This window comes from Lepidochelys olivacea (genome assembly GCF_965140295.1).
Source record: "Lepidochelys olivacea isolate rLepOli2 genome assembly, chromosome: 25".
NCBI lineage: Eukaryota > Metazoa > Chordata > Testudines > Cheloniidae > Lepidochelys > Lepidochelys olivacea.
The window spans coordinates 15,473,301-15,675,349 of record NC_140435.1 but is presented as its reverse complement, the minus strand read 5'-3'; the positions used below and the strand labels follow the sequence as shown (position 1 = coordinate 15,675,349).

General features: G+C 45.5%; 7 protein-coding genes across 15 annotated transcripts; 2 read left to right on the top strand and 5 right to left on the bottom strand.

Moving 5' to 3' along the window:
- Positions 1-784: 784 nt before the first annotated feature.
- LOC311513102 (gap junction beta-2 protein-like) lies at positions 785-10,112 on the top strand. 2 transcript variants are annotated; one of them, XR_014709653.1, is made up of 3 exons: positions 785-893; positions 3,716-4,008; positions 5,671-10,112. XR_014709653.1 is itself a non-coding variant. In XM_084614717.1 (3 exons), the coding sequence occupies exons 1-3, from the start codon at positions 880-882 to the stop codon at positions 6,333-6,335; spliced, it is 792 nt and encodes a 263-aa protein (XP_084470843.1). In that variant the 5' UTR covers positions 785-879; the 3' UTR covers positions 6,336-10,112. The 2 variants fall into 2 exon arrangements, 1 of the variants encoding a protein (XP_084470843.1); XM_084614717.1 differs by having other exon boundaries at positions 3,716-3,828.
- Positions 10,113-11,195: 1,083 nt separating this feature from the next.
- On the bottom strand, positions 11,196-16,008 carry RPS15 (ribosomal protein S15). Its single transcript, XM_084614606.1, has 4 exons — positions 15,897-16,008; positions 14,650-14,735; positions 13,397-13,631; positions 11,196-11,365 (listed from the first exon to the last, which is right to left on the bottom strand). The coding sequence occupies exons 1-4, from the start codon at positions 15,897-15,899 to the stop codon at positions 11,252-11,254; spliced, it is 438 nt and encodes a 145-aa protein (XP_084470732.1). The 5' UTR covers positions 15,900-16,008; the 3' UTR covers positions 11,196-11,251.
- Positions 16,009-27,649: 11,641 nt separating this feature from the next.
- DAZAP1 (DAZ associated protein 1) lies at positions 27,650-63,238 on the bottom strand. 5 transcript variants are annotated; one of them, XM_084614538.1, is made up of 13 exons: positions 63,013-63,238; positions 53,777-53,817; positions 53,022-53,188; positions 52,678-52,743; positions 48,719-48,829; positions 45,364-45,412; positions 40,512-40,594; positions 37,006-37,159; positions 35,339-35,368; positions 34,687-34,827; positions 33,508-33,690; positions 31,094-31,183; positions 28,511-28,649 (listed from the first exon to the last, which is right to left on the bottom strand). In XM_084614538.1, the coding sequence occupies exons 1-12, from the start codon at positions 63,042-63,044 to the stop codon at positions 31,104-31,106; spliced, it is 1,137 nt and encodes a 378-aa protein (XP_084470664.1). In that variant the 5' UTR covers positions 63,045-63,238; the 3' UTR covers positions 28,511-28,649; positions 31,094-31,103. The 5 variants fall into 5 exon arrangements, with proteins under 5 accessions (XP_084470662.1, XP_084470663.1, XP_084470665.1 ...); XM_084614536.1 differs by lacking the exon at positions 31,094-31,183 and having other exon boundaries at positions 27,650-28,649; positions 63,013-63,236; XM_084614537.1 differs by lacking the exon at positions 31,094-31,183 and having other exon boundaries at positions 27,650-28,649; positions 48,719-48,826; positions 63,013-63,236.
- A 5,608-nt stretch (positions 63,239-68,846) lies between these two features.
- GAMT (guanidinoacetate N-methyltransferase) lies at positions 68,847-81,392 on the top strand. Its single transcript, XM_084614324.1, has 6 exons — positions 68,847-69,158; positions 71,759-71,904; positions 77,366-77,429; positions 78,482-78,549; positions 79,527-79,637; positions 80,232-81,392. The coding sequence occupies exons 1-6, from the start codon at positions 68,978-68,980 to the stop codon at positions 80,370-80,372; spliced, it is 711 nt and encodes a 236-aa protein (XP_084470450.1). The 5' UTR covers positions 68,847-68,977; the 3' UTR covers positions 80,373-81,392.
- A 1,710-nt stretch (positions 81,393-83,102) lies between these two features.
- On the bottom strand, positions 83,103-89,574 carry NDUFS7 (NADH:ubiquinone oxidoreductase core subunit S7). Of its 2 annotated transcripts, none has more exons than XM_084614325.1 (8): positions 89,462-89,574; positions 88,103-88,139; positions 87,455-87,523; positions 86,318-86,435; positions 85,353-85,532; positions 85,221-85,267; positions 84,230-84,318; positions 83,103-83,320 (listed from the first exon to the last, which is right to left on the bottom strand). In XM_084614325.1, exons 1-8 carry the CDS (start codon positions 89,475-89,477, stop codon positions 83,223-83,225), a joined length of 654 nt encoding a protein of 217 aa, XP_084470451.1. In that variant the 5' UTR covers positions 89,478-89,574; the 3' UTR covers positions 83,103-83,222. The 2 variants fall into 2 exon arrangements, with proteins under 2 accessions (XP_084470451.1, XP_084470452.1); XM_084614326.1 differs by lacking the exon at positions 83,103-83,320 and adding an exon at positions 83,329-83,733.
- A 4,235-nt stretch (positions 89,575-93,809) lies between these two features.
- PWWP3A (PWWP domain containing 3A, DNA repair factor) lies at positions 93,810-125,998 on the bottom strand. Of its 3 annotated transcripts, none has more exons than XM_084614878.1 (16): positions 125,896-125,998; positions 124,650-124,691; positions 123,660-123,769; positions 117,706-117,797; positions 117,050-117,120; positions 114,402-115,448; positions 112,671-112,811; positions 111,945-112,064; positions 110,236-110,306; positions 108,921-109,000; positions 107,522-107,582; positions 104,971-105,046; positions 103,859-103,909; positions 101,326-101,753; positions 99,983-100,071; positions 93,810-96,709 (listed from the first exon to the last, which is right to left on the bottom strand). In XM_084614878.1, exons 3-16 carry the CDS (start codon positions 123,714-123,716, stop codon positions 96,622-96,624), a joined length of 2,472 nt encoding a protein of 823 aa, XP_084471004.1. In that variant the 5' UTR covers positions 123,717-123,769; positions 124,650-124,691; positions 125,896-125,998; the 3' UTR covers positions 93,810-96,621. The 3 variants fall into 3 exon arrangements, with proteins under 3 accessions (XP_084471004.1, XP_084471005.1, XP_084471006.1); XM_084614879.1 differs by lacking the exon at positions 125,896-125,998 and adding an exon at positions 125,214-125,677; XM_084614880.1 differs by lacking the exon at positions 112,671-112,811.
- Positions 125,999-128,428: 2,430 nt separating this feature from the next.
- LOC311513007 (calcium/calmodulin-dependent protein kinase type IV-like) lies at positions 128,429-173,276 on the bottom strand. Its single transcript, XM_084614534.1, has 11 exons — positions 172,122-173,276; positions 155,704-155,782; positions 153,216-153,278; positions 146,162-146,244; positions 145,620-145,692; positions 140,563-140,653; positions 138,774-138,848; positions 136,956-137,031; positions 134,640-134,766; positions 132,526-132,678; positions 128,429-130,994 (listed from the first exon to the last, which is right to left on the bottom strand). The coding sequence occupies exons 1-11, from the start codon at positions 172,217-172,219 to the stop codon at positions 130,713-130,715; spliced, it is 1,200 nt and encodes a 399-aa protein (XP_084470660.1). The 5' UTR covers positions 172,220-173,276; the 3' UTR covers positions 128,429-130,712.
- Between the last annotated feature and the right edge of the window lie 28,773 nt (positions 173,277-202,049).

The window sequence follows — 202,049 nt, the reverse complement described above, 5'->3', positions numbered from 1 at the left end:
TCATTTTACAGATGGGGGAAACTGAGGTGCGGGAAAGGGAAGAGACTTGTCCAAAGTGAGCCAGTGAGTGAGAGGCAGAGCCAAAAAATAGAACACAGGAGTCCTGACCCCAATGCCACTCCCTTCTCATCTCCAGACCGCATGCCCTTCCCAGAGCTGGGAGTACAACCCAGGAGTCCTAGTCCAGCCCTTCCACTACCTCAGCCTATCAGGGTGATTTCCTCCCTTTATACCCTCCTGTTGGGCAGCGAGACTGCTTCCCTTTCGCCCCTTGCCCCAGCCTTTACAAAGCCGGGGCATAAAGGGGAACAGGGGTTTTGTAAGCTGCAAAATCAACACCTGGACCTTGCAAGATCCTACAGGATGTGTGTCAGAAGGGGATATTCCTGATCCTCAGCTACACTTGTGCCCTGGAGCATAGAAATCGTACCTAAGACTTCAGAGCAGTTCTCGGCAAAGACCCCCACCCCTGCCCTAACGGTGGCACAGAACAGGGTCTAAGTTTAAAATCAGGCCACTCTCCCCGTGCTTACACCTCTCGTGTGCCAGCAGTACAGAGGTGAATCGAATGACCTTGCAGCCTCCCTGCCTGTGCAATCACATCCTGCTCCCTTCCCCTCCTGAGGGCTCCCCGTCAGTTCTGTTCTAGCCTCTTGCCCAGTCCTGGCTGCTCCAAACCAGCCCGAGCCATGAACACGCCTGCACCTTGCATGCTACTCCACCCCCCGCTATTTACAGCAAAACAAAGCAGCAGCGGGAGAGGTCCCTGGGCATTTCCTGGTGTCCTCAGTTCCTGGGAGGAGAAGGGTTGAGAACGGTGCCGCAGGAAAGGACCATGCAACTCCAGGAGATTTCACTGAACAAACCCTAACGACCTTGATGCAAACTCCCAGGTAAAGGGGAAGCTGGGTTGGATCCTCCTCCTTAGTTTTCCCACTTCTGCCCTGCCCTGCCCCTGGACAGTAACTAACTGGCCACGTCCCCAACAGGTGTAAACCGGGGTCGCTCCCATTGCCTTCCAAATTAGGCTAATGTACCCCCAGGGAGGATCTGGCCTGTTATTTTGTGAAAGAGGAAGGCAGCACTGCTGTCTCTCACGGCATCTCACACTTTTCTTGAAGCCCCAGCACTTTGGTCCACATGATTAAGTGAAAAAGAGACGACTGAGGGAGGATAGGCTAGAGGTCTATAAAATCTTGACTGGTGAAGACAGTGAATCAGGAAGTGCTATTTACCCCTTCTCATAACACAGGAACCAGGGGTCACCCAATGAAATGAATAGGCAGCAGGTTTAAAACAAACGAAAGGAAGTATTTCTGTCACACAGCGTGCAGTCAACCTTTGGAACTCCTTGCCAGGGGTTGTTGTGAAGGCCAAACTTACACCGGGATTCTAAAAAGAACTAGATACGTTCATGGAGGATAGGCCCATCAATGGCTATTAGCCAGGATGGGCAGGGATGGTGTCCCTAGCCTCTCTTTGCCAGAAGCTGGGAATGAGCGACGGGATGGATCACTGGATGATTCCCTGTTCTGTTCATTCCCTCTGGGGCACCTGGCACCGGCCACTGTCAGAAGACAGGACCCTGGCTAGATGGACCCTTGGTCTGAGCCTGTATGACTGTGTCAGGCCCTTCTGGTTGCAGAGAAGAGCATGAAAATCTGACTTGCGGGGAGGCTAAAGGCTGAGAAACCAGGAGACAGGGAAAAGAGCCCACGTGTTATTTTAAATCTCCTGATTTCTAAACCAGTCTCAGGATTTTGAGGGTCTGGATCATTATTTTTGGTTGGGGTTAGTGAGAGAGGAAGGGATCTGATTAGGGGTCAATCCAACAGTCACCATTTTCTAAAAAGTGAGTCTGGGCACCCCACTCAAGACCCCAGAAAGGGCTTGATTTCCAGAGGGAGAGAGCTAGACGCTTCCTGGAAGGAAAAAAAAATGACACCTCTTTGAAGGTGTCTCATGAGGGCTGGGCCCCCCCAAAACGGAGGCACCCAACTAGCGAGCACTTTGGAAAAGTTCAGCCACAGGCTGCAGGGGGAGGCCAGAAGGGGCTCAGCTGAGAATCCGGCACCGCTCTTGCCTCTCCTCTCTCTTCCCCTTGTGCAGCGAGGCAGGGCTGGCCGTAATCTGCCCCCTTCTCTGCAGCTCGTCTCCATGTCAGGGCATTTTACCCACGATCTGGGAGGTTTCCTCTCTCTGCCCCGCCCCAGCCCCAGCCTCCAAGAGCAGCTCCAGCCAGACCCCAAGGGGCTCAATAGCGTTGAACGGAGGCATGTGCCCTGCCTGGACTCCGCAGCCGCCGGCTCCGGCCACATTAATCTCCTTTGCCTCCGAGCGGCCGGGGCTGAGCGCGCTGGCCACCGACTGCACACGCTTTCTTCAGCCCCTGCTCCTCGCTCCTGGCACCCACTGCCCCCCCCCGCCACCCCTCCCCCGGCTATTCCAGTCCTGGGCTTTCCCGTACACAGCTCTGCCAACGCCCTGAACTGCAGCCCCCCTGCTAGTCCTGCTCTGGGATCCCCACCCTCAGCTCTGCTGCTGCCCCACAGTCCAAACCCACCCCATTGCCCCTCACTCCTCAAGTACAAAGTATTCCATGCCTGGGCCACTCCTGCGCAGAGACTGATGATGACTTTGACTAATTGGCTCCCTAGTTAAAGCCCCTCCTCCCCCTCCCAAGGATCAGCTGTCAGCTTTCCACAGGGGTAGCCTTCTCCCCCCCCCCCCCGTCCACCCATTTCTCTTTGTCTGATTTCAACTGTCTTAATAACTAAGATGACAATTTGAAGTCCCAGCTGAGATCAGGGCCCCATTGTGTCAGGCGCTGCACAGATGGAATGAAACCATTCCTGCCCCAAAGAGCTCCCAGTCTAAATATACAAAGGGGCAGGAGAGGAAACTGGGGCACAGGGAAGGGCAGGGACTTGCCTACAGTCAGCCAGCAGGTCAGTGGCAGGAATAGAACCCAGGTCTCCTAGCTCCCAGGCCACAGGACCAGCAATAGCCATTCTCCCACTAGCCAGGCCTGGTACAATCTCAGCCAATCAAGATGGCCAGCATGAGGCTTACCAGAGCAGCTCAGCGGGTGAGGGCCAGGCCCTGCACTGTGCCAAGTTTAGAGAGTGATGGAGCCGTAGCTCTGAATACAGGGAAAGGCCCCTGGGGCTCTGATCAGGACCACGAGGCATGAAATCCTGACAAACTGATGCAGAGATGCAAGAAGAACAGCAGCTTCCCCTCCCATCACTGACCGGGGGTGGGGGGCAGGTGGAAGCTCCACCAGGGTCCCTGCTTTAATGGGCCAGCAGAAATCATTGTCACGTGACAGCCTCCAACGAGCCTGTTAAAGAACCCACCGGGGAACAGGCAGGTTGGTCTGCAGGAAGGGCCCAGAGACACAGGAGGAGGAGAGCTCTCCTCCAAAGCTGCAAGGGGCAAGGTCACCCCGGTGCCCCCTGAACCATTCCTTGGAACCTCGCCGTAGCAAGGGAGCAAGGAATGGGAAACAGGCCTCCTGGGTGCTGCGTCCTCCTCTGGTAATTAGGACTAGTGGCTCAGAATAGGGGGCTGGAAGTCAGGACTCCTGGGTTCTCTTGCCAGCTCTGGGAGGGGCATTGGGTCTAGGGGCTAGAATAGACGGGGCTGGGATCCAGGACTCCCTATCAATGACAAGCTGGGTAAATGAGTGCCATTTCCCCTCTCTGTGCCTCAGGTTACTCCTCCAGGAGGGAAGAGAAGTTGGAGCCCTGCAGATGCCACGTGAGACAGGCTTTGAGGCAGAAAAGCAAATCACCCAGAGTCTTCCCTCTGTCGGGTCTCAGGGAGGTAGGAACATGCAGCCCCCATCTATCCGCACTAGGGTTTGCGAGTGAGTTTCCAGCACCTCGCCATCGGTGGTATCGACAGATCAAACAACGTAGCACCAGAGACAATACCTGATCTTCATCCACCGCCTGGAAGAGATCATCTAGCCAAAGGCCGGTGCAGCCTCCGTGCCATGGTCAGGTCTGTGCCCACTGCAGCTTCTCTGCCAGGCCCAGGTCTGTCCCAGGACTGACATGGGTCAGGCAGGCAGAGGCTCTGTCTCTCGGCTCCACAGGATCGGTGCTATAGACCCAGCCTTGGCACTGTCTCTAAGAGGAGCCCCTTCAATGCGCCAGACCCCCCTAGGGCGTCTCACTCTGCATCCCGGGGAAGCCAGGCAGCTGGACCTCTGGGCCTGGTTCACACCGTGAGCTCCATTCAGCGAGTCCCCTGAGGGAGACTTTCCTGTCTGCAGGGATTAACACACCTCGCCCAGTGTTTACAGTGACACCCACACGGCGCTGGGAGAGTCCAGTTCCTCCATTAACTGGAACCCTAGGAAGTTCTTTGGGTAGGCTAGAGAACTGAAGGGTAAAGCAGAGCCCATTCTGGTTAGCCCAGAGCCCAGGATGCTGTAGGGAACCCCTTGGTTCAGGCTCTGTCTGTCTTTCTGTCTGACCTCCTTTGAGAGAGCCCTGACTCCTTCCAGCAGCCAACTCTTACCTCCACACCTCACCCTCTCCAGTCCTTTGATCTCGAGCTGGGGGAATTGTTCATCTGCCCTGAGGAGCGACGGGAAGTCCATATCCCTCGGGGTTGTTGGTTGCTAGGTTCCAATGTCCTGGCGACTGGATTCACCACTGTCTTCTCAGATGCTCCATTTATTGGAGACTAAGGCCCAGACAACCAGGCAACACCCATACCTAAGTCTCTTTGCCTGCCCCGAAAGCAAACAGTCCTTTTCCATCCCCACTGGGTAACAATGCAGCACATGGGGAAACTGAGGCACAAACAGGGCTCAAAACCATTACAAAATATTCCCACTTTGGGACACTCTCCCCCTAGGGAAGCAGGCAGACTGCTCCCACCATCCCTGCTCAGAGGCCCAGCCCACATTCTGCCAGCTCCTTCATCCCGGCTAATGCTGAGCAGCTCTGAGCTGCTCCTTCTGAGCCTCAAAGACCTGATCCTTCCAGCCGGAGCAGCTCGTTACCTGGCTGTCTGTGGCAGTGAAGTCCTCTCTGGTAGAATCATAGAATATCAGGGTTGGAAGGGACCTCAGGAGATCACCTAGTTGAACCCCCTGCTCAAAGCAGGACCAATCCCCAATTTTTGCCTGATCCTTAAATAGCCCCCTCAAGGATTGATCTCACAACCCTGGGTTTAGGAGGCCAATGATCAAACCACTGAGCTATCCCTCCCCCAAGGGCATGCACCCAGACAGGGTACGTGTCCTAAATGTACGATCCGAGCCTAGGAGCTGGGCCCCATCATGCTGCATTGACACAGTGAGACTGGCCCTGCCTCACAGAGCTGGCAATCTAAACACACCAGATAGACAAAGGGTGGGACGGGAAACTGAGGCACAGAGTAGGGAAGTGACTTGCCCAAGGTCATCCAGCAGGTCAGTGACAGAGCCAGGTCCCCCAGTGACCACGCCCGCGCCTTAATCACTCGCCTGGCCTTCCTTTCGAACACCCTTTCTATCCATGAGACAGTATTTCTAAGACTCCGACTGGGCTGATCTCTAATGTCATCCAGAGGGTTCTGGCCCATTTCTCCCCTCCCCGTGCTCCCTAAAGGCCACGTACCATGTATATTCCTCTGCACGACCCACCTACATCTCTCCTCCTCCGCCCACAGGCTGCCATGGGGTTGGACACCGTCGCGAGCCCGTGGAGCGGCACCAGCAGGCACACCCCCCCAGCTGCGTGGGGCTGGCTTGGCCGGGGTCTTCACGCTGCAGCTGGGTGCCATGGCGGTTGGAGCCGGGACCCTGTGGCGGGACGAGGTGGGAGACTTGGCCCTGCAACGCCAGCGCAGAGAGCTGCCGCCGCACCTGCTTCGACGCCGCCTTCCCCATCTCGCCCTGCAGCCTGTTTGCCCTGCTGCTGGTGGTGATCTTCAGCCATGCTCTGGCCAGCTCCTGGCACTTCCGCCCACACGGCGAGGCCAAGGGCAGCTGGCTGCAGCCCAAGCCCCGGGGTGAGCAGCAGCGGCTCTGGCTGCTCTTGGGAAGTCTCTTGGCCAAGGCTGTCCTAGAAGGCATCTTCCTGGTGACGTTCCACATACTTTACAGCCACTTCCCAGCGCTAGTGCAATGCCCTCCCTCTGCCTGCCCGCCAGCCGTGACCTGTGCCATTCTGAATGCCAGGGAGAAGGACATCTTTAACCACTTCATGGCCGGCTCCTCCTGGGCTTGTCTCCTGTTCAGCCTGCTGGGGATGCAGCACGCCGCCGTTCAGATCTTCCAGGAGGCTTCTGGAAAAGCTCCACGAAAAAGCACAGCCAGGAAACCATGCGTGTAACTGGCCAGGTGTCACGGTGACTCCTCTGGGTCACCAGCAAGGGTTGAGCCCATGACTTGCAGTGCTAACAAGGAGGAGCCACTATTGCTTGAGCTAAAGGAGTAACTCCTCCAGCTGATAGCACCACTAGGCTATTATCCAGCCGCTAGCAGGGGACAAAGGCACACTCTGTGTGAGGGTGAGTTGCATAATCACCCCAGAGGGAGAATGAGGATGGTGGTGGAGGGGGTGTATATAGGAGTAAGGGTCATGGGTTTTGTCATTGCACCATCGATCTCACACAAGAGTGACAATTTAAGCGACTCCGAAATGATCCCCAACAGAAGATCAGACCCTTACGTAACAAAGGATGGCAGCTCTTTGGGACAAGAACTGTTTCTTTGTGCTGTTTATACAGCACCTAGCACGATGGGGCCTGGCGCCGTATCGAGGGCCCCTGGGTGCTACCATGATACAGCTAATAGGGTGACATTTAGATGGGGGAATTTAAGCCGGATAACTGGAAACATTTGCTAAAGGGCAGAGCTGATTGTGTGAAATAATCTCCCAAAGGGAACTGAGAAAGGGCTCGTGGTTAAAGACATTTAGAGTTGGAGTAGACAAAGCTCTGTTTATCTACTCACATGGCCCACATCAGCAGGCCTCCATTAGCATTTATCCTCACCACCCCTCTACAGCGCATGGAAATATTAGCCTCATCTTAGAGAGTGGAGGTGCAGGGTAAGTGCAATGATTTGACCAAGATCACCCAAGAAGCCTGTAGCAGAGCCAAGAAGGCCCAGGCCCACGCCTTAACCCCAAACCAGCCTTCCTCCCTGGAGAGCCACCCTGCACTGGCAGGAGCTGGATGTGGATGGCTTCTCCGGCTGCTACATTTAAAAGCCAGGTGTGTTCGAAAGTGCGTTGAGAAAAGACAATAGAGAAGAGCCAAATGAACCTAAAAAGCTGCTAGGGAATTTCAAGTTGTGCATCCAAATTCTAGCTGAGAGTCGTGCATCTGATTTAGACTCTTCATCTCAGGAAGGGCTAAAAGCTCTGACCCCAGCAGCCAAACCCATACTGCTGCTTCAGAGGAAGGATTTTGCAATGCAAATCCTCTCTGATCACTGGTCAAAGAGAAAGAGGCAGTAAGCAAATTTCACATGATCTCCAGAAATATTGACCAAATGGGAATAATCTCACAGTGACATCTGCTGGCCAAAAAACATTACCCGGCTGCAAGCCAGCCTGGCCTGCAAATATCCTTCTGGCTCTCAGGCGGGGTAGCCTGGAGGTCATGCGGTTTTACAACAGCCTGGGCAAACATCAGTCTTCCAGACAGTTTCTGGAGCCATGGTAACGGCCACGTATGCTCATGCCTCCCAGAGGCAATGCACCGGCGTGATCTATAGAGCGTAAAACACCTGGCCACACGGTTCTGCTGGATGAAGCAGAAAATAGTGTTAAGAGTAGCGGGCAAACACACCGGGCACAGGGAACTGCTCTTCCCCTTCGGGGATCCCACTGCCCCACGCGCCAGCCACTTTGCTGTGCCATCCCCGGCGTCTCATTATCATGCAGGATGGCGCAGTACAACTTCTTTGGCGCTGATGCTCCTCGTGGGTTAAGAGAGCTGCGTTCTTTACTCAGACCATTGCTGGGGTACCTGGAAAACAAACGGGTGCAAGGGTGCAACGGATGCAAGAGCTACATCTTAGCAGTGAATGCCTGTCCCCGGCCATTCACATGGAGATTAGGTTTGGTGCACAAAGGACATTCCGACACCAGGCAACGCAGTTCTCTCCTTTCCAAAGCCATCCAAGTCCTGGGTTATTATTTAAGCTCCTGGACAGGCAGTCATTCAGGGACAAGGGGAGGGTGCAAAGCCCCTTTTTGAAGCTAGGCTACTCCAAAGAGAACAAAGCCGGTAGAGCATGAAAAGGCTTTTTAGAACCAGCCACAAAGATCCCCTTTTGAACCCCGCTGCTAACTGACCTGACGCCCCCATCGTACGTTCCACCAGATGCTAGCGCCAACAAAGAGCAAGTAAATGCAGGGCAGCCATGATGTATTCACCGCGGGCGCCGGGCCGGGCAACAAGGCTGCAGCAGTTGTTTTGGTGGGGGAGGTAAATCTAGCATTGGTGAAAGGTCCTAGATTGGTAGATCGAGGCCAAGCCGGAAACAGGTACAGCACAGAGAACAGCGATATGAGCTTCCCACTAACACACCTGTCTGTATCTTGTCATATTTAACTGTAGACTCCTTGGGGCATGGGCCAGCTTTTTGTCCTATGTCTGTACCGCACCTGGCACAGTAGGGTCCTGCTCCAGAAGTAAGGCTCCTAGGGGCTACAGTAATACAAATAAATCTCTTGGCCTGGCTGTAGAAAGACCATCTTTTTGAGGGTGTCCAAGTCCCCCGACTTCTCTGCTGAAACTACAAAGATGGTGATATTGTGGACGCATGTCCAATAGGAAATGGAACGAGACCCACCTGTATTTTTCACACGGGCCATCAAACAGCCATCAGAGTAGTTACCATTCTGGTTCTGGTTGACCTGAGCCGAATTTGCTATGTTCATTACCAAGCCCCTGCATGGGGAACCGAATGGACAGCAATTGATGCGAGACCACTGTGTAGCATCTTTCAGCCCCAAATGCTCCAGGCTAGTTTACAAATCAACCTACCACTGGAGTGCAGGGACCTTTGGGGAGAAACATGGCAGCCGTTAAACGTGGCTGGGAAAGTGGCATTACCAGCCTCAGTTATAGGGCTTATAGAACAGTCAGAGCTTCATCCTAGGCACACTAGAGTTAGAGGAGTTATTCTCCCTACCGCCCAGGATTCATCCCAACCGCCTCTAGCTGTAGTGTGCGAGAGGTATCCAAGCCTGACCTCACTTAGCTTGCAAGATTATAAAAGCACAGGCCAAAGGGAGACCTCAGTAGTTGGAAGAAGAAAAGGAGCCAGGTTGCTCCAACCCCTGTGTTTTAAAACATGTTTTCCATGAGGCATAATTAGAGGAAGCTCCCAAAACTCTGCATTTCAGTCTGAGGGAATGGAGGGACACCAGAACTACCCAGTGGCTTGCAGAACAAGGAAAAGGGCTACCGTTTGTTTGGGTCATTGACTGACGTTTCATACACCTGCTGCCACACGCAGAGGGGAATCTGTTGAACCCACTTGGGATTAGACCCTAGAACAAACAGCCATGGCAAACCACGTGGACTTCTGTTTGACCTTAATATTACTAGAGAAGAGAAGGAAAAACTGATGAGACTAGAGCTGTGTCAGAAGGACTGAAGACTGGAGAACCAGGGTCTGAATACACAAGCCCTTTTATAACCATGTTTCTGCCATCGGGAACCTTTAGTAAAATCCTGTTTCCATGGAGTATCAATTACTTTTCAGATTGTGCTACAGAAAGCAATGCAGCTGTAGGGAAGCATGCTTAGGACATGGTATTTTAGACAAGTCCCATTAGGGTTTCATTTGTTCAATGTTGTTTTTCTTTCTGATTTTTACACACACCCAATACTGAAACCACTCTGATTAGTTTCCATACAGGTGTTTGTTTTTAGTGGGAAAGGATTCAGGACCTCTCAAGGGTACAATTACTGAAATCAGCACGGGATTTCCCATGGCAGACCATGTAAGGAAAAGATGCATTCACATTTCTAGTCCATCTTCAGTGTTGTTCTCTAGCATTTACCCAGAGATTATGCCAGATGAGATTTTTCTGCACACTGGGATGCATCATTGGCCTAAAGGGTTTATTGTGATACATTAAATGTTTTTGGGAAGTCATGGAAGCTTGGAAAAAAATTATTTTCATCCTTTTCTGTCAGCCAGATTCTTACATCCTTCAGATGTTCAGGGTAATCACCACATTTGTTTACTCTATCAGCATCTTCATGGAAGTAACAAGAAAGGCCCTAGGACAGAAAGCAGCTGTGCACAGGAGGGGAACATACTTGGGACACCAAACCAAAAAACACTCAATAGCTTTCAAAGAGGCAGCGATACCCTACTAACAATTTTTAGAGGAAGAGGATATTGACATCGAAGAATCCAGAGTGCATTCCTCAGACTAGAACATCTACCAGCCAATAAACCTGATCTCTGCCTCCCTTTTATATTCAATATATACTTAAAAGGTGACCATGCAAGATTCCAGAAGACTGGGTACATAGCCTGCCCCCCATCCCCATCATACCATAAAGAGGTGTGAAAGGATTTTACTCCTGCTTTTTAAGTACCAAGACAGTCAATTCTAGTCTTGCAGGAGAATATGGGTTGTTTATAATGAGCTCTCATCCCTTCATTGATGAGAGGGTCTCGAATCTTATCAGGGACATCGCTACTCCAAATGGTGACTGGAATCAGTAAAAGTTCTAGAACTGTCTGCGTAAGACATCTTCCCCCTACATTTCAACTTTCACATTTAGCAGTTGTGATGTCATTTCACCCATTTTTAAGTCAGTCTCCCCGGGCTCGACCGCATTGGAATTTCTCGTGTTAAAAATAAAAAAGAAGAAACACTGAAAAAATTCTTATCAGACCCGCAAAGAGGCTTATTAGGGCACAAGCCCATTCCCCCTCCCACCCACCACCAGAGATGGCATTCCTTGACCAACAAGCTGTGCAGCTGGGGACAAGACACGTGGAGTATCCCTTCCAGCGCCAGGAAGGGATACTCCACCTGACTTGTCCCCGGTTGCACACCACAAAGCATTTTCAGTGAGCTTATGCAGACACATGGACTCAGATTCTCTACAGAATCCCCAGGCCTACACACAAACTCCTAGTGGCATTTAGCTTCAGCCCAAATGGAAGGGAAATTTTCAAGACCCTACCCAGAGAGGGACCAGAGACAGTGTCGGGCAGGAGCATTTTCTTTATTTACATATAGAAAACATTTTCCCGAAGCATCATTTACTTCAGAGGAATGAACCTAGATGAGTGGGTGGCACCGATACCAGGTCTGCCGTGTTTCACTGGCTTGTAAGTGATGGAAAACTCACCCAGGTAGTGGCCAATCATCTCGGGCTGCAAGAGAAAAGACAGGGTGACTATTCAGAAACACGACTGATCTGATGTGACAAGCAGCTGAGAGCCTAAAACAGGAGAGTACCCTGCAAAGACCTTGAAGAGCATCCGAAGACAAGTTGGATTTCATGGCTCAGAGCTCTAGGATGACTGTTTAGAACTACTCTTTAAAAATGCAATACCTCCACCCACATCTATCAGGTGCTTGGTGCAGGCAGAGATGGACATGCCATTTGTAGCCAATTCAATTAATGTAGCCCTCTTTCTGTGCCCAAATTATCCAGGCGGACTGACTGATCTTTCATTGAACAACAATGTGAACGTTTCAGCCTTCAGACTGCTCCAGAGTTCACTGCTACTATTGTTTTGAGCAAGCACAAGTCACACCTGGCCACTTCCCTGCAACTAGGCACCCAGTGGCACAGTATTGCTCCTTCTCCCTGGCTGAGGGCTCCCAAATCAACAATGCTGTAGAGACAGCTGCACAAATGTTTCTGGTGTGCGCGTGCGCGCGTGAGAGAAAGAGAAACATTCACAAGCCTCTGTGCTCACAGAAACCTACCCGTAGGTGAACGCTGACAGAAATTGAATAAACGGGGGTAAAACACCAGAGGGAATTTTTTTCTTTTAATATTCAGCCAGCCCTAGCCACAGCTGCAAATCCTCCTCTTCCTCACATTCAAAAACGCCTCTCCTTCCCCCTACCCAGACAGCACTCCCACCGCCCTGGCAGACAAGACTATTTCTACACTACAGACGTCTGTTGACACAGCTGTGTCCGTCAGGGGTGTGAAAAGGTGTGATCCCTGACAGACAGCACTAATGCACATGCACTTACACCGGCCATGCTTGTTTTGTTTGGGGTGGGCTAAGCGGTCAATAAAAGTGCAGTTTTGCTGGCAATAGCTGCGTCCCTGCTAGGAACACTTACCAATATAACTACAGTGGTAAGGAACGTCTACTGTAAATGTGGCTTGGGCGTTGCTTAGGCCACTGCAATTAGCTACAGCAATCCACACTGATAGACAGCCAAAGACGGAGATGTTCAAAGGCACAAGTGGCCATTATGAGTTAGTATCCCAGGTGTCTCACTCCCATTTCACATCTAACTGCCACCTGTGCCTTTAAAAAAAAAAATCACCCCCCCAAGTGTACAACTCAAACATTCCCCCAACCAGAGAGCCCAAACAGGTCGATCTACCCTAAGCCTTCCGCAGGTTTGCAGGTTAGATTTCAACCACAAACGAAGCAGGCAAAGAAAACGTTGGTCAGTTGTTTAATCCTTCCTCGTAACCTCAGATCGCACCACACTGCACCTGCTGGCTACTTCATTTCCAGTTAGATTTGCAAGTTGGACTTCTCGATACAGCAAGACACACTGTGGCTCTGTAACTGAGCTCTTGCCCTGCCACCACTAGGCAGGTGAGTGTAGGAGTGAGGGGGTACAGGACTGCCGCAAAGGGTCTGTCTACATTGCAAGAAGCAACATGTTCTTAATCTCCTTAGCTTAGCCAAGTTAAGAGCAAGCTTTTTGTTGCACTGCCGACAGATCCTTCCCCCAGTTACTTCTCTCGTACACCGCAGCACTATGCACAACTGATTCATTCACTGAATTACCAGAAGGGCAAGGAACCTCTTGCAAAGCTTCAGCCTAGGTCTTAACAAGCTAAGAAGAAAAAGCCTTGTATGTAGCACATTCCCCAAAGTCAGACACCACCTTCTCAAAAGAAAATAGAGAATGACAACAAAGTTTGGGTTTTTTTTAAAAAAAACAAAAAGCTCCCACAACAGTCTGTCTTTCACTGGTGTTAAAGCGTCATACACAAAGACTCTCCTCCAAGAGGCAGAACAGGCCAAGGCCCCAACTGGAACAGAAGTTCAAGCAAATTAAAGGGCAAATGGCTTACACTTTCAAAATCAATCCACCGCAGGAAATTTCAGGAGCAGGGACAGGGCCTAAGCAAGCAGGATGCTGGTAAGTTTCTGCTGCTGTCAGGCAGTATTTAAACCTTTCGCTCCTGCATGGCTCACCTTGATTTCCACCTGGTTGAAGGTTTTGCCGTTGTATACGCCAACCATGCTGCCCACCATCTCGGGGAGGATGATCATGTCGCGCAGGTGAGTTTTGACTACCTCTGGCTTCTCCATGGGAGGGGCCTCCTTCTTGGCCTTGCGAAGGCGCTTCAGGAGGGAATGCTGCTTACGCCGCAGGCCGCGGTTCAGACGCCTGCGCTGGCGGGCACTGTACAGCTGCATCAGCTGCTCACTGAAATAACAAAAAGGACCAGATCAGCTAAAGAAGAGTCAGCTCACATGTAATATTTAGATTCAGTGAGGAAAGGAGTGAAACACCGGACCTGGCGCCAGGGACTCCTGGGTTCTATTGCCAGCTGTGGGAGGATAGAATTATCATCTGTTCAGTTTGGAAAGATTCAGGAGCGAGCAAATCTGTAGTCTAGTATGCAGGGCAGCCAAAAGTCCAGAGAAACTGTAGAAAGTTTTCTGAATGGCCAGAGGTCCCTGCTCTGGCAACTTCCCTTCCTGCAAGCTGGGGTCTATGGCTCCTCTCAGCAGCTGCACCCCACCTGGGTCCTAGCGCCCTCAGAGTTAGGGCTTCTCCCCCACACAGTTCTGGGCCCACGGAATGCTGGGGGAGTGGCCCCATCTTGACACCACCCCATCTCCCACATGCTTGGTCCAAATTAAGGATACCAGAAATACGAATGAACATAGCAAATTACTTCTATAAGAACACTCAAGTAAAGTAGCGGACAACAAAATGTTGCTTTTCGATAGTCCTTTGTACTCAAAGATTCCAGGTCACATTACCAATATGAATGCATTTACCCTAATTAAGTCTCCAGGAGAAAGACTGATAGTATCTTTATTTTATAGATGGGGAAACTAAACAGAAGGCATGGTCTTGTTATAAAGGTTTTTGCCTGAGTGGATAGCAAAAAAGCTGTTCTATCCAAATTAAGGAACCACAGCTTAATCCCAATGTATTCTTGGTTCAGAATATGGCCCACTCTCATTGTTAGATGAGACAATAGAAGTCATATAATACACTTGGCCCCAAACTATTTCACAATCCTGTTTACGCCTGGCTACTTCTGCAGCAAAGACAGGGCCTACGGGTCTGTCGCATAGAATTAGATATCTTGATTCCCAGTCCTGGGCTCTCACCACAAGACCTGCCTTCATCTCTTAACATAACCTCATTGCTTGGTCTGGTGGGGGGGAGGGGTGGAGAAGAAGGGTGCCAATAAGCAAGAGTTTCTTACTAGGACATATCGAGGAGCTGATCCAGATCAACACCTCTGTAGGTGAATTTCCTAAAGGTCCGTTTCTTCTTCTGTTCGACTTCCGCCTGGATGGAGAGAACCAGAGGAAAACCAGATTAGGCCTCCAAATTACAAAGACATCTACGCAGGCTGTGACATTCTGCCAGATACCTTGGCTGCCCTGCTCCCCTATGTTTATCAGCCCAGTTATTGCCCACGTTTACGTGTTGGGGGGGGAAGAGGAGCACATGCATGGTAGCTCATTAGTCTTGGTAAAAGTGCTCTGAGGAACCAATATAAATGCTGTATTATTCATACTGATTCACTGGTACAGAAATCGATATTAACGCTCCTTTCACTTTGGAGCACACATTCCATCTCGCAGAGCTATGAAACACCCCCCCACCCCCAAGGTGAAGCATTCACATGGCTTAACTGGCCAAATCCATATTTACAAGAGGTTGGTTACTGGACATATCTGGAACCAGTTTAGCCTGGTTCATAAACCAATCCTGCTCAGCATGCTTCCATAAGCTTCGCAGCCCTGTGCCAGCACTCCACATACAACAGACCCGCACACGCACCTTCAGCACCCTGCCTGGCCCTACAACAATCCACAGCTCCCCGGAGTGGCACACAAGTTCCATCGGCCTCCACCATCAGCACCCCACACAGAACACACCCCCCCACACACACCCACCCTCCCACACCCCTGCACCGACATGCGGCATCCAGACAACCCCCCGGGTGCCCAGTCATGCCCCAGCACACCTTACACATGCTCAGCCCCACATATTGTACACAGACAATCTCACAACACCCCCCCCCTCCCCAAGACACAACTCTCCCTCAACACAAAACCCCCCAGAGTCACCGACACCGCCTACAACGCAACCTCACCCACCTACACCGCACGTACCCGCAGCACCTCCAACAGCCCCCCAAGACACATGCACAACCCCCGCCCCCACTCCTTCCCCGGCTCCCCCTCCCCCCACAACGCACCCGCCCTCCTCTCCAGCCCGCTCCGCTCAGGCCCCATCCCCGGAGAAGCCGGGTGCCTCCCCGTCCCCGCCAGGGCCCGAGCCGGGCTGCAGCCAGAGCCGGGCCCGTTCCCCGCCCATACAGCCCCAGGCGGGCAGGGGGCAGCGCCCTCCGAAGCTATCGGCGCCCGGAGCCCCGGCCGAGCCGGCCCCGAAGCGGATGGAGCCGGATTAAGGGCCCCGGCCCATGGCACCCTCACCCACCATCTTGGCCGCGTCTCTGCGGAAAAGGCTGATCTCGTCCGGGCGGCCCCTGATGTCGCGAGAGCACGGCAAGGGGCAAGCCTCGCCCACTACGGCTTCAGCGCGGCGTTTCCGCCCTCACTGAGATTTAAAGGGGCCGCTGCTAAAAAAGGGAAGTGGGCGGGGAGAGGAGGGAAGCGGCGTTAGAGTCTCAGGGTATGTCTACACTATGGAATAAGGTCGAATTTATAGAAGTCGGTTTTTTAGAAATCGGTTTTATATATTCGAGTGTTTGTGTCCCCACAGACAATGCTCTAAGTGCATTAAGTGCATTAACTCGGCGGAGCACTTCCACAGTACCGAGGCTAGAGTCGACTTCCGGAGCATTGCACTGTGGGTAGCTATCCCACAGTTCCCGCAGTCTCCGCTGCCCATTGGAATTCTGGGTTGAGATCCCAATGCCTGATGGGGCTAAAACATTGTCGCGGGTGGTTCTGGGTACATATCGTCAGGCCCCCATTCCCTCCCTCCCTCTGTGAAAGCAAGGGCAGACAATCATTTTGCGCCTTTTTTCCTGAGTTACCTGTGCAGACGCCATACCACGGCAAGCATGGAGCCCGCTCAGGTAACCGTCACCCTATGTCTCCTGGGTGCTGGCAGACGTGGTATGGCTTTGCTGCACAGTAGCAGCAACCCATTGCCTTCTGGCAGCAGATGGTGCAATACGACTGGTAGTCGTCCTTGTCGTGTCCGAGGTGCTCCTGGCCACGTCGGCTGGGAGCGCCTGGGCAGACATGGGCGCAGGGACTAAATTTGGAGTGACTTGACCAGGTCATTCTCTTTAGTCCTGCAGTCAGTCCTATTGAACCGTCTTATGGTGAGCGGGCAGGCGATACGGACTGCTAGCAGTCGTACTGTACCATCTTCTGCCAGGCAGGCAAGAGATGAGGATGGCTAGCAGTCGTACTGTACCATCTTCTGCCGAGCAGCCATGAGATGTGGATGGCATGCAGTCCTTCTGCACCGTCTGCTGCCAGCCAAAGATGTAAAAGATAGATGGAGTGGGTCAAAACAAGAAATAGACCAGATTTGTTTTGTACTCATTTGCCTCCTCCCCTGTCTAGGGGACTCATTCCTCTAGGTCACACTGCAGTCACTCACAGAGAAGGTGCAGCGAGGTAAATCTAGCCATGTATCAATCAGAGGCCAGGCTAACCTCCTTGTTCCAATAAGAACGATAACTTAGGTGCACCATTTCTTATTGGAACCCTCCGTGAAGTCATGCCTGAAATACTCCTTGATGTACAGACACCCCCTTTGTTGATTTTAGCTCCCTGAAGCCAACCCTGTAAGCCGTGTCGTCAGTCGCCCCTCCCTCCGTCAGAGCAATGGCAGACAATCGTTCCGCGCCTTTTTTCTGTGCAGACGCCATACCAAGGCAAGCATGGAGGCCGCTCAGCTCACTTTGGCAATTAGGAGCACATTAAACACCACACGCATTATCCAGCAGTATATGCAGCACCAGAACCTGGCAAAGCGATACCGGGCAAGGAGGCGATGTCAGCGCGGTCACGTGAGTGATCAGGACATGGACACAGATTTCTCTGAAAGCATGGGCCCTGCCAATGCATGCATCATGGTGCTAATGGGGCAGGTTCATGCTGTGGAACGCCGATTCTGGGCTCGGGAAACAAGCACAGACTGGTGGGACCGCATAGTGTTGCAGGTCTCGGACGATTCCCAGTGGCTGCGAAACTTTCGCATGCGTAAGGGCACTTTCATGGAACTTTGTGACTTGCTTTCCCCTGCCCTGAGGCGCATGAATACCAAGATGAGAGCAGCCCTCACAGTTGAGAAGCGAGTGGCGATAGCCCTGTGGAAGCTTGCAACGCCAGACAGCTACTGGTCAGTTGGGAATCAATTTGGAGTGGGCAAATCTACTGTGGGGGCTGCTGTGATGCAAGTAGCCCACGCAATCAAAGATCTGCTGATATCAAGGGTAGTGACCCTGGGAAATGTGCAGGTCATAGTGGATGGCTTTGCTGCAATGGGATTCCCCAACTGTGGTGGGGCTATAGACGGAACCCATATCCCTATCTTGGCACCGGAGCACCAAGCCACCGAGTACATAAACCGCAAGGGGTACTTTTCAATAGTGCTGCAAGCTCTGGTGGATCACAAGGGACGTTTCACCAACATCAACGTGGGATGGCCGGGAAAGGTGCATGATGCTCGCATCTTCAGGAACTCTGGTCTGTTTCAAAAGCTGCAGGAAGGGACTTTATTCCCAGACCAGAAAATAACTGTTGGGGATGTTGAAATGCCTATATGTATCCTTGGGGACCCAGCCTACCCCTTAATGCCATGGCTCATGAAGCCGTACACAGGCAGCCTGGACAGTAGTCAGGAGCTGTTCAACTACAGGCTGAGCAAGTGCAGAATGGTGGTAGAATGTGCATTTGGACGTTTAAAGGCGCGCTGGCGCAGTTTACTGACTCGCTTAGACCTCAGCGAAACCAATATTCCCACTGTTATTACTGCTTGCTGTGTGCTCCACAATATCTGTGAGAGTAAGGGGAAGACGTTTATGGCGGGGTGGGAGGTTGAGGCAAATCGCCTGGCTGCTGGTTACGCGCAGCCAGACACCAGGGCGGTTAGAAGAGCACAGGAGGGCGCGGTACGCATCAGAGAAGCTTTGAAAACCAGTTTCATGACTGGCCAGGCTACGGTGTGAAAGTTCTGTTTGTTTCTCCTTGATGAAACCCCCCGCCCCTTGGTTCACTCTACTTCCCTGTAAGCTAACCACCCGCCCCTCCTCCCTTCAATCACCGCTTGCAGAGGCAATAAAGTCATTGTTGCTTCACATTCATGCATTCTTTATTCATTCATCACACAAATAGGTGGATGACTACCAAGGTAGCCCAGGAGGGGTGGTGGAGGAGGGAAGGAAAATGCCACACAGCACTTTAAGCACAGCACTTTAAAAGTTTACAACTTTAAAATTTATTGAATGACAGCCTTCTTTTTTTTGGGCAATCCTCTGTGGTGGAGTGGCTGGTTGGCCGGAGGCCCCCCCACCGCGTTCTTGGGCGTCTGGGTGTGGAGGCTATGGAACTTGGGGAGGAGGGCGGTTGGTTACAGAGGGGCAGCAGTGGCAGTCTGTGCTCCAGCTGCCTTTGCTGCAGCTCAACCATACACTGGAGCATACTGGTTTGGTCGTGCAGCAGCCTCAGCATTGAATCCTGCCTCCTCTCATCACGCTGCCGCCACATTTGAGCTTCAGCCCTGTCTTCAGCCCACCACTTACTCTCTTCAGCCCGCCACCTCTCCTCCCGGTCATTTTGTGCTTTCCTGCACTCTGACTTTATTTGCCTCCACGCATTCATCTGTGCTCTGTCAGTGTGGGAGGACAGCATGAGCTCGGAGAACATTTCATCGCAAGTGCGTTTTTTTTTCTTTCTAAGCTTCACTAGCCTCTGGGAAGGAGAAGATCCTGTGATCATTGAAACACATGCAGCTGGTGGAGAAAAAAAAAGGGACAGCGGTATTTAAAAAGACACATTTTATAAAACAGTCGCTACACTCTTTCAGGGTAAAACCTTGCTGTTAACATTACATACATAGCACATGTGCTTTCGTTACAAGGTCGCATTTTGCCTCCTCCCACCGCGTGACTACCCCCTCAACCTTCCCCCCTCCCTGTGGCTAACAGCGGGGAACATTTCTGTTTAGCCACAGGCAAACAGCCCAGCAGGAATGGGCTCCTCTGAGTGTCCCCTGAAGAAAAGCACTCTATTTCAACCAGGTGACCATGAATTATATCTCACTCTCCTGAGGATAACACAGAGAGATAAAGAACGGATGTTGTTTGAATGCCAGCAAACATACACTGCAATGCTTTGTTCTACAATGATTCCCGAGTACGTGTTACTGGCCTGGAGTGGTAAAGTGTCCTACCATGAAGGACGCAATAAGGCTGCCCTCCCCAGAAACCTTTTGCAAAGGCTTTAGGACTACATCTAGGAGAACCGCAAATGCCAGGGCAAAGTAATCCTTTCACATGCTTGCTTTTAAACCATGTATAGTATTTTAAAAGATACACTTACCAGAGGTCCCTTCTCCGCCTGCTGGGTCCAGGAGGCAGCCTTGGGTGGGTTCGGGGGGTACTGGCTCCAGGTCTAGGGTGAGAAACAGTTCCTGGCTGTCGGGAAAACCGGTTTCTCTGCTTGCTTGCTGTGAGCTATCTACAACCTCCTCCTCCTCCTCCTCATCTTCTTCGTCCCCAAAACCTGCTTCCGTATTGCCTCCATCTCCATTGAAGGAGTCAAACAATACGGCTGGGGTAGTGGTGGCTGAACCCCCTAAAATGGCATGCAGCTCCTCATAGAAGCGGCATGTTTGGGGCTCTGACCCAGAGCAGCTGTTCGCCTCTCTGGTTTTCTGGTAGGCTTGCCTCAGCTCCTTCAGTTTCACGCGGCACTGCTTTGGGTCCCTGTTATGGCCTCTGTCCTTCATGCCCTGGGAGATTTTGACAAAGGTTTTGGCATTTCGAAAACTGGAACGGAGTTCTGATAGCACGGATTCCTCTCCCCAAACAGCAATCAGATCCCGTACCTCCTGTTCGGTCCATGCTGGAGCTCTTTTGCGATTCTGGGACTCCATCATGGTCACCTGTGCTGATGAGCTCTGCATGGTCACCTGCAGCTTGCCACGCTGGCCAAACAGGAAATGAGATTCAAAAGTTCGCGGTTCTTTTCCTGTCTACCTGGCCAGTGCATCTGAGTTGAGAGTGCTGTCCAGAGCGGTCATAATGGAGCACTCTGGGATAGCTCCCGGAGGCCAATACCATCGAATTGTGTCCACAGTACCCCAAATTCGAGCCGGCAACGTCGATTTAAGCGCTAATCCACTTGTCAGGGGTGGAGTAAGGAAATCGATTTTAAGAGCCCTTTAAGTCTAAATAAAGGGCTTCATTGGGTGGACGGGTGCAGGTTTACATCGATTTAACGCTGCTAAATTCGACCTAAAGTCCTAGTGTAGACCAGGGCTTACTCATCCCTGCTGGCGCAGCACGTGGGGTGCCAGCAGCTTCATGGCTCACCTGTCTATTTCTAGGGCACCTCCTTACCCCAGGCCAACCCTACGGTCTCACCTGGCTGGCCCCCCCATCTCCTCTGCCCTATCCCCCTTCCCACACTTGGTTAGCAATGCTTGGGGCTGTTTTCTTAGCACCCCTGCCCCACTCCTCCTCCCAGTATTTATTATTATTAATACTAATCATAGAATATCAGGGTTGGAAGGGACCTCAGGAGGTCATCTAGTCCAACCCCCGATCACAACCAGCATTCAGCTACCTGTACCAGGGTATTTCTTGCAGCACACAGCACAGATACGAAAAAATAAGGGACTGTTGGCAACCCTACTTATTCCTCCACCCTACTCCAGGCACCCGCTTACCCCAGTCCCCTCTGGGCACCCACCTAGCCTAGCCCCAAGCTGAGCACAGCCCCCAGTTGGCATAGGCTACTTCCCAAGGTGGCTACCCTGGGCACCTACTCTGGGTAGATGCCCAGGGCCCTGTGGCATGCCCCATCCACATGCAGGTCCTCATCCAGCTCAACCTGCCACAACAGGTAACAACAGGTCTCCCAATCCCCCTAACTGCTTCCTGGTGCTCTGTCCCACCATCATACCTGCCTGGCTTCTGCCCCAGACGTAGATGCCCCACCAGCCACAATTCCATGCTGGGGATGTTTGACCCCTTGACCTCAATCCAAGCAAACACACTTGAGAGGTCTGCCATCTGTCCACTACCTGGAGGTAGGGGCTGTGCGCTGGCTCTTCATGCCCCACCTGCAATCCATCATGCCCGAGGTAGCTGCCACCTGCCAAGTATTCACCCACCTAGGCCAGCCCTAGGCCCCCACAGATCCTGGCCCAAACCTTATGGGGTTTTTGCTGGAAGTGGGTTTCAAAGTAGGCATTTCCCAAGTTTTAGGAGACGCCCCTAGACTGTAGGTCAGTCCTGGCTGTCGCCTTTCACCCACCCCAGAGATGGCTGCAATTCAATGGTGCCTGGGGATCCTGTGGCACAGAAGATACTTTAGATCAGACATGTGCCCATACCAGAAACAAATATTGGAACCACTCCCCATCAACTTGGGAAGGAGATGGGGAAATGTCCAATAACAGGAGACTGAGATCAGGAACCAATGCTTTTTGGGTGTTGTAAAACCTGAATGATAAAGTTAAGTGTGAGAACGAGGGCAAAAGTAGTGTGGAATTAGGTATTGGCTAAGCAGTTTCTACAAACCATTTACCCGGCCCATGCTTTGCATAAGTTCATAAGTTGGGTTAGGAGCTGATCAAAATTTTTCTGTTAAAAAGCATTTTTTAACAGAAAAATGCCTTACTGGCTAAATGGAAATTTTCATGGGAAAGCGTCCATTTCGGTCAAATTACAATTTTTGGAGGAAAAAATAGTTTAAAATGGAAAACTGTTCAGGTTTCAATTTGTTTGTTCAAAGAAAAGCTGAAAAAGTTTGAGAAACATAAAAACTGTTTCCCTCCATTTTCATCAACATTTCTCACAGAAAAAAAATCCCTGTTTGATTCTAGTTGTTTGGCTAGAATATAGATTTGAGTCCTTGTGAGCGTTATTAACCAAATTCATTTTAAGATAAAAAAGAAAAATTACAGAAGGCTATTTGATAGTTTCATTTTGAATGACAGTGGCTCAATAAAACCTGAGTGATCTAACATAGCACAACGGGACCAATTCTCAATTACTCCATTCCTGTACTTGGGGATATGAAGGGAAGAGCAACTGTTTCACCTGCGGTCTCCCCATGTTCTGAGTACCCTGAGGCCCTGCCTGCCCCCTTGGTGTAAGTTAGAGCAGCCTCAGGGCTGCTCTAATTTATGCTCTGCTTTTCATAGCTCCCTCTAGGCCCTGGGAAGCAGCAAATAGTCATAATCACAGTACACACTGGCTATGCTTACAATTTGCTCTCTATGCCAGGGGCTGGGAGCAAGGCTGTCAGGTGATTTTGAGTCCTTATGCTTACACACCAACCATATAGCTGCTTGGACAGGGGTGAGTTTTGGGAGGGTGACAAGGAGTGGATGGAATCCCAGGAAGATGAAGAGGCTGCAGAAATTGGAGCAAAAGCAGGTGATGAGGAGCAGATGGTTGAGGGGAATCCCCACTGAGAAAGGGCAAGAGGCTATTTGGGGGGCAGGCAAAAGAAATCCCCACCAGTGCAGGACTTACCAGAACAAGACATGAGGTCCAGGTGGAGGCAGAGAAGCTGCTGCATAGCTGAGTAGGCTATGAAGCAAAGCAGAAGGCTTAGGCAGGGTGCTAGTCCCAGGTACACAAGTAGCCACCTTTCAGAAGAAGGAGACCACTTGGCCATTTTCAGGTGGGAAGTATGTCTGATTAAATGGCTGGCCCCAGCTGAGACCCCTATGAAGAAGGATGCTCCGCTTCAGAGCTAGGAGCTTTGCTTTTTATCCTCTCCCCTGGGCTGAAGCAGAAATCTCAGGCGTCTGGCTTCTCTCCTTACTCTTCTTTTTTTCTTGTCTCCTAGTCCTTCCTTAGTCCAGATGGAGGGAGAGAGCAGGAAAGATGAGGCAATGCCTCTGTGCTTCCAAGATGAGGTGGCAAAGAAAACCTAAGGGAGGCAGCAAGGCTGAGATTTATATGGGTTTCAGAACTGCTGCCTCCTTGCTTCCCAGCAGTGGCACCATAAAACTGTCTGTCCTTTTTCCACTCATCTAGGGAGCAGAGACACAGATGTACATAAATTTGTCTCACACATGAGGTATGTCTTCAAGTCAGAGTTAACCTGGGTTCTTACTCAGATGTTGCCCCTAAGCCCTCTCCAATCCACACACAACACCCTCTCACCTGAATTTGGTGGTGCTCTGAACCCAGGCTAGCTGGGGACATGGATTAGAACTTGGGTGCTGCTTTCACTCAGATTGGTCCTCACCCACTTTTAGTTTGGATGAGGCCAGATCACTCAAGTACAGATAGTCCTCCAATGCCTTCCCACAATTCCCTCCAGGTGCCCAGAACAGACAAGAGTGTCCCCTGCAATTCACTGGGGAAGAATCACAAAGCATCTCAGTTTACTGCTGCAGCAGCACAGAGAACTATGGGACATGCCCCCAGAAGTCAGATAGGGCTTTCACTAGTCTAGACCCAACTGCCAAACCCCTGAGTTAAGTGCAGTGAAGACATGCCCAAGATCAGATTTCCTAATAGAACTGTTCCTCCAATACCATCGCTGGGTCATTTCTCTCTTGCTCACAGAATTTGGAGAGCCTCCAGCCCGCTATGCTTTGTGAGATGATTCACACAAGTGTTAGGCCAAGGTGCTGCCGACAAATGCTGGCTCAGCTCTTAGCACGGGTTGATTCAGTTTCTGTTGCTGGGCACAGTTGCACTTCAAACAGATTTAATGGTTTATTAAACAAAACCTGTGCAACCATTTAAAACGTTCCCCTGCCATGTTGCAATTCCAAACAGCTGAAGTGCAGGAGAACTGAAAAGCAAACCCGGTCTAGAAATTCAACACATCCAGTCAAGCTTGAACATTCAAGCTGCACGAAATACAAGATGAAAAGCATAAATAAAGAAGAGTTAAGATATTCTCCATTATCCTGCCCCTTGTTGCAGTCAGTTACACCAATGCAACATGAGCGTACAATGCTTTCAAGTCAGACTCCTAGGATTTTACTCTTTGCTTTGGTTTAAATGAGCAAATGTAAAATCCTTCCATTCAGATCGCTGGCCACAATGCAGTTTTTTGCTTTAAGCTTTGCGGTTCCTCTTCTGCCAGTGCCTGCCTTGCTGCTGAGGTGGCATTTGTGACACTAACACAACAGGAGCACAGTGCCACTGCAAAATCTGCTTTCCCTCCCCATTTAACAGTGATTGGACAATTTAAACACAAGCTGTTTAACATCCAGAGACCATGCTTTAGCACTGAGAATCAGTGTAAATGAATCCACTATAGAAACTAATTTACCAGCCCCAAGAACAGCCAGAAATTGCAGAGGAACCTGCTTCACATGGTCACTCCAGTTTTTCCTTTTGCAAAACTGGGGGCTCAACAGAAGGTGCAGAGGGGGCTAAAATCACCATTCTTCTCTGGAGAGGGCAGAAATCGGGGTTAACCTCTCAATGCATTATCTATTCAACTAGGAGAGTCTCTGTTCACTCTGCATCTATCCTACCATTTAAAATCCCAGTTTAACTTTTTTCTGCTTGCCTCACCCATTTAAAAAAAAAGAAAAAAGCTAACTCTACCCCAGAATTATCAACGCTCGACTAAGTGCCAGGCCTGGAGTTAGCAGAAGCTAGTGGACTCTTGATTCAGAGCCTAGGAGTATCAGAGGTGAACAGTTGAGGCTGGAGAACAAGAAGCAGTGGTTGGGTGTAAGAAGCAGAAAGGCTGAGTGTTCAAACAAAGCAAAGACAATCCAGAATTTAGCTTCTTTTTTTTTTCTTTTTTTTCTTTTTTTTTTTTAAAGAGTTATGGTCAAGTTATGGTCAAGTGACATTTAAAGATGGGATCAGAGGGCAGTGCTAGCATCCAAATTAAATACAGACACACACAAGGGCTTAGTTTGAGTTCCTTGAACTGTCTCCTCCCTACGTAAGTGTCACACAGTTTGTTATATTTGTACTGAGATTACAAGCATAACTCTCATACAGCAGGTAGCAGCAGAGATGGGAAATGCTGCGAGTGGAATTTTCCAGCATTAATAGAACTATATTGTGTTCAGAAGCTTGCACCTAATTCATCCAGTCTCTACAATTCTGACCCATAGCCTTCCCCGGATGTACCAGTTGTCTCTGCGGTACAAATGGTGACAACGCTAAAAGCAAGTTGGAACTAGACATGCACAGACAAGGGACCAAGCCCCGGCTTTGCAATCTACACAATCAGCAGACAAAAGATGGAAAGTCGAAGGATATCACATAGCAACAGAGCAGCGCTGGTGCTGGAAGGTTAGTTCTGTGTTTTAACACTAAGATTTACAGGCCAAATAAAGTGTTTACAGGACTTAGCAGAGGCACTGGAAATTCAGGTTGGAGGGAGCTCCTCAGAACAGGAGGCTGCATGGAAGAAAAAGCAAGTTGGGGCTGTTTAGTTACTTGCAAAGAGGTAGGTAGAAGCCAAGTTATGCAGGGGTTTGAAGGTAAGAACAAGGAGCTTAAATTTGACACAGAGGTTCAGGGGAAGCCAATGAATGGGTTTGGAGAGGATCTGGGCATAGTGGGAGTGGCTGATGTAGGAGTAGAACTGTGGTATATTTTGGACGTGTTGATGAAGTGTCACGCAAGCCTACCAGTTCAAACGAGTTTAGTTTGCACTCTGAACCAAATATGAACCCAGCTCTGTGAAGGTGATAACACAGTTCATTAGCTCCCTAAGACCTGCCCCTGAAGCACTTTCTTGAATAAAGCAGCTAGCTCACATAGCAATTTGCAACCAATTGGAGTTTAATCCTCTATCACTGCTCAAACCAGCACAAAGCTGATTCCAGAGGAATTATGCAGTGAAGGATTTTTTCATAGATCAGATCCTTGATATGGGGAGGTAACACTCCCTGGACTTGTATGAGGACACATGGGAAAATATATATATTGCCACTGCTTTTATATATATTTTATATATAACTGAATGCCAAATCTTAGAGGAGTTAGTCCCACCCTCTTCTTTGAGATGGATATATTCTTCTGTTAGACATTTATGTACTTTGACCTCACCTCTTAAATTGAGAGCTTGAATATGTTTACATGCTACATTTAGGGTTTAAGATTACTTTGCAGCCTGATAATCTTGAAACTTAACCCATCTTTAATTCTAGACTAAAGCAGATCACTGATTTAATGTGCTAGTGCTCCGTAATGCATCAATTCCTGCTTATAGTCATGCACATGTAAGAGACAGAAGAGGGTTTTGGAGACTCATAATGGTACATTGAGTCTTTCAACTGTAGATTACCAGTTCAACTCGAGATCAGTCTGGTGTGGACCTAAAGCTTATGACAGGTTTCAGAGTAGCAGCCGTGTTAGTCTGTATTCGCAAAAAGAAAAGGAGGACTTGTGGCACCTTAGAGACTAATCAATTTATTTGAGCATGAGCTTTCGTGAGCTACAGCTCACTTCATCGGATTGTTAAACCCTGGATTTGTGCTGGAAATGGCCCACCTTGATTATCACACACATTGTAAGGAGAGTGATCACTTTAGATAAGCTATTACCAGCAGGAGAGTGGGGTGGAGAGAGAAAACCTTTTGAAGTGATAAACACCCATTTTTTCATGGTCTGTGTGTATAAAACATCCTCACTGCATTTTCCACTTTATGCATCCGATGAAGTGAGCTGTAGCTCACGAAAGCTTATGCTCAAATAAACTGGTTAGTCTCTAAGGTGCCACAAGTACTCCTTTTCTTAAAGCTACTGAGGTTCTTCAGTAGCCTATGAAATTAATTGAATGGTCTCAGTCCAGATCCTACATCAATCCAATCATATCACTTGCATTAAGGGCTAAAAGGGCATGAAGAGCGCATTATGCTTTCACTTCTAGGCAGTACCTAAAGATCCTGGTTGAGGCACAGGGCAAAAAGTGTGGGTAAGGGTGCACTGACGCTCTACCCACAAGGATTTCTTTTCCAGGGCTGTCAATATGGCAACTTTCATGAGAACCCAATTCACATGGAAAAATTTGTAAGAAAAAAAAATGGAGACAGGCTTATGTTTCTAATCCAAATGTACTTCTCTTTATTCAAACCAGGGGTAATCACTGGTTAGTGCAAAATGCACCTAAACCTTTTGCCTGAGGGAAATCTACATCTTAACAAGGCCTCCGTTAACCCCTAATGAAATCCACAGAGGATTTTAAAGAGTTTGAAGCACAGATTTAAATGCTGTACTTCATAAGTGACTCTGTGCATCAACAAGTCTGCACCTGCATTGTTACCAGTTCTATACTGTCAGGTAACAAAAGCAAAATACACTCAGTAGATTTCTTCTTCTAACTCCCAGAGTTTCTGGACCAACTGCCCCACCACTATGTTTGAAGTAAAGGGGTTGAAACTGACCATCACTTCCAACATTGCTAACGGAAACCCTGTTTTAAATTAAAAAATAAGCCAGCATACATAGTAGAAAATTTCTCTTAAAAATTTCACAATCTGTAAATGTATATATTTTTCTTTAAACATAAAAGTTTACAATATACGGTAAAACAAAGGCTCAGGAAAAATAATTTCAAAAAAAGAAACCTGAAGTTTTGAATTAAAGCTGAAGACATTTTTAAAACCCTGTAGTTTGAACCAGTGACATTTTCTTTATTTGTGCTGATGGGTTAGAGAAAGGAATATATTTAAAACCTGCAGTCCAAACACCCACAGCGTTGCCTTCAAAAGCCATCCCCTCTCCCATTCCCCTCCCCCAATGTTGTTAGATTTTTCCTCCATCAAGTATGTGATTGTCACAAGTTCAGAAGTCTGGGATTCCCGGCTTCAGCTGCTACCAGATATCCCACTGTGGACAGGATTCCCTGATTGCCAGCATGTGCTAGCGTCTGTAGGGGTGAAATCCTTGCACATTATGGTTCTGTCCTCGTCCAAAACCACTTCCTCCTGCAGGTGGGCCACTTGATGGTGGCACCGAGGGGCCTCCATAGGAGGGGGGCTGCTGGCTAGGGTCAGAGAAACCTTGTCCAAAACCACTCAAGTCTTGTCCATAACCTGGGAAGAAGAGGAAAAGTCTGCAGTAAGCTTCTATTACAGTCCACAAGCTCAAAGATAGAGGTGCAGCACCAACTGAAAACTGATGCCACACATACCAATGCACAGCCCTATGAACACACAGTGATGTGCTGATCTAACACCAAGATGATAGTTGCTTTTACATTTGACCAAGTTATTTGGATTTACATGTAGAAAATACAGGTAATGACAAAAGGCAGAGAGGAGGGGGACTGAATGCCTAATTGGAGATAGTGCTTTTCACTCTCTATCAAATCTTACCCAGGCTGGTGGTGACCAAAATGTCATGCTACTGCTGTTCAGAGGCTTATGTAAAGTGGGTTGGTAGTATCTATTAGTCCATAATGGATAAGTGTTCATATTAGCAAAACTAGCATTCTGTCAGTTTCAGCAGAGGTAGAGAAAATTAATGGGGAAACATCTGTCTGAAAAGCTGATAGTTACTATAGCTGATGTTTCTAACTGAAAGGAGTTAGTGAAAGATTGTGATTTTCTGTTTATTTTGTGTTCAGCCAATTTTAGTTTCCTGTGTATAGTCAAGTTTTCCTTTGCTGAAAAGAACCCTATAAGATAACCCTAGGAAATTGCTTTAAAAAGGAGTTTTAAATACTAGGCTCTGAATGTATTGTTTTTAAGACGACGGTTGCATCAGAAACTGGAATTTTCTGAAATTGTGAATTAAAAAACCCAAGTTGACAGTGTCCCTTTCAAAGGATGTGGTGACTGGACTCCCATAAACTTCCATCAGATCCACAGGCCAGAATCAGGAAGCTTGTTATTGCTTCTACTGCCCACATTATGTGGTTAAAAAGGGACTTCAGCTAATTGCCATCCAGACCCAACACCCTACCCTGCCGTTAACTCGTTGCACAGAACCAGCTTAAATAAGCAAATGGTGTGGCACGTTTCTTCTCAAAGACAGCTCAAAAGAATAGCAAAAGCCATTTTATCATCAGCTTCCCACATAACTTAAGCAGGCAGACTATATTTCCAATGTAGCAAAAACACAGAAGCAACAGATAAATAGTTATATTGGAATAGCCATCCCTTCTGTGTACCCTTGCTATTTATACTAACACAACCACTGAGTTAGTCTAAACTGTTTCACCAGACTTACTCATTTTAAAACTAAAAGTGAGCTGTCCCTCTGTGAACTTTATGCTCATTTATTCTGTAAATCAGTATCTTTCTGACTGTGTAACAACTAGCTTCCTTTCTCTGCAGAGATCATAAAGGTAACTACGGAATCAGGAGACTTCTACCTCCTACCAAATCTTCCTCCTGCCTTGTCAATGAGATTGTAACCTCCATACTGCAACATAATCTGGAGCAGAGGTCAGAGATTTTGGAGCAACAGGTTTAGAGTAAGCAGGATGACAGAGGAGACAGAGACCACCTTTCAATTTGGAGGAAAAAACTAAATTCCTGGAAGGCAAATGGATGTGTATTAACAGTAACTTACTAAAAGAAGTTAAGAAATCTAACAGAAACTTTCTAGTGATTAAAATACAACTGTCAGTCACTACAATGGCATCAACGTGAAATTCCACTATGCAAGACAGCCCTGTTAAGAATCCTGTAACTACTCAGTGGATCTCTGAGTCAAATTTTTTTCTGCACAGGGTTAAAGCAGGTTTAACTCTGCTAATCCAAAGCAACAGTCTCTTGGCATCTCTTCAGTATTTTAATTTCAAGCTCTGCCTGTCTCACAGGACTTACTACCACTAATGAACCCAACAGTACTACCATGGGCTTCCCCGTTTGAAGATTTCTCAAGCTGCTAATTCAGCCATTTTTGACACAAAGATCAGTAGGCAATCTTAAATGCATTAATTTAATGCCAAGGGTTGGGGTTCGGAGTGAAGATAATCACGTTACTCTCAGCAGCACTGTGGCTTGCAGTGAAAAGTTAAGAAAACTAGAGCTCTGCTGGTTTGTTGGCCACAAAGGAATCCAGCAGTCAAACCAACAGCTGTTGTTTTTTTTGGGCACTGTTCTCTCCTCTAGCGAACTATCCCACCATTGGTCTGCATTGTCACTTCCAAAAGCGACACACAGCTGATTCACTGCTCCCGAGTGACCTGGATTCTAAGTCAGTCGTGTCAACAGTAGCAGGGGATATTGACTCTGTTGCTTAGGGTAACTAAATGCAATTTGCTTACACAAGACAATTTTAAGTCTTGCCAATGCAAGATCTTGGGAAAGCGAACAGCAGAGCAGCCATATTCCAACGACGCATTTTTACTTATGCCAACTAACAGATATTTAAACTAGATTATCCTTGAACTGTAAAAAGCAAACATTTCCAAGCCACCATACTTATCTCACCCACCCTCAAAGAGAAGAGACCCTGCAAGAAATAAAAGTTAATTTCCCAAATGCAGATAAAGTAAGAGCATTGGTTGTAAATAGGCTCCACCTACCTAGGATATATCACTGCTCAGCCTGACCATAAGAGTGTAAACAAAGTATTGGCGCGTAGCCTGAAGGGTCTTGAGAATAGGTACCCAGCCCTAGTAAGAAATGAGGAGACCAGGGTGACTAACCCCAAGACAGCCCTGTACAGAGATATAATTATTTTTTTTTTGGGGGGTGAGGGAGACACACCCTTGTTAGAGTTTAATTTACTAGAGTGTTTACATTTATCTCAGCTGTAAACATAGCAGCATTTATGATGCTGTGAAGCCAGGATTAATCTGTAAATGCCAAAATGATTAAATACTTTGATGCCTCTTTAAAGTCTATAAACTCTATGCATTTAAGTGAAAACATGAAAAACTTGTTAACTGCCTTTTGTATACCAATGCTGCTAGCTGAATTGCAAATGACACATGAAGTTCAAAAGATCTTAAAGAGGTTAAAAAGATCTTAAACATAGCTTTATAAACATGAAGAGGTTATTGACTTGGGTGGTAATACACTAAGTTGAACACTTCTAATGCTGTGTACATATACTGTGAGTGCAGTCTTGCACAGAAGTAGTTTGCTTTCTGGCATGAATTTTGGGGTGAGAGAGATTAATCCCACTAATGCATTTAACAACATTATCTAACCCTCTTCCTCCTTCCAAAAAAACCATTAACCCCTAAGGACTAACCATAACCAGCATTTCAGATACTCGCTGGGGGAAAAATGTCTCCAAGATTTATACAAGATGCAGCTGGTACTACATATTCCTTACACCAGACACCCCAACTATCCCTCACAACATTGTTTTGAAAGTCAGGCAATTAAACTGAGTAGTGAGGTTTTTTAAATGATAATTGGAGGTTACTACATAAAAGTCTTGCAACAGGAACTTTAGAGCAGAATTCCCTGTATGGAAAGTTTATATATAATCAATTACGCCTTTGCTGTTTGGATCCATTTTAATTATTGGTATTAAAAGACTTGGCTACCAAGTCTGAGACAAGATAAATTTGTATGTATCAGTTTTTATTCTAATCAGTAGAAGTTTCCCCTCATATGTAACAAAGGCACGTTTCCAACAAGACAAGAAAATCTTCCACCTGAAGTCAAATTGGGGGAACTTTCGATCCCAGCTACTGTGTCTGTGACATAAGCTTAAGAACATCTCTAACTAAACCCATCATAACTAACACTCTCACCTTATGCATGTCAAGAACAACTGAAAAGCTGATCTCCTATCGGAAGTCTTATACTTCAGATTATTTGGACTATAGAAAATCCTTTCAAAGAGCTTTATGGAGCAGACATTTCGTAATGAACAGCTTCTGCAGGTATTTTATATGGGACTAGTAAGGCATGCATAAACACAGGGGAAAAGTGGTTAAAATGCAGGGACAGAGTGTAAATTCTTGATTCTTGGGCTCACCCTGTGTAGTATGCTGCCTTCAGAAGTTACCAATGGCCAGTGATCAAGAAGGCGGCACACCCACCCAGCTAATTGGGCAATGCTGCTCATGGAAGGCTTGGGTGCAAGGGTCAAATGAAAGAACTCCTTCCTGATCTCTACAAATAGTCATCTTTTCAGCCAGTAGCACAAGACTTTGACTTCCCATATTTTGTCTTACTGTAGCTTACCTATTAAATCATTCTTTATCACCTACTTGCAGCAATGAGTTCCAGAGACTGATAAAGTTTTCCCTAGTAAGTATCCGCTTTTGTTTTAAATTAGCTGCATCAATTTCAACCAGTCTTATGAAACAGGGTCAAAAGGGGCATGCAGGTCAGATTTCGCTATACCCTTTATTGTTTTTTGTCTCAGTCAATTCCCATTACTCTAGAGTAATGAGATACTACTTTTAAGTATCATTATTCTCCATGCTGAGCCCACCCTCTTATGCAAGCCCCATCACTCAACCATTTTCAGTGCCCTTTTCACTGTGCTTTGGTTCAATTCTAGTGCATCTTCCTTGAGGTGAGATTACCAGAATTCCCTTTGGCTGCTACTGTGTTAACCAAGACATTTCAACAGAAAAGGAAGCAAACTACTGAGCACCTTGCAGTGTGAAATTGTTAGTTGAACAAAAAAAGAGTTTAAACTTGAGCATTTGGGGGAATGCAAGTGGTGACTTAGCCTACCACCGCACAGATCTCTAGAGAGCCAGTTATTTAGTGATTCAGGAAATGGGCAATACTTCAGGCTGGGCAGGAAGGAAACAATACTGTGATATCAGAGTACTGCATGTTTTGGGGGGCCCTTGAGAGCCAGTAGCTGGCATTCCCACCATTAGTACAAATGCTGTCAGCATTAATACACTGCTCCTGGAAACTGTGACTTTTCACCAAAACATTATGAATAAAAGGAAAGCAGAACCTTGGGGCTGAGGGGAAAGGTTGCCGCTCTGAGTGTATTTTATATGCAGTTACTTACCAAACTGGCTATAAGGGAATTCTGGCTGAGCAGTTGGGGGTTTGCTCATGTCCTGAGTTGCCTGAGATGGTGGTGGTGGCGGTGGGAAAGCTAGTGGTGTTGCCCCAGGAGTGGCAGGTGGAGGGGGTACTCCAGGAGGGGCAAACTGGTCAGGTGGAGGAGGTGGAGCACCATATCCAAAACCTGATAAATAAGAGGCAGAGCATAAAATCTGTGACATGATACGAGGCCAAAAGCACTTGGACTTTTCACTTGGCTTCAGAGTAATTTAACATTTTGTTGTAAACCCTTTGTAAGGTGTCTACAAAAAAGAGATTACTACTTGTTGCCTGCAGCTGAAGTAAAGGGATTGATTTAACCATCTCTTGACAGTCATCCTATCCACAACTAAAGTCATTTAAGAGATGTGAAATCTTACACCTGTTACACAGACTGCATGTGCTTAACAGCAATTGAACCATCTTACCTAGCAAATAATAGCTGAAGAGGTAGCCACAGGTACCGAAAGGTGTATTGGGGGAGCAGGGAAAGTCATGGTGAGACACCCCTCCAAAAAGCCTTTCATCCATCCAAATAAGGAAGTTGCCAAAAGCCACAGACTGAAAAATCCTGGACAGGCTGCTTCCCCAAAGCATAAGAATCGGAACTAAGAGGTGCATAATGGCTGTTCAAGAAACTTTGGATAATTAAGGGCATCTTTCTGCCAGTTTTAACCCAATTGTGCATAGGAATTTTAAAGGAATGTAAAGGAGTTAGGTGCCCAAATCCCATTTAAATTCAATGAGAGTAGGGTGCCTAATTTCTTAGGCTAGAATTTTCAAGGGAGCCTGTGTCTCTAGTCTTCAACATGTAGTATTACTATGTCGAATACCTCAATTCTAGAAAAGAGGAGGTCAAAAGTAAAAGTCCTCAGTCAAAACCGAAAAACTGAGAGGTTATGGTATTACTGAGTATTACTAATATGATCAAGATGGATGGATTCAAAGAAACAGGATCTGAAAATATACTGATTTCTAGTTACAGTACAGAAATACTTGAGTGGATCCACATGTGGATCAAATGTGAATGACTCCACTGAATTTATAGAAAGGCACGAAATAAAGACAAACAGAAGTGACTAAAACCCGTTCTTGTGTTCAATGGCACATCATTGGTTCGAGACTCACAGAGGACACTTACTAAATGGTGGAGGGGTGCCATAGCCCTGTGGGAACCCTTGTGGAGGTGGGAATCCTCCAGGAGGCGTAGAAACTATATATGAGGTAAAAGGTGGTGGAGGAGGCGGGGCTCCTCTTCCTGGAGGAGGCGGTCCATACCCACCTAGAAAATCCAGTACAGAGTTGTGAGAACAAGCGGTGCCTTCATCTAAATTCAGCACAGCAACTTTTTAATACAAAGTCAAAATTACCCCAAACAGAACAAAGAAGTTGTTACTGTAACTGGGAACCAAACTCTGGGAAACTCTCCCCCCTCCATCTATGGATATGAACATTGGGAAATGCTGAGAGAACCCTGACTGTAAATAACTCTACACTTCTCTTCTTCGTATTTAATTTCTTGATGGCCAGTATCAATTTAATTGCATTATCAGCAAAAGGGTGTATTCCAATTCCCAACACTGAATAGTTAAGAACAGAACAGTTCCCCCACTCCATATTTTTTCCAATACAAACTCAAAAGTTAGTTTCAAAACTGGCCTATAAGCACTGTACTTGAGAAATTTACAGCCACCATCAATTCTCATTGAAATGCAATTTACATCTGCACTACCAGTTGGCCTTTTCTACAGTTTACAATACACTAAACAATGAAACTTTTGTTCCCTACTTACCAATTGCCTGTCCAGCTGGTACCCACATTCCTAAAACAATGAAACAGAATGATAGTTTATCCACTTATATATTGAAACTGTTCTATTAAAAATGGCATACAATGCAATTCTGAAAAAAGCAGTGTTCTACATTGATTAAAGAGCTAATGCAAGAAGTGTCCAGGAGTCTCAAAACTCAAATTACACTCAGTGTTCAAACAGAGCATATTCTAGTGTTAAAAATAATTCCATAACATTGTTTAAAAAGACTAAGGATTACAAAGGTGAAGCTATAGATACAAGGTGTTTCAAATATAATGCTGATAAGAGTTATCATTCAGCTATTTCAAGTGTTTTAGACTCATGGAACCTCATTTTATATTTGCTGCAGTGTGAAGGTAGAAAGTTTAACTTATTTAAGAGTTCTTCATTTAATCCCTCCCACAGACGGATATAATGATACCTTTCCCTGCAAATAACCAAGATGAAAGTGATCTAGTTTCTCAATCTGAGTTTGCAGATTAGCAAAACCATGCAGACTGTCAAAGCCTCAGCTGCAGCTTTCAAGTAAATAAGCACCAGGGGGAAATGGTAAGTCATCCTAAGGGGGCATAATGGACAAGGTGACGCCAGCCCCTATCTCCATGGTAATAATTTCTCATATCTGAGAAAGGCAGGTTATATATTCGTTAGATGTGACTCAATTATAGAATCATAGAATATCAGGGTTGGAAGGGACCTCAGGAGGTCATCTAGTCCAACCCCCTGCTCAAAGCAGGACCAATCCCCAACTAATTCATCCACCAATTATGCCACCTCATTTCTTCATATGGCATGAAAACATTCTTTAGATGAATTCAACACGTTTATTCCATCTCCAAAATCTTGTTTTTTTTTTTTTATGGCATTCAAAACTAAAACAAGCATCTGCTCCTTCCAGCCCTAAAGGGCTCAAGCTAAATCAAGAAAATTATAAGCATTAAGTGCTCCCCTGCATCACCACTAACAATTAACCCCAGAGCTGCTTGTTACTTTTCCAGGCTACACTAAGTAATGAAATACAAAGACACAAGATAGCCTGTTTTTCCTTCATATTTCACGTGTAGTTTCTCTTGAAACTCATTTCAGATTTCATCTTTGAAAATCTGTGTTCCATAAATATTTTGAATCCGGGTCCCATGCCACCCACATTCCCACAGCTGCAGAATCATGGAATTCTCCCTGACTTCTCCCTACTACTAGGTAAAAAGAACATGCTGATTTGGTACTCCTGCTCCCCACACTTAAAAAGAATGGATGAAGCACCAATCACAGTACTGATCCCCACTTAATCAGGCTGGGGGATGTTGAGGAAACAGAACTTGTGCTGGCAAGACCCACTGATTTCTGCAGCATGTAACAAAAATCATTCTGAAAAAAATAAACTAAGGAAAAACCCAAGCAGAATTGGGGAAAACAGATGCACAGTACTTTAGTTCTCTACTGTATTACATCATTGCATAGATGGTTTCACTCCACTTGGAAGTATCTGTATCACTAATGAGATGATGTTACCTTTTGAAAGAATAATGCAAGTTAAATGTGGTCAGTAACAAAACCATGGCTAGTGAAAGACACTGCCAGTTTTAAGGAAGACAGGAATCACACCTTTGACTCTGGGTCTCTGAAACCCCCAAAAGAAAATTTACCTTGAGGGCTGTATCCTTGTTGCCAGGTAGGAGGGGGCTGACCTGCCCAGCCATTGGCAGCACTTGGCATGATCCGGCTTCCCCACTGGCTGGCACCCGGTGGCCCTGGAGTTTGGCTTTTGCTATCACGAGGTTCTGCACGTTTTACCTCCACCTAAACAAACAGATTAGCCATTTAGGAGATGATGTAGGTTAGTTCACCCCCCTTCCCTTCACACACACCCTTAATTACACTTAAGACTACACTTAGCACCTTATGACTTATGTCTAAATACTTAATTATAAAACTAGTTAGGCCAGTAATTAAAAAATGTTTCTCAGGTACAATAGATGCGATAGTAAGACATTACAAGTCCTATATCAACATATATTTAAAGCAAAACATGTCCTACAAACAATTTCTGTTCCATTATATTAAGTAGTCATTTGCTTGCTCATCTTAAAGCAGCAGTACCCTCTTACAATGGCTCTTTGCTAAAAATTTATAGGCACAATCTTTTTAACTTAGTCTTTAGACTATTTTTTAAATGTTCACTGTGACATTTACAAAGAAGAAAACAATTTTAGTAAAGATCTTTCTACAAGCAAAGAGTCCACTCTGAAAAAGGGTACTAATGCTTTAACATTTATGGATGATTGGGGTTCATTTGGAAGTTATAGTTTAAACCCACCCCATCTACCTGCAATTTCAGCTCTGTTCATACCTGAGAAACACACATTCGTTTGTTTGGTTTTTTACTTAGGTTTTATTTAAATGTCTAATGGAAGATAAAGACTTACCTTCCCCAGGCTAACGCTTAAAGAATCTCAAATAACTCAAACAATGTCAGAGGGAATGGATGTGATAAGAGAATCTTACATTACATCTAACAAAAAAGTAAACAAACATGCAAGTAATAAAAATGGACAGTTGAGTCAATAAGAAGCAAATCTTCATACTGTGTTAAGTCAGTGACAAAAACCTTCCTGTTTTTAAAAGTGTTAATAAGCCTCAGTGCTTAACTTATTTCATGTAAAGATAAAATGTCTTAGGGCGCCAGGCATCAAGTGCATCTGACCTACTTCAAATAAGCTCCACATTCAATATAAACCTCTCAACAAAAAAATCCAGTTTCTGATTTAATGAAACACTCAGCACTCATGTATGCTGAATTAAAGTATTTTTTTATTTTACGATTAATTTTAGTGGATGCCAGAGTACAAAGAAAATAAACCTCAATCGCTAATGGGCCTGAGTAGTACGGAAAATAAAAGTATTCTTCCTGCTAGGTCTTAAAACCATTCATGTTAGAGAACAAACAGGAAATTGGCACAGCACAAGGACAAAGGCCTCCCTCCCCTTCTTCTGAAGATGCCTCAAGGACATTATACATGACAGTAACCAAACCTCTGTCAGCTGAAGGCCCTGCTAGAGAGGAACCAAGGGAATTCCTCAAAGAATTCAAATTAATGAGCCTTAACGCATTTTCCTGAAGGGAATTCGGTTACTGCTTACACAAGCAAAATCCTGCTCGTAATTTTAAATTTTTTCTTTCAGTAACATACGGAAGCAGATTCACTTCAGCCTTTTTTGAGAATTAAAAATGTATTTCAAAGTCTTGAAGCGTCTATTAATAATAAATGAAGGGGGTGGACTATCTAATGTTACATTTATCTAAATGGCAGATTTAATTAACCTGTACACTGGCATTTGGATGTGTTAAGACGCCTAAACTAGGGATTGGGACAACCTAATGCAAACAAATTTTAGGATCAAGGTGAGAATTCTAGACCTGCTCAAGGCCAAAGTTATAAACACAAGAGGAAGAACTACCTAGGTTTCTTTCATGCAACCTGGGAAAATACTGCATATATTTGTGCATGTTTTAGATTTACAGGAGGCTCGCCACAGATTTACAGAACCATAAAAAAGTAGCTGTGGCATCCTTTGGTTCTGTTCATAAATGGCATACTGCTTTGCAATCTGTCCTCTAATTTAAGTAGTTCTTCCAAAGTTTAAGGGAATATCAGTGAAAAAGCAATAGATGCACAGAGGATAACATAAGTAAATAAATGTGCCAATCCTGAAAACACACAACTTTACTCATGTAAATAGCTGCATTGATTCAACTACTCACAGTAAGAAAGTTATGTTCGTTCCTCCTTCCAAGATTTGGGTCAAAAGTGTGTTCACGTAGATAATTCATTTGTATTAATTGGTAAACCATTCTTTTTCTCAATGTGACTATAGTTTCAGTGTATCGAAATAGGGTAGTAACGCTTTAAATAGTTAAACTTTAACAGTGACTTTTTAAAGCACTTTGTACAGAGCATTGTAATTTAACAATGCAAATTTTGCACTAACCCACAAGAACACATTACCTGTCAGCTAAGGAAATGCCTGAGAGCTACTAGGCTGTAGAAATCTTAAATTCAACATGGAAAAATGTTTGAGTTAAAGGAATATGACAAAGTCCTTTGGTTTTGATGCAAGTTTCTTTGGGTACTTTTCACTGTAGATTTTCAACGGCCTTCTAACATCTGTGTTTTCAAATTCAGGTTAAGCTGTATAAAGCGGAAATATTTTCAATTTTACCAGAATTTCCCTTTCAGAAGCTGTGGTATTCACAATATAATTAAGATTTAGGAATTTCTCTCAGGAACTACTTATTCATCTACTTCTAGATTTTCCACAGGTGAATCTTAATGTTCACATTTGATTAATACAATCAAAAGGAGTAGAAAGGCGGAATCCCTCACCTATCAAACCTCCTTGTGCTGACAACACAGTATGAAGATGAAACAACCAGAGGTCACTTAACTGCATTGTGGTTAAATACTATATAGAATATGTGGGTTCGTATCAAAGTTTCACAGTAAGTGACCCAATTTTTAAAAAACCAATCCTTCATGATGTTTTATGGTCTTTTTTGCGGGGGTTAAAGTTTAAGAGTATAAAGGCAGATCCCCTCAAAGTGCCTCAAAATTCGAATATTAAATGCACATCTGAAGGAGTGGTATGTTAAACCGAGCCTTAGACAGCTCAGAGATTTCACTGGGATCTCAATTTACAAACATATGAGAATTAAAACTAACTTCTATCCCTGCTGCTGAAAAGGAAAATAGTGAGCAGTCACGTAGCAGTGCATAAACCATGACTATTCATATAGTCAATTTATTCAGATACAAATTCTGCTCAAATGGAGCAGTTTGCTACTTGTATAATGGTCAAAGGCTCATCTGAACTGTTTAAATAACTTGCAAAAATACTCAGGCCTTCAAGGTCTGTTTCCTTCTCATGGGATAGGCAGCAAGTTAAGGAGAGGTTCCCCTCATATCCATTGTCTTATGCAAACTCAAGGGACTTTCCCCATCATCATGGACAAAGCCCTGAATTTGGATTTTCTTTAACTTTTTAGGATCTCCCTGCTTAACCCACAAATTACTGATTCTATTTCACCAGTGAAATTGCCAATTGCCCAAGGCTTGGTTTTGTCTTAAGGTAAAATAAAACTACAACTACACACTTTTTTGCCCATGATGTCGTGAAAATGCATGTTGACAGCCTGGTCCACTGATTGTTCGTCCTCGAAAGTAATAAATCCAAAACCTAGCCAACGACGAAGAGTGAATCAAGGTAGCAGGGTGTTGTGACACAAAACAGGATGATGAACAGTATTAGGGGCGGACCAAGGGTTCAAGCAGGGGCTTCAGATAACCAAGGCTTGTGTTATGAAGTTCTCAAAAATCAGTCCTCTGAGAAAACTGTAGTGTGTACTTTATATATAAATTATCGGGCAATTAATGCCTCAGCTTAGTTTTATACATGCAACATTACAAACTGAAACAATTAAAATCAATGTTTAGTTTCTTATATCTAATCCATCCACTAAAATGGGTGGAGAGATAAACACTATTACAACACCCTAAATGTTACTGTACCACAACTTCTAAAAACAATGTTTGTGGAACTGCAGGTTAAAATAAGGCAGCTTTGCTCTTATCCTTGAACCAAAATATATCCTAGGATTAGGAACCCAGGTAAAACTTACACTTGTCACAGTTACTAATGCTGCAAAGTAACCCCCCCTTCCCCCCTCCCGCCCAAAAAAAAAATTGTGTTTGTGTGTGGGCTATTTACTTTCTTAGAAAACAGTACAAATTCAAAGAAAATTTTTTTGAAATGTAGCTGATAAAGCATGAGAATTTTTACCATTCCATGGATGAATGATAAGCTTCAGAAATTAACAGCCTAGGTCAGAGATTCTCAAACTTCTTATATCTTAACACAGAGAGCACTTAATGGACATTACCCCTTCCAATCATAGCTCTCCTGTGCCAAATATAGCAGTTGCCTACACAGCAAACAGGAAGTATTTAGCTGTTTAAGCTAACCAGTGTTGCCTTTAAAAAAAAACAAAAAAACACTCATGTCTCTTGCTTGTCAGTTCCCCTCTGCCCAATCTGTTTTGTTGCTATCCCTTCCCCTTGCTGCCTGATTCCCTTCTTCTTCAATCTCAGTATATGTTCCCCAGTAGCCTTTTTCCCTGCACATCTCTACCACCGGTTCTCTGGTGTTCCTAAGGGCAACTAATTTCCTCCTCTCATCTATAGCAGCAATCCAACTGGATCCTCCTAGCATCCAGCTGCTTTTACAGGCAGCTAGGTTCCAATGCCCATAGAAGCAGCTGGAAAGGAGAAGGTACCAGCACCATGTGAGCTGAGAACTCTCTGCAGTCACAGTTTGAGAACCACTTCGCTTAGGCTGTAGCTGCTGACACTGCCTAGAGAGTGGAAAAGTAGTGGTTAATTTCACAGAACATTAAGGCTGAGTCATGCCATCAACCACTCACTGCTGGTGGAATAACCAAATCCCAGGAAAGGTAAGAACACATGCAGTATATAACAGTTTTGCCATTCTTTAAATTAGCTAAGGGGTACAGCAGTAAAATTAGAAAGAAAAAAAAACAAAACAAGGTGCAGCATCAAAAGCATATGGAATATGGGTGCATTTCTGCTTTTCTGAAACCCAAGATTTCCCCCTTGGTTTGCATTTTGCTTTGCAGCTAGTGCTGACAGCAGCCATATATTGCTCTAAAGCATTAAACAGAAATACAGTATCTATAACAGTTAGTGTCTCTCTAAGCTTATCCAACTGGGTTGGGTAAGCCCAAAGAGGCCTATTGTAGAGAAGGTTTATATATAAAATACACAAAGATACAGGCCAAAATAGATTCCAGCAGGTCAAATTCTGCTGTCAGCAACAAGAGCAAAAGACATCACTAAAATAAAATTAAAATAAAAGGAAAAAACTTTTAGCATTTCCCACACACAAGAGACTGGCAGTATAAACGAAGTTTTGTTGGTCTATGATGAAAGCAGCCTCAAAACTGAAAGCAGCATTTCATCAATATATTTGTCTGAAGTTAACTGGAATTCTCACCAGCACTGGAGTAGAAAGAGGACACATTCAAGTCTGCATTGAGTATTAGATCACTTTAATATTATAGCTTTCCGTCTCAAAAGATGAGGGAAAAACAGATGATACCCATCCAACTACTGAGATGGTCCGTTAAAGTTTGTTCACAGAAAATTGGGCGAAGTCAGTAGACAGATGCCATGTATCAGGCAAACAGACAATTTTTTAAAGACCCAAACACGATAACATAAAAAGAGTATTTAAGAAATGAGAATGATTACAGATGACAGAACTCCAGAGCAGATGGGAACGGCCACAAAATTTTAAGAGGATGTAGTAAAAAACGATAAATATAGCTATTGGAAGACTTGCTCTAACTTTTTCGAAGGCAAAAGTTTACTGATGGACTAGACAGATTAACACATTGTGTTTAAGATGAGATCTAGGGGGACTCAAGAAAAGAGAACAGTGAAGCTGGATTGCAGCTAGAGCGAAGAAACTGAACACACACAGAAAGAACCTGTGAGCTACTGAAACCTAGTTGGTTTAGTTAATGAAACAGCATGAAAACAAAGATCACAACAAACAAAGCAGATTATTTCTTTTAGGAAGCAACAACAATAATAAATAATAATAATAATGTTGGCTATGCTTTTACTTTACTTGGAATTTAGAAAAGTTCTTGATAAAGCACTGCACAAAAGACCACAACAACATGAGTAGGTATGGGATGTGGAAAGGATAGGATTGTGTGTAAATTGAAGGACTGGGGACTTGAGTATTGAAGAGCCAGGGCCAGAGTCTCAGAGGTCAACACAGCAACCATGATTTATATCACCTGAGGATCTGGCCCCTAGTTTTCTTGTTGTAAGCAGTCTGAGATGGAGGAAGTAGCAGTAGACTGCCATAGGGGACAGTAACAGGGCCAATTTTGATCTTTCTCTCTCAGTGACTTGGTAAAATGACATGCACTAAGGGATTTGTAGAAAGTGAGAAAACTAAAGTCAAAGGAGGAAGGTAAAATTCAGAATAATATGGATAGAAAAGAATTTGGGCAGATAAGTGGGCGTCTGCAATTTAATGCATAGAAATTTAAGATAATAATTCAAAAGAACAAGAAGAGTATAAGCTCAATAGCATTTTACATAACAAAATACCAAGCAAGAGAAAAATATTCTTGGATGTACAAACAGCAGCACTGAATACAAACCATGAGGAAATTTTTCTAACATTTTCTGTGGGATTAAGGAGGCCATGTTTAGAAACTGTGTGCAGCTATGTTATGAAGAGGATACAGAAATGGAGAACACAAAAGCAAGCTTCGACAGTGACAGGACTGAGGGATTTCAGTCATTTTTTAAAATTAGACAAATCAAAGAGAATTGTGGGGTACAACTACTCCCTCAAATGGATGGACTTGTAGGCTTTCATCCCAGATGTCTTAAAGTTCTGCTTTACCCTTTAATATTGTGAGTGGATTGGGAGCCTTCTATCAATTTTTTAGTGCAGCTTTAGCAGTGGAGCCATTAATCCAAACCAGCTGTGATGTTTTAGTCCTTTTTGCTCAGAGGTTGCAAGACTGGGATAAATATTTCAAAGATACAGGTGATGCAATAATTTCTAAAAGACAGTTTTAAAACTCCAGGCAAGTTTTAATCAGGTGTTTATTTTGGTCTCCACTGCCGCCTCTATTTAAAATAAGATGCTCTACAGCATTTACTGAATGGATGAATTTGTTTTCTATTTAAGGAGAACAGATCAGTTGCAAGAGGATTAAGACTATTATCAAGGCAAAAACAAAACAAATATATTGAAACTTCGTTTACACCCCAATAAAGACAAAGCCCGCCCTTCCTCTGACTGTGGAACTGGCCTGTACCTCTGTGATAAATTATCACCTAGAGAGAAGAAATCTAAAGAGATATCGTTAATCACAGTTAAACAATTCACAGAGAGAAAAAGGAAAAAAAAAAAGAAAAAAAAACAAACTTACTTAACATTACTGTACTTTACTATGAAACACTTAAATATGCCACTAAGGATGTATGTCTAAATTAAAAATAAAACTAAGACTTGACTTAGCTTAATAAATATGAAGTGAATATAGTTCTTAATAATGGAGTCAGAGGAGAAATGAAAGTTCAGATGGCAAACTATTCTCTAGCATGTCTCACATGCTACAAGGTGATCAGTGCAACTAAACTTCATGTACTTTTACAATATTGCCTCTGTAATAGTCAACAAATAGATGATTGATGCAATGAAAAGTGGATGACATGAAAATTACTTCATATTTTGACCAAAGGTTACAGACTCGCTCATATAGCCTATTAACTGCTTTCCTTCTTAAGGAACACAAATAATAATTCTAGCATGAATGGGGACATATAGTTCCTGCAAACATATAAACAACTTCTCAAAGGCATGTAATTTATGTAATTTAAGAAAATTGTTTTTCCTTGAATTTCAAGTGAAGACATTTAACCAAAACAAAAAGCACAAATGGATGGATCTGATTCCAATCTCATGTTTAGAGATAATTTGAACCACAAAGAAAAAAACTGAATACAAAGCAACTGTAGACTTTAACATACCTTCATGTTAAAACAGGGGAGGTGGGAAATCTGAGGCAAATTAGTTAATTGAACGTTTTCAATATTATTTTAAAAACCACATGTTCGGTCAGATGTTTAATTCTGTTCATATTCAAGTAAAAAGAACCAGCAAAAAATGAATATGTAACATCTGACTTTAAAAACACAGACACCAAATGAAGCTGTGTATGAAAAGCCTACGTTTGTGATATTTGTCCACTGAAATCTTTTCCTGAGGCAATGTAAAAAAACCAAAAAAAAAACCAAAAAAAAAACCACTACGTTTTTTGATGGTGTGAAATAGTTTGCCATCTGACTACAGGAGAGGATGAAGAAATTTCAAGGACAAAGTAGATCAGCCTTTACCTCGGGGCCTCTGTTTCTCTGCATCATAGATCATTACAACTTCAGTGACCTGGAAGAGAGAAGGGAAATTCTACTAACTATGTTATCAGAGGAGTGATACAAGCAGAGAAGAACAGGCTGGTTTCCAGCACTCATTCCACAAAGCACAATTAAATGTCTGATGTAGCCATCAATATTTGTCTGTCACAGCACATGCAAATAAACTCCAGTAAAGAGCAACACTTCCCAATTATGAAAATTCTAATTGAGTTCATTTGTTCCTAGCAGCTAAAGTATAACCACATTGCTGCTTATTTAGGACTGCAACAAAATTTACCCACCAAAAACATTGATAAAGTGGTGTTACGGTTGCAAAACTGTTTATCCCACTAACCAGACCATAAAAATAAGAAAACAATTAAATCATTCAACACCCCTTTTCAGTACTACTTCACAGTCTCAACTACCTTTCTTCCACAACATGCACATTTCCACCCTCATCCTGAACGAGGCAGCCTTAATTCCAACTACTTTACTGACTAATATAGGATTTGTGTAGCTTTTCTGAATTGTATTGTATGTAGTTCCACACATGCTTATGCCTCTCCGTGGAGCGTGGTGTCCCTGAGATAAGACATTTCTGTGATGTTTAAGCAAAGTTATGCCAGTGGGTAATGCTAATGATTGTTCTACACGTGAATTGTTTAAATATGGAAGTGATTATAATGCTAAATTACAAAACTGGTGTTAAGTCTGAGATGTTATCACATACACATGCAGAGAAGCTGAAAGTTTTTGAGAACTATGATCATTTAAGCTGGAGGAAAACAGGATAAAAGTTCAAAAAATGCTTCCTTGGCAAACACTGGTAAATATTACACAGAAAAGCCAACTGGGCCCTCGAGAGTTATTGTGAAAAATTTGTATTGAGACTAAATTCCATAAAATATTAAAGGTTTCAGAGTAGCAGCCATGTTTTAAGTGCAAGTTTCAATGCAAGCTTATTGGAGCTGAAATGGATGTCTCCATTTTATTTTGAAATACTCTGAAGTACAGAGTCTCCAAAATACTGTAAAACTAGTTCAGAGCACATGCATGTATTAAACAGAGTTCATCTGTACTGCTTTAGGGCTGATTATTTTCAATGTTAATCACCCCCTCCAGGTTTTTCAGAATAAAAATTCACTGCACAATTAATGTGATCTGCAGAGACTAACCCCAGGGGTGACATTTATTTTAATGTCAATTTTAAAGGCAGCTTATTTGGCCATTTTCAAGATAAATATAAAAATAAACCAGAAAGTTTCCAGTTTCATAATCTTGTGGCTATTCCTATATCACTACATCCCTGCCTTAAAAAACTACTTTCAATTTAGCTTAGAACATTTGTATCTCAAGCAGCTGAAATAATCTATTAGTCTGATACCCATTTGTCTTGCTCTCCAACTTCTGTGAAAGATTCCAGTCATGTTTTGGAGATCACCACAAAAGATACACTCACTTGAAGGTATATTATCGAACTCTGCTGACTCAGGTTTGTCATCATTTAGAGCTGGTAGGCCATTTGGCAGCATGACAGCAAGCCATATATTATTTTGACACATCTGTTCTGCTGGTCTGTTCGATACTGCTTTGGCTTGGTTTGAGTCCTCCTTGCCACACTGGTCAGTAATAATCCCCATAGGTCTCTTAGAATCAGAGCCTGCCTTTTTGTGTTGTGTCTTAGCTTCTAGTTTTTCAGGCTGCTATACCTGTAATTCTGTGTGCTCTTGAATGTGTTTTTCTCAGAATGCAGGATCCCAGATTTCTACAGGTACTTAAATGACTATACACACAATTCTTGTCTTAAGAATAAAGAAAAGGAGTACTTGTGGCACCTTAGAGACTAACCAATTTATTTGAGCATAAGCTTTCGTGAGCTACAGCCCGATGAAGTGAGCTGTAGCTCACGAAAGCTTATGCTCAAATAAATTGGTTAGTCTCTAAGGTGCCACAAGTACTCCTTTTCTTTTTGGGAATACAGAGTAACACGGCTGTTACTCTGAAACCTGTCTTAAGAATGCTACCCTGGCTCCCCAAATTCTATTTTAACTATAAAGTGTTCTACTTACTTTTATGGCACTTGCACTCAATGGTTGTGGCCTCCTATATCTGATGGAACTTAACCCTGTATCTCCCAAGCCATCCAGGTCAGAATTGGAAAGCCATAAGTCTGCGAGAAGAGCCTTTAGAAATTATGCTCCACAACTATGGATTCCATTCCCCATTTTTATTTGTAAACTCAGTCTGTCGCAGCTTTTCAAACTAAAGAAACATCTATTAGCCATTGGTGTTGGTAATTTTTTTTTTAAAAAGATTGTTTTAATCAACTTTCATTGAAAAACATCATTATACCACTTAAGAAAGATGGCTACATAGATGCTTTGGACTGCTGATGGAATTTAGAAAGATAGGTGATTTAAAGGTGAAGATGGTGACAAAAGCATTTTGGAGTGACGGCAACCAATCAATAGCCACTGTGAATCTCTTTGCTTTTGACATTATGACCAATACAACTGACATGAACAGTCATATAAAATGTATACTACTCCACAATATTTTAAATTGAACTTAATATACAAACTAATCTTTGAACCTTGTAACAATTTACCTATTCCAGAAAAAATCTGACAATAAAAGTAGAAATAAATGTGAGTTTAATGAAGTCATATCTGGAAATTTTCATTCTATATCAACTTAAAACTGAAGCTGGCAAAATTTCAAGAAAAGCATGAGTAAGAAACTGCATGACTCGTAGTCTGACCCTAGAAATGAGATTCTAAAGACTGAAAGAATTCAGTTACTTTTAAAACAGCATCATGAAACCAAAACAATGTCAAGTGGATCACCAAAAAGTCTTTTACCAATTTGCTTACTTGGTAGAGGACAGAGACCTGTGGTGATGCAAATTCACTGAAGTACCTGCTGTTCCAAAAGCAAATGGAAAGTTTTCATAATAAAACTACAGAACACTAGAACAACAGCTGAAAGGAGGGTGATAAGTCACATTTATACTCAAGTCATAATTAAACTCGAGGGTTCCCCCCCCCCTTTGAAGGGGGGAGAGAAAATAGTAACAGGAATAGCTAAACCAAAGGAGGCAAGGGAAGGTGCATAACAAGTTGTGCACATGAGGGCAAGAGATCTTATGAAAAACGGCAAATGTGCTGCAAAAGTAAACATTTACTGTACTTTATCACAAAACACGTCAATATGTCTCTTTGGCAGTTTGCCTAAATTAACACTAAGATTTGACAGCTTAATGAAATCAGAATGAAGACAGGGGGAAAAACATCTTGTAACCAGCTGATGCTTGCCATGATGATGAATGACTCACCACTCCGAATTTCTTGAAGTATTCCCTGAGCTCAGTCTCGCCACAGTTGTGGGGGATCCCACCAACAAAAATTTTATTTGATTTACTGTTATCACTTCTGGGTCCTTTCTGCTAAATCAAAAGGAATAAAATACTGTTAGTTAGAACTGTGATAAACACTGTAGCATAATCTCCTCCACTGGTACATGAACATGAAGGTGGGTTGCTCTAATCCATTTTGCATTCTAGGACTACAAAAAGTCACAATTCAAATTGAAGTCCAAACTTGCAGGCCACCCATTTTATTTCAAATGGAGCAAAAGCCTGTTCTGGATTCATTAATTTGGTATGCTTAGCTATAACTTGGTGTTCTTTCTTGGTAAGGATGAGAACTGAGGGCAATGTTCTGAAAGCATTTATTTATTAATTTCTTAATTAAGCAGTATTAACCAGCAGGTTGTGAGTTGTGCATCCTCTTAACCTTAAGGGGATTTTTAGACACTATCATTTACATTCTTTCAATCCACAAAAGTTGGGTAATTAAAATATTACTGATGTCATTAGCAGAACTTGAATGTTGATTAGTCAATCACCCAAATAAAGGTGGAGGAACATCTGTAGTAGACCTGGGCTGTACTCTATCTAAACATTCCCGTGGCTATCGAAGAATCAGAGTCACGGATTACTTAAAGCCACTTTTTATTTTTTTTTTTTTTAAGTGAGAGCTACTTACAGCCTGGAAAAGGTTGAGGCCTATCAACAGTTGACTCTATACTCAATTTCAGCAACCATGAATTTACAAGCCAGGTGGACTTGGTTCACAACCACTGGAAGACTAAACATGTTATTCTGGGAAATCAAGATAAGAGTCCAAGTAAAACAGACTTCATTAAAGTAACTTTTTCATGGATTTCTACAATTCTGGGTAATTAGAACAATACTTTTTGGGGGGAAATTGGGTAGCAGAGAATTTACACTGATCAGCCCTAAACTGTAGTCAGATAGTTTCTACTTCAGTATATTTGCTTACAGGATAGACACTCAGGATAAAATTTTCAGAAGTGACTAAGTGACTCAAAACCACAAGTTGTGTTAAAAAGGTGATGACACACTTAGGGCCCACATCTCAATGGAAGTCAAAAGGACGCAGGCTCCTAAGTCATTTAAGTCCTTCTGAAACTTTTACCCAAGTGCACCTATTCCCGCAGCCATTTTAAATATAATATATCCCCATCATATTCCCCAAGTAGATAGATGAAGCTTACACCAAGCAGTTCATGTTCAGGATTTACTGTTCCTCAGAAACAGAGTTCAGATTTGGGGACAATTTATACCTTCAAGTCAGCGGCACTGCTATGGGTACCCGAATGGCCCCACAGTATGCCAACATTTTTATGCCTCACTTAGAACAATGCTTCCTCAGCTCTCGTCCCCTAGCGCCCCTACTCTACTTGCGCTACATTGATGACGCCTTCATCATTTGGACGCATGGGAAGGAGGCCGTTGAGGAATTCCACCAGAATTTCAACAATTTCCACCCCATCATTCACCTCAGCCTGGACCAGTACACACAAGAGATCTACCTTCTGGACACTACAGTGCAAATAAGCAATAATCACAAACACCCCCCCCCAGACCAGAAACCTACTGACCGCTAAACTTACCTACATGCCTCCAGCTTTCATCCAGACCACATCACATGATCCATTGTCTACAGCCAAGCCCTAATATACAACCTCATTTGCTCCAGTCCCTCAGGCAGAGACAAACACCTACAGGATCTCTATCAAGCGTTCTTAAAACTACAATACCCACCTGGGGAAGTGAAGAAACAGACTGTCAGAGCCAGAAGGGTACCCAGAAGTCACCTACTACAGGACAAGCCCAACAAAGAAAGTAACAGAAAGCCACTAACTGTCACCTACGGCCACCAAGTAAAACCTCTCCAGTGCATCATCAAGGATTTACAACCTCCGGAAGGACTATCCCTCCCTCTCACAGAACTTGGGAGACAGGCCAATCCTTGCTTACAGACAGCCCCCGAACCTGAAGCAAATACTCACCAGCAACTACACACCACACATCAAAAACACTAACCCAGGAACCAATCCCTGCAACAAACCCTGTTGCCAACTTTGTCTACATATCTATTCAAGGGACACAGTCATAGGACCTAACCACATTAGCCACACCATCAGGGGCTAATTCACCTGCACATCTACCAATGTGATATGTGCTAGAAATGCCCCTCTGCTATGTACACTGGCCAAACCAGACAGTCTCTACACAAAAGAATAAATTAACACAAACCAAACATCAAGAATTGTAACATTCAAAAACCAGTAGGAGAGCACTTCAATCTCCCTGGACACTCAATAACAGACTTAAAAGTGGCCACTCTTCAACAAAAAAACTTCAAAAACAGACTTCAACGAGAAACTGCAGAACTGGAATTAATTTTCAAACATGACACCATCAAATTAGGCCTGAATAAAGACTGGGAGTGGCTGGGTCACTACAAAAAGTAATTTCCCCTCTGTTGATACTCACACCTTCTTGTCAACTGTTGGGAATGGGTGACATCCACCTTGATTGAATTGGCCATTAGCACTGACTCTCCAACTTGGTAAGGCAACTCCCATCTTTTCATGTGCTGTAATATATATACCTGCCTACTGTATTTTTCACTTCATGCACCTGATAAAAGTGGGTTTTAGCCCACAAAAGCTTATGCCAAAATAAATGTTAGTGTCTAAGGTGCCACAAGGACTCCTTGTTGTCTTTGCTGATACAGACTAACACGGCTACCCCTCTGAAACAGAGCTCAATTTGTAGACCTAACCATAAAGGAAGACTGAAAGGGACATCAGTTGATTAAAAAAGGTCAGTCAAAAACCTTTTGCCTATAACTGCAAAGATTTCATCCTCATTTTGTGCTTTGCATGCTCACTCATAGATTTTAGAAGTTACACTATCCAAACAACAGGTAAAAAAGTAGATGCTAAACAGCTACTTTACCAATTAGATTAAAAAAAACCAACACCACCACCACCACACACAAACAGGAGACAGAACAGTAATAAAATTAAACAAGTAAAATAAATATATTTCAGAAAAAAATGTGTTCACAATATAGCAGAACTTTAAACAGAGCAATAATCCAGTTTTCTTCCCCAAAAAGATGGCGGTGGAGGTTAAGCTATGGTACAATACCTGATGCTACCACAGTATAAGTGACATAAATAAGTTTTTAATTACCGTAATTCATCCCCCTACCTCTCCCGCCTCCCCCCCCAAAAAAACCCAAAATACAAGTGTTGATGAAATTCTTGAACTTTGTTTGACTCTTGTAAATCAGACATAAGAGCTTATTCAGATTTAGCCTGTTTGAAATTTCACAAAAGCATACAATTTAACTTCTACTCTATTTATCCTTGCATAGTCACAGACCACCATTACCCACATTCAATCATACTTGCTTCTTGTCAAAGGTATTTCGTTGATTCCCACACTCTGGCTTGTTGTACATCTAGAAGCAATCAGTAGGTATGTCACAATGTCAGTTAAAATGGCAAGAATCTTTGAACAAAAGACCTAGTAGCATAACCAACAACTCCAACGAGAGCTGCACCCCTAGGAAAAAACCACTTGGCTGTTAGAACTAAAAATTCTGTTGAAGCAGCATGTATCAATGTAAGCTCCTTCACACACCAGAATATAAAATGTAGTCAGCTTTAATTTAATTAAGAAGATATCTGGCCTTAATACCAACTGCTTACTGTGTTTTACACCAATACTTCTGCATTTCTCTCTCAGTTCCAAGCAGGCTAAAGAGCTTTCTAAAATGTATGTAAGATGATCAGGAACTGCGAGAAATACCAACATGATATTCATGATGTGTATGGGGTGAAGAGCACAGGCCGCTAGCCAGAAAGACCTTAGAATATATCTATCAGTATACTTTAAGGATCTCTCCTTACCCATCCCTCCTTTGGCCGTGTTCTTTCTGGTTGCATTCCCCGAGGCGTACATGGCTTTGGATCAATCTGTAACAAGTTCCAAATTGGTCAGTTCTGAGTGTGCAGAATATTTTGCTCTAATAAATGAATTCAAAGCAGCTGTGGATGCCACTCTCTAAACTTAACACTTCTGATAAAAGTTACCCCCAGATTACACATTTCAGAAAGAACTATATTAAACATAGCTTGAATTATTCATATGTCAACCACCACCCAAATTACTTTTACATTCACGGATTTTAAAAAAATATTAAAGACCTAGTCATAGTCTAAATAGTTAAAACCAAAGTGAAAGGTAAACTTACATTTCGACCATCTAATGTATGTGGTCTGCTAGCCAGTACTGTTCCCACACAGTTGGGATCTTTAAATTTGACAAATCCAAACCCTCGAGATTGGTTTGTTGTTTTATCTTTCATTATTACGCAGTCTACAACTTCTCCATACTGGGAAAAGTAGCTACGGAGAGTTTCTGTTAAAAAAAATATGGTATTAAGCAGAACCAGCAATTAAAGAGTATAACTTTTTGTAAAACTGATATGTCTAAATCTTCTAATATGCACTTGCTAAAACCTGGCACCTGATGATTTGTACCATTTAAAGAGGATATACTAGCCATGTATCTGAAAACCAAAGGTGCTCATTGTTTTAATTCCACTCAGGCAGATGGAAGAAAATAGTGCAGTAAATTAGTTTTCAAAACAGAGATCTGCTATTTCTGAGTCAGCACTTTAAGGGATGTCAAAACCAACGTTTCCAAATACCAACCAACATAACCAGGGAATATAAAATTTCTCCATATCCTTGTCCAGGAGATATGAAAGTGACACAATGTAAAGATGAACACCACAATCAGGAGAGAAACTTAAATTTAAAGTTTCTTTACAGGAATTCTATTACCATCATTCATTAAAAAGCAACAAAATTGAAGATTAGTAGTAAAGACTCATTTGAATTTTCCAGAGATTTTACTACTATATTACTTTATAAGAAAGTATGAGGTATAAAGTTTTGTCCTTTGTAATGTTTTGGTATAATGGTTGTAGAATACATAACTTACCTTGTGTTGTACTCCAGTCTAGGCCACCCACAAACAACTTTCTGTAATTCAAACAACATATTGTGGTTAAGTATGAGGTCTGAATCAAACAACATGCATTATTTTAAGTAATAACATACACAACCTGTTTGTGCTTTCATCTAGCTAATGTAGTAAATTAGCATAGTTTGAAGAATTCAAAGCCTGTTACTCACTGAAGATGAATTTCTCCTTTGCTTTTAAGTTTCCACTTTTATTTCAAGATTATCTTCAGCTGTTACATACTATGAGTATAGGAAAAGATTTAAAAACACTGAAGTATTACTTCTTCTGCACCCCACAGGTATAGGATTGCACATTTATACCATGAATATATTTATTCTCATTTGAAATAGCAGATATGAAATGTGCTAGAAAAGCAGAAGGTAAATCAAACATCGATAGCTTCAACATGAAATAAAAGAAAACAGATGTCTAGCACTAAAATATCCAGAAGAAAGACGACATCAAATATCTTTACTTATCTACTCTTTGGGGCCAAGCGGTGTTGTTCATGTTGTGAAAATCTCAGTTCAGACAGTATGATCAAGGATCTATTCACCATTTTATTCCCGAGTTAAGGGTCTGAAGTAGTGCGTAGGGTCTTGCATGGACCCTCTGAGAATAAGCTCAGAGAACATTAGTGTGACTGTTTTAATAAACCCATTAAACACTGAATGTTGAATGAAACATACAAAATTGTTAAGAACGATAAACAACCCAACTAGATAACAGATGATTTTAATAACTGTAGAGTAACCAACGGGATATGTAAACACTGAAAATACTGCAGTCCCTGTATCCCCTTTGTAAGAATAAACGTTATAGCAGATTTCCCAAGTTCTCTAATGTATGTCACTTTACCTTTCCTTCAAGAGATTATCTTTAAAACTACTGGGGTATGAAAATTTACTCCACCTCAATTACTAAAGTTATCTTGTACCAACTTCCAAATGTCAAGCAATAAAATGTGTAAACACAGGGAAATGATATAGCAAATTTCTTGTATGCCATATGGTAAAAGCCCAATGGGAATCATGTTTACCAAAGATACATGCTTCACTTTAAAGCATGTTGAACTAAACACAATAATGAAAAATTCAGCCATCATTAATTCCAATCACCTGGAACTTCTGTATACAGCTTTCCCTTTGACCTAACTATAAACTTAGAGAACATTTGAATTCCCCCTACTCTCAAATCAGTAAGCTGGAATTGGTTCTTTAGGTGAGTTACACCCACTTGTCTTTGGTTTCCCAAAAATCAGAAAGAGAAAGTCAGACCCAAAAATCCATAAAAAGAAATTCTTACATAGCCATCAAAACATTAAAAGTGATTATTTGCTACTTATATGTTGCTACTTCACTTATCTTGGAAGACTAGTCTGATTCATTTTTGGTTACCATCAGATTCTAGTCAATAAGTGAAAGGAAAAGTAACTACAAAGTTCAGGTTAAAAACTGCAGGGGAAAGTTTAGTTTTTAAATGTGTAGTGGCTCAAAAAACAGGGAAACATTTCTAATGTTTGGTCTTTAGGTCTCTGAAAGCTCATTTTCACAATAAGTACATCATTCTAGGGAAAATCTAACCTAACAGCATCCCTGTCAAGTTGTCTGTTAACTGCAGTGAAAACTAAACAGCAGTTAGGCTCCGCTAGTTACAAAGTCCTGACAGTCAGTCTACAAAAAGATACTTCTGTAGCTAATTTCTGAAACACAAAATTAATGATTTGCAGTCTAAGATTGCAGACTGCACCATTTTTGTATGGTAGTCTCTCTGCTTGAAGAAGACACGCAAGATACCAAATAAAAGTGGAAATTTATGCTAATTTGGTTCTATCTGAAAAGAGTCTTCTCCTAACAAGCTCTTATCATAGAATAAAACTATCTTTACATACTGCTACCCATTACCATAGTATCTGAGCACCTTCCACATAAAATTAATAGCAAAGATTTCTGCTTCATGGTAATAGAACAGAATGCCCAAGGCCTTTCCCACAAGGAAAATACATAGTCTAGTAATTCTGTAAACTTTGCTCTGCAGTCAGCACATCATGTTTTGTTTGATCCTACATTAGATATGAGGGTTTTTTTTAAAAAAAAAACATTACTTGAAATTAATGACTCTCAGACTCATTAGTAAATTCTTAAATTATTTTAGTTTCCAGAAATAAGTTTATATTAAATGTGACATTCAAAGAAGACTGGGATGTAGTAAGAAGGCATTTCCTAGGATGCCTTCGGGCACTAGGTAAAGACGACAAGCCCATTTGAACTAACTCTTATGAAAAATAACATTGCTGCTGTTGAAACCGAATGGCAAACATAAAATTGCGTGCTCCCCCCCTTTAAAAACAGAACACAGTCGGTCACTGAACATCTGGAATACCAAAATATGGTATTTAGTTTTAGTAAAATTGTCATAATAGGTAGCTTTGAAAACCAATCAAAATGCATTGCTTAGGTATGCTGGTTGGTCAGAATTTGTGCTTTTGTTACAAAGACAAGAGGTGTGACAGTGACATATGTATTCATACAATGCCTTTCATCTGAGTTTATCAAGGTGTTTAGAAGTTATTATTCAGTTTACCCATTTGAAAAATGTGAAACAGAAGTGACCCAGCCACAGTCATGAAAGTCAGACACAGAATTAGAAAATGAACCTTGGAGTACTGACTTCCAGGTTTGAGACCAACCACCAGACAACTCCTTAATACTGAACTGTGAAACCATACCTACAATGTCACCTTATGATTCAGTTTAAAAGTAACAAGTGAGGACAGTCTCATGCCTGTTGTATATCAAGAAGTTATGGACCAAAACACTGACTATAAAAAATGGTCATTTCTTTAAATAACAAAATCAATTCTTAAACTAAAATGTAGCAGAAATCTGGGTCAAGGGCAAGTTTTTAGAAACAGCATCTAAATCTGTACCCACAAGTTCTCCATGTTACAGCATGCCCCAAAATTTCTATCTGTGCACAGATGCTGGACTACTTGATTTGCAACTGTATGCACATGCATATCAATTTTAGCATTTTAAAAAACCCTACATATACAAAAAGTGCATCCCATAATTAAAAGCTAACTTAAGGCCATCCCAACATTTGGCCCTCTTACTCAAAAGCAGCATCTTAATTAAAGGGCCACCTGTTATATTTTAGTAAGTAACTGAGTTTACACTAATATGACAGGGCTGTCTACTTCATAAGAAAATGTCCTGTTTTTCCTGATCTTTCTCCAGAGAAAAGAGGAAACTGTCTATTGTTTTTGTTTTCCACTTTGCTATAGTGCAGTGTATGGCCAAAGCTCAGCTGAACTCAGAAAAAAGTGTCTCCCCATGAGAGGAGAAAGTTTCATTTGTATTTTTCCCATTCTCAGCCCATAGATTTAAAAAAAAAAAAAGAGCTACTTTACCCTATGAGAAAATGTTGCAACTTCCTCTCACCTGCTTTATGCAGAAGAAACTGGCTCTATTAAACAAATAGAAAAGGAGTACTTGTGGCACCTTAGAGACTAACCAATTTATTAGAGCATAAGCTTTCGTGAGCTACAGCTCACTTCCTCAGATGCAATACAGATTGCGAATACAGACTAACACGGCTGTTACTCTGAAACCCATTAAACAAATAGCTACTCCAGCTACTCCCTAACAATGGCTGCCATAAGGCACCAGTCAGCTCAGCAGGAGCTAATTTACAGAGTTGTGGGTGCAGTAGTAATTAATCAACAGGAATTTTGGATAATTCTGCTGTACAGAAGATTAGTAATAGTAGCATAGACTTCACCTGTTCACTTGAGCTAGGAGCTCCAGGGAGGTATGGCACTTTAGAAAATGGCTGCAATCAAGCCTCAGGAGCTAAAATTTGATTCCAGGAGCTGTAATTTTAATTTTTCTTGAATTGTTTTTTTTTTTAAAACACACTTTACACCAGCTTGCTCCAAGACATCTCAAGCTTACCTCAGCTGCTCAGCAAATGACAGAAAATAAATATACTTTAAGAATTTAGGTTTCCAGAGTCTAAAAATAATGAACATATTGTACAAATTTTAATCTACTTATACGGTATTTTAAAATTTGCCTAGTTGGATCAGGGATTTCACCTCTAAGTCACTGGTTCATAGACAGACCAACTCAGCAATAACATAAGCCTTAACTGCACTAGAAAACTGATTTGCTGCTGAGAACAGTTCAGTCAGTTCACATGAACCAGTCCAGAAAATGACTATCAGCGTACAAAGGACAATTTTCAGCACTCGTACAGAAACACTGACTATGTCCACACTTAAATTGTTTTGGAGGAATGATCATTAGCATATCCTCACTAATGATACTAGTGTATACAGGGCTTCAGTGTTTTAACCGCCATATAACCCAACCCTGCTGAAAGCTGGTCTAAATGATACAAAACCAAAAATGCCTGGGCACACCCATCATTTGTTACCACCAGTGAAGCTGCACCAAGAGTAGTGTGCAACAGTGGGAGATTTCCTGGAAGATACTATTAAACAAGGCTTACATGTCAAGAATGTTTTCCATAATGGTGCTAAAAATGATTTTGTCCTGTCTCTAGCCATTGAAGTGTTTGCAGCATCAGTTCAAAGGAACCCACACATTGTGGACAACAGTTTTGAGTAACATGTCATTTTTTGGTTTTAACAAGTCTACCACCAGATGGTCTATTTGGTTATCTGAGCGAAGAAAATTTCTTTCCATCCAACTGTCCATAGGCAGATACAAAAACAGTTCTGGTAGCAGTCTCACCGAAGTGGCCAAGATGAGAACTGCACTCTTCCTTAGATCTGGTCCCCACAAAAGAGAAAGGTTTCAGAGTAACAGCCGTGTTAGTCTGTATTCGCAAAAAGAAAAGGAGTACTTGTGGCACCTTAGAGACTAACCAATTTATCTGAGCATAAGCTTTCGTGAGCTACAGCTCACTTCATCGGATGCATACAAAAGAGAAAGACACACAATGGCTTTCACTGCTCTTTCCTATGCTGTACCTATTCTGTGAAAAGAAAGTTTGTAATACTGCCTAACAGGAACACAAGAATTTTTTTTTTAAATAAATAAGGTAGTTTTGTGTATAACAAAATATTCACAATTAAATTTCACTATAAATAAAAAAGGCAACTATTTTAGCTTTTGTTTTAAACCTAGGACTCTGGATTAGCAATATGCTCTTCATCAGCCACATACAACTAGTCTATGCCAGGTTATCAAATATAAAAAAAATATACCATCTGTGGGTTTCTGACAGACCATCTAGTTGTTTGACTGCAGGGAGCTCCCCTTCTCGATAATGACCACTGAAACCTTCCAGTTCTGTTATAAATTATTTCAAGCCACCTCACAGACAAATATTCAAACAAAAAAGAAGGGTTGTCTAAGGTCAACTGCAGCAGCTGTATGTAAATAGAGCACTTCTATTTATATGCATACTATAGAATGGCAAAAGCCAAGACAATCTTAGCCTTCGGCTCTGTGATGGATGGATTCTAATATACTGAGCAAAAGTAAACCCTATTTAACCAACCCACCTGCCTAAAACAAGGATATAGGCACAATATAAAAGAAAGCTGACAGAAGCGAAATATTTAAGGACAGTGCAAGAGGATTGCTCATCTTGCAACATTTAGCTTATACCATCATCAACCTGTTCTCATGAGTCTTATTACACAAGCTGAGGCTTGGCCATTTACAGCTTTGCTTGTACGAACACTTAAGGACAGGTAGTCAGTAAACTCTTGCCATCAGTTCAAGTATTGTGCAAGTGTACTTCTCTCTCTCTCTCTCACACACACAAATCAATGTTTTCACAAAGCTATATATAACAATTTACATTATGTAGCTGCTCTGATCAACCCATAGTACAGTTGAAGTTAACTTCTCTCAGACAAAGCTGATGGTTCTGAAGTTTTGCATGCTTCATCTCATCCCAGAGTAGTTTGCATGGGACACTACAAGTGGAGGAGGAATAAATGACATGCAAAGCAGCTCCATCCCACCTCTGGAGTCAATGTGCGAACTCTGTCTATGTGAAACTATGTGAAACTCAACTATGTGAAAGTTTTGAATTAACTATAACAGAAAGACTCTTATTAAACTAAATCTCTAATTAATATCCTAGCTGATAAATACGTCAGCTGTTTTCAGTGTCCTTTCAGTAGACTACAGAGTCCTCCAGGAGTGCACCATTTTCTTTGACTCTCAGTAGTAACGGCAGTGAATAGTATCCACAAAATCTCTATCTGTCCCAGCTAGTGCAAGGGATTACAGCCCTTGTGTGTATAATGTATCATCCAGCTAGGTGATACGCCTTGGAATCTCATGTAGGTTTTCCCTTCAATTACATAGGCGATCATAACCGATATGGTATGAAATAACAGAAGCAGGTTTCACCAGTAATCAAGAGAACACGAGTCTTAGGGGCTCACAGCAGTGTGAGACTATATATACTCAGGTATTAAATATTTTCAACCACAAATCCCAAATTTACAAAACTAAAATTCCATGTGCTGTATGGCACAAATTCCCCTCCCTTCATTACCATCACCCTATTTCTCAATACAGCGGGAAGACAGTGAACTAATCAAAGACTTATTTTATTATATGAGTTTGCCAGGCTTCCATGAATGTCAGAACTGTAATATTTGGCAATAAGCATGAAGTATAGGTAGCTAAAGTAATAAATCTCAAGACACAAGGAGCAGCAAAGTGATCTGAAAATAAAAGCCATGTCAGACAGAATAATCAAAAGGCAGGAAAAGCACACTACTACTCCATTCTCAGACATTATCTCTCAAATTGGAAGTTTTGAGTCCAGCAAACCCGGACATTTTACATACTGTAATACCATAAATATTTCAAACTGTTTCTCCAGAGTGATTATCACATATCAACTTTAGCAGTTACCCTGCTGGAAACATATAATTGATAGGAAAAAGTTTTCATATTTTTGTTCTACTATACAAATTACTTCAACAAGCTTGCAATGTTCTTTTTTTAAGTTAATGCTGACAGTTCAATTATCGCCACATATTTTGTTTCTCAACTTTTAAAAAAATGTCATCAACTTACATTTTTGCATTAGAAGGTAAAACACTCAGACTCAGAATTTGGTAGCCACAGAAGATTTATAACAGCTTCCAAAATAAAAATTGTATTTCTTAAGATTAATTTCTAGTTGACTGCCAAACAGACTTGATACCATAGTAAGTTGTCTAAAACTGTAACATATCCTGTTTTTTTCACCTTTCTCTTCTAAGTATTTTTGAGTGGATGAATAAATTAATGACTATGTTTTTTACGAACTAAAACCGGATCCTTCCGCACCTAAATATAAACGTAGGGAGTGAAATTATGAGCAATTTGCAATCCACAACAAGCTCATTGTCCAGAATGTGAGTTAGCATAATATTCTGTCCAGTATTTATAAGCCGGTTTTAAACATGTTACTCCAGAGCAACGAATTAGTCTCTTCGAGAAATGCAGCTGTTAATGCCCTCCCATGGGAGGGCATTTCGTAAATTAGTTTCAACAGTAATTGGGGCTCAGGACACAAAAATAATACTTCCAGAACAGGAAAATGCCATAAACATAACCCAAGGGACAAACACCATTCACTGAGACAAGTTATTTTCAAGACATTCAGTATTATTAAATCTCTTGTACTTCTGAGATCGTTCAGAATTTAAACACAGAGGGACACAATAGATGAACCATTATATGAGTCTAGTTCTGGACAATGTAGTCTAAGGTTTTAGTTTATGATTTTATGTATATTTTAGTTTTTACAAGGATGAACAGTTTATCATGGTGGAAAAATTCACCGTCAACTGTTGATACATTTCACTACAACAGAACACTTGGCAACCAGTGTTGTGTAAAACTACTCTATAGTTTTCTGTCAATTCTCCCATACACTGTACACTGTCCTGTGATTCTTAATATTGTAAATGTTTGAGCAGTGTATGGAAAATTATATAAAATGCGATTTTAAATCCATGGTTTCAGAGTAACAGCCGTGTTAGTCTGTATTCGCAAAAAGAAAAGGAGTACTTGTGGCACTTTAAGAGACTAACCAATTTATTTGAGCATAAGCTTTCGTGAGCTTATGAAGTGAGTGATCACATCCGATGAAGTGAGCTGTAGCTCACGAAAGCTTATGCTCAAATAAATTGGTTAGTCTCTAAGGTGCCACAAATACTCCTTTTCTTAAATCCACGGGGAGCCAAATATGGCATTATCTATTTAAAATAGCCAAAGTCCACCGAAGACCTTTAAGCAGCCATTCAAGATTCCTAATGTGAAACTGATCTGTGGAAGCCTGTCAGTGGAAGGGAAGTTTAAAAGAGCACAGAGACACAGTACACGGTTCCTGTCTCTAGAAGGGAAGCAGAGGGAAGATAAAAAGACTCTCCGTTTCCGTCTTTGTCCTGCCAGTCTTTCTTGGAGGGGCAGAGATTTCAGCCCCGCAGTCAGATGTATGGTTCACCTTCAGCGGGCCCTTCCCGACACAAGCGGGGGAAAACTATGTGGGCAAAGCCTGATGAGACAGGGACTCCTCCTGCCCTGGGGCAAGACTGTCAGCAGATTTTGCATCTCCCTTCTTCCTCGGCTACCTCACGGTGAGGCCAAGATAGGTGCAGGGCTGCCGCAGTTGCCCTGGTCCCTTGATACCCGCTCCGTGGCCTGCCTGCGCTGACCCCACAGCTGGGACCGGCTGGGCTGCCCAGCACGCGGACACAGGGGTCCCAACGAGGCTGCGGTCCCCCCCCCGCCCCGAGACACGCGCGATGCTCCCCAGCCCGTGGAAATGGGGCTCCGCGGACGGTTCGAGTCAGGGCCCGGAGGAGGGAACAAGGGCTTCCGCTTCAGAGCTCGCAGGGAGCCCCTGTGACCTTGGGCCCCGGCTCGAAGCACCTGCAGCCGCCAGGCGCGGGACCGGCGCCGGCGGGGGGGGGGCGGCACGCGGGGGGGAACCCCCCCCGATGAGATGCGCGAGGACTCGGGATGGCGTCAGCCGCCAGCTCGTGGCCAGGGGCCGCGGGGCGGGGCAGCGCGGGGGGGAGGGGGGAATATCCCAGCTCCCCGGAACTGCCCAGTCTCAGCCCCTTCACTGGGGGGGCTCCCCCCGCCCTGAACCCCTCCAGCGCCCTTTCCCCCCCCCCAACGGCTCGGCGTCCCCGGAGTCCCTCAGCCGCCCCCCCTCACCCGATCTCGTCGGCGCCTCCCACGTTGTTCATGGCGGCGGCTCCAGGCAGCTTCCGGGCCGGGCCCGGCTCCCTCAGGCCCAGGCGGCGGCAGCAGCGGAAGGTCACGGGCTCCGCTTCCCTCCCGAGCTGCGCAACGGCGGCTCCGGCCCCCTCTTCCCCTCAGCGCCGCCCGCCAACCGCCGCTGCGCGTGCACCCTAGCCTCGCTACGGGGTCTCCGGGACCGCGCCCAACGGGCGGGTGAGGGGAAAGGGGTAGCGCGCCTGCGCGGCAGGCGCAGGGCACCACGGGAAACGTAGTCCAGCGCGGGCTGGCTAACACGTGGGGCGGCCCCGCGGATGCGAGCCGGCAGGAGGGAGCGAGAGGGCAGTGCGTGCGAGAAAGAGAGGCCGCATGGGCGCTAAGGAGCGTGTGCGTGACACACCGCGTGGGAGCGAATGCGGCAGATTTAGAGTGTGAAAGGGAATGGGAGGGTGGCAGGGACGTTGTTTGCAAGTGAGGCCTGGGCTATGCTTAAAGATAAAAATAGATCAATCCACATCAATGGAAAAGCCCCTTCACAGCCTAGGCAGCGTCTACACCACAGCGCCATAGCGCCATAGTCAGAGTGTGTGCAAAGCATGGTGTGTACGGGGGACAGTGGTGTCCTTGGGTGTTTACTAAGGTGTGAGCGTGCCTATGGCTTTGCCTAGACTAGGGCCTGGTCTCCACACAGTTTTTGTGCTGGTATCACCATCACGTAGGGATGCGATTTTTAACCAAAATAGTTATACCAGTACAACCCCTAGTGTGAACAGTTACACTGGTATAATGGTGCCTCACACCGATGCAGCTTATCCCCTGTCCTGTAAGGGAAAAGCTATATCTGTGTAAGCGCATTTATGCCAATATAGGTGTAGCCACACTCCCGGGGTTATTCCACTTTACCCCTTCACTGTAGTTAAAGCAGTACAACTTTGTGTGTAGAAAAGCCTTAGGAAACACTCTACTTTTTTAGGCCTGGTCTACACTACAGGGTTAGGTTGATGTAAGCAGCCTTATGTTGACCTAGTTGTGGAAGTGTCTTCAGTTAAATTTGGCTCCCGCCAAGTTAAGTGCCTCTGTACGCTGATTTAGTAATGCCACCTTCCCAAGCGGCATAGAGTCACGGTCAGCGTAGTTAGGTTGACGCAGTGTCAGCCTCCGATGAAGTGAGCTGTAGCCCACGAAAGCTCATGCTCAAATAAATTGGTTAGTCTCTAAGGTGCCACAAGTCCTCCTGTTCTTTTTGGGAATACAGACTAACACGGCTGCTACTGTGTAGATCCTGTGTTGCTTACTGACTGTTACTGGCTTTCAGGAGCTGTCCCACAATGCTCCACACCCACAGTACAATTGATATAAGCGCTCCTGGCGAGGACGCACACCACCGACACAAGGAGCCAAGTATGCACACCCACACACAAGTGATTTAATAACTGCAGTGGCTGTATGCTGACGTAAATTAGGGCGACATAATTTTATAGTGCAGACATCGCCTTAAGCGTCAGAGTTTAGTTAACTCCATTGAACCAATGTGATTGAAAAAAGCACCCTTTTTCCTATGCCTGAATTACCCGTAAAAAGTTTTACCAGCATCAGTGGAATCTATGAACTATGTCAGTGGTATAATATTTTGCCAACATAGTTATGCCAATAAAAGCTCTCCTATAGATACAGTTATACTGGGATAAGCACTTTTATACGGGTATAACTGTATCTACGCTATGGTTTTTTTGCTGCTTTGAGGCTAAGGGCATGGCTACACTGGAAACTTCAAAGCGCTGTCGCGGGAGCACTTCTGCAGCAGCGCTTTGAAGTGTGAGTGTGGTCACACGCGAGCGCTAGGAGAGAGCTCTCCCAGCGCTCCTGGTAATCCACCTCCACAAGGGGATTGACTCTCAGCGCTGGGAGCCTGTTTACACCAGCACTTTAAAGTGCTCTGACTTGCTGCGCTCAGGGGGGTGATTTTTCACCCCCCTGAGCCAGCAAGATAGAGCGCTATAAAATGTAAGTGTAGCCAAGCTTTAAGTCTGCACTTAGCAGCTGCCCCACTGCAACGCTTCAGTATAGACACTCACTACAGTGATGGGAGGGGTTCTCCCGTCACTGTAGTTAAGCCGACCTAACGCTGTCTACACTGGGGACTGGATTGGCTTAATTACTTGATCAGGATGTGGATTTTCCACAGCTCTGAGAGGTGTTGTGATGTCAATGTAAGTTTTCAGTGTAGACCAGCCCTAACTAAGCCAGCATAGTTAAATCAGCAAAACTTTGAAATGTAGGCAAGGCCTTAGGCCTGGTCTACCCTAGGAAATTAGGTTGGTATAACTACATAGCTCGGGGGTATGAAAAATCCACATCCCTGAGCAATGCAGTTAAACCAATCTAACTCCTGGTGTAGACAGTGCTAGGGTGATGGGAGAATTCTTCCATCGACCTATCTACGCCGATGGGAGAACTCCTCCCGTCGCATAGGTCGTGTCTTCACTGAAGCACTACAGCAACGCAGCTGCCATGTTTTAAGTGTAGACAAGCCCATACAAGACCTATGTGTGCAGCATCTATAGGTGCATGGATAGCTTGTGTTTGTGTGTAGCACAAGGGACAAGCATAAGCCAATGATATTGTAACAGGCAGTGAGTGGTTTTATTTCAATGTCAGAAGTAAACCTAGCCCTTGTCAACTAGTATTATTTACTGTTTTATATATATAACACCACTTGTGTATCTTAGGCCCCTAGCAGTCTGAGAGCACTATGATTCTGTAGATTTTTATGAATCAAATGACACCCCCTCTTCCCTTTCGATCACTAATTTGCCCACGGGATTACACATGCTCCCAGACTGTAGAGGGCAGGAAAGGCAATTTAATCCCACACGTTGCACAGTTTGGGAGTGGTGTTTTATTTCTGCAGATTTATTTCGACCCAGGTGTCTGATCATTCTGGCACATGCCTTCGGGAGGAAAGTTCTTCAGGAGGAAAACATCCTCATTTTGGATTAAGTCTAAGGCACTTTTATTTGAAAACCTCACCCTATTGGGAGGAAGGATTTTGCTTATGTGGGTTTCAACGCAACATTTAAAATCTCACACGTGAGGTGGTTTTTTTTTGGAAATCTAACTTTCTCTCCATTGAAATAGTCAAGCAGCATGGATGCCCTGCTCACTCTCCTGATAATAGAGAACCAGGGACATCTAGTGGCTTTAGCTAAATCCCAGAAGGATATTTAAGGGTTTGATTTGCAGAAGTGCTGTGTACCCCAAACTCCAGCTGATTTCAGTGGACGCTGTGGGTACTCAGCACTTATGAAAACTATGCCCCTATGCCCTGCTCCTGCAAAGACTTGTTCATAGAATTCACTTTACTACCAAGTCGATGGGACTACTTACAGTAGTAAAGTTAAGCATATCCGTAAGTGTTTGTGAGATAGTTATTATCTCGGGGGCTTGGGCAAAGAGAATTAAATTTCACAGAAAAAGACTGATGCACTGACACACCCCAGTTTGGGATTGGTGTGGTATTTCTGTAGGCAGATGGCTTGCACAAAACTGACAACCACATAAGTGATGCACATGGCATAAGGTTGGGCTAACAGTGCAATCTGTTTCGAGAGAAGAGAATTGCTTTTATCCCGGTGGGTAGAGTACAGATAATAAGCCCATGTGCTGGGCAGGGATATGCCATCCAACCACGCTGCACTTTTAGGGGTGGCTGATGGAGTGTGGTGGGACAGGAATTCCGTTGATAAATGTCTGTTGTGGCTGAGGACTTCTCCTTGCCTTGGGGAACTGTAAGTATGAGCCTAGCTCTTGAGCCATTGATTTCAGCTGCCTATTGCCCAGCAGTCAGCTCTCACGCACACACCCTTTTCCACACCAGCCAAATCTCCCTCTTTTAGAAGGGGACTCTCATTTAAGATACCTTCAGACTCTTATGCATGAAGGGATTTTGCTGCAGGTTTCAGTGCGGCGTTAATACTCTTGTTCCTTTAGCTTGTCTTGCCCCTTGGCAATGTCCTGTGTTGCAGGTAGTGTAAGCTGGCTCCATGTGTCAGACGGAATGCCTCCAGCTTTCACCCTGACCACACCACACGATCCATCGTCTACAGCCAAGCTCTGCGATACAACTGCATTTGCTCCAACCCCTCAGACAGAGACAAACACCTACAAGATCTCTGTCAAGCTTTCTTACAACTACAATACCCACCTGCGGAAGTGAAGAAACAGATTGATAGAGCCAGAAGAGTTCCCAGAAATCACCTACTACAAGACAGGCCTAACAAAGAAAATAACAGAACGCCACTAGCCGTCACCTTCAGCCCCCAACTAAAACCCCTCCAACGCATTATTAAGGATCTACAACCTATCCTGAAGGATGACCCAACACTCTCACATATTTTGGGAGACAGGCCAGTCCTTGCCTACAGACAGCCCCGCAACCTGAAGCAAATACTCACCAACAACCACATACCACACAACAGAACCACTAACCCAGGAACCTATCCTTGCAACAAAGCCTGTTGCCAACTGTGCCCACATATCTATTCAGGGGACACCATCACAGGGCCTAATCACATCAGCCACACTATCAGAGGCTCGTTCACCTGCACATCCACCAATGTGATATATGCCATCATGTGCCAGCAATGCCCCTCTGCCATGTACATTGGTCAAACTGGACAGTCTCTACGTAAAAGAATAAATGGACACAAATCAGATGTCAAGAATTATAACATTCATAAACCAGTCGGAGAACACTTCAATCTCTCTGGTCACGCAATCACAGACATGAAGGTCGCTATCTTACAACAAAAAAACTTCAAATCCAGACCCAGCGAGAAACTGCTGAATTGGAATTCATTTGCAAATTGGATACTATTAATTTAGGCTTAAATAGAGACTGGGAGTGGCTAAGTCATTATGCAAGGTAGCCTATTTCCCCTTGTTTTTTCCTTACCCCCCCCCCCCCGACGTTCTGGTTAAACTTGAATTTAAACTTGGAGAGTGGTCAGTTTGGATGAGCTATTGCCAGTAGGAGAGTGAGTTTGTGTGTGTGTGTGTTTCGGGGTGTGTGTGTGTGTGAGAAAGCCTGGATTTGTGCTGGAAATGGCCCACCTTGATTACTATGCACATTGTAGGGAGAGTGGTCACTTTGGATGAGTTATTACCAGCAGGAGAGTGAGTTTGTGTGTGTATGGGGGGGGGGGTGAGAAAACCTGGATTTGTGCAGGAAATGGCCCACCTTGATTATCATACACATTGCAAAGAGAGTGGTCACTTTGGATGGGCTATTACCAGCAGGAGAGTGAATTTGTGTGTGTGTGTGGGGGGGGGGGGGGCGAGGGTGAGAAAACCTGGATTTGTGCTGGAAATGGCCCATCTTGATGATCACTTTAGATAAGCTATTACCAGCAGGACAGTGGGGTGGGAGGAGGTATTGTTTCATGGTCTCTGTGTGTATATAAAGTCTGCTGCAGTTTCCACGGTATGCATCCGATGAAGTGAGCTGTAGCTCAGGAAAGCTTATGCTCAACTAAATTGGTTAATCTCTAAGGTGCCACAAGTCCTCCTTTTCTTTTTGCAGAAAGAGTGCGTCCTTCCCTGACCACAGAGGGAGTGGAAGTGCTCTGTTTACACATCTCCTTGCAACCTGCACTCGCTCTGCCCGGTAATCGGTGTCCATGCATTTCTCCAAGGCATCGGCAGATGTCCCTCCTCGTTCACATCTCTGCCCTCCTCCTCTCCCAATTTGTACTGGGCATGCTCAGGACCCAGGGCCCAGAGAAGGGATCCCTTTTATCCAGAAGTAGCCTCTGCTCTTCTTTGCACACTCAGCCTTTTCTGGCTTGCCTATATAAAGCCAGCGAGATCACGAGGGCTCCCTTTCCCTCTCCTCCCCAGCCTGCTGGACTTTCCTCCCCCGGGTGGGAGAACTGGCAACACCATGAACTCCTCCGCAGCTGCTCCTATCTTCCTCCCGGGAGAGAACTGCACGCCCTCATGGAAGGGGGCAGACGCTGGCTTCAATCAGACGGACACCCACTTGGAGATCATGGGCAAACCAGTGATGGAGAGGTGGGAGACCCCTTACATGCATTCTCTGGCGACGGTAGCAGCGTCCAAAGGTAACAGGCGAGTGAGGTCCCAGCTCCTTGCAGGGAGGTGGGGGGCGAGTAGTGGCAGCGGCCAGGCGTCGGGGGGGTCCCGCGGGATGGTATCGGGAAGGGTGCGCTGTCGTTCCCCGCGCTGGGACGCTGCCCTGAGCCGGGCGGCTGCTTCTTGTCAGCCGAGGGAAGCGCCCCGAAGGCTTTGCGCATTTGGGAAGAACAGGGACGAGCAATAGGCGGGGGGGCCAGCGGTGCGCTCAGGCGGGGGGACACGGAGCCGTTTGCAGACACGGCGGGGGCCCTTCGTGCGCTTCGGGGTCTTGCTCCACTTGATTCTCCCTTCGCCCTGCTCACGGCCCCGGGGGCCAGTGTCAAAGGCTCCCCGCTAGTTATCAAGAGGAGCTGGGCTTTGCCCCTACCCTGAAACGAATTGATAATGTAACAAGCATTTCCTCCCCGCACGAAGACTGGCGTTGAATAAGGAGCTGAGCTCCCAGCATAGAGCCGAAAGCCTGGTGTTTTCTAAACCTTCCGGCCAAGTCCTCGCCCGGGCGACTATCTGCTGTGTGGCTAAGATATCAGAGTCACTGTCAGCTTTTTATGAATTGTTTCGCTCCCTGATTGAAAGAGCAATGGAAGCCATGTGTTCTGAGTACGTCAGAACAGTGCTTCAGGTCCCCTAAGGAAACTTTAAACATGGCTTGCCCAGGTGGATCGAGACGGCAGAGTTTTGGACTTTCATTCTACATAGATGCCTTTAAAGTATTTGATTTCTGCACAGCTTTGAGGGTAACATTGCGGGGGAAGGGGGGGATCAGGCCTGTTGAAGCTTTTCAGTCTAAAGTCAAGAGAACTCCGACAGTGCACAAATAATCTCCTGTCCATTGTCCTTGGAGTTCACTCTTCTCTGTCATGCAATCCACATTTGAACTGTAAATGCCAGGCAAATCCATATGCTCCAGAGAAGCTGGGTTAAGAATAGCACCCCTGTAACAGTAGCTGGGTCAAACAGTTGTGCTCTGTGTCATAGAAGACGGGTTTCCAAATAGCTGCAGACTTATCCCTAGGGCAAGAGAGGGGGAGGGGAGGTCTGCAGTTCTGCATTGGAGGAGGGCTAAAGTACCAGAAGGCTCAGGTGATCTCCTTGATCTTTGCACTTTACCTTTCATTTAAAAACAAAGTGTCTGATCCAAAGCCCATTAAAATGAATGGAAAGAAAGACTCACACGGACTTCAGTACCCTAAGGTTCAGGCCCAAAGCTCTTGAAACATGTCACATGGAGATTTTTAGTGGCATGTCTACAAGCAGTGAATTTTTAGGTTTCAGAGTAACAGCCGTGTTAGTCTGTATCTGCAAAAAGAAGAGGAGGACTTGTGGCACCTGAGAGACGAACCAATTTATTTGAGCATAAGCTTTCGTGAGCTACAGCTCACTTCATCGGATGCATAATGTCTTCTGCAGTTTCCACAGTATGTATCCGATGAAGTGAGCTGTAGCTCACGAAAGCTTATGCTCGAATAAATTGGTTCGTCTCTAAGGTGCCACAAGCAGTGAATTGTTACCAGAGAAGCAGCCCAGAGGGATCAGGTAGTTTCCTTTTGTTAGGAAAAGGTCTAACCACATTTCATATAAGTAATGAAGGTATTACAGGTTTTTAAAATTGGTTTGGAGAAAAAAATCCTCAAAGTTTGGAAGGGCAATAACCCCTTTTAGGGCATAAACTCACCTCTTTCTGATGGGGGTCAGGAAAAAACGTTCTCCAAGGGCAGGTTAATTTCTGACCCTTCTTTTGAAGCACCTGGTGATGGCCACTGTCAGAGAGGAGTTTGACCCCTGCTTTTATCCAGTCTGTTTTGCAGTGTTGCTGTAGCCATGTTTGTGCCAGGATATGAGAGAGACAAGGTGGGGGAGGGAATATCTTTTACTGGACCAACTTCTGTTGGTGAAAGACAAGCTTTTGAGCTCCACAGAGCTTTTCTTCAGGTCTGGCAGTCCTCTGTCCCTATGGATTCAAACATTACGTGGAGTCTTGTGCAGCTCCAGCCAATGTAGTGTTATTCCAATGCACTACGGCCAGAATAGTGTAATAATACTTCAGACTTATCCAGGGCTACATTTTCAAAGCATCCTCCCAAACAGTTAGGCTCTGATTCCGAACACGCACTTATACAAGCACATGAGCAGCCCCCTTGACATCAATGGGATTGTCACATGTTTAAGATTAAGCCTGCAGGTAAGTGTTTGCATGATCAGGAGTGATTTTAAGAAATAAGAGTGATTTTCAGTCTCCATGGCCCATCCAATCCTTGGTCACGTTGCTGAGACTGCAGAGAGAGGAGACCCAGCTAGAGCCAGCTGCGTGGGGGCAGACATCAAGACCAAAAAGCCTTCAGACAGCAATGACTGCTGGTCACTAGCAGCCTGGCTTGGACCCGCACCAGTGACCTATAGGTGAAAGGCTCTATATTGCCCCAGCCAGTTCCTCCCACGTTCGTATCTGAGCACAGAAGACTAAGGGACCAGCTGCCTTGTATCCTGCGATCAAGACAGCTGTCATTTAACTCTCGAGCATGCCTACAGAACATTGGTAGCCAGGCTGTGACCTGTCTTTCCCCAGGTGGCCGTGTGCTGGAAGTGGGGTTTGGCATGGCCATCGCGGCCACGAAACTGGAAGAGTTCGACATTGAGGAGCACTGGATCATAGAATGCAATGAGGGCGTCTTCCAGAGGCTGCAGGAGTGGGCCAAGAAACAGCCACACAAGGTACGAGCAGCTCCGCTCGCTGTAGACAAGGATGCATTGCAGACTCTGTGCACCTTTGTAGCTACAGCTGAGCTCAGCAGGGATTATCAACGGGCTACAATATGGCCTGGGATGCGGGGACTTATCCCAATCTCTGGCTGTGTAGCTATGTTCATATACAGCCCTTATCACCAGGCTCCGAGCGCCTTGCAGTTGGTAAAGGATTTTGTCCCCCACTCCCCAAAGCATTACCCTCATCTTACAGCTGGGGAAGCGAGGCACAAGCTAGATTGTGGTTTGCCCAAGGTCACATAGGAAGACTGTCGGAGCCAGGAATTGACTCCAGATCGCAAGTCGCTCCCCAGTGCCCTAACCACTGGGCCAGTCTTCCTGCCCATTTCTTACCCTCTAGATTTCCCTGAGGGTATGTCTACACTACGATATTAGGTCGATATTACAGAAGTCGATTTTTAGAAATAGATTTTATACAGTTGATTGCGTATGTCCACACTAAGCACATTAAGTCAGCAGACTGCATCCTCACTACCATGGCTAGCATTGGCTTATGGAGCGGTGCACCGTGGGTAACTATCCCACAGTTCCCGCAGTCTCTGCCGCCCATTGGAATTCTGGGTTAAGCTCCCAATGCCTGATGGGGCAAAAACATTGTCGCGGGTGGTTTTGGGTACATGTCGTCAGTCGCCCCTCCCTCCGTGAAAGCAACAGCAGACAATGGTTTCGCGCCTTTTTTCCATGCGGACGCCATACTGCTTTCAGCAGAGAGTGCAGTAGGACTGCTAACCGTCGTCATCCACCGCTTCCACTGCAGCTCCGCTCTGCTATTGTCTCAATAGCGAATTTCTCCGTGTTGCCTGTCATGGGCTCCTGGGTACCCGTGTTCTTCCTCGGGAAATGTGTGCGGTACTGTCGTCCTCCACCGCTTCCGCTGCAACTCTGCTCTCCTGAATCCACCTTGCAGGTCCTCTCGTCGTTCTCTATAAATATCTATTCTCATGGCATCCATCGTCAGCCACCGCTTCCGCTGCAACTCTGCTCTCCTGCAGACGCCATGCCATGGCAAGCATGGAGCCCGCTCAGATCACCGTGGCAGTTATGAGCATTCTAAGCACCCCGCGCATTATCCTGCAGTATGTGCAGAACCAGAACCTGCAAAAGCAGCCAAGGAGGCAACGATAGCGCGGTGACAAGAGTGATGAGGACATGGACACAGACTTCTCTCAAAGTACGGGTCCTGTCAATTTGGACATCCTGGTGGCAATGGGGCAGGCTCATGCCGTGGAATGCCAATTCTGGGCCTGGGAAAGAAGCACAGACTGGTGGGACCACATAGTGTTGCAGGTCTGGGATGATTCCCAGTGGCTGCAAAACTTTCGCGTGCGTTAAGGGCACTTTCATGGAACTTTGTGACTTGCTTTCCCCTGCCCTGAAGTGCAAGAATACCAAGAAGAGAGCAACCCTTACAGTTCACAAGCGAGTGGCGATAGCCCTCTGGAAGCTTGCAACGCCAGACAGCTACTGGTCAGTCGGTAATCAATTTGGAGTGGGCAAATCTACTGTAGGGGCTGCTGTGATCCAAGTAGCCAGCACAATCACTGAGCTGCTGCTGTCAAGAGTAGTGACTCTGGGAAATGCGCAGGTCATAGTGGATGGCTTTGCTGCAATGGGATTCCCTAACTGTGGCGCGGTGATAGACGGAATGCATATCCCTATCTTGGGACTGGACCGCTTTGGCAGCCAGTACGTAAACTGCAAGGAGTATTTTTCAATGGTACAGAATGCACTGGTGGATCACAAGGGATGTTTCACAGACATCAACAAGCTTGCATCTTCAGGAACTCTGGTCTGTTTGAACAGCTGCAGGAAGGGATTTACTTCCCAGACCAGAAAATAACTGTTGGGGATATTGAAATGCCTATAGTTATCCTTGGGGATCCAGCCTACCCCTTAATGCCACGGCTCATGAAGCCATATAAAGGCAGCCTGGACAGTAGTCAGGAGCTGTTCGACTATAGGCTGAGCAAGTGCAGAATGGTGGTAGAATGTGCATTTGGATGTTTAAAAGCTTGCTGGCGCAGTTTACTGACTCAGTTAGACCTCAGCGAAACCAATATTCCCATTGGCTGCTTGCTGTGTACTCCACAGTATCTGTGAGAGTAAGGGGGAGACGTTTATGGTGGGGTGGGAGGTTGAGGCAAATCGCCTGGCCACTGATTATGCGCAGCCAGACACCAGGGCATCAGAGAAGCTTTAAAACCCAGTTTCATGACTGGTCAGGCTATGGTGTGACAATTCTGTTTGTTTCTCCTTGATGAAAACCCGCCCCCTTGGTTCACTCTACTTCCCCGTAAGCCAACCGCCCTCCCCCCTTCAATCATCACTTGCAGAGGCAATAAAGTCATTGTTGTTTCAAAATCATGCATTCTTTATTAATTCATCACAGAAACAGGGGGATAACTGCCAAGGTAGCCTGGGAGGGGTGGGGGAGGAGGGAAGCACCAAGTTGGGTGGTGGAGGAGGGAAGGACAAGGCCACACTGCACTTCAAAACTTATTGAATGCCAGCCTTCTGTTGCTTGGGCAGTCCTCTGGGGTGGAGTGGTTGGGTGCCCGGAGGCTCTCCCCCCCACGTTCTTGGGCATCTGGGTGAGGAAGCTATGGAACTTGGGGAGGAGGGCGGGCGGTTACACAGGGGCTGCAGTGGTGGTCTGTGCTCCTGCAGCCTTTCCTGCAGCTCCACCAGATGCTGGAGCATATCAGTTTGATCCCCCAGTAGCCTCAGCATTGCATCCTGCCTCCTCTCACCTTGCTCCCCCCACCGCTCATCTCGCTCGTCCCTCCTGTCCTCGTGTTCACTTTCTGCTTTCCTGGACTCTGACACTGTTTGCCTCCACGCATTCTGCTGAGCTCTTTCATTGTGGGAGGACTGCATGAGCTCAGAGAACATTTCATCGCGAGTGCGTTTTTTTCGCCTTCTTATCTGTGCTAGCCTCTGGGACAGAGATGATGGGGGAGCATTGAAACATTTGCATCTGCGGGAGGAAAAAAAGGGAGAGTAGTATTTAAAAAGACACATTTTAGAGAACAATGGGTAGACTCTTTCATGGTGAACCAAGCTGTTAACATTTCATAGCACATGTGCTTTCGGTACAAGGTCGCATTTTGCCTCTTATATTGAGGGCCTGCTGGTTTGGTGCGAAAGATCACACACGCAGGGCCAGGCAATGGAATTCGGCTTGCAGGCAGCCATGGTAAGCCACAGTCTTTCGGCTTCTTCAGCCTTCATATCACGTGGGAATGGTTTCAAACAGCAGTGCCCTCCTTTCCCATACCAAGCACCCGTTGCGTTGGCCATTTAAAAGGAGGGGCTGCGGTGTGCAGCCCAAACGTGCAGCACAAACCCAACTAAACCTCCCCGCCCATTATCTAGGATGATCACTCTCCTGAGGAGAACAGAGAGATAAAGAACGGATGTTGTTTGAATGCCAGCAAACACCGGGACTATCAGCTGCCATGCTTTGTTATGCAATGATTCCAGACTACGTGCTACTGGCCTGGCATGGTAAAGTGTCCTACTATGGAGGACGGAATAAGGCTGCCCTCCCGAGAAACCTTTTGCAAAGGCTTTGGGAGTACCTCCAGGAGAGCTTCATGGAGATGTCCCTGGAGGATTTCCGCTCCAGTCCCAGACATGTTAACAGACTTTTCCAGTAGCTGTACTGGCCGCAAATGCATCCCAAGTCTTCAGGGCAAATTAATCATTAAACACGCTTGCTTTTAAACCATGTATTACATTTACAAAGGTACACTCACCAGAGGTGCCTTCTCCGGCTTCCTGGTCCGGGAGCCCGCCTTGGGAGGGTATTGGCTCCAGGATGATAAATAGTTCCTGGCTGTTGGGGAGAACGGTTTCTCCGCTTGCCTGCTGTACGCTATCGTCGTCCTCCTCTTCCTCATCCCCAAAATCGTCATCCCTGTTGCATGAGACTCCCCCCTTGCAGGTGTCCACGGACAGGGGTGGGGTAGTGGTAGGGAGTATGCAACTCATCATAGAAGCGGCATGTCTGGGGCTCTGACCTGGAGCGGCTGTTTGCCTCTTTGGTTTTTTGGTAGGCTTGCCTGAGATCCTTAATATTCACATGGCACTGTTGTGGGTCCCTGTTGTAGCCTCTGTCCATCATACCCTTGGAGATTTTGGCAAATATTTTGGCATTTCGTCTTTTGGAACGGAGTTTTGATAGCATGGATTCGTCTCTCCATACAGCGATCAGACCCAGTACCTCCCGTTCGGTCCATGCTGGAGCTCTTTTGTGATTCTGGGACTGTGCTGATCAACTTGCCATGCTGGCCAAACAGGAAATGAAATTCAAAAGTTCCTGGGGCTTTTCCTGTGTACCTGGTTAGTACATCTGAATTGAAAGTGCTGTCCAGAGTGGACACAACGGAGCACTCTGGGATAGCTCCCGGAGGCCAATACCATCGAATTGCGTCTACACTACCCCAAATTTGATTCGGCGATGTCGATTTCAGTGCTAATCCCCTCCTTGGGGAGGAGTGCAGAAATCTATTTTAAGAGTCCTTTAAGTTGACAAACATGGCTTTGTCATGTGGACGGGTGCAGGGTTAAATCAATCTAACGCTGCTAAATTCGACCTAAACTCGTAGTGTAGACCAGGGCTGAGCTGAATGAGGAAATCTTTGGAACCAGAGTTAAAAAAAACAAAACTTTCATAACTTGGAAGCAGAAGAAAAGTTTAGCAACACACAACCACTCCATTAAGCAAAACATTAACTCACTCAGTAAAGCGAAGGCTGGCCCCACACGGTTGCTGTACACTCACTAGTATCAAGTTGTTTATTAATTTGCACCATAAACCCATTTTTTAAATCGGTCACAATGTATTAGCGTCCCCTTGATGGGGTAGAGGATCCTCAGTTAATCTATCACATATGGGCACCGCACCCTGGGTTACATGGATGCCACTCCAGTGAGGACCAGCGAGATGCCAGTGGGGTTGAATTTGACTTGTGGACTCTCCCCTTCCCCCCCCTCTGCCCCCACCACTTTTACTAGGCCAAATCCATCCCTAGTGTAACTTACACTGCAGCAAATGGACTTGAATTACACCAGGGTGGGATTTGGCCCAATATCTGTGTGTTAGAAGTTGCAAATGCTGGTCTTGTGACACACTCTCTCTCTCTCGCCAAATCCTTGGTGCAGATCAGCTTCGCTCCGTTGCGGCTACCGCCCTCCACTGACGTACACCCATTGTGGAGCTGGACTTTTATATTTAATCAGGGCTTGTTAAGAGGAAAACAACTTTAATGCTGCATGTAGTGGACATTGATCCAACTCTTCCTTCCTGCCCCATTCCCTGGGTGTTTCTTATTCTCGCTTTGGTCAATCATTGATCAGAATCTGTGCCTCCATACCATCTGGTGACTTCTCCTTGTCTTGCCTGAAGGTCGTCCCCTTGAAGGGGCTGTGGGAAGACGTGGTGCTGACGCTGCCAGATGGACACTTTGACGGTAAGGGAAGCAGATTGAAATAAAAATCCAAAGAGATCATTGGAATCCCAGGGGTGGGTTGTGGAGAAGGAGGCTGCTGGGCAGTGAGGACCTCCACAACACCCATGGATCAGGGGCCCAGAGAAAGACAAACTACGCCAGAGCCAGCAAGCCTGACTTTACTGGGCAGGATTTAGAGTGGCACGTGGTCTGGCCTGAAATGTTATGAAATCTAGGACAGGTGTGGCCATTAGACAATGGAGGGATTCAAATGGAGCATGAATCAGGGGCGCTAGCTATATACTTGATAGAAGGGTGCTACGTAAACCCAGTCTGAACAGGACCTGAATTTAGTCATGCTAAGAGTAAGAATGTTCACGCACCCATAGGAAAATATACCAGGTGGCCTAATTTTCATGGGTGTTGAGCACCTGAAACTCCCATCCAATTCAATGGGAGCTGACCTTGCTCAGGCTCTATGAAAAAACTCAGGCCCTAAGATTAAGTACCATGCATTGCTGGAGGAGCTGCACATTAGCTACATGGGAGGCTGTGTGACCTAGTGGATAGAGCACCAGAGCCCCATTGGGCTAGGCGGTGTACCCACATACGGTGAGAGACAATCTCTGCCCTACAGGGCTTACAGTCTAAATCAACAAGACAGAAGCCTGGCGGGGAAACTGAGGCACACAAAAGGGAGGTGACTTGCCCAAGGCCAGTGGCACAGCCAAGAATAGAACTGATGCCTCCTGACTCCCAGCTCAGTGCTCTGGCCACTAGGCCCTGCTGCCTCATTAGCTTGCACTGAAGCAGGAGAGATGAAATTCAGCTAGCCAGCTTAGCCCAGCCTCCCAAAGCTTGGCAGAAGGAAAGCACGTTGCTGTCGGTACGATGAAGCTATCGCCAACACTGGTGTTATCAAATGCATGGGACTCAAATGTCATGTGTTAAGGGGGGGAGACACGCCAAGCAGCCAGCTACGAAGAGGAATCTTAGCCCAACTAAACGATCCCAGTCTGTGCTACAGCATATCTTGCAGCTAATGCATTATTTCCCTCGGTTTCCCTGGACAGGCATCCTCTATGATACCTATCCCCTGTCAGCAGAAACCTGGCACACTCACCAGTTCAGCTTTATCAAGGTAACAGACTCTCCTGCAGTTCTCCAACGAGCAGGATTCTTCCCTTGTTATCCGCATATTGCAAGCCCCCTGCTAGCATTTCTGCAGCAGCTCCAGGCATTTGGGGGCCTGCTCAGACAAGATGCTGAGTGCTCTCAGCTCCGGTTGGGTTTCACTGGGGACTGAGGACATATCACCTGACAGGGTCAGGACTTTAATCCCCCAGAGGCCTCTCTGAGCTGGAGAGTTAGATCTGTAGCCCACCTCCAAAGCCACACGGGAGTCGTCATGAGACGGACCTGGCCCCGAGAGACTTGCTAGGATGGGCCTTTGCCGGTTGTTACGTTACAGCCATCAGCTTCTCCATGCTGCTTTGGGGCCCAGCAGTGTTTTAGGAACGTGGGATTTTCGCACGTAGCCCACGTTTGTCTCCTGTGGCACCTTTCCTACCAACGCTACTCAAGAAGTGTTTTGCTGGAGTTACGTGGGAGAGGGACTGACCCTAGCAAGGGGCAATTGAAGCTTTCACAGATTCTCTGAAAGGAAATGGAGAGGGGAGATGTCGGGGGAGGTTGTTCTAGATGGCAGGTGCTACAGTAGGATGGCCAGGTGCCTGGTTTTTGACTGGAAAATCCAGTCCAAAAGGGGGCCTGACAGCGTCCAGTCAGATCTACTGACCAGACACCCAAAGTCCAGTTACTGCAAGCAGGAAGAGACTGTCATCACCCACTCCAGCCCTACCTCCGCAGGCAAGTAGCAAGAGACGGGGGGAGGAGAAGAGTCGAAGGGGGCAGAGCCTCAGGAGAAGAGGCAGGACGGGACGGGGCTTTGGTGGAAGAGGCGGGACAGGGGATGTTCCCGCACTCCTGCTGGAGTGTCCGTTTTTTAAATATTACAAGTTGGCAACCCTATGCTACGGAGGGAAGGCAGAGAGGAGCACGGTGTTTAGGGCAGCCCCTAAATCCCATCAGCCTCCCATTTGTTTCCCTCTTCCACAGGGTCACGCTTTCCGCTTGCTGAAAGCTGGCGGTGTGCTCACCTACTGCAACCTGACATCCTGGGGGGAGCTGCTCAAGACGGAGTACACGGACATTGAGAAGATGTTTGAGGTGAGGAGGGGCAGAGGCTCGGAGAGCCTGATGGCAGATATGACCACAGGCGAGGGGGTGCCAAACCCTGCAGTCGTTTCTCACTCACCCAAGGTGGCTGCTGACAGGAGCATACAGATACCAGAGTCCTACCACCTGCCCAACTGTGGGTGCAAAGCTGCATTAGGCCTCACACCTGCCATTCTGTTTGCGGACACAAACGAGCACATGAGTTTTACCGGCCTGGATTAGATCCACATAAAAACAGGCCAGTCCTCAGCACTTTGGAAACAGGCCCTCCGTTAAATGGCACGGCTAGATAACAGGCAGGTGATAATATGAGCAGGAAGGAACGGTTGACAAGTAGGGCTTGGCGGGACCCAGTTCAAGGATACGCTTCAGAAGCACCATAAAGTACAGTGGGTGTTTTTCCAGGACAGTTCTAAAGCTTCAACCATCTTAGTGGCTGGGGCAGTGTCATTTTAATGTAACCAGACCAGTTAAACAAAGGGTTAGGCGTCTCCTTCCTCGAGGATCACGTTGGGACAGACTGTGTGTTCAGGCAGCGGTGGCTCAGAACCTCACCGGTCTCTGTCTTACGTGTCCCTCCCTTAGGAGACTCAAGTTGCACACCTGATGGAGGCAGGGTTCAAGAAGGAGAACGTAAGCACCAGCGTGATGGACTTGATCCCGCCTGAGGACTGCCGGTACTACTCCTTCCACAAAATGATCACGCCCACCATCATCAAAGAGTGAGCAGCCACCCAGCACCCTCTCCTGTCTCGCTCACTCAGCTGCTACAACAAAGAGAGAGGGAAGAAATCCTGCCAGCAGGAGTGAAAACTAAATCATCAAGGACTGGCTATTTACAATCCAGGGAGGGGAGGGAATATTCATCGCTCTACAGTACTAATGAGGGAAGATTAACATATCGATTGGACTTTCCAGTAAGATTGAGAGGAGGGGAAGATTTGGGAAAGTACAGTTGGAAGTTTATCACAGTTTAGAACTAGCACGTCTGTAGTGGACCCTGCACCACAAAGGGTCCAAGTGACTAGGACTGGGATTCAGGACTCCTGCCTTCTAGTCCCAGCTCTGCCACTGAGCTGCTGGTGTTTATGAGCAAGTCACTGCCCCGTCTGTGCCTCAGTTTCCCCATCCACAATACATTATCCCCTTTCTCCCCCTCAGCCAATGCTTTGAGATCTATGGCTCTAAGACCCTAGGTCAGAGCTAGGTGTTATTTGGTAAACGAAACCTGCCCCAAGGCCTGGCTGTGGAACTGGAGCATTTCTCCTACGTTTTTAAAGAATGTTTTTATTGTGGGGTTTGACCTGCGCTCAGAGCCCTCGCTGTAGGCTCCACAGCTGTTGATTAAAGTGAAAATCAGTAGGGGACTGTAGGTAGGGATTGAATGAGGGATTTTCTAATCGGAGTTTCCAGTGGAACACTGTCTTTTTTTAAAGATCAAGACTTGACTCTCCCCGACCAGCCGAGTAAAGTACCCTCTACCCCACAGAGTTTAATTCTGAAAGCCTGGCATTTGCATTTGTGTAATTAAATGAGATTCAGACAACTCCCAGAGCATATCCTGTGGGAATCTCCACTTATATTTTTGGCCAATGGCCTGTTTTTAATTAAGATTTTGGTAATGAATTCTTATGACCTTCCTGGAAGTTTACCACTACATGACTGACTATCCACCTCTGTACATAGATGTGGTGGACATGCTATTAATACAAACACTAAAGACAGTAAATTGACTTAAAAACTACAGCTCAAGACTTCAGAATAATTTATTTTCATTTTTTATAAGCACACATAACTCTGCAGTGGCTCTGTGCTCGTCATTACAGGTGGCCTGAAGTGCTGGTAGCAAATCACCAATCTGTTTACTCTCCTGTGGTCCTGATGGTGGCAGCCTAAGATCGGCTTAGAAGCTTTCTATTCCTGTCCCATTTTCACAAAAGCCGCTGCTTTTTAATAAGATTGCTGGGCAAGATTCTAGATAAAGCAGGTGCCTAAATATAGACTATAAGCCCCACCCACAAACCAAGTCCCCATTGAGCTAGGGGCTGTCCAAATGCATGGTCCCTGCCCCACAGAGCTTCCAATCTAAGACAAGAGATAACACGTGAACACTGATGGAAATGGGGGAGCAAAGAAAACAATGAGAATGTTGGTCAGCATGACAGGCAGGGATCTCAGAATTGAGTTAAGCAACCAGATAAGAGGCCTGATGTACAGAAGTGCTAAGTATCCAATGGGACCTAGCTATAAAGAGAGGTCAAATACAGTTGTGTTGTATGCATAGACGTCGTGGAACAGGGAGATAAATCCTTCTCTGTACAGCTCTGGTGCTGCAGTACCTGGGACATTGTACTAGGCATCACATTATCAGAAAGATGATGATAAACTGGATGGAGTTGAGAGAAGAGCCGCAAAATCTATCCGGAGGCCAGAGGGACTCATTTAGCAGTAAAGATTATAAAAGGGGCGGGAATTAATGGGTTGGCTGAAGTGACGACTGAAGACAGTTCACAGATACTGTATATGAAAAGTGTAAAGATCAAAGAGAGCAGAGCTTTAGGGTGGCAAAGGGAGGTATAGAAGCTGCAGTAATGGGCTGAAATGAAGACTGTAAATGTTGATTTAGGTCCATATCAGCCTCTGGTGTAGCTGTGTTTTTGCTGACAGCATCAAGCTCAGAATTTTGCAGGTGAGGAAGTGGAGATGAGACATCTGGGAGTTTGGTTTAGAGCAGGCTTGGGACTGATTTACAAAACATCCCATCGATGGCAAAGCTGGGGACACATCTCGGTCCTGATTGCCACAGAGGGGTAAAAAAACCCAAATAAATCTCATCTATGCAAGCTGAATCTAACCCTGTTATCATCAAAGAGGTAGGAGTTGAGAGGTACTTTTCCCCCAGTTTAAAATCAAACCAGGACTCTGTGAAACATTCGAAACACACTTATGTATCTGCCTCAACTCCTCTGGTGTTTGAAATTGGTTTGCCCAGTTTTGTTTGGCCGCTTGCACAGTTAACACTATCTTACGTAAACAACATCACTACACAAGAGGGGCCAGTTTCCTGAACCTGCAATTTCCACTGCAGCCAGGGGGTCAAACTCAGAGTCACAGAAGGGAGGCAGGCTGCAGAACAGATGTTTGGCAACAGCAGCTAACAATGTGAAGAACCTAGTGGGCATGCTCTGTCCCCCGCGTGAACCATTCCACCCAGGAACCAGTGTATTTGGAATCCTATCCGATTTAACCCATATACCCATGGGGGGTAAATGTGTGGGGGGAGGGCACCCAGAACACCTGGAAGGGGGGCACTGGATGAGTTGCAGAGAGTCCCTGAAAAAAAGAGGGATGGGAGGATGGCGCCCAGGGAGCACCTGGGATGTGCAATGACACTGGCTGTGAAGTGTGCCCCCCCCAGTTTAAACGAGTGGGAACGTTTAAGGACAGGAGATCACGTTAAACAGATCACATTTTATTGTGAGGCTTGTGCAGACCACAGCTGCAGTGTGCGTGACAATACCAATACATTTCTCTGTCAGGGAAGGGGGTGAATAGCTAGGTCATAAATAAGGGAGGCTATTTCCTGTACCAGATTTGAATCTTCTTCTCCCGCTTGATTTTCTTCTGCAGCTGCAGGATTCCATAGAGCAGTGCTTCGGCAGTAGGTGGGCAGCCTGAGGGAGAGAGGGAGAGCCTGAGAACTGTATGCTCTTCGGGGCCGCATTTGTCCAGCGCCTAGCACGGGGCGGGAGGGTCCTGCTCCATGACTGAAACTCCAAGGTGCTACCTCAGTACACATAATAGACAACAGCCAACCAGCTGCACTGGGTGGGCTAAAGACACCAGCTGACATACAACAGGGTCACTCAGAGAGAGACTTCATAAATGAATACGTTTTAAGGCCAGAAGGGACCCATTAGACCATCTAGTTTGACCTCCAGCATAGCACAGTTCCAGAGAATTTCACCCAATTACCCCTGGATGGAGCCCAATAACTTGACTAAAACATCTCTTCCAGAAAGGCAGCCGGTCTTGTTCTGAAGATGTCCCGAGGCAGTTTATTCCAGGGGGGTTTTAATCATCCTCACTGTTAAGTTGGAAATAAGGCATAAGTTTTTCTCTTGCATTAAAAAAAGCAGCCGTCACAGACGAGAGGGCTGTATTTTTACACGTTAGAACAGAGATGCACTTGGAAAAGTTTTATGTATGTCAGAACTGCTTTTCCTTGTAAATAACTTGGTATGTTGACACAGAACATTCCTTCCTTGTGGACTCATGAATACCCCTGTGCCATGCCCAGACTGAACTGGATACAATCGCCTGTCTAGAAGTTACAAGGATTTGACTTTCTTCCCAATTCCTTGTTTGAACACAATGTAATGAAAGCCTGAAAATGTAAGTGATGCAGTTTAAAATTTAAACAAAAGGCCCTTCAGTAGCAACAGACTGGACTGGAGTCATAACATATTACAGTCACAGTCCAAACTAAAACACAGCGATAGGTTGCTGCAGCTATGTTCCAGCTTGCTGCGCTTAGAGTAACATGCTGTAATCCCACAGAGACAAGCAGAGTTTCTTTTTACCTGGAACGTAGATGTCCACTGGCACAATGCGGTCGCAGCCCCTCACCACGGAGTAGGAGTAGTGGTAGTAACCACCACCATTAGCGCAGCTACAAAAGACGTAAAGGGTTCAGTGTCCTCTGAAGTGCAACTCGGGAGCACCAGGCAAGAGTTACACAGAAGGCAAGGCAAGACTTTACCCGTGCATCAGAGATGCCGAGAGAACAGAGCCACACGGCAGTTAAAGCAAAAGACTTTAAAGCCATGGGCAATTTTCAGACAGTTCAGTGCTGAGTCAATATTGTGGCCATTCAACATGAACATAAAGGGCCGAGCTCACAAGAGCCTAAGTGACACATGCAGATGAATAATTGTGCACCAGTGCATCTCCCCATGGCTTAGGCTCCTGGTTCTGAGAATCTCTGGATGCCCCGGCTGCTTTCCTGACAGACCAGATTCTGAGCAAGGGACTTAAGAATTTCATTCATTTAAAAGAAATCTATGTTCTAAAACTCTCCGTGTCAGTCACACAACAATAACCCAAACCTGCGGCATGATCTGTGCATACAAATGGGGTTTTAGAAACCAGTCTGGTTAAAATTACTGCTGCTCCTGCTGACGCATGCTGCTCGTTCCGATACACATTCTTAGGGTAGGTCTATACTGCACTCACGGGTGGGACTGCAGCTCATGTAGACACACCCCAGACAGCTTTAATCTAGTTAGCTGGGGTCCTGGAGCAGGGAAGCTGCAGCAGTGCCTGCTTCAGCACAGGCTAGTCCCACAAGTAATTATGCAGGCTCCTGGGCGGGTTTGCGGAGAACACTCTGCAGCCCGTGCAGACATAGCTTCACTGCTCCAGGACCTGAGCTAGTCAGAGTAAAGCACCCTCAGTATGCCTACAGGAAGCGCAATTACACCCCACGACTGCATACCCTGACTTGACACAGGCAGTGGCAACAGATTTCCTTCCAGCAAATTGTAAGATAATAAGGAAGCCTCTGGCATTTACCTTCCCATGGAGACCACGTAGCGTGGTTCAGGCATCTGGTCATAAACCTGGAGGAGAGAGAGATTTCACAGTGAAACTCCTTTTACATTGGAGTTATAAAGCTGCACTTGCCAACGTGGCCAGAATCCATACCTTCCGAAGGGCTGGGGCCATTTTGTTGGTCAGGGTGCCGGCCACAATCATGACGTCCGCCTGCCGGGGGCTGGCCCGGAACACCACCCCGAAGCGATCCATGTCATAGCGAGGAGCCGCCATGTGCATCATCTCCACCGCACAGCATGCCAGGCCAAAGGTCATTGGCCACAGGGAGCTCTGGGATGGAAGAGATCTAAGTTAGGTTAACAGGACTGGGGTCTGCAGCACTGAGACCCGCGTGGGCCGCTCCAAACGTTTCAAGGGACAGGAAGTCTGGGGGTCGGGGGGGATAGCAAAGGTGTTTTACGTTCTGTAGGACGCATGTAGTGCTACAGATGGATGTGGGCTTTGCATGCAAAAGAGAAGACAAGACCTCTGCCCCACGGTGCTTTACACCTGGGCGTATGCACGCAGCCTTTCAGGATGCCCAAGCTATACCTGCAGCACCACTGAAATGCAGCCTGTTCTGGGACAGACGGGCAGATGCCAGTGCATAACAAATTGCACGAGGGCCTAGGAGAATGGAGAAAAGCAATCCTGGCCAGGACAAAGCCTTATTCTCCAGAGCAGAGACACCTCAGTTTAAGGTGTCATCTGAAGAGCCCCACCGGCTGAACTCAGCGTAGCCACCTCAGATACAGATAGAGACAAGAAAGCAACATTTGCTGGAATATTCAAGGTAGGAGGGAAACCACAGAGGAACAAGGTGACTCTCTCAGCACAATATTTAAGTAAGTTTGTAGCACCTTCAGATTAAGACGTTAGTCCTCTGTCTGAAGCAGAAACCCCCAAACCCCCAGCTCTGGCCAAGGAACATGTGCTATTTCATCGCAGGGCACCAGAGGTTTTGAACTTGATTGCTGCCCTTTCAAAGAGACAGGCTCATCTACCTTCCCAAGAGCACTCCAAAGCCTTTGTTACCCATTCTTGTTTACAGGCCATGGGCGCTCCTGGCCACTCACCCTACGAGCCCAGTTGATTAGGTCATCGAGTTTGGTAACAATATACTCTCCCCGGCTGGTAGGGACGTAGGATTTTTTCTGGACGACGGTAGTGCTCTTTTGCTGGACCTGGGATGGGCTGAGAACAAACAGCATGGACGGCTACACCAGCTTACAATCTATCCGCTTATTAACAGAGTCACTGATTAAGGTGTCTCATCTCTGAGGGCATTCGATCCCCTGAAGGGCCTGGAATAAACTCCTCATAGTCAATTCAATACCAGCTGCTGCTGCTGCTAAAGATGGCACAATAGGGCGAGGGTAAACTCAGCGGTCACCTTTGGACCAGCCAGTTTAAAAGCCAGAGGAAATCTCACAGTACCACCCCATTCGGGACAATAAAGCATGTCTGGTCTGGGCTGGAAATGCAGGGGATGGTGCAGTTCAGGACAGAGATGCACTGGCAGGCCTGTGCATGGGATCCAGGATTGGAAGAGCAAGTCACAACGAAGGTGCTCTGGTAAGGAGCCGGGGGTCTGGAATAGCCAGGGATACGGCTGGCCAGCTCAGAGGGAAGGATGGGGAAGGACGCACCTGGCTCACATACCAGTGCTGTTTGTCCCCCACTTTCACAAGCACTGGAACTCGTCCCCAAATTAAAGACCAGGATTCCAGTCGATGAAGAGGAGGAGCACAACACATAGAACATTGTGAATATCACTCATCTGCCTTGTGACGCAGGAGGCTGAAGATGGCGAGGGTTCTGGATCACAGGCTGTATATACTGCATCGCGTTTTGTTTTGGAGAGTTCTAACCATTAAAAATAGCGCACCAGGCTGAGTGAGCTCTATGCTGTTCAAACAAGCAGACTCCACATTGTGGGGAAAAATCCAGATATCGTGGAATCTGCTGCTCAGGCAGGGAACCTTCACTGGGACCTTCATTACACTCGGGCTACCTGGCAGGCTCATCTCTAGGACCCAACGCCTTGCCATTTAATACTGATTGCTAAGAGGAGAGAGAGAAACTGGGCTTCCTTCGGCCATACACCAGAACAGAACTGTAGCAAACAGACATTCCTTTCCTGTATCACTTGCAATCTCCCACCTGAAGAAGTGACACTCAGCTAAAGAACTTAGATGGTCGCGTGGCGTTACCTGTCAGCATGGCCGATCGCTGGCGTCTCATGGAGTGACTGAGCGTGGACAGGTGTCACAGTGCTAGGCCTGTAAAAATGAACACAGCTGAACATCACGGTGCAGCAGCAACATTTTGCCAGTTATGTCGTTCCTTCCACCCTAGGATCTCACAGTACATTACGGACACTATCTAATTAAGCCCCTCAGCCCCGTGAAGCATAATACCCCATTTACAGACAGCTAAACGGACGAATGGAGGAAGTAAGCATTCTGACCAAAGTTTGTGGCAGAGTGAGAACAGAATCGGAGTCCTGACTTCCAGCCCTGCGATCTAACCCCGGGGCAACATTTTCCAGTGACCCTACCATAATCAGACAAGCCAGGCTTGTTTCCCTGAATGTCCATTAAGAACTTGACATTACTGTCTCCATACGAACAACAACAACCCAAGCAGAGAGCTGTGCAGCTGCATTCAGCGCAAATTCACTCTCACTTGAGGAGAAATACGTTAAAGGAATAGGGCTGTAGAGATGGCAGATTGGAAGGATTCATGAGAAAGGCATGAAGAGGGCTGCAAGCAGCAAAATGATTTAATCCGTTTTGCCACCCTCCCCCCACAAGTAAATATCTTCTTTGTGGTTGCTCAACCAACCAGGTGCAACTTACCGCAAAAGAAATATCCCAACCCGGGCCAGGCGAGGAGCTGTGAACAAAAGCCACAGGGCAGTTTACCTTTAACACAGCCAGAATCTCAATGAAAGATGATAATGGTGCTGCACTGCCCTGCCATGTCAGGAGCAGCATTCCGCTAAGTCTGCTATTCCTCCCACAAGGCCCAGAGTGAGAATAATGCGGGGTAGGCAGGGGAGGGAGAGGAGGGATGTCCAAGCCCCAGGTAAGAGATTTAATACTGACCAACCTGCCTCATCATCATCATTCTCAAATGGGTATAATTCTGCAAGGTTTGGAAAGCTAAGCAGATCTTTCAGTCATAAAACTCTAACCCATTCCCCACAAAGTCACATTCACCCACTAAAATATATTAGCCCTGAAACCAAGCAAAGCAATAAATAAGTAAATGCACACACAGACTGGTGCTTTTTTAAATATCAAGAACAATGCACTTCAAGCAAGCGTTACCGTGCCTCTGTCCAAATCACAAGTGTGATTAAAAGAAAGAGTGCCTACAATTCACCGTCTAGGGCAAAAGTAGGTCAGTGACTTAATGACACCCTTTCAACGGTCCCTTGAAATTGTTAACTACTTATGCTAAACAATCTGTCCCCCCTTGGATTTAGCTGTGACACACTCAGTTAGTTTCCCAGACCTGAAGAAGAGCTCTGTGGAGCTCAAAAACTTGTCTCTCTCCCCGCAACAGAAGTTGGTCCCATAAAAGATATTACGCCACCCGCCTTGTCACTATTCCAAACCGTCACACTGACAGCCCAGCACCTAGCACTGCATGGGCGGAAGTCAGCAATCTAGTACCCACCTGGGATCGGGACAGCAGCCTAATATTTGGGGACCCTAGCATTTGCCACTCCCCAAATCCAGTTCAGAGCCTGCTGTAGTGAATTTCTTGGTTTGCTCGGCGCCCCGCGGCCTGTTGACCAACAGCCCCAGGACTTGCCACCCGTGCGAGTGCGTCAGACAAGCCACCCTGCGCCGTCACAACCCCGCTGCAGGGATTTCGGTGCCCGCACTGCTCCCCAAGAGACCCCAGAGGGTCAGGCTGCCAAAATCCACCGGCTGGAGGGAGCGGAGAGTTCCTTTCAAGGCACTTTACAAGAGGATCCTGCCACGGTGTGTCACCCACACACCGAACACGCACAATCCAGACCCCTAAGCTGGGGGGCAAAAGGGGGGGGTCCTTCCTACCAGAGAGGTTGGGCTGAGCCCACTGGAGAGGGTCCCCCCAGACAAAAGGGGAGCGACCCCCCTTTCCACCTTCTTCAGCCCTAGAAGGGGGGGCTCCCCCATCCCCCAGGTAAGGGGGTGTCCCTGCCTCCTGCCCCCCCCACTCACCAGCCAGCGCAGCCATCTTGCCTCCAGCCCTTCAGCCAACCTCTGCCTGGCAGGGGCCGTGCACCCGCCTAAGCCATCCGGCCGGAGCCGGTGCAGCCCCCACACCGCTCCCCGGCAGGCCGGGGAAACGCAGGGAGGCCCTCCAGGTTCCGCCTGCCTGAGGGGTGTGGGTCTGTGTGCGTGAAAGGAGGTAGGTGCGCGTGTTTGTGTGAAAGGAGGGAGGGGTGTGTGTGTGTGAAAGCAGGTAGGGGTGTGGGTGTGGGTGTGAAAGGAGGGAGGGGTGTGTGTGTGTGACAGCAAGTAGGGGTGTGTGTGTGTGTGTGAAAGGAGGGTGTGTGTGAAAGGAGGGAGGGGTGTGTGTGTGTGACAGCAGGTAGGGGTGTGTGTGTGTGTGTGTGAAAGGAGGGTGTGTGTGAAAGGAGATAGGGGTGTGTGTGTGTGTGTGAAAAGAGGGAGGGCTGTGTGTGTGTGTGAAAGGAGGGAGGGGTGTGTGGGTGTGTGTGAAAGGAGGTAGGGGTGTGTGTGAAAGGCTGGCCGTGCAATTATTTGCATGGGGGTGTGTGTGCAAAAGGTGAGGCCAGGATACTTGGTGCGGACTCAGACTCGCAACGTGGGATGGCCAAGGGGGCACAAAATACACGTGCTTGGTACTCACTTGTCCCAGACACTTGCACAGTGTTTGTTTGCAGCGCAGACTGGGCACAGGATTTGTAAGGGGGGTGCAAAGGACACCCCCAGCTGCACTGACGTGTGTGTGTGCAAAGAAACACATTCTCCTTCCTTGCGTCGGGGCAGCTCTTGGCTCGCTGCCTCTTCCCTGCCCCACATAGTGTCCCACACACGCTCCCGTCCCCTGTCCTTCGGGAAGAGGATTTGTTTCCTTTGCACAAGCCCCAGCTCCCCACTCGCAACCTGGGCCGCTCCCTCGCATCCCCCCACACCCAGCCTATCGGGCGGTAAAAAGCAGGTCCGCGTCCCTGGGTGGGCTCGAACCACCAACCTTTCGGTTAACAGCCGAACGCGCTAACCGATTGCGCCACAGAGACCCGGCTGGCGGAACCGTTCCCGCAGCCCCCCACGCGCCGCCTGGCGCTGTGCCGGCCCCAGGGCGGACTTTGTGCAGAACAAGGCGGCGGAAACGATCCCCGGGCGAGCGAGGACGGGAGGGGCTGGAAAAGGGACTGCCTGGCCTGATTCCCTCCCGATTCAGAGCCCCTGTGTTTGCACGGCTACAGCTAATACTCCGCGGGAAAGGAGAAGAAACTTAGTTGTTTTTTACATGTGCAGCGTTGGACGTTCCGATCAGCCGTGCAAAGCAATTCGGGGCTACTTCCAGGGAGGGTGATGCCCTCAGGGGGCCTGGCCACGTGGCCCCTCCTAGTCCTTCCCCTTTGGGGTGAGCCTGTTGGGGCCAGGGCCTCGTGCATCCCCTGGGCTTTAGTTTTGCGGGACGTTTGGACGCCTCCCAGAAGTGTGCGGGGGAGGGGGGGTGTTTTGTGAAGCCAGGCTGAGATTCTCCTGCAAAGGGAGGAGATGGTCTTGCGACATGGTGAAATCCGCGGGGGGCACCTTCCCAGGAAGGGGGCCTTTGTGCTTGCGGGCGGGCACATCCCCAACACGGGCTGACTTTCGAGACAACTCGCATGGGTGCAGCCAGCCCCAGGACGCTGTCTTAGGTGAGAGGGCCCATTGCAGCGGCTCCAGGTCCTCTTCTTGCAGCAGCATGAGTGTCGGCAACCTCCTCTACCAGGGGGCAGGGCCAATGGCCAGAACCCCAAGCTAGATTTAAATCTGATCTGATTTAAAAAAAAAAACAAAAACAACAACCCTCTGAGGGATTTGTGTTCACCCCCTCACAGTCCTGTGCTTTGCTCACCCGAGGAAGCCCGGATGACTGTCTCTCTTGCATCTTGAAAAGGAGTACTTGCGGCACCTCTTGCATCTGAGCAACCAGCATTTGCAAAGGAGTAAGGGCAGAAATATGGCCTACTTTCTGGGGACATATTTCATATAGATAGCCACATTTTAGACCCCCCCTCCACGCACATCCGCTGCAATCTGCCTCTCTTCTCACCCACTTAATGAATCAGTAACAATATCAACCGTGCCGGAGTCATTCTAGAGGGGCAAAGGCGTATCTGCCCTGCATGTTTTCCCTGGACTGGCTTGGCCAGCGTCTTCCTCGGTTATGTACAGCACTGCACACTGATGGCTGTCAAATCAAAGAAGGGAGGAAGTGGACCTCTGCATACCTTGGCAATGGGCTAACCAAAGCACTCGATCAATACATGAACAAACACACTTTAAAGCCCCTTTAATAAAGCCTTAAACATCAATCTTCAATTTCAGGGTAAAGAGGAGAGAAACCAGCCCTCAACCAGCCGAAATAGCTCAGTTGGGAGAGCGTTAGACTGAAGATCTAAAGGTCCCTGGTTCGATCCCGGGTTTCGGCAGATGTTTTCCTTGGTCAGAGGAGGTTAGTTTTAGCAGTTTCCATGTCGCCAGCATCAGCGTTAGGTTCCTGGCTTGTTTCAAAGCCCCGCTGGCTTGCGGGGTATTCGCTTACAGCAAATGCAGCCCCCACTGAGCCATCACGTCACCTGCTAAACCCCAATATGTAAGTGGGAGCTAAGAGCCACTGTTGCAAATCTCCCTTTGAACTCCTACCTCTGCAACTAAGCAACTGGCTCAGGTACAGTCCACAGTGCATTTTATTTTTTTAACTAGAGAACCAGACAGGTGGAAGGATTTTACAAAAAATCTCCATACTCTCAAAACCTGTAACAATTAAGTACCTCCCTTTCCCCAGTCTAAATCCCTTAGACCCCCCTCCCTAGAGGGCAGAAGCCCCTAGTCCCACAATTCTGCCACAGGGCAGAAGCCCAGTCCTGTAGGCAGGAATGGGGGGATACCCTCCAGGTACCACACATTAACTGTAAACAAGCCACACCTGCCATAGACACTTATTTTAGATTAAGAGGGGCATATATTGATTGAGTGGACAGATTCCTGAACAGCATGACCACAGTGGGATTTATACAGGTTTGCATACTTTAGATAAAACAGTGCAATGTCCATTCAGATGAGGTTCTTGCAAGGATCAGCATTTTCTCTGAGAAATGTGTCTGATGGATGTAGCAGTAAGATGCTATTCTTCAAAAGTGATATGCAACAGTACAATATTTGGAGCTGCAGCTGGATAAGCAATAGTGCCTCTTCGTTTATTCTCATGCCCTGCAAAATTCTTCCTTCTATTTACAGAGAGTTAAAATTTCATTACCCAAAAGAACAGCTTAACAACTACAAAACATGGAGTCTACACACACAAAATTTAACAGAACTTTCCTCCCTAGGATTTTGTCCATACACTGTTTAAATATGAAGGAATACACCATAGATGCATATCAATGAACTAGTTTAAGGAAGGGGAAAAGTATTTAGGGTGAGGACTTGTTTACATAGGGATATTTATCAACCTAGCTACCCTGATTATAACTCCCCACCTAGACACAGTTCCAGAATAAGTGTCTCTTTTTCTGGTTTAATTTATGTTGCTTTGGAAGTGACAAGCTAAATCCCAAAGAGGGACTCGTTCAGAAGAGCATTCACATTAGAAGTTACAATTATGCCAGTAAGTGTCTCCATGTAGCTTAGCCCTAAAGTACTGAACAAGATTCCATAAGCAGGGTTTCAAAAACGATTAAACTGTGTTGGGACAAAACCCGCATCTGAGTTATTTGAAGGCCTGTTCTTATTACAGTTCTAAAGGGTAAATTGCCTTCAACATATACACTAAAGTTATCAAAATGTTATTAAAAATAATACTGTCAGGAGATCTCATAAGGTTCAATTTAGACAAACGCATCACAAATACTTTTGGATGCTTACCCAAAACCCTCCATGGGTGAGAAATAAACAAACACAGGCAGATACAAGTTAAACATTTTTAAAAAAATCACTTCACTCACAGAATATTGGAAGTGCTATTTTTAAACTGTACTGTACACCCAGCGGTGAGCTGGAGCCAGTTTGCACCGGTTCACGTGAACCGGTTGTTAAAGGGGTGGGCAAACTGTGGCCCCTGGGCCACATGAGGGACCATCCTTTCCGTCCTGCCTGAGCTGTCAGCCGGGGAAGCTCCCCTGAGAATTTTTACTCACCCAGCGGCACTCTGGGCCTTCGGTGGTGGGTCCTTCACTCGCTCTGGGCCTTTGGTGGCAGGCTCTTCAGTGCCACCGAAGACCCGGAGCGATTGAAGGAACTGGTTCTTCAGCTTCTGGCAGCTCATCATTGTGTACTCCCCTATGAAGAACAAGCTACTGACTGAAATTCTTTTTGGTTACTCTGCTTTATTAAAAATTACAATACAGGTCACGGCTTTCTTATATTCACCCAGATGTTATCTTACAAGATAAACAAAATATTTCAACATACATACTGTATCAAATGTCATTTAATGGTATTTGACATACCCATAGTTGGAAGAAAACAACCAAACAAACTTTCAGACAATACAAAAAACTTCCAGCTGCGTTTTGTAATGGAGAGCAATGGGTTACATCTGCTGTATCTGAAGCAGCTAAATTTAAATGAAGCAGAAATAATAAACCTTGGAGAGTTCATGCCTCGTTAGGTACCAGTTTTAGTTGGTATTTAAGAAACTGAAGTCACACTACCATGAAAAGGTAAATACTGCACATAATGGAAAGTAAATATTATTGCATTAGGCAATATCAATCTGAATGTACTGTTACATTAAATACAATATCTTATCATGGGAATTCACAAAGATGGTCTACAGATTTATCTGTACTTTACAGAAATGGTCTGTGCACTTTCTACAATGAGTGGAAAGTATTTATCATCTCAATTTAGTTTACAGATCCAGTTAAGCCTTTGGATACATATGTGCAGCACCCACTGAAGTCAATGACAGCCAAATGTGGATTTGAGTGCAGAATTTGGCCTCAACATACCCATAAAAATAACAGTTTAAAAAAAAAAAAAGCTATCCAGCCTTTGGTTTCTTGACGATAATGTTTAAATTTTGTTTTTAATATTTTCAAGGCTAAGTTGTGATAGGCACATATTAAAAATGTAAGAAACTTCAACATGATGTACTACTTTAGGACAATCCATTCTTGGTTAACAAAGTGCAATTAGATTAAATATTACTACTAGTTTGTATTTAATAAAAGTCTTATGTTAGGATGCGATTAGAAGAGGAAAGGGGAAAAAATGAACATGGAAAAGAGTGTGATACATAAATAAAGCATCAGAATTTTTGAGCTTCCTTCTCCTCAGACTGTAATTCAAGAACATGAGATATTAGAATTTCAGCTACTGTGGCATTGTTTGGAAGTCCCATAAACATTATGGCAACATTGATGAAAAGTGCATGTGTGGTTATGGTTTATTTCAGGAGGGGAAATGGGTACCACATTGTGATTTAAACCATTCCCTCCCTCCCCCCTTCCCCCTGACTTTAAGAGAGCTACATCTGGTGTGGCCCATTATCTCTGGGAACAGTGGCTGCAGTAGTTTTTTTGTTTGTTTTTTAAATCTCTCTTCTGAACATGAAGCTTGCACATTTTAAAGAGATAGCACCTAGCCTCAGAAATCTCCATCTATAATTAATGTCTGCCAAAGCAGCTTTCAAGATCTTTGCAGAGTTGAAGGTACATTTATATAACTGGCTTATAATTAAAGGTTTTATACCTTGACCAAAAGTGTATATAAATTGCATTATCCCTTTTTCAAAAAGTTTTTGTGAAAAGCAATATGAAAGAACATTTTAGTACAATATCCTTACATCCATTTGTTACATTCATGTTCTTAATACAAGGTCACTAAACCATATAAAGGAGGATGGATTGTCAAGATACAGAACACTTAGTGTCATTCGAAGAACTATTCAGATGAGTACAATATATATACACGCACAATATCAATATGCCATTTTACATTCCATTTTCTCACAAGGAATTAGATTTGAAAAAAAATTAAGCTACAGCATTTAATTCCATATAAATCAAACTACACCTCAGTTCAGACTATATACCACACCCTGATCAGAGATTCACACTACAAATAGAATATAAATAGCTAACCTTTTTGATTGGCTCTTCCCAAATTAAGAAGTATTTTGTCAATGAATCCTGATGTCAGCCAGCTTCACTGTAGGCCAGCCAACAGTAATCTGTTTGCAACACACTAAATGAATTTATGATACCATGATGTGAGCTGCTTCTAATGCTGGCACAGGCCCAGAAGCATGCAGATTTTATTTTTGAATAGGTTAGACATAAAAATACCAAATGTGCCCCTAGAAACTGTGGTTTCATTAACCTACAATATGCTAAACATGACACTCATTGAATTTATTGCTTCATCTTTCTAAATGAGGTGAAGCTGGTCATATTATAAAATAATTCTAGTGTGTTGGAATGCCTTCTCTTACACTAAAGTTCAAAGTTGCCCTCTTAACAGAAAGAGAGCTTTTGTGTCTTGGGTTCCATTCATGGGTGGTATTTTTATTTCCCCATAGGTATATAAATTAAAGTAGAGCAAGGACAATCCACCTCTGATAATTTTAGAACAGGAAACCCAGTATATTTAGCAGTAATGAAGCTACCAAAGAACACTTGGCTATATAAAATCCTGTAACTCTACATTTCTATCATCACAGGTTCCTCTGATGGCAGACCTTTGTTTCCAAGATATTCCGAAAGGCTAATCCACCCAAAATTAAATACAAACTACATGATTAGGTCAAAAGCCTCACAAAGCATTTGCCATTTATCCTCTTAGATTGTTACTAAATGTACATTTCAAGTAAGGTAGGGTGACGTCAAGCAATACGTCCATAAAAATGTATATTGCATCTTTGTAAAATTAATTTTACAGGGAGTTCAGCATTAGATCACTCAGAGGAAAGCAACGAGCAGTTCCATAGAATAAAGAACAAACTTACAATAAGACATAGAAGTACAACTGCATCTGAAAGAACACAGCACTCTGAAGACTCAGCATATTCACTAAAGAATATTTACATGTTGATAAAAAAGTAAAAATATTTAATTTTATACAAAAAAATTGCTTTCTTCTCCATGATATACATTCAGTGCCAGTGCAGACTTTAAAGCTCCCTACTGCTGTTTCTATACGCTGTCTTCAGGGGCTAGGTCAGTCTTCAGCAGCTCCAGTTTCTTTTTTTCTAGAATTTCTTTGTCAAATATTTCTCTTTCCCTGAAAGAAAAATCCAAACATTGCACTGAACTCCTACATTTAAAAAATAAACTTACTTTCTTCTGTAAAACAAAAACAAAAAAACCCCAACACACACTATTGTCAGTAGGAATATTTCCAACATTTAATCATTTCAGCAGTTGGATAATGAAAGAAGTTATAATTGTAAAGCTAAGTGGGCAAAATACATTTTAAAAATGTAAGCATTTTGGAATATGAATCTGTTATTTATTTTTGAACACCCACAATCTTGGGTCTTCATTTTGTCTAGAAGTTTGCATTTTCACCATAACAAAAACATCTAAACTAGTTTTTAAAATCAAAAACTGAATACAGTAGAACCTCAGAGTTACAAACACCGCGGGAATGGAGATTGTTCGTAACTCTGAAACGTTCATAGCTCTGAACAAAATGTTATGGTTGCTCTTTCAAAATGTTTACAAATGAACATTGACTTAATACAGCTTTGAAACTTTACTGTGCAGAAGAACAATGCTGCTTTTAACCACCTTAATTTAAATGAAACAAGCACAGAAACAGTTTCCTTACCTTGTCAATTTTTTTTTTTAATTTTCCCCTTTATTTTTCTAGTAGTTTACATTTAACAGTATCTGCTTTCCACACCCCCTCCCCATCTCTGCTGCTGCCTGATTGCGTACTTCCGGTTCCAAATGAGGTGTGTGGTTGACTGGTCAGCTCATACTTCTGAGGTCCTACTGTACATGCACTAAGAGAAACTAACGGAGTCTCCATTTCCTCTTCATCCTCAAATTATTCCTTTGTATATGTCACAACTGTGCTATATAAACAATGACTAGTATTATGCAAAAAGAAAAGGAGTACTTGTGGCACCTGAGAGACTAACCAATTTATTTGAGCATAAGCTTTCGTGAGCTACAGCTCACTTCATCAGATGCATACTGTGGAAACTGCAGAAGGCATTATATACACAGAGACCATGAAACAATACCTCCTCCCACCCCACGCTCCTGCTGGTAATAGACCATCCAAAGTGACCACTCTCCCTACAATGTGCATGATAATCAAGGTGGGCCATTTCCAGCATAAATCCAAGTTTAACCAGAACGTCGGGGGGGGGGGGGGGGAGTAGGAAAAAACAAGGGGAAATAGGCTACCTTGCATAATGACTTAGCCACTCCCAGTCTCTATTTAAGCCTAAATTAATAGTATCCAATTTGCAAATGAATTCAGCAGTTTCTCACTGGAGTCTGGATTTGAAGTTTTTTTGTTTTAAGATAGCGACCTTCATGTCTGTAATTGCGTGACCAGAGAGATTGAAGTATTCTCCGACTGGTTTATGAATTTTATAATGTTATAATACTCACCAACAACCACATACCACACAACAGAACCACTAACCCAGGAACCTATCCTTGCAACAAAGCCCGTTGCCAACTGTGCCCACATATCTATTCAGGGGACACCATCACAGGGCCTAATAACATCAGCCACACTATCAGAGGCTCGTTCACCTGCACATCCACCAATGTGATATATGCCATCATGTGCCAGCAATGCCCCTCTGCCATGGACATTGGTCAAACTGGACAGTCTCTACGTAAAAGAATAAATGGACACAAATCAGATGTCAAGAATTATAACATTCATAAACCAGTCGGAGAACACTTCAATCTCTCTGGTCACGCAATTACAGGCATGAAGGTCGCTATCTTAAAACAAAAAAACTTCAAATCCAGACTCCAGCGAGAAACTGCTGAATTGGAATTCATTTGCAAATTGGATACTATTAATTTAGGCTTAAATAGAGACTGGGAGTGGCTAAGTCATTATGCAAGGTAGCCTATTTCCCCTTGTTTTTTCCTATCCCGCCCCCAGACGTTCTGGTTAAACTTGGATTTATGCTGGAAATGGCCCACCTTGATTATCATACACATTGTAAGGAGAGTGGTCAGTTTGGGTGAGCTATTACCAGCAGGAGAGTGAGTTTGTGTGTGTATGGGGGTGGGGAGTGAGAAAACCTGGATCTGTGCTGGAAATGGCCCAACTTGATTATCATACACATTGTAAGGAGAGTGATCACTTTAGATAAGCTATTACCAGCAGAAGAGTGGGGTGGGAGGAGGTTTTGTTTCATGGTCTCTGTGTATATAATGCCTTCTGCAGTTTCCACAGTATGCATCCGATGAAGTGAGCTGTAGCTCACGAAAGCTTATGCTCAAATAAATTGGTTAGTCTCTAAGGTGCCACAAGTACTCCTTTTCTTTTTGCGAATACAGACTAACATGGCTGTTACTCTGAAACCTAGTATTATGCAGTAATCTTCTACGCACCAATTTAATTGAGTTTAGTTACTGTTGCTCAATATTTTACAATGGCTTCCATATCAGCCCCAAGGTAACCCTCAGATTAGGATTTTAGTAGTCTGATTTCTTCCTTTGTGTGTGACCCATTACAAGAGTAATATACTTGCCAGCATTTAGACTTCACAGCATGTATGTTTCAAATTCCTATCTTCTTTTAAAAGCTTAGGCCAGATTCTCTCCTGCAACAATATACTTCTCATGTACTGAGTGTAAGCATGCACCATAGAGCCTGTTATGGCTACCTATTACTTAAGCGGTCATAAACTCAACTGAAATTAGAGCAGCCTATGGGCTGCTCTAACTTCAGATAGAGGGATATGGTCCCTAAAGTCCCACATACCAGGAGAGAATTGGCCTGGGGAGACTCCATTCTATCCCCTCTCCATGCCACCCCAAACTCACTTCCTCCCCTGATATGCCCCCTTATGCCAGGAGGAGGCTGGCAAAGGCACACTCCACCAGCATTATGCGAGTTAAGAATTCCCCTCTACCAACAGAATTCACAACTGGGCAGCTGCAGCCACATTACACCCTCTGAGTGCCACTCATGCAGCACAAAGGGGACTGAACTGGAGCAGAGATTCTAGCCTTTTTTTTTTTTTAAAGTAAGATGAAAAGCCAAATGCTAAGTTTTTTAAGGAGTTACAATTTCTGACAAGTTTCCATGTTGGAATAGTCAACTCTTGCTTTAAATATGAATATACAGTAATATCGTTGTAAAAGCTGAGGGACGGCTGGAAAAGCCCACTTTTGTGACGATTTTACTGATTGAGAAAACGAGGTAAAACCTAATGAGTCTTATTTCCTTATGAACTGGAAGTTGGGGCTCTATGCTGATTTTTGTATGCAAAGATGGGTGAGAATCAGGCTAATTTCTGGGCAAAAAGTCTGACAAGTAAAATTCTGGTGATTACAATAACTACCATACCTTTTGCTGACAGATGGTCCCTTTATGTACTTTTCCTCTGCTTTCTTGTAGTCTATATCATCCACAGCAGAAATTGCATAAATGATTGCCTGTAAGCACAGAGTTTATTGATACTAGTGAAAAATTAAAGTTTAAATTATATGCACAATAATCTGAAAACAGCAATTGAAATGGTCTCAGCAGATGAACAAAATTCTGGAAAAAGGTTTTACCTAATTTTGTAAAGTTCGCTCATCGTGCTTTTAGAGAAAAAAAAAGAGTGTGTGTATTTAAAGATATGAAATTCAGGAACAATTTTTCCTGTAACCCACTTGGAAGGATCTTTTTGCAGCCACAAGAGCTGGAAGTTTAAATTTTGTTTTAAAAGAAATTTTAGTTTCTATAGAAGTTGGAAAAGATCCTTACAAGGATTTTTCATTTCTTTTTATAAGCTACATGACAGAAGTATTTAGAGTTTAGGAAAAGTTGTTTGTGTAATTTTCTAAAAATGCACAGATTGGAATAATAAAAGCATTTCAGAAAGGCAAATTATAATTAGCATACTGTGAGAAGCAGCCATCTTCCCTAAAAGTAACATTGTGACACCAGAAATACATGAGCCTAGAGAGATATTGTATAGTGCTCTTATTCTACATTAAGGCAATTTTTGACAAACCATTACTGTTTGATATTTAAACTGGTGCTTACATAAGAATAAGTCAAGCTGGACAACTGTTTATAAATTGAGACAGAGCTGCCGTTATGCTGGTGTGCATACTCACTTTTCAACAAGATAACACCAGCAGGAGGTGCATAATGCTAATTTGGAACTTTATTTTCAAAGAGTATTTAAAAACATATACATGTTTGCTTTCAGATTGCTGTGCTGAACCAAATGGACACTTTTGACTTCCCAAGGCTGAGCCACATACACATGGTTTAACAATAAATACATAAATATAATAAATAATAATAAAGGGTCCAGCTTTTAATCTTAAAAAGAAAAGGAGTACTTGTGGCACCTTAGAGACTAACCAATTTATTTGAGCATAAGCTTTCATGGGCGACAGCTCACTTCATCGGATGCATTCAGTGATGAAAGCTTATGCTCAAATAAATTGGTTAGTTTCTAAGGTGCCACAAGTACTCCTTTTCTTTTTGCGAATACAGACTAACACAGCTGCTACTCTGAAACCTTTTAATCTTAGTTGCCTAAATCCAGAGTTAGGCACTTAATCTGAAGAACCCAAGATTAAAAACTGGGCCCATGAATTTTAACTTGTCTTGCTCAAATGTCACTCAATAACTGGAGAACATTCAGCAAGTCTCTGAACCAAGGTCAAACAGTAAAGATGTTCACTTACTTCAGGCAAAAGGACATCCAAAATAAATTTTATTCTATCACCATTTTTTACATCCAGCTTCCTGGTATCTATTTCATGACAGACTTCTTGCAAATAATTCACCACGAGGTCCAACTGCTCTTCATCCTCAAGGTAGGTCTCACAGGTCATATACTGACTTGAATTCAGAAATTCTCTCAGCCACCTGGACTGCTTTTTGCTTTTCAAAATAGCCAAAAGATGCTCCTCTGCCCCCTTTGTCTTCACTATGAAGTCAACTATCTTTAAATTGGCTTTGTCTCTGGCGGCCCTCATTCTATCAGGAAGAACTTTCTTGGAGGGTTTGATAGGTGTAGTTTCTGACAAAGAGTCTTCAAGGTCTTCCTCTGCTACGATTGGGAAGGTCATTTGTATTTTACCGTGATTAACTTCTTTTCTAACTGGATAGCCTGAAAGAAAGGCCAGCCTTAAAGTAAGTGCATCCAAATACATTGCAGATAAGAAAAATAAAATGTTTTTGATTCAGAAAGAGAAACCTTTACTATGCCAGAAAAGAAACTAAAGAATTGAAATTTGGATAGAAGTGGTTTTGAAATGTATTTGTTCTCAGAACATAGGAGTTCCCATGCTGAAGTGGGCCACTGGTTGCTCTAATGTGGCATCAGGTCTTCATCGGCAGCCAATGTCTGATTGACAAAGAATGAAGGCACCCCATAATGCACACTACTATTTGTGCAATTCTGGATGACAGTGAGATTGGGCCGAGTGAAGTAAAAAAAAAAAAAAAAATCAAACAGGAAAAATTCCTGCCTAGCGCTTATACCCATCAGTTTATTCCTTGAGGAGTGACAACAGAGGTCTTCTCTAACTATGAAGTAGCTTGTGTATTAAATTCATTATCATTTGCTGGTGTATAGTACTGAACACACTCAGTGAGATACAGATAAGGAGTCTTTGCCTCAAAATGCTTTCTGTCCAAAAGACAGACAGCTGATCAGAGGCACTGCAAGAACCCTGAAGGAATTAACTTACATTTTATCTCCATCCTGGTCACTACAGTAGTAGATTTGACCAACTCACCAAATACCTTGTAATACGGCATGTTTAGGACGGAGTCTGTTCAAGTGAGGACAGGATTACCAGGGGATAGAGGTGGAAGAAAAATGCAGCCAGGTTGTTAGCTATATGTAATTTTACAGTCTATTAAAAACAGGCTAAATTATGCCAGTCATTACATCTGGTCTAAAACGAGCCATGCCCAGGAAAATAAGCCAGTGCACAGAAGACGTGGCATTTTGCTGGAAAGCAGCACAGTCGTCAGGACAGCCGCAGCAGCTGAGGAGGAAAGAACGATTGGTGCCATGCCAGCGGCAGAAATGAAGAGTGTCCAGGAAGCGAGAAGAGAACTTATCACCCAGAACTGTAGGCAGGCCTAGGAACAGAAACCTCTCCTAAAAGAGGCCAACAGCCATCTTTGGCATGAGTCAGGCAGCACCTCCACCTTAATCTGTATATCAAATAACACGACGCTTACACCCCTCATTGTTCTTTTCCATATCATGCTATAGTCCGCGTTTGGGACTGTTTGCAGGAAAAGATCAGTTTTGACAAGTTTCAAAAAACAGATTGTTTTGCGGTCAAAACGATTTTTTGTTTTGAAATTTAAGTTAATTTATAGGAAAAATAAAGGTCAAAATCAAAATGTTTTGATTTCCCTTCTGATTTTACCCCCCCACCCCCAATTTTCAGTTTTCCAAAACATTTAAGATTTATATTTTGTCCCAATTCAAGATGGGAAAGTTTTCAAAATCTTAAAAATTCTTAAGGGACAGGAAAACTGTTTCCTGCCCAAATTGACATCGAATGCCTCCCCTCCCCCCAAATGCTTCTCTTGATCCCACTTTCTAACATCCCAACTCAATGCTTTGAAGTCTTGATGCTTTCTCTATATCCTGAATAGTTGGAGTGCTGGGCCCTGCTTAAGCCAGATCCTCACTTCCTTATTTTGGCAGCAGAATGGGACCAACCCTCAGCTCACCCATTTTTTATACCTGTTCTCCCTTCCAGCTCACTGTGAAGACACAAGCACTATCTATAAACACATGGTGCTGGTACCTTGCCAACCATTCACACTGTGTCAAATAAGGAAAAGCTCCCCAGGTCTTAGCAAGTGTCTTGAGGAAAAAAAAACAACAAAAAAAAACAGTAGTATGGATTTCACCCTGCTCCATCTCTTTCTCTGGGGGCTGCACTGATGGGAGGAGATGAAGGCAACTAGGTATTTCTGATCTGACAATATGAAACAACTGTTATTCGTTTGCATGAGCACGGAAAAACATGTGCTATAAAAACTAAGATATTTTCATTGCCAAAATTAAAAGGCAAGTTAACAGCAAAATTTTTAGGCATCCCTGAAGTATGTTGTCAGAAAAACTCAGTTATGGAGTTGGAAATCCTAACTGCAAGCATTTGGTAGACTAATATGTAGGAAGCTATCTACACTGGCTAACATGGACAGGAGGAAAAAACTCAGCCTCACCATGGAAATACTTACTGATGTCATCAGCACAGTATTCCAAGAAGGATCCTGTAAAAGAACGACAACCTGAAAAAAAAAAAACAAAAAAAAACCTTTTATCAACCCAATTAGAATCGCTGAAAACAAAAAAGTTTGAGATTTTCTACGCAAAGACTGCACCTGAAGAAACTTTACAGCTTTTAGGCAAATATCCTAAATTTAAGGTGCTATAATCAAGACACGATTCAACCATTAAAATACCTTAGTGCAACAGGCATGCAGAGTGAAAATTTTAAAACAGAGAAGCCACTTAAAGATGTCCTGCACAGATAAAGTGCCAATATTTATCAGGTGAACATTTCCAAGCTATGAAGGGTATTCAGCACATTATCTAAACACCACATTGCCCATAATTCAGCACCTTTCAACTGAGCATTTCAAAGCCTAAATATTGACCTGTTTGAAGGTGTGGCCCAAGAGTCTAATGCCAGAACCGACAGCCAGGAACACCTGAGTTCCAATCCCAATTTGTAGGGCAACTCTTTCGGCCATGAGCATGTCACTTGCCTCAGCTTCTTCCTCATCCATCAGATGGGAAAACCTACTTTTTAAAGAGGCGTTCTGAAGATCTGTCAGTCTCTAATGGACTGTGTAAATATTGATTATTTTTTCAGCTTCCATAGCATCCAGCCCACAGCAGGTGGCCCCGTGAAGCCCACAATGCACGGTGCTATAAAATAGAGCGACCACAGAACCCCTTGCACAGCTAACTCATAACTGCGGTGCGGGAGCAGAACAGGAATATGTTTTTTGTCTTTGAACATTTTCTCTTGCAGACTTTATATAATATATAAACTAGAAAACCAGGTGTATACGTTTCTTCTGAGGATTCAAAGCACATTGAAAATATTGATTAATGAAGACTCAGCATCCAATGAGGTATAATTATCACATAGATGGGAAAACCGAGGCACAAAAAGGAAGAGTTAACTTCAGCCTGCAATAAATCCCAGGTCTCAAGTCTTCTACTCTACCACAATGTCCTGTAAGTATAAAGGCCTCAGCTACACTGGATCTAAAGAAAGACAATATTGTGATAGATATATACTAGAATGGACATGGTTGACAGCCTTGACCCATTTGCTTACCTACTCTAACTCTGTAGTCAGCAATCAATTCAATGCACCACTCAATTTCCTGGCTGTAGTCCTCTTTGGCCTTGTCCTACAATAAAAAAAGTTAACAGGTTGGATTTAAACTGAATAATTTTCTCTCTCTCGACCAATCAAAAAATAATGCAGGGATGTTTTGTCAGTGTTTTTCTGCAACAGAGTAGTGTGTCCATTTGCCATCATAAAATGAATAAGTCTTGCTTATGAAATTGCTTGTTTCTATTTCCAAGGGGAGAAATGGTTCCCAAGTTTTTGGACTGCATTATAGAGGAATCTGAAGATTTCTTAAGGCTTGCAGAAGTGCAAGCTAACTTTGGCTGAGTTTTGATCTCTGCCATCCTGCAATTAACACAGAAGTAATTAGATTTTTAAATGAGTAGGGTTCCACACATTACTCAGATTTGAACACCTGCCCCATTTAGGGTTAGGGTTACTGTTGGAAGCTGGTGAACATTCAAAACAAGTCATCTTCTGGGAGTCCAGTCACACTGGGAAGTTGGCTGTAGAATGCATTCTGTTTGACAGCCCAGACAGAATGGTTGTAGGAGCCTGAGCACTCTTCCCCCTCACAAAGAGCAAGTTTCAGAGTAACAGCCGTGTTAGTCTGTATTCGCAAAAAGAAAAGGAGTACTTGTGGCACCGTAGAGACTAACCAATTTATTTGAGCATAAGCTTTTGTGAGCTACAGCTCGCTTCATCAGATGCGTACTGTGGAAAAGTATGCATCTGATGAAGTGAGCTGTAGCCCACGAAAGCTTATGCTCAAATAAATTGGTTAGTCTCTAAGGTGCCACAAGTACTCCTTTTCTTTTTACAAAGAGCAAGGTTTACTTTATACACTCCAAACCAGCCAACTACATTAACTGACTGACAGAAAATAGCATCCACATCTCCCTGTTTCGCAGAATGTATACAACACCCACAATTCGGTCCATTGGTTGGTCTCCAGCCTTGTAAACATACATTCCTTCCCCACTTGCTTGTAGCTGCAGGTTTCCCTCTGCCAGAGCTCACAGGTGAACTGGGATATCTATTCTAGGTCAAAGGGCATTTGAAGCTCATCTGACTCAGCATCAGCTGGGAGAGAGCATGGCTTGCAGTTCCAGTGCAGAGGGATTAATTTTGTCTATTACATAGTGTAACAGCCATTTGATCCATATGGCTGTGAGCTTTATCAGTAAATATAATCCAATAATTTTATCCCTTTAAAATGGTTAAAATACATTTCAGAAATCTGTAAGCTTTCAATGTAGACTAAAAAGAGTACATGCTATTATGAACCCATTTCAAGGATATAGAAAACCCTACTGAAATCAATGCACTTTGTATACTAGTACACAATCCACAAATACACACACGCTAGAAGACACTAAGAAAAACATTTATAGTGAATATAATAAAAGAAAAGGGTATGCATCCGATGAAGTGAGCTGTAGCAAAAGCTTATGCTCAAATAAATTGGTTAGTCTCTACGGTGCCACAAGTACTCCTTTTCTTTTTGCGAATACAGACTAAACACGGCTGTTACTCTGAAACCAGTGAATATAATGTAGCTCATCTTACATGTTAGACATTTATGAGAGAACTCAGTCCTCACTGAATAAATACAAAATATTAAGTACTTTTAAAATACTAAAAACCTGAAGACAATCCAAATACAAATTTTTTGAGAAAGTAATTTGGAGAGTCTTTTGGATTATTTGCCTATGGATTCTTTCTGGTCTTGGCAATGCTTTTGGCACTTGTCTTTTTAAGGTTTGATTTGAATTTTGAAAACCTAAAACTAATTTCAATGAAAATGCAAATGCTCAGGAACAGAAACAATGCACTGTGCTGCTGTAACAAGCTGGAACTTCAGGTCTGTCTCACAAGTATGCTCTAGATGGGCAAAAATTTATGTACCTACTAACGGAGCATTTATGACTTACCAAACTACCACCCATTTAGACAGATTCAAGCAGAAACTCCTTTAGGCCTGGTCTATGCTAGGAAACTAACCAGTTGTAAACAATATCTCTAAGCAGTACTGAAGTGAGTTTAACTCCCAGTGTAGAAAGGACAACACTGTTTTCAGCACTGTTACAGAAATTGTTAAGCTTTCTGTAATGCGTGCTGAATGTGGTTTTGTCCTAAGATGACAGTTAAAGGAAGCCAGTTGCTGACCGCTGTTAGCTATGGATTACCTTACAAGTACAGGCACTTAGAGAGCTGTGAGCTTGGAAGCAGTAAGTCAAACAAAAACTAGTTCTAGAGACTGTCCGAGGTATCCACCCTCCAATGCACCCTCCATTTTGAAAGATGTATCATCCCTTGAATACCTACATTCAATTACTTTGTTCAAGATTACATTCCAGCTGGAAAAGGTTATATGAACAATAGATTTGAAAAAAAGGCAAGATATATTTGCATGAAATTGTATTATGGAATAAAGAACCAATTAAGGCCAATAAGTAGGGATTCTGTTTTAAGGTAATGATATCATATACTGAAGAAAAACGTGAAGTCTGCTTCTTATTACTGTACTTACTATTAGCTTCTGCTTTTCTTTACAGTCAAAGTGCTTTAGATTTCTGAGACCTATAGAGAAACTTCATGGGGAAAAAAAAAAAAAAGAGGAACACAGTTAGTGCATACAGACAAGCTTAGATTCTCACCCCACATCCCTCCGAATTCTACATCTTTCTGCAGGTTAGGTTCCATAACTAGTTTAAGAATAGAATTTGTACTAATTTTAATTCTTATGAGCTACCAGTTCATATTCAAGGAACTGTTTGATACTAAACTGGGTAAGGCACAAGACAACAGAACAACGGATTCAGGAGTGACATTGATGAGCTTTGAGGGAAACTATGTCCAGTGGTCTTCGGCTACAGAGATAAAGATGGCCACATGAAGACTGAAGTGCAAGTTTAAAGTTGCTTTGCAGACTTAAGCTAACCCATAAGGACAGTGTTACGAATTACACCTGATAGGACACGCACACAACTGCTGCGAATTAGACCTGGTAGGACACACACAAATGCTACAAATTACACCTGGTAGGTCACACACAGTTGAATCTAGGCTGAGGCACATAAACAAAGTCCACAACTGCAGAGTTCCCAAAAAACATCAAGTTTATTACGCTCGAGCATGGTGCCCCCCTGCTAGCCAGGTGGGGACTCTGAATACAGATTATACATAGGTTATATACCTCTTAGCAAAGCATGTTGCCCTTGTGCATCGGAAACCTTAGCCAATAAACAAACCCTTTTCTTATCTACCACCTATCCCTGCTTGGTGCATTCCTCGTGCTAAACTAGTATGTTAATTACACAGCATGGTCCTAAAGCGATGCATCAGTAACTTTTATTATCAGGATGGGAGGCCTCACATCAAAGGCCAGGAGACAGGGAGTTAGAGAAAGACAAAGAACAGATACCGGGAGTCAAGGCAGGCAAGGCAGGCTGGAGACAAGGAGAAGGATTTTCACAGGAATGCAGTATCAAAGAAACACTCCTCCTGGTGCATGATGTACTTGCTTTTAGACAATGGTGGGCCCCAAACCAAATTGGAGTCACATGTGCTAACTTTTCCTTAACAGGCACCTCCACCTTTACAAAACCGCACATGTTGAGTGTATGTATGATCTGCAACACACTGAACAAAAGTTTGATAAAATGCATGCACATTTTAAGGGGTGGGATGAGGAAGACCTCTCGAGGTTGCTGGCGGTTGTAACAGGATTCCGTGGTGGACATGCCATTAACAGCTAAGAGCTACTTTATGCCAACTCAAAACCAGAACAACTGGCTGCGCTGTGCTGTGCTTCAGTACTAGCAGAAGGAATTCTGTTCGCATTACCTCGGCTACCCTGGTTGTTAAGGCTCTTACCACAATTCTAACAAAAGTTAAGTGAAGTTCGGAAGCTAATCAACAAACTATACCCCTTCGCCGTCTTGCCATTCATGCCCGCTTCTATCAGCCGCACATTTGCTTTTTTATATTTCCGTGTCACTCTTTTTATCTGTTGAAAATATAAAGACAAGTTAACATCCTAGAAACCTGACTGCTTATAAAGCAAATCACATTATTTCCACCTGCATTTTCATATGTTGCTCCACGTACCGTTACAGAAAACAGACATTGAGAGTCAAGTTTAATCTAACAGGCAAACAAATAAAGCGAATAAAATTGGTACACTAAGAACAGCATGCGTGCACATGGCTGTATTAGTGGCTTGATGATGCAATTTATTTTACTTTATTTGAATTTATTCCCTTATTGCTGCACACTGGAAAAAAGCGAAGTAGCATGATCAAAACAAATTTACAGATTAAAGACAAGAATATCTGATAATGTAGAGTTAATTCATCTTTGGATTCTACCTGTGAACACTGTATTATGATGTACATTAATCATTCTTCCCTATCCAGGACAGAGTAATGCGTGTTCACAGCCACAAGAGGGATCACTTTGCTGGCTGTTCTGACAGGTAGCAACATAATACAAAGCAATGAATAAGGAGGAACTCATGAGAGTTTACTACCTAATAGAATGGGTTTCAGTGGAGAATTTATTATGTATTACAAAGCTCTCTGAGTGATTATCACCTTCTACACTGGAATCTGTAGCAAGTGCTCTCTTTAGACACCAGACTTGCAGCTACACACTTCAACAAGCATGTCAGCCTTAACATCTGTGTCTTACTTAAAAGGTGACTGTGATGGGTTCCCAGTGAGGTTTGAAAAGGAAAAATAGTGGTCTTGTGCCCTTTTTTCTACTTTCTAGGGTTTAAAGATCACATCAAGAGATTTCCCAAAAAAAACATTTTTCGCCCCTGCTCGTTTTTTTACATCCAAAATACAGGTTCTCTCTACCCCAAAATATTATAGTGATTAGAGAATGAGGGAAACATCACAAGAATCAAGACAGATGAGCAATTTAGCAAGGCACTGATTTTTAATCAGGGGGATAAAGCTTTGGCGTGTGGGTTGTTTTTCATTAAAAAAATATTTAATTCAAATGCCTAATGAGCACTTTGAATCTATAAGAGACATTTTTTGTCCAAACCCCTGGTTTTTCAGTGGAACTAAGCACTAAGACATTTTAGATACTACCTTTCTCCACACACCCCCAAAAGATATTCTTCCAGCTAAACTAGAGAAGTTACTAGAGAAGATACTCAATACAGCCATACAGGATTTCAGAATCAGACCCTCGGATCCCGTTTTCAAAAAAGTAGTAAGATGCTGTTCTTACCACTGCTGGCCAATATGGATATCTTGGCAATTTGCACCAGACCAACATCCCTGGTTCAATTGAACATGGTTCTACAGCACAAAAATAAAAGTTAACTGGACTACATAATTAGACAAGTGTAATATTTACATAGCATCATTGATGTTCAAACAAGTAAGACGAGGTCCCTGAACTACAACCTCAAGTTACAAAAGGAGTACTTGTGGCACCTTAGAGACTAACCAATTTATTTGAGCACTCACGATAGCTCACGAAAGCTCATGCTCAAATAAATTGGTTAGTCTCTAAGGTGCCACAAGTCCTCCTTTTCTTTTTGCGAATACAGACTAACACGGCTGTTACTCTGAAACCTGTCACTAAGAAACAAGGGTCCCTTTGTGCTAGGCATTGTACACAATACATAAAATGACTGTCCCTGCCCCAGAGATCTTACAATCTCAGTATCTCCTAGGAACACAGGAATTGCAAAACTGGATCAAACTCATGATCCATCTAGTCCAGTGTCCTCTCCAACAGTGGCCAGTGCCAGATGCTTCAGAGGAACATGCAAGCAACCCTGCAGCTGGCAAATATGAAATAATCTGCCCTCCATAACAATCTCAATGCAATCCCAAATAGGTAGAGATTAGTGGCAGGTCTTAAGACATTCTATTAGCATTAACTATAACAATCCTGGATAGTTTTGTTATCCAGATAAGTGCAATCCCTCTTGGGACCCTGGTAAGTTTTTTGGCCTTGACAACATTCTGTGGCAACAAGTTCCACAGAATTATGTGTTCTGTGGGGAAAAAATCCTTTTATTGAAACTGAAATATAATAAATTCATATCCATTAGCTGTTCCCTTGTTCCTGTGTTATGAGACAAGGAGAACAGAAGCTCCTGAGCTAGTCTCTACACTAGTCATTATCCTGTATGTTATCACCATGTCCTTTTGTCATTATCCCTTTTTTAAGGTAAACCAGCCCAATCTTTTCCATCTCTATTTGCACATGAGTTTTTTCCATGGCCTAATCATTCTCATCATCCTTCTTTTAACCCCTAATAAGGATATTGCAGAATTAGTAAGATAGGGTAACAAGTACCACACATAGTATTCAAGAGGAGTGCGCACCACATATTTATATAATGGCATAATAATTTTTTGGAGTGTCCTCCAACATGGATCAGACAGAGAAAAAGATTTGGTGAAGGTGAATGAGGGAGCCAAAGAGACAAGGATAGAAGTTTTTGTGAACTATGCCTAGAGGGAAGCAAGAGTGGTGTGACAGGGTGCGAAGTGGATACTTCTAGTTCCATGTTGGGACTAGATAGCATACACATCCCCTGACATTCACCCACACCTGGAGCGAGAGGGGAGAAAGACAAGTCATCACATCATAGTGGTTCTTTCCAAAGACTACTGTAGTACTGGTAAAAGGAATTGACTGTCAGAGGCCTGAAGGAAACCCATATTTCTGGGAGCAGAGACAGAAGACAACATGACCTGAGGATATTCCTTTAAGAGGAGTTTGCATGCAGCTTCTGGAGCTGTGCATGAACATGCTGCCACACTCAAATGAACAAAATGACATTCACAGTTTCTAACAAGAACAAGTCTAATGAATAAAAACATTTATGTTTGTTACCAAGGTATTAGTAAACAAAGTCTAAATCATATTTAAGTCTTCAATGACTAAGGCTCACAGAAATAGTTACATTCTCTTCTTACCTTGACGTAAAAGAATACTAGGAAGTTCTTCATCTTCTTCTTCCTCATCTACCAAAGTTGTATCGAGAGATATCTCTCCTGGAGAGCTAAACTTCAAAGACAGATCAGAGGATTCCAATCCTGTAAGCAAAGTGAGAAGAACTGTTTTATCATAATTTTTTTCTGGTGGAGCGAGGTATCTTAATTTGAAAAATATCCCAATATTATTTTGAATTACAGAGTTAATTACATCTATTAAGCTATCACAATTTGCCATTGTGCATTCCAACTTAAGCACACTGACAACTCCATTTGATTTTAATGGAGTTACTTCAAACTTACCCTGATGTAAAATCAGAATCTGGCCAGTGAATAAAGAGTTAAGAGCTTAAGAAATTAGGAAGAGGAGGGAAGCAGGACTTCTGTAAATAAGTGTCTGGAAACAGTAAGGATCTTTAAAAAAGAAGGGGGTGGGGAAGAGACTTCTGCTAGGGTAGAATCCTTATGACTTAGAGAAAGGGAGAAAGTCAAAAGGTTGCATGGACTGCCTGAATTGAAGGAAACAATATAATACATTTTAGACAGACAAGCTAGTAGCAGTGTTGAGTACTGGAGAAATAATTATTCAAATATAAAATGATACACACGAATTAGTTCACAGGTATTTAGCCATATTTTACAGGGTGGCTTGCCCTTGGGCTAGGGAGCCTGGGGCCAAACCAACCCTGATTACACAATGAGCCCTACCTGAGGGGAATAAGGCAATTCCATATGAAGGGCAGAAGATGGCTGCAGTCAGGGGGAAGCTCAGAAGACTGCAGAGGAGCTCCTGCAGGGAAGACCCTGAGACCAAGGGAATTGCTCCAGCTAGGAAGAACTGGGAGTAGCCTGCAAAGGCAAAAGGGACTCTGACCGACCAGGGGAGTTTTGTCTATAAACTAGATAAAGGCTGGAGAGACAACTTTTGCATTTAGTTTTGAAACTTTAAGTTAATAAATTAAACCCTACAGAAGGCAGTGGTGACCAGACTGGAAAAACCTTGTGCGGAGTTGTTTGGGGATCCAAGAAGGGAAACTGAGGTGAGGGACTGCATGCTGGGCTGCCCTGAGGCCATAGGGTATGCGATGAAGTGGCTACTCGTCTGCATCATATGATTCCACTAAGCCACACAACAGGATCTACAGAGATTAATCCATAAGTAAGAAGTTCAGTGTTGTCCCACACACTGGAAAAAAAAGAATATATTTGTAGATATGATACTAGCCTGCTTCTTTGCACAGTATGAAAATAAAGAAAGCAGCAAGCTATGGCTTGGTTTTGACTAAGACAGTCTTTGAAAAAATGTAGTGGCAAGGAAGCATCTAAACACTTGTTACTAATTTAATTGACTTCGTAATTTGAAATAGAACAATTGACGCTCTTTAGAACAGTGAATTTGGGAAAAAAAGAAATCAAACAAGATACAAAAGAGCAGTAAGAGAGGCAAGGTGTGAAATTGACTGCTCAAAATACAAATATTGCCAAAGATTATCTGCCTCCTTATAACAATACACTTGTCAATGGATGTAGAAATTGTAGATATTCAAGTAGTAAAACATCAAGCCAAGGTCAAACGATGAAGGAGACTGAAGCCAAGAATTAACACTGGAGAATTACAGGAGGAATCAACAAGGCATTAAAATATAAGCTTGTGCAATTTTCACGTGAACTGTTCAGCGAAGGAACCAGAACCCCTAAAAAGTGCGCTAAGAAACTTATCAGTTATTAGAATGCTGAAGAGCAGGAAAAATCCTACCAATTAATGGAAGGTTTGCAAGTTTCCACTATATTTCTTAGTAACATTGAACTGCAAAATAGGCAGATAATTATCTGACAGTGCACAAAAAGTTAAAACATTTAGTAAAGCGGAAATGATATGTTATGGGTACTGTAAAGATGCTCATTGTCCCCCCACATTAACATCTTGTTAGTAGAGAGAGCCAATGATTATACCACTGTATAATGTTTCTCTAAACAAAAGCTCACTGTTGTAATGATTATTGTATCGGATATTTACATGAATAGGATTTGTAAAAACTTCCTAAATGAAGAGTTTAACAAACAACAAAAATAAAATTTAGTAAATCACATCTAGTACTGGTAAATTATTCTGTATCGTAACTCTCAACCCAAAGCATTGTTGGAATGCAGAAACTGTTGAACTGTCCATCTCACTGAGCAATTCTGAAATTTCCCAAACAGGGAAATATCTTCCTTCTAGCCAATATGACTGAACAGTTTCCACATTTAAATTTCAGGGAAACTTTTTTTTTTTTAAAAAAAGATAAAGTCAGAGGGACTGGCCATGATGGACTTTAGTATAAAATGAGTATTCAGAGAATCCCTTCCCCAAGATATTGCAACTTCCCACAAAAACAGATAAGCAATATTTGAAAATCAAATGACAAAAGTCCTAGTTCCCCCAATGAAATACTCTACCTTCTTCGTCTTCATCAAAATCAGGTAGCTGACAGTTTTTAGCTTTATTCACAGGACTGTGTGAAGTATCCTTATTCTCCTCTTTTTTAAGCTCAGAAAGAGGGCTATCAGAATATTTTTTGTGTTTAGAAGCCCCAAATAAAGGTTCATAGCAACTTATGCATCCCCCTTTTCTGTGCAGAGGTGAAACTGCAGTAGTCCTTTGTTTCCAGCTAGCACACTTTGAATTCACAGGCTTTTTGCTCCCATCTAACATTTTATATTTCCTTGCAGGAGCGTCTCTCTCTTCACTGATGTTACTCTCTAATTCAGGTGAGGTACTCGTAATAGAAAAATCCAGAAATCTCTTTTTGCGCAGACCCCTAACATTTGGCCTTGTTCCAGCAGATATTAACATAGTAGAATTGCAGAAAGCAGATACTGGGGTACTCTCTCTAACAAAAACATGTTCTGAATCATCTGGAAATTTAGTGCTAAGAGATGAGGGTTCGCCTGCATCTCTTGGTCTCTTTCTTCCTTTCTTACTTTTCTCATTCTCTTTTAGCAAAAGTGATGAGCTTTTTCCTGTTTTCGACTTTGGCAACAATTTGGATTTTACTTTTTTCTGTTTAGTTAATGTTTTTACTTTTGATTTAGATGTCTTGCAATGCTGACCTTCTGACCTCCACGTGCTAGAAAAGTCCCCAGATTTAGATACTGAAGATTTTCTTCCATTTCCACACGTTTTAGCTGTCTCCTTGGAACTGAGCCGACATTTTTGTTTGGTTTTTTTTGTATCAGTTTGTGGGCTGGGTGTCTTTTGTTCCCTTTTCTTCTTCAAGGTCTCACCCCCTTCCAATTCTATTTTTGGGGGAGATATTGGACACCTAGTCACAGGAGGAGATAATGAAGTTCTTATTTTCTTTTCTTTCTGGGCTGATCGAGTAGTTCGTCCCTCGACTGAAGGCCTTACTTGTTTTGGAGAGGCACTCAAAATATCTAGAGCGATTTTAAGAGCCTTGCGATACTTCAGTTCTTCCACAGCATGACTAGGTTTATTCCTCTGGTCTGTTGAAAGAGGCATGCAAGAAGTTATGACAACTTTTCCTTTGTGTATTAAAAATACGATGTACTGTTTTTATAGTACCTCTTGCACAGTGCATCACAGAATGCATGGCAAAAAGCACCATTAGTTTTAAAGGAAGACAGTAAGTAAATGCGAACAAAAAGGCTCATTTTCTTGGATTACAAATTTGAAATAGACTTGTACAGGTTAAAAACACATCCTGGCAAAGATTCTCTGTTATGTCTCCGACGGTGCAGCACGGAAAGCCTAGCACAGGGGAAGGAAAAGCAAAATTGAATAAAAGAGCATATAACTAAACTGCTACCAAAATGGTCATCATACCATTTTCCACAAGCAGATTTGAGATGCCAACTAAATGAAGCAAGCTGGAAACCCATAAGGAAAATGATTCACAGGCATTAAGGCCAGTAGAGACCATTACAATCTTCTAGTCTGATCTCCTGCGTAACAAAGGCCAAAGAACCTTGCTCAGTAAACTGTGCATCAGGGCCATAACTTCTGATTAAACTTTATAGCATCTCTTTCCTAAAGATACCCAGTCCTGATTTAAAGACTTCAGATTATGAAGACTCCACAACATCCCTAGGTAAGGTGTTCCAATGGTGAATTACACTCGCTGTTAAAAATGTGCACCTTATTTCGTATCTGAATTTGTCTAGTCTCAGCTTCCAACCACTGGATCCAAATATGCCTTTTCCTGCTATACTAAAGTGCCCTTTCCTGTCAGAAGTCTCTTCCCCATACAGGTATTGGTAGACTGATCAAATCACCTCAAAACTTCTCTTGGATAAATAGACTGAAGCCAGGTCAACACTTGCAAGGATTTGCCGGTATAGTGATACTGGTATACTACAGCAGCAAAGCACTCTTGCGTGGATGCAATTCATACTGGGAAAACTTTTTCCAGTATAAAACTTATACCACCCCTCCTAACAAAATAAGGTATACCAGCAAAAACTGAATCTACAGTAGGGGCTTTTGGCAGCAGAGCAACATCAGTCACACCTCATCAGACCCCTGACCGACATAGCTAAGCTGGCAACAAGTTTTTAGCGTACATCTGGCCTGAACTTCTTCAACTAGGAGACATCTTTTCCCGACATGGAGCCTGGAGACAGAAAAATGAAGCAGCTTTGCCCAAGGCAACATAGCAAATCAGTGGCAGAGCCATAATCAGAACTCAAGACCTGCTGACTCCCATTTGTCCTCATGCCTGTAAGAATAAAGTTTCCATATCTGTGTTGCTTCACACACCATTTCCAAATTACAAATAATTTAAACATGGGAGTTTAGAGATCTATAGGTGACCATCTTACTACTAAATAAGCTTTTCTTAAAAAATAACTGTTACATGGCTTGCACAGAAGTCACTCCTCAGAGTACAGATTGGTATCACATTACAGAGATGGCATATTTGGGGAGCATCAGAGGTGGTAGTTTGTGATGTTTCATGTATCCACATGGAGACTGTTTTTGGAAGCCTCCCAGGGAAATGAATGAGTCAGGTATTTAGATATTCACCCACCCATTTCTTCCTTTTCTACCACCCATGTAAAGCATTAAAAACTTTAAAGTATCCCACCTAATTCAGAGGCAATGACTTTTATGCGCTCCTCCTTCAAAGGCTCCGTGTCCGTACAGTTCACATTAGTCCTGAAAATACAGTAAAATTGTCCTTGAGTCTTAAATTGGTAATGACATGACATTGTTTTAGAAGTCTCATTTTCTTTAGGCAATATGAAATCAATACCTCTTCCTCAGAATTTTGAATAGCAGAAATCAACTGTCATATTGACAGAAAAACATTGCAACTTGCTGGTTAGTGTGGACTGCATGGCCAATAATAAAATCAAGAGGTTGACTGGTAAGGTGGAATATATCAAGTCCACTATCTAAAATATTTCAATGATTACATGATACTATACTGAAGTACAGTAATCAAAAAAGAAATTTTATCTTTTGCCTTCTGAAATACAAGGAGGGTTTGCTATTTTTAATGACCATGAAACAGGTTTCAAATCAAAACCTAGAACAGTTTAAGAATGGCATGTTAGTACAATTCAACAGTCATAAGATTTTATGCATTTAAAAACTGACAAAATTCTGGTTAGCCAACAAGACACTTCAGAAATCAATTAATCTTGTTTTAGAGACAGCTTCAAGAACCAATGATTACAGTATGTTTGCCATACATTTGCATTCTTAAATATAAGATGATTAATGACAAGGGTACTTAACTGTTCTTCCAGACCGAGTATTTCAACTTTGAAAGAGGCTGCTTTTGCTTTAGAAACAATTGGTCTTCTGGAAGTTCTGATTTTGTATAAAACCTAAATGAAGAAGGAAGTATAATTTTTACAGCCATGCACACAATGTTCATAAGAGTAAAGATGGCATACAGCATGCATCCCAAATGAAGGCATGAGGAGAAACTCAGAAAGCTATGCTGTAAGGAAGAGCCTCATCCTAGCTATATCGGATATGGGATATGCAATGGAATCCATCTTTACATTAAGTATTCCCCCTCCTCACACAATTTTTTATAACATTATTTGCATATCAAACTATTAATGGAACAGTACTACCTAGGCACACTGACGTCCCTGAAGCCTTGGAAAGTACCACAATATCAATGTTAGCTTTTAGTCAAAACATGCAACATTGCCTGTAACTGTTTTTTTAAGGTTTCAGAGTAGCAGCCGTGTTAGTCTGTATTCGCAAAAAGAAAAGGAGGACTTGGGGCACCTTAGAGACTAACCAATTTATCTGAGCATAAGCTTTTGTGAGCTAAAGCTCAATTCATCGGATGCATTCAGTGGAAAATACAGTGAGGAGATTTATATACACACAGAACATGAAAAAATGGGTGTTATCATACACACTGTTAGGAGAGTGATCACTTAAGATGAGCTATTACCAGCAGGGGTGGGGGGGAAGAGAACCTTTTGTAGTGATAATCAAGGTGGGCCATTTCCAGCAGTTAACAGGAACGTCCGAGGAGCAGTGGGGGGTGGGGGAGGTGGGAAATAAACATGGGGAAATAGTTTTACTTTGTGTAATGACACATCCACTCCCAGTCTCTATTCAAACCTAAGTTAATTGTATCCAGTTTGCAAATTAATTCCAATTCAGCAGTCTCTTGTTGGAGTCTGTTTTTTAAGTCTTTTTGTTGTAATATTGTGACCTTTAGGTCTGAAATCGAGTGACCAGAGAGATTGAAGTGTTCTCCGACTGGTTTATGAATGTTCAAAAAGAAAAGGAGGACTTGTGGCACCTTAGAGACTAACCAATTTATTTGAGCATGAGCTTTCGTGAGCTACAGCTCACTTCATCGGATGTATACCGTGGAAACTGCAGCAGACTTTATATATACACAGAGAATATGAAACAATACCTCCTCCCACCCTACTGTCCTGCTGGTAATAGCTTATCTAAAGTGATCATCAGGTTGGGCCATTTCCAGCACAAATCCAGGTTCTCACCCCCTCCACCCCCCCACACAAACTCACTCTCCTGCTGGTAATAGCTCATCCAAACTGACCACTCTCCAAGTTTAAATCCAAGTTAAACCAGAATATCGGGGGGGGAGGGGGGAAGGAAAAAACAAGAGGAAATAGGCTACTTTGCATAATGACTTAGCCACTCCCAGTCTCTATTTAAACCTAAATTAATAGTATCCAATTTGCAAATGAATTCCAATTCAGCAGTTTCTCGCTGGAGTCTGGATTTGAACTTTTTTTGTTTTAAGATAGCGACCTTCATGTCTGTGATTGCGTGACCAGAGAGATTGAAGTGTTCTCCGACTGGTTTATGAATGTTATAATTCTTGACATCTGATTTGTGTCCATTTATTCTTTTACGTAGAGACTGTCCAGTTTGACCAATGTCCATGGCAGAGGGGCATTGCTGGCACATGATGGCATATCACATTGGTGGATGTGCAGGTGAACGAGCCTCTGATGGTGTGGCTGGTGTTATTAGGCCCTGTGATGGTGTCCCCTGAATGCTAATAAACAATGGTCACATAAACACCACCCTATACCGGAAACCTACTGACCGCTATTCCTACCTGCATGCCTCCAGCTTTCACCCTGACCACATCACACGATCCATCGTCTACAGCCAAGCTCTGCGATACAACCGCATTTGCTCCAACCCCTCAGAGACAAACACCTACAAGATCTCTGTCAAGCTTTCTTACAACTACAATACCCACCTGCGGAAGTAAAGAAACAGATTGATAGAGCCAGAAGAGTTCCCAGAAGTTACCTACTACAGGACAGGCCTAACAAAGAAAATAACAGAACGCCACTAGCCGTCACCCTTCAGCCCCCAACTAAAACCCCTCCAACGCATTATTAAGGATCTACAACCTATCCTAAAGGATGACCCAACACTCTCACAAATCTTGGGAGACAGGCCAGTCCTTGCCTACAGACAGCCCCGCAACCTGAAGCAAATACTCACCAACAACCACATACCACACAACAGAACCACTAACCCAGGAACTTATCCTTGCAACAAAGCCCGTTGCCAATTGTGCCCACATATCTATTCAGGGGACACCATCACAGGGCCTAATAACATCAGCCACACTATCAGAGGCTCATTCACCTGCACATCCACCAATGTGATATATGCCATCATGTGCCAGCAATGCCCCTCTGCCATGGACATTGGTCAAACGGGACAGTCTCTACGTAAAAGAATAAATGGACACAAATCAGATGTCAAGAATTATAACATTCATAAACCAGTCGGAGAACACTTCAATCTCTCTGGTCACGCAATCACAGACATGAAGGTCGCTATCTTAAAACAAAAAAAGTTCAAATCCAGACTCCAGCGAGAAACTGCTGAATTGGAATTCATTTGCAAATTGGATACTATTAATTTAGGCTTAAATAGAGACTGGGAGTGGCTAAGTCATTATGCAAGGTAGCCTATTTCCTCTTGTTTTTTCCTCCCCCCCCCCAAGACGTTCTGGTTAAACTTGGATTTAAAACTTGGAGAGTGGTCAGTTTGGATGAGCTATTACCAGCAGGAGAGTGAGTTTGTGTGTGTATGGGGGTGGGGGGGATGTGAGAAAACCTGGATTTGTGCAGGAAATAGCCCAACTTGATTATCATGCACATTGTGTAAAGAGTTGTCACTTTGGATGAGCTATCACCAGCAGGAGAGTGAATTTGTGTGGGGGGGTGGAGGGTGAGAAAACCTGGATTTATGCTGGAAATGGCCCAACCTGATGATCACTTTAGATAAGCTATTACCAGCAGGACAGTGGGGTGGGAGGAGGTATTGTTTCATATTCTCTGTGTATATATAAAGTCTGCTGCAGTTTCCACGGTATGCATCCGATGAAGTGAGCTGTAGCTCACGAAAGCTCATGCTCAAATAAATTGGTTAGTCTCTAAGGTGCCACAAGTCCTCCTTTTCTTTTTGCGAATACAGACTAACACGGCTGTTACTCTGAAACCTGTCTTTATGAATGTTATAATTCTTGACATCTGATTTGTGTCTAAAGTTTATACGTTTACTTGGATCTGCTGTAAAAAAGTCACAATTGATTAGAAGATGCCATATCACTCCATGGAAACAAACATTCCATGATTGTTGTAAGAGGCTATTTTAAGAAAACTAATTGTACACAAGACGGAGATAGAAGAGATTCTATTCAATCAAGTCTGTCCCCTAGCAGGATATAACCTTTAACAGAGCCAAAAGGCCACAGATATTCATGTTTCTACTCTAAAGACGTTTTTCTATTCTTGTTATTTCTCACACTTGCTGACCTGAAAATAGACAACCAATTTGCTTTCCAACCTGCCTAGAGAATCTGAAACATTTTTAAACAAAAATAGTATGTGTTTATGTCAGCATGGAAAGAAATTTTAGCTATGCCACGGAGAAAATTGCCCTCCCACAACTAACTCATGGAAATGCAAGAGACTTGGATTGGCCAATGAAACTAACTGAGTTTAAGAACATCAATAAATGTACCCGCTTTCTTTGATGATTTAGAATATTTTGTTACATTATTTTAGTCTGATCTTTTCTGAAGCAGATCAACACAAAAGGTGTGCTCTATATTCATGGTGCCAACTTCTCTACCAGATTGTCCCAAATCTCATTTTGTTTTGCTTCATGCTGTTGAATGAAATCTAAAGTGAATAGCTCTGGAGCATCTTGTGAATAAAAGAAACCATTTCACAGAATACGGTTGCTAATGTAATAGTGCTGTCATTCCTTTCCCCCTACCCTTGCCTATGTCCAATGAAACTTTAAATAGACAACGTGCAAAACAAATTTTGGATTTATGTTGGTATTTAAATCACGTTCACTCTGGTGGCATCTTAGTGTCTTTATTTTGGCACATACACAGTTCCTGCAAAACTTGATATAACAGGAGCAAACACACAGCAAAGTAGATTAACTATGCTTGGAACTAATTAAGATCTCTCTTGTTGAATATAAGTTAAGAACAATATATTTGATGAGTACCCTTCTTATTGTTATATCCAAATCTACTAAAATACAGGGAACCAATAAAGATCTCTAGTTTTCCTAAAAAAAAGCTACCCATTTGCACTAGGAAATATAAAACATTATTTGTAAATTCATATTACGATACTTTTATGGTAATTGAAATCTCCTAAATAAATTCAAATTACAAAACTCCTAGTTTACTAACAAAACAAGCATCTTACAATAAAAACATAACTGTGCACAAGGGACCTTTTCCATTAAGAACTCCCTTCTAGTCCATGTGGCTTGTGTTTCAAAATAGCAAGTACAATGTTTTGGGTGAGTAATGCTCTTTCTTGTTGCCTTGCAGAAGAAACAGGGAACAGTCAGTGAAAAATTAGTATAAAGGAGGCTAACGTACTGGAAAAAATTATGCAAAGGAAGCGAAAAGGAGTTGAGGAAAAGACAGACAAATTATAAAGGAAATAACAGGAATGAAGAACATGGCACAGATAAGTACATCCTTATCTTGTGTTAAGCTACCTCCCAGGAATGATAAGAAACTAAGGAGAAGAGTTGGAGAATTAAACTGGGAACACGCTTATGAATACATTTAACAAAATGAACTGACACAAAAGTATCAGTTGTTTAAGCTGGGAAGTGGAAAGTAAAGTGATACTTTACATCAAGCAGACGTTACTGACTTTACATTAGGTTAATATAAAAGTTATCTTCCCTCGATAAAAGGATTTTTTCAAGTATGACAGGGAATGAGGCTGCATCTCCACAATAAGCGGGGAAACCCTCTATCTTATCTATTAAAGCTTACATTTGGCTTCAACTCCTTGCCATCCAGATTAAAAGCCTCTGGCGAACATTCAAGACAAATCTGCTGACAGTCTAAGCAACTCTTAACTAGAAACACTTCCCTAGTTGCCTCTTTGCCATCATATCAAACAAACTACTTTTTTTCATTTCAAAGTCTGTCCTGATCTATCCCCACTCTACCTGCCATCTCTCATTCAGTATTAAAGTAGACTCCCGCCTCTGCTTGGCCCATGAGGCCAATTTCCATCGCCCATTTGCTAAATTTTCAAACAAGCACCTTCACGCTTCTGCTGACGCTTCCCCTCATGCTTGGGAGAAGCTCCCTATAAATATTTGCAAAACTAAGTCATTTTCCTTCAAAACTCTTTTGTTGTGAGGAAAAAAAAAAGCTGACAACAGGTAGGCTGCTGGTGTGCTAAGATCACTGCCTATCATGTGGACAGATACTGTCTTGTTGCTTCCTTGTATGCCCCCATCTGTCTGTATCCATCTGTTCTCATTTTATACTTAGATTGTAAGTTGTGTGGAGCAGGAGGCTCTGTTTGTGCATCATCTAATACAATGGGTCCATATACATTAGTCCAGGACCGAGGTTCCTAGATGCTACCAAAACACAAATCATCAACCTCATGTTTACTTGGAAATCATAATTTCTAAATAAGATTTGTCCCTGTCAATAATTCCAATTTTTTTGGCCTATGTAATTCATTTCTGGTGTTGTCTCCAAATAGGAAATTTCAAATAGAATAAGTTGCTTGGCTTTTGAGCACATATCACATGATGCATCCCTCTCCCACACTCCCTACCTTTTCCTGATATCTTGAAGAGGGTGGGAGAAAACCTCCAAAAAGTTTCTCCTCATTCCTATACCTATTTAAATGGTACCATAATGCTCTCACCTTTGCTGGCCATAGACGGTTCTTCCATTTACACAGGATATATTCTTGATCGGTCATGACTGTGTTTCATGTAGGATAAGCAAGGTAACTACTGCCAGGCTCAGTGTATTCTGAAACAAAAATGATATTACATGGATAAGTGTAACAGTCTTTTAACAACTCAATTTACCTTATGAAATAAGAGTTATGCAATATCTCAAAACAATCTAATACTACATAATTATTGCTTATTTAATATTATAAATTTCTGTTAATTTCTCCCATATTGTTTTGTACATACACATCCCAGCATTATCAAGGATAGCTATTAATATTAATGCACAAAGTGAAAATCATTCTAGTCTAGTGCAACACACCACCAATGTGTTTCAGGTTGCTAGAGTGGTCCTGTTGTATTGAGAAATTAGTGAATAAAGTGAACCTGCAGATGAGAATAAAATAATGATATTCAATTATCATTGCAGTCCAGTGCATGCCAGAGGGGACTAACATACCCGTCTACTTTGCCCGCTGAGCTAGTTGGAAAGGATAAAATATTCAATTTTTACCAAATTCAGATAACCAGTGTTTCTACAGTATCAGAGGGGGAGCCATGTTAGTGTGGATCTGTAAAAGTGGCAAAGAGTCCTGTGGCACCTTATAGACTAACAGACGTATTGGAGCATAAGCTTTCGTGGGTGAATGAATCCCCACTTCGTCAGATGCTCCAATACATCTGTTAGTCTATAAGGTGCCACAGGACTCTTTGCCAATGTTTCTACAAAATACCCAAACAGTCTAATTTATAGCATTGCAAAGTAAGCGCTTCCCAGGTTTATCTAGGTGAATTGTCACATCCTGTAACTTATCCCAAACTTGGCTACCCTTTTTGAGGCTTATTTAGAGAACGTGAATTTTTCAGATTCCGAATGTTTTACATGTTTGTTAGAGACCTGAAAAATTCGATGAATTACATACATATTAAGAGCCAAAAAAGCTTCATGTACTTACAAGGCTGAAGACTTCATGTAAATTAAGTCTTGTTGTTTGGTCCTACATATGAAAGGTTAAGTGAAAAGTAAAGTATAATTTTTACATTTAAATACAGTACTTAAAAGAGACCATACTTGTCACCTTGTTTGCATTAGGACAAACACTTATGATTGTAATATGATATATTTACAAATAACTTTTTCCCTCCCTTATATTTTGCATTTCTTCAGACAATTTTGTACTTTGAATACAGATTACATCCCATTTCCTACCTCTCAAACACAGACACACTGCTAGTGCTCAATAAATAACTTTGTTTTAGCAAGAATACTAAAAACATCATAAAGGTATAAATTCTAATTGCTACATGAGTGATGTTAGTGCAGAAATACTACCCTACGTTTAGTTCCCAGAACGGTCCACTTTAGTCCCTAGCTCAGAAAGATCGATACATGCCCACTTACTAGTTTATTCAGCTTACTTCAGTTTTGTTGTACTCAAGCTAAATTGAACTCACTCCAAAAACCTGCAGTGGGCGATGGCCCAGAAAAAGGTTTGTTCCACCAGTCAACAAAAGTATACCTCATCAGCGGCAGATGGGCTCGTGCAAAAAGAGGGACCAGGACAGTATCTGGGACCCCAAAAACTTGAGCAATCACGAGTTCCAAGACAGAAGAGAGAGGCCAGCCTGCTCAAGTGCAGCAGTCCCCGCTCCGCCCCCAAGTGCCAACCCCCCCCACAAAAACTACCGTGGAAAAGTGGGCGCAGAGGCAAAAGTCCCACAGCTCAGGGAGGGGCTATCGGGGGGGGGGGGGAAGAAAACAAGAGGGGGGCCCTTTAAAGTCTCACACACACACCCCTGGAGAGAAAGGGCTGGTCTGTCTTGTACACACAGCCCAGCCCCCCCTTAACGGGAAGAGGGGCCCCCCCCTCCGAAATCGCCCTTGTGTGGGTCAGGGCAAGGGGGTGAGGAACCCAGCGGGGGGGGGTCCCACGCGCCCCCTCTGAGGAGAGCGGAGTAGTTTGAGCCACCCGCCCCACAGAAGGGTCCCAGCCCCCAATTCCTCAGGAGCCCCCTATTGGGAGGGAGACCCCGCGGGTGGGGGGGGGGAGAATGGGGGTGTACAGCCCCCCCTCCCCCCCCAGGAGGGCTGAGCTGTCTGAGCTACCAGGAGATCCCATGCTAAGGGGAGAGCCCAAGCGCCACCCCCGAACCTGGGGAACCCCCCGATGACCAACCCGCACGCGCAGCCCCCCCCGTTACCTCAGAGCGCTACGCACGCAGCCGCCCAGTCAGAGGAGACCCAGCCCCGCCCCCTTCGCTCACCGCGCGTACGCAAGAGCAGGACCCGGCCCTCCCGGCCCCTTCCGCCATACCTAGCCTCGACCTGGCTCCGCCCCAACGGCGGCTCCGCGCGCCAGGCCCGGCCCCGCCCACCGCGCGCCGCCCAGGCGGCCGCCGTAACTCCCGCTCATGCGCACAAGTTGTAACTTTGTCAGCCTCGCGCAAGCGGGCCAGGGGGCGGGGGAGCGCGGGCGGCCAATCAGAAGGCGGCCTCCGCCCCTCCCCACCGGCGCGAGGCTCGGAGGGGGGAGGATGGGTCCGCCAAGTGGGTGACGTGAGTGATGCGGGCTGTCAGCACGCCGGGACGTGAGGCAACCGCTTCAGGCGGTATCACGGGGTGGCCCTGGCGTGGGGATTGGGTGCTGTGGTGACATCATGAGGTGACGTGGAAACCTGAGGCCCTGAGCTCCGCGTGTCCCGACCTGACCCAAGGAAATATGCTGTGGGGATCCTGACAGCTGATTGAACTGGACACTCTCCTGGTCAGTTTCATGCCTCCCCATGGAATAGTCTCATGAAACTGACACAATTCTTGTCAATTTCATGCCTTTCCTTCCCCCCAGATTCATGAAACCTGCACAATCCTGGTCAGTTTCAGCTTCCCCCCCATAGACTCATGAAATGGACACACTCCTGGTCAGTTTCATGCCTTTCCTCCCCCCCCCCCCCACAGACTCATGAAACCTGCACAATCCTGGTCAGTTTCATGCCTCCCCCTCCATAGACTCATGAAACTGACTAGATTGGTCTTTTTTTTTTTCACCATTGAGGTGGGGGGCCAGGAAAGGGACAAGAATCATGTAAATTTCAGCCAGGCTTTTCCAGGGTCCCTGGCTGGGAAACAGCTCTGACATGCAGACTGCCCCAGTGATCCTGGAAACCCATCCCAGGACTTCCAGGCCGCCAGCTCCATGTCAGGGAGCTTGGAATCCCTGGGGTCCTTGACCCAGTGGCAGTCTATGTAGTGGGGGTGCCCTGGAGTTGCAGACCTTGGAAGCCCAAGCTCTCCAGGCAAGCTGGCAGGATTCCATCAGAATTCTGCTTCTTGTTTATCAGAAGTGCATCAAACCCAATACGTTCCCACAGAACATTTCAGGTTAGACAAATCAACATTTTCCTGACTAGCTCTAGTCAGTAACAGACTATAGCCAGAAGTCCAGGCTACCCTTGCTGAGAGCAGCCACAAGGGCCCAACCCACTAACCAACCCTTAGGCTTGCATTGTGTAATCATGCCCCAGCCGGAACTTGAGCTAGTACTTTTTCTACTTAACTACATCCTTTGCAATCTTCATAGAATCCACTTTCTTTATTCCCAGTTTTGGAAAAATATCTTTTACAATCCTCAAAAGCATCAATCAGAGCCAACTACCAAACAAGTCAAGTGGGGCAGAGGGAGGCGTGAGTGAGTTTGTGTGTGTTGCTCTATTTTAGTTTGAGACACTCCGGGAAAAACAAAAGGCCATGGGCCTTTGACGTTTACACTGTTTTTGTTTTATTGGTTGTTTGTTTTCGTTGTGAGTTCCTAAACAGTTTAATGTCTGAACTCACTAGGCATGCTCTAATTCCAGCAGAGGTAACCTTGGAGTGGATGAGTGGTTTATAAACCTGCATTTAAAGAGTTCAGAATGTTCACGCCATCCAGCAGTGGGATTTAATAGAAATCTATAAGTGTGTTATACTATGAAAAAAACAAACAAAAGATAGCCTAGGGAGCCATTGCTTTGTCAAGCCTAAATCAGTGGAGTGGTGTTATAGCTCTGCTGGTCTCCAGATATTAGAGAGACAAGATGGGTGAGGTAATCTCTCTTACTGGACCAACTTCTATTGGTGAAAGAGGCAAGCTTTCAAGCTTACATAGGGCTCTTCTTCAGGTCTGGGCCTAAAGTCATACATTTTAGGGCAGTCTCAACAGGATGACAGCCTAGAACAGGGGTAGTCAATAGGTGGACCCAGACCACCAGACATTTTTAACAGACCCCCAAATCTTTTTATTTACTTGTTATCATTATTGTTATTTTTATTATTATTTTCTCTTTCGTCTGGACCTTGACTATACTTTGCAGGCTTAACTTGGTCCACTTAGACAATAGATGGCCTACTTGGAAGGGCAGATTCTTATTACACTAAGGAGCCTTCATGTAAAGGAAAATTAGGCTAAGAATCTTGTCCCTTTATCTTCTAGTCAAACAGAAGCCAGGCAAGAGAAGCCCTTAAAAACCTAGGCCCTAGATATAGTATTCAGTTTCCTGAAGCCTGAAAGTCAGTTATGTGAAGGTGGATTCAGGCAACCATGTAAAAACGAGATCAGCTGAGAATTATTTGTCCCTATCAGATGAGCAACACAATCCCCTAACCTTCCCCTCTGTCTGACAGCTCAACAGTAAACACAAAGGATCCATGTGTTGTAATGATTAATATTTATTGATACTTTTATAAATACCGATAACACTGAAAATGTTAACACTTAATTGAATTAGTAAATTATTATTAAAACACATATCTACAGATCAAAGCTGTACGTTCTAGTTAGGTTTATTCCAGGGAGTACATTTTTCTCTACCTTTAAACTATCATTATTTACAGAATAATTCTTTTTTGAAATGACAAATTTTTTTTTTTTTGCGTCGTATTTTCCCTCGGATTCCTTCTATTGTTGCAATATCCCTTGTTATTCAGTGTTCTCAGCCTATCAATTTTTTTTTGTAGTTCATCCTGCAAAATAAAGAGCGCCCTCAACTGCCATTGAAGTCAACCCAGCAGTTATTTAGCAATTTACTGGGTTGGACCCTAAGCTTTATGGGCTATGTTGCCGTGAATGCTTGAGCCTTCAGGGTGCACTAGGCACTCTGGTCTTAATCTGTAAAACATTTAAGCTTGTGCTTAACTTTAAGCATTTGTGGCCCCATTGAAGTCCAATTAAGCAAAGCAACATTTAAAGGTGAAGTCCTGACCCCACTAAAATCAATGGCAAAACTCCCATTGACTTTGATGAGGAGATGATTTAATCTGAAGAGTTTTGCAAGATCGGAGCCAGCGTGTTCAGCACTCTGTGAAATCAAGCCCTACATGCATTAAAAAAAAGCCCTGTTGTCCTTTCAGATTTCATCATTGATCTCACCTTAACAATATGGTCTGCATTAATCATATCCCATCTAAGAAATAAAAGTTAATTAGAGGAGTACTTCTCTAGCCTAGAACTAGTATACTTTTCCAATCAGTAAAACTCTTGGACTTAATCTCTCCCCACTACATTTTTTGTTTCACATCAAAAAAATTCCCTTATAAACCCTTATGTATAATCTTTCCAATTTCTACTTGTGCTGTGAATAAATCTGAAAATCATTTGACTGTTTTATAGTTCTGACTTGCTCTCTGTCCCCTTTTAGATTTTGCATCAGCAACACTAAATGCTTAGGCTAAATGTAAATGTAAGTTTTATTTGTGAGCCCTTAGTTATCAGATTCCGAACTGTACATACAAAGTATCAAAAATGAACCTTATTTACAATTTCAATCTCTTTCAGTTGAGATTTTCTGCCAGGAGCCCATTGTTGCACACATTGGGCCAGCTCCTTAGTGGTGTAAATCAGTGTAGCTCCATTAACTTAAATGGAGCTATACCAGTTTACAAGTTTTGAGACTGGATCTATAGGGAGTGATCTGACTGAATGACAGCTCATAGTCCCAAACAGGTTACATACAGTATTTCTAAAATTGCTTTTCACTGACTTGATGCCTCTGAATGGTTATCCAGAGTACAGTGATAATTGCGCCAAAAAAAGCTAACTGGGATTTTTCCCAAATACTCTATCAATTGATTTCAATAACCTTAAAAAACCCAAAACAACATTATGCTGCACAAAGACATTGTCTTCAATGCAAGATACCCAGAAACAACAGCACTTCTTGCCTGTTACAAACAAAGTTTTAGGATGCTCAGTCGAAATATTTACGTTGTTCATCATTAGAATTAATTGTGTAAATTGTGGCTTAGAAAGCAAATGCAAAGGTTGGAATAGCCAATCGCCTCTGCTGTTAAGAACCATGTGATCTGCATTGTTGTCTGTAGCACAAGACTGAACTTCTTAAAAGCAACTGAAACTGGAGTGTAATTGAAGCACAAATTAAACAGGGCAAGCACTATTTCTTTGAATGGCATCAAATGTCTAGGTCCAGATGTGTCTGCCAACCCTAACTAAAATATCCCACGGTTGGACCTTGAAGATTTAACAATGATAATAATAGAGAGAACATAGGTATATTTAATGAGGGAAGACGGTGAATCTAAGAGGATTATTTACATTAAATTACAAAACAAGTCATGAAGATAACATAATTTCTTTTGTAGGGAAGGTAAAAATGCCCATATCTGCTGTTTGCTCCTCTTTCATATGCTATAGACAAGGTGGCCATGAATGGTTTGTTGGAAGTCCAACTTGCCAACTTTGGTTTGCTAGGTTGGTCCATATAGACACCCACATACACAGCCACCAGTTACAATTGTACTAGATACAGGACATTAAATAAGGATGCATCACATGAGAGACCAAGTGCTTATCAAAGCACACCTACTACATGCTATGTATTATTCAGAGTCCCAGTTTCCAATAATTTCCCAGATGCTCCTCCCTTTACTGGGTATCCCTCTGCCTACTCCTCTCCATATGGCTGTGGCCAAGAGTCGTGGGATATTGTTTAGTTAAAGTTGTTAAGAGCCAGCAGTCATATTTATAACATTAACTTTCACAGCTGGCCCCATTAAACACAATCTTGGGAGCTGCAGGGCAATCACTTTGGAAAGCTTCCAGGTTCCCTGCCTTTGCCGAGGGACCTGTTGCACTGGATTCGAGGTGGCTGGGCATGGAAGAGCTATCAGGATTGTCTTGGAGACAGGAGTTCTCAGCTGCCTGGGCCAGGCAAGATTCTTTGGTACCTTCGTGAGTACGTCCATTTCTGGAGCTGTCATGATGCCCGTGGTTACCTAGACGGCTAGAAGCGACTACAGCTTTCATTGCAGCCTATTTAAAAACAAACATGAGGAGTAAATGAACAGCAGTGGTGCAAGGATGCATTTCAGAGATTTGCTACTTGGATGTAAGTTCAGAAACACTCTGATGCTACAAAAAATGGCTGTAATGGTTCCCAGGCCTGTGCTGATAAAATAAAAAGCCCTTGACAAAATAACCTTGGTTCTTCGATAGGGCCAGTGGGATGAAGAGACAAAGTCACATGGAAATGGAAATAAAAATATATATATTTCCATATGTGCTATGCTTCTTGGTTCTAAGAAAGGATAATGAATAGCTTAGATCAGAGACCAATGTATTCTTACAAGAAATCAAATCATATTAGGCCAACCGGAGTGATTTCTTTTAGTTTAATTGTATTAACATTTTCCAATCAAGCGTATTTTATATTGTATTGAAGTGTATCCCTAGGCCCCAACCCTGCAAAACGTAATGCGTATGTAAGTTCAAAGTCAATTTGGACTACCCATTTGGGTAATGTTACAAGCATGAATCTTCGCAGGATTGAGGCCCTAATGTGCATCTGTAAGTAATAAAAATAAATACAATGAAAAGATTTACAACGTTTTCATTAGTAAAAGTGGTTTTAAAAAAGTAAACTGTTCATTTTAATTCCTAGAGTGAATTTAGTGTCAGAGAAAGGTTCTGGAGCGACATCCCTGGGTAGACAGAGGACTTCAGTCTGTATAGAACAGATGGAACATGGTCAGTATCAGTTTCCCCAGTGTAAGTCCAGATTTGGAGACATACCCCTCCCCTCCAGAAGAAAGAGATCAGTTTCAATGGGTCATTCATTCCTTGGTATCTGGGCTAACAAGGGGGCCAATTATTGTTGTGGCAACATCCATCCACTAGGGCTGGACTGAGACTTCTGGTTTGTTTCACACAGGCCACCAAAGAGACACCAGCTTGCAATGACTTTGAGACAGATTTGAAGTGATGCCATAGGCTATGTCTCCAGAGTCCAAAAAGGTGTGTTTTCACACCATGTTAGCCATTGCAACGTAAAATCCCAGTGAAGACAGAGCACAGGCAGGTTTTAGCTCAGCGTAGCTAGCAGAGGCCAAACACTGGACCCCTCACCTGGGGTTTATTCCAACTAGCCACATCAAGGCACTACCTGTGCCTGGTCCCCACCAGAATTTTACGCTGTGATAGCTAACGATGTAACAACAGCCCTGGTTTTTGCAGTGGAAACATAGCTTTGGGCGCAAAAAGCTTCATATCCTTTTACCAGTTCCCTGAGCCAACCAGTCCCCCACCAAACTGTAACATTTTAATTAATGTTTGTCTACATGTGGAGTTATTCTGGAATAGCTCTTGGGCTGCATATTCATACCCTATCGTAATCCACATCAGCTTGAAAGTGTAGACAAATCTCAAGTGTTTCTTAACTAAAACCACTGCATTCTGAAGAGCTGACGATAGCAGATCTGGTTAGCAGTGACCATTTGTACAGTCTATGTAGAAGGGAAATAAGAAATATTCCAGAATGATTAACAGCAAGGCTCTATAACGTTACCTTCAGTTTCCGCCGGGCATTAAACTCTTGCAGTTTCTTTTGTGTGCTATCCATATGAGCAAATTTAGCTGCTTTGCCCGTGACCCAGGGGTGTTCCAGTGCTTGATGTACTGTTAGCCTCTTCTGTGGGTCCAAGACTACCAGTTTTTGAACCTGCAGCCAGATTTCAAACAAGTAAGTTTAAATATGTTTGTTCAAAAGGAACTGGAAATTTATCATTAATGTCATCCGCAGTCCAGTGATAGGGAGTGCAATTACAAGGGCATGCATCTTCTTGCTGTAGGGCACAGAATGAACACCAGCATGAGTCAAGAAGAATTTGTCCCATTGTAGAGTATAGCAAAAGTAAGCATATCATAGGAACAGTTTAGGTCTTCCTATAAAGCACTGAGCACTGTCAGAGGCCCCAATTCACAAATCACATGCTTGGTGCTTTCCTGAATTGGGGCCAGACACAGGAAAGAAAATTAAGATGGACCATTAGTCTGTTTTGGTTTGGCAAATCCTGTATTTTTTACAAATGGATTGATCGTAAAGCATTTTAATATTATCAGTTGATGGTGGATGATAATGATTCATAGATACTGCTGATCTGAATGGTTTTAATTTATATTTTGTTGCTGGAAACAGTGAGAGTTTTAACTTTAGATTGATTTCTGTCATCTTTTACTGTTATTTCATAAGGCTCATCCATTTTTGTCTTTCCTTTTGGCTATCAATTGTACTTTGTGAGAGTGGAAAGACTGCTAAATGGAGTCACTTATGTACTTTTCAAGACATTAGTACTTCAATATTGCACTTCAGAAGGATTGCTCTGCAAATCTGGTTTGTATTATTATTAAATATTATTATTATTGAATAACAACTATAACATAATAGAGAGCGTTTCACCCAGAGATCTTAATATGTTTAACAAAGCATCGCCCCCCTCATTTTGCAGATGGGGCACAGAGAGATTTGTGCAAGGTCTCACAACAAGTGAATAGCAGAGCCGTGGATAGGACCGGCTGAGGGTAAGGGGGCTATTGTCCCAAAATCAGGCTACACAGAACTGAAACCACTGAGTTCAATATCTCATAGGGAACCTCAGGGTGTATGGCAAGGACACTTAGACTGAGGGCAAAAGCACAGTCATAGTGATTTTTATTAAGATCAATAATAAAGCCAGAAAAGCTCCAAACCACGTAAAAGAGATATTAATAACATTGGGGAATGGAATAGTATTGGGGAATATCTGTGGTATAATTCTTTGCATATGCTCTTAGACTTGCATACTTGCACCCTTCCTTGAGGACCTGATGGTAAGAGACAAAGGGCCAGCCCTGTCTCTGGCATGCCGACCGAGTCCAGTGGTCCTCAATGCCTAAGATTGGTGGCAGATAACAATAGAGCGGAAGGGTCCAATGATGGAAGGCTAACCCCCTGCACCTGGTGGTTTGCCCTATTATAGGGCCAGCGCACGATCATGAAGGTTCATTTTAATGCTCATGTCCAAATCTAACTTCCTCACCCTGGTAATACCTGGGGTGCACTTATCCTATAGGTTAACATATGCATACACAGTAATGCCATTTAACTCATTATCATACATCTCACTTATTGCTCAAGAAAATCTGTGGTTAAACATCTGCCAACAATGCTATCCTAAAACATCCAAGCCCAGTATCACTTCAGTATTTGTGCAGTGGGATGGTACAGTTAGATTCCAACTCCTGCTGTTGAGCAAGCTATTCCTACTTCCCCAAATCTAAGGGTGACTGTCAGGCCATTTATCTATGAGTCACAGGCCTACTATACTGATGGGAACTTGCTTAAGCTAGTGTCTTCCAGGACACAGGTCTGTATGTTCCTTGCATTACAGCTGAATATACTAAAGGCTAAGCTAGCCCTATGGGCTACAGTATAGAAAAGTCACACACACAAAATAAAATAAAATAAATAAATAAAATCACACTCTGAAGCGACACTATTCTACCAGTAAAAGTTTCTGGTATAAACCTAGCCTTACAAAATTCTTCCCTGACAAGAAGCTATCCCCCCATGTTACCTACAATACCGAGGTCATAATTTCTTCCATGTCATGACATCTACATCTGTGGCCTTGGGTAACTTACCAAGTCCTTGGCATTGAGGGAGACTTCATCCCACCAAGGGGAAACAAACTCATAGTCACAGTTCAGTATCCTGCTGTACATGTACTGGTCCCCTCTTGGATCAAAAAATGGTTCAAACCCACAAAGCCTGAAAACACAGTGGGATAAAATTAAGAAAAGGGAATTTGAGGCTACATACAAGCAGCAGGGGACAATTTCTGCCAGTAAGAGTTGTAACGCTGTGGAGCAGTTGAAAAAAATGGTGGAAGCCTAGATCCACAAAGGAATTCCACTGAATTCAACGGAAATTAGGAACCCAAAATCCTTTGTGAATCTGGGCTGGAAGCACTATTACCCGGGACGTTGACAACGATAGTGGACAAAACACGGGAGCACATCTGGGAGGGAACAATCTTGCATTTGCCATGGCGGATGGATTGGATTACTTTATAGGGCTTTTCCCCCACCTGTAATTTCTATGAGTCATGCTACACTTTAGCATATGTCACAATGAAAGGAATCGATAAGAACAATCAAGAGAGCTTCTGCCTCTTGCTGAGCACCTGTTAGTTTTGCAAGCATGTAAATTCATGGCCAATAATACCGTAATACATTCCAAACAGGGCAAGAGCTACTGAACACCTGTGACTTGCTCACAATATTTCGGTGATCATTTTGGAGAGAGGTGGATAAAATGTTGCAGCTCAGTTACACCAGTGCAAATTAGGACAATTCTACTCCAGTCAGCGGAGCTACTCTGGATTTATACTGTGGCAACAAATCTGAACTTGTCCAAGGAACATTTTTAACCGAAAAAGTGGTCCCAATTCTCAGTTGTCGTGTACCTTATGCTGTCATCTACATTAGAACATAGTGAGTGTAAAGTGGATGTAAAATGTTACCCTCCAAGCACCTACCAGTCATGCATTAAGTGATCTGACCAACGTTGTGTCTACATGGGGGAAACTGACCAACATAGCTATTCCAGATTCTTTTTTAAGTGGAGTAACTTTTATTCTGGAACAGAGTGTCCACATGGGTAGCAACTGTGGTATAGTCCTTCCAAATAGCTACAATGATCAGTTTCCACATGTACATAAGACCTAACATTGTCACACGTGATTCGTTCTCTCTCTCATCCTCTTACTTTGGAGTAACAGAATTCAGGCCACTGATTTCAGTGAGACTAGTAGCAAAGTAAAGTTCTACTCATTGTGAATAAATGTGGTAGCATATAACTGTCTAGGGTTCGAAGTTTTAAAAAGACTCAGATACTCGTAGAAAACACTAATGAGAGAGAAATCCTCTTGGGGCGGTAATAAGAAGTTAACTAACTAAAGCTGTTTTTTAAAAAACACACCTGGTACTCAGCTAATAGCAGATGATAGCAGTAGGGACTGTTCAAGTCTTCATCCATCCAGTGATGGAGGCTTATTTATCAGCTGGCACTTACTGTCTGTACTCTGAAGTTCAGCCAGTCAGAAAATATCTGCTTTCTCCAGCTGTGTTTACAACATGCCTGCAGGGCTCCATCAATTCAAAGTTGGCCAGTAATTGACATTTTTTTAAAAAAGGGTTCCAGTAGCGGAATCTGTATTATTGGGTGTAGCCACCGCTCCGAAAATAAAGAGGTCCGAGCCACTTACAGCAGAAAGAGGCTTGAAAAAGAAATTGGATGATTGAAGGCTTTTAGAAAATCAGATATTCGTGATCAAAGACCCTGGTAACAAATTATGATATACTATAAAACAAAGACAGACATCTCTCAATAAGCCATATATATTTCTCTCTCCCTCTTCTAAGTATGACTTATTTTTATGTCCTGCAAACAAAGGGCCAGATTGTGAGCCCTTTTCTCAAACCAGTGAGAACGCTCCCACGAGTTAAGTCAATGGTCCAGATGTTCAAAGGTATTGAGGTGCCTAATTCCCAATGGAAGGGAGGTATCTACATACCTTTGAAGATCCTGGCCAATGAGACAACTTGGTAGAGTTAATTGCTCACTGCTGTGACTAAGGGGTTAAAATCTAGCCCAGTGAGCATAAAGATTGTCCACCCATCCTCACTTGGTGCTAAGGGTTTAGATTGCCAACCCTGAATCCTGTTGTCGTTAGTGGGAGTCGTCATGTAAGTCCTCATTCTTGTAAGGGTTGCATGGACTAGACGTGTAATTAGCATGAGCTGCGTGGTAGGCCCAGGAGCAGATTGGTGAAAACACCAGACATGTTTGCAGAGGGAGTTAAGATGAGTCAGTGCTTCTCTGCTTAGGGACAACGGTTGGAAAAAGCAGCCAGGATGAGGGGGCGTGGAATGTCAGAGATTTTCAGCATTACTCACAGTATATATGTTATGACACCCACAGACCACATATCCACTTCGGGTCCATATGGAGAGCCATGGAGAATTTCAGGCGCTGAAAGCATAATTCACAGTTAAAATAGTCCAGCAGGAGGCATCTGTCAACACCCTGAGGATCAAATTCTGCTATCAAGAGTATTTATATGGCTCCCATCACCACAGCACCTGAGTGCTTCACAGCTCCCCAGGTGGGGCAGGAGAGTGCTGTTATCCCCATTTTACAGATAGGGAACTGAGGCACAAAGAGGCTATGAGACTTGCCCAGGACCACATAGTAGAAGTCTGTGGCAGAGAAGGGAATTACACCCACGTCTCCTGAGTCCCAGGCCAGAGCTCTAACCACTGTACTTCCCTCCCTTCACCTGCTCTGATACATTGGTGTAAATCCAGAGCAATGCCATAGAGCAATAGGGTTACTCTAGAGTCAAACAGCCATGTGTTAATGTCTCTCACAGGAATGGGTCAGTATGCTGTACTTAATAGGTGTTTTATCAGCTGCTAAATATTGCAGATGAAAATTCCAAAGCAATGTCATGTTTACATTGTGCCTTTACCAACTCAAAGCAGTGACAGTGTACTGAAATCTCACTTTTTGAGCTAACTTCCTGTTTCAAGCCACTTCCATTAAAGGGACCACAGCAAGTAATTTAGGCCCCAAACTCAGGTTTTAAGGATCTTTTATAACCCTAATATGAAGAGAATTGGTTCAAGGAATTAAAAAATAAGTGTCAATGAAAAATATGATTTGCTGTTGGGATTTAAATATTCCCTTGCAGAGGTTAGAACACGGATAAGACAGCATCTTTCTAGACAATGTACAGGATGAACCAAAAATGAAGTAGATTAAAAACTGGTTATACAGAAAAGCAGAATCATCTAGATCTTGTGGACTAAGATCAGTAAGACGCAAAGAGGCAATAAGTGGCTTGAACAGCAACGTTTTAAATAAACCCTACAAATAAAATTCACACTTCTATAGCACATTGTCAGCTGAAAATTTCAAGGCAGTTTACAACCATAATAGAGATATGGGAAACTGAGATACAGAAAGATGAAGTGACTTGAACAAGTCTGTGACAGATTAGGGAAGAGACTCCAGGTCTACTGAGTCCCAATCCTGTGCTTTACCCACAAGGGAACCTGCCCTGAAAACTAGACTGTAAAATATTCTCCCTGTCTTTAGAGTTCAAGATATTACGAGAGTCCCTTTAACACAGCTGAATTGCAATTCTTAGGGCATGTCTTCACTGCAGAGTTAACCTAGGTGATCAGCAGCTGGGCTAGCCTACCCCAGGTCTGAGTGTCCCCACAACACAGCCCCAGCCACGTTACTATGTCCTCACTGTCCCTGATCTCATCAGCGTGTGCTTGGAGTGTAACCCCTGGTTCTTTGCACCGAGATGTTCTGCGATTCATTCCCAGTCCACTGTGCTAATTGTGGGAAAACTTGTCTGCCCTCCCCAGAGAGTCTGCATCCCAACTGCAAAGTGGGTGGGTTCTAGCCTGAATTACAGCGGAGCCCAGGCTGTAACCTCCCCCTCCCCTCCCAAGAGGGGTAAAATACCCTGGTCTTAAAGCACCTCCAGGTCAGGGGTTTTTCTGTGTGGTCAGTAGTGGGGGTTTGCCCAAACCCCCTGTGCAATGAAGACAAACCCTTAGGGGTTTCTATCATAATATGCAAAGATACATTCCTAAGATACACGCTGCTAACATGAACAAACCCTGTGTGATTCTCCCCCTCCACTCCCACCTCCCCAAGCTCCCCACTAAGCGATTCCTACATGCTCACCCCCTTACCGCAATATCCTGGAGTACCACAAACAGTCTTCATGGTGTCCTGCTCATCCACTATCTTGGACAATCCAAAATCACCTGTAAGGGAACAGATGGGCAGGAAAAGGACTGTTACACTGACAGGTGCCCGGTGGCTGCCCTCCGGGTCGGGTCTTTGATCCTAGACAATCACAGCTCTTGTTAAAGCCAACTGGGCGTGCCAAGCGGCCTTCTTTCAGTGGAAGGAGCAATTCAGCCCCTTTATGAGGCAGAACAGCTGCAGACACTGGAGGCTACCACGTGGGGCACCAAACTGCCCAGCCACTCCTCAACAGATGAGCTAATAGGGGTTGCCCTGGTTGCCCCAGCTACCACACGGGTTTTGCAACCTGTGCGTACGAGGGCTCGTCCATACTTGGAAGTTGGTTTGGGGAGTGTTTATCCGCGTGAAGTGACCCGGAACAGCTGTTGCGTAAACAGTACATCTGCACCGCCCTGTTATCCTGGGTTACGCTGCTCCCCTTTGTCTCCACAGGGGTGGGCTGTTTTGAAATCAGCACTCAGCAGCCTGGACCGGCATCCCACGCGTCTCAGCTGGGCTCGCGGCACCTTGCGGGATAGCTACCAGAAGACACTGGAATTCTGGGACCCGGGGTCAAACTGAAGAATTCCCATTCATTTAGCTCATTGCATCCCTACCTTCATTTGGCTTTAATAAGCCAGAATTTAAATGGGGAGGTGCTATCCAGTCAAAGTGACCCCAGAGCAGAAGAGGACACACAGGTCAGCAAACTGGTTGACACAGGTAGTCAGCCAAGCAGTGTGGGATCCAGAGGGAGGACTGCCAGGTGTGGACTCAGGACAGGGATGGAAAACTCATCCCAGATCTCAGCAAACTTGTTTCCCCAGTAGGTTTATTAGCATGGGTTGAAACATCAGATGTCTTTAAAGAAAATCTTTTGCATGTAGATACAAGACACTTTATCCCCCCAAAAAAGTGAGGTTAATCCAAAACAACTTTCAAGTGCAGACAATTCCTGAGAGAGAGAAAGAGAAGACTGGTGAGCATGGCCCTGAGATGGAGATTCTTGGGCATAGAGCTCACTGGAGGGGCAGACTCAGGGATTTCTGAGCAAGGAAACTGCCTGCTCTTGGCTTCTACTGTGATCAGGGAGACAGGTCTGTGTGAGCATTTTTTTGTAAATAAGATTACAGCCAAGAATAGACACGACTCATAGCACTGATCTCCCCTCCTACTGTAAACAACCCAGCAAGGCCCCAACTGTTGGCTAACCACTCATGCCAAAGGGACAATGGTACCATGGCATGCTCCACAGCCAGCATGGGATTTCATATTTCAGCTGATAGGCTTCTTTGAACATCCTAGCCTCCGTTTAAGGGAGCTACGAATTCGGTGGGATGTGAGTGCATAACTCCTAATCTCTTGGAGAATCCCAGACTGAATTATTACTGTCCCAGCCAGGAAAAGGGGGAAGTAACTTCCTCCCTCCCTAGAGTAAAGGGGAAAGCCGGGAAGGAACTGAGTCACAATTTAGGGTGAAATCCTGCCCCAATGGGAGTTTCACTATGGATGTAAATGGGGCCATTCTACCCTTTTTCTCTGATCTGCTCCTGGGACAATGCAGCTCCACACCACCCCCTTACTCACAGCAGGCTGAAAGAGTATAGTCTACTCTAGCCCACTGAAATCAAGAACCAAATTCCCACTCCCTGTCGGACGGGACCCTCCCCGCAGACGGTAGCTGCCTTTGCACAGGAAACCCTAACCCTGCTGCTCGCCCCCCAAACGTACCAATTTTGAGAGGGGCATCTGGGGAAAGGTCTGCATACAGGAGATTCTCTGGTTTCAGATCCCGGTGGACGACTCCATTTTCATGCAAATACTGGAGAGATAGAGAATGCGAAGCGGGGGAGAAAAAGCCAACTCAGGGTCAGACAAAATGCAGGGATGATAACTGGTAATACGGCAGTGTTCAGAGTATTAATTACGTTGAGCCAAACCCTGGAGAGTTTGCTCAGGGCCAGATTCTGATACCTTTATTCACATCGAGTTGCAACTTTCTCCACAAGTGACGTCTCATTCCACTGACATCCGTGGGACTAGGAATAAGGTATCATTCAATGTCAATAAGGGTATCTGGCCCTTTGTTTTTGGCCAGAGTAATTACACCGTTACTGGTATTTGCCATTTATAAGTGAATTACTTACAAATCACCGTTCACTCTTTATAGTATGACCAGGAAGCATCGCTGAATGACTCATAACATCAAATGGCACGAACTCAAGTTGAACGGCGAGCTCAGGTTTCCAACCCCCTCAAACGGTCACCCAGTGCTCTCTACGATGGCGTGGTCATCACTCCGAATGCTCATCAACCTCCCTGCACGAACCCTCTTTGACTCTGACCCAAAGAAAGCAGGATGGAAAAGACCCGGCGGAAGACCTCAACTCCGAAGGCTGGACGGCATCAACAGACACTTGTCCTTCGCAGGACTGATTTCCCGGAACACGCCAGACTTGGATTCGGATAAAATGTCATGGAGGCGCATAACCGGTTTGGTAGCCTCTACGCTGTATCAATAGCGTGAGACTTAGCAAATTGTATGATGATTGCCCCAAGTGACGGACCCTGGTTATTACTAAGTGCACTCGGTCCTTAGAAAATACATGTCAGAAAACAGTAGCCAGATCTCCAGCTGCTGTAAATTGGTGTAGCTCCACTAAAGTCAATGGAGTTATGCCAGTTTACACCAGGGCGGGATCCGGCCCAATGCCTCAGTTGACTTTGCAGTCTGAGTCAGACACAGCTCATCAGTTCGTATAGAAGAGGCCACAGAGAACATCTTCACTGAGTAGATCAACCCATGAAGACTTTGCAAAAGAAGAAGATTTGTGTCTTGAAGAATCACGAAACACGCACTTAGATTTCCTTACCACAATGCTTAGTTTGTATTAAACAGAGTACGAGAGTCCACAGACAGAACTATCCAACCACATAGGGCCTTACTCTCTTTTACATGGCTCTGGCAGTGTAAAGGGGCCTTGGTGAGATGAAGATCAGGCCCCCAGTCTCTGTTCAGTTCTAGACAGAGTTCTTGGCAGACAAAGACAGCTGAAGATCGGAACATTCTTGCAACAATGGATCATGCTTGTGTGCACCAAACACTCCTAGTCAACAGGAACACACAGTCACCTGGTGTTAATCCATATGCAGCAGACACAGAGATAAGTCACCCAGTAGTGGCTGAAGTAGATATTGTGCCTGGCACATATCTAACCATTATAAGACATGATTGGAAGGAGCTGAGGGAGGGTCTTTGAGAACTCATGGGTGGCTTGCAGTAAAGTGGATGCACAAGAGTGGGGAAAGGAGCCAAAGGGAGCAAGGAGGAGAGAGGATATGGAGGAATGAGAGGGGGCTAAGATGAGAGCAGAGGAGGCAGAATGCAAAACGCACTGTCACTGAGTAGATGGTATGGCCCCATAGCTGGGAACCGACCCCAAATACCAAGAGACCCGAATTCCATCCCCACTCTTCCATTGACCTAGCATGCAACTATGGGCAAGTTGTTTCCCTTCCTTACCCTTGGTCTCTCTTCCTGTTTGGATTGTAAGCTCTGTCTCTCACTACATGCAGCACCAAGCACAACAGGGCCCCAATGCTTCTATAGTATAAATAATGGCACCCTGGCTGTGTCCAGAACTATGCGGATGGCTGTTGCCACAGACAGCGGCAGCAGGGGAGAGAAAAATGTTCCCCTTGGCTCATATTGATCAGCTGTTGTATTATCTTGTACTGATCAACTACAGGAATCTAACACTCCTCCTCCAAGCACAGCTAGCTTACAGAAATCACCGCCCCTCTACAGTAACCTGCTCCCCTCTTAACCCTGACCTGCTAATCAGCTTTCTTTATTAAAACCTGACCTAAGGGTCGGGAAGAGCATATCTGGGGATCTGCAGCATGTTGCCCCGGTTTGCCATGTGACACAGAGCTCCTAGAGATCCCCAAATCCCAATGATTTCCTTTAAACCCTCCTTTGCTGGACACCTTACTCCTGGGTACATTGTTGCTCTCTCCCTGCCTACATGGACGGAGGTGCAATTTCCACACGGGAGATTTTCTGTTACGAGCTTCCATTTTTAAACCCTCTGTTGCCATAGAGACTGTCTTCAGCTAACCTTTCATGTAGAGAAACAGTGACCTTCCTGATACAAATCCGAGGTATTTTCTCTCCGTCTCTTTTATCCTTTCCAGAGCACAGACCTGAAGAGGCAGCTCCTCTGAACAATGCATCGTGGGTTCCTTTGTGAGTTGCGGGGATTTTTCAGTTGCACAAAAACACAGAGACGCTTCCTCGGCTTAGCAGATTTTGTGATGGTTGTAAACTTGTTTGTGAAGGCTGACAGCGCTTGCTAGAAACAGGCCCGGTGATGACAGGCTTGTCCCAAAGCCTTAGTCCCCACTCATTGAACTAATAACCAGCCCCAGGGACAGTTTGAGCTAGGGTGACCAGATGTTCCGATTTTATAGGGACAATCCCTATATTTGAGGCTTTGTCTTATACAGGCATCTACTACCCCCCATCCCTTGTCCTGATTTTTCACACTTGCTGTCTGGTCACCCTCGTTTGAGCATATCTAGGGCCACCCCACCCTCACAAAGCCATTTTGATGCCCCCCTCTTGTCCCAGAGTTCAGCACAGAAACAGTCCCATTAAAAAGAACAGGAGGACTTGTGGCACCTTAGAGACTAACAAATTTATTAGAGCATAAGCTTTCGTGGGCTACAGCTCACTTCATCGGATGCATACTGTATATCTATATCTATCTCTATATCTTACTATATGTTCCATTCTATGCATCCGATGCAGCAGGCTGTAGCCCATGAAAGCTTATGCTCTAATAAATGGGTTAGTCTCCAAGGTGCCACAAGTCCTCCTGTTCTTTTTGCGGATACAGACTTACACGGCTGCTACCCTGAGTCCCATTAAAGAGACCCTGTAACAATGGCCCCTTGGCCCTGCACATATCTGTTTTAATCCTGGCCTCGGATCAGAGCCATCCAATTCACTAGCTGCCTCTAGCAGTGGCCAGTCCCTGCAGGGGAGCTTGACCCTATAATCCATCTGGTTAACTGTGCAATAATTCACACGGAGGAGGGACTGGGGGAGAGGATCCAATATCCAGTAGCGGACAGTGGAGGAGCGAACTCTGATCTCGCTTGTCTCAGGCATCAGCAGCCCAGTGGCCCCAGCGACGTTCTGATTCCGGACCGTTTATCATCGACACTGGCAGGAGACAAGGCCTGAGGCTGAGAGCATGCAGCTTTATTTTTAGATGCCAGGTCAGTGCTGGCCGTCGGAAAGATCTTGCTTTGATGTAGAAGCTTCCCCGCTAGGGAAGTCATGGAGGCAGGATAAGGAAGGGGAGCCCCTCTGTTTCATATGCAGGGGTCCTAGCTGGGCTGTGCTCCGAGTACGTGGCATTTCCCTCCACTACAGTGGGGAGGTATCCAGATTTCTCCTTCCTCCACAAACACAGGCCACAGGCCTCCCTTGTAATTGTGCTTGAATCCGCGGCACTGCTGCCGTGCTCTTCATTTCACAGACTGCGGATCCCCGAGACGGGTGACCTTATAAGGCCGGGAAGGGGCCACCCATTAACAGAACAAAAGCCAAGCTGCGGCTGCTCTCTCGGGTAGTCAGAGACCCACTCCTTTCTTATGGCGTTTGGCAGCAGGTTTACGAGACTGGCTTCTTCTAAGCAAAATGCCTTAAATATGCATAATATTTCATTACATTATCTTAGCGCCTCTAGGCCCCATTGTGCTGTACAGACTCAGAGTGAGAGACAGTCCCTGCTTGAAAGAGTTTAACCTAAATAGACCAGGCAAAGGGTGGGAGAACGGAAGCATCATCATCTCCAGTTTACAGCCAAAGGAACCAAGGCACAGCTAAGTGAGTTGGCCAAGGTCAAGCAAGGAGACTGCGGCAGAGCCAAGAATTGAACGTAAACTTCTGAGTCCTACCATGACGCTTTAACCACAAAGCCCCAGTCCTCTCTGAACAGCACCGTGATCCAGTACAAAGCAGGTGCCCCCATGTCATCCTGTCCTCTTTTTAGGGAACCAAGGATAGAGAAAGGGAGAAAGATAAAAAGAATCAGAAAAACGATATATAATATTTTGCTCCTGGATCTCAGAGAGCTTTAGAGACATTAATGAAGCCTCACAGCGGTAAGTGAGTTAGTATCCCCTTGGTAAACTGAGGCACAGAGGTGCCCAACGTCTCACAGTGCTAGAGACAGGTTTAGAACTCAAAAGTCCTGACGGCTTATCTCTTGGTCTAACCAGCAGACCACTGGTTCTCAATCTTTTCCCTAATGGAGGAACCCTCCTCCCATTAAGCTGCACCTCCCTCCCATCTATTATTCTTGGGGCCTGGTGGTCATTAGAACTGGGTGAAATTTTTTTGTCTGAAACTTTTTTGGGGGCCAAAAAATGCAGCTTCAGGTCGAGTGAAACATGGTGTGAATTCATGTCAAATCCCCTTGAATTATTTCAGTCTGGGGGAAAAAATGAAACGTTTCCATTCAAAACCACTTTGCAATTTGAATTTTACCTCAACGTTATTTTTTTTAAAAGTTTAAAAAAAGAAACAAAAATGAAACAAAACATTGTGTTTGACACAATTCCCGCCCCCACCCCTGAACTTTTCCAGTTACATCCGTTATTCTCCTGGCTCTAATGGTCACGATCCCTTGACAGCTGTCCATGACTTCTAGGGTCTGACAGAGGCAGAGAGGCCAAAATACCGTCGAAAGATCAAGAAACAGTGGCAAACTTACAGATACAGCTTCTAGGATCTGCTTGACCACATGGGCTGCATCTCTTTCACTGTAGAATCCCCTCTCTACAATCCTGTAAGGTGAAGACACCAAAGAGGTCACAAAGAAGCGCGTGTAACAATGGCACATCCCGTGGTGGCTTACAGCCTGCCTTGGAATCAATTCACACCAAGTTTTAGACCCCCAAAATAGTCCTGGCTACACCATTTATAAGTTAACCATTCCATATAGGCTTTATTACAGTGACCTCTTAATAATAAAGCCCAGCTCTTTGCTTTTCAGCAGTTATCATTCATCTGACGCTGGCTTTTCCCAGATGTAAATGTAGGGCATTAGAGAATCAGGTCTTGTGTCCCTCGTTGGCCACTTACAAATCATCTGGTTTCCTGAACTGACGGGATCTATGAGCCTGGAGACGGAAAGCTGGTAATTTAGCTCCTGAGCCACTCAGATCCTCCTTCCACCCTCCACATTTTTGGTGGGACTAGATGTGTCTCCTTTTATTTAGAATTGGCAGGTTAAAAGAAGGTCTCACTGAGTACCTGTCAAAGAGCTCTCCTCCCGTCACTAGTTCAAGTATGAGCACGATCTCAGAGGGCGTTTCGAAGATCTCCTTCAGTTTGATCTGAAAAGAACAGGAACAGTTCACTGGCAGCCCTGCTCCCTTGCCAGAACGGGGCCATTCTTCCAACCATGTTAATTATAAGCCAGACACAGTGGGAACTTTCCGCCAGCCCTGTCCTCACTGTAAGTCAATTTATTCCTAGAACAGGTTAATTTATTCACGAGATGCATGCCAGGAGGCTCGTCATGGAGAGAGGAATAAATAAATGCAGAACAGATTGCGTAGATGTAACAAGTTTAGCATCATCATAACAGGGCTGCCGGTAGCAAATATGCCTCGTTTTTTTCTATTTGAACCTGGCATTTTAACTGTTCAAACCAGGTTTGCTCACTTAATCCGCATTTAAAAAAAAAAAACACCTGCAAATTAGAGCAGGGAAACCGACCTGCAAGCCCTACATTTATTTTCTCCAGATCCTGAAGCTCATTATTGTAAGTGGAATGTACAGTATCCTATGAAAGCTTTTTAATTTAGCAGCCCCTCCATCCCTGCCAGGATGACCGAGCAACCTCTGCTGTACACATTCCTGTGGCTTTGCAAAGCCTGTTGTCCTTGGCTCTTTCATTCAACCGCTGGTTCTGCTGATTGGAGTGTTTTACTCCAAGAGTGAAATCCTGGCCCACTGAAGTTAACGGGAGCTTTGCCATTGACTTCAGCAGGGCCGGGATTTCAGCTTGAAGCTCTTGGGCCGGATTCTCATGCCTGGTCTACACTTCCAATGTAGGTTGACGTAGTCATGGTGCTCAGAGGTGGGAAAAATCCACACCCCTCAGCTCTGGAGCTGTGCCGACTTTGCCCCCGTGCAGCTGCTGCTAGGTTGATGGAAGAACATTTCCATTGCCCTAGTTACTGTTGCTCAGGAAAGTGGAGTTACAGGAAACCCCCTCACAGTGCTGTATGGCTGTGTCTACACTACAGAGTTATACTGGGCTATGCCACTATAGCACCTCTAGGGTGGACTTGGCTTCAGTTACTCCATTCCTGCACTTGGATCAAAGAGAGGAGAAGATGCAAACTCTCCCTGTTCAGAGGCTTGCCTGGTTGCTGGGGTCAGTTACAGCAGCCTTGAGGCTACTCTAATTTATGCTCTGGTTCCCACCATGGGAAGCAAGCACAGCTATGGAGCATTGCATTCTGGTCACATCCGTAATTGATTGCCTAGGTCAGAGGATGGGAGCAAGGTTGGAGTAGCTCCTTTATGCCAGCTCAGCTCCGGGGACTGTTTCCATCCACTCTAAGGCTGCTTGCTGATGCCACAGCCATGGAAAGGGACCTTAGTGTTACTAAGAATAAGGGTGTTTGCATTTACAGTCCTGCTAATCCCAAGTGTCTAGGCTTCAACAAAATTACGAGATCATTTTAAAAAATCACAAGATTTTTATATTCTTTTATTTGCCTTCTGATCTTTGAGCCTTGTGATGTCACATTTTCAAGTTTTCCTCTGCAACTGTGAGCACTAGAAACTTGCTTAAAAAAAAAAAGAATGTAAGCCAAGGGTCTTACATAATCCCATGACTCCAGGAGCTGAGGCTTTAAGGAAAAAACACCAAATATCATGAGACCCACATTAAAATTGCCAGAATGGGCCATAGTGCATTTATGCTGGAATTGCCAACTGCAGGTGAGTTATCTGCCCTTTACCGGAACAAACTGGACCATTATTCCAGTATTTTATTTGCAGTATCCTTAGATCATGAAAGGACAAAAAGGAAAGGAAGAGAAAATTAAATGAATGTCTTTATGAGGAATTAGAGTGTGTAGAAGATACACGATTGGGTCCCATGTGTCTATACCCAGCAAATTTCTTTTGCTACAGCCTGATGTTTTAGGAACCTCTCATGTTTAGTTATCGATTGTATACATTTTTTTTCAGGAATAAAAGACCAGCTCTGTTATTTTTCAAAATGTGACATTGGGCACCTAAGTCAGTTAGGCAACTCTGAAAAGGTCCCCTGTGATGCACAGGCTGCTCTGTGAGGAAGAAAGCAGAAAAGAAATAATATTTCCTGAAGATTAAAAAAAACCCCACGATGCCTGCATTGGCCCTTTGTGCCAACGCAGCAAACGTGGAATTAACAGGTCTCATAAAAATGCATCCATGTGCTTTTTTTTTTTTAAATGGGAAAAAGAAAATTTCACAGGGCTTAAGACTTCCGTGACACTGTGAATTTCATGGGGCTTTCATCATTACCTACGTATGAGACACTGTGGCAGCTTACTATATTATAATACTGCACAGAAGTGCTATAATTTTCCTATTAACTTCAAAAGTTTACAATCCTATTATCGTCTGCTCTTGAGGTCGGTGCTGAATGACAGCAAGGAGTGTACAGATGTCACCAGTGTGCATAATGACAGGAAGCGTCATTTAAAAAAAAAATCATTTGAACTAGGGAGGGAGCAGAACCTTACCGAAACCATTCTGATTTAAAATATTAAAGCTGTCCAATTGGTTACGTCAATGTAGCTGGCCTGTAGCGGCGCCTGTTTCTAGGGTGGGCAAAGTAAGTTTTCTATCCTCTTTATAACACACCGGAGGCAATCTCTCCTTTGCCTCTCCCCCAGACTCTACACAAACAAGCCTTCAGAGACCATGTGATGCATCTACAGCAAATGTGAGACAGATCCTCACCTGGTATAAGCTGATGTTCCTCCGCTGGGCTGATTTACACCAACTGAGAATCTGGCCTCGGTCTCTACCATATCTTTTAAAAAGATGTAGGCTAACAGGTTCAAAAGTGGCTTGATCTTGTCCCACTGAAGTCAATGGGAGTTTCACCATTGATTTTTATAGGAGCTGAATCGAAACCTAAGTGATTTAGGAGCTGAAGTGTCACTGTGGGACATAGGCCTGGTCTACACTTAACATTTAGATAGACATAGTTATGGTGGCCAGGAGTGTGCAAAATCCACAACCCTGCGTGCAGTAGCTGTGCCCACATAATCCCTGATGTACACGTGGCTGAGTCAACAGAAGAATGCTCAGGGAGGTGGAGGTGGTGGAGTTCCTACAGTGAGGAAAACCTGTAGGCTACGTCTACACTACAGGGTTGTACTGGCATAGCTAAGGTGCAACACACAGGCCTTAGGTACTTCTGAAAAACTTCCCCCTTAATGAAATACAGCTCGCCAGTCATTCACACGCATCAAAAGAGGAGAACTGAATGCTGAAATCAGTCTAGAAAGCAGGTGGAAAAGAATCAGACCCTCAAAGCTTACCAGCAACATTAACAGATAAGGCCATACACAGCCTTTTAGCCCCAATTCAGGATCTCTCTTAAGCACACGCTTAAGTATGTGCCTATTCGAGACAGCACTTAAGCATACGGAATCATAGATTCTAAGGCCAGACGGGACCACTGTGATCACCTAGTCTGACCTCCTGTGTAATACAAGCCATAGAATTTCCCCAGTATAATTCCTGCAGCCGATCTTTTAGCATGGGATGGAGCTCAGCAGGATCAGTAGCTTGAGTGCCCGGGCAAAGCAGACAGAGCTGTGTGTCGCATGTTCCATGTGACCTGACAAGAAGGTCCCATTGAAGTGGTCCCCTTCTGTAATGATCTCTGCTCCTGGGTGTTACAAATTGTTCCAGTTCATTTGCTTACCAGTTGTTCCGAAAGGGGATGCTTCCCTGCACCAACGGTTCCTAATGGAGACCATCAAAGAACAAATACAAATAAAGAATATAGCTGTCTCAGACCAGGCAGCCTGCTCCAGTCCTCTAACAAGGGGTGTGAACATCTTTTCAGTGATGCTTTCCTGGCAGGGAGATAAGAATGTGAAATAGCCTCTATGAGGAAGTACTGCAAGTTCCCTTTGCTTGGGGCATTTACAGCACTAGGAAATGTGTCATACCAGGAATTGTGTGTGTGTTGGGGAGGAGAGGGGTGGTGGCAGGGTAGACAAAGGACAAAATCCATTCCTGGAGTCAGTGAAGTTACCCTGGGGTTGGATTTTGCCCCAACTGCCTGATTTCCGACGATTCCCTGTACTGTTGGCTTTGCTTTTGCCAGGAGGGTCTTTAATGATTACAAGCGGGCAAGACTTCCACTCTCAAACTCATCCCCACGAGGAGGGCGGGGACTGTTGAAAGCTCCGTCACCTGGGAAAGGGGCCCAAAGCAGCATTTCTGGGACATTGGGGTTACCCTGCAACAACAAAACTAAAACTCAGGTTGCCTGGCGTTCTGGGGACCTGTGAAAAAACCACCATTTTACAAGGGGGCGCTCTTCTTCCAGGAATTACATTACAACACAGCATGTAGAAAGCAGCCATCTGGTCTCCTGGTAATTCCAAGTCAGCCAAAGAAGTAAACAGCCAGGAATAAACCTCTGGAGATAGAAAGGCAGGGAAAGGGGTCCAAATCCTGCCCAGCGCACAGCCCCTGCAGCTCAATGGGAAGCGCTGGTGCTTCGCCCCTGGTAGAATTAGCAGCTTGAGTGCCTGGGCAGAGCAGACAGAGCAGCGTGTCGCATCAGTTACATGGAAACTGACAAGAAGGTCCTGTCTAGGCTGACTCCTTCCCTAATTATATCTGTTCCTGTGTGTTACAAATTGTTCCAGTTCAACCCTCATTATCTTCTCAGCGCTGCATTATATCAGTGCTGCTCTGCTCATGCCGGCGAGCGGCTGAGAGCTCAGCTGTTGGCAAGAGATGGCCTGGCGTTCCCGACCTTATCTTCCTTTGCAGGATTCGTTACAAACAGGCACTTTCCTTTGGCATTCATTCGAGCTCCTCGACAGAAATCGCTTACCGAATGGAAACCCTCGAAGGGGGTAGTCTGGTGGCCTGAACATCAGAGCTGGAATGCCTGGAAGACCCCTGGAAACTCAGAGAGTGGCAAACCCCAGCAGGGCTTATTCACATCCTGTCCTTCCCAAGGCAGTGAGTAAAGTGAGTTCCATGCACTTTGCTGCTGGTGGGTGTTTTGAATGAGACCTTTAAAATAAAAATAAACCACATGGAACAGGATGGCCTGCCCTACAGCAGGACTGGGACCCCGTGGGTCCTGCAGCCATAGTAGCAGTAATGGGATAAAAATTCAACAATGTAGGAGTGGGTGGGAGTGGGTATTGTGGGGCAGGATTAAAAAAATAGTCCCGCACAGGGCTCTCGCCTGCCCCTTTAAGGGCCAGAGGCCTTGGGCCAGCCGTCCTGGTCACTAATCATACGCAGCTGAGCAGGGGATAGATCAAGATCTCCAGGAAGCGGAATGGGATCACAGAAGGGGACTGTCTCTCATAGGTGTCCTTGGAGAAGGGAGGCAGCAGGTTGAAAGCTCTGGGAGTCATGGCTGGGTAGACAGCTCCAGCTGGAAGTTTTGTTTTCCTTTTGAGAGTTTGCTGGCTGTTTAGACAATAAATTGGGCCTGGAGGAAAAGGCTAACTACTGATCTGAGCATGGCTGATAATTTCCCAGGCGGACAAGGAAGGCTGTCAAGCTGCAGCGCACATCTGCTTTGTGCAGAGAGGAATCATGGCACAGAGAAGTCAGGGGAACACATCTCACAGTGAGAGACTTAGGACCGCCGCTTATTAAGGCCTGGTCTACACTAGGAAATTAGACCAACATAACTGCATCGCTCAGAGGTGTGAAATATCCACACGCATGAACGACACAGTTATACCGACCTAACCCCTGGTGTAGACAGCACTAGGCCTCCCGTCAACTTCGCTGCTGCCTCTCAGGGAGGTGGATTACCTATGCCAACAGGGGAAGCCCTTCCACTGGTGTAGCGTTTTAGGTGTAGACACGCTGCTATAGCGCTTTAGTTAATTCACCTCCCCGAGAGCTATGACATAGTGCAGTCTACACTGGGGTTAGGTCGGTGGATTTTCACACTCCTGAGCAACATACTTATACCAAAGTAATTCTGTACTGTAGTGTAGACCTGCCCATAGTTTATCAAAAGTCGAGAGGCGGCTTGATCTTGGTCTGCAGTTCCCCTGTGCAGAGATGAGACCGGAGGGCAGAGGGCTCTAACCTGGCCAGCAAAGGAAGAACAAGGCCTAGTGGGTGAGTGCAGGCGTGAGAAAAATTTCAGCTGGAAACAAGGTGCAAATTTTTAAGCATGAAGGCGATTCGCCGTCAGAGCAGCTTCCCCAAGGGGGTGGCGAAGTCCCCCATCATCTGCTGCCTTGAAAGGTGAGATTTTTCAAAGGTGCTCATGGGAGTTAGGCCCTTAGTTTAATTCCCGCTAACTTTCGGAAGAGGGCTAGACATCCAGCTCCCTTAGGTGCTTCTGAAGATCCCATCCTGTACCAAGACTGGCTGGGACTAAACAGATGCTCTCGCTCAGCCATCAGTTAATGGGCAGGTTGCAAGAATCACTGGGTGAAACACAACGCCTCGGGTTATGCAGGAGGTCAGGGTAGATACAGGCCAGAAGGGACCGCTACAAGAAATAGGGGTTTGCTCCAGCATCTTTGGCCAAAGATTCCCTGTTTTGCTGCCCACTGTGTGCCTGGCGTTGCCCTTTGCCCCAGAGGTGGCTGCATTTTAGTAGTGCCGCATGGAGAGAGCTTAGGGGAAGCAGTTGGGGATCCCATCTGTTATCTTAGGGTTTGATACCAGTGCCCATCACCTGGGTGAAATGTGCTAGAGAAATCTACAGCATAACAACCAACAAATCAAAACTGCATTCTTTTGGGAAGATACTTTCCTTCCCCTCTTAAACAAGGTGTGTGTGTTTCTGTTTCTCTCTGGGCAACAACTGGACTGGCACCCCTGATGTGGGGCCATGGGGTTCTGGGAATCCCAGCATGGGTTAGGGTGCAATACCAGGAGGTCCAGGAGCTAGAGGGCTATGCCCATCCACTGCTTCCACCCTTCCTAATTCCGCTGGCTTGTGCTGTCCTCCCTCAAAATGTTACGCCTATTTACTTTGGGACAGATTCATAGCGGACTCCCGTCTGGGGAGCACATGGGTGGATTTAAGTCACAAAGCAGCCACACGGCTCATACTCACAATGTGGGGGTGCGAAAGCCTCAGTAAGACGCCGATTTCTGTCCGTACAATCTTTTTGTCAATCTAAAAATCAAGAAAATAAAATAAGAACAATGACGCAAATCTTTACATTTGAGAACTCTTCTGGACGTCAGGCTTGATCAGGCATAAATACAGAGGTCTCTGCTGCTCTTTAAAACCAGGTTGGAATTAATTCTGAACCGGATCGTATTCACCGCACGTACATTCTCCCATTTCCTCTCAAGCAGGTCTTCTAAACACGTCTGTGAGGGGACGTCTTCTTCCAAAGCAAACCCCCAAGAGCTGGAGCCTCTCAGAGCAGCTCCAGCACTTCAGAATGGAGAGCCGCACAGCTGTGCGGGAGACCAGGCAGCTGAAGAGAGCAGGGTTTCCACGCCCATCAGTTGACTGGCCATGACCCTTTGTACAGAGAGAGGAATTGTAATCGAGAGTCAAGGTTTGAACCTCAGCTGCAGGCGATAAACATGTCGGGCAGCTGAGGGGGTTTGGCAAAGGTTGCTTTAAGCCATCTTTTTGTTCCCCAAATCCTGGGGTTGGTGAGGGCTGGGCTAGCCCCATAACATCCAAGTCTGCTTTGAGTTATTCCTGGTGGCTCGCAAGGGGTCATTCCAGCAACCAGGAATGGCTTGGGTGGAGAATTTTTAACCCTGTTATAGTCTTGGCCTTCACAACATCCTCTGGCAGGGAGTTCCACAGGTTGATGGTGTGTTGTATGAAAAAATACTTCCTTTTGTTTGCTTTAAACCTGTTGCCTGTTAATTTCATTTGGTGGCCCCCAGTTCTTGTGTTATGAGAGGTACTAAACAACACTTCCTTATTTACTTTCTCCACACCAGTCATAATTTTATAGACCTCTATCGTACCCCCCTTAGTCATCTCTTTTCCAAGCTGAAAAGTCCCAGTCTTATTAATCTCTCCTCATATAGAAGCCATTCCATACGTTGAATCATTTTTGTTGCCCTTTTTTGAACTTTTTCCAAGTCCAATACATCTTTTTTGAGGTGGGGTGACCACATCTGCACACAGTATTCAAGATGTGGGTGTACCGTGGATTTATACAGAGGCAATATGATATTTTCTGTCCTATTATCTATCCCTTTCCTAATGATTCCCGACATTCTGTTAGCTTTTTTGACTGCCGCTGCACATTGAGTGGATGTTTTCAGAGAATTATCCACAATGACTCCAAGATCTCTTTCTTGAGTGGTAACAGCTAATTTAGACCCCATCATTTTTATATGTATAGTTGGGATTATGTTTTCCAATGTGCATCACTTTGCATTTATCAGCATTGAATTTCATCTGTCATTTTGTTGCCTAGTCACCCAGTTTTGAGAGATCCCTTTGTAGCTTTTCGCTGTCTGCCTGGCACTTAACTATGTTGAGTAGTTTTGTATCATCGGCAGATTTTGCCACCTCACTGTTTATCCTTTTCCCAGATGATTTATGAATATGTTAAATAGGACTGGGCCCAGTACAGACCTCTGGGGGACACCACTATTCACCTCTTTCCATTCTGAAAACTGACCATTTATTCCTCCCCTTTGTTTCCTGTCTTTTAACCAGTTACCAATCATGAGAGGACCTTCCCTCTTATCCCATGACAGCTCACTTTGCTTAAGAGCCTTTGGTGAGGGGCCTTGTCAAAGGCTTTCTGAAAATCTAAACACACTATATCCACTGGGTCCCCCTTGTCCACATGCTTGTCGACCCCCTCAAAGAATTCTAGTAGATTGGTGAGGCAGGCTTTCCCTTTACAAAAACCATGTTGACTCTTTCCCGACAAATTATGTTCATCTACGTGTCTGACAATTTTGTTCTTTAGTAAAGTTTCAACCAGTTTGCCTGGTACTGAAGTCAGGTTTACTGGCCTGTAATTGCTGGGGTCTCCTCTGGAGACCTTTTTAAAAATTGGCGTCACATTAGCCATTAGATGTCCGAACCACATGCTCCTCTGCACCTGTCGGCTTTCCCCAAGACCTTAGTTTAAAACTGCTCTACGGCCTTTTTAATTTTAAGAGCTAGCAATCTGGTTCCATTTTGGTTAAGGTGGAGCCCATCCTTCCTGTATATGGTCCATTTTCCCCCAGGGCCAGGAAATTCCCCAGCCATGCATGCCTTCACTCCCCCAGGACTACACTGACCCTCTACCTCTAGGGGATTCTCCCATTTCCCCCAGCCACACGGCTGCTTATTTCTTCCTCTTTGTGGCATCTGCTTGGATCAATGCAGATCCTTTGCAGTCCAGCTGAAATTTGTAACCATGCAGTCCTAAATCCAGACCTCAGTGGGGGCTTCTTCACTTATGAGGGAATTTAGCAGGCTGACCTCAACCTGCTAACTCATGTTGAGATTACAGACTGCCTTGTCTACACTAGGATTTTTTCCTCCCGTTACTTACCACGTGTTGCTAATGCCTGCTCAGAACCTTTTGGAAATCATTGAGGATGGCGTCCCAGGTACTTACCGTCTTCTTCAGGATTTTGGCTGCATACTGCATGTGGGTTCCTTTCTCTTCACAGCTGTACACCACGGAAGTGGCACCCCTACAGAAAAAGGAGAGGTCAACCGTGTTACCAGCCCTCCGGACAAAAAAGCCACGGCCATTCAGAGACAACCTGCAAAGGGGGGCTGGTGCACTTTTCAACATTTCTTTGCGATGGATAAAGAAGGCAGAAAGGAGACTGAAGGGTGGTTTGCTGCTTGCTTGTGAAGTTCGAGATTCAGGTCTTGGCCAGCCTGGAAGATGGTCCTTGTCTATACAAGGGCTAAGGTGCTCACGCCGGCTTTCCAGCTCCATCACATACACCCAGTCTCTGCTTCTAACACACCTCCTTTTGAGGGCCGCTTGTGACTGTGCTGAGGTTGCCTTTTCCAGATCCCAGAGCTGGACTGTGGGACAGGCAAAGCAGAGACTGGACAACCCCTCCCTGGGGGTGACACTCCAGCTGGGGCAGGACTTTTCTGAGCACTCTGTGGATGCCCACGCAGTGCAGACCTGAGCTCTGTGGCTCAGAGTCATGCACCTCCCTATGGAGTCACGGTGCCTTGATTTAAGGCACGTCTAGTCACCTTGGGCACATGTGGGAGGCAGTGATGTCTAGTGGACAGAGCACTGGAGTGGGGCACAGGAGATCGGGGTTCTGTTCCTGGCTCTGCTTCTGGGTGACCATGGGCATGTCACTTCCCTCTATGTGCCTCAACTTCCCCATCTTTAAAATGGGGGTATGATACTGAGCTCCTTTGTCAAGCGCTCGGAGATCTACAGATGAGACGCGCTATGTAGAGCTGGGTATTGTGGGTGTACGCTCACTACTGCAAGGGCACCACCTGGGCCCTCTGTGGCAGGGGCTGGGATGCTCTCTCACCACGCTACCCCCGTGGACTTTTCACAGCTGCAGCTCGTGCTGCGTGGGCATCTCACTGTCAGCTCTGAGGGCACCGTCACGGAGCACTTGGGACCTGCTGCTCGTTCTGCTGCTGTCGTGCAGCCCGAGGGGGATGCAGAGACTGTGACCTTTGATTGCACCAGGATCAGCGTGCTCAGCTGTGCGAGGGGCTTACATTTCCCCCCTGAATCGATTCCGGCTTTCCTTGGTAAAACCATTTTAATTAAAAATGGAATATTGAGGCAGTTTAAATCCTTAAGCTGCTTTTAAGACAGAAAGAAGCATCCCCTCCCCCCCCACCCCAGTAAGTGAACCAGCTGCAAGCAGAGGCCTAAGAAGAGATTACATCCTTGTGGGGGAGCGGAACGAGAGGCTCGCAAGAGTGTGCGGCACGTGGGTTCCCTGAACAAGCCTCCAGGGCCACAAGCTCCCCCCAACCCCCCCCCACTTTCCCTTGGCACCGGGATGCTAATGCCAGCATGGTGCTGTCAATGCACATGACATCCAGCATGCAAGATCCCATAGCCCAGCCCATAGGTGGGTGTGATCATTCCCATTTTACAGATGGGGACACTGAGGCACAGAGCATTCTTATTAGCAACCTGCACCTCAAGTCACACAGCCATCCAGGCGCACGGCTGGGACTAGACACAGGTCTCCTGACTCCCCGGCTAGTGCTTGGAGCCCAGGAAAGTCTGGGGTTATTTGGATATGTCCCCATGTTGAGCTGGAGGAGACATACCTGCAGTAGGAGCTAGCATGCTACAAATATAGTGGGTGTGCAAGAGTTGGGAGGGGCTAGCTGCCCTGAGTACAATCCTGAGCCACCATTCACACCTCCAGCTGGAAGTGTGGACGTACCCTAGGACTGAGCAGTTGCTGCCTGTCATGATGTGTGTGTTCTTCTTTGCATTAAAGCAGCTTTCATTTAACAGTCACACAGCAATCTGGCCTCCTGGCAGCCACGGCCCACCACACTCCACTCGCCGCAGGCTGCTTCCCACGACACCGCACATCCCTACATAACAAGACACCTGCTCTGTGCACCGCGTGGGCCTTAGCTGGCTCTCTGCACAGGGCTGTGCCTCACCGCACGGCCAGCAGCCCGGAAGACCGACACGAGGAAGGCTATGCACACCGCAGAGTCTGATCAACCACTTTCCCCAGGCTTGGAGGATCTTTTCAATTCAGCCCCTCTCCTCTTGCAGACATGAACGGTCACCCCAAGGAACAAACCCAAACTCCCCATCTCCCCCTCACAAACAAAGCCAATCAAGCGGGATTGGATCCTGGTCATTAGGCCATTTGCAAAGCCACTTAGTCTTCGGTTGCAGAGAGCAAGCTGTCTCCGGGCCACAGCCGACCTGTTCTCTTCCATCATGTTTTCGCAAAGGGGGTGAACGGGCTCCGCTGAACTGTGACTTCAAACTATCCAGCCCCTAAGGTGAGGAGGGGCGGCACCCCCTAAGGTTCAGAGCCCCGGCACCTCTGGGCTCGCTGCATCTGTTACGAATGTAAAAATATTGCTTGAGCCCTGGCACTGCTTTCCTTACAAGGAGGCAGCAGTCGTAACCCAGTGCTGTCTGTGTCAGAAGAAAGAGAGAGGCTGCATCCCAGCGCCCGGGCTGTTTGGAAAGGCTAAAGTTTATATAACGGGGTTTGCCTGGGGACTCACTTGTCAAAAGGCAACTGTCTCTCAACATCCCCTCACCCTCCAAATTGGAACAGGCTCAGTCCGTCACCCTCCAACCCCACACCTGGCCCACACCTCTTCTACCAGGGGCATAGCTACAGTGGGGCTGTTGCACCAGGGCCCACAAGGTTATGGGGGCCCAATCAGAGTGGGCACTGGATGAGAGCAGGGCCTGTTGGCCCCCAGTGGCAGGGGTGGCTGGGATGGGGGGGCCCTTCCGTCCAGGGCAACCCTGGGCACGAGCAGCCAGCACGGATGTATGGAGAAGGTGTGGGGGGAAATAGCAGCACCAGGGAATGCGCGAGGGGTGGGGGCAGAGATGGAAGATGTGGCCCCTCAGAGGTGGAGGGAAGCCAGGAAGGGGCCAAGGTGTGGGAGATCTGGATTGCGGCTGTGGGGGAACCAGGCCACAGCGGAGGGTCCAGAGATGTACAGCAGACTGGACTGGGGCTGTGGGGAAGCTCAAAGGGAGTGGATTTCGTAATGGGGAAGGGGGTCCCTAAATTATTTTTGTACCAGGGCCCTCTGGGGCCTTGGCAGGCCACTGTCTTCTACTGACACTGTAAGCTCCAAGGCAGGGCCGCCAGGACACTGACTTCAGCTGGAGTGCGGGGGGTGCTCAGACATCTGGAAACCAGAGCCCGCGGTGTCTCCCTTGCTTATGGAGTACCTCGTGCTACAAGCAAACCCTGAGCCCTAATTACCCACCATTCAGATAATGCAGAGTAACATTTTCAAGATTTAGGAGCATTTAGGAGTCCAAGTGCTTGTCTACACTGGCAAGTTGTTTCAGATTAAGACAGTGTGTGCATTAAAACGGCAATAGCTCTTCCTGAATACCTCCGTGTGTAGACACACTTATTCCTGCTCAGCTTAATCCACTTCCAACTAGGTCCTGATCTGCATCTTTATACACCTAAATACCTTTAAAAATGTGGCCCTTAGGCACTTTTGAAAATGGGACTTAGGATCCTAAGTCTCTTAGATGCTTTTGGAAATGTGGCCTCCTTGCCTACATTCTAAATTGCATCAGTTTAACTAAAAGTGTTATTTCAAACTAGTATAAAACCCTGGATGGACACCCTCAATGTCGTTTACACTTGGCTTATGTCCACTGTGATGAACTCCATTTTGAATGAATCGAAATGGATACAAGCCAGGTTTAAATCACATTAAGCGTCCACACAAGGTTTTGAACTGGATTAACTAAATCAGTTTAAAATCATATCTTCCAGTTAAATCCATGCAACTTTGTGTTTAGGCCAGGCCCAAAGCACCTCTTAGGGTTTGTCTCCACGCAGAAGTTGCATGGCTTTAACGAGATGATGTAATTAAAGCACACTCCTAGTGTGGACTAATTATGCTGGTGTAAAGGCGCTTATAGCAGATGTTTCATAGCTGCCTCGAATTTAAGGCCAGAAGGGACCAACAGAGCAGAGCACAGCCCATCACATGTCATGTTGAGCCCAATGACGGCAGTTAATCCAACGCGTTTTAGTCCCCAGGAGACCACACTGTTACACGACTCAGGCAGAGAACAGGAGGGACCGAGGTGCACCAATGCCCCTGCAATGGCAGGGAATTGATTAGGTGAGACATGCCCAGATGATCCCAGCAGGAAATCCACTCCCATGCAGAGGAAGGCAAAACCCCCCAAGGTCCCGTAATCGATACTGGTATAGGACACCTTTATATCCGTATAACCCATCCGCAGAGGGGCGTACCGATAAAATTACATTGATAAAAAAAAAAATAACCTCCCTCCCTGTCATGGTTCTACTGGCACAAAAACCTGTGTATTAAACTGCAGGGAGAGCGAACATACAGGGGCTTGCATCAGTTTGCAAACCAGGCCAGGCTCTAAGCTCTTCAGGCCCAGCGCACTACAGAAATAATAACTAAATCGTAAAGAGGATTATCAGGGAGGACTAGCCCTTGGTCATTCCCACCCATCCCCTCTTTTGCACCTTCACCACTTACACAGCAGCCAGGAGTGGGTCTCGTCATTCCGAGACCAGGAGTCAGATGGCTTCTGCGCCGTGAAAGACACGCCCGCCATCCTTTAAGCAGGAAGAGATGCCAGGCAAGCAGCTTTGCAGACAAGTCCTCTTCCCGGGAGTCCCACCTGGAGCCCCTCCAATGGGGCTCCCTGGGGTGGTTGTGCTTTGCTGGGAGGCCACCCTAATCGCCGGGGGAGGGAGTGAATGTGAAGAGGCCGAGCAGGGTCAGGAAGGATAGGGAGCGACAGCACGTGCCAGAGTGATGAGGGCAGGGGGAAGCCACATGGATTGAGCTGTGCCTCTGGGACTGATGTGGGTTATTTTTCCATGTCAGCAAGGCGGGTGAGGGCAGTGGCTGCCGCGTAACAAGCTCTGCTGTATCTTTAAGCCAACTCTGTCTCCGACACCTGGGCTCTGGTCTGGGTGTGCTGGGCTTCTGGGAAGGGCAGCAAACACTGTCACTCATAGTGTTTGCACACGTGGATTCAGGCTCACAGCAGGCGTATGAGGCAGATAACTGCTGCTATTCCCATTGTACAGGGAAAACAGAGGTGACTTGCCCAAGGACACCTAGTATTGCCAGTAGCAGAGCTGCGAATAGAACCCAGGAGTCCTGATTCCACCTCCCCTCCAAGGCCAGGAACAGCACCCAGGGGTCTTGACTCCCTGTCACCTGCTCTAACCACTAGACCCTCAAAATGCTTTTCCAGTTTTCTGAGGATCAGCAAAATGGTCCAGGAAAGGTACCAGTGTATAAAGTTAAGCCACTTCAAGTTACTAAAGAGGAATCATTACGTTTAAAATCCCCCGCAGTCTCAGTCAGTTGCCAGTAATTTTTAGATATAGTTCACAACATCTCCTAACCACTGGACAGCGAAATCCACTATTGCTTAAGCCACCATGGCACAACCCTGCAATTTCATCTTTGATGCAGGTTAATTCCCACTCTGAGCAATCAAACACATTTTATTACTTTTTGACTTTCTTGTCCTGGGGGATCAAGTGTCATTTCTGATTCTTTGCCCCAAATCCCCCTTTTCAGCTGTGTACACAAAGGTGTGTATTTATTCCTCCCATTGTACAGATGGTTGCGCAGTGAGTCAGTGGCAGAGCTAGGAACAGAACCCAGGCATCCTGAATCTATCGCCACCCGTGCAAAGTCTGAATCCAAAACCAGACTTCGATGTGTCTCATCCAGCTGCCGTTCAAGGTGAACGTTCTGCATGGCTACTTTAGAGCCCAAATCCTGCATTTAGTATAATCATTCAAAAATAATCAGCTCGAAGTTTAAGAGATGCTCAGTTTTGCGTGTCAATGTACACGCAAGAGCCTCTTACCCTTTGTGTTTTCCAATAACATTATCAGTGGCAGTGGCAGGATTTAGACAAATTAGCTACCCCCAGTCAGTCTGTATCGCTGACCCAGTCTCTGAGCTTCCAGAAGAGTCATCTTCTACTTCTACTTAAAGCTCTGAATAAATATCTGTAATCAACCTTGACTGTGAATGGAGATATAATTGTGTTTGTTTTACAGATGACTGGAAAATGTGTAACGACGGAATTTGTTGAAAAAAGACTGGATTTGCTTCTAATGCGAGTGTACACTTTATCTAGGGTGACCAGATATCCCAATTTTATAGGGACAGTCCCAATTTTTGGGTCTTTTTCTTATATAGGCTTCTATTACCAACCGCCCCCCGTCCCGATTTTTCACATTTGCTGTCTGGTCATCCTAACTTTATCCAATATAATCGTTTATGGAGAAGGAGCCAAAGACTATAGGCTGAGTTTTGGCCTGGCTATTGTGAGATGCTCCTGGGTCCAGGGCATTCCAGGGCCATCCTACCAGTGCAGAGGGCTCCCCTGGCTGGTGTGCTGCGGGCTCTATGCACACCCTGCTCTCAGCCCCTAGCTGAGGGACTGGATTGGGGGTTGTGACTGGACCAGCGTACTGCCCTGCAGCTGCTCTATTTCCCAGGGGCCAAGGGAAACAAAGCATAAATAAGAGCAGCCTTGAGGCTGCTCTAACTTATTCCCAGGGCCTCCATAACCCCAGAATACAGTGAGCACAAAGATGGCTGAAAGCCATCCCTGCCCCAAGAGCAGGTCCAAAATAACTGCAAATCAGGCCTCATACATGAAGGGATGGCCACACCTCCAGCCTGGTTGGCCCCCCTCCCCTTTGTTAGGTCCTTCCCATCTAACATGCAAGCAAAGCACTCTATTCACCCCAGTCATGCACAGATGTAATTGAAGAGGTTCCCTGCACCTTTTCTCACCTGGGGGCACCTCTGGGTTTGTTATGTTGTACTCAATGCTGATCGAGAATACAGCTGCAATTGCTCATCTTACATCACTGAGATGTAGATATTTTAATTTTATACTTATATGACACAGAAAGCAGGATAAAAATCCACATTTTCCCCACCAATAATCAAACCAACATATATGGGATTTAAGACCCCAGTCCTGCAAGTCACATCAGGTAGACCCGGGACCCAGTTAGATCAGATTTCAGACTCAGGGCCTATCTTTTGTTCTTCACTGCAATATCCTTCAGCAATTAATTTTTACAGGGAATAAACTATTATCTCACTCCCTAGTTGGCCATTTTTTGTTCAATCCAGTCTGTCTTTAGAACTGATTTGTGCAATATTCTAAAGCCCTCCTCCCCTGCGCCTGATAAATATCACTTGTCTGTGCTCATTTGTCTGATAATGGCCTTGAAACCCCGCTTTATGGATTCGCCCCCACCCCTCCTTTAAGCTGAGTGCTGTGATTCACTGTTTGATTAGAAGAAACTATTGGCTACAAATCAGTCTGCGGAAGGCGTTCTGCTCGGTCACTTTCAATGCACCAGAGGCAGCATGGTACTAAGTGACAAATGCACATGGAGAATGGTTTTCTATCACCTCTGATTACACACAGTACTTGGCGTTTCAAGTTGTGAAAGGAAAAAAAAAAGAGAGCGAAGCGAAGGACTGACAAGTACAGACGGGGGGAGGGGTTTTGGGAGGGAACAAAATTAATTTGATTGAAATCTGGATGTTTCAATTGCACCCACTTTTGAATAGCCCCCCCTCCCCCGTTGCTATTTCTCTCTAGTGGCTGCACTGGTATGTGCAGGCGAGGAGGTGACAAAGCCGGCTCAGCGCCCCGGATTTGCCGTGGCGGAGTGGGCCGAAGAAAGCTTCCATTGCTAGATAAATAAAATGTCCTTGATTGTAAGTTCTTTGGGGGTAGAGGCAGATTTTTGGTTCTGTGTCCATGCAGCCCACTGTGCAACGGCTGGGAGCTCCTCGGTGCTGTCACAACACAAAGAAACACATCATGGTAAAATAAAAACAAAGGCTGGAGCAGGCTATCAATATCCCACTCTTACAAAGGCCAGTGTTACAAATGCTTTAATGAAATCAAAGGACACTATCGGAAGGCTCTCAGATACTGCAGAGTTGAGTGTGATATAAGGACAGTCACAGAACACAACAGATCTTCTTAGTTGTGCTATTGTTTCAAAGCAGCGATACGCAGATCTCAGAGATTCAGGAGCCAAACCAGCCATCAGCGTTACCCCAAAGAGCCACAGGAGTGTGAATTCAGTGTTTCATTGTCTATCGTACGATATATTCGTGTTTAAACAGGATGGCAGGGGAAATATTTAGTTTATATACAATTCTATACACACACAATTCTCACAGCAAAATGACTAAGCATTATTATTTTATCACCTACAATTGGTTAATAACATAGTGCAAGCATCCTGATGGGTTAATAACTTAGCTTCGTTAGTCATTAAATCACACAGCATTTTATTATCATATGCTGCAAAGAGCGGCAGGAGGCACTGGCCGCTCGCGAGCCGCAGTCTGCATATCCCTGGTTTATAGGAACAGAACCATTTCCCCCGCACTCAGCTCAGCAGACCTGGGTCTGCTGCGCACTCCAGCAAGCAGCTCTAGTGAGAACGACTCAGGTACGACTGGGAGGATTGTACATCCACTTTGCGCTGGGGGGAACAACTGTGTGTGTGAGGGGCAGCCTGATGGAGGACTGGGCCCTGGAGCTGGCTTGTTGGGCCAAATCCTGAGACGGTGCTGAGCCCAGGCAACAACTCCCACGGACTCCGCTGAGAGCGGTAGCTTCTCAACACATGGTCCGGGCTCTTTTCCCCTCCTCTCTCATCCCTGATGAGTTGTCGCCAAACCTCTCTATCTGCCCCCCTGCAGAAGGCAGAACACGTGTTTGGGGGGAATTAACCCCTTGACTGCCACTTCGGCAACCCACCTCTGTATGCCTGAGTCCTCTCGTCATCCATAAAACCCCCTGAGAATACCCCTTGCCAGTGCACAGTTGATGTCAAGACTCTGCATCAGTCCTGCTCCCAGCTCCTCGTATGGGGGCTGTGTTGGGAATATGTATGGAGTGCAAAGCCCTACAGATGTTCTCTGCTTCCCACAGGGGCCCCCGGGAAACAACATAAGTTACAGCAGCCCTGAGACTGCTCTAATTTACACCAGGGCCTGTATGTTGCAAGAATACAGGAAACACAAAAGTATCTGAAAGCCCCCGTAATCTCCCAACTCTACCTTCCAAGCACAGGAATGGAGTAACTGGGAATCGACTCCCAGTCTTTGACAAGAAGGGTAACTGACTCATGGAATGGAATCTCCATTGCGGCCAGCTACAGCCTTGTCTGTTATTATGATCCTTGAAGAGCCCTTGGAACTTAATGCAGATGGATTTTCAAGTTCAAATATTAGCTTCACATGATCTGCCAGAGCGTAAAACAACCTCCCAAAGTCTATAGAAATGAAATTTAAATTCAGTTCCCTTGGAACTCATTCATCCTGACTGCTGTGCTATTTTTCTCGGACAACGCATTAATAAAATCCATACGTCTGCGGTATTAATATCTGGCGACACAAAGCCAAGAGCTAACAGACACTCCACTTGTTCTTTACCTCTGGTTTTTACTGGCAACCTGGGGCTTTTCCTCTGCCCTGCCAGGGTTTCTCATTAATACAGCATTCAAGCTGGGCAAAAGTTTTCAACCAAAACTTTTTGGGGGCAAAAAATGCAGATTTGGGTCGACTGAAATACATCATGAATTCATGTAGAATTTGCTGAATTGTTTTGGTCAGGAAACAAACAAAATTCTGAAGAAATCAAAATGTTTTGTTTTAATATTTTCAAAAGGGAATGAGTTGATTTGTCAATAAAATTGCCTTCCATTTTACTTTTAGAAAACATTTTAAAAAGCTTAAAATCTACACAAAACATTTAGTTTGACTGGAAACTTTTTTGTTGTTGTTGCTTTTTGCCTGGCTGAAAATTTTTAAAAAATTCATTTTGGATCATCCTGAAATAATTTGGTGCACTCGATGACCTCCTGAGGTCTCTTCCAATCCTAATCTTCTATGATTTTCCCTCCAATTTTGCCAAACTGCCAGTGAACCGAAAAACCAGCTATTTGCACAGCTCTGTCTAGCAGGGCATCTGATCTGTGCTGCAGTTAAGAGCTTTGTTAGTGTTTCTATTAGAGACTGGGTCCTGTCCTGCTCCCAGGGAAGTCAACGGAATGGAATTTCTACCACAGCGATGGAATGGGGTCAAGCAGGGAAATCCGTCAGGATTTAGGCCCAGCAAAGCACTGAACGTAGCTACCTGCTAAATCAAGAGCAGCTGGAGACAACGGGGGCACTCTGCAAACCCTCATTCACGTGGGGGCAAAACTGATGCCCCATGCACACGGCCAGTGCAAAACCCATGCAACATCGATACCCCATTCTGAAGGCTTAAGTGGGGCTTGAAGGCTGCACGTCTTATACTGGCCCTGTGCATGGGGGGGGTGGGGGGGAGGGCGTGAATCACACCCATCACCAGTCCAGTGGCGAACTTCCCATTGATTTCAGTAGTGCAGGATTGGGCCTTAAATCAATGGGTTTAGTCACGTGAGTAAAGGCTACTTGTGTGTGTGAAAGACTGCTGGCTCAGGCTCCGGATATTGAAGAGCTATGAATGCAAAAAAAAAAGGAAAGAAATAGCTGAGCTTTTGTTCCAGTGACACGAAAGTATTTTGTCTGCGGCTGTGCAGAGCGCTGTTGTCTAAGGGCCTGATCCAAAGTCACTGGTGTCAGTGGGTGTTGACGCCAAAGGGTGTTGGATCAGGCCTTAACATAGCCTGGTACCTTTGTGGATGGGCAGGGATATGAACTGAAACCCGACTGAGCTATTTCATTTCCAGTTCTCTACAGATGCCATTCTCAGGTATGTCTACGGTCCCCATGACCATAATATCAGAGCACTTCACAACCTGCCAATGAATTTACCCTCACAGCCCCCCGGGAGGCAGGGCCATGCTAATATCCCCATTTTACATATGGGAAACTGAGGTTGGGGGCGGTTAAGTGATTTGCCCAAGGTCACACAGAGAGTATGTGGCGGAGCAGGGAATTAAATTCAGGTCTTCTAAAGCTGAAGTTAGGTGCCCTAATCAGTTCACAATCCTACCTCAGTTGTTCCTGCCCCTTTCTACCCCTTGTGCATTTCTTGAGCCTCTTGAGCTCTCATAGCTGATAGCTGAGTAAAGCAAACAGATTTAAAAGCTCTTCTGTACTTGTGGCCATGCTAGGGTTCAACAGGTCACAAAGAAGAAAAAAGAATCAGCTTTTAAAAAGAGTCCCTAATTAAGGATTTACACACACAGGCTCAGTTATGTTTGTTGCACGGATCAGGATAAAAATATAAGGGCTTTAAAACATTGCTAAACTGTTATTGGGGTCATGTTTTAAACCTCTCCAATCTCGCCTCCACTACAAGAAAGAATTTTCTTTGTGCATTTTCAGATTTTTCATTTTTATTTTGGGTTGTTTAATAATGAACGGTAAGCATTGAAAGGGAAACTCACGAAGCAAGCAAGCTAGCTGGTTAAAAATACAAAGATTCCTTCCCGAAGAAGCCCTTGGAGATTGCTCATTGTTTTAATCAAACAACAAAGAAGAATTAATTCCCAAGAGAAGCCACTGGGATGACAGCAAAGTCTGACTTCCACCACCCGCTGACAGAAAGTTGTCTTCAATAGACCTGGTCACATTTTCCCTTGGAAGTTTTTTCACCTCGAAATCTTGGGGGGGGGGATTTTTGAAATATTTTGTTCCAAAATTGTGGGTTTTTCTGACCGTTTTCCAACTGGCAAAAGTTGGACATGTTCATGGAACCAAGTCCAGTTTTCCAACCAGCACTAAGCTGAAGGCTCCTAAATTTGGTCCTGAATTTACCTCGTAGCATCCAGTTATTGTAGATCCAGCCGCGGCCCAAAATCTCTCATTGTTTCTTCCCATGACCCAAATCCCACAATCCTCTGCAAGCACAAAGGACCATGGAATATATGGTGCATCAAGGGATGAATTTTTTGGCCATTTTGTGGCGCATGGACCAAAAACAATAGGTGGAGAGCTACCATTGTGGAGATGTTTCAGAGTAACAGCTGTGTTAGTCTGTATTCGCAAAAAGAAAAGGAGGACTTGTGGCACCTGAGAGACTAACCAATTTATTTGAGCATGAGCTTTCGTGAGCATCCGATGAAGTGAGCTGTAGCTCACGAAAGCTTATGCTCAAATAAATTGGTTAGTCTCTCAGGTGCCACAAGTCCTCCTTTTCTTTTTGTTGTGGAGATATGAGATATGGTCCATTCTCATAGGATATGTCTACACGGCAATTAAACACCCGCTTCTGGCCCATGTCAGCTGACTTAGGCTTGTAGGGCTTGGGCTGTGGGTCTATAAAATTGCAGTGTAGACATTCAGGCTAGGGCAGGAGCCTAGGCTCTGGGACCCTCTCCCATCGCAGGATTTCGGAGCTCCAGCTCTAGCCTGAGCCCGAATGTCTACACTGCAATTTTATAGCCCCACAGCCCAAGCCCCTTGAGCCTAAGTCAGCTGACCCGGGCCAGCTGCCGGCGTTTTATTGCAGTGTGGAAATACCCAGAGAGTCTCATTTCGTTACACAACCCTAACCATAGCAGAGTTGTCTAAGGGTCTCAGCAAGGGTGACCTGAGCCCTGCTCTGGATTGTAATGGTCTCATCTTGAGAGACCCAGAGTGTTTGCTAACCCTACTGAGGCAATGAGGATTGTGGGTGCTCAGCACGTCTCTGGATCAGACCTTGACTATACAGCCTTGGCCCAAGAGACTGGAGCCTTAGTCTGCTCACTTCCCCCATCCGTAGAAAGTTCTGACCCCCAGGTAGATGTACAGGGCTCTGTAAGCACGGAGGGCCTGGTGCTCAGTGGTGTCAGGGATTCATAACCTCCTCTGACATCAGCATGCGAGTGCGTTAGGGAATCAGGCCCTGAGGATTGTTCTTAACCAATGGGAGCTGCAACAGCTAGACACAGCAGGGTACAGTGTTGCCACCCCCAAACATGCAAAAATTGCAAGCCCAGCCCTCCAGCCTCATGTATTTGGCTTACAAATTATGAGGGAAAAAAATCCTCTTTAGGATAATGATGATGTTTATGGTGCATTTATTCTATTTATTTATTTACTTCTGTTGCAGTAGCGTCCAGGAGCCCCATTCATGGACCAGAACCTCCCTGCACTAGGTGCTGTGCAAACACGAACCAGAAAGATGGCCCCAAGATTGTACGTTTGTCTTCTGGGTCCTGAGCCTTTACGTTTCATGTTTACAAGCTTTTCTCTGCAGCCATGAGGGCTAGAAGCTTGTTTTGTTTAAATGGAAGCTGAGATTCTCACTTAATCACCTGACTCCAGGAGCTGGCGCTTTTGGAAAAGCGCCAAATATTGCAAGACTCATGATAAAATCAAGAGAGTCTGCAACACGTATTAAATTAAGGGTAGGTTTTTCGTTTTACCTTTGCATTTCCTGCCTATGCTTCCATCAGACTTTTATGTTATATGGATATCTGCAATGCAAATAACTTACAATCGACTTCTAGAGCTGGTCCAGAAGGCTGAGACCACAGGAGGGCTTCAGCATTCCAGCTCCAAACTCTCCTGAACTTTAAGGGGTACTTCCAATCTGAACCAAGCTCCAGATCTGGGTTTTGCAAATTGCCCATTTCTTTGTAAGGGCCCAAACCAAGGGCCTGCTATTGGTCAGCAGGAGTCTTTCCACTGACTTCAGTGGGATCTGGGTCAGAAAAACTCTGTGTCTACTAACTTACACAATCACACCGGTCTCTCCCATCACTCTGTCTTCTCACCCTCTGCCCCGCCCCCTTCGTTCCATCTGTCTATTGAGTCACCTAGAACCTGATCTAAAGCCCATTGAAGTAAAGGGGAGCCTTTCCATTGACATCAAAGAGTCCTTTGCATATTGAGAGCTCTCTGGGGCAGAGACTATCTATGTTATTGGTTTGCACAGGGCCTAGCATCGCAGAGCCTGAATCCCTGACTGCGCGGTCCCCTTATGCGCTACTGCAATGCAAATCAGAAATAATAAGAATAAGTGACCCTAGCTGGAGAAAACTATTGCTCAAAAAGACACATTCTAGGGTTTGAAGCGCAACATTTGGCTTACTTTAAAATCTCATTTTTCTCCAACATAGAGACGAGTCTGGAAAATTCACCCCTGGCCTGGTTTAGCGCAAGTCCCGACGTACACACAGCGGGGCACGTGCCCTGCCCATTATGAAAGCACAGGTCCACGTAGGACCGATCAGACGTAAGTCGCATGTCTGTTCACGGAATGAGCTCTCCACATCCGCTGAGTCATTAGCTTTATCGTCCAGACCGACAAGACAGCCAGTTAGCATCAGTTGCGATGGTGGACAAAAGCCCGGTAGGAGTTGGACTGAGACACATCACGCTCATTGCACATCAGCCCCCAAGGCCTGGACAGGAGTAACCACTTTTACAGAACTTCCTTTGCAAAATGGGGCAGATTCAAATCCGAAGCTCTGGTCCTTGTTATCAGTTCCTGAACTATCTGGTGCTTAAGGAAATAGAACGGCCACACTGGGTCAGGACAATGGCCCATCTAACCCAGTATCCCGACTTCTGACAGTGGCCAGTGCCAGACGCTTCAAAGGGAATGAACAGACCAGGGCAATTTCAAATGATCCATCCCTCGTCGTCCAGCCCCAGCATCTGGCAGTCAGAGGCTTAGGGACACCAAGAGCATGGATGGCATCCCTGACTATCTTGGCTAATAGCCATTCATGGACCTATCCTCCATGAACTTATCTAGTTCTTTTTTTAACCCAGTTATAGTTTTGGCCGTCACAACATCTCCTGGCAAGGAGTTCCACAGGTTGACTGTGCGTTGTGTGAAAAAAATACTTCTTTGTGTTTGTTTCAGACCTGCTGCCTGTTAATTTCATTGGGTGACCCCTGGTTCTTGTGGTATGTGAAGGGGTAAATAACACTTCCTCATTCACTTTCTCCACCCCATTCATGATTTTATAGACCTCTCTCATATCCCCCTTTGTCGTCTCTTTTCCATGCTGAACAGTCCCAGTCTTATTAATCTCTCCTCATATAGAAGCTATTCCATGCCCTTAATTATTTTTGTTGCTCTTCTCTGTATCTTTTCCAATTCCAATATATATTTTTTGAGATGGGTGACCAGAACTGCACGCAGTATTCAAGGTGTGGCCATACCATGGATTTATATAGTGGTGTTATGGTATTTACTGTTTTATTATCTATCCCTTTCCTAATGATTTGTGGAAGTGGAAGGAGAAAAAGAGAGCCTGAATGCAGCCATCTTGGTTAACTTAGAGACAAAGCAAGGGGAGAGGGGACTTGTGCAAGTAAGAATGACTGCAAGAGATGCTGGGTTTTTTGTTTTTTTTAAATAAGCAGAATATATACAAAAACCCATGTATAAACAGAAACGAACCATTGATGTATGTAACGGGAGAGTATAAATACTTGTCTTTAAACTGCTTGTTTTTGATGATCTGCCTAAGGACAGGGGACCCCCTGTCCGACCGCAGTCTTCCCTTGCAATTGCTCGTAATAATGTGTCTCTGACTTGTTGCTGACAAACGCGGAGTGAGGACTTGTTTTCTTCCACAGGTTCCCGACATTCTGTTAGCTTTTTTGACTGCTGCTGCACACTGAGTGGACGTTTTCAGAGAACTATCCACAATGACTCCAAGATCTCTTTCTTGAGTGGTTGCAGCTCATTTAGACCCCATCATTTTGTATGTATAGTTGGGATTATGTTTTCCAGTGTGCATTACATTGCATTTATCAACAATGAATTTAATCCTGCATTTTGTTGCCCCGTCACCCAGTTTTGTGAGATCCCTTTGTCACTCTTCGCAGTCAGCTTTGGACTTAACTAACTTGAGTAATTTTGTATCGTCTGCAAACTTTGCCACCTCCCTGTTTACCCCTTTTCATAGAAAGGAGGCACTGCTCCGCCTGGTGAATCGTGGTAGAGCTCATTTCTTGATATGCCTAAATCACTCCTGGGCCAGAAGAAGGGGTGAGAGGGGGAATAATCTGAACATAAATCAAGAGCCATTGAAGCAACTCTACCCTTTACAGGATCAGGCGCCGGAGAAGGAAAGGCCCAGTCCTATAAACCCTAAACCGAACTGCCCCATCACCTACCAGATATAATCCTGGTTCTGGGGTTGGTTTGCATGACCTAATGAAAACAATTCGCCCCTCTCTCCCATCCATTGGGAGACCCTCTCCACATTTCACTCCAGGCTCTTGATCTGCCCATCACGTGCACTTGAGCCCCAACTCCAAGAGGCACCGTTATGAGCAAGAAACGCAAAGCCCACACACGCGATGAATCAAATCCCGATAACCTCAAACCGTTACCTTCCCAGTTCCAGGCCCATGGTGTAGAAGTCCTCCAGGGCAGTGTTGCGGTGGGACCCGTCAATCCAGTACTCCGCTCCGGGTTCGGAGGTAGGCATGTTTAGGGGCCGCAGAAAGGAATTTCCTGCTGGACGCGGGACAGAGATTGGAATATTGCCGTGACTTCCCACCCTCCCCACCTATTCCAGTGTCAAACATGCAGATGGACTAAAAAGCAGTTCTCAGGATTCTCTGGTGGAATAAAATTATATCCGCAAATCTCTGTCCTGACAGACCTGCACACTGGGCTTAGTCAGATTGATTCAGATTGATTCCTCCCTCCTGTGGTTTTCATGATGCCTCTGCACACCCCTTATTTTTTCTGCCCCTCCATGTCTTTTCAATGCCAAAAGCTGATTTTCATAGACTCTGCCAGCAACGCTCCCTCCATGCACATAAGGAGAGACAGCAAATAGTCCTGCACATTGAGGATGGTCACTTCAGGAGATTTGTGTCTTGGTATTTTTCTCAGGAGATGGCAGAAATCAAGACATCAGTGGTGTCCTCTATTTCTGGAACATGCTTCCTTCTGCCGGTGGCTTGCATCATCCTGAATCCTTTCAGCTAGTTGCTCTTTGTAACTTGATTAATATTCATTTTGATTTCATTACTGAACATAACCGCAGAGAAGGAATCGCTGCATATTGAAGCATCTGTCCCTGATTCAATGTTTGCTCTTTAAAGTTCCAAACATTTTGGGTTAGTTGGCAAGAAAGACACCCCCGCCTCTGATTGCACCTTCACTTCTGTTCTACTACGGTTCTGCTTCTTTGACCCAGTACTCAAGGCCCATGTTGCAAATTGCCCCAAACTGCCTGGGCCATCCCAGAGCAACTCCCAGATTTGCAATCTTGGAAGATTTCCAATATGTGCTGATCCGCTGATATTTGCAGCTAGTGATCCCAGCCCTCTTGGCTATGGAAAATCCCAGGATTTCACGTTTCAGATTCCTCCCTCGTCCGCAAAGGGAAGGCTAGGGAGACGCAGGCAGTTTTGCATCTGTGCAAGCAATTCAGCACGGCATTCAAAAATCAGCACATGGGTTTCTCTCTTGCTGTGTCATTCTTGTGGGGCTCGAGGAAGGCATAACACCACGCCCGGCAGCTGCAGCATACAAGCGACCTTTATGAGAAACACCAACGATTTCTAGCCCCTCCTTTCTAAGTGGCTCTCCTGTGCCACCAAATGGCTCTTTGCTCTCACTGCAATCTCCTGCCCAGCACAAAAAACCCTGCCTGACAGCTGGTTCCTTAAATAACCCCAGTCATTTTACCCAGTGCCTTCATATTAATAGTATATATCATAGGAACAAATAGAGACATCCCCACCTCCAAGATCTGAGCCCCATGATGAGTTTACGGAGGCTGGGGGAAAGGAAGGATTCTTATGCCACATTTACAGATAATACCTAGCTCTGATTCAGCACTTTTCATCAATCTTTTGCTCTTTATGCAACCAAATAATATGTAGAAACCACACAACCACACAGGCACAGTCCCAATAACCATGTTCACTAGCTACACATCCATGGTCTAGCTGCATACACATACGGCTGCTCAGGCTGGTTTGTAAAGCACAGAACACAGTGGGCACCACAAGAGGGCTCACACACTATTTAAAGGGGGATTTCTAATTCCTCTACACTGTAAAAACTGAGGTTCAGGGAGCTTAAGGGTGAGTTTTGCAAAAGCACTCAGGATTAATCAACCTCTGCACCCGCTGAAGTCAGTGATAAAAGCCTCATTGGTTGCAATGGGAGGAGAGCTAGGCCTTCTGAAAGCCCCCAGCCCCCGTGAGCTGTCCCAGGGTCTCAAGATGTGGCGGAGCCAGGAATTAAACAAAGATCTGTAGCTACCTGCATGGAACTTGGAGAGAGGAGCCCAGGTTGCAGGAGGGAAGTGTTTGGAAGAGGTACCAAGAGGCCAGTCTGTGTGCACAGGGCTAGCATGCTAGCTGCAGTGTTTCAGCAAATAGTCCTCTTACTAAACAGCCAGCTGAGTTGCCAAGCATGGAGTCCTTTTATGTTCTGACCGCGCAGGCCGTGCCTCAAACAAGATCAAATACATCCTTGGCTGGTGCCCTAAGCACAAAACTGTCCTTCCAATCCAGTCCCAACCCCACCCAGCTGGGCTGTGACTTTCACCCAGCCAATAGCCAAGCACCCTTAGGATGGGCAGGCTTGGCTTGTAAATGGGTCCTGGGCTTAGCCGGAGGGCGACGGAGACTTTAAGGCCTGATGCTGAGGGGAGCTGAGCCCCTTGACTTTCAGATGCTCAGCAAATCTTGGATCCAGGCCAAATTTATCCATCAACACACTGAGTTCTCCAGAAGAAGTGTCCACATAGAGGGAGCACGGGTTCTAGTGATTAGAGCACCGGCTTGGATGTCAAGGAATCTGGGTTCTATGCCTGACTCTGACATCTACTTGCTCTGTGACCTCAGGCAAGTTACAGTGCCTCTCTGTGCCTCAGTTTCCCCACCTGCAATAGGCTAATAACACCTCCCTGTCTCACAGGGGTGTTGTGGGGATCTGCAATCTATGTGGGGGGATGGGCGCTGGAGAAGTGAAAGATGATCACCTAATGGTGCTCATGGCTGTGAGGACGACTGTCGCAAGGGCACTGGGAATGGAGCTGAGATTAAACCAATTCAGCAATTTGGCCCTGCCTTATAACCTGAGGCTAGACACCTAAATGTCCCATGGGGAGTGAGGGAGCCCCAGATCCTCTGAGACATTTAACCTGAGACCAGACAAAGCCCTGTGTAGGGAGGGAGGGGACAGACTGTGTGACAGATCTTTACCTTCTCTAATGTCAGTGATTCAGGGCTAGATCAGCTATGTGGGATCCTCTCCCCTGGGGAAACCGTGGAGCAGCCAGACCAGATTCCAGTTTAGATCTCACCTCTCCTGCAGCACACAAGCTGGGTGGGATCCCAGCCCAGTGCACCACACAGCTGGTAAGCAGGATGAGCCCTAGGATTCCCTTGAGCACTAGGCCGGAGTGCTAGATAACTCACTCTTGGCACAGCTTAGAACTAAGTGTCTGCTCATTTAAGGGCCTGGGTAGTGCAGGCTTTTGCTGCCTTTGGCAAGCCACGCGAAAGGGGAGAACAAGCTGTTTCTCTCGTGCGGAGCATTACGAAGCGCTGCTGAGCGCATTTCCCTGGTGTGCTTGTCCTAGGGGTGGCACAGCTCCCCCTTCTGCTCCGGTGTGGCACTACCCGTGTTCCCTGCCTCAGTTTCCTTCCCTGAGGGGGGTCTCCTCAGCTTTCCCCACAAAGCGATTCCCAGCAATTTCCCCAGCTTTCCCCAGCTTTCCAGCGATTCTCCTCAGCTTTCCCCACACAGGTCAGCGCTGGAGATGTGGTTGGCCTCCCAGCCAAGTTGCAAACAAACTTAACCCCTTCCAGGGTTACAAATATCCAACTAAAGAGTCATGGCAAACAAAAAGATTCTTCCCCCCTTCATGGGCTTCTTCTCAGCCACCCTCTGGGCTCCATTATCAGGCCCTGTCTGAGCTACTTTTGAGTCTTTCCTCTGCTCGGGTCTAGAGCGCTCAGCCCCCTGGCTGGTTCCCTTGGAGAACAGCTCTCAGCCCCTACTGGGCTCTGTTCCTTGCAGCCTTCCCTGGTCCGCTATAGGGCACTGGCCCCCTGGCTGGTTCTCCTGGACTTCCCAGCTCCCTGCAGACCTGTCCCTGGCTCAGGACCTTTCACGGGAGCCTACCCCTGCCCTGTGGTTCCATGCGCCCCAAATTGCTCTCTCTGAGCCCTTGTATGAGGCTCAGGTGTCCACTGAGCTATCACCTAGCCCCTCCCCTTAGTCCCACCCCCTCAGGCTGGAAAGCAGCTCATTAATTATTATGGCACAGGTGGGGCTGGTCCCATCTCCCCTGAAAGGGGTTTCATAGAATCATAGAATCATAGACTATCAGGGTTGGAAGGGACCTCAGGAGGTCATCTAGTCCAACCCCCTGCTCAAAGCAGGGCCAATCCCCAATTTTTGCCCCAGATCCCTAAATGTCCCCCTCAAGAATTGAACTCACAACTCTGGGTTTAGCAGGCCAGTGCTCAAACCTGTCACCCTGTGATAGTGCTGCATTGAGCCCCAGGAAAGGGGTGGTGCCTGGTAAACTAGAGGGACAAAGCTGGAACTCCTTCTGTGTGGAAGCAGGGTTGTTTGGCTGTAGTGTCTGGCTGTTTCCCGCACTAATTGTTTGTTAATGTTTGTGGTTCCATTTATCCTGACAGCCCCATGCCCCCTGGGCCCACCTGCCCACCCTACACAGCCAGAGACAGATAGGAAGGGTTTTGATTTGTGCTTTTGCCTTCCAGTTCTTAAGGATGGAAAATAATGCCTGGCAGTTCCTGCGTGGGGTGAGAAGTGGGTTCACTAACACTGAAGCATGAATCTTCCCAAGCCTAGCTACAGCCTCAGCCTCTGCCTCTGCCTCATGCATGGCCGTTAGCCATGCACACGGTAAGGTCAGTGATTCTGATCCAGTGCCGAGCAGAAAGGAGTGAACCAAATTCCGTCCCCCCAAGGCAGCAGACCATGGGCCAGATCCTCTGTAGCTCCAATGACTACACCCACTGACATCAGCTGAGGGGTTTGGCCCTGTAACTTCAGATTGGCCAGCTGTCACTAGAATGGAATTTCCGTTTGGAGTTTGCCTCTGTTCATGCAATCGGGTTGCACTAGGTACATTCCTCTTCCAGGAGAGAGAGTGCTTTAGGAAAAGGCAAATCTGGATTAGCCCAGAGGAGACGCTGCAACATGAGAATGCCCCAGTGGAAAACTCTCCCCTCCTGCTGCGGGGTCCACTTCCTTGGTGACCTTCCTTAGCCATCAAGGACTATCTGGAGTCTCCTTTCGAGCTTGCCAGTGCTATTCTTAGCCTGCCCATGGGGCTCAGTGCAGAGCAACATGGATGTGGTCCTAAGGGGAAATGCACTGCAGTGAGCGGACCAGCACTGCACACCTCTTCAGTGCTGCCTAGGCCTTGTGCTAGCCCCTTTCCACAGGGGCGAATTTCCCGCTGCCTGGGTTTAACGTGCACCATGACCCAAGACCTGGTGTCCCAGGAAACTTGGGCCTGGGCCCATGTGGCAGTGAGAAGCTCTGATCCCAAAGGCCGCCGTGGACCCTAATCCTTTCCCTGGCATCCCCCTGCATCTTCGGTGTCTGGGGAAAGGAAGGCGTCTATCTGCAGCATATGTTGCTTGAAGACAAAGATGCTTCCTTCATGACCTATTTTCCCAGTTACCTGGGCTAAGCAACGTTTCGGCTGATCCCGCTCCTGGGCGCTCACACAGCAAGGGCGCGCACTGGTCGAGGCTCTCTCTGCTTTTCTGAAATGCACGAAGTGGAGGCTGCCCGGGGGGTCATCCCTTTGCTGGGGGATGTCCCAGATATCTTCCAGCATTACAGGGCGTTCAACCCAGTCAACAGCCCCGCTCAGCCTGCAGCTCGGATGGTCACCACGAGTCAGTCACGGGGTTAGCCCTGGTGTCAGGAATTCTGGATTCTGGCTGCCTACAGGGATGTCTACACTACGGCCACTTCACACAACTACGGTGCTGCAGCTGTGCCCACAGAAGGGGCCTTTCCTTTCCTGTAGTTCACCCACCGTCTTGAGAGACAGTAGCTAGGTCGAAAGCAGAATTCTTCCATCCACCCTGCAGTTTCTACACTGGTGGTTAGTCAGGGGCAGATTTCCAATTAGGTCACAGTAGGCACAGACCTAGGGGCGTCCTAGGGGCACCTAAAACTTAAAAGTGGGTTAAAAGTTTCATTTTTTCTGGAAAACACGAAGGTCAGCTGCAGTCAGGGGCGGGGGGGGGGGGTGTGTGCTGAAGATGCTGTGCCTAGTGGCATGTAAGGTGTAAATCCAGCTCCGGGGTTTGGTCCACTTTACTGTGTATCTCAGGACTGGTGAATTTTTCCCATGCTTGAGTGATGTAGTTAGATTGATCTAAGCTTTAGGTGTAGAGCAGGCCTAAGATATACCACATCCAGAATGCCTTTCATCTGTCTGTCTATCTATCCATCCCCATACACACCCATCTATCTACCTAACAGGATCTGCATTCAGATGGGACAGGTGAAATATGTCTCCCCCTGAGTGTTGAAATGCATTTGGAGGATGGAGATAACCTGAACTGGTTACACCCCACCTAGAACAGAGTCTCAGCAATGCCCTGAGGAACAGAAGAACCCAGACTGGACTCCAGCTCCAGCAGGGACTCTGGTGAAGAAGTTTTGGGGGTCAGGTTTGGTGTGGAGGTGGTTGGCTGGTGTTTAGTGGCCTGTGATGTACAGGAGGTCAGACTTGGGAGTCCCTTCTGGCCTTAAACGCCATGACTATGACTCCAAGGAGTCAGAAGTCCAAGGGGCAAGGGAACCTCCCGGAGCAATTTCTTCAGGCTCTCTTCCCAGGTTTTTTCTAGGCTCTCATACTGAGCAATGCCTCCCAGAGCTTCCCCTGAAGATCCAGTTCCTGCCCTTGGCTGAGTTCTCAATCCACGGCAACCCTTAATTCAGGGCTACCGCCAGTTGGCTCCCTGCAGTGTTTCACTTCCCAGGCTTGCAGAGGTTAAGACCACCAAGCGCTGGACACCACAGATCTTTCAAGAATGAAAGTCTTTCACCTTTCCCAGTATTCTTAAAGAATCGCAATGTTGACTTTTATTATCAGGCCCCTTTTGCCTGCTGCTCTTATTTGGTGTTGCAGCAAAAATGTGGATACTTTATGGCCTCTATGTTTTTCCTAGCGATCCCACCCCCTTTCCACTGTGCACTGTTTGCACTCCCACAGGAGAGGATCAGCTGTTTCCTGGACCGAGCCCATCCCACATTATCCAGGTCCGTGTTAGGTTCTTAGACACAAATCTCTATGTAAGCCACAATGGCCAGTCACAATTCTAAACAGGGCCGCATCGCTCTGTCTCTCCGGGCATTCTCAACTCTTGGGCATATTTCATGGAAGCTCAGCCCTTTCTGCTCCGTGTGTTCTCTCTTTAGACTCACCCCCCAGGGCTGACTCCTCATTAATCGCCCCTCCGGGTGCAACGGGGTGTGCTAATTGGCCTCTCTGTCCCACATTAACCATTTCACAACCCCCACCATGCAGACACCACTTGAAGCCCAATTTGGGGTGATCTAAGCGGTGCCTCGGCTTTGCCCGAGCTCTCTGCACAGGAGTGAATTCCACCCTACACCAGGGCTTTGCCCACCTCATCATACAGAACTCACAGCAGGGCAGTGTCCATCCTGGGTCAAACGTCAACCCTGTGGAACAGAGAATGCGAGACCCTCCCTCTGCTGAGCTAGAAAACGTCCCTAAACCAGATGGATGCAAGGCCTGATTTCTCAAGTCCACCATCAACATGTCTCTAGATCTTAAAAGGGGCATGAAATAAGCTCCCTCTGTCTTGTGGGTCAGAAAACAGCCAAGCGGCAAGCACCTTTGCCAGTTTAAATCTTCTGTAATGCCATCCCAGGGAGGCAATCTGATTAGCAGAGCATATTTGCAGTGGATACAGTTTTAATTAAACAGTACATTGTTTGCCCTCACCCCCTTGCCTCCAACGAGGGTTAGCTGCTGGCATCTTCAATCTCAGACAGATGGCTACTGCTGAGATATTACAACCTACTGCCATCTGCACAGAACTGACATAGCCAGCCACGAGCCAGGCCCTGCCAATGTGTTCACTAAACACCGCGCATTAATGCGATCGGCCTGGCAGCTGCGGATGAGGGAGGACCGCTGGCAGCTGAGGTGGAGAGAGAGGCTGCCTTGGCCACTGGACCTCCAGAACTCCTGAGAGGTTCCTCTGTTGATGGGCCAGAGCTGTTACGAACGATAGAGTCTCACGCCTGAGCTGGTCCAAACATAACCCCAATGAAAGCACCAATAAACACCTGCTCAACACCATGAAAAGGGGTGAAATTTGTCCCATCCCCCCTCCCCTGTGTGCCCAGGCCTAGGCCCCATGGTTGGGGCTCCCAGAATCCTTTGCTTCGACATTAAACATGCCAGGGGCTTTTCTACAGGAAGGGTTCTGGACCCTGCTATCAGCTGTGGGGCTGAATTAGTGTCTGTGTAAAGACACAATGCTGGTGTCTCTGGGATCAGACCAGTAACCAGCCCTGGTACTGATCAGCTGTCGGGTGTAATGTACAATATTTCTGCACATTCCCCACCCTGGCTCTCTTGTTATCTAACTATCTCAGAGCTGCTTTTTGATGCCTGGTGGGCTGGAGCATTGTTATCTGCAGCACCCTGGTCCATTTCCTTCAGCACCGGGCGTACCGGGGGTCTGCGGCATCTCCATCCTCTCCCATGGAGTCTGCTGGGTACCAGACCCAACCACCATGGCTATTGCCATGTCAGCAGCTTGCCTCAAGGTGGTGCTGTTGCCTTCCATATGGACACAGAGCAGGGTTCCTTTCCCAAGGCACCTCTGCAGAGTGATGGAGGTGGGTTTGCGGAAGGGATCCTTCTCCTTCTTAAGCTCCAGGGATGGCGGCACCTGGAGACAGGACACCACATGGAGTGGGCCGGGGGGGTTCTGAGGTGGCTCGGCTGGCTGGTCCTTGCTCGCATACTCAGTGCCTAGCTGATCCCCATCTGTGGGGTCAGGAAGGAACCCCCCCACCCCAGGTCAGATTGGCAGGACTTTTGGGGGGTGGGGGTGGGGGCAGAAGCGGAGTTCACCTTCCTCTGCAATGTGTGGGTTTCCTACTTAATCATTGCTCAGCATTGTGGGGGGCGGGAGGCCTCCTGTCCGCTGCCCGTGGCCCATAGCAGCCTACTCTCCTGCGGGCTGTAACACTTTGGTCTCATTCTGGGGGCTGGGTTTAGTGTGCGGGCACTGGCCTGAGCCATACAGCAGGTCAGCCTATGATCTGGAGGCGATTTAAACTCCATGGGTATGTCTATACCGCACCAAAATACCCCCGGCACCGAGTCTCAGAGCCCAGGTTCATTGACTTGGTCTCATGAGGCTGGGGCTTCAGGGCTATAAAATTGCACTGTAAACATTTGGGCTCAGGCTGGCACCTGGGCTCTGAGCCCTTCCCCGCCCCCCACGGGGTCACAGAGCCTGGGCTCCAGCCCAAACCTGAACATCTCCGCTGCAGTTCTTAGCCGTGCAGCCGGAGGCCTCTCTCCCCTGCAAGCCCGCGTCGGCTGACCCAGGTCACTGGCGGCTGTGCGAGGGGTCTCTGACCGTAGTGTGGCCATGCCCAAAGACTCTGTGATGGTGGTGGGTGTTCCGAGGCGACATAACCGGGAGGAATTGGATAATGTGGAGCACCGGTTCATACTGGCCGAATGCCAGACTAAACATTCCAGTCCGCGAGGCCTGGGGCAAAATCTCACCACGGAGCCCCTTGGCAGTGTGCCATTTAAAAACAGCACAGGGGAATAGACTGTACGATGGACCAATCCCGTCTTGGGGCAGGGGTTCTCCAATTTCCAATTCTCTAGGCCAGATCGTCTGCGGATATCATGGGAGCCTGGTGCAATGAACTGAATCAGCTGTGCCCTCCACGACCCGGTGGCTGAGCTACTTTCCCCATTAAACGGCGTCTCTCCGGACGGGAGGATAGTGCTGAGGAACCGTTTCTTCAGATAAAAATCTCCTATGAAGTTATGACGGTTATGCTGGGGTAATAAAACCTGAGATTCCACCGCCTTCATCAAAGCAGAGGACCTCAGGATACAAACATCAAAAGGGAATCTCTTCTGCGGGTCTAATAGGTTCACCATTACCACTGCTGCCCTAATGATTAGGACAAGATGTGCCCTCAAAGGCTGGCTCCTGAGGCAAGCGCTTCTAAGCTGGTGGACTTAATCCTTCCTCCGGCGAGGGATTCCAGCATGAGATTTCTCTTGTACGTACAAGGGAAGGAAATTAATACTTGGCCAAGAGCGCGTCTCCAGGTCGCGCCAAGCACCAGGCCCCTGCAATATTAGCTCTGATATCGAATATGCAAGACGTGTGCAGTGGGGATTTCAATAACACGCTCCATTTCTCTCTCCTTGTTAGCTAGGGAGCTGGGAATGCTGTGCCGTGTTCGGAGCAACTGCTGGCGGTGGTTCGGGCAGGGCCCTGAGTGGCACGGGCTTCCGCTCAATGACAAATACTCCATCATCTGTATTTCCCGGGACCGTGCAAACCACAGGCGGGAGGGGTGGGAAAAAGGAACAGTCAGGGCCACCAATTTTGTCCCGACATGCTGAACCCCGGTTTGCAGTAGGGTTTGTGGGTGTTCAACACTTCTGAAAATCAGGCTACATTTTAAGATGGGGGTGGTCAAAGGAGTCAGGGTGCTTGGATCCCATAGAATCCTAGGGTTGGACGGGCCTCAGGAGGTTGTCTAGTCCCACCCCCTGCTCAAAGCAGGACCAAGCCCCAACTAAATCATCCCAGCAAGGGCTTTGTCAAGCCTGACCGTAAAAACCTCTAAGGCAGGAACATCATAGAATCCTAGAATACCAGGGTTGGAAGGGACCTGAGGAGGTCATCTAGTCCCACCCCCTGCTCAACGCAGGACCAAGCCCCAATTTTTGCTCCACATCCCTAAATGGCTCCCTCAAGGATTGAACTCACAACCCTGGGTTTAGCAGGCCAATGCTCAAACCACTGAGCTTTCCCTCCCCCCCTCAGTCTAGACCTTGTCAACACGTAAAGGTTGTACTGCTTTAACAGTCCTGCTATAAGAAAAGGAGTACTTGTGGCACCTTAGAGACTAACCAATTTATTTGAGCATGAGCTTTCGTGAGCTACAGCTCACTTCATCCGATGCATACCGTGGAAACTGCAGCAGACTTTATATACACACAGAGACCATGAAACAATACCTCCTCCCACCCCACTGTCCTGCTGGTAATAGCTTATCTAAAGTGATCATCAGGTTGGGCCATTTCCAGCACAAATCCAGGTTTTCTCACCCTCCACCCCCCCACACAAATTCACTCTCCTGCTGGTGATAGCCCATCCAAAGTGACAACTCTTTACACAATGTGCATGATAATCAAGTTGGGCCATTTCCTGCACAAATCCAGGTTCTCTCACCCCCCACCCCCCTCCCAAAAACCACACACACAAACTCACTATCCTGCTGGTAATAGCTCATCCAAAATGACCATTCTCCCTACAATGTGAATGGTAATCAAGGTGGGCCATTTCCAGCACAAATCCAGGTTTTCTCACACACACACCCCCACCCCCATACACACACAAACTCACTCTCCTGCTGGTAATAGCTCATCCAAACTGACCACTCTCCAAGTTTAAATCCAAGTTAAACCAGAACATCTGGTGGGGGGGGGGTGTAGGAAAAAACAAGGGGAAATAGGCTACCAGCAGGACAGTGGGGTGGGAGGAGGTATTGTTTCATATTCTCTGTGTGTATATAAAGTCTGCTGCAGTTTCCATGGTATGCATCCGATGAAGTGAGCTGTAGCTCATGAAAGCTCATGCTCAAATAAATTGGTTAGTCTCTAAGGTGCCACAAGTCCTCCTTTTCTTTTTGCGAATACAGACTAACACGGCTGTTACTCTGAAACCAGTCCTGCTATAGTTATAGGTAGGTACCCCCCTATTGTGGATGTAGTTATATGAGTATAAAGGTGTTTATACACCCGGTATAGCTCATTTCCTCTACTGGAAGGGGAATAAGCTACCCTGGTATTAGGCACCTTTGTACCAGTATAACTCTGTCCATATTAATTATTATTATTTATTAATGGGACAGTAGCACATAGGAGCCCCAGTCACGGACCAGGACCCCATTGTCATGGCAGAACAGGGGCGGGACCACAGGTGGAAGGGGTGGGGCGGGGCGGGACTCCCCACTTGCTCTGGCCCAGGGCCCCAGGAAACCTTAATCCACCTCTGCACAGAGCTGATCCTCAGCTCATTGAGACAAATCACCATGGGGTGAGGCCACCTTGAAGATGGAGCATGACCCAGATTGCTGTCCAGAGAGATCCCTACGGCAGCCTGGCTGGAGGTTCAGTCTGCGGTTCTTGGTATGGATGGATTATTAAGATGAAAGGCCAGCTAATTATGGAGTGTGTTTACCAAGGAATAACCCCCGTGCTAGGCACTGTGTGAACACAGAACAAAAAGACAGTCCCTGCCCACAAAAGCTGGTTTTACCGCTATAATTATATTGGTAAAAAAACACACACACACCCCAACCAACATAGTTACACTGGCACAAAAACTGTGTTTAGAAGCCCAGTGAGGCTTACATCTTGCCAACTTCTCTGAGGAAGCTCATAGTAGGAAGGTGATATGGAAGGGGGGGGGGGGTTCAGCTGTTGTGACCTGCACTGGATGTGCCATGTTTGTCTTTCTTCCACAGGACAGAAGCGACTTTGTCTGTACAAAGTGCAAGCTGGTCTCCATATTGGAAGAGAAGATTGAAGGTCTGGAGCAACAGATAACGACCCTGCGTTGCATACGAGAAACGGAGGATTTTCTGGACAAAAGTCAGGATAGGCTTCTAGGGGCACAAAGCTCTAAAGATTTAGAACAGGTTGCACAGCGGAGCCAAGAGGCCAGTGAAGAAGCTTGGCAACATGTGACCTCCAGAAGAAGAAGGGGGAATGTCCGGGTTCCAGCAACGCAGACACAGGTAACTAACCGCTTTCATGTTCTCTCCACAGGTACCATTGCGGAGAGTGGACCAGATGATATGTCTGGGGGGAGAAAGCAGAAGGAGACTCCGCTGGTTGGAAGGCATGAGATGCGCTGTCCTGAGATGGGGGGTTCCACAACCACAACTCCCAAGAGAAGGAGGCAGGTGGTGGTGGTCGGGGACTCTCTCCTCCAGGGGACTGAGTCATCTATCTGCCGCCCTGACCGGGAAAACCGAGAAGTCTGCTGCTTGCCGGGGAGCTAAGATTCGCAATGTGATGGAGAGACTGCCAAGACTCATCAAACCCTCAGACCGCTACCCCTTCCTGCTTTTCCACGTGGGCACCAATGATACTGGCAAGAATGACCTTGAGCGGATCACTGCGGACTACGTGGCTCTGGGAAGAAGGATAAAGGAGTTTGAGGTGCAAGTGGAGTTCTCCTCCATCCTTCCCGTGGAAGGAAAAGGCCTGGGTAGGGACCGTCGAATCGTGAAAGTCAACGAATGGCTATGCAGGTGGTGTCGGAGAGAAGGCTTTGGATTCTTTGACCATGGGATGGTGTTCCATGAAGGAGGAGTGCTGGGCAGAGACAGGCTCCACCTTACCAAGAGAGGGAAGAGCATCTTTGCGAGGAGGCTGGCTAACCTAGTGAGGAGGGCTTTAAACTAGGTTCACCGGGGGAAGGAGACCAAAGCCCTGAGGTAAGCGGGAAAGCGGGATACCGGGAGGAAGCATAGGCAGGAATGTCTGTGAGGGGAGGGCTCCTGCCTCATACTGAGAATGAGGGGCGATCAGCAGGTTATCTCAAGTGCTTATATACGAATGCACAAAGCCTTGGAAACAAGCAGGGAGAACTGGAGGTCCTGGTGATGTCAAGGAATTATGACGTGATTGGAATAACAGAGACTTGGTGGGATAACTCACATGACTGGAGTACTGTCATGGATGGATATAAACTGTTCAGGAAGGACAGGCAGGGCAGAAAAGGTGGGGGAGTTGCACTGTATGTAAGGGAGCACTATGACTGCTCAGAGCTCCAGTACGAAACTGCAGAAAAACCTGAGTGTCTCTGGATTAAGTTTAGAAGTGTGAGCAACAAGAGTGATGTAGTGGTGGGAGTCTGCTACAGACCACCGGACCAGGGGGATGAGGTGGATGAGGCTTTCTTCTGGCAGCTCGCAGAAGCTACTAGATCGCAGGCCCTGGTTCTCATGGGTGACTTTAATTTTCCTGATATCTGCTGGGAGAACAATACAGCGGTGCACAGACAATCCAGAAAGTTTTTGGAAAGCGTAGGGGACAATTTCCTGGCGCAAGTGCTAGAGGAGCCAACTGGGGGGGAGCTTTTCTTGACCTGCTGCTCACAAAATGGGAAGAATTAGTGGGGGAAGCAAAAGTGGATGGGAATCTGGGAGGCAGTGACCATGAGTTGGTTGAGTTCAGGATCCTGAGACAGGGAAGAAAGGTAAGCAGCAGGATACGGACCCTGGACTTCAGGAAAGCAGACTTCGACTCCCTCAGGGAACAGATGGGTAGGATCCCCTGGGGGACTAACATGAAGGGGAAAGGAGTCCAGGAGAGCTGGCTGTATTTCAAGGAATCCCTGTTGAGGTTACAGGGACAAACCATCCCGATGTGTCGAAAGAATAGTAAATATGGCAGGTGACCAGCTTGGCTTAACGGTAAAATCCTAGCGGATCTTAAACATAGAAAAGAAGCTTACAAGAAGTGGAAGATTGGACATATGACCAGGGAAGAGTATAAAAATATTGCTCGGGCATGTAGGAATGAAATCAGGAGGGCCAAATCGCACCTGGAGCTGCAGCTAGCGAGAGATGTCAAGAGTAACAAGAAGGGTTTCTTCAGGTATGTTGGCAACAAGAAGAAAGCCAAGGAAAGTGTGGGCCCCTTAATGAATGAGGGAGGCAACCTAGTGACAGAGGATGTGGAAAAAGCTAATGTGCTCAATGCTTTTTTTGCCTCTGTCTTCACGAACAAGGTCAGCTCCCAGACTGCTGTGCTGGGCATCACAATATGGGGAATAGATGGCCAGCCCTCTGTGGAGATAGAGGCGGTTAGGGACTATTTAGAAAAACTGGACGTGCACAAGTCCATGGGGCCGGACGAGTTGCATCCGAGAGTGCTAAAGGAATTGGCGGCTGTGATTGCAGAGCCATTGGCCATTATCTTTGAAAACTCGTGGCGAACAGGGGAAGTCCCGGATGACTGGAAAAAGGCTAATGTAGTGCCAGTCTTTAAAAAAGGGAAGAAGGAGGATCCTGGGAACTACAGGCCAGTCAGCCTCACCTCAGTCCCCGGAAAAATCATGGAGCAGGTCCTCAAAGAATCAATCCTGAAGCACTTACATGAGAGGAAAGTGATCAGGAACAGTCAGCATGGATTCACCAAGGGAAGGTCATGCCTGACTAATCTAATCACCTTCTATGATGAGATTACTGGTTCTGTGGATGAAGGGAAAGCAGCGGATGTATTGTTTCTTGACTTTAGCAAAGCTTTTGACACGGTCTCCCACAGTATTCTTGTCAGCAAGTTAAAGAAGTATGGGCTGGATGAATGCACTATAAGGTGGGTAGAAAGTTGGCTAGATTGTCGGGCTCAATGGGTAGTGATCAATGGCTCCATGTCTAGCTGGCAGCCGGTGTCAAGTGGAGTGCCCCAGGGGTCGGTCCTGGGGCTGGTTTTATTCAATATCTTCATAAATGATCTGGAGGATGGTGTGGATTGCACTCTCAGCAAATTTGCGGACGATACTAAACTGGGAAGAGTGGTAGATACGCTGGAGGGCAGGGATAGGATACAGAGGGACCTAGACAAATTGGAGGACTGGGCCAAAAGAAATCTGATGAGGTTCAATAAGGATAAGTGCAGGGTCCTGCACTTAGGACGGAAGAACCCAATGCACAGCTACAGACTAGGGACCGAATGGCTAGGCAGCAGTTCTGCGGAAAAGGACCTAGGGGTGACAGTAGACGAGAAGCTGGATATGAGTCAGCAGTGTGCCCTTGTTGCCAAGAAGGCCAATGGCATTTTGGGATGTATAAGTAGGGGCATAGCAAGTAGCTCGAGGGACGTGATCATCCCCCTCTATTCGACATTGGTGAGGCCTCATCTGGAGTACTGTGTCCAGTTTTGGGCCCCACACTACAAGAAGGACGTGGATAAATTGGAGAGAGTCCAGCGAAGGGCACAAAAATGATTAGGGGTCTGGAACACATGACTTATGAGAAGAGGCTGAGGGAACTGGGATTGTTTAGTCTGCAGAAGAGAAGAATGAGGGGGGATTTGATAGCTGCTTTCAACTACCTGAGAGGTGGTTCCAGAGAGGATGGTTCTAGACTATTCTCAGTGGTAGAAGAGGACAGGACAAGGAGTAATGGTCTCAAGTTGCAGTGGGGGAGGTTTAGGTTGGATATTAGGAAAAACTTTTTCACTAGGAGGGTGGTGAAACATTGGAACGCGTTACCTAGGGAGATGGTAGAATCTCCTTCCTTAGAAGTTTTTAAGGTCAGGCTTGACAAAGCCCTGGCTGGGATGATTTAATTGGGGATTGGTCCTGCTTTGAGGAGGGGGTTGGACTAGATGACCTCCTGAGGTCCCTTCCAACCCTGATATTCTATGATTCTATGATTCTAAGGGGCATAATGAGCAAGTGATGGGAGGTACGGGCTCAAATCCCAGTTGAAATGCTTAAAAAGGGATTTAGGAGCCAAACCACATTGCGGCTTATAAATACGGCTACTGCTGCTAAGAAGCCACACTGGGAAATGTTGAGACCATAACGAAAACTCTCTCTCTTGTCTTCCCCCCAAAGCCAAGTGTTCTTCCACATTAGGGTGATTAACCATTGGAACTAAATACCAAGGGAAGCCGTGGGTTCTCCATCACCTGGGGCATGTCTGCCCTGCATGTGGGAGTGAGCCACCCACCCAGGTGCACAGACTGGTGTGGGTGGGGCTCACGTTAGCATGTTAAAAACAGCTGTGTAGACATTATGGCTCAGGCTGGAACTTGGGCTCTCAAGCCTAAGGGGCGAGGCAGGCTTGAAAGCCTGAGCTCCAGCAAAGCAGATCAAAGCTAGATATCTTTCTGGGGGACTCAAACACCAGTTATTGGTCTTAATACAGGGGTAAATGGGTGAGATTCACTGCCCTGTCTTATACAGAAAACCAGCCTAGATGATCTAATGGTTCCTTCTGCCCTTAAACTCTAGGAGTCTATGAGTTGCACAGAGGGGTTGTTAAAGGAAAGGGATTTCTCATTGAGTTTCAGGTAACTGGGAGATTTAGATAAGAAGGCTCGACACATGGTGCTATAAACTGGAGTGCAGCACATTGGATTGGCTCTTTGTGCCAGTGTAATCAGCTGTTGGATTGGCAGAGCCTTTCCGAAAGAAACTGACAAGCAGGTCTTGCTGGCATGCAGTGTTCTCATTGTAATGGGCTTCCTAAGTGTTTATTAGAATATTTTATCATATCTGAGAGAGGCAAACTCAGGCCCGCTTGATCGAGTCAAGTTGCAACTCTCCTTTGGAAGAATATTCTTAAAGGGAGCGACCTGCTAACTGGATACATTGACTTTGCCTCAATTTATACAAATCCTGCCTGTGCCCTGTTATGTTGCAGAGATAAGGGTGGATTGGAGAAGGTTAGTTTGCATAATTATTATTTATCACTTCATCTAGAACAAGCACCATCCCCCTATTTCTCCACAGCCCCCCACAATTATAGGTTATATCTGAAGAGGCCCAGTGCCTATTCCTTTGTAAATATGGTAATATGGGTTGGTTTGTTTCTTTTCAACAGCTTTGAAATTCTGCTAACGATTGACTGTTGTAGGGAGGGACTGTTTACCGCCTGTATCTAAACAACACACTACACTGAAGTTCACTGGGTAAGGACTATCTCAGTCTGTGTTTCAAGCATATTGTCAGCACTTAACAAATCAATGATCATTAGAGGAGGGATTAACCCATTTATCACTTCTGTGCTTATGTTGATTATCCTAGATACTATATTCGATTGGCAAATGAACACTTCGGGGTCAGATCATCAGCTGGTGCAAATCAGGGTATCTCACACCCGCTGAGGATCGTGGCTCAAAATACAATAGTTCCCAAAAGCTCCCGGGCAGACACAGGGCCAAGAAATGACCCAAACTGCAACCCAAAGCTCAGCTAAAGAGACACTGTCTCATGCTGCTCCGTGAAATTTGTTCGGGTTGTGGCACAGGAAGTCTGCTCCAGAGGTGCTGGCCCATCACACAACATGCCTGCCTGTCGCTAATTGGCAAATTTAACACCAGGAACAAACTGCAGGTGTGCCCAGTAGACCACATAGACCTGTCTTATACATAGCAAGGAGAGATGATCTCACAGAGTGAGGTGCAGAACTTGCATGACAATAGCAGAAGGGGCGGTCGGTTAAGATCCAGGGGGCATCAGCAGAGCCATGTGTGCCAAGAACTGGTCTATGAGGGGATGCTGCTTGTCAGGAGCAAGGCGCATGGGCCGAGCTATCTTAGGCCACGGACCGAAATAGCAGGGGGTGATATGCAGGTCAGAACTGGAGTAGGCGGACGGAGCTGTTTCTGAGGAAGCGTGCTGAGCATTTGCTGATCTCAGCTTTACTGTAGTGGGGGTTATTAGGCCTAATTCCAGGCATCAGATTTTCTAAAGAAAATATAATGCTCCTTCGGCATCACTGCCTGGCACATGTCTGGCTCTCGTCCATTCCTTTCCCCCAAGAAGCGGCGGGATGATGGGTTTGAATTAAGACACTGAAGACGACCTTTACCCTTTTGTCTCTGAGAGAAGAATTAATTATTTTGTTCTCTCATTACACTGGAATAAAATGCATTTTAGAGCAGCATAAATTTTGGTGCCTGAAATCACTTTTTATATCCTGGGAAACATTTCTCACCATCTCGCTCTTTTTTTAAGCCATTTGTATTTAGTTGCTTGGCTGTCGCCGTTTCTGATGAAATACAAAAGAGAGAAAAATGAACTAACGTGGTTTGAAGAGACTGATTTAAAACTCGGGCAATTGAAGAATTGGCTTCCAGGCAAAGGTAGGGAATTGAGGGGCAGATGGTACAAGCGGTTAGTTCGCGAGCCAGAGACCTCGGTTTAATTCCTAGCTCCGCCACCAACTCCCTGTGCCCTTGGGCAAATCTCTGCAGTGTGTGCCCGGGTCTGTGGATTTGGGGTTTCTGGACATGGTGTTTCTAAGCTCATGCCTGAGCAGCCACATTGCACTGTAATCATGGGTTTACATTGCTTGACCTGGGTCTCTCAGCCATGCTAATGTAACCCACACACCTCCTGGGGGTGGTGCTCTGTCCCCTCTAGTGGCACCAAGACCACTTCGAGATTAACGAGTCTGCTACAGCCTTAGCTAAGAGCCATGTGGCCTTTTGCTCATGCTTTTAGCTCTCAGGTTCAATCCTGCCTGTCGATGGCCTGAGTCTGTCGGTGTTACACTCATGCATCCATACTGCACTGCTCAGAACATCTGACTCTGGTCTGCAGCTTGAGCTGCGTCCACACTGCAAAATGACAGGGCTTGGACTCAGGTCTCAGCAGGACTCAGGCTCTGACCCACCCCACAGCAGGCTCCTAGGACCCAGACCCTGTGTGCTCACTGACCTGAGTCAGATAGTTTGTATGTGGACAGACAGGAGGGTTGGCCTCAAACATGAGTCAGAGTGTGGGCGTAGTGTGCAGTGTAGACGTACTCCCTGTGCCTCAATTCCCTACTTATAAAATTGGTACTGTCACTTCTGTAGGTCCCGTGGGGGTTGTGAGGGTACATGCAGTAAAGATTGTGAGGTGCTCAGACATTACAGTCACAGGGGCCATCTAAGTACCTTAGCGAGCATTGTCTGGGAGGGGCTCTAGAATCTTGAACTGGTTTGGAGGCCATCCCTTTCATTCAGCCAAGGCCCAGATGGGGGAGGTGATGAAGCAAATTCCCAAACAAGCCTAGGTCCCATTTTCAAAAGTGACTTAGGTGCCTAGGCCCAGATTGGCACCTAATTCCAATGGGCATTTGGTGCCTAAATACCTTTGAGGATCTGGGCCTTAGTAGCCTAAGTCTCATCAAAAGTCAACTCTTAAGAGCCTAAATCACTTTTGGAAAACGACTCCTAAACCACTTAGACACATTTGAAAATTTTACCCAAAGCCCCACAGTGAGAGGCACAAAAGTAGGATTTCATGCAGGAAATTTAAAATGATGTCGGGTTCACTGCTTTAGTGCAAGGGCTCTCAGGCCTTGGGAGTTGATACCCCGGAAAGTTCACAAACAGGCATCAGGAGGTTGTGACCCCCTCCCTTCCACTCCTCCTATATTTCTAAATGGAAAAGGGGTCGGAGCTAGAGGGTGTCAGGGGCCCGGGGTGGAGAAGGGGATCATGGTATAGAATCATAAAAATGTCAGGGTGGAAGGATCCACGAGAAGTCATCAAGACCAGCCTCCTGCACCGAGACAGGACCAAGTAAACCTAGACCATCCCTGATGGTGGTTTGTCCAACCTGTTCTTAAAAACCTCCAGTGATGGGGATTCCACATGGAAAAGCTTGCAAGCCCCTGTTTTAGTGTAAGTAGCTCTTTCCGTCACTTCGGTTTCACTTCGAATGAGTTTCTCTGGAAGAGAATATTGTTTTTCAGACTGGAGGAGAAACTTTCTTTAGCATGACTCTCCTCAGCACAAATGTCCTTAGACGGAGACAAAAGTGAATCTCGAGGAGGGAATTTTTCACTCAGTCCCCTGCTTCCATTCCCTTCTTTGAGGAGAAATGGCCAGAACTGGGTTATTCCACAATTATGTTGAGCCCCGTCTGTCGGTCCTTCATTCATTGCTGAGGAAATGGAAAGGCCCAACCACGGCCACACGCTCTGCAGCAGGTTGGGTGGCAAAATTACTTGACATGCAGCCCAGCCGCCCCTTCCCTTGATTTATTGATTGCATCCCGCTGTGTCATGGGCCCTCAGCTGATTACGGGGATATATTCTCCATGCGAGCGGGGGAGAAATGGCAACCATCAGAAATACTAATTGGCTAGATAGGTCAGTACCTGCTAGGGGTGGCAGAGAGGTTTATACCATCCCTGTGGGATGCTCAATTGCTTGGAACTTAAAATGACAATTAATACATATGGTTAAACTGCCCCCTGGCATCGCTTCCCCTATACACACACAAATGCCTCTCCCTGTTAATTGAATGGCATGAAGCCAATGAGGTCAGAGCTCACTCAAGCCAGACAAGGGCATTGAAACACATAGTGCTGTCTGATAGCAAGACAGGTCTGTCTACCTACTGGTGTTTAGCATTCCTGCCATGAACTGCTCATTAAAAAGCTAAAAGACAGCTTAAGCATCCCATTAGAGACTTCAGTGTTCTGTAGTTTCTTCCCTTCCAGATATGTTTGTGTGGTTAGAGGCCAATGTGTGTAGGTAGTGGAGATCACAGCCAAATGTCTGGAGGAAAAAGGGGAACATTTACATTTCTGGCATCGCCGGCTGCAGGGCCAGATTCTTTCATGTCACCCTCTTGGCAAACAAGCCGGGTGGCTTGTTCGAGGAAGCGACTCGATTTACCCATTACCTGCGGGAGTGTGGGGAAGGAGGGCTTAGATCTTGGAGGTGACTCTTTCGTTCCTTCTGCACCTGCATTGATTCAGTGCTGGGAACCTGAATTAAATACGGTGCCTGCTTAAAAAATAAAATAAAAGAGGCATTTGGACTACTAGACTGCTTCTTCTTTGATCTCAGGAGCAAACCTGGGACCTGGCCACTCAGCCCGCTCAGGTAGAACCCCCACTGCCAAGTGTGCTGTCACTGCATTTTACTCCTGGCTGTTGAGGGTGCTTGGCAGATTCCCCCCACCAGGGAGCAAGTTATGAATTTCGATGCAAACACACACAATCCAAATCTTTCTTACGGCTCCTTGGCAGGGAGGGGGCTGATGAGACTTTGCCTCTCTGCTGTGCTGGCCACCCTAGGATCTCAAAGCTCTTTACATAACTTCATTATGAGGCTGGTTAGTTACTGTCTGTACTGTAGCGCCTAGAGTCTCACTCAGAGCTCGGGGCCCTGTTGTGCCGGGCGCTGCCTGGATACAGAGAAAGAGACCGTCTCTGCCCCCAAAAGCTCACAGTCTAAATAGACAAGGCTGACAAAGGGTGTAAGCGGAAACTGAAGCAGGAAGTAACTTGGCCAAGGATTCACAGCAGGTCATTGGCAGAGCTGGGGATCAAACCCAAGTCTCTTCACTCCTGCTTTGTTGCTCCTTCAACAAATATGAGTGACACTGGAGACAGGTCAGTAATACTGCAGTAATACTGCACTATAAGGTGGGTAGAAAGCTGGCTAGATTGTCGGGCTCAACGGGTAGTGATCAATGGCTCCATGTCTAGTTGGCAGCCGGTATCAAGTGGAGTACCCCAAGGGTCGGTCCTGGGGCCGGTTTTGTTCAATATCTTCATAAATGATCTGGAGGATGGTGTGGATTGCACTCTCAGCAAATTTGCGGATGATACTAAACTGGGAGGAGTGGTAGATACGCTGGAGGGGAGGGATAGGATACAGAAGGACCTAGACAAATTGGAGGATTGGGCCAAAAGAAATCTGATGAGGTTCAATAAGGATAAGTGCAGGGTCCTGCACTTAGGACGGAAGAACCCAATGCACAGCTACAGACTAGGGACCGAATGGCTAGGCAGCAGTTCTGCGGAAAAGGACCTAGGGGTGACAGTGGACGAGAAGCTGGATATGAGTCAGCAGTGTGCCCTTGTTGCCAAGAAGGCCAATGGCATTTTGGGATGTATAAGTAGGGGCATAGCCAGCAGATCGAGGGACGTGATCGTTCCCCTCTATTCGACATTGGTGAGGCCTCATCTGGAGTACTGTGTCCAGTTTTGGGCCCCACTCTACAAGAAGGATGTGGATAAATTGGAGGGAGTCCAGCGAAGGGCAACAAAAATGATTAGGGGACTGGAACACATGAGTTATGAGGAGAGGCTGAGGGAGCTGGGATTGTTTAGCCTGCAGAAGAGAAGAATGAGGGGGGATTTGATAGCTGCTTTCAACTACCTGAAAGGGGGTTCCAAAGAGGATGGCTCTAGACTGTTCTCAATGGTAGCAGATGATAGAACGAGGAGTAATGGTCTCAACTTTTTCACTAAGAGGGTGGTGAAACACTGGAATGTGTTACCTAGGGAGGTGGTAGAATCTCCTTCCTTAGAGGTTTTTAAGGTCAGGCTTGACAAAGCCCTGGCTGGGATGATTTAACTGGGAATTGGTCCTGCTTCGAGCAGGGGGTTGGACTAGATGACCTTCTGGGGTCCCTTCCAACCCTGATATTCTATGATTCTATGATTCTACTGCCCTGGTTTTGCAGGTATTGGAATGGAGGACCCGACCGTTGAAATGTTTTGGCCACAGCACCTCTGCAAGTCAATGGACTAGAACCCAGGCATCCTGATCCCCCAGTCCTGCCCTTTAATCACATGATTATCCCTTCTCCACCCCTGCTTACGGTGCAATGGCCTGTGGCGAGAGCCAGTCCAGCTTTGCACCCCACAGGCAGCAGCAGGTCATAAACAGGAAGCACAAGTCCTGAGGGTGAAATTTTCCGCTGTGCAGAGGATCAGCACAAGCCACGTGCACTGCACATACCCTAGTTTGAAGGCTTAAATGGGGTTTGAGTGGGACATAGGCCCTACGCTGGCTTCCTGCATAGGGGGGTGGATTACGACCAAGGAGAAGTCAGAAGAATTTTGCTTCTTTCCGTGTGAAAATCTGACTCTCAATGACCATTACACCAAGCAGAGCACCTCCCCCAGCTTCTGCAGGGAGAGACTTGCCTATCCTGTCCTACTGGATAGTCATTCAAGTAGCCTGGTAATACGGGTAACTTATTACCTAGAGAAACGAGTATTTCTTAACATGTGGGGGAATGGATTCTCAGATCTTTGAAGAGCATAAAAAAACCCACCTTTGCTCAGACTTACGAATTTCTTTCCTACGTTCCAGTGGAGATCAACCATGAACAGCTTGCTCTGAAGAGGCCCCTTCCCGCTTGGGAGAAGCACCATAAACATCCAAAAAACCAACTCATTATCAAAGCCCTCCTTAAAACCCTGCTGTGACATGAGGCCTGCAAAGAAACTTGACAACAACTCAGCTTCTGGGGCACTGAGCCTGCTGCTTGTCACACTGCCGAGTGTTGTCTCGTTGTTTCCTTGGACTCCCCCAACGGTCAGTGCCCATCGGATGTCTCTTGTCTTGCGCTTAGATTGCAAGCTCTTTGGGACACGGACTACCTTTTTGGTCTAAGTTTGTACAGTGCCTAGCATGATGGGGGTTCTGATCCCTAGGTGCTATGATAATAGAAAGAACCCTAATAATTAATAGAGTGTCAGATCCTGACACCCTTATTCAGTATTTACTCAATTCTAAGTACATTTCCTAGGTCAGAGTAAAGACCTCTGGGTCTGGCCCATTCATCGAGTCCAAGGCCAGAAGGGAGCGTTGTGGTCCCTCATACCACACAGGCTGGAGAACTGATTGTGACAACAGTGGGCCAGTTTCTTCTCTGGCGTAAATAGGCTTGGAGGAAGAAGTCAATTGCGGTTAGTGGAGCTCCCTCGATTTGCCCCGGTAGAGGATCTGGTCCAGTCACTGCAGGCCGGGAGGCGCTAGGTCATCACGGGTAGAGGGGAAACAGTGAGCGACGGAGAGACGGGAAAGAGTAGCAAACAGGGGGCGGGGCCTCAGGGGTAAGAGGCAGGGAAGGGGAGCTTCCGGCATCCCTGCTGCAGTGTCCAGTTTTTAAATATTACAAAGTTGGCAAAGGGAGCATCTGCCAACCCTACTGAACCATCTTGTCCCCATGGCCCCTCTCAGCAGCTGCCCATCTAACCCAGGTCAAGCCTGAGGCCCGGGTGCCGATCGGGGGATGTGGTGTGGGGGTTCCTCTGTGCTGCGGTGGGCTTGGCTCTGCCCAACGCAATGAATAAACAAGAAACAGGCCCCCCTTTTTGGGCTGCTACCATTTGGGGGCATCTCGTGTGCCCTAGCGGAGCGTGGGAGCAGCGGCTGCCACACACGCCCTTTCCTGTTCCTGCCGGAGAGGCCGAGCACAAAGGTACACAGCGTTTCTCTTTCCCTGGGTTCCCGGCTCTCCCTTCCCACCACCCATCACTTTCAGAGTTATCTTCCCACCAGGAACCTCTCAGTCCCTGCAAAGGTCTCTCCTGGGAGCACATGTGTGACATCGGGAGAACGCAGCGCTGGCAATGACAGTGTGAGTGTCTAGTGATTGGAGCTGGGAGTCAGGACTCCTGGGTTCTATTCTCTGCTTTGGGGAGGGAGAAGGGATCTAGGGGGCTAGAGCCGGGGGGCTGGGAGTCAGGACTCCTGGGTTCTATCCCCAGCTCTGGGAGAGGAGTGGGGGTCTAGTGATTAGAGCAGGGTGGGTGGGAATCAGGAGTTCTGGCTTTTATTCTCAGCTTTGGGAACAGAGTGGGGCCTAGTGGTTAGAACAGCACAGACTGGGAGCCAGGACTCCTGGTACTCTATTCCTGGCTCTTTCTATCCGGCCTTGGGCGAGTTGCTGCCTTTGCCTAAAATGGGAACGGTCCTGTTTGCCCAGCTGACACAGTGCGCCAAGGTTTTCTGAATCAATATTTGAGCAGTGCTACCCTGTCGTAGGCCAAATCCCGAGGGGTTCTGTGCATCCTCTGCTCCCTTGGGGGCAAGTCCCAAGCCACGGCCTTATGCTGATCTCCTGCCCATGTTTGCATCACTCTGCTGTCATCAGTGTTGTTACTGCTGATTTACACTGGCATAAATGAGGGCCAAATCAGCTTCTGTCATTGCTGAGCCATAGCTTCCATTGCATTCCATAGGACTTTCACTAGTGCAGGGATTTCAGGACTTGACCCCCGCAGGGAAATCAGAGGTGGGAAAGCCCTGCAGTATATTTAGTACAATCTAGTTGCTCTCTTTGGATTTTCCTTCCTATGTTGTATTCATCCAGGCCAGTCTGAAATGCCATAAGCAAGATGGCGTGTTTCACTTCCAAGCAGGCGGCTACAACACCTAATGAGAGCTCAAAGCCTGGGGAAAGCATCCCTGAGATGCAGCCTCAGCTGGTCTTTGCAAGCCCTGTCACCCAGGGAAATGTTATCCGACTATCGCTTAATAATAACTGCTGCAGTAACTGTTCTGGTTGCACCCAGAAGCCCCATCCAGACCTGTGCCAGGTGCTGTACAAATACAGATTCAGTTTAGTATCCTGTCCCAAAGGGCTCACAGTCTAAGGACTTGATCCTTAGGTCCAGCCAAGCTCTTCTCATTGCAGAACCAAAGTTACTTTTATGTCCCTGATCTTGGAAGCCCACAGTATAATTTAGAGCAGCCCCAGGGCTGTTATAAAGGAGATTTATCTGGATAGATGTGGATATGTGCATGGTGAGATAGTACAAAGAGTGCCACCTCCCGTCACATGAGACTATGTAGCATTGTCATAAATTGGTAGGTTCAATAAAGTCATTATTATGCACTTGTAACCCATGCCAACATGCTGTGGCTCTTTGTCCCCCACTAGTGGTTGGAACATGCTTAGAGAGTCAAGCAATAGAAATCCCTGTATTTAGATCTGTAGGTGGGGGGTTCAGTCCCTGCTGATGACCCATCCTGGGGCGTCATTACCGCAAATAGCTTCCTCCTGACCCCAGCTCTTCACAGGGACCATTTATGCCACTTGGGGATTCCCTTACATCAGGGGAATTTCCAATAGTCTTGTTAGGGCAGCTCCCCCTGCCTTAACAGGAGGGCTGGGGGACAGGACCAAACCCTAATTTTAGCCAAGTTTCCCCTTCCCCCGGTGAATTTTTCTGGGAAGGATTCAGAAAATCTAGAGCATCTCCCTTTAAACAAAGGCAACATTTTCCTTCCGCGCCCCAACCCCTTTCTCCTTCTTTCTTGCTTTCTTGCCAAGGGAGAAATGAGTTGTCTTCCAGCAGATGTGACTAAAGTCCTCTGGAAATGTCAGCCGTGGCTGGAAAGGGACCCAGATAACATTTAGCTTTAGGTAAGAGAGTAGATTTGCTCCCCACTAATTCATATTTATAAGCTCCCATGTTCCCAGGGAGAGTGGGGGGCCGATAGCACTTGCTGATTGCTAGCGAGAAGCAGAGGGAATTGTTTTCATATCGGAGATTAAAGAGTAGTTTCTGCTCCCGGCGGCACCTGTGGATTTACGCTGGTCATTCTCAATTCATTCTTATAAGATTAAGACTGGCAATGGGAAATGGTTATATAGTGCTGAGTAGGGTGGAAGGGAAGGGGATTCCAGGGGGAGTCTAGCGCGGGAGGGGCTGTGTGTGTGTGGGGGGGTGAAGGCAGAAGATAAGCCAAACAATGCAAGTAATTGACAGCGGCAGAGGGATATGGTGCCCTGTGGGGAACTGATAAGGAAGGCACTCTTTTGGGATATGCCTTGACGTAACATTGGCCATCACAGCCGTGTACAGGAATACACCTGTCAGTTGCATTGCACCTTTCCAGCCACGGCTAGGAGCGCTGGGGACAATGGATGTTCATAGACTGGAAGTTAGCTGGATTTTTCGTCATTGCAGGGGCAAGACCAATTTCCAGTCCAAGCGGCGATGGGCCTTGGTGAGGTTAAAATCAACAGCTGGGCCCAGAGAGCCTGGCTCCTAGCGCCACCCACTAGTCTACAGTCATCCCTGGGCAGGTACCTCCTGAAGTCCACTCCTGAAGAGCGAGTGCAGCAGTTGCATGTGTTAAAGGGGTTTGGGGTGGAGATTTCACTCCTCGTTCCCTGGAGCGGGGAGACTTGGCTTATTTCTAGAACGCTGCCCAGTGGAGCCTTTCCAGGCTGCATGGTCCTATCTCCTTCGGTGGCAGAGGAAGGTGTGGGGCGACTTTCCAGTCCAACTCCCCCACCCCCCACCCGACGCACCCTCTGTCTGTCAGAGTGAATGGCCGTAAAAACCAGAAAATCAAACGAGCGATTGAGAAACTTGCCATAGATCTTCTCAGTGAAACATGGCAAGAACCAGCTCTGTCAGAGGAACAACTTCTGGGCAACAAGTTCTCCTTAGATCAATCCCAATGAAGAATGTTTTACAACCTGGCTCAAGCAAGGGGTATGGGTGGTGACAACTAGAGAAAGAAGATGAGAGTGTTATTTTTGTTATTATTTTCCAACAGCTCCTGAATGTATGTCAGATGATTAACAGCAAACAAACAAAACCCTTCTTATCAATAAAGGATCGAGGTCTTCCATCACTGTTTTAAAGCTTTCTCTTGTTCTCTGTCTCTTTATTTTTTTTTAAACATGTTTGCGAATTGGCTGAGCGACCCCAGAGACAGCGAGAGTGTTAACACAGGGCAAGCGGGGGAGTTGGGGGGGGGGGGGAGAAAACATTGTGTTAGGGGATCTTAAGGCCTGGAATTAGAAATTAAAAAAAGAAGAAGGAGGGAGGGGCTGTGTGGGGTGGAGAGAGAAAAAGGCCAAAAAGAGAAACAAGACAATGGCAGAAGGCACCCATGGGGACTTCCTGAGAGGTTTTAGAAATTCAAAATACGTCTTAGAGCCTCAAAGCTGTGTCAGTCACGGCCCCGGGACAGGGATCACTGGGGCTGCGGCCGAACAATACCAGATTGTCTAAGGAAGGTGGGAAAATCGGGGGTCTCAACGGCTCTCGCTCACACCAGCGGTTCCGCTAGTCAAGCACGCGTTCCACATGAATCAGTTCTGGACAGTGCCTTAGCATAATCCCCTCCAGCCTTGCTATGACAACTTGAAGGAGAATTCGGCGGCTGAGTGACAGCAGACACAGTGCTGACAAGGCACAGAGCCTGGAGGACTCCCCCCTTCCCGGGGAACTTTTTTGTTTGTGTGTGTGTTTGCATGGGTGGGTGGGTGTGCGAGCATTCGGATGCTACATCCTGGAAAATAATGTAATGGCTTTTATTGCTTAAAAAATCTTCGATCTTTCCTTCCTTCTCTCCCCTCCCGCTTCGCATCTTTCTCATCATCATCAGTTTCAAACATAGGCTGCTTCTTTGGGTTTCCTTGTCCCGGGGCTACTTCCACCCATGGGCCTGTGAAACATACATGGCTGTAAACAGGCGGCATGGGGCTCGGCGTGCCTTCGGGGAACGGACTTGTACCTGCCAATCCTTCGGCATTTAGCAAGTGCCGGCAGGAGGGGAAAGTACCTCGCCTGTGGATATGACATCTGGAACCACGTGTTGACGGCAGCTAAGGGTCGAAGGCCTGTACCCAACTTGTCTGCTGTGTCAGGGGAGGGAGTCCTAGAACTGAGCCCCACTTACATGTATTACATATTACAGACAACAGCGCTTTGAAACACATGCATGGCTGGAGGTGAGGATGCTGCCGTGTCGAGCCATAAACTGTACCTCGTGACCATTTATTACACCCGGGGACAGATGCTTGATACATGCTTGGTACTCACAAGGGACAGAAATGGCCTCCAACCCATTCGTCACGCAGCCAGAGTTATTACACAAGATGTCACCATTAGGAAGGGTCAAGAGTCTTTTGGTTCACAGACATGGGCTCTAATCTCAGCTCTGCCACAGACGCCTGTCCTCAGGGCTCCATTTCTTTGTCTATAAAATGGGGAGGAGACTCTCCTGTCCTCAGCTGTGAGGCTAACGTCGGTGGGGCGGGTTGAGATCACTGGGTGGCCGATCCCATGTGAGTGCAAAGTGTTGTAAAAAAGTCGGGGTACGTGTGCACTGTGGAGTTGAATTGTAACAACTCGGCTGTATGTCAGAACGGGGCCTGATGCTGCTAAAGGAGAATTGGATTGAGTTCAAGGGGGAGGGGGCTGAGCTTTCAGAGCAAAAGTTTGAGTTCTCGCCCCATGGAGTTCTCTGCCGCAGATTGACAACTACATTCTCCTAGGTGGGCTGCTTGTTTTCTCACACATACATGGGAGATTTGTCCTGGAGGCGCTTTATCATGGACACAGCTCTGCCTGGCATGTCGTTCTTGTTTAGCACTTTTAAGGCACATTTCATTTCTTTGCATCTAAGGCTCCCTTGGGGGGCAGGTAAGTTAATAAAACTGTAGCAATGGCCTCCTGCAGAGAGAACTCTGTTTTACATATAGATACTCTGTAAAGAAATATGCAACATCACCA

Excerpts from the sequence above, each read along its gene's own strand:
- RPS15 (XM_084614606.1), bottom strand. Across the intron at positions 13,632-14,649 it reads CAGCTCCTCGATATGTCCTA|TGAGCAGCTGATGCAGCTGT; the intron begins GTAAGAAACTCT and ends TTGTTATTTCAG. Across the intron at positions 11,366-13,396 it reads TCAACCAGGTGGAAATCAAG|CCCGAGATGATTGGCCACTA; the intron begins GTGAGCCATGCA and ends TTTCTCTTGCAG.
- LOC311513102 (XM_084614717.1), top strand. Across the intron at positions 3,829-5,670 it reads CTCTGTCGGGTCTCAGGGAG|GCTGCCATGGGGTTGGACAC; the intron begins GTAGGAACATGC and ends CTCCGCCCACAG.
- NDUFS7 (XM_084614325.1), bottom strand. Across the intron at positions 86,436-87,454 it reads GCGATCGGCCATGCTGACAG|CCCATCCCAGGTCCAGCAAA; the intron begins GTAACGCCACGC and ends GTTTGTTCTCAG. Across the intron at positions 84,319-85,220 it reads TACGTGGTCTCCATGGGAAG|CTGCGCTAATGGTGGTGGTT; the intron begins GTAAATGCCAGA and ends CGTCTTTTGTAG.
- PWWP3A (XM_084614878.1), bottom strand. The coding sequence starts at position 123,716 with ATGACCGATCAAGAATATATCCTGTGTAAATGGAAGAACCGTCTATGG. Across the intron at positions 109,001-110,235 it reads ATCCATATTGGCCAGCAGTG|ATAAAAAGAGTGACACGGAA; the intron begins GTAAGAACAGCA and ends TATTTTCAACAG. Across the intron at positions 100,072-101,325 it reads TGGATGTCCTTTTGCCTGAA|GCAATCATTTATGCAATTTC; the intron begins GTAAGTGAACAT and ends CTGTGCTTACAG.
- LOC311513007 (XM_084614534.1), bottom strand. The coding sequence starts at position 172,219 with ATGCCTACCTCCGAACCCGGAGCGGAGTACTGGATTGACGGGTCCCAC. Across the intron at positions 153,279-155,703 it reads CCAAAATCCTGAAGAAGACG|ATTGACAAAAAGATTGTACG; the intron begins GTAAGTACCTGG and ends CTTGATTTTTAG. Across the intron at positions 137,032-138,773 it reads TGGTACTCCAGGATATTGCG|CGCCTGAAATTCTCCATGGC; the intron begins GTAAGGGGGTGA and ends TTATGCTTTCAG.
- DAZAP1 (XM_084614536.1), bottom strand. The coding sequence starts at position 63,044 with ATGAACAACGTGGGAGGCGCCGACGAGATCGG. Across the intron at positions 53,189-53,776 it reads AGACTGGAGTACAACACAAG|AAACTCTCCGTAGCTACTTT; the intron begins GTAAGTTATGTA and ends TTTTTTTAACAG. Across the intron at positions 35,369-37,005 it reads ACAAGGATACAGCCCTCAAG|GAATGTGGGTACCAGCTGGA; the intron begins GTAAATTTTCTT and ends TCATTGTTTTAG.
- GAMT (XM_084614324.1), top strand. The coding sequence starts at position 68,978 with ATGAACTCCTCCGCAGCTGCTCCTATCTTCCTCCCGGGAGAGAACTGC. Across the intron at positions 78,550-79,526 it reads ACCAGTTCAGCTTTATCAAG|GGTCACGCTTTCCGCTTGCT; the intron begins GTAACAGACTCT and ends CCTCTTCCACAG. Across the intron at positions 79,638-80,231 it reads ACATTGAGAAGATGTTTGAG|GAGACTCAAGTTGCACACCT; the intron begins GTGAGGAGGGGC and ends TCCCTCCCTTAG.